General features: G+C 45.3%; 1 protein-coding gene and 1 pseudogene across 49 annotated transcripts; one reads left to right on the top strand and one right to left on the bottom strand.

Annotated features, from left to right (window-relative positions):
* Window positions 1-66,061: 66,061 nt before the first annotated feature.
* On the bottom strand, window positions 66,062-237,181 carry MAP4K4 (mitogen-activated protein kinase kinase kinase kinase 4). 49 transcript variants are annotated; one of them, XM_068564415.1, is made up of 32 exons: window positions 236,998-237,181; window positions 236,572-236,637; window positions 155,965-156,021; window positions 125,832-125,957; window positions 124,434-124,544; window positions 120,630-120,720; window positions 120,071-120,201; window positions 117,598-117,652; window positions 116,114-116,192; window positions 112,540-112,715; window positions 111,225-111,297; window positions 109,468-109,678; window positions 98,070-98,231; window positions 95,746-95,832; window positions 95,033-95,224; window positions 94,046-94,207; window positions 91,508-91,741; window positions 90,461-90,567; window positions 88,943-89,091; window positions 87,918-88,015; window positions 85,889-86,064; window positions 85,377-85,497; window positions 84,175-84,366; window positions 81,965-82,082; window positions 81,494-81,664; window positions 77,251-77,394; window positions 74,335-74,469; window positions 71,507-71,607; window positions 69,899-70,072; window positions 69,195-69,354; window positions 68,274-68,413; window positions 66,062-66,695 (listed from the first exon to the last, which is right to left on the bottom strand). In XM_068564415.1, exons 1-32 carry the CDS (start codon window positions 237,052-237,054, stop codon window positions 66,612-66,614), a joined length of 4,140 nt encoding a protein of 1,379 aa, XP_068420516.1. In that variant the 5' UTR covers window positions 237,055-237,181; the 3' UTR covers window positions 66,062-66,611. The 49 variants fall into 49 exon arrangements, with proteins under 49 accessions (XP_068420516.1, XP_068420518.1, XP_068420519.1 ...); XM_068564417.1 differs by having other exon boundaries at window positions 88,943-89,094; window positions 95,033-95,131; XM_068564418.1 differs by having other exon boundaries at window positions 95,033-95,131.
* A 42,323-nt stretch (window positions 237,182-279,504) lies between these two features.
* On the top strand, window positions 279,505-280,563 carry LOC137777723 (geranylgeranyl transferase type-2 subunit beta pseudogene; annotated as a pseudogene).
* The last annotated feature ends 7,795 nt before the right edge of the window (window positions 280,564-288,358 follow it).

Raw genomic sequence — 288,358 nt, 5'->3', positions numbered from 1 at the left:
CCACAACTACTGAAGCCCACACACCTAGTGCCCATGCTCCGCAACAAGAGAAGCCACCGCAATGAGAAGCCCGCGCACCACAACGAAGAGTAGCCCCCGCTCGCCGCAACTAGAGAAAGCCCGTGCACAGCAACGAAGACCCAACGCAGCCAAAAATAAATAAATTAATTAATTTAAAAAAATTTTTTTTAAAACTTAAAAAAAACCCAAAACTAGAACAGTTGTCAGTTATTAATCAAGTCCTGGCCATTTGGGACCAATCGTTACAGGGGTTATAGTTTGGCTTCCTGGGCTGGCTGCTAGAGCAGTACTCTGAATTTTGACAAGGGAAACTTACAGACAACAGGCTGGCTTCCTGGACAAGTTGCTGCAGATTGTGGGTCAGAGTTCTGGTTTTATATATATTCTGGCTGTTGTCCATTTGTGTATTCAGTCTCTCCATTTCCAAGACCAAAAACCTCTCTGCCAGTACCCAGTGATCTCAAATCCCAAACTTCAACTCCTACCTGGAAGGTTTTTAAGGAGCTAGAACAAACAGGTCCCTGAAAGGTGCCCACAGATAGGTCCTCCAGCCAAAGACACTGGAGCATGAGCCCGGGGAACCCCAGGCGTTTCCTCAGCAACATGATTTCTCGGCCTCCGAGAGCTGCCATTGCCCCAGCATCTCAGCGGAGCCATCGAGCCAAGGTTCCAGGCCTCCTCCCCAAGGTGGCACGTCTTCCCCCCCAAAACGCCCTCACTTCCTGGTAGCTCACCTTTCTCATCAGTGTCAGCCCAGCTGGCCACTCCCTGCCCACCACGTTGGCCCAGGTCTCGGGAGTCAGGCCCAGGCTTGGGCAGGAAGGATGACCACATGCTCACTCATGACAGTGCCCTGCACGCTTTCTCCAGGAAGTGTTTCGGGTATGCACAGCTCGATTCTGTCTTTTTGGGGAAGGTTTCTGTGTTGTGATGGTCACGGCTGCTGCTTTCAGTCATTCAGAGTATGAAACGCAATCTTCACACTCACCTTCCAGGCCCCTCCCTTTCTGTTTTTTTTTTTTAATTTTTCATTGTTTATCTTTTATAACTTTTGAATTTAACTTTTTATTTTATATTGGAGTATAAGTGATTAACAATGTTGTGTTAGTTTCAGGTGTACAGCAAAGCAATTCAGTTATACATATACATGTATCCATTCTTTTTTCAAATTCTTTTCCCATTTAGGTTGTTACAGAATATTGAGCAGAGTTCCCTGTGCTATACAGTAACTCCTTGCAGGTTATCTATTTTAAATATAGCAATGTGTACACGTCAATCCCAAACTCCTCATCTATCCCTCCCCCCAACCCTTCCCCCATCCCGGTAACCATAAATTCATTCTCTAAGTCTGTGAGTCTGTTTCTGTGTTGTAAATAAGTTCATTTGTATCATTTTCTTAGATTCTGCATATAAGCAATATCATATGATATTTATCTTTGTATGACTTACTTCACTTAGTATGATAATCTCTAGGTCCACCCATGTTGCTGCAAATGGCATTATTTCATTCTGTTTTACGGCTGAGTAATATTCCACTGTATATGTGTACCACATCTTCCTTATCCATTCCTCTGTTGATGGACACTTAGATTGCTCCCATGTCTTGGCTATTGTAAACAGTGCTGCAATGAACATTGGGGTGCATGTATCCTTTTGGACCATGTTTTTCTCTGGCTATATGCCCAGGAGTGGGATTGCAGGATCATATGGTAGCTCTATTTTTGCTTTCTAAGGAACCTCCGTACCAGTCATCTGCACACCACGTCTCCAAACCCTGCCTTGTCTCCAAACCCACCGGAGTTGTAGTGAGTCTGTTATGCAGACACATGGCTACACAAAAGTTCTTAGCAAGCCCAGACCAACCTCCAAGATCCAGCAGCCAAGACACTGGCCCCATCCATCTTAGATGCAGGAAACATCAAACTTCTTAATTTTTCCAAACCAAATTAAATCCGGCCCTGAGCCTGCCCCTTTCCAAGCACAGACACACATACCTTAGTCAGAGCTGGTGAGAAATTCAATCTCAGTCAAGTCCAGGGTCATACAAGAATCCACAGGAAGGACCTCACCACCAATATCTTCCCTCTGCCCAGGGGCCACACGAAAAACCCTCTCCGGACAGACGAGCCCAGCCCCAAAGCCCTTCATCACTCTCAAGGTCACGCTGCTTCATACCTGGTACCCAGGGACACCTGCGGCCATCCATCGACACACACACACACACACACACACACACACACACACACAGCATTAAAAGATACTTTGGAGAAAAATGTAAAGCCATGACTCTCATACACATATACAAATAAACGTATTTAAAAGGCATGAGGGATACATGCAGATGTTATAACGGGATCAAAGGAAAAGCCAAAACAGCACAATTTGTGTGGAAAAAGCAATGTTGGGATGAATTACAAATGGAGACAAAACTGTTTTTTTCCAAGAGGGTAGGGGGAAGCCAGTCAAATATCTACGGGACAGGACCCAATTTCCATGCCTCTCAGTTTCTTACAACTTACAATGAGTTGCAGAATAGCTCCAGGTAATGAACAGAGCTAGACTCTGATAACCCAACCCCAAAGGGTGTACTATAGATGATGCATGGTTTTCCATTGAATCACAACTTGTTTTTATTCAACCAAATCTCACCAAACTCCACCCTTGCTTTCCCATTCCTCCCTCACCTGGGTCAACCCAGGCGAATCCGCTTAATGGGCTCAGATCTGCTGGAGGGGGAAGGGCTGAGAGGCTGAATAGACAGACAGACGATGGCCAGACCGTATACACAAACAGAATTCTGACCCACAATCTGCAGCAACCAGGCCAGGAAGCCCACCCATTTTCTATAGTAACCAGCCCAGGAAATTAGAGTATTGCTCTAGCCTGCCCAGCAACCAGGAAAGCCAAACGATAATCCCTGTAACAATTGGCCCCAAATAGCCAGGACTTGGTTAGTAACCGACAGCTGCCTTAATATTTGTCCCCATCTCCTGAGCACTTCTAACTTAGGACCAGCCAGAGAAAGCCAAATACACACCCCTAGCCTATCTCATATGACACCCGGCTTCTAGTGAGCCGCCCCCCAGCTTCCTCGTGTCAACCGCCTCCAATCAGGGCACCCCTGAAACCTTCCCTCTTCCACTATCAAGCTTTCCCACTCCTCCGCCTGCCTTTGAGTCTCTGTCAAAACACAAACGACGGTGGTTGACTCCCTCGCTCTCACCAGCTCTGCATAAATAGTCTTTGCTTTTCTCACGTGGGTAGTTTTCATTTATTTTCACAAGGGCATACTCTGTCCAACAGCATATAAAGTACTTGTTTACCCCCTATAACAAGAGAGGCCAGAATTCAAAATCCAAAGGCTCAGCCTGCCTACACGTACTGGAGAGAAGAGAAAACTTACCTTGTTCATTCTCTACAGAGGCAAGAATAAGAGAGCTATACTTCACCCATCTTCCTGTTCCCCAGGAAGAGTGCAAGGACACAGGTGGTCAGCATTGAGTCCCCACCCCTTCCTAGCCTCTGAGGGCTGCAGCAGAGCTGACACGACACTCCTGTAAGAAGCACCTGCCCTGTTTGGGAAAAGCATCTTGGGAACCTGTTTGGAAACAAGCAGTTTTTAGCGGACGGTTGCTCGAATCTACAGATCCTGGACTTCAGCTGCAACATTTCCAGCCTCCAGCCAACCCTGCTCGCTTCAGACTGGTCCCCACAAACCGAACTGGCTCTGGCCAATCGGTCCTGTGGCTGTTTGTCCTGAATTCAGTGGTTTTTGTATACTGACAGACTCCCTCGGTTTGTCTCGAGTCTGAAGTTAAGGGGAGATTCTGTCAGCAACCAAGGAGCTCTGTTCCGTCCCGAATGGCGGGTTTTTTCCTCCAATTCCAGGGCTTGTCCCTATACCTGTGCTCCTAAGTGTTCCTAAGTGTATAGTTCTACCACCCCTTAGATTGTCTAATTGTCACATACATCGTGCAGTGTTAAATACACCGCACCCTTAGAGCTGTCTGTGCATTTATCTTGATTTCAAAACTCTGAACGTATGGCCAGCATACATTTGAGCTCATTGTTGGTGAAATTTAAATGTCAATAAAATAGCATACCCATAAAAATAAAAAGCATCTGAATACCTCAGTGCCTCGAAAACCTACCTGCACCCTACGCAGAATCCCACTGTCTGAGCCTTTGCTCCTGGCAACTCATCACAAGACCACCTATCCAAACCCCATCCCAATCCCGCTCTGGGTCGCCGCTGCAGCTGTCTAATGCCAGTCCCATTGCTGACCTTGCCCCTTGGGTCAGATAGCCAGCAACGGAGACTCTATTCCAAGAGGCCTTTCTTCAGGGTGGTCCACCTCTCCCCTTAGACCCCAGAAGACCCTCATTTCCAACACTTTGGCAGGTGGCCCTGAAACGAATCATCCTCTGCAGCTTTTCTTACAAACCTGGGGTGGTGGTGAGGGGCAGGGGCAGAGGTGGGCAAGGATGGAGAATGGAGAAAACAGGAATTGCAAGAGGTCCTGAAATCCTTTCCCTCCCCCATGCCTCCACCCCCGGGGACTTATCAGGAGAGTAAATTCATTATATTCTCACGTGCATAATTTACCACTTACCAAGGATATAGAGATTCTGTTATTGACCCATAAAACTAAAAAATTCATTGAGAGCATTGGTGAATCCATCGGAGCTTTTTGTATCGATATGCGTATATTTTCTCAATTAACAAATGGTCCAAACACCATGACTCTTATCAAGTAGGAGACTGAAGCTTTTTTGACTGACTTAAAGCTACTCTCAGCCTTTGAGCCCCGAACCCAAGATCTGGAGACCCCCCAGCCCTGCAAGTGCCCCCTTGGGCTCCGGGTCCCCTGGGCTTTTCTGGGATGGGAGTGACCAGTCTGCTGTTTCAGGCAAAACCCTGTCACTTCCCCGTGCGTGGTCCTTGAGCAAATCACAGCCTCTCTGAGTCTCCTTCCTCAAAGAAAACACAGCAATACCTTCCCTGACCAGCTGGCTCACCAGGCTGATGTGAGGATCAAACAGCATGGAGTTTGTGAATGTCCTTGGAAATGGTTTAAAAAAATAACCCCCAAAACACATGAATAAATAAATAAATGAAACCTAAGTCATACACTAGAAGACACTATTACTTATGAAATATCATTTTCCTTTTTACCATAATTCTTCTGGGTGAGCTTGGGCGTGAGGGCAGCAGCCATTACTACAGCGTCTGCATTTTTATAAAGGGCTATTTATTAATTCAGGGGAAAAAGAATCCAGGAAGGAACTAACAGCGGGTTTGGTTCCAGCCCCATTACCTGCAGTTGTATGACTTTGGGCCCTTGATTTAACTGCTATGAGCGTCCATTTCCTCATCAGTAGGTTAAGAGGTGATAGTACCTGCTTATAAATTGTTGGGAGGGTTAAAGGAGATAATTCATAGATAACCCAGTTAGCTCTGGTGTCTGAGTTACAGGAAGTTCTTTATTATTTTATTTTTTTATTTTATTAGATTCCCATAGGGCCAGATCTGAGAAAACCAGGGCGCTAAAAAGTCTTCAATTCCACAAGAATCTATTGACTGTCAAATTAGCATTGCGTCAAGATTATATAGAAATGCAGGGCTTCCCTGGTGGCGCAGTGGTTGAGAGTCTGCCTGCCAGTGCAGGGGACGCGGGTTCGAGCCCTGGTCTGGGAAGATCCCACATGCCGCGGAGCAACTGGGCCCGTGAGCCACAACTACTGAGCCTGCGCGTCTGGAGCCTGTGCTCCGCAACAAGAGAGGCCGCGATAGTGAGAGGCCCGCGCACCGCGATGAGGAGTGGCCCCCGCTTGCCGCAACTGGAGAAAGCCCTCGCGCAGAAACGAAGACCCAACATGGCCAAAAATAAAATAAATAAATAAAAAATTAATTAATTAATAAAGAAAAAAAGAATGTCAAAAAAAAAAAAAAAAGAAATGCAAATATTCAGCGCAGCCCACTGGCCTCAACAAGACTGTAATCCCACTGCGGGGATCAGCACACCCTTGAAGGCAGGACCCATGGGTACCGGTCGCGTATTTTACTTCCTCACGTCGTGCAAGGTGCTCATTTGGGCCTCAAATGAGACCCGGAGGAATATGGGTCCTGCAGGAGGAGCCCGGGCACTGCGACCTCGATGGCGCCCCTAGTGGAGCAAGCGGATGCGGCTCCCTACTACCTGGACAAGAGGTAGATGACGTCACTGGTGCCTGGTGCGAGCATGCGCAGACTTGGGAAGAGGGGCCTCGTGCACTTCCCCAAACGGAGCAGGTTGGTTCTGGAGTTCCCTTTGGAGTCTCCTCTGAACATCTTTCAAAGGAGTGGACCCAGCCAGTGGGACAAGAGAGCTTGATACTTTAGGGGACTCAGTATCTTCCAAACATCAGGATGCTTAAAGGCCCGGAAGATTCCCAGGTAGCAACAGTACTATACTTCTCTCCTTGGCCCTTTGCAGTTTTATGACCTTTGTGAATACGTTTTCTCATGTAACCCCTCCCCAAACTGCTGTGCAGGGTTCTCTCTCTTTGACAGAGGGAGGTTAGGTGGTTTGCCCAAGGGCACCCACGCAGAAAGTGGCAGATTCAGAGGACAGCACCCCTTCCCCAGGCAGGCCATCTCTGGAGGAGCCCCTTTGCCAAGCTCCTGCCAGGGTGAGGAGCACAGGGGAGGCTGGATAGAAATGCAGATTCCAGGACCGCTCCCAGTGTCCAGTGCTGGACGTGCACACGGCCCAAGAATCTGCATTTGTAACCTGCCTGCTTGAGTCTGAAGTAGATCTTGGACCATATGTGAGAAGAAAGTATAAGACTGTCCTGGATCCCCAGGCAAACCATCAGATGAGTCTATCTCGCTCTGTCACCCTCCCATTCTGTGTGTGCGTGTGCGTGTGCGTGCGCGTGTGTGTGTCCCTCTCTGTCTCTCTCATCTCGGAGGAGAAGGAACACAGAAACCCACGTGAAAGGAGCTGCGAAAGCAATCTAAATGGTAAGCGTGTCTTTTCTAGGAGGAAGCAGAGGTGTCACCTGAGGGCAGAGGAAGAGAACACAACAGGGAAGAGGGGGTTAGAGAACCTTCCTCCTGCCCCTCCCAGCTTCCAGCCGGGCCCTCGGCACCTGCCACGCTCAGCCTGAGCCTGCTGAGCTCGGCCAGGGCCAGGCCAGGGCGCGCTGGCGTCTCTCCTTCCGTGAAAGGCTCGGGCTGGCGGGAGCCAGATTCCCCGGCTGCCCAGCGGATCCAAGAATATTACCCACTGGGCACCAGGTCAGTCCTCAGCTTTGCCCAGACCCCTCCTGCTGAGGGGTTTCCTGACATGTGGACACGGTGGGGAGCAAGGTTTGTCTGAGCTCCGTGACGTGAGCTCTCTGCTGAGAGGAACGTTAACACCAAGTTTTCAGAAACCCCGTTGGCTGTCTGGTTTCGTCCTAGCCCCGCACCTCCTGAGCCTCGACTTCACCTGCGCAGAGACCCCAGGGAGACCTGCGCCCACCCCGCCAGCCCCCTCTGCACAGCCCTCCCGCAGGGTGCCCACGCCCCGCCTGAATCACACCCCACATCCCCCCAGCCTGTGAGGGGAGACCCAGCTAGCCGGATGGGGTGACCCTCACCTTGGAACTTGCTGTTCGTTTCCCGCGCAGGGGCTGGAAGGGTAATTACAAATTAAAAGCAAGAGGCTGACTTCCTTGTTGAAAACAAGGGAACAGACTTTTCTGTCTCCCTTTTCTTAGAGCATGATTTACTTTAGAAAACGTGTACGTCCTTTCTCTGTCTCTCTGAAATGTATGTCCATCTTTCTTAGAACCTAAGTAAGCCTCTTGCCAGCTCTAGGAGTGTCTTTCTCGAGGACCTGGGAGCCAGGTCTTTGAGATGGAAACATAGAGGGAAACGGGCCTGCCTCCCAGTTTCTGTGGGTGGGCAGGAGGTGCCCTTTAGCAGGTACCAGGCTCCAAGCTGCAAAACTCCTTCCTAGCAGAAAGACAGACGTTTACCTTTCCTGGGCATAAAATCAATGAACTAACCCAGATGGTGACTCTAATCACCAGGTGAATTTAAGGTGAGCTCTGTGGAAGGAGGTGCCAATGATTCCCCTTGACATGAGGACTAGGCGTCGTTTACCTTGAGAACAAGGATGCGATGGCTGTAGCCGTTCAGCTGCAGGAGCGGTGAGGTTCCTTCCTGCCTCTGCCATCTCTCAGCAGACGGCCGGTAATGCACGTCACATTCTGGTTAATGCTTATTTGATGATAAACTTCTTTTCTTTCTCTCCTTCCTTTGTGGAGAGATTTTCTGGGTTGGGAGCTTTTGTTTTCAATTCGATTTCCCCAGTAGGTCCAACTAGCCTCACCTCCATCTTCCCCCAAAACCTGGACCACCACCCGCCCGCCCGGCATTAGTCCAGCCATTGCCCCTTCCCTGTTTCACGCCTCTGGGAAGGAAGCACTTGAAGTTGACGCCTGCAGGGCCCCTGAGAGCTGCTGCCCTCCTTCTCACCTTGACCACGGAAGAGGAGACAGCCTTGCTCGTGCTGGCCTGTGTGACCTAGCAGGGCAAATGGTTGCTTCCTGGGAGAGAACTGGCATGAGAACTTTTGGACCGTGGCTCCTGCTGGGCGGGGCTGCTACTCCCGGAGAAGCCCTAGGTTGGGGGGACGTCGAGGGGGACACAAAGCCACAAGCTAAACCTGCTTTGTTTTCCCAGAGTCAAAAGGACTCCACTGGTAAGTAATTTAAAATCTTCTCTGTAATGAAAACAAGTGGGGATAATATGATGCAGTTGGACTCAAAAATGTCACGCTGATTTCTAAGCGAACAGGGGAGAAAAAGTTACAGCTCGGCTTCGTCCTCAGGGCGCCCCTCTGCCCTCCCCCTCCGCACCCCGCCCCTGGCAGAGGTGCCTTCGCCCACAGGTTTGAGGAGTTTGCTGACAGGACCACCCCTAGAGGCAGGCGGGGCAGGGATTGTGGGCCCAGTTTTACGCGTGGGGCTCAGAGCGGTTCAAGGATGAACTGGGTGTTTCCGTCCCGCACGCGCATATGCGCTCACACACACACACACACACACACACACACGCATGGCTCTGGCTCGGGGGCTGAGCCCGCCCTCCACGTGTGCAGGCTTTCTCTCCATCCCTCAGGGGGCCCAGCCGGAGATGGGGAGGTGAGAGGAGACTGGGCAAATCCCTGCTCCCTGCCCTGCTTCCCTCTCCTTGCCCCCCGCAGGGTGGGGTAGCAGCTCTGGCTGCCCCAGCACCCCCGTGGCTCCCCAGCCCTGGCCACACGCTGAACAACTACTCTCCTGTAGAAACACCAGGGGCAGATCTGCTTCCCCTGGGATGCTGGTTGACACCAGGGGCCTGGCCATGCTCCCTGACCAGAAATAAGCCCCGCCTCTGCTTCCCAGACCCAGCCGTTGGCATCTCACTGCCCAGATGGATGCCTTCATTCTGGAGCTGTTCACAGCAGGAAGGGAAGCAGCAGCATGAACGCTTCTCCTCCTTTGCTCTGTGTGATGCATCCTCCCTACCCGCCACCCAGCACCAGACACCTTGGAGTGACTCTCCTCAACCTCTCAGGGGGTCCCTGGGCGGGGACCTGGGGACTCAGTTGCTTGGGGGAGGGAAGTTGCAGCTGGCAGAGTGAGGTGCACCAAAGACATTATTCAGTTCATTTTCTAGCATCCACAGGGGAGCGTGCTTTGAGTCCCATTTTAAAGATGTGGAGACTGAGACTCAGAGGGTGTGCGGTGACTTGACAGAGCCACCACCGGGAAGCAGCCTGGCCTATCAGTTCCCTCTCCTCGACATCTCTGGGCCTTCGGGATGGAGCTGGTCTGTGCTGACTGCAGGCGAAGGGTTGAGGCTTCTGGACAAAAGCCAAAAGCCAAAACAGCTTTAGAAGCTGTGCTGTGTTTCCACACAGGGCTTGCCTAACAGCATCACTTACAAAGAAGCGAACCCAGAACTTCTCTGCCCGGTTGAGAAACAGCATGCGGTTTACTCTGTGCAAAACAGAAGCACATTATGAAATTCAACAGCCAGAGCCCAGGTGGCCACCATTAGTTCCCAGCTCCAGGGAAGAGGCTACAGGACGGGTCCTGGGAAATGTTGCTTTAGGACAAGCCGTTGCATGAGCGTTGGCCCAGAGGCCCCTAAATTCCGTAGCCTCTAAGGTCAGCTCACAGGCCGCCCAGGACACTGAGACATAGGGCCATGGCCGGGGGGTGGGGGGTTTCCAAAGAAAGCATTAGCTGTCTTTCGGGAAGCTGTGTGTTCCGAGGATGAATGGGCAGACACCGTGACCCTGACCGTGGTGAGGAGGTGTCCTGATTTACTGTCTGTCCTTGGGCGAATCACTTAGCCTCCCTGGGTTCTCGCCTTCTCACCTCCAAAAGGCACAGCCAGCAACTCCTGCCTCCCTATAGCTGTCAAGGTGCCAGCATCCTCGGGAGTGTCTGGGTGAATCTGTTCTACCCCGAGGCATACAAAGCCCAAGACCACAGCATCCACTTTTACAAACTGGCTTAAAAAAGAAAGGCCTCTCCCTTACAACCTCATCAGCTACAAGCAAGATGCTGCTAGTTCTGGCTTTGTAGGGGAAGTACGGAGAATCAGAAGCCTTGGATCCTAGCTCTTGCTCTGCGGAACTCAGTAATCGCCTTTGGACATAAGTCACAGCCTCTCTGTGCCTCAGATTCTCCCTCTGTCAAGTGAAGGGCATGGGAGAGATCACCTCTGAGATGACCTTGAAGATGGCTCTCCATTTCTCCAAGATCCCAGGAGGCCCCGCCACCCTGCTGGCCTGCCTGCCTCAGGGAAGCCAACTCTCAAGCAACCTCCGGCCTGGGCTGGACTGATGGCAGAAGGGCCAGCCTCATCACCCCAATTTCCCCCCCAGCCCCCCGTCCTTTCCCCAGTGGCTGAGCCAACTGGTCACCATGTCCGGAAGAACAACCCCCTCGATGGGCACCCACCATTGCCCCTGGTAATACTGATCTCTAGCCCTTCAAGGTGGGCAAAGGAGGAAAATAGCAAGGGGTCGCTGCACCAAGCAAACCCCAACTCCTGTTTGGTTTGCCTCTCTGAGGGGACGCTTGGTCTTTCCAGGGAAGTTGAGTTTTAAAGAGGTGTTAGGTACAAAGAGGAGAGGGCTGCTGGTCTAGGCAGAAGGAGTAGCGTGACATGTTGGAGGAAACTCTGGCATATAGTTGGTTCACTGTCCTGAACAAGTGCCCCCAAAGCTATACGCTGACTAAACACCAGCACGTGTGGCCCTCCCACCCCAGAGTTGGCACCCAATACAGTTGCCACAAATTCTAGAGGCACCACCTCCCTGTCCTTGAGCAAAACTTTCAGACAAGATTTTTACTCTCTACAGAGAACAAAATAATCCGTTGTTCAAGTCCCCTTCAGTACCAAAGAGGTAAGAGGAGAGCCTTGGCATCCTGCTTAGGGATCAACCCAGATGAATAACCATCATCATCTGGTTTATCATCATAAATATGCTTTAGATGCTGAAGTGGGTATTGCAAGAAACACTGTTAACGGACTCGCAGAGGCCCAGGACCAATCACATTATTTTCGAGATATGTGAAAGATATGGCTGGACAGCATTTGGTGTCCACTCTTCCCTTCCTGTACTGCAAATCTAAAAGCCTTTGCTGCTAGGGTTCTAGAGGCAAACTAGGTGCCGTCAATTAGATGCATTTCCTCGTGGTTCTGGAGGCCTAAGAGTGGTGTAGCCATTGTCCTGTAGCTCTGCTATTGCTTCTGGCAAGCATGACCATAGAGACGTTGGGTTTTTCTGAAAAGCATTCCAGGGGCCACTCACCAGCTTTATGGACATTGAGAGCTAATTGCACTGGGGGCAGGGGCAGCTGCCTAATTCCCAGATCAAACGATGTGACAAGCCATCAACTCAAGGGTCCCAGGGCTGGTCTCCTGATTTCCCACCTGCCTGACCATGGCAGAGGCAGCAGCTCGCCTGGCAAGCCAGTTCTGCAGAGTTGTTCTTGCAGTCAGAGCTGGAGGCCTCCCCTGGAGCTTGCTCCAGTCCTTCTACTGTGGGCGCCCAGCATGTGCCAATGACTGAGCTGACGCCATGGCAACAAAGAAAGGAGCTGCTGACCCAGATGGAGAAATACATGGAAAGAGACGGGTGGGCCTCCTCTCCCTTCACTCCTCACTCCCTGCCCCATGCCCATCCCTGCCTACTGAAATCCTACTCACCCTTCAAAACTCAGCCAGGTCTTACCTCCTCCAGGAAACCTTGCCTGGTGACATGCTGGAGGCACTCTCTCCTCTGTGATTCCTACAGCTTCACATTGCTTTCTCTCTCATAGCAGGTAGGATATACCCCTGCTGTTGTAGCTATTTGCATGCAGTTCTTCTCTTAAGATGCTAAGCTCCTTGAAAACAGAGACTCTGTCTTTTCTTTTTGGTCTCTCCCAGCACTTGACCTAATGTTTGATACCTGGAATAGTCCCAATAAACCCTTTGACTGAATTATACTCATTGAGGAGTGAAGACAGACTAAAAGTACTGGAGAGGATCCCATGGCAGGACATGAAAGGGCTGAATTGAGTGCCACCAACAAAGAATGGCAGGTCCCTCCTCCATCCCAAGCAGCAAAGTCACTCCTCTACCTCCACACTCCTAGCCCCACCCTCAACCCAGCCCACCATAGAAACAGGTATATTCACTGAGCAAATTGAACCATGGAGGTACCAGACTCTGGGAAACTAAGAGCAGTAAAAAGTTGCAGTGGGGGCAGAGGCAGCTTCCCAATTCCCAGATCCAACTATGTGACAAGCCAAAGGCAAGAGAAATGAATCTTAACCTGAGCCAGACAAAATTCTATTTCCAGAATTCCCTTAGCCAAGTCTATACCACCTCCACCACCAGAAGTCAGAGGGTCTGTGAGAAATTCAGCACATCTCGAATCGCCAGATAAAGCACCTGCAGATTTGAGGATCCTCCTGTGGAAAGTCCAGCCAACAATCTAGTCACCCTAACGAAACCCCAGCCCATGAGGCCTGCACAAGACATGAGACTTCTAATTGCCATCTCACACCTCCTTCTTAAACATGAATGGATAGTGATGAATCACCAGACATTTCAGGAAAGTGCCCATCGTGAAAGAGAGGAACAAAAAGAGACAAACAACTTCACAGAACAAAAAGACCAGCCTACCCAAGCAGGAGAGAATCCTCCAGGTGATGCCTTCAGACTTCATCTGCATCACTGGCTCTCCTGGGTATCCAGCCTTCTATCACTGGCCCTCTTTGCAGATTTAGATTTGCTGGTCTCCATAATCACATGAGCCAACTCCTTATAATAAATCTTTTTGTCTGTATCTGCACATCCTATTGGTTCTGCTTCTCTGGAGAATCCTGACTAATATAATCTTTTTAAACATAGACTTTCCATATGATAGAGCAATTCCACTTTTAGGTATACACCCAAGATAAATGAAAACATATGCCTACACAGAAACTTGTACAAACTTTCATAGCAGTATTATTGATATTAGCCAAAAGGTGGAAATAAATGTCCATCAGTAGATGAATGGATAAATAAGATGTGACATAGCCATACAACGAAATATGATTCAAAAAAAAAGGAAGAAAGTATTGACACATGTGACAACATGGATGATTCTTGAAAATATTATGCTAAGTGAAAGAAGCCAGACACACAAAGGACCACATGCATGATTTTGTTTATATGAAATGTCCAGAATAAGCAAATATATAGTGACAGAAAGTAAATTAGCGGTTGCCCGGAGCTGGAGGCTTGGTTGATTTGGGGGTGAAAACTAAAGAGTATGGGTTTCTTACTAGGAAACATTTGATGAAAATGTTTTCAAATTAGGTAGTGACAGTGGTTGTACAGCTTTGTGAATGTACTTAAAAATATGAAATTAATATATCATGGCATTCAGATAGGTTAACATCTTGTTTATGATACTCCTGCCAAAGATGCATGACCCACATCCAATCATGAGAAAACATCAGACGAGTCAAATTGAGGGCATTCTACTGGCCTGTACTCTTCAAAAATGTCAAAGTCAAGAGAGACAGTGAAAGGCCGAGGAAGTGTCCCAGGTTGAAGATTAAAGAGACATGACAAGTACATGCAATGTGGATCCTGAATCATGTTGATCCTGGATTGTATTCTAGACACTGAATTTTTTATTGTTGTTATGATAAAGGACAGCAGTGGTACAAAGGGCTGCAGAATAAGTAATAGTATTATACCAATGTTCCCTTGCTGACTTTGCTACTTGCACTGTGATTACATAAGAGAATGTCCTCATTTTTAAGAAACACATACTGAAATATTTAGGCAAAAAGAAAAAATCATGAAAAATTATCCATATCTACCCACAGAAAGAGAGAGAGAGAGTAAATGTGGTAAAAAGTTAACAACTGGGGAATCTGAGTGAAGGGGAATACAGGAATTCTTTGTATTACTTTTGCAACTTTCCAAAAGGTCTGCAATTATTTCCAAAGAGAAATGGAAAAATAAAAAAGAATACATCATGACAATCTTTCCTAGTGACTAGTACAGATCTAACTCATGTTTTCAATGGCTGCACAATACTTCTTTATCTGAATACACAAAGTTTATTCAAGCATTCTCCAACCCATGGGCATGATCTTTTGTCCAGTGTTTGGCACACCATTTATTTACATAAATCCTTACATGTTGGTGCATTTATTTCCATAAGGTAGAGTCCCAAGGGTAAGATCACTGAGAAGTGTATGTCATGTTTTTTATTTTTGTAGTTATTGCTAGATTGCTTTCCCAAAAGCCTACACAATTCACTTTTCCACCACTAGTATCTGAGATCTTTCCCTTAATTCTTGTCAATAATGGGTGTCGCTCTTCTTAATTTTTGATAATCACATTATTCTAATTTGCATTTAACTAATTACTAATGAAGCCCTACATCTTTCTATATATTTATGAGTCTTTTGACTTGCTTTCCTTTGAATTGCCTATTCACATATCTTGCCCATCTTTCTACTTGTTTGCTAATTTTTTCATAAATTTAAAAGCTTTTTTTAAAAGCGATCTTTCAGTGTATATTGAAAATTTCCGCACACATCCCCCCACCCCACACACACGATTTTATCATTACCCTGTTGAATTAACTTATAATTTGTCACTAGGAAAATTTTATATAATCAAACACATCTGTCTTTTCTAATACACCTTCCAGGTTTATTGTATTGACTTAAAAGTGCTCCTCCATCCTAAGGGTAAAACATAATTGCTTAAATTCTCTTTCATGACTTTTGATTTACTTATTTTTACATTTAGCATTTAACCTATCTGGAGTTTCCTTTTTGCACGTGGAGTAAGGAAGAAGTTTAACCTTCTTTTCTTTCGATCAGTGGCTGGTGGTAATAACTTGTAAGTCACAAAGAAACCCAGAAGGACAACATGGCACGGTGGTTAGAAGCCAAACTCCCTGATTTGGGGGTCCCCCTCTGCCACGTGCTAGCTGTGTGACCTTGGGCAAATCACTGAACCTCTCTGTCCCTTACTTCCCTCCTTTGTAAAATGGAATCATAATAGACCCAACTTCATAGGGTTGTGGTGACAACTGATAAAAGTGCTTATGACAGTCCCCAGACCACAGTTAGAGTAACATGTAGAACGAGGAGTTTTCAGCTGCAAACCCTCTTACTCTACAAGCCCGGGGGCAGAGGGGTCTCAAAAGTCTAATCCGTTGCAGGTGGGACAGCGGGGGCAGGGTTTGGGTTAGGGTTAGGGTTACCCTGCCCAATGGGGCAAAATCCTGCAGAACCAAGAGCTGGCCCGCCTCCCATCTCCACCCGCCGCCAGCCCCGCAGCAGCTCCACTTACAAGAGGAAGTAAGTGGCTGGTGGAGTCTGTGGGAAGGGCGTTGGGATCATCTTCCAAATTCCCCTTTCCTTGCAAACCTCAGCTCTTTCCTGGTTAAAAAGGCCACCAGGCCTGGCAACGGGCAGGGTGAGTAAATCATGGGAGGCCTTACCTCTTGGCAGCTGTCTGCCTTGTGTTACCTTATGAGGCTGTGTGAGTGTGTATGAGGCGAGTGTGCATCTACACACATGCTCTCTTGTGTACAGGAAACCTTTGAGCAGTTCTTGGAGACTGTCGTGGCTTATGAAAAGATCAGTTTATGGGATTTACGTTGGAAGGAACCAAATATAGTCCTTATAAATATTCGTATATTCATTAAAGTAAAACCGTAATGCTGGGGTGGGGAACATAGCAATCTCCTTCCCCGACCTCAAGTTTCCAGGTCAAGGACTCCTGCTCCAGAAACATCCCTACCACCCACCCTCCACCCACACAGAGGAGGAGGTGATGGGGAGTGAGGCCCCCATGGGCTTACAGCCCTCGCTGGGGAGAGAGAATCTGAGAAATGGGTTTGAGCACCGGAAATCTATGTCCCTACCTTCTCACCCTAGTTCAGTGCCAGAAAGCTATCCTGGGCAATGGGGTCCACTCTGCAGATGCAAACTGCTCAGATATCTAGAGCAGAAAGGTGAGGGAAAGGGAAAGGTGTTACTGTTCTAAAAGCCACGTTGTCCCTGCAGGGTTGGGGGGATAAAGCAAGCTACAGAAAGGAAGGGGGCCCAGCACACCCATCTCCTGCCTCCGTCCTGTCTTCCCATTCACAGGCTGGAAAGGTGCCCCCTCCATCCCGGTGGTACCCAAAAGTTCAGACGGAGCCTCGCCGTTCTCACCTCTGATTGCACACCACAATTACCCAACAGCTGCATGCGCTCAGGCAAGCACACCGTTCTAAGCCACCCAAGGGTTGAGAAAGCCTGGGTTCCACCGGCTTCCCAAGTGCCTGGGGTTCGAACCGCCCAGAAAGGCATTGCTCTCTTCTGGCCAATGTCCAAAGAAAGAGACGACTTCTTCCCACCTGCCTCCCGAAGCCCTGGAGGAGGTCCTCATCTGTACGTACGGCCTGGGCACACTGCCATCTGGCTTCCTGGCATTGTGGGAGCACATGGCCCGTTGATCCTCTCTGCATTTGCCTCCTGGTCACTGAGTTTGGGGTGCAGGCTGAGATCCTGGAGAGGATCCACAGAGAAAGGACCCCAGCACCGTCACCTGCAGCCCGCAGACGTCTACACAACTCTGCCTTCCTAACCGCCCAGGCAAACGGTGCCCACTGGTGACAACAGTCAAAAAGGGAGAGGGTTCCACCCATGACACTGCCCGCCTCAGCTCACCAACCAGCCTCTCCTGAAACTCTGCTGGTGGGAAGTTGGGGGCTTTGCTCACTCCAAGGGCTCATCCAGGAGAAGCAGCTCAAAGGTCAGGTCACTGTGTCTGCTGAGTACATCCCAGGCTCCCTGGCATTGCCCTTGGAAACCTGCTTTTCAGAAGCCCTGAGAGTTCTGCCCAAGGTGGTCTCGTTCAGGGCTCCCCAAACCCCGGGGACCGGTACCTGTCCATGGCCTGTTAGGAACCGGGCCTCACAGCAGGAGGTGAGTGGCAGGCAAGCTCCCGTCGCATCCCATCACTTGCATTACCACCTGGACCATCCCCTACCTCCCACCATGGAAAAACTGTCTTCCAAGAAACCGGTCCCTGGTGCCAAAAAGGTTGGGGACCGCTGGACTAGCTGTTCCTACCTTCTGGGACATCACTTCCCAGACACCGAAGGCTGGTCTCACACACAGGGAATCCCCTTCCAACTGGGAGCCGCCCGCTGGTGGGAGAATTCTGGGAAACAGTAAGGAAAATAAAAAATTCACATTGTAAAAATGCATTTGTCAGTGAGCATGATCTAATAGTTCTGAGAAGTGGAGATACTTCAAGATTTGACTTTGCTTCCTGGGGAGAGAGTGGGAGAAATATTTCACCCCCAAACTCTATTTCCTGGATTCACAGAACCCATTCCCCTCACTGGAGTGTTTGTGGGGAGGAGCTCATTTCATCCGAACCTCACATCTTCCTGGGAAGCCGGATACCAACTCCCCCACCACCCGTTTGTCAATTTCGCTCCCCTCATGGGTCACTTGAAACGTCTCCCTGACAACCGAGACCAAGCAGTGATACTGGGCTCATCACTCGAGGTCCTGGAAGCCCAAGTGGGGCCCGGGAAGGGTCCCAGCAGGAATGCTGTCCAGCACAGCAATTTTCAAAATGCTTTCTCTTATTCTAATTAAACAATCAAGCCCCCAGATGGGTTAAGCCCTCTGCTAATCTCAGGCCCTTTCAGGATCTGACAGCAAAATCAAATTGCCTAAGAGGCTAGAAGAGCTCCAGAACTGGACCCTATTACAAACCACGGTACCTAACTCACCAGCTTCACCTGCAGTGGAAGCTTCCCTGCTGTGGATGGTGACACCAGAAGTAAGAAGAGTGAAGGAAGACACAGCGCCAGTGACGGCCAGCATGGGAAGGGCCCACAGAGGCCTGTGGGTAGGATTCAGAGTGACAACAGCCTGGATTTGTGCTTTTCTGCACCCCTGGCTCAGTGCAAGGTGCAGGGTGCAAGGGAGAAGAGTTTCATATAAGGAGAGTTGTGATTTCGTACAGCAAGTTAAAAGATGAGAGGGAGAAGGGGCGTGACAGGTGTACACAAGGAGGGTGTGATTCCTTACAGGAGTCCTGAAGCTCCAAGTACAGTGAAGACAAGTGAGGCCAAAGGACAGTCAGGACTTGGATGCAGAGGCAGTCAGCTGGAAAGATGAAGAAACAACCTAGACATCCATCAACAGTCAAATAAATGAGCCAATTGTGTTTCATTCATACAATGGAAGATTATACTGAAATAAGGATGAACCAGAACTCTATACACCAACATGGAGGAATGGCACACACAATGTTGAGGGAAAAAAGGCAGGGAATACTATTATCCAACCTGTGATTCCATTTATATAAAGCTGGAAAAAGAGGCAAAACTAATCTGTGGTGTTGGGAAGAGGATACTGGTTACCTGTGGGAACAGGGATAGTCGTTGGGAGGGGCACAAGTTTTCTGGGGTGCTGGAAAATTCACATTCCTTGATCTAAGTGCTGGTTGCATAAATGTGTTCTGTTTGGGAAAATTTATCAAACCACATCCATAAGATTTGGCACTTTTCTGTATGTGTGTATGTTACATTTCCATAGAAGTTTACATTAAAACTACAGAAGATGCAACCACGTGGATGGACTTGGAGGGCATTATGCTAAGTGAAATAAGTCAGACAGAGAAATACTGTGTCATATCATTTATATGTGGAATCTGGAAAATAAGCAAACGAGTGAATATAACAAAAAAGAAACAGACTCATAGATATAGAGGTTACCAGTGGGGAGAAGGAAGGGGAGAGAGGAAAGACAGGGGTAGCGGATCAAGAGGTACAAACTACTATGTATAAAATAGCTACAGGATATATTGAACAACACAGGGAATGTAGCCAATATTTTATGATAACTATAAATAGAATATAACTTTTAAAAATTGTGACTCGCTATGTTGTACACCTCAAACTTACATATTATAAATCAACTATACCCCGGTAAAAAATAAATAAAACAAAAAATTTTTAAAGCACTGTGAGCTAGCCCTCTCTAAGGTCCCCACTGGCTCTGAAATGCTAAGGTTCTAATTAACAAACCAAATAATCAGTGCTGAAATGACCCCAACTTGGGTGACAAGTAACAATAAGTTGTGTGATCAAATACACAAGCAAGCCTTAAAAAACAAAAGAAGTATAGGAGGACTTAAGAACACTATTATATTGCATTTTGGGGACAAGATAGCACAGACTCATTTTTCCCGACTCCTTCCATCTTAATACTACTGAATTCTCTGGAGACAGGTCAACAGACAATCATCAAAGGATTCTGAAACATGGAAAGAAGGTGGATTGAACAGGGGCCTTGGACGTTGGGAACACCACCATTGTGGGCTCCCTGAGTTTTCTCTTTTTATCTTCCAGGTACTTTCCGACTGGGCGCTGGAGAGACCTGCAACCCAGACCTGCCAATAGGCATAGACAAAAAAAATGAATAAACATAAGGAAATCCTGTGCTCTCTGCCAGAGGGCCAGGAAAGGAGCAGCCCAGCAGGGGTGTAGTGGGAGCACCCTTATGTCGCGGCGGTAGCCCTGACCTGCCTGCGGCCGCATGAGCAGCAGTGGAGCCCAGGCAGGGGGGCAGGGGGGACTGTCCCCTCCCCAGGTGATGGGAGGAGAGCCCCTCTACCTGTACCAGTGGCACCAGTAGGCCCAGTGTCTCCCAAACTTCCACCTAGGGGCTGATAGCATCTTAGACTTCATGGCTCTTGTCCTCCACCCAGTGGTAGAAGGTGGCCCAAGAGAGGCTTCCCTCCATAGCAGCCCTGGCAGGGACAGATTGCAAAGCCCAGCAGCACCAGGTGGCCAGAGAAAAGGCCAAGGGCAACGTTGTTCTCTGTCTTCCAGGTCCAGCATGCCCCACCCCCGCCTAACAACACCAGGAGGCCCAGGGAAGCACCCTCTACTCCCTCAGGCAGCACCAGCAGGGATTTAACAGGAGCTCAAGTGGAGCCAGAAAAATGAAACAGACCAGAACAGCATTTTAGAGTCTCAGCGACTAAGTCATCATTGGAATTACAGCCCATAAAATAAGACAAGAACCTAAACATTAAACCAAAGCATGATGATTGCCTGTTAACATAAAAATTGAAGTAGGATCAAGACTCTCCTAACATAATAGGCAAATGACCAGGATATAATTGAAAATTACTCATCATACCAGAAACCAGGTAAGCCATAACCTGAGTGGAAAAAGAAAATCAGGATTGATTCCCGTGCTGAGATAGATCAGATGCTGGACCCACCTGACAAAATGGAAAGCTCCCATCCTAAAATTGTCTCCATAAGTAATTACAAATTCATTGGAAACAAATGAAAAAATGTAAAATCTCAGCAAAATAAAATAGGAGTAATAAAAATAATGAAGTGGAAATTACATAAATGAAAAAAGAAATAACTGAAATTTAAAACTCTCTGAATTGACTCAGTAGAAGAGTGCAGGTGACAAAAAGGTAGAATCAGTGAACTTGAGGACAGATCAATAGAACTCATTCAATCTGAACAACAGAGGGAAGATAGACTGAAAAAAAAAAAATGAACAAAGCCTCAGGGATCTGTGGGACAATAACAAAAGATCTAACATTTGCGTCATCAGAATCCTAGAAGGAGAGGGGCAAGAATGTGAGATTTTGAAAGTATTCAAAGAAATAATGGCTGAAAAATGCCCAGATTTGGTGAAAGACAATTTCTTAGAGATTTAGGAAGTTGAGTGAACACAAAATAGGATAAACCTAAAGAAATCCATGCCAGGATACATTATAATTAAACTTCTGAAAACTGAAAACAAAGAGAAAAATTTTAAAGCAGCCACAGAAATACAGCACACTAGAAGGAAACAATGGTTTGAACAGCAGCAGACGTCTCATCTGAAACCCAGGAGGCCAGAACAACCAGCATATTTTGTAAGTGAGTCTTGAAAGAAAAGAACTGTTGACCAAGAACTATATCTAGCAAAACTGTTCTTCAGGAATGAAGGGGTAATAAAGATAATCCTCAGACTAAAGAAAAGTAAGAGAATTTGTTTCTAGCAGAATTACCCTCAAAGAACGACTAAAGGAAGTTACCACAGTGTGGTTTTAATGGAATTTCCCTAATGACTAATGATGTTGGGCATCCTTTCATGTGTTTTTTGGACATTTGTATATTTTCTTCAGAGAAATGTCTATTCAAGTCCTTTGCCTGTTTTAATTTTTTTTTCTTTTTGTTGTTGAATTTTAAGATTTTTTTACTCTAGGGAGTTGTCTGGTTGTCCAGTGGTTAGGACTTGCGCTTCCACTGAAGGGGGCACGGGTTTGATGCCTGATCAGGGAACTAAGATCCCACAAGCCATGCAGTGTGGCCAAAAAACAAAAATGAGTTCTTTATTCTAGACCCTTATCAGCTATATAACTTGCAATATTTTCTCTGTGCAGGTTGTCTTTTCACATTCTTGATGCACAAAAGATTTTCATTTTTATGTAGCCCAAATTTTCTATTTTTTCTTTTGTTGCTTTTGCTCTTGGTGTCATATTTAAGAATTTGTTGCCAAATCCAAGGTCAGGAAGATTTAACTGCATATTTACTTGTAAGAGCTTTATGGTTTTAGCTCTTAAATTTAAGTCTTCAATCCATTTTGAGTTGATATTTTGCATATGGCATGGGGTAGGGGTCCAGCTTCATTCTTTTGTAAGTGCAGATCCACTTGTCTCAGGACCATTTGTTGAAGAGATAGTTCTTTCCCCATGGAATGGTCTTGGCATCCTTGTCCAAAAAAATCAGTTGGTCATAGATCTATGGGTTTATTTCTTGACTCCCAACTCTATTCCATTTGGCTATATCTTTATGCCATTACCACACTGTTTTGATCTCTGTAGCTTTGTAGTAAGTTTTAAAATCAGGAAGTGTGTGTCCTCCAAATTTGTTCATATTTTCAAGATTGTTTTGGCTATCATTGCTTTCCATGTGAATTGTAGGATCAGCTTTTCCATTTCTGAAGCAGAAAAAAGGAGGCCACTAGGATTTTGGTAGGAATTGCTTTGAATCCTTAGGTCACGTTGCATAGAATTGCCATCTTAGCAATATTAAGTCTTCCAAGCCATGAATACAGGATATCTTTTCCATTTATTTGTGTCCATTGATTTCCTTCAGCAATGTTTTGTCGTTTTCAGTGTACAAATCTTACACGTCCTTAGTTAAATTTATTCCTAAGCATTTTGTTCTTTTTGATGCCATTAGAAATGGAATTGTTTTCTTAATGTCTTATTTGTATCATGCATCTTTATAGAGAGAAATACAATTGATTTCTGCTTATTAATCTCATATCCTACTACTTTGCTGAATTAGTTTATCAGCTCTAATAATTCTTTTGTGGATCCTTTAGGATTTTTTATACATTGTCTACATGTCATCTATAAGCAGAGATAATTTTACATCTTTCTTTCCAATTTTGATGCCTTTTATTTCTTTTTCTTGCTTGATTGCTCTGGTTAGAATTTCCCATACAATGTGGAATATTAGTGCCAAAAGCAGGCATTCTTGTCTTATTCCTGTTTTTGGGAGAAAATCTTTCAGCCTTTGATCATTAAGTATGAGATTAGCTGTGGTTTTTCATGAATGTCCTTTTTCATGTTAAGTTCCCTTTTATTCCTAGTTTGTTGAGTGTTTTTATCATGAAAGGGTGTTGAAATCTTTCAAATTCTTTTTTTTTTTTTTGCACCAAGATGATCATGTATTTTTTCTCTCCTCTTTATATGAATGTGGTGTTTTATAATGATTGGTTTTCATATGTTGAACCACCCTTGCATTCCTGGGATAAATCCCAATTGGTCATGATCTATAATCCTCTTAATATGTTGTATATCTAGTTTGTTAGTACTTTTGTTGAGGATTTTTGCATCTATATTTATAAAGAACATTGGCCTGTAGTTTTTTTTCTTGTGATGTATTTATATGGCTTTTGTATCAGAGTAATGGTGGCCTCATAGAGTACATGAAGAAGTGTTCCTTAGTCTTCTATTTATTTATTTATTTATTTTTGGAATAGTTTGGTAAAGATTGGTGTTATTTCTTCTTTAACTGACTTACAGAATTCACCAGAGAAGACTTCTCTTCCTGGACCTTTCTTTGTTGGGAGATTTTGATTACCAACTCAATCTCTTTACTTTTTATGTCCTGATTTTCTATTTTTTCTTGAGTCAATTTTGGTAGTTTGTGTATGTCTAGGAATTTGTCGATTTTGTCTAGACTAATATCTGAAATATAATTGTTCATACTATAATTGTTCATATTATTGCTCTTATAGTCCTTTTATAAGGTCTAGAATAATGTCTCTACTTTCATTTCTGATTTTAGTAATTCGAGTCTTTTTTTTTTTTTTTGTATTAGTTGTTTTGTTTGTTTTTTTATACTGCAGGTTCTTATTAGGCATCAATTTTATACACATCACTGTATACATGTCAATCCCAATCGCCCAATTCAGCACACCACCATCCCCACCTCACCGCAGTTTTCCCCCCTTGGTGTCCATATGTCCATTCTCTACATCTGTGTCTCAACTTCTGCCCTGCAAACTGGCTCATCTGTACCATTTTTCTAGGTTCCACATACATGCATTAATATACGATATTTGTTTTTCTCTTTCTGACTTACTTCACTCTGTATGACAGTCTCTAGATCCATCCACGTCTCAACAAATGACTCAATTTCGTTCCTTTTTATGGCTGAGTAATATTCCATTGTATATATGTACCACATCTTCTTTATCCATTCGTCTGCTGATGGGCATTTAGGTTGCTTCCATGACCTGGCTATTGTAAATAGTGTTGCAATGAACATTCGGGTGCATGTGTCTTTTTGAATTACGGGTTTCTCTGGGTATATGCCCAGTAGTGGGATTGCTGGGTCATATGGTAATTCTATTTTTAGTTTTTTAAGGAACCTCCATATTGTTCTCCATAGTGGCTGTATCAATTTACATTCCCACCAACAGTGCAAGAGGGTTCCCTTTTCTCCACACCCTCTCCAGCATTTGTTGTTTGTAGATTTTCTGATGATGCCCATTCTAACAGGAGTGAGGTGATACCTCATTGTAGTTTTGATTTGCATTTCTCTAATAATTAGTGATGTTGAGCAGCCTTTCATGTGCTTCGTGGCCGTCTGTATGTCTTCTTTGGAGAAATGTCTATTTAGGTCTTCTGCCCATTTTTGGATTGGGGTGTTTGTTTCTTTGATATTGAGCTGAATGAGCTGTTTATATATTTTGGAGATTAATCCTTTGTCCGTTGATTCATTTGCAAATATTTTCTCCCATTCTGAGGGTTGTCTTTTCGTCTTGTTTATGGTTTCCTTTGCTGTGCAAAAGCTTTGAAGTTTCATTAGGTCCCACTTGTTTATTTTTGTTTTTATTTCCATTACTCTAGGAGGTGGATCAAAAAAGATCTTGCTGTGATTTATGTCAAAGAGTGTTCTTCCTATGTTTTCCTCTAAGAGTTTGATAGTGTCCAGTCTTATATTTAGGTCTCTAATCCATTTTGAGTTTATTTTTGTGTATGGTGTTAGGGAGTATTCTAATTTCATTCTTTTACATGTAGCTGTCCAGTTTTCCCAGCACCACTTATTGAAGAGACTGTCTTTTCTCCATTGTATATCTTTGCCTCCTTTGTCATAGATTAGTTGACCATAGGTGCGTGGGTTTATCTCTGGGCTTTCTATCTTGTTCCATTGATCTATGTTTCTATTTTTGTGCCAGTACCATATTGTCTTGATTACTGTAGCTTTGTAGTATAGTCTGAAGTCAGGGAGTCTGATTCCTCCAGCTCCATTTTTTTGCCTCAAGACTGCTTTGGCTATTCGGGGTCTTTTGTGTCTCCATACAAATTTTAAGATGATTTGTTCTAGCTCCGTAAAAAATGCCATTGGTAATTTGATAGGGATTGCATTGAATCTGTAGATTGCTTTGGGTAGTATACTCATTTTCACAATGTTGATTCTTCCAATCCAAGAACATGGTATATCTCTCCATCTGTTGGTATCATCTTTAATTTCTTTCATCAGTGTCTTATAGTTTTCTGCATACAGGTCTTTTGTCTCCCTAGGTAGGTTTATTCCTAGGTATTTTATTCTGTTTGTTGCAATGGTAAATGGGAGTGTTTCCATAATTTCTCTTTCAGATTTTTCATCATTAGTGTATAGGAATGCAAGAGATTTCTGTGCATTAATTTTGTATCCTGCAACTTTACCATATTCATTAATTAGCTCTAGCAGTTTTCTGGTGGCAGTTTTAGGATTCTCTATGTATAGTATCATGTCATCCGCAAACAGTGACAGTTTTACTTCTTCTTTTCCAATTTGTATTCCTTTTATTTCTTTTTCTTCTCTGATTGCTGTGGCTAGGACTTCCAGAACTATGTTGAATAATAGTGGTGAGAGTGGACATCCTTGTCTCGTTCCTGATCTTAGAGGAAATGCTTTCAGTTTTTCACCATTGAGAATGATGTTTGCTGTGGGTTTCTCATATATGGCCTTTATTATGTTGAGGTAGGTTCCCTCTATGCCCACTTTCTGGAGAGTTTTTATCAGAAATGGGTGTTGAATTTTGTCAAAAGCTTTTTCTGCATCTATTGAGATGATCATATGGTTTTTCTTCTTCAGTTTGTTAATATGGTGTATCACATTGATTGATTTGCGTATATTGAAGAATCCTTGCATCCCTGGGATAAATCCCACTTGATCGTGGTGTATGATCCTTTTAATGTGTTGTTGGATTCCGTTTGCTAGTATTTTGCTGAGGATTTTTGCATCTATATTCATCAGTGATATTGGTCTGTAATTTTCTTTTTTTGTAGTGTCTCTGTCTGGTTTTGGTATCAGGGTGATGATGGCCTCATAGAATGAGTTTGGGAGTGTTCCTTCCTCTGCAATTTTTTGGAAGAGTTTGAGAAGGATGGGTGTTAGCTCTTCTCTAAATGTTTGATAGAATTCACCTGTGAAGCCATCTGGTCCTGGGCTTTTGTTTGTTGGAAGATTTTTAATCACAGTTTCAATTTCATTACTTGTGATTGGTCTGTTCATATTTTCTATTTCTTCCTGATTCAGTCTTGGAAGGTTATACCTTTCTAAGAATTTGTCCATTTCTTCCAGGTTGTCCATTTTATTGGCATAAAGTTGCTTGTAGTAGTCTCTTAGGATGCTTTGTATTTCTGCGGTGTCTGTTGTAACTTCTCCTTTTTCATTTCTGATTTTATTGATTTGAGTCCTCTCCCTCTTTTTCTTGATGAGTCTGGCTAATGGCTTATCAATTTTGTTTATCTTCTCAAAGAACCAACTTTTAGTTTTATTGATCTTTGCTATTGTTTTCTTTGTTTCTATTTCATTTATTTCTGCTCTGATCTTCATGATTTCTTTCCTTCTGCTAACTTTGGGTTTTGTTTGTTCTTCTTTCTCTAGTTTCTTTAGGTGTAAGGTTAGATTGTTTACTTGAGATTTTTCTTGTTTCTTGAGGTAGGCTTGTATAGCTATAAACTTCCCTCTTAGAACTGCTTTTGCTGCATCCCATAGGTTTTGGGTCGTCGTGTTTTCATTGTCATTTGTCTCTAGGTATTTTTTGATTTCCTCTTTGATTTCTTCAGTGATCTCTTGGTTATTTAGTAACGTATTGTTTAGCCTCCACGTGTTTGTCTTTTTTACGTTTTTTTCCCTGTGATTCATTTCTAATCTCATAGCGTTGTGGTCAGAAAAGATGCTTGATATGATTTCAATTTTCTTAAATTTACTGAGGCTTGATTTGTGACCCAAGATGTGATCTATCCTGGAGAATGTTCCGTGCGCACTTGAGAAGAACGTGTAATCTGCTGTTTTTGGATGGAATGTCCTATAAATATCAAGTAAATCTATCTGGTCTATTGTGTCATTTAAAGCTTCTGTTTCCTTATTTATTTTCATTTTGGATGATCTGTCCATTGGTGTAAGTGAAGTGTTAAAGTCCCCCACTATTATTGTGTTACTGTCGATTTCCTCTTTTATAGCTGTTAGCAGTTGCCTTATGTATTGAGGTGCTCCTATGTTGGGTGCATATATATTTATAATTGTTATATCTTCTTCTTGGATTGATCCCTGGATCATTATGTAGTGTCCTTCCTTGTCTCTTGTAACATTCTTTATTTTAAAGTCTATTTTATCTGATATGAGTATAGCTACTCCAGCTTTCTTTTGATTTCCATTTGCATGGAATATCTTTTTCCATCCCCTCACTTTCAGTCTGTATGTGTCCCTAGGTCTAAAGTGGGTCTCTTGTAGACAGCATATATATGGGTCTTGTTTTTGTATCCATTCAGCCAGTCTATGTCTTTTGGTTGGGGCATTTAATCCATTCACATTTAAGGTAATTATCGATATGTATGTTCCTATGACCATTTTCTTAATTGTGTTGGGTTTGTTTTTGTAGGTCCTTTTCTTCTCTTGTGTTTCCCACTTAGAGAAGTTCCTTTAGCATTTGTTGTAGAGCTGGTTTGGTGGTGCTGAATTCTCGTAGCTTTTGCTTGTCTGTAAAGCTTTTGATTTCTCCATCAAATCTAAATGAGATCCTTGCCGGGTAGAGTAATCTTGGTTGTAGGTTCTTCCCTTTCATCACTTTAAGTATATCATGCCACTCCCTTCTGGCTTGCAGAGTTTCTGCTGAGAAATCAGCTATTAACCTTATGGGAGTTCCCTTGTATGTTATTTGTCGTTTTTCCCTTGCTGCTTTCAATAATTTTTCTTTGTCTTTAATTTTTGCCAATTTGATTACTATGTGTCTCGGCGTGTTTCTCCTTGGGTTTATTCTGTATGGGACTCTCTGCGCTTCCTGGAGTTGGGTGGCTATTTCCTTTCCCATGTTAGGGAAGTTTTCGACTATAATCTCTTCAAATATTTTCTCTGGTCCTTTCTCTCTCTCTTCTCCTTCTGGGACCCCTATAATGCGAATGTTGTTGCGTTTAATGTTGTCCCAGAGGTCTCTTAGGCTGTCTTCATTTCTTTTCATTCTTTTTTCTTTAGTCTGTTCCGCAGCAGTGAATTCCACCATTCTGTCTTCCAGGTCACTTATCCGTTCTTCTGCCTCAGTTATTCTGCTATTGATTCCTTCCAGTGTAGTTTTCATTTCAGTTATTGTATTGTTCATCTCTGTTTGTTTGTTCTTTAATTCTTCTAGGTCTTTGTTAATCATTTCTTGCATCTTCTCAATCTTTGCCTCCATTCTTATTCCGAGGTCCTGGATCATCTTCACTATCATTATTCTGAATTCTTTTTCTGGAAGGTTGCCTATCTCCACTTCATTTAGTTGTTTTTCTGGGGTTTTTTCTTGTTCCTTCATCTGGTACATAGCCCTCTGCCTTTTCATCTTCTCTATCTTTCTGTAACTGTGGTTTTTGGTCCACAGGCTGCAGGATTGTAGTTTTTCTTGCTTCTGTTGTCTGCCCTCTGGTGGTTGAGGCTATCTGAGAGGCTTGATGGGAGGCTCTGGTCGAGTCTTCTTTTTTTTCTTGGTCAGTCTAGTTAAAGGATTGTCAATTTTATTGATCTTTTCAAAAACCAACTTTTGGTTTCATTGATTCTCTTTATTGTTTTTCTAATTTCTATTTGTTTATCTCCACTCTAATCTTTTTTTATTTCCTTCCTTCTGCTAATGTTGGGTTTAGTGTGCTCTTTTTTTTCTATTTCCTTAAGATGTAAAGTTAGGTAATTGACTTGGGATCTTATTTTTTTTATGTAGGTGTTTATAGCTATAAATTTCTCTCTGAGCACTGCCTTCACTGCATCCCATAAGTTTAGATATATTGTCTTTTACTTTTCATTTGTCTCTGTTTTCTAATTTCCCTTGTAATTTTTTTGATCCACTGTTTTTTTAATGTGTGGTTTAATTTCAATACATATGTGAATTTTCCACTTCTGTTATTTATTTCTAATTTCTTTCCATTGTGGTTGGGGAAGATATTTTTTATGATTTCAATTTTCATAAATTTATTGAGATTCATTTTGTGGCCTAATATATGGTCTATCTTGGAAGATGTTCCATATAGCTTTAAGAAGGATGGGTATTCTGCTGTTGTTGGGTGGAGTGTTCTGCATCTGTTCATTAGGTCTAGTTGGTTGGTAGTGTTGTTCAAGTCCTATGTTTCCTTATTGATCTTCTATCTATTCATTACTGAAAGTGAAGTTTTGAAGTCTCCAACTATCATTGGAGAAATGTCTATCTATTTCTCCCTTCAATTCTGTTAGTTTTTGTTTCACATATTTTGGGGCTCTCTTTTTAGGCTCTCTTTTTATAAACCATTATGTTTATAATAGTTAATTGTTTTCAATAGATTGACTCTTTTATCAATATATAATGTCCTTCATTATCTCTTATAACAATTTTTGTGTTTATCTGATATTACAATAGCTGCCTTAGCTCTCTTTTGGTTACTTTTTCTATCCTTTCACTCTCAACCGGTGTGTGTGTGTTTAGATATACAGTGAGTATCTTATGGATACCATATAGATGGATCATAGTCTTTCATCCATTCTACAAATCTCTGCCTTTATCCATTTACATTTGAAGTAATTATGGGTATGGAAGGACTTACTTCTGCCATTTTACTATGTGTTTTCTATATGTCATACCATTTTTGTTCTCAATTCTACCCTTACTGCCTTCTTTTATTATTAATTTTTTCTAGTGTACAATTTTTATTCTGTTCTTTTTCTGTATTCTTTTTTGTTTTTTTCTTAGTAGTTACCCTGGGGAATACAATTGATATCTTAACTTTAAAACAATCAAATTTGAATTAATCAACTTAGTTTTAGTAGCATATAAAAATGCTGCTCCTTTACACCTCCATCCACCCCTTTATGTTGTTATTCTCACAAATGATATATTTATACATTAACATAGATTTATAATTATTGGTTTTTTGCATTTTTTGGGAAATAAAACAGGAGTTACAAACCAAAAATTCAATAATACTGGATTTTCTACCTACCTATGTAGCTACCATTGCTTTTTTTCTTTATATGGCTTCTAGTTACTGCCTAGTGTCCTTTTATTTCAGCCTGAAGGACTCTCTTTAGCATTTCTTTCAGGGAAGATCAACTAAAGACAAACTATCTCAGTTTTTGTTTATCTTGCAAGGTCTTAACTTCTCCTACACTTTTGAAAGATAGTTTTGAAAGCCAGTTTTGTCATATATAGAATACTTCTTTGCTAGTTTTTTTTTCTTTCATCATTTAAAATATGTCATCCTACTGACTTCTGGCCTCCATGGTTTCTGAAGAGAAATTTACTATTAATCTTATTGAAGATCCCTTGTAGATGACAAGTTGCTTCACTCTTGCTACTTTCAAGATTCGTTCTTTGTGTCTTAAGACAGTTTGATTATAATGTGACTGGATATGGATCGCTTGGAATTTATCCTACTTGGAGTTTATTGAGCTTCTTGGATGTGTAGATTCATATCTTTCATCAAATTTGGGAAGTTGTAGTCCATTATTTCTTGCAATATCTTTTCTTCCCCTTTCTCTCTCTCCTCTCCTTCTAGGACTTCCATTTTTACATTTGTTAATTTACTTGATGGGTCCCCACAAGTCATTATTTTATCTTACAGCTCCTCAGACTTGACCTACATTCAAGTTCTCTAATTCTTTCTTCTGACTATTCAGAGATAGGTGAAATAAGACAAGCCCTTACACCAGTCCTCCAGGGAACTGCCAGACCGGTCAAAATACACAACAACAATTCTTGAGAATAAGTGCTCTTTAGGAACCTGCATTAGGAATGTAGGCTGTCATCTTCATGGCCGCCATTGATCAGGGGTGGGGTAAGGTGAACAGAAAATTTAAAGAACCACAGTACTCACTTACTACAATAAAGCAACTTCTTTCTTGAGCTGTTTCCTGGTTGTTGTAAGGTTTTGTCTAGATCCCAGAGTGCTGCAAATGTTGAATCTGACCATTATTTTAACTTATTATTTCTATAGAAGGACAGAGCCCTGGAGACCTCTACTCCATCATTTTCAGCGATATCACTCTTCTATATTCTTTCTTACAATTGCATGTGAATCTATAAATAAATTAAAGTAAAAAGCTCAATCAAAATTTCTAAATAAATTAAAATACAAATACAATTAAAATACAATACATACAAGGGAAATTCTAAAATACTGCTTAGAAAATTGAATCAAGTTAAAGTGAATAAGGACATAGAGAGATTTAATAAAATGATCAAGAAAGTCAATTAGTAGGTGCATATGCAATGCTACATTCCTCAAATAGATAAAAATTTTTTTCCCATTTGTCCATATGACACTGACAAAAATTGATTAAGTTCTTAGGCACACAGAAAATTTTAAGAAATTTAAAAATTAGGAATTTGATAGGACCTATATTCTAATAATAATGTAATAAAATTAGAAATCAATAATAAAAGCATACTTTTTAACTTCTTTACTTGGAAATTATGAAACCCAGAGCTAAATAAACTTCGGATCAAGAAAAATCAAGCTGAAAATATAATCCATATGGATAGTGGAAAATATCAGCCATTCAAAGTCAAGCTTACTCAGAAAAAAATTTTAAGTCTTAAATACATTCATTATTGAAGATGAAAAGCTAAAAAAATAAATAAGGAACTTAGTATTTGTATTAGTTCCCTAGGACTGCCACACCAAAATGTGTGACTTAAAACAAGAGAAAGTTATTGTTTCACAGTTCTGGAGGCTAGAAGTCTGAAACCAAGGTGTTAGCCAGGCCATGCTTCCTCCAAAGCCTCTAGGGAAAGATCCTCTCTTACCTCTTTCAGCTTCTGGTAGATACAGATGTTCCTTGGCTTTTGGCAGCATCTCTGCCTCCACAATGTTCTCCTTTTGTCTCTGTGTCTTCACATGCCCATCTTTATGTAAGGACACCAGTCATATTGGATTAGGACCCACCTGAGTCCAGTGTGACCTTTACTTTACATCTATGATGGCCCTATTTCCACATAGGTCCCATTCTGAGGTATAGGTGGTTAGGACTACAACATTTCCTTTTGTGGGAACACAATTCAACCCACAGCAGTTCCCATTTAAAGAAATTAGTAAGGGAACAACCATTAAGGAGATTCCTTAAAAACTAAAATTAAAACTACCATATGATCCAGCAATCCCACTCCTGGGCATATATCTGAAGAAAACTCTAATTCAAAAAGATACCTGCACCCCAATGTTCATAGCAGCACTATTTACAAGACCCAAAACACGGAAGCAACCTAAATGTCCATCGACAGATGAGTGGATAAAGAAGATGTGGTACATATATACAATGGAATATTACTCAGTTATAAAAAGAATGAAATAATGCCATTAGCAGCAACATGGATGGACCTAGAGATTATCATACCAAATGAAGTAAGTCAGACAGAGAAAGACAAATATCATATGATATCACTTATATGTGGAATCTAAAAAGTGATACAAATGAACTTACTTACAAAACAGAAATAGACTCACAGATGTAGAAAACAAACTTATGGTTCCCGGGGGAGAAGCGGGGGAGGGATAAATTGGGAGATTGGGATGGACATAGACACACTACTATATAGAAAATAGATAACTAATAAGGACCTACTGTACAGCACAGGGAGCTCTACTCAATACTCTGTAATAACCTATATGGGAAAAGAATCTAAAAAAAGAGTGGGTATATGTATATGTATAACTGATTCACCTTGCTGTACAGCAGAAACTAACACAACATTATAAATCAACTATACTCCAATAAAAATTTTAAAAAAAAAGAAATTAGTAACGGAACAAAAACATCAAACTGCAAAGAGTTGGAAGAGGAAATGACTAAAGATAAGGGCTAAAATCTATGTAATAGAAACCAAACACAGTAGAAAGGACATACAAATCCAAAAGCATTTCATTAAAAAAATCAATAACATCGATGATCTTCTTGTGAGACTGATAAAGGCAAAAAGAGACACAGCAAAAATATGCTTGGGTAGAATGAGAAAATCAGATAACCACAGATCCAGGGACAGGTGAGACTGTTGTAAAAGAACACTACTTACAACCCTCTGGCAACATACTTGGACACAGATGGTTCCCTTGCGAAATGTAAAAATTACCAGAATTAAAACAAGAAGGGGAAACCTGGAATAAATCAATTACCATAGATTAACCTGAAAAGGCGATTAAAAATACACCACTGAAAAGAGTACCTGGGACAAGATGTTTTCACGACTGAGCCCCAATTCCCAGCTAATACTCATGCATTTAATCTATTTCAAACTACAGAAATGTGGATTGCCACATCCTCAATTTATTTTACAAAGCTAGCATCACTTTAACACAAAACTTTATAACAATAGTAACAGTGATTAAAAGGAAAGGGTAGACCAATGGTTCTTATGATTATAGATGGAAATATTTTAATTAATATTAAAAATATTTTCTAAATTGCCTATCACCTGGGAAAAAAGAAATCTGAATCCCCTATCTCACACTATGTACAAAAAATAAACTCCTGATGAATTAAAACTTAAATATAAAATAATACAAATCCAAGAAGAACATTCAGGACATTTTACTTACCTCTGAGGAGTTTAGAAGACTCCTTAAGCAAGAACACCTTCCAAGTTGACAGCTTGAACCTTATGGAGTCCGACACAGACTAATGACTTGAACCCCAGTCTGGGCACCCACTCATCTCCTTGCTTTATGAGAGGGCTCCAGGTGAGCCAAGGATGCTCTGCCCATGCAGGAAGGTATTGGATTAAGTCTTCTTTTTCCTCCTTTTGGACAAGGTGGAGAGATGTAGACCTGATGATAGACCCCTCAGAGGGGTTTTTGTTTTTTTTTTTAAGAAATCTCCATTTAAATTTTTATTTATTTATTTATTTATTTATTTATGGCTCTGTTGGGTCTTCGTTTCTGTGCGAGGGCTTTCTCTAGTTGCGGCAAGTGGGGACCACTCTTCATCGCGGTGCACGGGCCTCTCACTATCGTGGCCTCTCTTGTTGTGGAGCACAGGCTCCAGACGCGCAGGCTCAGTAGTTGTGGCTCACGGGCCTAGTTGCTCCGCGGCATGTGGGATCCTCCCAGACCAGGGCTCGAACCCGTGTCCCCTGCATTGGCAGGCGGATTCTCAACCACTGCGCCACCAGGGAAGCCCCTCAGATGGGTTTTTATCAACTAAACAGTAAGAAAGTGGCTTCTGCTGTCATATCACCCCAACGCTCTCCTAAGCAAACTTGTTTTGGGGTCCGCCTCATAACCAAAAGAGCATATCAATACTTATTTCTCAAACATGGAGATGATACAGAGCAATAGTTAATTTAGTGGACAACAGGCTTAGATGCAGGAACATTTTTTATAAATTAGGATTATGGTTCTAAACTAACAAGGTAGAATTTTCTAAATCCTGCGTAAGACGAAACAGGCAAAACCAAAACCAAAAAAAAAAAAACCCTCACTATTATGTCCATATTGAGAGTTACAAAATGTCGATGCCATTAACCAGATGGTCTTTCTCTTGGACATTTATCTAACACAAATTCAAAACAAGAAATAAAGAACACGCATAAAAATAATTTATCATTTGGATTAGCATTAAATGATTTTACTATGAAATAGGTGTACATGCAGTTAAATGTTGGAAGGGCAATGTTTTTTTTCTCCCCTTGTTTACGTAGAGATTGGGAAAGGCCAGCTTGAAGGTAGCTGGAGGGATGTCCTGGGGATTTGGGATGACTTAGCTTCAGAGACGGCCCATGGTACAAGGACAGGAGGCTTTATTTACAACGCATTGTTCAGATGGTGGGCAGATACACTGGGCCCTTAATTGACCAGAGCACGTCTGGGGTGCAGTGTCTGAATGTGAGCAGGCCCTTGTCAGCCCAGAATGGGCAGCCAGGCCCCACCCTGTGTGGACCATGGGCTCCCTAAAGAGAAGGGCTGCTGCCTTCTCTGGATGGACCACCTGCTGGTACCGCATGGTCCCCAGCACATCTGCACCAGCTCTTTCCCGCCGTGATACTCCCCTGCCCACTTCTGGGGACACGTGAGATTGTGCTGTTCCATGACATCCAGGCTGACACTCCACTCCTTAAACATTTCGTTCAGGACACCAGACAGACAGACGAGACCACAGCCGGACCATCTGATTTTAGTGCACAGGGAAAAGCTCAGAGAGTGGAGTTTCACCTGGAGAAAGTGATTCTGGGCCTCTCACTCCTCCTCTCAGTGCATTAAAAATAAATACCCTTCTTTAGAAAAGAAAACAAAGGAAAAACCTTAAGCTCCATGTCATAAATATATTTTCCAGGAAGAAAAACTGGGAGCCCCCATCTGCTTACTGGCCTCAAATCAGTGGAGATTTGGTCACTTGCTGGAGCTGACAATCAATGGCCAACAGCAGCGAGCATTTCAGAAGCCTGTCTCTGACGGGATGCTTTAGGATGGAAGAGACAGAAATTCTGGCTTGAATTTGCTGGAATATGAGGACTGGTGCTGGGGCTCCAGCCTGGGTGCCATGCTGACTGATCCTGAGGTCCCCAGCTGTTCCCCCTGAGTGCTGGCTTCACCCCGGGACGCAGCCAGTCCAGGCCTCTCCACCTGCTAAAAGACTTCAGAGGAACAGAAAGCACTGATCTCTTCCTGCAGCTCTTGATCAAAAGTGAGGACACTTCTCTCAGAAATTTCCAGCAAGCTTGCTCATTGTTTTGTGGTCAAAGTCAACCACATACCCATTCCTGATCATCCACCTGCAGGCGAGGGGGGCCCCTTGCCCCATCAAGCCCTGGCTGAGTCGGTGGGTAGCGTGTGGTCATAGACCTGAACCCAACCAGTTCAGTTCAGAAGGAGAAAGGGCAGATGACCAGAATGTATGTATTACACCACATACATTCTCAAGGTTTTTCTTTCCCTATTAAAAATTCTATATGTTGACCATGGAAAATGTGGAAAACACAGAAAGGCATGAAAAAGACACACATTGTTAATAGCCTGCACTATTCAATCCATCATACAGGGGGTCTCCAACGTCTTATGGCTGTTGCTGGCTTTAATAAAGGTAGAAGTATAAATCTACAAATTTACAAAATAGCATCATTTATTTACATTTCTTTTGTACTTATTTATTTTCTTGAAGTCAGAGTAATACATTTTAACTTTTTTGTTTCAGTATCTCTGACTAAATATGGCAAATGGGAACTGAAACAAAAATCAAAAGATTAAATACTTATTATTCCAAATTCATGAGTGCTCAAAGCTGCATTAAAACTGCTGTTCAATAGTTTTATATAATTCAGTTTTATTACTTTGTAACATTCCACTATTATAGGGTTGGCCAAAAAGTTCATTTGTGTTTTTCTGTAAGATGTGACAAAAACCTGAACAAACTTTTTGGCCAGCCCCATATTTATTTAACTAGTATCGTATTAGACAGTGTTTAGGTTTCTCCCCCTATATCCCATGATTTAATGTCCTGCAGAAAGTGGTTTAATTATAACTCCATACGAACTCTAGGGAGGGGAATAATAAAATACCTAGGAATAAACCTACCGAAGAAAGCAAAAGACCTGTACTCTGAAAACTATAAGACGCTGATGAAAGAACTTGAAGACAACATAAACAAATGGAAAGATATACCATGTTCTTGGATTGGAAGAATCAGTGTTGTTAAAATGACCATACTACCCAAGGCAATCTACAGATTCAATGTAATCCCTATCAAATTACCAATGGCATTTTTCACAGAACTAGAGCAAAAAAATTTTTTTAATTTGTGTGGAACAACAAGGACCCTGAATAGCCAAAACAATCTTGAGAAAGAAAAACAGAGCTGAAGAAATCATGCTCCCTGACTTCACACTATACTACAAAGCTACAATAAGCAAAACAGTATGGTACTGGCACAAAGACAGACATATAGACTGATGAAACAGGACAGAAAGCCCAGAAATAAACCCACACACTTATAGTCAATTAATCTGTTGATGTTTGTTACTGAAGGCCTCGGCTCTCAATCCTCTTTTTACCTCCTTGCTTCCCTTCCCCCACTTGCCAGGATTGTGTGTTGTCACTTTAAAGCTAACTGAATATATTTCCTAAGAACAGCTTGACAAGTGCACTGTGTGTGGTAATATGTGCAAGAGAAGCCTAAAGAAACAGGCCCCCACTCCACGGAGGATGAATTTGCATTTTGAAATAAAACAAGTCTATGTGGTTGCCAAGTGAGAGGGGGGTGGGAGAGGGAAGGATTGGGAGTTTGGGATTAGCAGATGCAAACAATTATATATACAGTGAGTAAACAACAAGGGCCTACTGTATAGCACAGGGAACTATATTCAATATCCTGTGATAAACCATAATGGAAAAGAATGTGAAAAAGACTGTATATACATATATATATATATATATATACACATATATATGTAAATATATATATATATATACACACACATATATATGTAAATATATATATATATATATATATAAAACTGAGTCACTTTGCTGTACAGCAGAAATTAACACAACATTGTAAATCAACTATTTCAAAAATAAATAAATAATAAAACAAGTCTAAATGATACCCTTAGTTAAATGTAGTCCACATTCCCCCATGAAATGGAAATATAAAACTATCACTTCCCTGAGGTTTTTCTTTTTGTCATCAAATACTTCACCAGGGCATAAGAACACGGTAGTGATTATTTTTTAAAGCCAAATATTTTCTTACAATGGAAACACACATAAAGTTGAAGTCTGAATAACTTGTCACAGTGTGTGATAACATGATGATCGTATTGCTGGATCTATATATGATCATAGATATTCCATTATCACATATCAACAAAATGTCATAGTTTGGTCAAGTGACCTTGACTGTTCCTAAAATGTGTTTGAGAGAGCTTACCATAGGACGTAGTAACAGGGTTAAAATCAAAACAATTAAGAATATGGAAAGAGGAAGAAAGTATGCTAATCACAGAGCCTGATATCTTCATGAACACTAAATATCAAGTTTGACTCAGAGTTTCCTTGAGCAAAAAGGGGAACAGAAGTTACATAGCTCTGCTCACCAGAAAGAAAAAAGTGCCTGCTCCCACCCACCCACCCCTCTGCAAAATTCAGAAAGACAATTGTTTTGTGGAGTGTTTTGGACAGTAAGTATCACAGAAGATGATTTTTTCCAGCAGCATTGTGTAACAAATGGAGAAGTGATTTCCTATGTGTGCTTCTGGTAAAACCTCCCAGGAAAGTTCCAGAGTCAGATATTGTGGGCAAAGTCTGGTATAAACCAAGTTAAACAGGCTGGTTCCTGTGAGGCTTTCCTTTCAGACCCTTCAATATGCACTTGTGTATTCGATTAATCATGGAACTTTTGTCTGTGAAGATCTGTTAACATCTGGCAGAACTGGTGTCCTGCAGAACAGTGTTTGGGAAACACACTTTAGATGTTCTTTCTTAAAATGTTTTTCCTTATCCTGGATTTTGATCAGAGTGGCAAAGCTGACAGGTTGAGATTAGATTCTCCGAGGAGAAGTCAGTCTTCTGATTTTCCACATGGCTGAAGGCAGAGGGACAGACGGAGAGCAGTGACACGAGCCTAGGTGACTTGGTGATCTTTTGTGAAAGTTCTAAAGCCTAACCAGGCTTCCTGCCCTAAAGAGAATTGAGTACCAGTGGACAGAACATGAGTTTTCCTTGAAGCAGTTTTAGATTCACTTTACCACCCAGGAAAGGTATTCAATTACTAAGATTTCTCACCCTAGAGGATGTCTAAGCCACATTACTGGAACATGTAGGACAATCAAAAAGTCTACAAGTGGGGATGCTGACCCGGTTTTCTTCATAAAGGACACAAGAATTTTTATTCCCATAAGCAGATTGATCAACCTTCCCATAATCCCCTCACACCTATACACAACGTTTCTAAATATATATTCTGTTTGGATGTTGTTAAGATAATATATCTAAGTCATGTTGCCAAATACTAGGTTAAGCTAGTTAAAGGAAAGATAAGTTACAAGCTTCCATTTTAAAAGAGTAGATTGAAAACATCTCCACTTGTTACCGTTAAAGAACAGCAATAGGGCTTCCCTGGTGGCGCAGTGGTTGAGAATCCGCCTGCCAATGCAGGGGACACGGGTTCGAGCCCTGGTCTGGGAAGATCCCACATGCCGCGGAGCGGCTGGGCCCGTGAGCCATAATTACTGAGCCTGCGCGTCTGGAGCCTGTGCTCCGCAACAAGAGAGGCCGCGATAGTAAGAGGCCCGCGCACCGCGATGAAGAGTGGACCCCGCTTGCCGCAACTGGAGAAAGCCCTCGCGCGGAAGCGAAGACCCAGCACAGCCATAAATAAATAAATTTAAAAAAAAATAAAAAAATAAAAAAGATATCTTAAAAAAAAACAAAACACAGCTTTAAAAAAAAAAAAAAAAAGAACAGCAATAATAATGAAATAAATAGGAAGGGTCTTGAGTGGATGAAAGATTTTAACATACTTCTGGGAGAAGGAAAGTGGATGAAGGTATTATGGTGAAGGTATAATGAGGAAGCCAGAGGCAAGGCTGTATGCAAAAGAGGGCTACAGGGGGTCAGGGAAGAGATCCTTCCTGAAGAAACTCAGGGGGCTTCAGATCCAGAGATGGTGAGGTTCCTAGAGGCTGGCAGTCCAGTGTTTATCACCAGGCAAAGAAGCCAGAGAGATTTTCTTTAGAGAAATTGACCTGGTTGGGTGGGGATGGACTAATGGTTTAGGAAACCTGAAATTTTGGAGAACCCCAGCCAAAAGGCTGTCCATCCAGCCATGTACCCAGAGCTCCCCATCAGCTTTCCCATTCAGACCTAATGAGGAAACAAACCTACTTACACAACAGCAGAGGAAACTTACATCGGTCCCCTAAAAGCAATCTACTCCTAGGAAAACAGAATCATCAGACATACATGGACACCAGGAATGTGAAAAAGTAAACAAGCAAAAAACTGAACTTGGAAAATCAAGAAGTTAAAAGATTCTAATTTATATCACCATGGAGAAGATATTACATCCATAAAACAAGAAGAGGGTGCTATGAAAAAGGAATAAAATCCATAAAGAGTACAAGAAAACAATATATACTGCTTTTCGTATTTTGTTGTAAAAATCTTTGTCTCATACTCAGAATAACTTCTTCCATATTGTGCTTTAGAAGTGTTATTGTTTTACCTTTCACATGTAGAACAATCATCTAGAATTGATTTTGTGTACTGGGTGAGGTGTGAGTGTAAAAGTGATCCAGTTCTATTTACTGAAGAGAACTCTTTCCCAACTACTCTGGACTATCATAAATGTAAGTATCCACATATGTGTGAGTTTATTTCTGAACTTTTACTTTATTGGTTTATTTGCCTATTCTTGTCTCAATACCACTCTGTAAATTTGTAGTGAGTCTTGATATGAGGAGTGGAAATACTCCAGCTTTTCTCCTTCCATCATAGTCTTGGATATATCTTCCATTTGCATTTCAATATACATTTTAGCGTCAATTTGTTATTTCCACAAAGAAAAAGAAGAAGAAGGAGGAGGAGGAGGGGGAGGGGGAGGAGGAGGAGGAGGGGGAGGGGGAGAAAAAGAAAAAACCTGCTGGGATTTTGGTTGAGACTGTATTAAATCCATATAGATTAATTTAGGATGAATTGACATCTTTTTCACCCTTTGATCAACAAACATAGCATATTCATTTGTGTAGTTTTCTAAAATTCCTTAAAATGTTTTCTGTGTAGAGGACTTGCATGTTTTTCACTGAAATTATTCTTAGCACTTTAATTTTTTAAGCTATTGTAAACAGTAAATTCAAGTTTCTTAGTTTGGAATTTTTGCTGCTGAATAGAAATGTACTTGATCTTTAAAACCTTTTTATTTTGAAATAATTATAGTACTACAAGTAAAGTTCTTTCACAAGAAGTTGCAAAAATAGTACAGAGAGGTTCCAGGTCAGTTTTTTCCAATGGTAACACCTTACCTAATTATAATGCAATATCAAAACTGGGAAATCCACACAATCTACTTAGATTTCACAGATTTCCATGCACTTATTTATGTGTGTTTATAGTTCTACGAATTTTATCACATGTGCAGATTCATGTAACCACCACCACAATCAAGATACAAGAACTGTACCATAACCACAGAGATGTCCCTCAAGCTGTCCCATTATAGTATGAGCACCACCTCTGACATCCCCAAACACTGGCAACCACTGTTCTGCTCTACATTTCTATATTTTTATCATATCAAATAAATGGAATCATACAGTATGTAATATTTTGAGATTATCCTCTTTTCACTCAGTGTAATGCCTTTGAGATCCATACAACTTGTTGCTGGTATCAAGTTTCTTCCTTTCCATTGCTGAGTAGCATTCCATGGTATGGATGTATCAAAGTTCAACCATTCACTCACTGAAGGACATTTGGATTGTTTTCTATTTTTACCTATTATAAATAAAGCTGCTATAGATCAATGGAACAGGACAGAAAGTCCAGAAATAAACCCACGTACTTATGGTCAATTAAACTATGGCAAAGGAGGCAAGAATATACAATGGAGAAAAAACAGCCTCTTCAATAAATGGTGCTGGGAAAACTGGACAACTGCATGTAATAGACTGAAATCGGAACATTCTCTAACACCATATACAAAAATAAACTCAAAATGGATTAAAGACCTAAATGTAAGACCAGGTACTATAAAACTCCTAGAGGAAAACATAGGTAGAACTCTCTCTGACATAAATCTCAGCAATATTTTTTTGAGTCTATCTCCTAGAGTAATGGAAATAAAAACAAAAATACACAAACGGGACCTAATTAAACTTAGAAGCGTTTGCACAGCAAAGGAAACCATCAACAAAACGAAAAGACAACCTACAGAATGAGAGAAAATATTTGCAAACAATGCAACTGACAAGGGATTTTCAAAATATACAAACAGCTCACACAGCCCAATATCAAAAAAACAAACAACCCAATCAAAAAATGGACATAAGATCTAAATAGACGTTTCTTCAGAGAAGACATACAGATGGACAACAGGCACATGAAAAGATGCTCAACATCACTAATTACTAGAGAAATGAAAATCAAAACTACAATAAGGTACCACCTCGCATCGTCCAGAATGGCCATCATCAAAAAGTCTACAAATAATAAATGCTGGAGAGGGTGTGGAGAAAAGGAACCCGCCTACACTGTTTGTGGGAATGTAAATTGGTGCAGCCACAATGGGGAACAGTATGGAGGTTCCTTAAAAAACTAAAAATAGAGTCCCCATATGATCCTGCAATCCCACTCCCAGGCATATATCCAGAGAAAATTCTAATTTGAAAAGATACATGCACCCCAATGTTCACAGCAGCACTATTTACAATAGCCAAGACATGGAAGCAACCTAAGTGTCTATCAACAGATGAGTGGATAAAGAAGATGTGGTGTGTGTGTATAGATATATATATATATATATATATCTATACACACATACACATACATACATACATACAATGGAATATTACTCAGCCATAAAAAAGAGTGAAATAATGTCATTTGCAGCAATATTGATGGATTTAGAGATTATTATACTAAGAGAAGTAAGTCAAAGACAAGTATCATATGATATCGTTTACATGTGGAATCTAAAAAAATGATACAAATGAACTTATTCACAAAACAGAAATAGACTTACAGACATAGAAATCAAATTTATGCTTACAAAAAGGGAAAGGGGGTGGGGGAAGGATAAATTAGGAGTTTGGGATTAAAATATGCACACTATATATATAAAATAGTTAACCAACAAGGACCTATTGTATAGCACAGGGAACTATACTCAATATCTTGTAATAACCCATAATGAAAAAGAATCTAGAAAAGAATATACGTATTTGCCATATACCTGAAACTAACACAACATTGTAAACCAACTATTGGGTTGGCCAAAATGTGCGTTCGGTTTTTTCCCATAAGATGGCTCTAGTAGCACGTAGTTGTCTTTAACTTCACTAAAAACAATCTTGTTAGATTGTATGTGACAGCTATCATATCAGTGTGCATTTAAAAAAAGACATCAAATCCAAAAATGGTCAGAAGACCTAAATAGACATTTCTCCAAAGAAGATATACAGATTGCCAACAAACCCATGAAAGAATGCTCAACATCATTAATCATTAGAGAAATGCAAATCAAAACTACAATGAGGGCTTCCCTGGTGGCGCAGTGGTTGAGAGTCTGCCTGCCAATGCAGGGGACACGGGTTCGAGCCCTGGTCTGGGAAGATCCCACATGCCACGGAGCGACTAGGCCCATGAGCCACAACTGCTGAGCCTGCGCGTCCGGAGCCTGTGCTCCGCAACAAGAGAGGCCGCGACAGTGAGAGGCCCGCGCACCGCGATGAAGAGAGGCCCCCGCTTGCCGCAACTGGAGAAAGCCCTCGCACAGAAACGAAGACTCAACGCAGCCATAAATAAATAAATAAATAAAATTAAAAAAAAAAAATATCTACAAACAATAAATGCTGGAGAGGGTGTGGAGAAACACTGTTGGTGGGAATGTAAATGGATACAGCCACTATGGAGAACAGTATGGAGATTCCTTAAAAAACTAAAAATAGAACTACCATACGACCCAGCAATCCCACTACTGGGCATATACCCTGAGAAAACCATAATTCAAAAAGAATCATGTACCACAATGTTCATTGCAGCTCTATTTACAATAGCCAGGACATGGAAGCAACCTAAGTGTCCACTGACAGATGAATGGATAAAGATGTGGCACATATATACAATGGAATATTACTCAGCCATAAAAAGAAACGAAATTGAGTTATGTGTAGCAAGGTGGATGGACCTAGAGTCTGTCATACAGAGTGAAGTAAGTCAGAAAGAGAAAAACAAATACCATATGCTAACATATATATATGGAATCTAAAAAAAAAAAAAAAGTCATGAAGAACCTAAGGGCAAGATGGGAATAAAGACGCAGACCTACTAGACGCAGACCTACTAGAGAATGGACTTGAGGACGCGGGGAGGGGGAAGGGTAAGCTGGGACAAAGTGAGAGAGTGGTAGTGTATATATGGATATATATCCATATATATGGATATATATACACTACCAAATGTAAAATATGGGATATTTGTATATATATGGATATATGGATATATATGGATATATGGATATATATAGATAGATATACACTACCAAATGTAAAATAGATAGCTAGTGGGAAGCAGTCGCATAGCACAGGGAGATCAGCTCGGTGCTTTGTGACCAGCTAGAAGGGTGGGATAGGGAGGGTGGGAGGGAGCGAGATGCAAGAGGGAAGAGTTATGGGGATATATGTATATGTATATGTATATGTATAACCGATTCACTTTGTTATAAAGTAGAAACTAACACACCATTGTAAAGCAATTATACTCCAATAAAAATGTTAAAAAAAAAAAGTCAGAAGAGCTAAAAAAAAAAAAAAGACATCAAAATTGGTGAATTTTTGTGTAGCCATTTTAAAATTGAAGATGGAAGAAAAAAACCCAACATTTTTGGCATATTATGATTTATTATTCCAAGAAAGGTAAAAACGCAACCGAAAAGCAAAAAAAGATTTGTGCAGTGTATGGAGGTGCTGTGACTGATTGAACGCGTCAGAAGTGGTTTGCGAAGTTTCATGCTGGAGATTTCTCGCTGGACGAAGAAGCGCCACAGTCGGGTAGACCAGGTGAAGTTGATAGCGATCAAATTAATTGAGAACAATCAACGTTATACCAAGAGGGAGACAGCCAACATACTCAAAATATCCAAATCAAGCACTGAAAATCATTTGCACCAGCTTGATTATGTTAATGGCTTTGATGTTTGGGTTCCACATAAGTTAAGTGAAAAAAGCCTTTTTGACCATATTTCTGCATCCGATTCTCTACTTATACATAATGAAAACGTTCTGTTTTTAAAACAGATTGTGACAGGCAATGGAAAGTGGATACTGCACAATAATGTGGAACAGAAGAGATCGTGGGGCAAGCGAAATGAACCACCGCCAACCACACCAAAGGCTAGTCTTCATCCAAAGAAGGTGATGTTGTGTATATGGTGGGATTGGAAGGGAGTCCTCTATTATGAGCTCCTTCCAGAAAGCCAAACGATTAATTCCAACAAGTACTGCTCCTAATTAGACCAACTGAAAGCAGCACTCGACAAAAAGCATCCAGAATTAGTCAACAGAAAACACATAATCTTTCATCAGGATAACACAAGGCCGCATGTTTTTTTTTTTCTTTTTTTTTTTTTTAGTGCAGAATCTTTATTATTCTTTCCATGTAGAATTTATTTTTTGTATATTGTATAAGATAGGATCCAATTTCCCCCAAATTTAATAGCCAGATGTGCCAGAACTAGTTATTAAATAACCTACCCTCATTCTCCTAAATTGAATTTTCATATATAACACTGTTGTATGTATAGTGATCTACTTCCAGGTCCTCTATTTTGTAGACCGCATGTTTCTTTGATGACCAGGCAAAAACTGTTACACCTTGGCTGGGAAGTTCTGATTCATCCACCGTATTCACCAGACATTGCACCTTCGGATTTCCACTTATTTAGGTCTTTACAAAATTCTCTTAGCAGAAAAAATTTCAATTCCCTGGAAGACTGTTAAAGGCACCTGGATCAGTTCTTTGCTGAAAAAGACTAAAAGTTTTGGGAAGATGGAATTATGAAGTTGCCTGAAAAATGGCAGAAGGTAGTGGAACAAAAGGGGTAATGCACTGTTCAATACAGTTCTTGGTGAAAATGAAAAATGTGTCTTTTATTTGTATGTAAAAACCAAATGCAGTTTTTGGCCAACCCAATATATTTCGATAAATGTTTTTCAAAACATAAAATAAAACAAAAACAAAACACTGCAATGAACATTTACTTTCAGGTTTCTTTGCGGACGTAAGTTTTTATTTCCCCAGATTAAATAAGTGCAAGTGCCAGGTCATATGGGGAATGCATATTTTGTTTTTTAAGAATTGACCAGGGCTTCCCTGGTGGCGCAGTGGTTGAGAGTCTGCCTGCCAATGCAGGGGACACGGGTTCGAGCTCTGGTCTGGGAGGATCCCACATGCCGTGGAGTGACTGGGCCCGTGAGCCACAACTACTGAGCCTGCACGTCTGGAGCCTGTGCTCCGCAACAAGAGAGGCCGCGACAGTGAGAGACCCGCGCACCGCGATGAAGAGTGACCCCCGCTTGCCGCAACTAGAGAAAGCCCTCGCACAGAAACGAAGACCCAACACAGCCAAAAATAAATAAATTAATTAATTAAATTAAAAAAAAAAAAAAAGAATTGACCAAACTCATTTCCAAAGTGGCTACAGACTTTTTGCATTCCTACCAGTCATATATGAGCGATCCAGTTTCTCCACATTCTCACCAGCATTTGATGTTGTCATTATTTTGTATTTTAGTTCTAATAGGTTCATTTATAGTGATCTCTCATTTTGGTTTTAATTTGTGTTTCCTAGTGGCTATTGATGTTGAAAATAATTTCAAGTACTTATTTGCCATTTATCCTCTTTGATGAAATATCACTTCGTGTCTTTTGCCCATTTTCTAATTGGGTGGTATGTGTTTCTACTGTTGAGAGTTCTTTATGTATTCTAGATGTGAGTTCTTTGTCAACTATAAGGTTCGCAAATATTATCTCTTATTCTGAAGCTTATCTTTTCATCCTTCTAAGAGTGTCTTTTGCAGAGCAAAAGTTTTTAATATTGATGAATTTTAATCTATGAATTTTTTTTTTTTTTTAAAGAGCGCCTGACATTTATTTATTTATTTATTTTATTTTTTTTGGCTGTGTTGGGTCTTCGTTTCTATACAAGGGCTTTCTCTAGTTGTGGCAAGCAGGGGCCACTCTTCATCACGGTGCGCGGGCCTCTCACTGTCGCGGCCCCTCTTGTTGCGGAGCACAGGCTCAGTAGTTGTGGCTCACGGGCCTAGTTGCTCCGCGGCATGTGGGATCTTCCCAGACCAGGGCTCGAACCCGTGTCCCCTGCATTGGCAGGCAGATTCTCAACCACCGCGCCACCAGGGAAGCCCCAATTCTTCCTTTTTTGAATCACACTTTTGGTGTTATGCCTAAGAACTCTTCATCTAGTCCTAAGTCCCAAAGATTGTCTCCTATGTTTTCTTCCAAAAGTGTTATTGTTTATGTTTTACATGGAAGTTCATGGTACATATTGAGTTAAATCTTGTACGAGTAGTGTGGTTGAGACCAAGATTCTCTCTCTCTCTCTCTCCCGTCTACGGATGTCATGTTTCTCCAGCACTATTTGTGAAAAAGTCTGTCCTCCTTCATTGCATTGCTTTTGCATCTTTGTCAAAAATCAGCTGGGCATTATTGCGTGAATCGGTTTCTGGGTTCTCTATTCTGTTCCACTCTTCTGTGTGCGTATTCCTCCGCCAACATCTCACTGTCTTGATGACTCTAGCTATGAAGAAAGTGTTAAAATCAAGTAGAGTGATTCTTCCCACATTATATTTTTTTTTTTCCAAAACTGTTTTTGCCGTTCTAGCTCCTTACCTTCCATATAATAAGCTTAGAATAAACTTGTCTAGATCTACAAAAAAATTCTTTCTGGGATTTTTATGCAATTGCATTAAATCTATAAATAAATTTGAGGAAAAGTAACATCTTTTATATTGATGTCTTTTAATTATATTATATTGATGTAATATAATACTGATGTCTTTTAATGCTTAAACATGGTACATCTAATTTATTTAGATCTTCTTTGATTTCTTTTATTAGTACTCTGTAGTTTTCAGCATACAAGTTCTCTACATGACTTGTTAAATTTATACCTAAATAATTCTATTTTTTTGAGAGATGGTAAACGGTATTGTGTTTTTGTTTCCACATGTTCATTGCTAGTATAAACACACAAATATCAATCACATTTTTATGTACAAAAAGTAAATATGTGGAATCCAAAATTAAAAACATAATACCTTGACTTCCCTGATGGTCCAGTGGTTAAGACTTCACCTTCTGGTGCAGGGGGTGCAGGTTTGATCCCTGGTCAGGGAGCTAAGATCCCACGTGCCTCACGGCCAAAAAAACCAAAAAACATAAAACAGAAGCAATATTGTAACAAATTCAATAAAGACTTTAAAAATTGTCCACATCAAAAAAATGTTAAAAAACTAAAAAATAAAAACATAATACCATTGGGAATTCCCTGGTGGTCCAGTGGTTAAGACTCAGCGCTTTCACTGCCATAGGCCCGGGTTCAATCCCTAGTCGGGGAACTAAGATCCCACAAGCCATGCAGTGTGGCAAAACAAAAACCAAAAACAAAACCAAAACACCCACAATACCATTCACAATGAGATGCTACTATCCACCTGTTAGAATGGGTAATGTTCAAAACACTGATAAGACCAAATGCTGACGAGGGTGTGGAGCAGCAGGAACTTTCATTCATTACCAGTGGGAATGCAAAATGGTGCAGTCACTTTAGAAAATAGTTTGGCAATCTTTTACAAAGCTAAACAAATTCTTACCATACCATCCAGCTATCACTCTCCTTGATATTTAACTGAATGAGAGGAAAACTCATCTCCACCCGAAAACCTGCACACAAATGTTTATAGCAACTTTATTTGTAATTGCCAATAATTGGAAGGACCCAAATGTCCCTCAATAGGTGACTGGATAAAGAAACCGTGGTATATCCATACAATGTAGATTTTCCAGCAAAAAAAAAAAAAAAAAAAAGGAAATGAGTCGTCAAGCCACAAAAAGACATGGAAGAATCTTAAATTGCTAAGTGAAAGAAGCCAGTCTTGAAAGGATATATACTCTAAGACTCCAACTCTATGAGATTCTGGAAGAGGAAAACTATGGTTACAGTAAAAAGATCACTGGTTGCAAGAGGTTCAATCAGTGGGTGGCTCAAGTTTTTTGCTCCTTTGTGCATGTCTGTGAAAGCACCATGATTATTCATTTTTAAGGTTACAAATGAATTTTAGCAATTAGGCAACTTCACAAATACGGAAATTGAAAATAATGAGGAGGGACTGTAATTTATCTTTGTCTTCTGGCTGCTTTTAAGATTTCCTCTTTATCTTGTTTTTAGCAGGTTTATAATGATGTATCTAGGTGTGTTTTTCTACCTGCTTGGGGATTACAGAGCTTCTTCAATTATTCACTTAATGTCTTTTTTATCAAAGTGGAAATAGCATTGCCTGCAATCTCTTCAAATATTGCTTCATTTTTACTTTCCTCTTCTTCTGGGACTCCAGTCTCTACATATGTTAAGACTCTTACACTGCATTCCCTATGTCTCTTATGTTCTTTTCTGTATTTCCCATGCTTTTTCTCTGTGTGATTCATTCTGGAGATTTTCTATGGACCTACTTTCCACATCACTAATCTTGTATTTTGCTGTATCTAACCTGCTGTTAAACTCATCTGTGGAGTTTCTTGGTTTTGGTTGTACTTTTAAAAATTATTTTATTTTTTAAAAAATGTAACAAAATTTACCATCTTAACCATTTTAAGTGTACCGGTCAGTACTGTTAAGTACATTCACATTGTTGGTCAGTCAATCTCCAGAACTCTTTTCATCTTGCAAAACTGAAGCACTGTACCTATTACCCAAAAACTTCCTATTCCACCCCTCCACACCCCCAGCTCCTGGAAACCACCATTCTGCTTTCTGCTCCTCTGAACTTCTCAGCTAGATTCCTCACGTAAGTGAAATCGTGTAGTGTATGTCTTTTGTGACTATTGCACTTAGCTTAATGTCCTTAAAGGTTCATCCATGTTGTAACACGTCAGAATTTCCTTTTTAACGCAGAATAATATTCTGCTGTATTATAGACCACATTTGCTTATTGGTTCATCCATCAGTGGACACTGGGTTGCTTCCACCTTTTGGCTGTTGTGAATTATGTTGCCATGCAGATTAGATTTTTTTTTTTTATTGGAGTATAGCTGCTTTACAGTGTTGTGTTAGTTTCTGTTGTACAATGAAGTGAATCAGCTATATGTATACATGTATCACATCTCTCTTGGACCTCCCTCTCACCCACCCCCATCTCACCCATCTAGGTCATCACACAGCACTGAGCTCAGCTCCCTGTGCTATACAGCAGGTTCCCACTAGCTATCTATTTTACACATGGTAGTGTATATATGTCAATCCTAATCTCTCAATTCATTGCTATGAACATGGGTATACAAATACCTCTTCGAGACCTTGTTTTCAATTTTGGGGGGTGTATACTCATAAGTGGAATTGCTGGATCTTATGATAATGCAAGTTTTAATTTTGGGGAGGAAATGTCATACTGTTTTCCATAGCATCTGCATCATTTTACGTTCCCAGCAACAGCACACAAGTGTTCCAGTTTCTCTACATCCTTGCCAAAACTTGTTATTTTCTGGGGGTTTATTGTGTTTTGGGTTTTTTTAAAATTGTTTTAAAAAAAAATAATAGCCATCCTAATAGGCGTGAAGTGGTATCTCATTGTGGATTGACTTGTGATTCGACTTGTGATTCCCTGATGAATAGTGATGTTGACCATATTTTCATATGTTTATTGGCCATTTGTGTACATTCATTGGAGAAATATCTATTCAAGATTTTGCCCACTTTTTAACTGAGGTTAAAAAAAAGTGTTGTTGTTGAGTTACAGGAGTTCTTTACATATTCTGGATATTAACCCCTTATCACAGGGGTCCCCAACCCCCGGGCCGCGACTGGTGCTGGAACCAGGCTGCACAGCAGGAGGTGAGCGGCAGGTGAGCAAGCAAAGCTTCATCTGCCGCTCCCCATCACTTGCATTACCGTCTGAACCATTCCCCCGCATCGCTTGCGTTACCACCTGAACCGTCGCTCACATTACCACCTGAACCGTCACCCCCCATCGCTCACATTACTGCCTGAACCATCGCCAACCCCCCCCCCCCCCACTTTCCATGGAAAAATTGTCTTCCACGAAACCGTTCCCTGGTGCCAAAAAGGTTGGGGACCGCTGCCTTATCAGATAAATGATTTGCAAATACTTTCTCACATTCTGTAGGTTGTCTTTTCACATCCATGGGGTTTTTAACAGTGGTTTCACATCCATGGGGTTTTTAACAGTGGTTTCTGTTATTGAATTTTTATGATTCTATTTCATTCATTCTAGTTCTCTGCAGAAATTTCGAATTTTTATTTGATTCTATTTCATTCATTCTAGTTCTCTGCAGAAATTTCCAATCTCTTCATCTCTTTTATTAAACATGATAATGAAATGATCCAGTGTAACTCCAATATCTGCATCACTTGTAGGTTCTTTCTCTAGTACATTTGTTTCCTGGTTTGGTTAACTGTTTTGTGATTTCTTAGAATGCCTGATAATTTTTTAGTGCATGCTGGACATTGTGTATGAAAAATTGTAGACAAAATTTGAGGTTCACTAATGTTATCTTCCTCCACAAGGAATATATTTTGCTTTCTGTCAGGCAGTTAGAATAGGGACACATCACCTTATCCAGTCTGGGTCTGAATGATTCAAAGTTGAGTTTCAGTCTTTTGGAAAGGCTAGTCTTTTTCTGGTTTGCTCTTAACTCACGTGTAGCCCCCGCATGGCATCAAGAGGAAGCCTGGGGTGTTTACCAGGGCTTCTCCTGCTTAGTGGGCAATTAACTGAAATTTTTGCCTCCCCAGACTCATGAGACTGCCAAAAGCTCTGCTTAGTTTCCCAGCTTCTTAGCTTCTGGCACCCATGCTGCTTCCGAATCAGCAAATGTCTGAAGGGAGAAGTGGAACAAAATGTTGAGTTCAGCTCAATGTGGCTTTTATCTCTGGGATTTTACTCTCGTAAGTCTTGGCTGCTTTGGTAGCCCTGACGTCTACATTTTGTCTCTCCAGTCACTATGAGGTTGCTGAAAGTTCAACTCAATTTCCCAGCCTCTGCTGCTACTTCCTGCTCTTGGACCCATACCACTTTCAAATTAGCAAATCCCTCAAGGGTAGAAGCACTGAAGAATATTAGGTTCACCTGTGTATAATTCCTTCTCTATAGCATCACGGCCCCTTAAATCCTGTCTGCATTAATAGCTCTCCAGTGCTTTCAAACTGATTTGACTTCTACCTTTTATGGCATTTTAGTTGTTCTCAGTGGTCTGGAACATGCTATTCTATCATTGTCTGATACCTTTACCTGCACTTAAAAATAACAACACGATTGTTAAAATGGAAAAAAAAAAAAAAAAAAGAAAAAGAAATCAGTACACAGGCTGAAGGCCAAAGTCAGGAAAAATTTGTAAGCAAGCTGAAAGAAAATGCTAAAAACTTTAATAAAAAAGACAGAGAAAAAATGAGAGTCAATCCACCAGGTAGAACATCCAACTGATAGGAGTTCCTGTGATGTCAGAGCTAGTGAAAGTGGGGAAAAATTGAAAAAAAGGTCGCAGCATCAAATAAACTCACCAGACTTCAGATGGAAAGGGACCACTAAAGGAATAATTGGGGGGAAAATCCAGTAAATGAAAGAAGACTCATGAGTATTCAGAATACCAAAGGTAAAGGAAAAATCCTAGATGCTTCCAAAAGGGGAAACTTTCAAGTACCAAGGAATGAGAATCATACTGAATACAAGTCCTCACATCAGCAATAATCAAATGATATGACAATGGAACAATACCTTCATAATTCTGAGGGAAATGTATGTTAATATAGAATTTTATTCACAGGCAAACTATCAATCAAATATGAGACACGGAATGAACATAAACCTTTTTCAGAAAGACAAAGACCTAAAGTTTTCTTCCCATGTACCCTTTCTGAGGAAGTTACTCAAGGATATGCTTCAAGAAAATAAGGAAGGAAAACAAGCCAGGGAAGGAAATGAAATCCAGAAAGCAGTTAGTATAACCCAGGTAGGGGAAGGGGCAGTGACCAGTAAAGGGAAGTTCCGGAATGAGAACTGGCCGCTCTCATAGACAGCAACTGGTCCAGGCTAGACCAGGAGGTTGCGATGGTCCTCAGGGATGTCTCTGAGAAAGGTGGATTGCATTCTGTAGGGGGTATCAGTGAAAGCCTGGGTGACTTGAAAGATAAGATGAAGACATCTTTCTTTAAAGGTACTTCAGGATTCTAGGAAAAAAAACTTCCGTTTAGGAAAATCGTGGTTAAAACATAAACCATGGTTTGAGTAATTAATAGAGTACAGAAAAAGATCATCAGTTTGATCCAGATACCAGAACTATCTTCCTTTCAGTGGAATAGAGGTCATAACATTTGACTGTAAAGAGGGAAAAGTAGTTCTAGCAACCTCTTGACTAGGCAGAGAATAGTATCAATATTTAGAGTTGGACTAATGTAAACACCATACATCTATTTTCAAATTTCATAATCAACCCATAGACAAAGCATGGAAGACTTAAATATAGTAAAACATGTTATTCAGTATGAAATAGTAAAAAAAAAAAATTATAAAGCAAAACTTGAGAGGTAGAAGATAGAAAACGTGGTACAGGGCAGGGCATGGGGCTAGTGCTCTCATCTTACTCCATAAGGAAGTAACACATCCTGACTAAATACGGTACAACCAAAAAATTGATGTTTACATGTTTCCCCCCCCCCCCCCCTCTGGATTGTGCTAGTAGTTACTGGGTATACAATTTTGTCAAGACTCATCAAAATGTACATTTTTAATGGTTACATTTTATTGTATGTAAATTATACCTCAGTAGCTACTTTGGAATTAAACATTAAATTAAAAATATAACAAGTAGAAGAACAAAAATACACAATTCTGAAAAGCTGGGGAGGAGAGGACTAAGAAATGAGGGATAAATTAGTCAAAGCCTTGTTTTTCTCAACAGTGAGTTAATAAATACTTAAAGTTGGTAAATCAAGAAAAGAGGCATTTTAACAAATTAGAAAGTCTCTCCCGTTAAAACAGTGTGGCATTTGTGCATAGGTAGACTAACAGAACAGAACAGAAAATCCATAAATAGTCCCAATTGTGTATACAAACTTAGCATATGATAAAGATGTCCTCTCAAACCAGAGGGGATAAGCTGGGTTTCTTAATGTGCTGTAAAGTGTCAGGATAACCATATGGAAAAAGATAAAAAGCAGATGTATTCCTCACACTGCGCATCAGAATAAATCCAGACAAATCAAACATAAAGCGTTTTTTTAAAAAAAGAATCCATACCAATACTAAAAGCAAATGTGAGCAAATTACTCTATAGCCAGGATTGGGGAAGCTTTCCTGACTCAAAATCAAAGACCACTACGCTCATGTCTAAAATACCAAGGAGTCAACTTGAGGAGGCTCCTACTGGCCAAAGCAGAACCACTGGAGCACTGACAATTCTGACTTTAAAAAAAAATATATCAATTACAATGTGTTAAGTAGATCCTGATTCAAACCCACTGTTAAAAAATCACTGAGACAACGAGTGAAATTTGAATACTGAATGCCATTTGCAGAAATCAGGAATTTCTGTTAGTTTTTTAGGTGTGATAATGATTTAGTCAATTTGGAAGTGGTACTGAAATATTTAAGGACCAAATGATCCAGTGTCTGGGAACTGCTTCAAAATACTCCATGAGGAGAATGGGGTGGGAAGATAGATGAAAGAAATGGCCATCCATGGGTAATAGCCGAGGCAGGGTAATGGATACACAGGGGTCCATCTTCTATTATTTTTGTATGCATTTACATTTTTCCATAATAAGGCTTTAAAAGGTGTTATAAGCTTTGCTGATTATTTACTGATACACTGCATAGTAGATATGAATTTAATCAACAACATTCAGCGCCAGAAGTGATGCATGATTTCTTTTTTAAATCAGATCCAATCCTCTAAGCTTCCACTGGTTAAAATGTTAAGAAATTCAAACAAAATCTTGTCTGGAGGATGGTGCTTCTCTGGAGGATCATATCAGAATCTTTGGAGCTTACATGTCATCTGAAAACAGCAGATAGGTCTCAATTCTTCAGCCCGTGGAAACATTCACCATTCAAGCCTGTGGAATCTGTCCGTCACCTGGGGATCTTTGGCTCTGCCCCCTACGACCTCAGGTTTTTGCACTCATTTCCTGTGACACTTCACCTCTTCAGGGGTGCCGTCACCTCTCCCCTTGGTTGGACCCTGCTCGGACTGTCATAACAAAAGACCACAGATTGGGTGGCTTACACAGCAGAGATTTATTTTCTCATAGTTCTCGAGGCTTGAAGTCCAAGATCAAGGTGCCGGCAGGTTGGGGTTCTCCTGAGGCCTCCCTCCATGGCGTGCAGACGGCCGCCTTCTTTCTGTGTCCTCACGTGGCCTTTCTCTCTGTGTGGACACTCATGGTGTCTCTTCCTCTTCTTACAAAGACACCAGTCTTATTGCATCAGGGACCCATCCTTATGACCTCATTTAACCTCCACTGCCTCTAAAAAGGCCTTAACTCCACATAGAGTCATGTAGGGGGTTAGGGGTCCAACATATGAATTTTGAAGGGACACAATTCAGTCCACAACAGGCCCCCTTTTGCTCCTCCCCAGTGGGCCTGGACTCTTAAACAGAGGTCTCTGCAGTGAACATGTCTTCCGGGTGCCTGGCAACTCCATCTGGCCTGAAGCGCAAACCCATCACTGACTCTGCAGGGATGAGAGAGGCAAGGGCCTGGCTGCCTTGGGCTGCGAAGAACCAATATGAGCCCTTCTGGGATTTCTCACAGTTTCGAGAGCAAAACATACACTATATCAATAAATGTACATATGCCAACTAAGCCACAGGGGTGACAGTCTCTGATTCCTTCTCGCTAAGGAACCTTCTAATAAGGGATAAGAGGTGTGGGCAAGTGACAGGCTCTCTCCCCTCTGGGAGTTCTTTGTACTTCTATATGATTGTGGAACTTGGCTCAAATGACTACGCTAACCTTACCCATTTTCCAACGTCCTTACTCTTCCTGTTTTTACTAACAACTTCTCTAGAAGCGTGGTTCTCAAGCGTGGTCCCAGACCACCTGCATATCCGTTAGAAATGCAAACTCTCTGGCCCTACCTCAGAGCTCCCGAACCAGAAACTCTGGGATCGGGCTCGGCAAACGGTTTTAACACACCCTCTAGGTGATGTGACACATGCTCAGGATGTGCTAGACCACTGAGGTGTCTACACTTGGAAGGGCCATGCAGCCTCACGGCTCCTTCTTCTCTCCTGAGCCCCAGCCCTCTCCTCGGGGTGCCTCGGGGCTCGCCACGACTGCGGGGAGGCCGGCATGTCTTTTCAACTCCTTATAATGAACTTCCTTTGGGAGTCTGAGCTACAATTAGATCCTCTTCCTTCACGTTATACAATAAACTCAGCATGCAACACAGTGGCTCATACATAGTATGGTACTTCACAAATATTGATTGAATGGATAAACTATTTCGTGCATAAAACTATAAAAACACTTACCTCGAGGCAGATGCTTCATGTTCAGTTTTATGGAGTTTACACATATGCTCTCAGATGGCTGAACTTGATGATCTGATCTTGGGGGATTGTTGTCTAAGACAAGAGTTTGGTCCTACTTCTGGCAGATTCCAGGAGGAGCATTCTCTTAGGCTACAGCCAATTCACAACAATGGCTTCAACACAAACAGTGCGGTGGAAACTCCTGCATCTGGTTCTCCAGAATCATATCAAAGGATTGGGAGTATAAATTAAAACAAGGGTGTTGTACTTCAACACAAGGGAGATTATGACCCGGACTCTTAGGCGATAGCTACCTGCCCTGCATTTTGGCCACAGTACAGGGTGAGTCAAGAGGAATGGAATACTCAGCTCTCGTCAGTCACTGGGTTATACCTGGATATGCCATGATGCACACGTCACAGAGCTACCACTGTGTTTCTCAGTTTCTGCACAGGTCCCATGCTCGCATGGATCGCACAGTGGCAGGAATCAGCGTCTGGACACGAAGGTGGGATGGGTTCTCCCCACAAGTACGAGAACCTCTGACCACTTCACGCTCAGCTCCCACCCCGTGACTCAGAGGTCCTGGCTGAACTCGCTCCCCGGCACTGCACGGGGCCTTCTGTCTAAACACTGACCACAAGCTGCACAGAACCTGCGACTTCTTGTGGGGCATGTGGAATCGCAGGGCTGCTGCCCTTCCTTCCTCCTGGCCTTGGGGCAATGAAGGGCTCACCGAGGAGGGAAGACAACGTTACCAAGGGCACCACATCAGTCTCACGGGGAAGAGCGAGGGCTTCTTACCCATCAGGCACTGCCAAATCGGCCCCTGATATTTGCCAATTATGTGGTCTGCCTATCCTGGCCTCTCTCACGTTTCTGTTTTAATGAAAACAATCAAAATTTCTAAAATCCAGCTTTCTTGATGAAAATATGAACAATCTAAAATAGAGCAGAATCTGTACCTCCTTTGCCTCCCCATCCCAGGTATCATTCTGGTAGAACGCTGTCGTAAAAAAATTAAAGTGTTTTTAAAAACTATTTTAAAACACCAATCAAAATAATGTGCACTAAGGTGTAGAAAAACCAGAGTCTGGAGATGAACAGACCAGGTCCTAAGTCTCGCTAGAACTACCCCCTAGCAGGTTATTTCACTTTTTAGGAGTTTCAGTATCTACTTCAGTAGAATGTATCAACAATATTTACTTCAGATGATTCTAGAGGGGATTAACTGTGACAAGGTAGATAAAGCTTCTAGCACTGCACTGTCCAAAATGGTAGCCGCTAGCCCCGAGTGGTGACGGAGAACTTAAAAAAGTGGCTCAGACTGAGATGTGCCGTGTGAAATCCACAATTTCAGTGTGGAAAAAAGAATGTAAACTATCCTATTGTCTAAAGTCTTGATTACATGTTGAAATTATATGTTGGAATATATTGAGTTAACTAAAAACATTTTAAAAATGGGCACAATTAAGTATATGTTGTGTCTTACGCTAGAGACTGACAAAGTGATGGTTTATGTTGCCAGCTGAACTTAACTCGTGTTCACATCTTAAAAGCTGCTGCTGCTGCAACTACCCAAGTCATTAAAAAGCATCCCAAGATTGTTGACATCATGTACTTTTGGGGTTCTTCTCTTGCAAGGTTAACTTTAAAAATTGCCATTATCCACCTGTCAAAATTATCACCATACTAGAAAACTAAAAAGGAAAAATAAATCTGATGTTGACGTTGACAGATATTACTCATAAACCCTAAGAGCAAAGCAGTATCGGTTCTCACTGTTGGATCTTTGAAGAACATTGTACATTTGAACTTAATATCTATACCCATACCTCTTTTCTCTGCTTTATACACTAGCATCCCATTGTTTACACAAGGCTGGAAATCTGAGACAGTTTTGGATCTGGGAAAATGCAATCAGTCCTCTTTTGCAACCAAGAGGATTGACTAAAGGCAGAAAGCCCCCCAGAACCAAATGGTCTCAGGTCCAGGAGGACCTGCTCATTTCCTGTGGTGGGAAAGTCCCAGGATTCCTACTTGGTAGCTGCAGGGTTCCCTGGGGAGCCAGCCATGGTACTGGGAAAGAGGAATCAAAGGTAGTGAGGCTCCCAGAGGGGCCCTGGGTGGGGCGTGAGGGGAGCTCTGCAGGGCAGTGAGCACCTCGGCGTGTCCTGGAGGAAGTTCCCATCCATGCCCTTGCCCATCCGTTCCTGCTGCAGTTACTCTCCAGATCGCTGCCTAAATACCTACTTGCTCAGAGGTTCATTCCTGTTTACAAGGAATACCAAGGCCATTTTGCACTTGGGCTCAAGAATGTTCTCAAATGGCCCATGGACTGTTTACCAGCCTTGTTTATATCCAGTCCCAACAAACCTCAAAGGTCCTCCCCTACATCCCAACAAGGTCAGCCTCAAGGGCATGAGCCTGACCAGCCATGGAAGTTGCCCATTTCCTTCTTCTGGTCCCTTCCATACTGAAAGCAGTCTATGGGTTCAACCCACTTTTCCTAGATCTACCACTTGGCACCTCACAGAGCTACCCCTCCTGCCTCTAATTCTCTCTCCAAATAAAGTCAACAAGTGGTGCCCCGTCTTCTCTTCCACAGGCCAAGCAGACATGTGTAAAAGCCCTTAGTACATGCCTGGGGCCTAGCAGACACACACGAAGTGTTTGCTGTCACCATTGTTCTTAAAGACTCCAAACTGGATTGATTAGCGGAACAATCTTCGGAGGTTTATCATGACTTCTCCTAATTATCTTTGGTACCTTTTCTTTAAACCAGTCCTCTCGGGAACTGGTCTGGGGCCCTTCCCAGTCGGTCCCTCACCTGTGCCGAGGCTGCGGTTGGTCTGGGTCCCACGATGGGTGCATCCAGCTGGGTGTGACCTGACCGGAACGGGGACATCTTCTCCCACTTCACCGCTTTCTCCAATCAGCCCAAACACACACCGGCTCTTTTGGCAGCCACATTGCTGTTTTTGCTAAGAAGTAGAAACCTTTCCGGTTGCGCTGTTACTGAAGGCTCTGCTGTAACATCCAGCGCGCACTGAGCACTGGTTCTGGAGCTGCCCCTGTAGACAGCGCCCGGCGCTTCCCCCAGGAGGACCACACCTCCAGACACACAGCACCCAGCGATGCTCAACCCATCCGACTCACCCGAATGCCACCAAGCTCCCGGAAGTTTACGAGCATCCACACCTACTCAGCGAGGTACCCTGGCAGGGCAGGTTCGGGGACAATTAGAAGGCCTTCCAGCAGGCAGCACTGAGGAAATGTCCTCGATGACAGTAAGAGACATGAGGCCCCAACAGGACAAGGCCCTGTGGAAATGGGACAGTTGAGCCCACCTGCTCAGGACGAGAAAGGCATCTGGCTCAGCAGGACAGCTCTCACGGCCCTTCCTAGGGGCAAGCACGCAAGCCAGAGGGATGACCTGAGGACCCGACCCAGACCCCAGCTTCCCAGGGTTGGAGGCTGGCCCTCCGTGGGCAGGTAGGTGCTGGGTCTTTAGACATGGCAGCTGTACTTCTGGAAGGTTCCCCCCAGTCCCAAACGTGACCACCCTGCACCACCTGACCTGTGAAGCGCCTGATGTATAGCATCGTCTCGCGGGGAGGGGAATCTCTGGGTTTCTAAGAGCTCGCAGTGGAAGCACGTCTCAGCAGCAGGAATCCATCTCCGGGCAGCTTGTCAGGCTGCTTCCCCCAAGGGGTGAAAGGTTAAGCCTGCAGCTCTCACTGGGGGCTGGGACCCAGCTGGCTGGCAGTGACGTGGTCCGTCCGTCCTAGAGCTGAAGGCATCAGGGTCAAAGATGAAGAACCAAGGATGTCGACAGAAAGAAACAAAGAATAAAGACACAGAGGAAGAAGCAAAGCACATGCTACAACAGGATGAACCTCCAGACGCTCTGTGAAACCGAAGGGGCCACTGACAAAGGACACACACTGCAGCATTCCACCGACACAGAACGTCTCGGAGAGGCACGTCCACATCGAGAGAAAGTGGCGAGGGGTTGCATGAAGTTTTGGGGGATGGGAAGGGAGGGGACTGAGGGACAGCGGCAAAGGGGTGTGGGCTGTCTTCTTGGGGTGATAACATGTTTAAACATGGATTGTGGTGATGTAGCCACAGCTGTGAAGGACTAAAGGCCACCAAATTGTCCATACACTTTATTTTTATTTTTTTAAGATTTTTTTTTTTTTTGATGTGGACCAATTTTAAAGTCTTTATTGAATCTGTTACAATATCGCTTCGGTTTTTTGGCCGCGAGGCATGTGGGATCTTAGCTCCCAGACCAGGGATCGAACCCACACCCCCTGCATTGGAAGGCGAAGTCTTAACCACTGGACCGCCAGGGAAATCCCTGTCTGTACACTTTAAATGGTGAATTGTGTGGTACGGTTTATCTCAATAAAGCTGTTAATAAAAGAATCAAGGCAGGATTTGATATCGTTTATTGTAGAAAAGTTTAGCACTGTTTTCCAAGGTTTGTTACGTCTGACTTCCAAACACACTTAAGGAAAGAGCCGCTATTGCTTTGCTCAAGCTGTATCCACGTCATCCCTTTGCAAGACTCCTGGGGGGCATGCTGCCAGAATTTCACAACTCAGACCAAAATAAAAACAATAATTTTGTATCATTTTGTGCTGGACCATCAAATTCAAATTTCCCATAACCAAGCAAACTAGGAGATGAGACTCAGCATCAAGGAACTGCGCTCTTCTTACAGGAAGCCAAGTTGCAGCCGGGGGGCTGGTGTGTCTGTTACGGGACCCGGGTGGCCCATGCCCAGCATGTGAGACGCTCACAGCCCTCCCGGGGCCTGGCTACCCTAGTGCACTTCCTCACCAGCCCCACGCTGCACAGGGGGCTGGTTTCATCCTTCGATTAACATCAGGGTTCTTATTTCAAGCTACTGAAGCAAGCCACCAGGAAATTCTCTGAGGAGCAGAGCAGTTAGAACCAATCTGAGCTCATATGCAGGCTCTGTATTCAGACAGAAACAGATTGAACCAGACAGCACCGCGCTGTCGTCAGGGTATCAGAGAGGATAAATGAGGTGAAGTATGAGCACAGGGAAGTGAGGAGAGGCAGAGGCAAAGCTGCAAGAGTTCCAGGAAGATTCTGAAACGCAGATACGACAAGATCATCTTATAGTGAAGGGCGAGGCAGACCGGGTGTGAGACTCTCCTGTCTGAACGCACGTTACTTCTCCCATAAGAAAATGTAATAACTATTGTTCCCAACTTAATTCCTTAGCCATTTTCCTTCACAAGACACACTACCTACTTCTCCTAAAATGAAGCATGGGCATTGTTTGATCCTAGAAGGCAGATAAAGCAGCAATGTCGCCGCACCCTTGAACGTGACACCAGATCAGCGGGCTGGCACCCCTTACAGGGGCTGACTTGACCCTGGTGGCCTCCTCTAAGTGAAACCTCCACCGATGAAGCGAAGTTGGAACGGGGCCCATGAATGACGGGGTCACCAGATGTTTATTCCCTGTCACCCACACCAGCTGCAACAAACAAGTAGGAAGAGAACTAACTTGCTCCTTGGGGGGGCCGAGGTATTTACCAGTTTATTTTCACCTTAGAGAAAGAACGCGTTTCTAGTACGAAGCACAGAGGAGCTAGTTGACTAACGCATGCAACGGGGGAGGGGGCTCGGGCCGGGTGCTGACACCCACGGCGTGACCTGGCATCTAGCCAATGAGGAACGTTCCCGCCAGGCTATGGGGGGGTCGATGGGGCACACCCGTGGGCGGGGCTGTGATGACCTTGCACTGAAGGAGCTCCAGTGATCAGGCCTAAGGTCGTGTTCATGCGCCAATTTGAGAAAGCGTCCCTTTCATCACCCTGCTAGCTACAGAACAGACAGCATCCGTGTAAAATGAGCCTTACTCCGTTTCTGGCTTCAGGAACACGGCGACCAAGAGCTCACCCATCAATTTCATTCTAAGATCTTTGAACAAATGTTTGCTGCTTTCGTAACCTGTGCCTGGTGAGCCCCTGGGCCATCCCTGTTAGGGAGATGGCAGGATCTAGGAGCCGCCCGCTCAGGCCGGGGGTGGCACGGGGGAAGGAGGATCCGTAGAGGAAGGAAACATTCGGAAGGAAGAGAATATATTTGAAACTCATGCCACGTGAAATAGGTGTCATTTTTACTTTATTTAAGGACAAAAGAGGGGAGAAGAGGGGCAACAGTAATTTTCATAATACACAGAAGACGAGTTAGCACGGAAAAAAGAAGGCTGTGTGTGTACTTGCCACCAGTCTGCTTTGCAGCTCTGATTAGTAAACAATGCAGCTTGTCATTTGCATTACTGTTTAGCAAATTTATAATTGGCAAAACTGGGGATTATGAATCACCGTTAAGTGGACGACAACTAAGACAAAAGCCTAAATAACCCACAAAAGATCACTTAAAAGTAAACCATAAATACGTGATGCACATTAGTGTAACAAAACCATTTTTTTGTAAACATTTTCTTCAACACAACATGGGCATGAGAAAAAGTAAAAACACTGCGCCCGACACAGAGAGACTCTGCTTTAAACACAGAAAGGTATCACTCATTAAAGCTTCTACTAAACCTAGAGCCATATTGGTATTTTGTTTGGAAGAGTTGTCATAGTTTTCCATGTTCCACATTTAACGGTATCGGCATAATACCATCTTCCATCTGTTGATTCTGCCATCTTGGCACTTCTGTGAAGTCACTACCCTGTTAAAGGAGAAAGATCCCTTTCTCTAGAAGAAAGACACTGCGACAGCTTGCCATCTTTCATGGAGAAACCTAACCGGGCGCCTGCTTGAAGCTGTAGCAACACAGTCTGATCTACTAGGCGGGGAGGCCACGGAGGGAGGGACATCACAGCCGAGGAAAGCACACCACAGGCACCCACCCAGGGGACCAGTGGCCGGCTGACCTCGGTCAGCTAAGCCCGGCGATGGATTCAATCACATTCAACTCCACCACCACCAGGTGCTGCCCAACTAGGACAGGCCCACCCTGACCTGAGCTCGGAGCCCATCGCCCCTGAGGGAATCGTGGCTTTTGTCAAGTTCTCAGTACTCGGCAATTCCAATGAAACACCATTTGCGTGGTCTGTGTCACGGCCCTTGACTTACAGACACTGAGCTTCAAGTCTGTGGATGATGCAGACCACGAGGCCACATCCCTTCTTGTATCTTCCATGTCGGTATCAGAAGTTTAGTACTTTTTCAAAGACACCTTGCCCAACTTTTACCTTTCGCTAAAGTCATGGGAGGGGGCTACAACTGACCCCGCCACGTGGTCCTTTCTCCTCCTGGTGCACGTGTTCACTGAGACACATTTCATCTTGGGTCAAAAGCCAAACCGAGTAGGGAATCGCCAGCAGTGATGTGATTGTGACTGCAGTCCCGTCGTGAGAATCTGGCCTGTCTCAGAAGTCCCTTCCAAGGGTGGGATTAACTCCCCAATCTTCTCTATGTTCACTATGAATTAGTAGAAAAGAACTAGCTCTTTCTGCCTTAGACATCAGCGCTACACCAAAGTCACACACACGGAAAACCTGTTTCCCTGGCCTTATCCTTCCAGTACGGAGGCAGGTTTTCTCAGTGGGTCCTGTCGTGGTGCGTGTACGCGACCAGCTGTTGTTTCTGCATTTGAGTGTATGTACTTTTCACTAGGGTTTGAAATCCATAGGAGAGCCTCCGGCAAAAATGCTGACCCAGGAGGAAGAGAATGACGAGTCAAAATGGATGCCAAACGGGATGCGAATGCCGGGCCAAGCCTCAGCAAACAGGTGCAAGTGATGTTGGAGGAAAACCTCCACTTACACGTCATAAAAGAAAATTCACCACGGAGGAGGAGTAAGCCTATGAAACACCGAGCTTTTGTTTGGTGGACGCGACATTCCCATCAGAGCTCGACAACAGGAAAGGCGGCCAGCAGAGCCATGGCGCCGAGCGCTGCTCCTTTACCAAGTTAATTAACATCCTCAGAGGAAGCGAGTGACCAGAAGCCATGAAACCAATTATTACCCAAGACATTTATTACAAATGTCATGAACATATTCATAAAGTAAAACTGGTTTAAAAAACAGAGAGAGAACGGGAGAGCAAGGGAGAGAACGAGAAAAGCCAGGGCTTTGATATCACACCCAAAACACAGGAAGGTGCTATCTTATGAATGAGCAGTATTAACTACATTCTTAAAATAGTTTTAGTGCATTGCATTTTTTAGAAAAAGGGAAATACCCCCGGCCCCAAGGAAAGGTTCCTGCAACACTGTTAACAGTTTGTGGGGCTGTCCCCATATGACCACCTGTCTGCAAACCCCGATTTGAGAACACTGAGGCCCCTCGTGCTGTGGGCGATGGCCGCCCGGTCCACCACCACGGGTGAATCTGGTGGACACAGCACGATCTGCTCTCTCAACTGAGAAAGCAGACGCGCCCGTCAGCGAGACAAGCCTCGTGGCTGTTTCCCATCTTCAGGGACAATTTCTCTTGTGCCTACTGAGACCTGTGACGAAATAACAGTCAAACTTCAATTGGATAGTTTTGGTATTAAGATTAAATTAAACATTAATGTTTTCCTCCAAAAACATATAAACTAAACCACCTCTTAAATGCATTAAAAACAATGAGGTAGGCGAAAAAATAAACACGTGGCTGAAAAAAACTTTTTTTCCCTCCGCAAGTGCAGACCGTGGTGAAACTGCTGTTGCACTTCTAGGTTTAAACAAAAATTAAACCTTTGACCGAGGCAGTGCTAATACTGTCATACAACAAGGTTCTGGCCAGGATACAAATGCACACCTTTTCTTTTTTTTTTTTCTTTTTCTTTTTTTGAAGAATTATCTGCACATGATTTAGGCAAAACCTGGTACACAGAAAATGACTGAGTTCTTGGCCAAAAAAAAAAAAAGAATTCCCAAGAAACCAAATGCCAAATGGGTCCCTAACCCACCCACCCCACCTCCCGAGCCCCACCCACAAAAAAGTTATCCTAGTAACTGTGTCTTTCACATTTTATAAATATTAACTTCTTAAACCTGCACCTTCTTCTTTGTCCACATACGGTCACATTACAAAAAAGAAATGTCAATTAAATACATTGTTAATGTTACTATATTAAACCTGCTCTTGGCTTCAGTGACCTGCTCGTCCGAGCACACTTTACACCCGCTGTGCCCACTTCTAACCACCCGCCGGCGTGTCTGTTCTCCACCTGCAGACACCCCGGGACAGAGTCACAGACGAGGAATTCTGGAGCTGGAGGGAAGGCGTTTGCGTTCTGCCTGATGCTTGATTCCAACACCGATAGCACCTGACGGTAGAGTCTCAACAGCACCAGCTGCGTTGCAGCCTTGATTTATTTCGAACAGGACAAGAAGGGAGTGGAGATGAACTGGTAAGAGCGGGCGGGAGGGGAGAGGAGACCCCCGCCCGCGCGGCCCGGGCGGCTCCGAGCGCCAGTTGCCAGGAATTCCAGGTTCTCATCTCGATGACTCCGGGGCCGGCATACCCGCCCGCCACTCCTACCAGCTCAGAAGAGAGGTCCTGCCCAGCGTCATGAAGTACACCTGGCTGCTGCCCCCGGACCGGACCGAGGCGAAGAACACCTGTAGAAGGAGAGGGGAGGGGTCAACAGGACCCTGGTCCCACAGCCCCAGGGGCCCCTCCCAAAGGAAATCTGGGATGACGTCCATTCGTCTGTGAAGGAGCCAGTTTTCATCTTGACCAGGAAGGCTCCTTAGCCGACGGATGACTCCTCGTACGTCCTGCCCTATTGTGAGAACGCAGAGGAACAAAGGCGGTGTTCCCGAACGGGACCATTTGTGTTCACCTCCACGGCTAATACCTTCTGAAAGAAAACTGGGATTGGCACACTCAATGTGCAGTTGCCAATGGGAGGCTCCTCAGCCACCTGGTTTTTCTCTCTTAGAAAATGAAGCTGAGATGTATTAGTTATTTCATATGACCCTACAGTCAAAGTAATATAATTTAGTTTTGTGCCTTTTATTAATAAACCCCGATGGATGTGACATCATGAATGATAAAAATATTTAAATGCCTGAAGTTCAAAGAATATCACGGTTATGGCTCCACTGAACATACTTAGGAAAGTGTAAGCCAAAAAGCTGGCAAAATCCTGGGTTAGGTCTGAGGTTGTATGGATTTTCAAGGTAAAAGATTTAGGAGATATTATGTAGGAAAAAAAAGGTCAAGTGCACCGGCGAATGGGCTAGAGGACTGCAGGAGGAAGTGGGCTGGTGGTGATGCAGCTCTTGAGTAGGAGAGCGCGTGGCTGGGCAGGAGGCCCAGCTGACAAGAAGTGACCGCTCTCTTCGTCTGAGAAGTCAGCCTGAGGTCTGCTTGCTAGGAGCTTTAATATATTTTAACGTGAAGCAAAAGGGGGAAATGTTTCTAAGGCTGCAGTGGGCTGCCCCAGGTGGTCAGACCTATTTTTATCCAAGTGACAGAAGACAGAGAAATTTGGGCTTAGAAAAGGTCAGAGGGGTCAACACCATTGGCCAGTGTCTGTTCCACTCCAAGGCTGATTTGGGGAGGGAGGGAGTCAATCCCAGAGAAGACAAGGATGCGGTCAGTTTCAAAAAGCAAAGGTTTTAACTGGGGCTTTGATGCCCTGGGTTTTCACCTGCAGGAAGTACACCTACTTCTGCATAAAATGATTTCCCCTCTTAGGCATTTATGCCACACAAACAATGAAGTTATTTCACTACTCAAAAGGTAGATGAACAAGTGGTGTATTTCTGGTACGTATCAGGGGAGAGGAAGTTTTACCCTGTTACTTAAATTTGCACGAGGGTTCCTTCTAATCTCAAAAGAATTCCATCCATCTAAACTGGTAGCTTTAACCTTCTCTATCCCTAAACCAAACGTAGCCTAGGCAGGCCACCTAATGGGAAAAAAAAACCCCCGAAAGACAAAAAAACAAAAACCCAACATAGGATGATTTCTGCAGAGATAAACATCTCCGCCCCCCCTCAACAAAAACAAAATAAAATATATCATGACCTCCATAAACAGGCCTAAGAAGTCACTACTGAAAAGTTCCTTGATAAATTTATTTCAGAATCTATCAAAACCCCAAGGAAAGGCTTCACCAAACTTCATGGAAAATAAACCATTGCTAAAAGATAGTAGCAACTAAAAAGAATCTCTAAGGAAACCGTTACCTTGTCGTTGCGTTCACATAAGAATTTCAGTCTTTGAGCCCTTTTGTGCATAAACACACCATCCAAGTGGCCGGTCTCCACAGACCGGATCTCTATGGCCTTTTCTCCCCAGCCCATCGTCTGATTGGATCGAATATATGCTTTTTGAGAGGAGAAAACACATGTTGTTAAAGGTAAGGAAACAGCCGTGGAAAGAAACTGCTCAGGTCTCTCTCACACACACACACACACACACACACACACACACCCCACCCCTCTAAACAGCTAGTATTTGGGGGTTTTGTTTGCAAGGAACTCTGCAGGTGCACCCTCGTGGTCCATCCTGGGAGGCGGTATTTTGAATCAACAGTTGAGGCAGTTCAGGCCAGAGCATCTCCCGCCCCCACCCCCCCCACCCCATAGCTTAGCTCGTATTTTCATCACACTAGTTACCAGGGAGGCAGCGAGAAGGAAAGCCAAGTGGACAGAACCAGTGACTGCAATTAAACCAAAACAGTTTGGGGATATAAACTTGGAGCCATGAGGGTTCCAGAGGTCAGCCTTCACTGCTGAACGCACAGGGACGGTCAGGAGGCTGAGTGTCGACTGCGGCTGGGCCACGGAATGGCAAGAGCGATCACTTACCCTTCTGTCTCCCCTCACTTCCCACACATCAGTCAACAGCTACACCTGCCCTACTTCCCCTGGCTGTCTTAAAGATTAAATGAAGGACTGTGAACGACAGAGTTTTAAAAAATAATTACTTGGATTTTGTCCTAACATAAGACTATTAATTACGTGTGTCCCGGTCTACAATCTAACTTTCCACCATCTACTGCCAGCCACTCTGCTAAGTGGCCAAAGGGTCTGAAGAACACGTAAAATCAGGACGCAAACTACACGCCTCTTCAGGAAAGGCCTTTTCCTGTCAGGGACGCGCACCTACAGACGTTGGCATCTCTCCCCACTGCAGAACCACATCCTTGGTAATCCTTCCATAGGTGTTCACATAGACCCCTTCGTCTTCATAGCACACCAGAAGCTCCATTCCATCCGTGTTAGGGAGAATGATGATTGCGTGGGGTTTGATGCTACACTGGATCTAGAGAAGAGGAACAAAGTACAGGCAAGCACGTTTGTGGCTACTTCCATCCCTGCAAAAGGGCTCAATAAGAACGTCTTGGGGAATGCACTGGTTCAGACTCCTGGTGATAAACACAGCATTGGATAACACTGTGGAAAACCCATGTGATATATATATATATATATATATCTGAAAGTCCACCTTTGATAGGTCCTATAATCTACTAGGTTCACGTGTTCTGAGCCCCTGGAACATATTTGGATTGGGGGCTCCATTTAATAAATTATGTTCCTCTAACCAGTCCCGACCCACGGAGGTTCTGACCTGCCAGCAGCTGCCCAACCCTCCCGTGTTAGTGAAAGCAGGGTGAGGAGCTTTTCAGGAGGGCCTCAGAGCCAGGAGAGCGGGTCTCCACTTGGCTCGGAGCAGAGCGCTACTGACCAGGGGCGCCATTTAAATACTCACCCCCACAGCACAGGGAAAGCAAGGGATCCCTGCTTGTGTTAGTTCGCTAAGCAGAGTAAAGAAAAAAGTCAAAATAAAATGAAGCCAGTCAACCAACCATAGAGTGTGGGTTCTTTCTTACGTGTGTTGGTAGATAAATGTCATAGACTGATCCTGAATCCACATCAACAGCATGGAATCCAGCACAGGATCCATAGATCACTTTCAACCTCTGGCCTTCCTCAACAGTGAGATCCACCAGTAATGGCTTATGCACCAAATCTCCAAATGACTACAAAGAAGCAACGGAGAGAGCAGCTGTGAGACGAAGCAGAACTTACTTCTGATGGTTCAATCTGGAGGAGCCAGACCCAGGCACGCCGTTACTCAATTACTGAACCACCCCGGCAAAAACCGTAAGCAAAACTACTCTGTACAATAAGTCTTTAAGTTATTTTGCTCTGATCTGTCAGTCAGCACCAGCTACTCCAACGCAGACAATGGAGAGAGAGTTGCTGCACGATACACGTGAGGAGAATTTTATCAGTGTGATCATCACAGTCTCTGCTGAGCTACTCAAACCTCCACTTTAATTTTCCAGCTAGAGTGATAAAGCTAACGAGAAGGCTAGCATGTACCGTAACAGCCTGGGTGGCCTCAGTTTTTCATTAACGTCAACACCTATAGCTCATAAGGCAGATTTGAACAAGGTATTTATTTATAAAAGCAACTAGTACAGTTCCTGGTACCTGGTACATGAAGGTAATTAAGACCAGATCTCAGAAGATAATTGTAACTATACAATCAACAGCTTTTAGTCGATCATATGTGGCTTCATTTATTTTTTAAAGCAAATATGATAACCCCATTTATACTGCTTTACTGGGGAATCAAGGAATAAGCAACCTAAATGTGTCAATTTTCCAAATAATGGAAGCCTACCCTTAATAAAATATGTCCAAACTATTTAAAAACATAATAGACTCTTTTTGGATACAAAATTCTTAACTTCTTGCCCTGCACTAAAACAGCCCTGGGGGGACAATGCTTAAGGTTTTTGGTCTAATATCAGAAATGATGTTATTAAGTGATTTATAATATCTAATGTTATAGTAATATCATTTTTGATTAAGAATTTTATAAATTTGTATCTAGTGCAAACTCTAGAAGTATAAAAAAGAAATATTAAAAATATCCACAAAAATAACTGCTAATACTTTTCTACAGTATTTTTCTTTGAACAAAAATGGTATATTATACATATTTTAATACTTGTTCTATTTAATGTGTAATAATGCATTCCTTGTGTCATCAAGAGTTTCTGCAACTTCATTTTTAATTAGTCCTCTACTGAAGAGATATACCTTAAATCTGCCTATTGCTGGGTACCTGTCAAAAACATAAACATCTACATCTTTATACACGTCCATGACTTCAGGGGGAAGGTCAAGGTCTGCTTTTTAAATGGAGGTGGTGTCAGTGTGTCCTTTCAATCCAGGTGTCTGCCCAACATTCCACTCCTCTCTCGCACTCCGAGGACTCAGAAAGCTGATAGCTCAGCTTATTCCATTAGAAATGGCCTCTCTCATGATAAAAGTTATACCAGTATCAGCACATGCTTTTAAATGATCAGTTGTAACCATTCGGGGTTTTTAGACGTATTCCCTGGCTCTCGGCCGCAGCGTGCACGGCTGATGCTACTTTTAAGTGCACTTGATGTTGTTACCTTAAAGGCCATAAATTTGTGATATGGCTTGGGTGCCCACGCATAGACTTCCACAGAACTCTTCAAAGCAATGACCAGAAACTTGATTCTTTCATACTTTACTGCAACAACAAATTAAGAGGAGCACAGGTCAGAATCAATGTGGGACTGTAAATTCTTTCAGCTGGCCTCTGCAAACTCTCTACATATGCCTTCTGCTGATCCGCCCAGACCAACAAGAGAAAAATGCCGAGAGCTCAAGCCTCGCGGTTCACTTTTCCGATTCTTTAACGTACAATTCAGGCTGTTCCCATCCTCCTCCGTGTTGTGTTGGACTCAACGCCATACCCTGGTTGCCATCGATGAGCACTTTCGCTGATGTCCCTAGCCTTCTTAAGCTGTAAGTACTTAATAATCAAGGACGATGTCAGCCTTTCCACCCTACCACCTCGAGGGCTCAGTACTAGTTCAAAAGGATAATGATGTGACTTATCAGACGAGAGGGTCCCAAATCCCAGCAAGAGGTCAAATCTTCCACGTGGCCTTTCCTGAGTCCTGTGTGGGGCTTACAGATGGAGGAACACAGAACGCTATGACAAAATACTCATCAACTGAGTTTGAATTCTATCTATTTCTGTGTACCAGATCAAGTATCATTTCAAACCACTTCCTGAGCTATAGAAACAGTAGTAATTGCTAGAATTTTAGCTAAAGTTGTGTACCAAAAGTAAAGAAAACCTCTCTTTAACTTTATATATATATATATATATATATATATATATATATATATATATATATATATATATATATATATAGGCCTCCTTTACACAGCTGTTTCAGTCCTCTTCACAGCCAGCAGCTCTGCTTAGAGCAGATACCCGGAGGGGCCCTGGCCACACCTGACTTACTGGCTGGTGCGGACTCCCGGTGTTTTCATGGGCTCTCTAAACCGCAGCACTCTGCCTTTGACCATGAGACATGGCTTGTTAACTTGATAACTCTCCTTGTTATTTCATATATTGTCACTATTCAAGTGAATCACATGACTATTAAGATACAAAGGACTGGGCTTCCCTGGTGGCGCAGCGGTTGAGAATCTGCCTGCCAATGCAGGGGACACGGGTTCAAGCCCTGGTCTGGGAAGATCCGACATGCCGCGGAGCAGCTGGGCCCGTGAGCCACGATTACTGAGCCTGCGCGTCTGGAGCCTGTGCTCCGCAACAAGAGAGGCCGCGATAGTGAGAGGCCCGCGCACCGCGATGAAGAGTGGCCCCCGCTCGCCGCAACCAGAGAAAGCCCTCGCACAGAAACGAAGACCCAATACAGCCATAAATAAATAAATTAAAAAAAAAAAAGTTTACAGCAAAATTGTACCAGATAGGTGATATTAAAAAAAAAACCAAAAAACAAACAAAAAAAAAGATACAAAGGATTATAAGAGGCTGTCGAAACCAGTGCTGATGGGATAGAATTTTCTGTGATGGAAAGGTTTTATGTCCACCCTGTTGATATGACAGTCACAAGTTACATGGGGCTATCAGGCACTTGGAATGTACTAATGTCACTGAAGAAAGAAATTTTAAAGTTTATTTCATGTTAATTAATTTACATATAAATTTAAATACCCCCCCCCCTCACCCCACCTTCTGAGCCCAGCTCAGTTTAAAACATCTGCCTCTCACTCTCCTGTAGGGCCATCTATTCAGGGACATTTCAGCTGTTATGAGCCATTTCATTACATTTAGCCTTAGATGATTTCAGTTACATATCAACAAATAAAAATATTACACAAAAACACAACACAGAAAATCCTAATCCCGAAATCTATACCGAGGTGACAGAACCCTGCAGGATCACTCAGAATCAGTCCACTATCGGGGTGGCAGCTGCACTCATTAGTAACCAATGAGCTGAGGGCCGTGGACAGGTTACATAAACAAGACGACAACGCCAAGGACTGTAATGTCCCTGGGAGCAGAGGCACTGACTACAGTATGTAGTTTCATAAACACAGAAGAAAAGAAAACACACAAGCAGAAATCAACATTCAATACACCCCTTAGGTTACTCAGTCTTAAGTATACAGTCTCTGTATACTTAAGACTTATACCATTTGCTAACCTTCTCAACCTCCCATTTCAAATTTAATTAGAACACATCATCTCGCCCATAAAACTGTAACTGGGCTAAGCTCCATGATTTCCCCTTTATTTCCAACATTAGTACCTATATTTTGATTTTTTTCCCCAACACGAAAAAACTTATTTTGCTTTTGTTCTTGTGAGATCTTATTTCACGAGAAGCACGGCAGGCATGCTGAGGAGAAAAGAACAAAACGGTTGCCATGAAACACTGACTGGCCAGCAAGACTCATTTCTTAGTGATGAGCAGAGTAGCTCTGTACAGCTCATTTAATTCAAACCGACAGGCCACAGCTACTTGGGCAAACTCTCAAACGTTCAATCAGTGACTGCCAAGGACCCAGAGTCCTCCAAGTGAGGACAAGCCTACAGCGCAAAGGAGGAGTCCAAATCGGCTGTCTCTCCTCTGGCAACGCTTCCTTCTTCTCTGCAAGATGTGAGCCACATCTTACAGAGAGAGTGTGGACTGTCCAAGGAAAGGGTGAGAAGAGGCTCAGGACAGAGGGCAGGGACAGCCGGAGTTAAGATTAACTGCAGGCCTGCAGGCCTCAGGATTAGAAGGTGCCTCAGAAACATCCTGATACAGAAATGAGTTACAAGTCTCAGAGACAAGTTCATTACTAAAAGCTTCAAAAACACATGGATCTTAAATGGAAGATTAATTAAACCTTGGAAAAACAAAACCCTTACGCCCGTCGTGGAACTTACCAACTTTATAGTGTACGCAGCCTTCCAAATCTCCCACGGTTGTCCAGCCCTGCTTCTTCTCAACTTCTGGATCGTTGTGAAGTATTTTATTTCTTAACCAGGACAAATAGTAGACACGTAACTTATCCTTTTTGCCTAGCAAAACAAATACAAGTACTTTACATGCATACTCAAAAGTAGATATCATCATTAACAACAATAGTAACCAAAAGAAACTACAATAAACAGTAAATATCATCCCCCGAGGGAACCATTTTGTATCAGTTTCACTAGAAACTCAATTCAAGCTATTATGTCATCTGATTCTCAAAACCCTCCAGTGTAACTATTATTTCCCATTTGAGAGCACAAAAGGGTTTCATAGATCACCCAACTCGGGGACTTGAATCCAGCAAAAGGTAAGCCATAAACTGGAGATGAGCACAACTTACAGAGCTAACAGAAGACTCACACCCAGAACACGTAAATAACTCCTATAAATCAATTAGAAGAGAGATAACCTAGCAGAAGTATTGAGCAAGCACCTAGAGCAGACAAAAAATGTTATCGCACAGATTCATAAAAAGGTACTTGCTCTCAACAGTCTGAAAAGGCTACAGACTGCATAAGCCCACCTATGACATTCTGGAAAAGGGAATATCGAGACAGTAAAAAAAGACCAGCTGTTGCCAGGGGCTTTGAGGGAGGGAGGGGTAGGTGCAGCACCAGAGGATTTTTAGGGCAGTGAAACTAGTCTGTACGATGCTGTAACGGTGGATAAAATTATGCATGTGTCGAACCCAGAGCACACACACAGAGAGAACGCTAATGCAAACTGTGGACTTCAGCTAACCTGTTAGCTGAAGTATTAATATTGGTTCATCCGCTGCAACAAATGTACATTAATGCGAGAGAATAGGGGAAACTGGAGAGGGCCAATATGGGGACTGTCTACACTTTAATTTCTGCGTAAACGTAAAACTGCTCTAGGAAAAGAGCCAGACACACAAAAGAGTTTCTAGCATGTTCTAAGGTGTTCAAAGTCAGGACAGGGCTTCCCTCTGGGGAGGAGGGGCAGTGCAGGGGAGCCACCGGGGGGCTGGGATGGCTCCCCTCGTCCCCAGGGTGGGGGGCTACGTGGATGGGTTCTAACCGTGACTCTTCACGGAGCTGTACACCATTTATACGTCTGTGCACTTTCTGTGTCATGCCTTATACTTCAACGCAATCTTCTTAAGTTTTGAAGAAGTTGTGAATGTGGGAAAATAATATATTAAGTGAAACAAAGACGACATCGTTTTATATACAGTGTTTTATTCCCACACTACGAGATATATTTACAGAAACGAGGAGGGGGAAATACAATAAAATGTTAACAAGAGGTATCTCTGAGATGGGGGTTACATTTTATTTTATTCTTCCTAAGTTTTCTTCTGTTTTCGAAGTTGCCTACAACTGACATGTATTAATTAGTTTTATGATTTTGAAAACCAATGAAAGCTATAAAGAGGAAAAGAAAACAGAAAAGTAGACCAAAAAAATGGTATCAGTTGATTACTGATCTCCATGAATCATCTTGCTCACTGGATCACAAAATGAAGTTTAAACCATTTTTTAGCTGATTTATTTTTCCTACAATTCTAAAACCTATTTTCCATCACTTTTTAAAGCTCAAGTTTTAAATGGTTGTTTTCTCATTTAAGTATGAGATGGATGATGAAATTTTTCAATTTCAATGAACATCTTTACTTAAACCAAAAGCCTATCTGAAAACTAAAATAACTGCCAGAAATTTGTTACATATAAATAAATATACCAAGTTTGAGTTAGCAGATAATTAAATCAAAATCACTGCTGGTTATCAGAGGACAAGTCTTACACTTCTACATACTCTTTGACCCCAGCAAAAACACAAATTATTAGGAGATTATGATCTAGGCAACATGGATTCATATGCCTGATGGTTAAGTGAGCTGCAAAGATACTTGTGAAAAATGTTTACATGAGAGGGAAAAAAAGGAATAAATGGAAAGACTAACAACAGAAAACTAGTAAACAAACTATAGTACATCTATGCAAAGAAACATCCTGTAGCTGTGCAGAATGGGTACCATGAAGGAACATTCAGGGACAGGAGAGAGTAGCCTACAAGGTTTGGACAAACAAGAAAGGACGGGATACACTTAAACTTCAGGACAGTGGTTACCAAGGGCAAGTAGACACCAAATGTATGCACGGCAGTGTATTCTAACATCTGTTAAAAACTATCTCCTCAGTATATGGGTGTCATAGTATTCTCTCAATGTTTGAAATGTTGCATAACTATTTTTATGGAGATTTTCCCCCCTAAGTGTGTATTCTGAGTGCGTGTATGCTTAAAAGACTGGAAATTAAAAACTGAAGTTAACTGATGTTATCTTCGGATGATTTTACTATTTATTTCTCCCATTTGCTTTTCTGCAGTAGTTTCTTACTTTCTACAATGAACACATATAATTTATACTAAGAAAAATGCTCTTTCTAAAAAGACACTTACAGTAAAGTGTTGACTGACATTATAAAAAAACCCACGACACTTTTACCACCAATGGCAAAGAACAGTTCCTTGTGCACGAAAGAGCCCTGTGGGACGGAGTGGACATAAACCCACACTCAGAGCGGGACAGGCCGCAGAGGGCGGCGGCAGGGTGGCGGGCGGTGTGAAGTACGAAGTGCAGGCTCCTGGGCTCCCCGGGACCGCTCAGCAGAGCCCCAGGCAAATGCGTACACGTGGGCCCCATCTGAATACATCTTCCTATCACGTTACTGTAAAATCACGCTACGGCTCTAGGTCATTTAGCTATTACTTCAGAAAAGGAACTCGCTCAAGTTCTGTGCCAGCAACTACCACGTTTTTAAACAGTGCTGGGGGCCTGCTTTCCCCGAACACACGCTTACCAGATATTGTCACCAAGACATTCAAGCCTTCCAGGACGTCCATCTGTTGAAATCGTCTTCTGTTGATCAGAGGATACACCTTCCCTTGGCCACTTCTGTCCAGCAGCATCAGGCCACTCTCTGTACCCACCAACAAGTTCACTCCTATTTCAAGGACACAGAAAGCCCACAATTTTACACTGTGCTTGACAAACAGCCTTGTATGGAGCGGATAGCAAAGCCTATCTGGAAAAGAGTGGTTTCCTCAAGCCACCCACAAACAAGAGAGCTTAAAAACCTTCGTCTGATGTCACGATCCCCGCCTGTGTCCTTCACCTGTCTTTTCACGGGCAAACTTCTAGAACGAGCCATACACAGCCCCCTTAGCCCTTAACAGTTTGTGACTGCTCCGGCGTCTATCACTCAGTTTAAAGTTTTCTTAAAGACCACCCTCCATCACCCTTGAGAAACGAACAGCAGCATTTCGGTCCTCGCTCCCGCGGTTTCTCACCAGCAGTGCGCGTGCGCAGGCTGGGGGCGGGGCGTGCCTCCCGGGCCGCGGGCCCATCCCGGCTCCACCCTCTCCAGGCTCCACCCTCTCCAGGCTCCACCCTCTCCAGCCTCGTCGGGTCTCCCCCTGGTCTGCACGCACCTTCTCTGCTTCCTAAGCGCGGGCGTCTCCCTTGCTGTCTGTCTGTCTGTCGGTCTGCTGGAGCAGGACCTCACAACCAGAAACTCCTGATTCCACCCCCAACTCCCAGCTCGTCCATCCACTTGAAGTCCTACCGAGACCAGCCTCTCGAGCCCTGCCGTTTCCATCAGCAGCACCTGGGCCAGCACAGCCGCTCCATGAAGCCGGCCAAGCTGACCCCGTCCGAGAAGACCCCCCCCACCCGTCACGTTCCCGTTCCTCTGCTCTCCCCGCTCTGCTCTGGCCGCCTCACACCGCGGAAGGGTAGAGGCCTGAGGTGAGGCTGCTGCGACCCCCTCCCTCCCTCTACTTTCTTGCGACTGTACGGCACACAGCCCGAACCTTCCTGCAACACGCATCGGGCCACACTGTGCCTTCAGAAACGGCTCACTCTCTCTCCGAGAGGGTACAAAAGCCTCCATCCAGCATTCAGAACCCTCTGCCCCTCAAGCCGACTTTATCATTCACTTACTTTCCCAATTACACTGCCTTCCTTGGTTGCCTAAACTAACTTGGTAACTTGCAGCACAGAGCACCTTGTACTCCTAGGGGATTGGGCACATCTATGTTTGCACTGAGCCCCTAAACTGGATAATAAACTCGCTGAGGGAAGGAACGAAGTATGTGCGCTTTTACAAAGTAATCGCTCCATCGGTATTTTCAGGCAGATGGAATGACAGGGGAGAACAGCATGTACTTCTTGAACCACGTCATCCATATTTATTCAGACACACACACACACACACTTCCCCAGAAAACTTCAAAAGAACAATTGTGAAGGCAACGGGAAAACACCCTCCCCGCCCCCCTCAGCTCCATGCCTATTTGGTATTGAGTGGGGCGACCATAGCACCAGGAAGACAGCATCTACCCGAGGAAACCTTGTGAGGAAACCAGAAACACCTTTTGGGTCCTGGGGGACAGCGGGGAACCTGGCATTTAACACAGGTACTCACATCACCGCTACTTTAGCAACTAGCAGAGTGCCAGGCACGCATGGGTGCGGTTACCAACACGCTGAAGCGCTGTGTGCTGCAAGCTAAACTGCTGTCCAGCTTTAGCTGCAGCCAAGGAGTTCATTCCGAAGGTCCCAGTTCATACAATATTTCAACATTTTCCTGGTCGATCTTCCACATTGAGAAGCTAAAAAAATTCTCCGTCAACTAGCCAAATGTGTAACAACTACACCAAATACGACGAGCATTGTGAAATCTATCATTTGTGGTTTCCAAAAACAAACACCACTCAAACCTCCATCAAGAGTTTACAGCAAGAAAGTATAAAGATTCAAAAGAGCTGAAAAAAATCTTCATATACACAAAAATTGTAGCTATTTTAGCACTTACCATATCTTCCAATTCTCCAGTATATATTTCCAAGAACTGTGTCATTTTGTAAAACACTGAGCGCTAGCAGTCAAAAGAATACAGTCACTGGAAAATAGCAACCTTGGAAATTATGGGCCTATGGAAAAAAACTGTGGCATGCTGCACCAATTTTTTTTATAAACGTACTTTTTTTTAACCTTACAATTGTTAGTTATAATTAAACTTTATAATGCTAATTGTTCAAAGGTAAGCAGGGCTAGGAATTGCAATTGTATCCACAGGAATCTGGTGCAGGGTGATGGAAGAAATGGCTAAGAGCTCTATAACGTGTGACTTAAAATTTCCTTTCAATTCTACGATCCATTACACTGCAGTCAAAGCAGCAAAGTAAGTGCACACAATTCTTCATGATCAGAAGAATGGAAACTATCACATCCAAAAGATGTGTTAAAATAATTCTGGCTGTAAATAAGGAGAAATGGCCTTACTAAAAAATTAAATAAATATGCAGTAATTTACAAAACAAAAGTCAGTTCAGTACGATGAAGGATGTTCACTGCTAGTGTTTTCTAGGAAGGTACACAAAACACTACCCTAACGCGGGTCAGCAAGACACAAATGCGTCCATTCCACCACCTCAAGAGCACTGCAGCCTCCTCTGAACCTCCCCCTCTTGTCGGGGGACAGCTCTCATAGCACATGCTTTAACTTTTCTGGGTCTGTGTCTTCGAGAGACTTATTTTTAACCTCACTTAAAAGGTAACTCATGACAGCTATCCCAAGCAATTTAAGGAAATCCACCAGTGATGTGACCCAGACATGGGGCAACTCAAAAACACTCGGATATGGAAGTCACCTATTTTAAGTCACCTCCCTCTCTCTTAACAATGATGAAACAGAGAGTTCTACTGCATTTTAAAAGACACAGGCTTGAGAGAGTCACCTCTTTTTCTCAGAGGTAGTGAAGAAGTTAATTAGGAAAAAGAAGGATTTTAGTTTAAAAAAAAAAAAAAAATCAGATAATGGCACGCAGAATGGGGCCCAGCACTTCCCAGGACATTAGAGGACTATAAATTAAGTGTGACACTGCTACCAAGGGCAAACATCCTAGGCACAAATTACTTCGCCAATTTGGAAAGAACATATTTAACATTACTTCTACGCTGAACATAATGTAATCATTTTGATGATATCAACACCCCCAAGAAGGTCTTTAATATGAAGAAAACTGTGCCTGCAATGGGCAGAGATGGCTCTTCCCAAGCCCTCGGGGGAGCGGGGGTGGGGGCTCACGGAAGGGGCAAGGGAAGCCAGGACAGACCGAGGCCCAGGAGGCGGATGAGGAGGACAGTCTATCAAGTTACGGGCCCTTCCGGAACGACAGGAGGGAGGACCATCTCGAGGTTCAGCAGGTGAACCCCGAGGCCCTCGTGGCTGCTTCCATGGCTCTGGGCCAGGCGAGGGGCCGGGAGTGAGAAGAGCTGATGGGGTCACAGGGGGACGGCAGAGCCGTCGTGGACACCCCAGGAGAGCCCGTGAGAGGATGTGCTGTGTCCTCACGCGTTGGCACGGCAACGTCCAAGGAGGAGGAAGCTTTTCTGAATACAGTGGCAGGGCTCCTCGCTGTGTCAGACAGCCCACGGCAGGATTCAGGGAGCATTCACAGGCGTGGCACTGGAGGGCGCGGTCAAGGCGGGGCTGGGGGAGGTGTGGACGGGGGTGACAGCCAGGCAGCGGCAGAGCTGTGTGCGCCGCAGACTCGGAGAATCCCCTCTCGCGGCGTCCACACAAGCCTGCGCGGGTAAGGCGCCTCACGGCCCCTCCCGCACACCCTCGGCCCAGGCAGACTGCTTCTAAGAGCGCCACTCAGATGTTAGGCCCAAGTCACAAAGAGCGAGGGAAAAATGATAAACTGAAACATTTAAAGAAAAGCAAATTCGACAAATTTCTTCATTCTCCCTATAAATATGGGCCAAATCAAATGTCTTTCTCATTTTTTCCCTTTTCTTCTTTATATGAAGAAACGGAGACGAGTGATTCTTTGCAACACCCGACGGCTGAAACAAGGGCAGGCCTGTGTGTGTCCCTGCAGGATTCCTGCAGGGACAGGGGACGGGGACGGACGTCAAGAGTCTTCCATCTCACCCACCAACGACGCCTCCAAAAACACCTGCACTACCTATAAACGACCGGTCCACCCTTGAGACTAAAAGCGAAAGGGTCAGAGTCACAGTGAGATACCTACCCCACAAGGCAGCGCACAGAATCTCGGAGTTAAACCTCTTCTTGTATTTGCGAATCTCTGGGGTGTCGCTCTGTGGCCTAGTGTTGGTGGGGTTCACATTGACCACTGAGCCCTTCCGGGTAGGATCTTGCCTTATGGCCTCCGATCTCATTCCATCACAGGAAAATCCCACTGAAACACAGGACACTGGAATTATTTTGTGTCTCCACGAGCACTGGGCCTGCTCCCTTCCCCGCTACGCCTCAAGCAGATATTCACGTCACAACCAACTCTTTGCCTAGGAAGAGAAATTTGTAAGGAATGTACATAGAAAAAGGGAACTGACTCTGCAGCTCATTGCAAATGAGGCAGTGCAAGCAGGCTGGGCATCTGGTCCGAGGTCTGCGCCTGCCAGCCACCAGCACGCGTGCCCAAGCCACCAGAAAGAGCGGCGCAAAGTGCCCGAGCCCGCTCGTCAGCTGCTTTACTTACCCACAGAAGTCACTGTTGTCCCACTAGATGGAGAAATCTGTAGTAATCTGGGGTCTATAAAAGGTGTAAAGGAGGAGGAAGATTTGTGTTTCTGGAGTGTGCTACTAGCGGACTGAGTCTGCAATGTAAATTCAGTCGTATTAATACAATGACAGTAAAGGAACAAACATAAAACACTTCAATCCACCTCTGCAATGCACTGCTTCCCAATACAAAAGCCCTACCCCCCCCCCCACTTCCTCCCCCAAAATGCTCCGGAGGTGCTTCTGCACGTGTACCCCACACCCCCCAACACAGGCTGTTTAACCGGGAGCCAAAGAGAGCTACCCCTCTTTTCAGAAACATCGCTCCTCTAAGACGGAACACGCAAGCTACCAGCATAATCTATACTTCACGCTCCTCCGGTTTTTAATAAATAATTATAATGAAAACTCCTAAAGGAAGTTTGAAATGTCTTGATCTCAATTCATCAATTTTTGAATTTACTCTCCTGCCCCCCAAAAAAGTGCAATGAATCTATGTTGGAATACTGGCGAATCTTAATTTTATACGATTTCTTTTAAAGTGAGCCTCTTGCCAGAAAGCTACAGAAGCTTTGGCCACCATCATTTTAGGTGCATCATGATAAAATCCGTATCAGATAGGGGCTCGTTAGTGAAAGGTGCACATACAGAGTAAGGCGATTCCTTTTGCTCTTTTAGGAACAGGAGTGTTTTGGTTAATAATGTAACTTAAGACAGAAAAAAAAAAAAAAAAACAAAAAAACGACACAAAGAAAGTGAAACGAATTGTTAAGTGGAAATGTAATGACAATTAAAAACAAAACAAACAGAAAAATAAACTTGCCAGTTTAGTGAGTTAAGGGTTATTGTAAATACTACACATCATCAGAGCAAAATGGAGCCAAGTGTAAATATAAGAAGGGATGTAAGTGTAGGTGGGATATATAAACGGAGGAAAAAAAACCATGTCTGACCACGTGCTTTTGTCCTGTACCGTTTCACTCCCCTGGGCAGCTGAAGTCACAAGTCCTGGCAGCCCACCCCCTCCTCAGCTCTCCCCTCCCATCTGACACAGCTGCCTGCTGGCAGGCTTCCTGCCCAGGCCCACGATCTGGGGCCCATCCAGCCGATGGCGGCCAATCTGATGCCGGGCCTGCCTTGGCAGTCGACTTGCCCCTGGCTCTTCAAGGGGAGAGGATTATTCTGATTCTTTCTAACGAGGGAACCAAAATAGGAGCAGGTGGGCAGGCTGGCAGTTCAATGCCTACATTGACAAGATTGGCTGAAGCTACGTGCCACTTGCAACCTCCTTCAACGGTTAGACAAAGGCATTTAAACCAAACCTCCCATGAAAACGATCACTTGCTTAACTAAGGACAGGGTGCCCATGGTGGACTGTCCCTGCACTTGGGGCATAACCCTGTTCCAAACGGCAAGAATCACCCAACCGGCACCCAGACTGAGAGCACACAGCCATGCCTTCGAACAAGCACACAGGATTTCCCATCCAAAATCTGACGTTAAAAGCACGCTCAGTTCTTTGCCCTTCTTGTTTAACATCCTAATTTTCTAGGTTTCCCCCAAAAGCAATTTGGCCTCTTAAACTCTGAGTGATTGTAAATTTCAAGGAGAGACATCCTTTCAACAAGGTTGGCAAAAATAAATAAGAGTAACCAACCAACAACGCCCCCACCCCCACCCCGGAAACAAACAAACAAACAAAAAAGATCCAGCCCTTTTGGAAGGAGGTTCCTGTACAGAGCAACACATTTATCCTGATAAGGCCAAGTCTGCTTAACCAAATGTTTCTATATTTGATTTACTGGATAAAAAGAATGAAAAAGGCAGATTCCACAAATGACTACCAGAATTTCATGCCAAATACATAATGCATCTGAGAACAGAGCAATCGTTTTAGACTTTTTTTTTGAAAAATAAACTGAATGAGGAAAGCCATGCAACTACACTTATCTAGAGAAAAGTAAACAGTGAACTGGCAAGTTTGGAGGGAAATCGCTCCAGGGTTAAGGGGTTTGTATGCAGATCTGAAACTTGTTACTCGAGGGGGTGGGAGAGAAGGGGAGGTGACAGAAGAAGGCGGGCGGGGAGGGGAGGGGAGGTGAGGGTGTGGGAAGGGCTCTGCAAACTAGCTCCTAGGCAGTGCTGGTCTAACCCTGGGAGAGCAGCCAGCTGTGGTGCGAGACATACCTCATTAGTAGTGAGCTTGTCCTGGGGTGTCTGTGGGGACATGGTGGGTGTCGGCTGGCTGGAGGATGGGGAGGAGGAGGTGGAGGAAGTGGAGGAGGAATGGCTTTGCTGTAAGAGATCTGGCAAGAGGTGAATGCGACCGGCAAAGCCATTGCTCTCATGATGGCTGGCGCGCTTTTGGTCAATTGCACTCTGCAGAGAAAACAGGCACACTGGTCTCGCTCGCGCGCCGCTAACATTGCCGAAGACCCTACCGATACCTGACTGCTGGCGGTGCTGTGTGACTCTCAACTCTGTTACGTCATCAAGGGACGACTGGAGGAAATCAGCCTGAGCTGCTCACGCTTCCTCGCCAAATGCCTAGGCTGAGCCAACAGAATTCACAGCACCTCATCTGGTGACTGCAGAACCCAAACAGCGGGTGTTTAATCTGGTTTATCTGCCACATGAGCTGCTGTTACCAAAACCACTGGCTTTTCTCTTTCTTTTTTAAATCTGTCTACAGCTCTAGAAAGTACCCGTCACTTCTTTGAATCCTGGTCTTGTCCGGACCAGGCCCTTCCCGCTTTCCATACGAATGCACTGCCAGAGCATGAAACACACTCAGGGAAAAGTCCGAAGTGCTACACAGGTGCCCTGCTCCACTTAAATGAGAAGCACATCCCTTTCTTCCATCTGAGCTAAGAAATGAACAGACCGTTGTAAAACTTGGTAATCCAAACGGAGCACAGCCGGGTGGCACACGATTAATGTTCAACGAGGGAGGAGCGTAACGCCCGGAGCACAGAAGCGAGGCCCCCTCCCTGCTCCGGCTCCCGGCCCCGGGCAGCTCCTGCCTGCCTGCCTAGCCGGCTCCCGCCGCAGACCCCCGGCCTCGGAGCCGAGAGCTCCGCGCAGACCCCCGCTGCCCGGCTGCAGACCCGCTGCCGGCCGCGGCGCGCCCCCTGCGGCTTCTCTGCGCTCAGACGCAGACCGTGGGGCTCGCGGGCTGCTGGGAGGAGGGCTGCCGCGTGACGTGCAGGCGGGCGGGGCGGGGGCCCTGCTGGCCGCCTCGGGGCACGCAGCACAGGACGCTACCCTCCGGGTGTCTCGTTAGGTGAGAACAGACGATGATGTGGAAACAGCATGAGCGAGTGAACGAGCAAGTGGGTTAATGAGTACAGGAGAAGCTGGCCTCCAACGAGGAGAGAGGACGCGGGTACCTGGCGGACGATCAGGGTGCCCTCCTTGGACGGGGTCACGGCTGGTTCACTCTCCACGTCGTCGTGGACGATCATGGTTTTCACGGACTCCGTTTCACCGTTGCTCAAGTTCAGAGATGACCTATTGAGACAAAATCCAGACGTGAAGGGCCATAACCCGCGAGCCGAGGATATACCGTTTAGATTTTTCACCTCCTCGGAGTCCTAAGATGAGATCGGGCTACAGGTATAAAGTTTCCTCAAGGAAAATGAACTGCAGTTTTCCCTTTTTTCACAGCCTCAAATTAAGAAGAAGAAATGAAACACACGGAGCACTGGAAGAGGCCCTGACATGCGCGCACACACACCAACGAAGAGAAGGGGGAAAACAGAAAGGCCGTCTGCTGCTGACTCCACGACGGGGAAACGTTACACGTTCACAGGATCAGAGGACAGGTTTACAACAACTGGTCCCAAGTGGAAAGAAGGCCCAGTGGGGACACTCATCCTCCCTCAAGCAGGGCGGGACTGACGCGGCTCTGGTGTCCTCCGGCCCCGAGGGGGGCTCCTCGGGCCCTTCCTGCTCCAAGTCGTCGTCTTCCTCATCCGTCGTCCCGGACTCCTCACTGGACGAGGAGTAGTCTGTCACCTTGTGCGGCGGCCGCACGTCTTCCGCCGCTCGGAGCTCTCTGGCCAGGGCCGTCAGGTCCTAGTGCAGGAGACAGAAAAGGGGGTCAGGCGGGAGGGCGACGGGGAAACAGCACAGGGCCAAGCGCTTCGTTCTCGCTATCCATCAAACGGCCACGCCAGCTTTGCCAAACTGTCTTGTAGGGTGTTTACCGGTATCACGGAGGGGAGGTCTCAAGGCTTTCGATAGAAAAGACGAGACCAAGAAGAGTCAAAAAGATAAAACAAAAAACAGAAAAGATTTTTTTTAAAAGTCCAAGGTGTTGTACACAGTTCAAACCTCACAGCCGTTAAAAAAAAAAAAAAAACAAGAGCCGAGAGCATTCTTTTCCGACTATAAAATTCTGGATCAACAGATGTGTGCAGACAGACCTTGGTAGTGTGTCATAAAGACGCCCGCCCCTGTGACAAAGTCTTCTTTTGAGGAGATTTTGCAGAAAGCAAGATTTTAGTTAAACAGGGGTGATTTGAAGTACTTATTTGGTGAGGTTTTTAACTCCAACTTTTATTTTTAAAAATTTCCAACTCGCAGGAAAATGAGAGTGAAGCGAGCACAGGGTATGGCTCACATCTGGCTTAACCGAGTGTCAACAACTTGCCACGTGCGTGAACAAAGTTCCTGACGTGTGCTGTGAGAAAGCGCTGCAGTGTGTCTGGCCGTGGGAAGGCAGCTGGGCAGGCTACCCTGCCGCTGCCACGAGCATGCACGCTGGAGGGAGAAGCGGCCCAGGGTAAACGCTGCTGTTCACGAGGGCTTCAGTTCCCTTTCCTCTTCTATATGCAGACACCGTAAGACCCAATCAACTATCGAAATATAACTTCCGAGCTTGATTATTATCTCTAGTCTACATTTTCATACAGAAGTTCAACGTATGTATCTTTCCACTTAAAATTTTTACTTAAAAAGTAATGATTTTTTGGAAGGCAGGCTATGTGGCCACTCTTCCTTTTCCCTCTGGCAGTCTCTTCTTCTCACCAGTTAAGAACACGCTTCTTCCCGTTGAGCCTGAGCCTCTGAGACAAGTGAGCAAGGACTGGCCTTGCGTCCTCCTGCTCGTGACTTCACGAGAACAGCTGCGGCTTTTTGTTAAAGTGACTTTAAAAAGCCATATTTAATAGTAAGAATGAACGCATGCAGCAAGTTTGGGGTGTTAAAAAACACAAGGCAAAAATTTAGGGTTTCTAATTCTAGAAAAGAGCAAGCTGAGGAAGGAAGAGGCATGGAGGTCGAATACAGGCTAAAGTTAGAACGCTGCTCCGACGCTGAACTGTTCAGACGGGGCTTACCACTTCGCCCTTCGGTCAGCGGGGTCCCATCGAGCCAGAGGAGCCATCGGTGAGGAGGAACGCACAGCACGGGAAGCAGGGAGGAAAGAAGGGGGGAGGGGGGCACAGAAATCAATGCAAGCGGGAGACAAAACCCCAGCAGGCTCAAACCCCCGGTGTGCCCAGTGACGGGGCAGTTACTGCATGGAGGACTACGGAGAAGAGAAACAGCCACACTGCCGCCCCACGTACCAAAGGGCAGAATTAAACCACGGGAGAGTTTACGAAGGTGGTGGAAAAACATCTCTTCCAAAAGCCAGTATTTTAGGTGCCCACTCCTCAAGAGCATGTAAAGGTGGATGCCAAGCAAAGAGACAGAAAGCTTTTCTTTCTTCTGTATTTTTTAAATGACTAAGGTTGGGTGGGTGGGTGGGGGGGCGGGGGGGCCGGGGCGCGGCACAAGTGGGCCAAGGTTTACAGCTCTTCTTATAACCCCTCAAACCTGCGAGACCCCACAGGGAGGCCTGCAGGCCGCGCAAGGAGAAGGTTTTAATAGAAAGATCTCACTCGAGCTTGAAATGAGTAAAATGGATTTTGTGCAATTCTTACAGCGGGCTTGAGAGGTCTAAAAACTTCCTTTTTATCTTCAGGCTTTTTTGCTGCATTTTCAAGGCGCTGAGACGGCGAGCCCTCAGATTTGGATGATGCTGTGAAGTTCAGAGACAAGAAAGGCCGAGTCACGTAAACATCCGAGTGTGGGCCACGAAGCCACCCAGCCCACCTGGCCCCCGTCCTCTCCCCTCATTAGCCTCGCTCACAGCAAGGTCTCCACGCGCTGGTCTGAACCCCGGGGTTGGTGACTCCTTCCCGAGAACCCTCGACTGTCACACTGCACTAACACGTGTTCACAACTCCTTGTTACGTTACATCAGTAACACAGTAGAGGGAATTTCCGCAAATCTATTCTTATGAGTAGGTTAAGATAACCAATATTGATGACAATACTGATGGAGTTTAGGCTCAGAAGAGTGGGTTCAAATCTCAGCTTGGATATTTAGCTAATCACCTTGGACGAGTTACGTAAACTCACTAAACTGCAGTTACTTGAATCTGTAAAATGGAGACACAATATATATCCACCTCCTGGGGTTGCTGTACGGATTAAATGAGACACTGCACGGACAGTGCTCACATGTGTAAGCTCTCAAAACCTCACTCTTTACTATTAAAATTGTGACGACTATTACTAGTGTCACTAGCAAACCTACACTGAAACACTGTTTTGTATTCATAATATGCAGCTGTGAAAAATCACAGGTCTTTTCCATGATTGCAAAGGATTTCCAAAATACAGTCAACCCTTGAACAACACGGGCTGGAATTTCGAAGGTCCACTCACGTGTGGATTTTTTTCAACAGTAAATAATTCCGTACTACAGGATCCACAGCTGGTTGGATCTGTGGGCGTGTAACCACGGTAGCAGAGGAACCGTGGGTACAGAGGGTCGACTACAGACGAGGATTTTCAACTGGTGGGGGGTATCCCTAACCCCTGGGTGTTCAAGGGTCAACTGTACTGACTGGAGCCCGATACGGTGAACAGGCACAGGGAAAAGGAAAGGCAGGCATCCTACATCTCACTCTGAAGCGCTCCCCGGAGCCGCTCTGAGACCCAGGGTGGGAGCCGGGCTGGGATCCTGAGTTGCTGGACCCCGAGGAGCTGCCACTGCCGGGCCTGGGCACCAGCTTCTCCACTCTCTCCCACAGCAGCCTGGGCTCGATGCTGCTGTTGGAGAAGATGACGAGAACAGCTAATGCATTATCCCAAGACGCAGGGTCAAATTATAAACACGCGCACCATGTCATTCGAACGCAGGGATAATGAGAAAATCAGCCTACCAACAGCATTTAACGTGAAATTCACCGAAAGTTATAGTGGCATTATTCATTGGTTTTATCTCAGATATCTTAACAAACCCAAAATGCTAAAAGACATTCTACCATTAGCAGACAAATCTCCTCTGGGTGTGAGAGGAAACGCTACTGTTTGGTCTAGAAGTGTCACTAGTTCTGTCTCAGCTACAAACTCAGTTTCTTACTATGAAAAATTCCACTTACATAATTACACACAAAATCAAATTACACACAAATTCCCAGTACCGACCACCACCCCTCACGGCTCTCAAGAACTGACACTTAGGCAGCACACTCATTCTTTCGTGCTCTGGGCTGGAAATGTGACCGCACACGGGCCACGGTGTATCCCTGCCGTCGACACACCACAGCATGAGTTTTCTAGGTAAGAATTAACACACGGACTCGGGCGCAGGAGAACCCCGCAGCCCACCCTGACTACTGAAGGCTCAGAGAGCTCTCTCTCTGCAGCTTCTGGGCTGTCACTCATTCCACTTCCTCATGTTATACCGAGACAGCAAGTACAGAGGTTCAGTGATGATCAGAGTACAAAACACTCAACACGACCTTTTCTTCCTCTAAAACGGTGCTTGCTAGTCGACGGAACTGAGATGATGACAATATTCTACGGCTGAGAATACGGTCGCCGCCAGCTACATGAGGCTATGGAGCACCTGAAATGTGGCTACTAGTGCAGCTAAGGAAATTAAGTTTTAATTTTATGTAATTTTAATTAACTTCAATTCAAATTTAAGTAGCCTCATGTGGCTAACAGCTACCATATAAAACAGAGCGGCTCTAGAACCTGAAAATACTCTGTGGTTAATGCACGAGTTTATTGCCAACTCTGAGTCAACCACTCTCTCTCTTCCGTAGCCTGTGTGTGATTTCCGCACACTCCCAGAGCCCCCAGACATCCTCTGGATGACAAGCCCTCTCGGGTCACAGTTCCCTTAGAATCCCCCCCCTTCCCTGCTCTTCCGTCCTGTTACTCTCACTGAGGCAGGTAGTTTTCACCTTAAAACTGCTGCAATACACAGTCGGATTTAATCTCTCTTTTCACCACAGATCAATTTGATGTCATTCATGTGAATGGACTTTACGGCATTTTCTTTATAAACGGATCACCTCTTTGCCCCAGAACTTCCATGTTTATGAGCACTTTTATGCAAGCAGACGGTATAAGACTGCAGGACACTGTGTAGTAAATCTGTCCCTAAGCTTCGCTCTTCTCTTACCTGGTGGAGTTTCTCTGACCTGCTTGGCTATTTTGCTGCCCGCTGCCCTGCAGCGGGGAATCCCGACGGGACAGGACGGGGGACCGGGACGTCGTTCTCACAGGAACCTTTGGGTACAAAATACAGCAATTAAATTACTGAAAACATGAGGAGGAGAAGAAAAGACTACTCCCTACCAAACATGTGTCTAAGGCAGTCCTAGTTACCTTAGCCTTGCTATCACCGACCTACCCCCAATCCCTGATCCTTCTCTGCCCTCCAGCGATACAACAGAAGAGTAGTCCAAGCCGTCAAAGGCACTGGGACAACCTTTCTATGCTCCTAACCACATTTAAATGATGTTGGCACTGAAGCTTGGTGGCAGGGCACGTACAAAAGCATTTTACTGAGATAATGTGAGAATCAGGAAAACAAGCTCAAAGGAACCAAACAATGGCCTACAAATGGATCAGCAAGAAACAAAGAATGTAGGAAGCAAGAAAATACTCAGAGGAAGCAAATTCCAAGTGGAGGAAAAATAAAATGTGCCTTTTTGTTTAATTTCAGCATTAAGTAATTACCAAACCAAAATTTTTAAAAACATGAAATTTAAAAAAACACCCAAACAAAAACAAAAATCCCTCAATTAAAAAAAAATCATTTTTTGAAACATTTATGTTAATTTTTTCCCTTATAATACCTTCTCTGAAAATTTTGATATTAATTAACGGTGCAAAGTAATTGATAGCTTTTGTATAAACTTAACACGACAGCTGCTAAAACAAATTTTGATCTGGTCTGTCCTAGAAGCATACTCTTTACAGATGTACTCCTAAATTATTTTGGTACCTTGTGCTTAAGTACAGAGTCAGCGACAGCAATGAAAAGCTAACTGGCCGATGGCTGAACCTAACTGCCTCACTATGGAATTTTCTCCCCACCGTCAAAAGTTCCTCTGCCACTGCCCCTTAATTCTGGTGACGTCACCACACCCTTAATTGAAATAAATAATTTTTAAAAAATAACGAAAAGGCAAAAGAAGCACACATCTGTCTTCCTGCTTCTTACCCTTGGAGGCACCTCGTCACTGTCTGATCTAGACCAAGCCTTTTGGGCGGGGTCGGGTACCTCCGCCTTAGAGTCAGAACTCTGACTTAGCACCTCACTGCGGGAAGGTGGACATGGGTCCTGAGAGCGAAGATGGTGGTGTGCAAATTTGGGAGGAGAAGGGTCACTGAAGGAATGGGATCGCGAGACAGGGGAAACACTGTTCTTGAGAGATGCCAGGTGGGACCACTGTACCTTACAAGAAAACAAAACACAAAACATTCAATGCGTTCTGCAGAAAACGCTTTTCTGGTCAATACCAAATCCAAAGCGGGAGGCGGGGCAACGTACACGAGGCGGCTCAGGACTAGGTCAGCCAAGCGGTACAACAGTTACACTTTAAGTGGAGAGGTGGTCTGGGGAGCACAGTATGTAGAAGAGAACAAAGGTACATTTATAAGGAAAACTCTTCATATCCAGACAAATGTTAGAGAGCAGTAAACGTGAAGATTTAAAAAAAAGCCTCACAGCGCTCCTGTCTGAGGGGCAACGTGCGGCATGCATTTCTGCGTCAAAGCAGCGTGGACAGGCAGAGAGGCAGGAAACCGCAGGACGGACACCGCCACACGTGCAAACCTCTCTACCCACCCTCCCGTTACCTGGCAGGTGCAAACCTCTCTACCCACCCTCCCGTTACCTGGCAGGGCAAGACGTCTGACCAAGTAACAACAGAGCCACATGTCTACTGCGCAAAGACCAACCCCGCGTGTTTCGACAGATTATAAGAGTGTAACTTAAAACAGCCAGCTTTTCAAATACACCACCAATTTTCCTTCTTTCTTGTCCCAGGTCTTAAAACACTCCAACCCCACAGAACTCCACGTATCTTTGTACTGGTTAGGAAAGAAAAGAACTTTGATTTCTTTGTATCCTATTCAGCACTAGGATTCCCTAAATGGACTGCTGAGGGGGGTAATCCTTCTACTTGACAACTGAAGAAATAAGACAATTCCTTGTCAACTGAGTTCATCTGGTCACTTTTAAATTGGAAAAGCAATCTCTGAAACAATCTGCATTTTCTTGAAATTACACTTTTTGTTTTAAAATAACTGTTCAATGTTGAAATTTACATAATTCTAGCTATATACCTATTACATCATCACATTTAATAAAAACGGGAAATACCAAATCAGGATTGGCTCAACCTTGCCAAGCGTTAAGATCCAGAAATTAGTTCCGAAAGAATGTTTTCGCAAGTACAGCTTTCGGCCAAAAGCAACTTTAGATAGAAAAGGGACTCTTTTTCCTGGCCCTACGTTAATTAATTAATCAGCAGTATAAAAAGCAGTCTACATAATTCATGAACTCCTATTTTCTAAACTGTTAGCGGCCACATAAAGATTTTCTATTTACGGTAAGGGTAACGTTCATCAAACCTGTTCTCCTAGGCCCCCCCACCCCCACCCCTCCCTTTCCCCCTTCATCCTGTTCCGCTTTCTTCTGCATCCTTCTTCTTTCCATTCCTCACTCTCTGGAGTTGCCCATTGGCTTGTGCGTCAGCTCTTCTGTGAATCAGGACGCTGCTGGTCTCACGTAAACACCAACCGCCCAACACCCGCCCCACCGAGCTTAATCCTGGGTCTTCTTTTTACTGTAAAACTGCTCCATAACCAAGGATCTTTCTGGTAAAGTGCATTCAAGTCCTCATCCAGGTTTGTGTGAACGCCACCGCTACCTCTACCGTCCCCCAACACATGCAAACATCAGTGACAGGTAAACTCGGGCTCAAGGACTTGTGCCCAGTACTCCGGATGACACGGCTGCAGGGAGCAAAATGCCTGAAAGTCAACGATTTTCAGCAAGAGTGGGAACCAGCGATTTAAGGGTCTCTGAGATCTCTGACATGGGCCATCTCTCTGCTGTCTGCTTTCTCCGCCAGACAGCACGGAGGTCCCCCACCTGGGCGAGGCCGAATGCCGAGGCCGACCCAGTGGCCTCTATCCTGACCTACTTCAGGAAAACCCGCACTCAGCCCACCGGGCCGTGACCTTTTGTGGATGTTGAACCTTTTGAGAGTCTGACAAAAGGCCCTTTTCCCCAAAACACATGTACATTTGGACAAATCAAAAAAATTCTACGTGGAATTTCAGGGCCGCCCACTCGCAGAACTGGCTGGGAGCCAAGGACCCCAGGTTAAGAAAAAGTCTCCCTCTGTGTACTTATGACACTAACTTTCTAAAAACTAAACCGAGAAGTCTTTGTATTTGAGTAAGGAGGCACTTGTTTACGGACATCTGAGTCAGGGAAGGCAAAAAGTTAGACAGAAAGAAGAAATCACTGAATCCAGATATTCTTAATAAGTACAACAACAATCTTTAAAAAGAAAATCCTGTTTTTCCCCATCAACTGAGGCTACGTCCTCCTTAGTCTAAACTCCCTCTGCTACTCTCTTCTCTCTCTAAATGCGCTAACAAACCAAACTGAGCAGTTCAAGCAGGCTGGTGGCTCAGTGAGCCTCTGTGTGCGTCTCCTTGACCCACAGCCAACTGGCCGTTCTACCTGTGGCTCGGCTGGTCTCTGCAGGGCAGGGTGCACAGACTCGGAGTTGCCATTGGAAAAAGACTCTGATCTGGAAGGCACTGGTGGCTCCAATACTCTGCCTGTCTGCTTAGACTGGGCTTCAGGGGAGCTGTGGTTAGTTTTCCTAAATCTATCTTCCACCTGCGTCAGAGAATTAGAAGACATAACTCAGGGTTAGTAGAAAAAAGCAGAGATACCGAAGAAAGCCTGAAAGTGGAAGGAGTCTAAAAAGAAATCTTCTGTTTTCTTCAACTACAAGAAAAGAGAGGAGGCATATAACACCGGACTAGGGTCTGATGCAGAATACGGAACATTCACGAAGATAAAAATTGAGAGAGGCAGCCTTTAAAATCTCCCCCGGCAAGAAGTCTAGGATTGTACGTGAAGATAAACTAGGAAAAGAATTAATCTGTCGCAACCAACTAAACCCATGGATTAAAAGAGCGTCACCAGGAATCTAACACACGTTTCATTCCACGAAACATAAAGGCACGGCAGAACAAGCAGGACACGTGCTCCCAGAACGTGCCGTGTGAGGGTCGGCACGGCGGGAGGACGCCCCCGCCCGGGCCAGCATCCCGTGCTCTGCAGCCTGCCTGGTCCACCCCGCCAGGGTCCGAGGCGCAGTCCTGCTTGGTCGCATCCTCACTGGGAAGCTCTGGGAGCCCAGACGCCCCAGTTCGGTAGCAAACCCCGATCACCGAAAAGCCAGTGAATCGGGCCCAGGCAGGCTTCGTCCTCGCGGCAGTTTTGGAAAAAGAGGTGACAGGCCGCCCTGCCCCTCGTTTACAGTATAAAGAAAACGCCGCCACACAGCCTCCTCTCTTCCCGTCTCTTGGTCAGCGTCCGGGTCCCCTGAGATCTGCAAAGCTCTGGGGCGCTCCGCTCCCCTCTAGACGAACACTAAGCAGGGAAGAGGCCCCTCCCTGCCCCCTGGGAGCGCGCACGGAACGGCGGGGCCCGTACCTCGCGGGCCCGGTCGGCGGGCTCGTGCTGGGCCTTGGGCTCGGCGCCGTGCAGGCCGGCCTTGCTCCTGTCGGGCGGCGGGGGCCTCCGGGGCTCATGCTGTAGAGACAGGAGATAGGCTTGTTCCTGCTGCAGCTGCCTCTGGAGCCGCTCCGTCTGCCGGTGCTCCTCCAGCTCCCGCCAGCGGCACTCCTTGGGGGGAGAGGGACACTCAGTCCGGGGCCCGGCGCCCGCCTCACCCCGGCTCACTTCTCCCCTGCACAGCGCTCACTGACGCTTGTTTCGTGACAGAGCACGACGGCCGGGACGTGAAATGGCAGGTTACCTGTGGGAAAATCTGACAGCTTGTCGCTAAGCATACTGTCACTGGACAGAGTAAGAGAGAACCAAGGAAACGCTGGTCTCGGCGGTTTCAAAGGACACTTGGGAACTCTAGGTACAGGTCCTACGGCATGCGCCTTGAACCGCCAGCTCTTGGCATTCTAGCCTGTTCACCGAATGCCAGGTGCTGTGCAAAACCCCGTCTATCTACCAAACGAGAACAGTTAACTCAGCAACGGGAAATAGAGAGATAAACAGAGGCCGCCTGGGCGTGTGCCCGAAGCAGCAGCGACCCCCCAGGGGGCGTGGCCACGAGAGCCCGGCGGCCCCGCCCGGCGAGGGGGGGGGGGGGCCCTAGCTACGGGGCGGGACGGGGCCGCGCGGGGCGTTACCAGTAGCATGGCCTGTTCCTGGAGGAGCTGCTGCTGAAGGAGCTCCAGGTGCCGCTGCTCCTCTTCCAGCTGCCGCCTGATGTACTCCTGTCACACAGAGATCGGCCGGCGGTCAGCGGGTCCCCAGGGGAGGCGCCAGGACCGTCCGCCCCCACCATCTGGGGTGATCCACTCAGCGATCAATGGCTGAGACAAGCCTATCGCCGAGGATGTGCCCCAGAACTTCGAATTAGTCTCTAAGATCTGAAGAGTCTAATAAATGATGACACGCGCTCAGCGATGGGGTGTGTGTGGGTGTGTGTGTGTGTGTGTGTCTATGAGAGAGATAAAGGGAGAAAGAGAGGAAGAGACAGAGAAAGAGAGAAAGGGGAGACAGGGGTGAGGTGATGCGTTTTCAACGGGAAGAGAACGATAAACCTCTGCAACAACGAAAACACATCCAAAGGACGTTACATAAAGAGGAGAAACCCAACCTTGAAGGGGCATGCATATCTGAAGGGCTGGAGACCTTGATCTACGACAACAGATTAGTCTCTAGCAAGCCCGTATCAAGAATATTCTCTCCCAACTCTCAGGATTTTTTGGGAGGCTCAAGTATGAAAAAGGCATGAAATCACTTTGAAAAGTACGAACATTTTACAAATAAAAGACATCTCCTTCCTTTTCAACAGGGGAAAAGCTCACTACTCTGGAAGAGGAGTAGACTGAGGGGTCTGGGAGGAGCAATTTTATTTTGAAATTCAGATTATTTATTTACAGTGTCTATCGCCGACTGAGGTGCACACCTTAAGATAAAAGCAGTCATACATCTGGGCCGAACAGGAGTTTTAGTTAACCGCTCGCCCTGGCGGAGAGAATGCTGGGCAGAAGTCATGACAAATTTCCTCAGGAACTTTTTTTCTTACAAAGCAAATTTAGCCCCAAAACACCAATCTGGGGTAAAGTGTATCCACAGGGCCGCTGGCAAAGGCCCCCTGGTTCCAACCCAGGCTCCAGTCCCGGGCCTGGAAGCCCCGCCCCGCCAGGCTGGCCGAGAGCCGCTCCAACCCCGACGACTGAGAGGACGCCGACTCCCAGCTCCCCTCTTCCCCGAGCCAGACAGAGCTGAACCACAGCTGCGAGCTCAGGTCACTATATCACTGGTTTTCTGCCTTCACATCACAGGGACAACCAGACAATGACAGATGTACAGAAACACACACATTCATGCAGAAATGACAGGTTCCTACAGCACGGCTGACACGGGGAGTATTTTGAAATAAAACTGACTTTTGATGCTATTTTTATAAAAGAAGAGGTGAAGAGTACTTGCTATACACAAAAGCCAATGACTCCGTTAGAACACTGAAGGTTAGTATTACATTCACACCCTCTTCTCCCAATCAAGTTCGGAGAATTATCCCTCCGCGACTTAACTGTTCCAAGTTTACATGTTTTCTCCTCTTTGTAGTCCCCAAGTATAAATCAGAACATGAAAACTAAACTAAACGCACCACAGTTAACAGGCCAACAACGTCAGTAAAGTAAGAGACCAAGAGAATCACTTAAATTTCAACAGAAAAATAGTATGTAGACCCAACACTGGGAAAACCCAAGGCAAGGGAGGGTAGCTGAATAATCAAATTTGGAAGCTAATACCATTGTTTACAAGCATTTTAAGTATGAACTTCAGCTATCATTTAAATTGGTCTCCCTTCATATATTTTTTCCTTGTTCAAAGCTCATAACAAAGAGTGATCAGTTCAAAGACACGAACGGCAGAGAGGCTATGATGGGATTCACGCGGACAACGCAGACAACGAAAAGCACAATTTCTGCTTGCACAGGTGGTTCGGGAATCAGACTCCTAAAGGCAACTTTATCTGACGTTAATAACATGCTGCAAATGTCACTAAAATCTGATCGCTTTTGGCTAATGTTACCAGCTGTTCTAACGTTACGTATGTACATACTGAATTATATGCAAATATATCTTAAAATATTCAGTGAGTCACTGGATACTTCAAACACTTCTCATAGGACGTGCCCTACAGTTGGTTTCACATTTCATTAGACACATTCGGAAATCTTTCAGGCATCATACTAGTGGAGGCCACCCTGCTGGTTTCAAGAGGTTTCTAAAGTGTAATGATTTCTGTATCTGTTCGTAAAGACAAGAGACTCAACGTATCAAAGGGAATATGCTTCCAACTCTGTTTCTGCGTTTTCAGACTAAAGTTGTGAACACGCGTGCACACGCGTGCGTGCTTTTGGCCCCGAATCCCCCGACTCTGCGAAGCGACAGACCTCCAAGGTCCCGGCCGACACGCCCCCTGAGGACTGACCTGCTCCCTCTCGACCCTCCTCCTCTCCTCCTCCGCCCGCCTCCGCTCCTCCTCTTCCTTCCGCCGTCGCTCCAGCTCCTCCAGCCGCCTCTTCTCCTCCTGTTCTCGCCTCCGCTGCTCACGTTCCTGCTGCCTTCTGGCTTCCCGCTCTCTCCTTTGTTGCTGCGGAAGTAAAGCCACCCAGTCAGCAGGCACGGCACGCAGGGCGGTCTGCTGACCGGTTACGGGGAGAGGCCAAGAGGGAGAGCTCGGGGACCCCACCCGCACCGGCCAGCTCCTCCCACACTGCCCCTCCGCTCACATACACCAGCTTCCTTGTAAGTACCAGTCAGAGCTGGGTTTCACTGGATATCAGTTATTCCCCGTTCTTCGCTGAACCACAGCAGGGAGGGGACAGGGAATTCTGTATCCGTGAGTATCACTAACAGGGCTACCCCGGGCCCTTAAGTCAGAAGAAAAAGAAGAGAAATGAATACAGGAGAACAGAAATAGGGCAGAGAAAGGAGAGAAATACTTAAGAGAGGAAAAAAGAAGCACACATCAGGGAGAGAAGAAGTGACGCCAACGAGAATAAGAGGTGCTATTATTATTAAAAACTACCACGAGCACAAGCTCACTCTGTGTCTCGCATGGTGCTAAGTATCTGATAGTCTTCCTTCCATGTCCTTTACCTAATACAATTCTCATGACAAACCTAGGAAGCACTTCACTCCTACTCCACAGAGGAGGAAACGGATTCAAGAAGAGAGAAGCGACTTGTCCGGAGTCGCCTGGGTGGTAAGCCCCCAGGTCGAGGGCCACTGTGCCTCCCACCGTTAATCAGACAGCATCCTGCACCCCATCAGCAAGCACAGAAGGTGCTATCGAGTCACCAGACTCGCTCCGACAGCCTTTCCTAACGCAGACCATCTGTCAACCCCTCGGTACCTGGCAGCGTGACCCTGGGCACACGTCTGACCCCTTCTCATCCAGCCCCAGACCTCTATCTGTCAGTAAAGCACTGCCACCGCACAGAGTATAAATCAACCAACTCCTCCCACAAACGTGCAGAGTGCTGGCCTGCAAAGTGATGCAGCCACTTCGCAGCCCCCCTGGGATGGAGAGGTGCCCCATCTCAGCACAGCGGCCACTGGCCGCAGACTGCTACTCAGCACCTGAAATGTGCCCAGCACATGAGGGAGGGACTGAGTTTTTCATTTTATTTTACTAAAGTTAATTTACATTTAAATAGTCTCTAGCACAGCTCTAGAACCACAACCACAAGAGATGAAGGCAGGTGGAGACTAACAATTCCCCTCAAAGTCAGTCAGACAAAAGGAAGACAGAAGAGAGAAGAAAGGCAACCAGTGTCGACCCCTCAAAACACCCCCTTAGCTTTTCAAGCCAATCAGATTCAAGCGAACAGGTCAGAAGAGGCAAAGAATATCATACACTGAATTTTACCACCTTCAGGTAACGATATGACTTGCTTATGAGCCAAGGTCTCACAAGCAGTGAACTATCAGAGGACCGTCCCCCTCGGAAAGGTCTGGGCTTTCCCTTTCCCTCGCCACCTCCCGGGGGAGATGATATGTTTGCCAGCAGGCTCTACAGGCCAGCAAGGCAACCGGAGTTGAGGGTAAAAAACAAAAAACACACCCAGAACTTTTATGTTCTTATACTCCCAGCTCATTCTTCAAGATAGCTACTTTTGCACATTTCATAATGTACGTTATCAGTACTATACAAAATTACTAGATATATCTCTACCAGATACATGCTCAATTTTTTTTTTTTTTTTTTACTGATGGAATGCAAGATTCAAAACCTTTCCGGGCTGCCGCACTGCGCTAAACAACGCCACGTGACCACAGACACCGCCGCAACAGCCTCAGGGATGCACCCGCTGCCCTGTTCTTACAGACCACACAGGCTACCAAAATTCTTTAATTTTTAGGAACGATGCTGAAGGAAAGGTGCCACTTAGCCCCGTGGGATCACAAAACAAAAAGAAGAGCCGTGGCTTCACTTGCTTTCTCCTCTCCTGTGATTTACAGAATCTTGAAAAATTCTTTAGTTCAAAAAAAGCAGAGCCGATGCCTTGGCTGGTATCAGCAAGGACTCTTCCAGAAAGAGCCAGACAAGGAGAAAAACTGCAGTGAGAGTCCTGGAAGCTGCCACGCTGCCTTGGAAGCAGGGCTGCACTCTGGCCGCCACACAGCCGTTAAGTCCAGATGCGGGCAAGTGTCCACCTCACACCAGCCTCGAGGTTCAAATTTCTGTCTCCAGAGAAGACAACGGAAGATCGCAAAGGAAGAGTGGAGGGAGGGAGTGAGGCAGCACGGGAGCCGGCTTCCCACACGCCGGCCCCTGACCAGCAACTACAGCTGCCTCCGCCTACCGAGGGCAGGGCTGACCCTGGTCCAGCCCACGCCCAGGAGCCTTCTCAGCTCACCCCCTGCCTCGCACCCCTGAGCTGTGGTCACCCGGAGTCCCGGCGAGGGGCGGGACCCCGTGCACATCCTCTGGCCTCAGTGAAAGCACTCGTTCTCATACCAGGCAGGAAGCTCCAACGTGGTGAAATGTGCAGAATCCATTTCTGGGGGTTATTGCCAACTACACTGAGGGCAGGGCTCCCAGGCCGGTGGGAAATCTTGACTTCATCTAACTAAATGCTACTAAGAATTTTTAATTTTCAATTTTAAATGCCCTTACAAGTAGCCTTTTCCATTTTCACTTGTGTTTAAAATTTTTTAATCAAAGTACCAGACTTTAAATTAACCATCCTCAAGCCATAAGATATACATCTTTGTTAACAACCTTTCTTTTATTTATTAACATTTGCTATGCTGCTGCCCCCCGATCATTTATATCTAAAATGCCATGTGCCGTTTTGATTGTTGTTAACTAGTGACTACCTGGAGAAAAAAAATCTGAGGCCAATTTTAAAAATTTAAAAGAACAAAATTTATATTTAAGAGAGTAAATAAATCTATGTTATTTTGTCCAAAATACATACATACATACATAAATAGTAAAAAATTGCCTTATTCTTGCTTGTTTGTTTGCCTGTTTTTTTATGGGCCCGTCACAGCATCATCTGTAAAGTCTACACCATAAGACTCCTTTCCATATGGTCAAATGGGTCGGGTATTCTTTCTTTATTCTCGAGATTAACCCTCTCACAGCCCTTTCTTCTCCTGGGCCAACCTAGACAGGCTGCTCTCCAGGCATCCCATCCTTCTGCCCACCTGCTTCCTAGGAATACTTCTGGACCCTCTCCTGTACAGGATCCCCTGTCAACTTCTCTCTTATTTGCTGGAACACATCCTCTAGTAGTTTCTTGAGGAAGCGTGAAGACAAGTAGAAGACTTGAGCGACTCTGTAAGTCACAAAAGCTCTGCTCCCGTGCTGTGCATATGCTTCTGGCTGGAGGTACTAATTTCCCTTCAGAGTTGCAAAAGCACTGGTGTGTCACCTCCTACTTTCTGATGTTGCTCTGGAGAATCTGAGCCCATTAGGATCCTTGACACTTAGTACCACCCACACCCGCACCCCTCTATCTGTTCCCCTGACAGCAGCTTTTACGATCTTCTTTTCATCCTTGAGTTTCTAAAATTTCAAGATGATCTATGTGCCTCTGAATGGCGTCTTTTCTCATTCTCTGGGCTGGGTACTCAGTAAGTCTTTCAATTCAGAAATTATTTCTTAGTTCTGGAAACTTCTCTTGAATTCTTGCCGCATGTTCTCCCTCTGGTATTCACTTCCTGGACCATTTGTTAAATGGAAGTCAAACCACCTGGATTGATTCTGTTTTTCTTCTGTTCTAGTCCCCCTAAACTTATCTTCTCCCCACTTTCTGGGAGTTTGAATTTATTAAAAATTTTTAAAAAATTATTTTCTGAATAGTCTTGTTTCACGATTTTTATATCTTCTCTCTGTAAGGATATTAAGATTTCTGTGCATGTGTATGTGTATGTGTGTGAGATATTTTCTCTGTTCCCTACATTGTCTCTATTTCCTTCAAGCTCCTTTTTCTATGTATCTTGGAATCTTTCAAGTTAAAGATTTTTCTGTGTCCTCAGTCTTGGGCCATCTACTGACATGCAAGGCAGTGAAAAGCAAACCGTCAAGCTGTGGCTGTGAAGCTTCCAAGTTAGGTGACTGCGAGGCACCGTGACCTCTTCCCTTGGGCGGGTCAGCCTCTGAAGAGAGGGATCTGTGCAGTATTGAGTCCTCAGGTGAGGGGAGGGTGTAGTGGATGGGGGCGCCTGGAACGGGCGTGGCACCAGCGGATGGGCTCCAGGCGAGGCGGGTGCGCTTGCCGTCACGCTCATCAGCACTTAGCTCTTCACGGATGCCCTTGTCCCAGCCTCCCTCTCCGCGGCCTCAGTTGTGCCTGAATCTCCGCTGCTCGCCTGCTCCAGGTGGCAGGTGTCGGCTGAGAAGGGGGAGCAGAGCAGCCTGGCTGCAGGGGGTGAGGGCCCACTGCGCATATGCACCTGCTTCTGGCCCCCTCGTCACCTCCCACGTTGGACTCTCTTCCAGCACTGGCAGCAGCAACCTTCCCACGGTCTACGCTCTACCACACACTCACGTCCACAACTGGGTTTCCATTCTTGTTCTCCTTGTTTAGGCCATCTTCAGCTCTTCGCGGTCACTGCACTGGGATTTCTCAATGGAAGTGTGGTAGACACCAAGTTGTTTCTGTTCAACTCTTTACCAAAGTCAATATGATAAAGTTACTATGTAATTACTTAATTAAAATAATCTAAAATTATTATAGTAAGTTTAATTCAAAACGCACGTCTTAAAATAACAGTAAGCAAACACCTTGCAAACAGGGACAGGCTACAACTAACGATCTCAATTGTCAAGTGAAAGCCTCTGAAAGGCTTTTTCTTCTTTGGTCCTGTGGAAGTATCATACTCTTGGTTACCAGATCAACACACAAACAAAGACCATAAGCTCCTTGAAAGTAGGGACCGTGTTTCGCTCATCGCCACCCCGCTCCCTGTAAATATCCAAGATGCCGTGATTTTCTAACATTCAGCATCTAGAGTAAGACTAAAGAATCCATCCATATCTCCAGGTCCTACAAAATCCAACCAAATCGTAAAGCCATCTTTTCAGGATCACCTAGTAACTGCACATCGGGCCTGAATAGAGCCTCACACTTTAAACACACGCTTTGTGCCTCAGGATGTCCTACCAGGCCCTTTAAGGTGGCTCTGGAACTCAAATCAGAGATCTCAAGCCCAAAGGTTCACTGAAGAATGGCTGTAAGTTTACAGAACAAGTCCTTTCTTTCCAGACATACACAAGGATACAAATGCTGATTCCCCCATTTGAGAAATATTCATGAAGCGCCATGGGTACACAAAGATGAATCAGACACAGCCCCTCTCCTCCAAGTCTTATAGGTAAGGTAAGTCACACACTTTTAAAAAATCCACACGACAACGTGGAACGTGGTAAATTTCCCTGGACTTGCCCACTCAGCAAGTCCTGGTCGGGAGACTGATGGCCAAGGCAAAGAACAATGTAGTTACCGAGTCCTCTTCCACATTATGCTGTAGTATTTGAAGCTGTAAATCGGACCAAGAGCAAAAATTTAAACTCCAACCATACAAACCACTACAGTCAGAACAGGCCCTTAGGAACTGGGGTGTGTGTGTGTGTGTATGTGTGTGTGTTCGGGGGTAATTAAAGATTAAAGAAAGCCCTTAGTAAATACCTTAATAGATTACTAATGTGAAAAGCTGGCCTCTTGTAACAGAACTTCAAAAGAAAATGGTCAAAAATGAAACATATATACCATCAGCAATCAGTTAAGCAACCTCAATCCACACTAGATTAACCTTCTGCCTGTGATTTCAAGCAACAAAACCCAGGAGACTCTAATGAACATGCCTGCTCAGGTTTACCCCATTAAGAGCAGTAAACATGATATAAATCCTTTGAAGCATTTTCAAACTGTCATTCTTATTTTCTTAAATCATTCTTTCTTTAAAAACAAAATCAAACAAACTGAAAAACTGCATGATGCTGTAAAGTGATTTCCAAATCTCTCAAATTATTGAGATTTCCTTATTACTTAAATGTTTCCAAGCATGCCTGAGTAAATATGTACTTTTCCAACTACCCTTTAATTACTAGATTGGTATTTAAAAGCAATGCTTTCATCTCACAATTCGAACTTTTCTAAATAGGTCATGCTGATAATAGTGGGGTCCATTTACAGACACTCCACTGGACTTACGGGCTTTAACAGAAACTAAACTTTAATAAACAAATCTGTTCTTCAGGTTCGACTATTTCCAAGAGCTTTGGAGGTCATGTGGCTGCACGTGTACCAGCAACCCTTGAGTTTGTTAAGTGCAAGTTCTGACGAACTTTAGTGGAGAGACTAAACTACTCTGCTTCTCCCCAAAGACAACTCTTCCCCATCTTTAGGCAACAAATAACATTTGCTGAATTAAAATAGCGCTTACAAAATTTAACTAGGAAAAAAACGCTAGACTGGGACGCCAAAAGAACATTTATGAGCTGAGGACTTCCGAGGCGAGACAGCAGCCCCCTGGCAAAAGCAAGGCCCCCGTGCACAGCACGGTTGGAGCTGAGGGTGGAAGGCGCACCCTGTGCTCACACGCACTCGCCGTTAGACATGAGGGAGGCGTCCAGCAGGGGCCTCTGTGTGGGCAGAGGGGTGAAGCGGGTCCCCGCACTGTCCTTCTGAGATCTCACAGCCAAGAGACAACCACAGAGGCCTGCCACGGCTCGCTCCGTTTTTTTCTTAGAACGCTCCAGGCTTTCCTAGTGTTACAATTTAGCTTCAAGACGAATCCCACTTCTCGCAAATGTTCTCTTTTTTTTTTTTTTTTTAAAAGGCATCGCACCTCCGCTGGGCCAGATGGGCTCATTTTCGAGGTGAAAGCTCTCCTGCAAGTGCGGAGACCAAAAGACAGCCACGTGCGGCAATAAAAAAAAGGAAGCAAGCGCGGCCTTCCGGTCAGGGCTCAAGCATGGCTCCCCCTACAGAGGGGCTGACCTCCCCGGACTGCGCCTGCAGGTTTGTGTTGGGCATCCGCAGCAGCCTCCAGGGCCTCCGCTAAGCCCGCCCATGTAAAACGCCCGCCATGTGTCCAAGGCCAACACAAACAGGCAGCCGAGGAGGGTAGGCTGGGAGGCCGGGACAGCTCGCGCCATAAGCACCCAGGGCGTGATCTGCATCGCCTGCGTGGCTGCCCAGCTCCGCTCCGCCCTCCTCGCCCTGAGGCGGCGCGCACACACACACATACACACGCGCGCGCGCGACCGCCCACACCTCCGCCGTGTTGCGCTCGCTGCACGTCTGCAGTGCGAAAGCCTGGGGCTGATGTCAGACAAAATTTTTTCTCTTACTTTACTTTGTTTTTAATTTCTTCCACTTCCACCCACCTCTCTAAAACTGGGGTCATTATGGGATCTGCAGAAACAAGAGAGACGAATGTAAGCATGCGTCCTCTTGGTAGAAGAAAAGCAGAGGGAGGAGTTGCTGGTCTCACACCCACACGCGCCCCTCTCTGCGGGAAGCGGAGACCCCAGAGCACAGGGACTACGGCATCTCCGGGGCTGAAAACTCGGGCAGATGGTAAAGAGAAGGGATTATTTTTTTAAATACCTGCAGAAAAATTCTGACAGTGTGGAGTCTGGAACATCCTACCAGCAGTTCAAGAACAGAAAGGGAGACGCAAGCAGCAGAAAAGGGGACTTGGCCCTCTAAGTGAAGTCCTTGGCCGGGTTCGAAGTCTGTAGGGCACACAGTCATCTGCACAAACGGGTAAGATTGGGAACACACAGGGAATTGCAGTTCTCCCCTTTTTCGTCTTTTGTTTTTAAGGAAAGGGTAAGTTCTAACCTCAAATGAAAAGTTTTTGTCTCTTATCTGTAATAAAAAGATTATGCAGTTTTTTTTTTAATGTGCTGTTGTTACAATAGTATCATAGGTTTGCTAAAAACAAATCTTCCCTAAGAAATGTTCTTTCTTTTTTTTTTGAATAAAGTAGCACACCAAACCACAGACAAATGTATCTTGCTTTTACCAATAATTTGACAGTCTCCACGAGGTCAAAACTGAAAAATTATGCATTAGGACATAAGTGACTTCAATATGTAACAGGTTCAAAAACATATCCAAAGTACAGCAGCTAACAAAGTCACCTTAACTTAGATCACTAATGGGGTTTTCTCCAGGACGTCTTGTATAATATTTCTATTAAACTTGGACGAGGAATGAGAAGATGTGATCATGTGTGGATGTCACAGGAATGGGAGGAGTAGGTAGTAGGTACCAAGGCAAGAGTCAATGAAAAAAAAGAGCACAAAACCATTAGGATAAAATGACAGTATGATGAAATAATCTTCACTTCTGCTCAAAAAAAAAAGAACAGAAAAAAAAAAAGTAAGAAGAGACTGGGAGAAAAAGCTGGCCAGGGTGGGGAAAAGAAATTAGCTAGAGGCAAAGCTCTACGTGATCCAAAGGCATGATGATGATACATCTACATATAAAAGGTCATAGAGTAACATTAAAACTTTTCGATAGAGGGAGATCATTATCACACGGGGCTCTGAATCGGGGTAACAAACTGAGAGTAAGCTGAGAAAACATCCAGACGAGGAGGACAAGTGTGGGGGGCAGGAGAGGAGGGGACGAAACCACCAGTGTGAACTCAGCCGCATGAGCTCAGCACGCTCCCAGTTTCCTCCTGGGACCATCCAAGAGCAACAAGAAAAATCAGAAACATCATTTTCAGCAAAACCGGCAGACAGACTTGAAAATATCTACGAGGACTTACTTCCAAGATCTCCAGTTGACGCAGGAGCCAAGGAAGAGAAAGCAAGAGAAACAAAGCAGAGAGATCCCAGCAGGAGCAAATCTCAACGGGCACCAAGCAAGAGCGGAGGATGTATGTACCACACGGACTTCTTACAGATGAAGGGCCTACGAGGAGGGGCAGACCGCTCCCCCTGCCTGCGGCGAGGTTCTGAGACAGTAGGGGGGTGCGGAGAAGCCCTTAGCCCCAGGACACCGGATCTGATGGCACTTTCAGAGAAAGGAACAGCTCCACTGTTTCCCTACAGCCTCGACTTCGGGACCATTTTTTTGCCAGTCGCTGATAGAAAGTTATCACCTTTCAGTTTTAAGCGTCATTTATCTTAGGAGTGAAAATGACCATCTTTATCTACTTTGTTAATAATAACAAAAGGAATCCCTATTCCTCATACCTTTAATGCCAGTAAAGGGCTACAAATCCTTTATGGCGCAAATATTCCCAAACCACTTCCTGGGGCCTTCGTTACCAGGCTGACAGAAAGGCGCTGGATCACCAAGAATCCAAATCAGTGGATTCTGTTCCCGCAAACGCCACCGTTGCAGGGCCCTGCTCCGTCTACCCTGATTAAGAGGTTAAAAAGGTGACTGTGAGGTTGAACTTCTACTGAGAAGCTGAACGTACAGGGCTAATTGAAGCCAGTGAAGTGCCACGTTCTCACTTGGCTGACAACCCTGATTCTCTAGCCTCTATTTAGCTGACGGAACAAACCGCTTTAAAACCTCAGTTCCGTTCCTTGAGCCATCGCTGGCCTAACCCCATAATCCTCACTCCCTATCGTGTCCAGCGCCTGGATGATGGACACCTATCTCACTGTCACGAGGCCTGAAAGCAGTTTCCAGGGCCTGTGTTAGAAAGGGGCTCCAGCTGACCCAGTCCTTGATCCTTCAAGTTATAAACCACCGAACTCCCCCGCGTCGCTGAGCTGAAGGAAGTACGGCCCAGGGTTAGAAAGGACCGTGGAGGATACTGCATAGAGAAGCAACTAGAAACAGCCAGAGCCTCAGAACTCGAGCGCTCTCGTGTACTAAGTCCACACGGTCCAGGTACAGCCTGAAACACCTCGGAACCACTCAAGGTTTCTGTTATGTTCAAAGAGCACCGAGTCTTAAAATACTAGAAGAGAGTTTGCAAGTAAACTGCAGAAAGTTACATAAACAGCAATGCCGCCCCTCCCACAGGGCAAGGCTGTGCCCTGTGTTTTCCTCCAAAGCGCTGGCCCAATACTTCCAGTCTCCTTAGACAGACAGACACACTGCTTTTCTAAACCAGGGCAAACTGTAAAGTTTCCGAATTCAGACTATAAACACACAAAACGAAGCAAAGATTCTCCCCACAAAATGTACCCTTAAGTAACTCGGGAAAAAGCATGTGTTGTCATTTAAACTAAACTCCACTGTACAGTATCAACACATGGCTTTACTGTTGTTTGGGGTTCTTTTTCTGGCATGAAGGATAAAGGTGAAACAATAAGATGTCTGAATTAAATGGAAACGAACTACTGTGAATGGGAAATCTGAAGCTGTGATATATATAGTAAAAGGCAATCAGGAAATGAAAAGACTCTTTTGAGCCCCAGGTGAAACATAGGGAAATAATGTCTTTGTGAATTAAAAATGAAAAAGCTGTGGGTAACCATATTACCAACGTCGATAGTATTAATGAATTAAACAAGCAGGTGGGGGGCTTCCCTGATGGCTCAGTGGTTAAGAATCCACCTGCCAGTGCAGGGGACACGGGTTCGAGCCCTGATCCGGGAAGATCCCACATGCCGCGGAGCAACTAAGCCTGTGCGCCACAACTACTGAGCCTGCGCTCTACAGCCCGCGAGCCACAACTACTGAGCCCACAAGCCACAACTACTGAAGCCCGCGCGCCTAGAGCCCGTTCTCCACAAAAAGAGAAGTCATCGCAATGAGAAGCCCGCGCACCGCAACAAAGAGCAACCCCCCGCTCGCCGCAGCTAGAGAAAGCCCGCCCTCAGCAACGAAGACCCAGTGCAGCCAAAAACAAAAACAAACAAACAAAAACAAAGAGCAGGTGGTACAAAATGTGTCCCCCGCCCCAACAAGTAACTAATCCCAGCACAACAGCTAGATTACAGAATAGCATTTGTATCATGCCCAATATAACTCTCTTCTTCATCCCTTCCTCTTAAATGTACCTGACGTTAAGGAATTCGTAGAAAAATGTTTTTCCTGTGTACATATGTTTTCAGAAAAATAGGTACACACCAGCTGGGACCCAGAGGCCAAGAGTGGAACGGAAACGAGGTCAAGGCCGAGCTGGCCAACTCAGACCAGAGCGTACACGGCCTCCGCGGGGCCGGGGCGATGCCACCTCTGGGCCCTGCATCCCGCGCAAATAGGACGAGTGACCGGGGGCAGCCCCGGAAGTTATACAGGAAGGGAACACATTTCTAGGCCTCCAGGAGTGCGGCGTCCTGCCCGTCAGCGCGCGAGCGCCCCTCCCCTCCCGAGGGGGCCTCGCTGGCCACGCCTGTGGGTGAAGAGCGAGAGGCCCGACCCGGGCGTCCGCCGCCCCACCTCTTCCAGCCGCCGCCTCTGCTCCTTCTGCTGCTCGATGCGCTTCTGCCTCTCCGCCAGCAGCTGCCGCTTGTACTCTTCCTGCTCCCGCAGCTGCTGCTCCTGCAGCAGCTGCTGCCTCCTCAGGGCCTCCGAGCGCTCCTTGTTCTCCTGCTGCAGCCTCAGGAAGTCCCGGCGGAGCGTCGACTCGCCGGGCACGTTGACGATGGAGCTGCAGGGAGAAGCGGGGCTCTCAGGGGTGCGGGCTACGCCGCCTCCACGCCCGTCCTCTTCCGAGCTCCTCCCACCCCGGGACCCAGCGAACTAACACACCCACGGGCACAAGGAGCCCACGGTTCAGCAGCGTCGCCCCTTCTCTCACCTGCCTCATAAATATCTTAAATCTCTGTCCTGGATGCTTGACAGGACAGCTCTACGTGGGATTCTCACATCAACTCAACTTGCGACGAAGAGCTGAAGCCACCTCCTTCCACCTGTCATCAGGCCCTCCGTGACCACCTTACGTCCCACCGGGAACAGCAGCGTACGTTCCGGGATCGCCCGGGCGGTAACGCCAGCGTCATCTCCAGCACTGGCCGTCCCCTCACCTCCTCCACGTGGCCCACCGTGCCTTGTCCGCTACCCCCTCCCACGCTCTCTACTTGCAGGGCCGGCAGCTGAGCCCAGGTGGGTCCCAAGGATGGGCCATCACACAGATAAAGTAGCGTCACTCCTAGGTGGTCTCCCGGCTGAGAGTCACTTCTCCACTTTCAAAACTCCCAGAACAAATGGCAAATCAATCTTCCTAAACTGCTGCTTCCGTTACATCGCGTCCCTAACCCAAAACAATTATATTGCTCCTGAAATCAGTTCAAATTACTCTAAAAATTTTAGTCTCAAATGGATTCAAATCTTTTATGTAACTATGGAGCTTTGTTCAATAAATTCTCTTCTCTCTTGATATGCTCTCTTCAAACGCCCATCCTCTGCACACAGGTCCCCACAGGTCTCTCGAGCCACTGTCCCTACCCTCCTTTTGTCTAGCTCGTCAGCTACGTGTAGCTGCAGCATGAACAGCTGGCAGGCAAGACCATTATTAAAGCTTTTAAATCCCCTCTTCCCTGATTAATGAGTCACTGTGACGTTCATGCTACCACATCTTCGAGCTTCTGCTTCACTATACCTCGGGGAGCCAGAGACGACCAAAACGACTACAGAATGGATCAGGACAGAACGCACCCCAACAGAGGCAATGAAATGCCGATGCCCACACTGGTGGGAAGAGCAAAACCAAGCAACCAACCAACCAACAGGTCTTGGGAAAGACTACAGTGTTTTCAAAGGGGGCCCTGCTGGCCCGTGAGCAGGAAATTGTGTGTGTGCAGGACTGCTTCATACGCTACAAGACGTTTTCCATCCACACCTGCTGGAGCAAGAAACGCCAGTGGCAAGCTCCCCTTCCCCAGGACCAGACACAACCTGCATGTTTCCAAATGACTGGGGGAAGGGGAAGCAACGCAGTCTCGGTAAAGAACCACCGGGTCAGAGGCTCCAGAGGTGGAGGATGTTTATAGGGGTCTTTGAAAGCACAGAAGAATGGAAGGTATTAAGGCACTTTCAAAGTAGCTGACGACTCCTCCACACTACATGGGCATCTCCTGCAGCCCCGGCACCACCAAGGACGACTCCTCCACACTACATGGGCATCTCCTGCAGCGCCGGCACCACCGAGGACCAGTGTCTCCATCAAGCAGGGACACGAGCAGCCCCGTCATTACCTGGGCTCCCCCTCCTGCTCAGGCACCTCCTCCTCCTCTTCCTCACTCCCGCTGTACTCGTACTCGGTTTCATCTGTAAAGAAAAGGACAGGATACACGAGTCAGTTCACGAGTCATGACACCGCGTGTACAGGTAAGCATCTCCGAGGGCACCACCACCAAATAAAAACCATCTGTTCTTTGAGAAAATAATAACGCGTGTGGAGAACTTGGGGGCAGGAGGAGCGTGACACCAATTCCCACCGTGAATGGTGGTCGTCCCCTGGGCCAGCCCTACTTCCCCCAGGAGAGCAGATTCTCTTGTATTCGAGACAGCCCCTTGTGGGATGCACGGCTAAGCGGGGGCAGGGCTGTGAGAGGGGCTCCAGAGCCCTTGACACATAAGAAAAGTGGTCCTGGAGCATCAGTAAATTCACAAAGTCCACTCTGATGCCAAAACTCGAAAGAAAGAGATGAACTGCCCAAACTAAGGCAGTAAGGAATATATTTGGTTACTTTTAGCACTCGGGGATTGCCCTGAACTTGCTCTTTTTAGTTTCTTCTTTGGCCTCGAACTTTGAGTGTCAAAAAAAATTCAGCAACGGGCTGCCTGTTATCCAGCGTCGTTCTGTAAAGTTACTGTTAAGAATTCACGGAACAGGAAGGTCAATGGGAGCCACAGGCCTCAGAGAGAAGAAGGTTTAGAGAAGACGGTGGTGAAGCCTGGCCTGCACGTTGCTGGGCAGGAGACACCGTTGAATCCAGGCAGGTGGACACAGAACACGTCAGGATAGGAAACCCAGACACTGGGGACCAAATGGAACCTTACGTAATTGGCAAAGCGAATGTTCATGTTGTGCAGTAAAGACAGAAAAGCAGTCAGGCCGACGGGGCCCAGGCCTGACCACACCACCCCCATAAAGTGTAGGAAGCCCTGGGGCTCTTGAGCAGAGAGGAACGGGACAACATATGGACGGTGATGTTCCCAACGGACGCTCTGAGCCCTGCCTGACGCAGACAGAACACAAGGTCCATAATGAAGTAGAAAAGCACAGCCACAAAGATGTGCCCCCGAGGAGGAGCAGGACGGCATCGAGTGCTGACTGGCCACAGCGCCCACTACCCAGTGTCAGCCGGGCAATACACTGCACAGCGCCGGTCCCCTGTGCTGGAGCCAAGCTGCCCCCTCGGCCCGTCCCTGGGTGCAGGGCAGAGACAGACCACTCAAGCCCCAGCCAGGTGGGCACGAACGCGGGTGGGAAAGGAATAACCTATTCTGGTTGGCAAAAACCTAAAAAAATGTTTTGTAAGATGAAAATAAAAACAGGTTTAATACCTTTCTCTCCTCTCTTCTTCCTGGTCCGGTCTATATGGTCCTTAAGCTGGATTCTAACCTGCCTTTCATTTGGCTGATCCCTTATAAAAGGATGTTTCAGAAGCTGCTCTGTGGAGGGCCGCTGCATGTAATTCTTCACCAGGCACCCTTCTATGAAACTAAAAAATTTCTTTGACCTAGAAGAGGAAGTAAAAAAGATCATCAAATTTCTACCACAAAGAGCAAAGCTCCAAAATATCAGTAACTTACAAGCTTGCAAACAGAGCAGGGCTTCAGAATTCACTGTGAACAACGCTGCAAAGGCACAGGGATAAAACAAGGAACAAAGCAGGGACCACGGGGCCCGGAGCGTCACTTAAACACGGTTTAGGAGTCACACCACACACAGGGGGCCTCGGAGGCAGCTGGAGTTACTGCTGCCTTCTGATCGTGTAATCACGGGGTGGAGGAGGCAAGGGGGTAAAGGGAGGTCTTTGCTAACGTGAAGACGGCAGAGGAGAGATGGCGCGATCCTCAAAGACGAGGACAGACACAGAGTAAGAGAGGGAGCCGAGTAAGTGACTCGGGGCTTGATCCTGTCACTGTGATGTTTCCATCAGTTTCAGACTGGTTTACGTATCAGTTCTCTGTGCTTAACGTTCAGAGGCAGAAATAATAGTGCTGAGGGGGGCAATGACCCTGCTGTTAACGTTCACCCCACCAGCCACTTTATTTTTGCCTGTTTCTCCATTTCTGGCTCACAGTGACCCCCTCCCTAGCCTTGGCTGACACACGCTCACCCACCCTGTCTTTCGAGACTCAGCTCAGACACCCTCCCATCGGTAAGCCTTTCCTGGCAACACTGCACCCCGCCCTCCCCAGGTCAGGAGCCTTTCCTTTGGGGTTGTCTGCATGTAACACACTGCACACTTCACATTTATGTTTCTGTCTCTCCTCCTGGTTTAAAATGGTACAGGTCAGGACTGGTTCCTACTTCTCCATTTGTCAGCAATGCCCAACTCTGAGCATGTAGACTACAATAGGTATGTAATAAATTTTTGTTGAATGAATGAGTTATTCAGTCTTTAAAAATGTGGTTGAGAAAATTAGTTCAGTCCTTTCCAGTTATTTCACTGCTTTTAAGAATCATTTGTATTGTCTTCTGTTTCTACTCAAACTTACTATTTTTGTTCAGTTCAACAAATATTTATGTGTCAACGACGTACATTTGTTTATGCTAGGCTCTGTAAGAGATACACATAGGAAGTAATGTATGTACACACAATAGCGGATGTATAATCAAACTGCGAGGAAGAAAAAAGAACTACTGCCGACAGTGGAGTGGGTCAGACATCAAGAAAAAGGAGGATTTCTGACATTCCAAAGATGGGAGAGAGAAGCCATTGCTCCAGAGTGACAGAAACCACATGAACAAGGTAGCAGAGTACTAGGGAAGAGTGAACTGTTTTCGGATACTAGTATGAAAAGTGGAAAAGGGTAAAAGAAATAGGTCAGGGTCAGCTCAGAGAAGGGCCCTAAAGTTGTGACTTTATTCTATGGTTAAGGAAGAATGCAGAAGATTCTACACAGCAGTGATGGAATGCTCTTAGCACAGAGATTCCCAAACCCCACTGCCCACAAAGATCATTTTGGGAGTTTATTAAAAATACAAATGCCTGGGTCACTCCTCAAACCTAAGAAACTAGAGACTTTGAGGTTGGAGCCCTAAGTTAAAAAATTCCGAAGGGATTCTCATGTGCCGTGTACAGATTAACATCTGAGAATCGATGATCTGCAACGTATTCTTGAAAGTCGATGACCAGGTTCTGCTGAAAGAGAGTTCACTAATCATCTTTTAAAGGCCGCTTCTCCAAAAAGAGTCGTGGAAATTTACATCTGGCGGACAGAAAGACAGCAACCGTAAAGGAAGAAGGACTTGACGTTTGTAACCCTCTCCCCGCTCAGAACACCGGGGCAAAATGAGGCAGTGACATAAACTGCTGAGAATGCATCTGATCAAGCGCAGTTAGAGGAAGTGTGGTGGAAGAGCACAGGCAGGATCTACTGTCATCTACATCCGTCTCTTTATCTCACTGTACTATACACACGCGGTTAACGCAAACCTGCAAGTCATGGACAGAACAATCAGAGTGGGGGCCGACTGACAAAACTGTGAAATACCCTGAAGGTGGAGCATCAGCTCGCTTTAATAAAATCTGACAGAGAAAAAGAAAGGGGAACGTGAGCGTCGTTCAGTTCAGCATGAGCCGGATGAAGTGGTACCCAGCCCCGCAGCTTACTCCTTGGCGACATCTACTGTCCACATTTGGTTTCCCAGGGCTGGCCACCCATGGACGCCCCCGGTTATCATGTTCTAACACAGGAGACCAACCGGGGCTAAATCGTTGCAACCGTCCCGCCTTAAAGAACCTCGCCAAGAACTGGTAAGTGGAACCAGACGACCTCAGTTCCCCAGAGCTGACTGTGGTGAAAGACGGGATAAAGGAGGAAACCCTGCCAGCAGACAAAGGTGGGGAAAGGATGGTGAAACGTATTGGGGAAAGGATGCGGAGGGCAGGGAGGAGCAGGAAAGAAACGAGTGACGATACACGTGCGTGTCTACACCCACGGATGGGAGAGAGGCTCTAGAACGACCCAACAGCCGGAAGACCGAGTCCAGGACAGAAGGAGGCTGAAATGGAGCTCTCTGGCCTATTTCAGAATCAGAATCAAGAACCTAAGAGGAGACAACACTACCTGGAAAACTATGAGAACAGTTTCAGAAAGGAAAAAAAAACCCACAGTAGGTAAGACAGAGAGCAGAGCCCAGGAAACAGGAACAGCAAAGGAGGGAGGGCCCGAGTGCATAAGAGCCTGAGTGCAGACAGAAACCGACAGGAAAGGACTCAGAGGAACCCTCGGGAGGAAACAAGTGGGCAGAATGCTCCAGCGAGAAAACAAAGCACTGCCCTTTCCCTCCGAGATTTTAAAACTACACCAAACCAGCGTCACCCCGCACCGCTGCGCTTCTTAACGCTTTCCTGCACGGAGGTCGTCACCATCTCCCTCCCCGGGATCAATTCTGTTTAGCAGATGCACAAGGAGGGAGAAGGAAGGGGGCGGCCCAGGGAGAGGACCCCTCCTCCAATGCACGCTGCTGGGACGACAGGGGCCCATCTGACTTCAAAGTGCTGCAATAACCACGGCAAACCCTTCCATGGATTTTAAGATACTACTTCAACTGAGGAACTACAAGTCAACACAGCTTTGCTTCTTCACGTAAAGATGTTTAGAAATATATGACACTGAGAGGTAGGTTTAGGTATTAAAACGGAACCTTCTTCTTTAACGTGTTGGTGTTTCATAGGGTCGCTTGTCACTATTGTATCATTCAGGGACAACTGATCAAGAAAAAGAAACATTAAAAAATAAAGCGATACAACACTTTTTAACTGGTGTTTTGGGGCACTGGCTCGTGTGTTCTTTTGGACTCAGAACGGCCAGAATTCTGCCTTGAAGTCAAACTAGAAAAAGGAACAATTTTTTTTTTTAAAAAAAGGAAAAAGACAGCAACAACAGAGCACACACAGCTTACCATTTTTTGGACTTCAGCCGGGGAGGAGGGTTTCTGGGGATGAGAAACAGCGCTCTCATGGGGTGCATGTCACAGAGAGCTGGGGAGAGGAGAGGGCGTGTCAGTACGTGCTCAGGTCACTCATTCTTGATCTCTAGGGGCGCACGCTCTGCCCAGCGTCCGATCGGCATGCTTTACGTCAGGCAGTCCGCACATCTAGTTATACAGCTGAGGGCGTACCCTGAATCCCCCACTTAAACACAGCAAAATATGAGGAGGACAAGCGCGACGAGAAGAACATACAGTTTCAAGCAGACATTGGAAAGTTTTCATAAATCAAAGATAAATATTGATTCAACGTCCTAAAGGAGTTAACAGCTTAAGTTTCTACACCACCTCTCAGATGACAATGAGATAACTTTATTTTCCTAGGGTTGTTGTGAGGATTAAATTAGACTCGGTCGTAAAGGCCTTCACACAACGCCTGGAACACAGGCGCGTTAAGCCCTCCAGGAACGCTCGCTGCTGATTGTTAGAGCGAGTGTGCCTATGGAAGAGCAAAAATGGGGGCCAGATGGGACTGTTTAATTCTGTGCAATGACTGCCTCTTCTCCGATCACTTGCCCAACGAAGGCATGTTAGGTGCACGTGTACACACGAGTATGTCACATCAGGTATTTCTGAGGGTTTATTTACCTTCACGAGACTCTTACAAGGCAGCTGGGAAATGGGGGCCAAAGAAAAGGAGGGTACTGTTCCTGCCGTGAAAGAGAACCGAGACAAAGGGCCAGGCAGTCCTTCCCCGTCTCGGTTAAGGGAGCACGTGGTGATCAAGACAGACGGCCGCTTCTGCAGTGCAAACTAATCCTTAGCTGTGGGCAATCTTTTATCATTCATTCAACAAATATTTATTCAGCAGCGACTATGTATCAGGAAGTTATACATTCTTTGTATACACTTCTTTTAAAGGGGGATGAGCAGAAAATGCTGTTTTTCCCTTTGCTCTCTGAAATTCTACCCTGTTCCTGATTAAAAATCAATGTCATGAAGTTGTCATTGATTTAATCCAAAGCAGAAGCAAAATTTCACGTAGATAATACTGGAAAAAGTTATTCCACAGATAAAAGGCTGTGCCTCTATTTGTAAAGTTAAAACATAAGTAATACTGAAATTTCCTGTGGTAGGACCAGTTTCACTGAATATTAAGTTCAAACTGTAAAAGGAAAAATTACTGTGTATTATCTGACATCAGAATAATTTCAGGTCACACGTCTGATTACAACTTAAATAAAAGATGACGTAGCCCACGGACCTCAGGGAGTTCTTCAAAAGGACTAATGCATGCCAAGAATTCCTTTCACATCGAAAACTCCACTGTATTTATGATTCCTCCATCTGAACGCCCCATGAGGAACAGTTTCATCCATGCAGCCACTCTCTTTGAAGCCTTGAGACTAGGTTTAAGTTACACAGAACTGGGCTAAAAAGGAACGCAAGCTACTTACGGGGAGCGCCTTCTGCCATCTCAATGGCTGTGATGCCGCAGGACCACAGGTCACTCTGCAAACAAAGCGGTATGTCAGGACACTGTCCTTGCTGTGAGGCCACCAACTCCCCACTGCTGATCATTCACACAAATGACGCACTTGCATTCTTTGGGGTACGAACCAAAAGGAAGTTCGCCAGGAAATTAAAAGCACAAACACATCTGGAAGAACACCTTCCAAAAGAATGAATGAAAGATGCAATAAAGATAACACTGACTGTTAATTAGAACTGCTCGTATCTATGATTGAACTAAGGTGGGTCCCCATTACATCTTCTCCCTACCCGCCCACCGCGGGCTCTGCAGTTCATCATTTCTTCACTTCTTTCCAAGCATTTGATGATTTAGACTCCCAGCCTAGACAGATGTTTACTCTTATGTTTTATGACAATATCTCAAACTTAACTATGATGTTAAACGTTTAAAGGCTAGAAAGTACTCTTTATGAAAGGTCCTCAGAAGAATTAATAAAATCCACCCTTGCTCACTAAACGGAATCATGCTGCCACGTCTCTCCACTCTTCCTTCAAACTTAGTCAGGGGTGTGAGATAAGTTAAGTGCATGCAGTCTTTTCCTTCTGATTCCCCAAAATATTAATTTTAAAATTTGAATTTTACTTTTTTTTTTTTTTTTTTTTTTTTGGGCTACGCCATGCGGCTTGCAGGATCTTAGTTCCCCCACCAGGGATCAAACCCGTGCCCCCTGCAGTGGAACCGTGGAGTCCTAACCACTGGACCACCAGGGAATTCCCTAAAATTTGAATTTTAACTTTATCCCCTACTCAAATACAAGTTCCATGGGGACAGGTATTTTTGTCTGTGTTATTCACCTTTGTAGCCCCAGAATTGTGACTACCATGTGGTAGGCATTCAATATACACTGGATGACAGATGAGGTTTTATCAGCTAATTTCTTAAAATCCAAACAAGATTTTCTAAAAGCAGATAACAGACGGTTTTTCATCATTAGCCTTCTTTTGTTCGGACACTGTCCTAATAAAGAAATTACTTAAAGTTTATCAGTTGAAGGGTTTTCCTAAATAACCTGTAACTATGCTATGGAGCTCAAGCACATATGTTTTATTACAGGAATAAAGATAGGCCCATGAACTGCTCCCTTATTTTTACGGAGTTTTCTATACCCTCAGGTACAAAGAGCAATTCACCACCTTAACCAGAAACTAATATGGGCAGCATCAGTGGCGGGACCACCAGGCGTTCACGCTCCCTGGGGTGATGCAAACAGACCACACCCATCTCCTCTCAGGGGATCCTGCTGAGGCTTTTCTCGATACTAACGGAGCCTCTCCAGTTTATAGAAAACAAGGTAAATGACATTACAGAGACTGGAAAGGTGAAATTCAGAAACGGTAAGATAAATCTAAAGGGTGGAACACTGCCTCTTCAGCAAGTTGGTGTCATGCAGAAAGCGGGAGTTGGGGGAGAGGGTGTGATATTCTTCATTGAAAGATACTCAACCACCAGACAACCAAATACAACGTCTTGTCCTATATTGAATACTGGTTTGGACAAACCAGGTGTAGATGAGCTGGGTCTAATTATGGACTCTGCATTAAGGAATTATTTTTAATTAGGTATGATAATATTTTGGATGCGTTAGAAATGCTTTCAAATTTTAGAGATACATGATGACATAACAAAGAGTGAAAACTCCTGAAGTCTATAATCTATTTGAAAATATTTTAGCGTATAAAAACATAAAATAAATATTCCTCTCCACCATAGGCTTACATTGAGTTCCAGTAGTTGGGTATTTGTAATAAATACTAAATACATCGGCGCGCTGTAAGATAGGAACTCAATTGTGAGTATCATTAACAGGTACATCAACCACTCTGATGACTCATTTACTTAAGGCAACAGAATTTTTAAGCAGTTTTTACAAACATATTCAACCTGAGTCTGATGATCAAATATGGGTTTTACATCAGGATCAAAAAGTGCATTATTGATACAAGTCCCTAGAGGTCACTCTAATAGTCTGCATATATTTGTGACCAAAGCAAAGCTGCAAAGCTCTTTAACAACACTCTAAAATTTCACACAGATGAAGCTATTGCTGTATATTCTGACAGTATTTTTAAAATCATAAATATGATTATAATATACTCTTCAAGTTAGAAAGAATAGCAAACAGGGCAGAAGCACTGAATTTACTCAGGACAAAAAAATTTCTACCAACAACGGAGTGACACACAGCCCCACCCCACCTTGAAAGCGGCATCGTACTTAGTAACAGAACAGGGGTGATGCAGAATGGACCAAAAAAAAAAAAAAAAAAAAAAAGCCTCAAAATACTGTCGCGGCAGACGTGCCCCTGCAGCAGGGGTCCACGTGGTCCACAGTGAAGCAGCAGGGAGGGGGACTGGCCGCGGAGCCCCACCCGCAGGAAGGCAGGGCCGGCGCCTCACCCTGTAATCATAGGTGGCGTCGGGGTTCTCGTCACAGGCGATGACCTCGGGAGCCATCCAGTACGGGGTGCCTATGAAGGTGTTTCTCCTCCCCACGGTTCTGTCCAGCTGAGCACTCACGCCGAAATCCACTATGGCAGGAAGAGGAAGGAGGGGAAGTAGAACACAATCAACAAAGCGGTCAACGGCAAGGTGAAGAACGTGAGGATCAGAGGTCTTCAGAGCAAACCAAACAGAAACACTGCACACACTGCAACCTCCCACCAACAGGGGTAAGGAGCACCCTCTCCAGGGCCAAGCCACCAAGACAGCAAGACGCCCAAGCAGCCTGGGAGCTCCCGGGGAAGCTGGGCCCGCCACCACCCTGGGCATCCCAACAGCGACCACCAGAGGGACTTCCGGATGAGCCAGGAGCACGGGGGAAGGGAGCCAGGAGCCAGGCTAAGCAATAAGCCCAGCTCCCACGTCTTAGATAAGACAGAAGGAGAAACGGGGGTAACGTTTTCAGCTAACTGCACTCGGGCAGGGTATTAGATCACGTGGCACGCCCATCACATACCAAGCTTCACCTCTGCGTTCTCGGTCAGCAATACATTCTGGCCCTTGATGTCCCGGTGAATCACATGATGGATGTGGAGATGCGCCAGTCCCTGAGCAGGAAAGACAGGTCTGGATTTAGTTCTCTGTCGCTCTAAGTGAATAGCCCAGAACACACCCTTTATAATAAAGTGTGCACACAGGCCAAAAGTTTCTGTGAACATACGATTCAACCTCAGTGCATTTCCAGCAAGACATCACCAATGACACCACACAGAGAGAAGCACCCCCAATCCCAATGGGTCAGGGCCGGGGGGGAGGGGCAGGGTTACCACCTTCTAGCTGCTCCCCAACGGCACGCTTTCGATGACCATCTGCAGTGTCTCTGCTGTCATTTGTGCTATTTGTGTACAGGGTGGTTCCTTTCCCACGCTGCACGCCTATCTTGCAATGGGTGACCCTGGGGGTAGATCTGAACTACACGCATCCCAGGGGAAAAGCAAAGGGCGAGAGTGGGCTTTAAGGTTTGGCCCTTGAATCCAGCCTGGTTTTCCCACCAAAGAGCGACAAACTGCTAGCTACTGATCGACCCGACCTCCACCCCACGTGCAAAACAATTCTGCCATCAAGAGAGCTTTATGTTCAAATCAAGTATCTTTCTTTCCCAAGGAAGTAAATCCTACTGGGCATACAGCACTTTTTGATGACCTCGTATCTGGAACGAAGCCCAGAGCATGCCTCTGATGAGAGGTGGTGGGAGAACAAAAATCCAGTTTTCATCCAAATATGGTCAGAAAGACCAAAAGGCATCATTCTCACAACCATTTACTTGTCCTGACTTTAGCTAGAGAAGCCAAATCTAGAGCCTGCCTCCATAAGCTACAAGCAACCTATTAACTCCAAAACGTCTCAATCCAAAAATGGGTAGATTAGAAGTAACGATTCATTTGATTTGTCCTGTTTAACTTCTTTGTGGGGTTTTATTGTCATCATTACTTTGTAGGATATGAATTAAACGTAACAGCTGCCCTAGAACATTAATTTTACTAACATAGGGGGTTTCTAAAATCATTTACCAGTCTGCCTGTGAAACAGAAGAGAGCTTATGTGATGGCTCTGTGTATTTTTCCAGCACACAGGATGTGCAGTGTTATACCACAAAGCACCAACTAGGGGGAAAAGCACTAAAAATATACGGTATCTTCATGGTATCGTCAGGAAGAAACTCCCTCCTTTCAGCCTGGTGTACCTCTGAACAGCGGAAGAAGAGATGAAAAACTGCAGCTTCCCTCTTTTGTAATTCCTACTTTTATTACTTCAGTTCATTTTTTATTCTCTTAATGTTCACAAACCCCCCTTCTTACACTTTTCCAGAATTATCTTAGCAGCAGACGTTAAGTACCACATCTTCTCAGACGAACGCGGCCTGCCTGCACTCTGGCTCCTGTCGAGCAATCCCCCTGTCCTAGGGCTGCGGGTGCCGCCTCTGGGAGGGCCCGCTGCTGGTGTGTCTGCCAGCTCGTACAGCGCGCGAGCCCGAGCCGCGAGGATCTGCACAGCGGACACGGTCTTCCCGAATGAAGGACCTGGGAGGGAGGGCGCGTTCCACCGCCCCTGCCACGGTGAGCCGCAGTCCTTCCTCTTCAGCAGAGACGGCAAGTCCAGTACACAGGCAGCGTCCGTCCAAGAGCAAATGAATCAAGGTCCACAACTCAGAAACACGGTCCCGTAAGTCCGTCGCATTCACAGGATGAAGCAGCAGTCAAAGGCCGTCTTCGGTGCTGGTTGGGAGAGGCTGTAACTGCCCACGCTCAGGATGATCTATGCTGGTTTCTATGAAAACGCGAGGCTGCCGTGTGGATGGTGACCATGGAAACGGGCCGGAAGGAACACGCGGCTTCGTGCCTCGAGGCTCTCGGTGGGCCCGGGAGAGCTTTTCTGCTGCTGTCCGAGGCCCGCGTGCCCACAACTCTCAACCTGCTGAGATCTTCACTCCGCAGCAACTGACTCTACCGTCCACCAAGGAATGAGGACGTCTGTCACCACAGAAATCAGCCCCTGGCGTGCCTCTGGGACGCCCTGCTTTCCTTCCCCATGAGCGGCCTTCTCACCACCCTGCTCTCTCTTTCCCAACACTGACTCTCGTGACCCGTGACGAACACACATGAGTACATGACACTGACTCTTGCAGAAGCTTTTGTTTGAGGTTAGTCCATTTAGACGTTCATTGTAGGAAAAATTCCCATCCTAGATGAAGTGACGTGAAGGAAACTCTCGTTTCAGGTGCCCACGGGGGCGGAAAACATCTGCTGCATCTTGAAAAGATGTTAATTGAGCTACTATGTTCGGCTTGATCTGGGGCCTCAAGCAACCTGGGCTTCTTTCAAAAAATGCTGTCTTGAGTTCAATGGTGGAAAAACAGTTGTGTACACTTAGTTACCTACCCACATGTTACATTAACTGATTCCTGACACTAAAACTCATTTACTTCTCATAATAATGGTACTTCCTTCATAGGACTGGGACCTAAACTTTACATATGAAGAAAGTAAGTCTGGAAAGTGGAGTAACTTGGCAGGGGATGTGCAAAAGGTAAGCAGCAGAGGCAGGACTCAAACCCAAGTCTACCTCACTTGACGTCCACGCTCTTAGCCACTGCTCTCTCCTGCCCACCCTGAGTTTTCGTTATCAAGATAATAAATACACCTGCCCACTCACTGAACTCCCTCACAGCAGTATAGGGCAGGAGGCTTAGTTTCCCATGTTAAGGCTCCTATAATAACCATAAAAGAATCTTGATATTTTTATAATGAAATTTGAATGTGATGATGAGAAGACGGGGTCTCCCATCTCACCCTCTACAACTGGTTTTCCTAAGGGAGTTGTCTATTGTCAAGGGCTCTGTAAACTATCTAAATAAAAAGAAATTCAAACTATCTCTGAATTCTAGACGGCATTTTTTAAAACCTGCAGTCTTCTATGAAACTTAAACGTAAAAAGTGGAGGAAATTTATCTATAAATAAAAAATAAAGTACCTTTTTTTTTTTTTATTAGTGACCGAAACATAAGAATTAGATTCCAGTTCAACTCCATAGTCTTTATTTTTAAAATGTGGTCGGTAAATGAAATCCAACCAAGTAATTTAAGTGTGTAATTGAGGGGTAAAGTAGAGAGAAAAACTGTGCCGGCTGACCAGAGGGAAGAGGCCCACTGGCAACTCACATGCAGTTTTCAAATACGAAATTTTCAAACACTCTGCCTGTGCTGTCAGGGCAGCTCTACTACTGAAAGGAATCATTTAGAAGCTGCTCAAACAGTAGCCAAGAACTTGCTCTGACATCATAAACCAGCTTTCCAATTGGCTGTAAATAACGTTAAACATTAGAACTTCTCCTCATAAATACTGCAGCAGATTCTAACAGTTAATGCCGAAGTCCACAAGACGATTTTGAAAGCCAGCATTTAGCGCCATTAATATTGCTTTATAAGCTTAGACACACAATTCCCATAAACACAAGAGTTAGAGATTATTTCTCCTCCTCTCCACTCTTGATTTTCTTCTTCATAACTGCAGGATGAATTCAGGGAAATACCAAAAAAAAAAAAAAAACACTATCCTAAGACTAGTTTCTTTGGATACTTGCCAGACTCAAAACCATGATGTGGCTTAAACTATCAAAGCCAGCTGGTGATACAGAACCCTTGGTTGTCACGAAAAGAATAACCTGTACAGGTCGCAACTAACGCACAGAAACCCTCGGGGCTGGGCAAATGGAAATGGAAACACAAGCCCACGCCTGGCTGCCTCAGCTGCGCCCCGCTTACCCTCAGGATCTCCCTGGAGATGTAGGCTATCCAGTCTTCCTTGAGCGTGTTGCCCTTGGTGTTCTTCACGAGGTCTGTGATGGACCCGGCCCCGCAGAACTCCATAACAAGCTGGAGAGAGACAAGACACGCTGTGGCCAACACGTCCCACCAGTGGCCAGAGCATCACAGGTGTCAGCACACACCCGGGTAGGTTGGGGGGGCAGTCTAACCCCCCTCCTTTCCTAAAGGTCTGGGCGCACGACCACTGTGGAGGCACCGAATTCCTGAGAGCATATCTCATCGCACCCCATCTATTCGGCACGGACATCTGGTCCAGGAGATCGGCGTCTGCATGTTCCCCAGCGCAGCCCGTGCAGAGGCCCTGAAGCCCCCCTTCTCTCCTGAGCACAGATGCAAGTGGACCGTTTGCTCCGAATCAACGCCCAGTCATCAGAAATCTGATCCAAATACTCCTTAACAGGCTTTCCAACTTGCCAGTGTCTAAAATGTTCTATTTTCCACACATCGTGATTCTTAAACTATTTTATATTAACTGGGTTTAGTACAGTTTAAAAATAGTTTTAAAATTTCTCTTTAAAAAGAGATACTATTTTTAAGCAGCACATCATTCTTTAAAAGACACTATTTACAATACCTAAATGTTTCAACAATACGAACACAAGTATATTTTCAAAGTACCTAGAAAATAAATTGAGTGGAACTATTCTAAAAATTTAACTGTGTTTGGATACGGGCAATGGAAATAAAGGTAACTGTTTCCCTTTTACTTTCCTAACTTTGCAAATAGTCTCTAATGGCTTTTGTAAAAATTAGAAGAGTATTCATCTATCTTCCTGCCCTATAAGTCCAGTACCTTTGGTATAACGTGATAACCACAGATCTGACACTATCTCGGTGTCATAATCTTGAATAGAAATGTGTTCAGTAAGAGATACGGTTGAATATGTATAAATTCTATAAATTTCCCTGGAGTCCACTGTTCTTAATAAATTACTGATCTAAGTTTGTTTTCTTGCAATTTGTCTCTCACTCCAACCTAGTAAAGAAAGATGCATGTAGTTGAGATTCCACACTAATGAATTTCCATAAAGGTTTTATCACATTGCTTTTATTTTCAAGCTACTAATTTCCTTGCTATTTTGTTACTTTTTTTTTTTTTTTTTAATGTGCCATTTTATTCCCCAAGCACAAAGTTAACTCTTTTTCCTGCAATGTGAAATCAACACCAAAATAAACATTCAGGACACCTTCCACTGAGAAGGCCAGGGAAGATACCAGATGTTACCCCTTTTTCTTTGCTTTTCTCTCCCCTCCCCCCTCTGGAAGGTTCTTAATGCCCTTTTAAATACAATCAAAGAGGAAACCCCACAGAACGCTCAGGAAACGTCTGCCTACCCAGAGTTGGTCATCGTGCCCTGGGGGGCTCTTTTTGATGAAAGCACCGTAATACGTTGCAATATTTCTATGATGAGAATATTTCTTCAGCATATTTATCTCCAGCTTGATTTCCTCCTCTTCATCCTTAAGAAAAAATAAAAATAAAATGTGCAGCTTTTGAACGACATGCAGGATTTTGCTTTCTCCACACGCAGGCAATCAGACGTTCCCAGCCCCTCCAGCAAGGGAGAGACACTTTACCCTTGTGGGACTTTCGGGGACGCATCCTTTGAAATGTGATTACAAGCTCTGCAAGAAGAAATACAAGCACAAAAGGTAAAGATGAAACAGAAAGCAGCAGGAGCAGAGGGCAGGCGTGGCCTGGCTCTTCCACGGGCCACGCGACCCCAGGCAATTCACTCCACTTCTCTGGGCCTCAACTGACTCACCTGTAAAAATGGGAGGAAAAAGGAAACTGGCTGATACGATTTCAAATGACTAGGAAGGGCTGCTTCTTTTCTAGAGAACACCTGCGGGTATAAATCGTCCGACGCACTTAAGGCAGGGAAGGTTCACCTCTGACAGCCTCACACAGCAGCGTCACCCTGGGTCGGGGCCGGGGCCAAGCTCAGGGGCCCTGTGGTCCTGGACGGACAGCGCCCCCAAGAGACTCGGGCCAGTCCAGGAGGCCGGAAACAAACACCGCTCAGTGGCGGCAGGTTGTCCCTAGACCAGGCTCATCCCCCCGCCTCTCGCTTTACTAAAGTAAGATGAGCAGAGGAAGAAATGAAGAGTCTGTATGAGAAGATTAGAGGGAGAATGAAGGGGACAGGTGGCGACAAAGGCCCGGAAAATAAAAATAAGTTGCTCTTGTGAATGTTGAGGTCTCCGCCTTCTCCCACACCAACCCCTCCCCCCCGCCCCGGGGAAAACCGCGTCACCGGGGGCGTCCTGTCCCCTGCTGCACACACGGACACGGGGAGAGGGTAACGCCAGACCACCTGCAAAGAGTCACCCGAAGAAAGGTTTACAGGTAGCACGAGAATGAGAGGAAAGCAGAATCAAAGTGAGAAAAAAGAATGTGCAGGAATAGAGAAAATCTGCCTTGGTTAGAAAAGAGGTGTTTGAGGGAAGATAAAGAAGATCTTTGAGAAAAGCCTCATAACCAAATCTCTAGAATTCCCTTTATTTCATGTATTTTCAACGGGAAATGATGAGTGGTTCCCTGAAACCTCCTGACTTTTCTACACTGACACACTCCTTCCACTTCAGCTGATATCCTTCCCTCTCCAGGGAAGACTCAGGGATTCGGAGCCGCGTAGGTGCGTGTGTATGCACACATGTGCGCGCGTGCGCACGCACACACACACACACACACAGACACACACACACACACACAACCTACTGTTGCAGCCTAGCACCTCCAAGAACCTTTCATAAGGCCTCACAGACCTAAAGCAAGTTTGGTTTGCAAACACTGCTCTTAGGGCAACATCATTCATTAGATATTAACAGTGAGACCAAATGAAAAAAGAAAATGTCTTCTTAAAAGCAACTTTCAGTTGATCATTACTGCTTAATAAACCCAATACACACCAAAACATGTAATCATCCGACACCAGTGATTCTCATGGCGGTGGCTTCCAGCTCGCTCCAGAGACATAAGTATGAGAATGTTACAGCGTACAGATGACAGGCATGGTTGTCATGTGACTTTGGCAGATGATGACATAAACATGGAGCAGAGCCACGTGGCCAAGTACGGTCTAGACACTCGTCTGTGTAATAATTCTCATTCAAAACCCATATATACGTAAATCACACCAAATGCGTATGAATTTCAATGGCCGTGGTTAAAGCAGCCATGAACAATGAGAGGCTGAACAACTAGGATAATTAACTAGCTTATAATTCTAAACAAAACCAGTGCTTAGCCTGGCTAGTATCACACAATCACACACCTCTATCTGGGACCTTTATAGTGTAGAAACTTTATACTATCAATCATAAAGGGGCGACAGCTTTTGTTCATACTGGGCACAAGGAAGCACGCCCCAAGCAGAGCTAGGAAGCCCCATCCATCCACAGCTTTATCTTACGCTCACGTTCGCGCCCATGCTGTGGAAGGACCACCACCTGCCGGCACGGGGCCCTGCTCTCTCTGGATCGCAGCTCACGACCCGCTGCCCACAGTCTCTGGGTTCCTGGGCAGCCAGGACACCCCAACGAGGCCTGTCGAGACGGACACGTTCCTAACAAAAATGAGCGCAAGTCTGGCCATAGCCTCGCTCCTGCTGGAAGGGAGGTGGTGTTACTCCAGGATTAGAAAGCCAACTAAAGGTTTGATTTTTTTTCCTCTTATCCAAAACCAGTAAACCTATAAGGATGTGGGGTACAAAGACTACACAAAAACAAAAGGAACAATGCTGAACTAGGATAGGGAAAAATCAGTACACTACTGATTTTAATTTTCTGTGCTAAGAGCGCAGCCACTCACTTCATGCGGTAGTGTGTGCCTTTCCGGACGGAAGGCGGGACTTTATTGCTCCTTCCTTAAGCCTTCCTACCGGCCTCCACCCGCCCCCCACGCTGGCTACGTCACCCCAGGGTCTTTAGTCCCTGTGATGCTCTGCCAGTAGGTTTCACTTCTGGACAGAAAGCAAACGCTACCTACAGTTCTCCCACAAGAAGCTTCCTGAGCAATAATTAAGGGTCTTGACATATTGTGACTGGTTTTGACATAGTTTTTCTTTTAGTGACAAAAACCAGTGTCTTGGGCTTCCCTGGTGGCGCAGTGGTTGAGAATCCGCCTGCCAATGCAGGCGACATGAGTTCGAGCCCTGGGCCGGGAGGATCCCACATGCCGCGGGGCAGCCGAGCCTGTGCGTCACAAGTACTGAGCCCGAGCCCGTGCTCTGCAACAAGAGAGGCCACCGCAATGAGAAGCCCGCATGCAGCAACGAAGACCCAACGCAACCAAAAATAAAAATAAATAAATAAATAAATCAAATAAATTTATTTAAAAAAAACAAAACAAAACAAAAAACCAGTGTCTTCCAGGATCTAACTCGTTCACGGCTCTGTATAAGAACAACCAAGACCCTCCATCGGCAGCTGATGTTTCTGGAGCCCGCGGACTTAAAATCCTCACACATCTTACACATTTAAAGATCCCCATCGGCTTATATGCGGTACTGCTCACCGGTGTGAAAAGCACTTCATATGCACACGGGTAGTACTGCTGGAGGATCATCACGGCACAACGCATCTCCCTGAACCTAAGATGCTGCTAGACAGACACCCGATCACTTTTCGTAACGAAACTATGATTCACCATCAACCATTAAGACACAGGCTGTAACATCTTTGAAACTGGGCTGCAAGTTACAGACAATGAAATATGACACAAGAACAGCTTAAACACAGTTTGGCAACAGCTTTTCTAATATGACTGAAACATCCAAATATTTTCTGAAAATACAGTAATCAGATCAATGTCACTTGCCAGAATACTTCCGGGGTCTTAAGTAGTCAAATCCTGGAAGCAGATGAAACTGAACTACACATACTGAGAGGAAAACATACTGTCCTCTCAAATCATCATTTTTAGGATAAGGATTATATATACTTTGAAACATTCCTTCTCTGGCTTCTCTGATGTTCAAATAGATGGCTACTGCACAGTTTACAAAATAAAAAGGCACTCAGCACCACTAACTGTCATTCACTGTCTAATTATGAGTGCCCACCTTGGAGGAAAAGCATCAGAAACGCAGAATCTACCAACAGTTTGGAGCCAACTACAGCTGGAATTCTAATCACGACTAATGCTTACAATATAGTGTCTTATACGGTGTCTTTAGGGTAATAACGAACCAACTTCTGCGTTCGAATCTCCCTTCAGTCATTAGGTGAAAACAAGTTTGGTGTTCTCATTCCAGTATTTAAATACACACACACCACCACCAAAAACAAACACCTCGTTTCGCCAGAAAAGACACAGTGGAAAACAGACTTAGAACAGACTAACTGCATTTTTAAGACGATGACAAATCCCACGTTTGCAAAGAAAGTGGATGTAGCAGAGCTCCACGAGGAAGTGATATATCCAAGTATCCCGGCCGAGTCCAAACGCCTCTGCCCTTCGTCCTCCTCTTTAGGAGGCCACAGTCACGTACAGATGGGAAAAAAAAAAAAATTAAGGGTCACTTGAGAGAGGAGAGAGGACATTTGGGGAGGAGAGCAGGCCCCCTCTGGGTCTCCTCCAGGGATGAGGCAGCTGCCAGCCCCCTGGTGATCTAAGTCAGCTGATGCCAATTAGCATTCTGGACTCTCCCCAGTGGAAAAGGTCTTTGTCTCAGGCTGGGCTAAGACTAGGGAGGAGTTTTCCTTTGCCTTCCTTGGCTGCTAGAGGACGGGGCGGGGGGGACGGGGAGGGCACATCTGAATCGTGGTCATCTTCAAAAGCAGCTGTGGGTTTGGGAGTCATAGGAAAAGCCCTGTCCGCTCCACAGTCTGAGCACAGAGCAGTGCATAGGACTAGTGGGGTTTCTTAATGACTCCTTAAAATGTTGTTTGAACTCTCTTGTTACCAAAATTCTGTCTCCTTCCACTGACGGCAGGCGGACCTCCAATGAGCCGACTGGGAGGACCCAGGAGGTCTGGGGGATGTTCTCCCCAGCAGCCCCTCCTTACAGAATTAAGCCTACTCGTTAACAGCTGAACAAAAAAAGGAAGGGCAATTCATCACTCACTCTATCTTTACTAGATGGAGAGAATACTAATAAAATGAAATATGCAAGTATCTCTGGCAGATTTCACCACCAAAATGTATATACTTAGAATGAAAATAGGCATTAAATATCCATTTTTTAAAAAGTTTACAAGTTTATTTTGGTTAACTACCAGCAAACCCTTCTTTATGAGACTGTGAACTGGCAGAGAAATAAGGGCAGGTCACCTTTGACCTGGCAAATCCCAGTGACATCTGAGAGTGTTATTCAGTATCACACCAAGCTGAATTAACCAAAATTAATTTTTATGACTCAGACATATGAAAAGTTCTGCAACTTAAATTCACTGATAATTCAACCAGACAGAGGTGAACACGACTCTGCAGGGAAGCTTCTAGAGCAAAATGAAGGTCCAGGATCTGGTCGAAGGAAGGAATGGAACGTTCTTTAAAATTAATCCGTGTCCATCTCAGAAGCTCCATCAGCTCCAGAACAAAAACCCCAACAGAAAAATGACAAAATTAACATAGCTGCAATGGAAATCAGGCACTCATGACATCTTACTCAAGAAAGAATACTGCCTTGAACACACTTCAGACAAAAAGACATGCTCCCTAGTTTTGCTACTGAGCCAATGGACTTCTGAGGTCCCAAAGTCTAAGTCTAACGGGCCCTGAAGCCCTTAACCTGCTCTTTCTGTCGACAGACACCACCACGTAGGACTCTACTTGACTCAGCAAAGTCTTCTGTGAAACCTGCTATATTTCAGTGAGGCTGTGTCACTCGACTGGGCTCTAAGAGCAGCGTGGTAAAGAAGAGAACTACAGAGCAGCACCGCCCACCGGGATGGGCACGGCGGGGTGGGTGGCGGGGTGGTAACTTCAGACAGCGACGAGACGGTGCAGGACGGCAAGTACAATCCATTGTCCTCAACATCGCTCACTCAGGAAAAACCTGGGGAGACTGGTGCTTGCAAGGAGGCCAAGACACACCTCTGGGATGACCCCTTACCAACAAGCAAGGCGTGGCGAATGAACACGGTGAGCTAACTCACACCATAAAGTCAGGTAAGACACACCTCTGGGATGACCCCTTACCAACAGGCACAGCATGGCGAATGAACACGGTGAGCTAACTCACACCATAAAGTCAGGTAAGACCCATCGCTATTTTCTCCAGGAACTAAACGAAACTATTAGAACTTTCCAAAGTGTCAAGCCCCAATTTACAGGACACAATTCCCCAGGGTACCAGTGGCTTCGATAGTCTAACTTGAAATAAGTCACATCAATACTTGATTTTAGAACCCATCCATTTTCCTCCTCCACTGGGGACCCTGAAGTATGGCCCCTAAAGTAGGAGCTGAAACCTAGGTCCCGACAGAGATGGAAAGCAGACCTCCTGGGTAAGGCCCAGAGCGACCAAAATCAAATCCTCCACCAAAACACTTGATTGTCACCCCAGAATACGCTTCTTTGACATGGGATTATTTTAAGCTAAAGGTACTTGAAAAACAGCAGGGACAAAAGAGGTGCTCTGACCTCCCCTTTTCTTCCTGAAAGCAAGCGATAAAACTCCCACATGAAAGGCATCCTTCCTATACCAACTGGAAAAAACATTCTTATCACCAGAGCCAGGGGGTTGAGGCCAAAAGAATTCTGTACAAGCAAGCCTCTTATCTTCTGTTAGCTGTCCCATATGGTTTAGTTACTGGTCCACAATGGCGTCTCTTTGTTCAACCCAGTACACAGACAGAGTCTTCTTTGAGTCTTCATTTTCCTTGTGAAGGCTCCCATGTATATATGAGATAGACAAGTTAGCAAACCTGTTTGTTTTTCTCTTGTTAATCTTTTATTACATGATCAAGAGCCTAGAAGGGTAGAAGGAAAGGTTTTTCTTCCTCCCCTACATAACCAAACTGGTAATTATATTATGAGACCAGAAAGAGATCAGTAATCCAAAATGCTCAGAAGATGACAAAATGATGTATTCTTAACGTCAACATTTTGCCATTCGCAACACCAGTGTACAAGTATATTTAGGTAACTCCACACGTTTCAATGTGTACACAGAAAGAAAAAAGAAGAACTGTTCCCAAACATTATCTCTGGATTACAGATATTTTCTTCTTTAACTTGTCTAATTTTCAACAATACTATTTTCCTTCGTGGGGGAAAATTAAGAGTTTCAAGTAAAGGCGTTAACTCCATAAGCATCCAAATGAGTTTCTTCCTGGCCGGTCGCATGTCCAGCCCCCCCCGCCTCCCTGGACAGGGGCCCCTCACGCCCCCCTTGCTGTTCTCGAGTCACCGCCAAGCTCCCCACTCCGGCTGCTCATTCCAGGGCTCAGCTGTGCGGGGAGGGTGATGGGAGTTTGCAGAACGGGAACCTTGCTGGTTAACCTGCCTTCCGCTGGGTCAGTGTCGCCCAGAGCTCGGACCTCCACGGTCACGTCTTCCTGTTGGCTCCAATGGTACCAATCCAGGCCCATGACTTCCTGAGATCAGAAATTTCCAAGCTCAAGTTGTTTCCGGAGCAAAGGAGAGGTACCTGGAGCCCGGGATCAGCCATCGTGCCAGCTTCACCTTCCTGACCTGCCCGAGGGCCCTGGACAGAGTCTTGCCTCTGTGCCCACGCCCTTCCCTAAGCCAGGGGCGAACTCCATCAAGAGCACTGCGCACACGTTAAAACCTGAAAGCCAGGCCCTAGCAAGCGGTGGCAAGAAGGGGCACAGCTCTGGAGGAGATATGAGTGTGGAAAACATCACACGTCTGTGCGTTTCTGACTGGCCCCATCGTGCGCTCACATGCACAGAGCCCCTGCTTACACAACTGACACGGCAAGTCAGTCAAAGGCTGGCTCTGAAAATAGTCTACAAGTGAAAAGGACAAAGGACAAACTTCTGTTCCAGACCAAGAAGGAGCGTCAAGGGCCAGATATACTCCCACTTGAACAAGTACGATAGATAAAACGTATGAAAGAGTTTTAGGACCCTGGACACCAGGGATTGAAGGACAGTGACCTCTGAGAGATGGGAACATGAGGAAAGACCTACAACTGCCGAGCTTGCTGCCCTGGGAGATTCCAGGCTGCAGCAAAGCGAGAGGAAACCCCCCCCGAAGCCCAGAGGATGCAGAGCTGAGGGGCAGCTGGAGCGTGCAGGACAGAGGTCAGGGAGGAGGGATGCAGGGACAGGGCAGGAGATCTGAGCAGAGCACCCAGCACATCCTCCTGAGGTCAGGGGAGGACCCCCAGAGGATCGGGGGACAGTACCCAGTGCTCACAAGGACGGGGAACAGTGCTTGCTGCCACTGTCCAGACTGGAAAATCTCATCATTCACAGGAATTTGGGCACAGCATTCAGGAGGCTCCTGCCTCAACAGTGGCGTAAAACTAGCTCTAGACTAAATGCCGATCTGACCCTAAGGAACGGACCTTCAAAGGCTCAGACGGATTCCAAGTAACTAACTGCATCCCAGGGGAAAGCTCAAGAATATTATAAGAATATAAAATGTCCAATACCCAATAAGGTAAAAATCACATGGCTGGCATCCAATTAAAAATTACCAGGTGTGCAAAGTGGGAACAAATGCCCATGGTGGGGGGTGGGGGGGTGGGGTGGGTGGTGGTGGTGGAAGGGGGTCAACTGAAATGAACCCAGGTAATGGCATCAGCAGACAAAAACACCACACCACCTACAACCTACACCCTTGCAGGTAATAACCACTAAGCCTTTTGGGGCATCTGCCTGTGAAGGAATCTGAGACTCAATTTGTTTTATACGGCTCATTAAATTAGAACCCAGTGTGTTCAGAACGCAACAACTTGGATTTACAGATGTTTTGATTCCTCTACCAGGGTGGAAGGCTAAAGACCCTCACCTCCCAACGACATAGAGACCATCTGGTCCCACTTTCCCACCATTAAAGGAATATCATCATAATTTTAAAAAATTTAAGTCACACATAGGAAATCAACTGAACAAAATTAATGTGCAAAATATGCTTTTGATAAGATCATTAAAATAACTTTTGTTTGATCTCAATTGCTGTAAGCAAGCTATTTAGTTTATGCCTGAATCAAAAGTATAGAAATTGCCAAAATTAAGCAAGTAATAGACCATACTCTCTGCCGGGGTAGTGAAGTGTTCTCTGCCAGGGTGGGGATGGGTAGTGATTGGTGGTGGACGGTGTCCAATGGCCAGTATTTACAAAGCTCAGTGATTTTCTAATTCTGACCTCGAGGATCTTAGTGGCCAAGCAAAGATTTTGGGGTATGTTTCATGGTTTTACCTTGACCTTTCCCTCACCCTTCCTGTCTCCCTCACCTCCCACCCTCACGAGCTACCCTAATTCCTGCTTATATGATCTGTGTCATGATATACCACAGCAGGTGAGTGAAAGAGGAAAAAGAAACAAGGACAGTCTAGAGAAAAGTAATCAGATCTTCCTTCGGTCAGCTATCTTGCAAGTGTCATGGTGTTAAGCCAAAATAGGAAGTAAGTACCTCCAACCCGGCTCCTGGCGCTTCCTGGATAACAGAAATCTGCAATCGTGTGCCAATCGTAGCAACAAAGAAATAAGCCTTAGTGTAAAGGTGTGTTTTGTTACTTTCAAATAATTCTCTTCACTGTGGGTAATCTGCATATCTGGAAAGGGATCTCCTCTTTGCTCTGAAATGGCAGTTTCCACTCAAATACCATGGAGTGGCCTGACACAACTTTACAGCCTGGAGAAGTGTCTGGGGGATCTTCATGGAAACCACGTGTGAAGAGCCATTCCCTCGGCTCTGAGGATTCAAAGATGCTTCCACAGAAGTGACTCAAGAAGACAAGGACTGAGTTCCACAAGTCTTTGGGGAAAACAGAAAATAGAAGCGAGATACTCTAACTCCTGACAGACACCCCCTTTCCAAAAGCTTTTAGGTAACAAAATTCAGGTAAGTGCATCACTGGCAACATTACACGGCACCCGCGCTCATCCAGGGGGACTTGCACGGGTGTGGAGCCGCCCCAGTGCTTCTCAAAACTCCTAACTTGGACCTCCCTGGTGGCACAGTGGTTAAGAATCCGCCTGCCAATGCAGGGGACACGGGTTCGAGCCCTGGTCCGGGAAGACCTCACATGGCGCAGAGCAACTAAGCCCGTGCACCACAACTACTGAAGCCCGCGCACCTAGAGCCCGTGCTCCACAACAAGAGAAGCCACTGCAATGAGAAGCCCGTGCACCGCAACGAAGAGTAGCCCCCGCTCACCGCAACTAGAGAAAGCCCGCGTGCAGCAACGAAGACCCAACGCAGCCAAAAATAAATATACATATATATATATATATATTTTTTTTTTTAAAGTTTACTTGGCTGTCCCCCACCCCTTTAAAAACAAAAAACAAAAAACCTCCTTGCTTGTGAGTGATGGCGCCTCACGACCGCGGGTGGAGAAAAGCTACAGGATAGCCTCAGTGATTAAACCTCGCCTCCTTATTTTCCAATTCCAACTAGGAAAATAATCTAAAATGCCTCTCCCCTTCTACTTTCCCCTACTTTTTAGAAACATGCCAAATCACGTGAAGAGAGAAAATGGGAGGAATACAGAACCCTAACCCTGAGTCCCAGACGTGCAGCTGACCAGCCGACGGAGGGGTCTAACCCTGTAGGATCCACCGCCTCCCCTAGACTAGACGGGTGACCGACCTCGAGTCTTAATAAAACCCAAAGGGAAGTTCTGCTGTGAACCAGACCAATCCATTCGGGTACAGCCCACGGTACGGCTGGTCCTTCTTGGGACAAGTCTTGATGGATGCTTTATACTCCATCAGAAATTTATAAAATGTGTTCCCGAGCCTCCCGGCTGGAGGAACCCTTCCCCCCAGCACAGCCGCCTCCCCCCAGCTCTGCACCAGTCACACCAGCTGCACGGCCCAAGCTCCAGAAGAACCCAGAAAGGCAACAAAAACTTCCAGTAGCATAAAAACCATGCATCTGGGGACAGACAGATCGTCGTCTGTCTCAGCACTCAGCCCCACAAAAATCCGCTTAAGATCTACCTCCTCTGTGAGGACGTAAGCTCCAGGAAGGCAGGGACTCCGCCCTGTTCACGCCCGTGCCCCCGACAGGCCCTGTCCGACTGAACGTGTGCCCTGTGTACAGCTGGATGCTGCCGAGACAGGTGATCTTTAAAGTAAGAAATAAAAATTTAAAAAGAGTAAATCTCCGAGCCTCAGTTTCCCTGCACGCAAGAGGAGAAAACTCTACTCCATTCTAGGCTGGGGAGCCACACCCCAGGGTGGAGGAAGAGAAAAGTCAGGTAACATGCAAAGACCCCCATGGTGCCCGGCACACAGCAGGTACTCAAACGTGATGTTCCGAAAACGAACTACAATTACCTTTTGCTTTATAAACTGATGTAATACAACTCCGAGCACGAAGCGTGCCTGCAGCAGCCTGTCAAGGGCAACCCCGGTGAACTCAGACCAGTGAACTCGGCGTCACCTGCCCTCGGGCAGCAGGTATGTGGACACTTGCCAGGCTTGTCGACTCACTGCTGTGACGGCTGAGAGGCCAAGCAAGGGTGCCGGCCCCCAACGCGACCAACAGCCAGATCCTGAAACGGTCACCCCACTCTAAGCTGACTGCATGGTCTGCTCAGGTCTCCTGCTAAAGAACAGTTAGCGACGTGCGTCCTTAACTACATGTCACCTGCTCATACAAGGACGCACCGATAAACTACAGGTGCTCCTCCTGGGAAAATGTGGAGAGATGCCAAAAATCCAGATACCACAAAGACGGGAGGAGAGAGAGAACCAATTATCTTCATTATGTGATTCAATTAGAAAGAAGATGACTCAGTGCTGAGATTGGTATTAATCAACTGTATTCTGAAGCTTTTAAAGGAGTGTCACAGCTACCAGGGGGACAAACTCACCCTGCTACAGCTTCATTCCCAGTATTTTCATTCTGAGACATGTTGTGATCACAATAAATGGTACTGCTGATGGTGAGTACTATTGGTATTTTATCAGAAAATAATTTTTCTTTTGACTGTGACTTTAAAAGATTTACAGGGTTACTGTTTTAAACGTGAATTTTATCGCATACAGGAATAAAAAGTGTTTTCCAGAAAACATCTTTAATTTTAAGAGTGAAAGGCAATAATACAGGATTAAGGCTATCCATTATAAAGAGGCAAACAAAAAGTTTCCACAAATTTTGAAGATGCAACTTCAATATCGTATCTTAACCTCACTTCTTTTACCTCAGATAGTCCCGCATCCCCCCAACCAGCAGTTATTTAAAGCAAAGGGAAGGTGTAGATTCCTTTTTTTTTTACATCACCGGAAAGATAAGCCATCAGCAAACTTTTTGTTATTAATCACTTTATATAGAACTTCAGGGCAGGGTACTACATGCACAGTTCACAAAACTCTAATAAGTCATGCTGGTCTAAAAATAGCTCCGCGAGATCACGTTACCTAATCCACTTTTCCTCCTTTTACACACGCGCACGCACACACACACACACACGCACACACTGCGGAGAGTAAGCTGCAGGCTGGAACTGCTGGAGAGGGACCGGAAAAGCCGGCCTGGGACATCACAGACGCAACGGTCACCCAGACGCTCCCTAAAGAGCACCCAGCACGCCCCCCACCAACCCCGGGACCACCAAGCGCCGCCCTATGTGCCGAATGTCTGTGAAGCAACACACGCAGTGAGAGTCCGTGTGGCCCTGGGGTCAGGCTGGCCACCTCGGAGTGGGTGTTTTAAAACTGGAACTCTCAGAGAGGCCAAGAGTCGGCCAACAGAGACCCCGTGCTGCCCTCAAGGCGATGGGGCTGGACTAGGGAAAGGAAGGGAAGGGAAGGAAACCAGGGCCGTGACCACCAACACAACGTACAAAGTCACTACGTCAATGGCGTCTCCACCAAAATGCAAACCAGTCAGTTCCGTCTTCAAATACATTTCTCCAGTGGAAACCCGGAAAGGTCACTCACCAACCCAAACTCCCACGCACGAAGACGGGTGTCATCCTGGTGGAAGCAAACAGCCCCCGCCATCCACCTCCAACCAGCAGCACAAACCACCAACTTCACCATCTGCCGGGACTCCACACACGAAGGCCCAGAGTTTGCGACGTCACATTTCCTGACAGCCTTTTAGCGAGAACCATGTGCCTGTGAAGGCTCATCCACGGAACACGTGCGCTCAGTCAGCTGGCTGAAGGCCACTTCTGAACAGATGGCAGCCAGGGGCAGGATGCAGAGACGGAGGGACACGCCAGGAAAGGGCATCAGGCTGCCCCCGGGGGAGGGGAGCCCCACCAAGGTGCAGGCGGGCAGACCTTCCAGAGAGAGTTGAGGGGCTGGAAGAGCCAGCACAGTTGGGACCCAGACCAGAGGAATCACAGAACACAGCATGAAGCAAGGACGCTCACAGGACGCAAGACCACGTCCACATCATCAGAGCCCGGACTGAGTGAGCAATGAAACTAAACACATCTGTAGGGGAAATCAGAAAACACCCTCTTTTCCTGCCAGGCTCAGGATAAGCTGGCAACCTCGCGTCTGTGCATGGATGGAATACTGAGCCCTGGGCTAAAACAGGCACACAGAGCGCTGTAGCCTCTGTCTGCAGAATTCATTAGATTGATCGGTTTATCTAACTAAGCACAGATGCAGGAGGGGGGAAGACTGAGTTGAAAATGTAAGGTTCTCTACGGCTTTTAAAGGGAAGAAAAAGAAATGCCTCCAGAGTTAAGAGTCCAGAGTAAATAAAGGGTTAATTTGAAGCTCGCTGTTCAGAGCTAAGAGCCCCTCAGTGGTTAATTTTAACTGAAGACAAGGACATCCTTAACTATTTGGGGGGGTGGGGGGAAGTCATAAAATCTTAGAGATATAGTAAGTAACAAATTCTAGAGTCGCATGTGTTTTTAAATAGCATGTTGAACTTTTTCAAATATTATAAAAACCAGTGTCAATTCAGGGAAAAGGTTTCCCTACAAGTGATTAAACTTTAATTATGTATATAAATTATAGTATGTAGTAATTCATAATATATAATATAAATATAATCAAATTAATATATACACATTAAAGAGATATATAAAGGAAAAAAACCCAGTGGTACTATGGAATCTTCCCTAAACATTCCATCTAAAAATGTACACGAGCTGCTACGAAATGTGTCTCAGACACAGCAAACCTTCTGAGATTTGAATCAAAGTAAATTCGCTCTGATTGTTTGGCCACAGTCTTCCCTGCTGTTTCAACTACCTGTTTTACCAAAATGACCATTTCTTAAACTTAGAATGAAGAAAATCAGCATGTCTCCATCAGCGCTGCACTAAGTGATTTAGAGGCAAAAACTCAGTAAGACAATGGTACTTTCAATTCACTGAAATCTTCAAGTCTGCACCGAAAACCATCTTGGGCTCTTGAATCACTCGTGCCTTCTCCATCAAGTAAGTACCCTTGGCATTATTCCACTGTACACCAAATAATTTTCATAGAGTTGCAGGAGAAGATAACTACATTCTCAGAGCAGCTGTGCCTGATGTGCCTGCTGGCAAAGCGCACATGGAGACCCCACAGCTGTGCACGTCCATCAGGCACGAGGTCACAGCCCCACTCAGAGACAGCCTGGCAGCCAGCATCTCCCTCCCACACAAAGGAAGCAACAGATGCTGGAGATGACACGGTAACAAACACTGGGACTGAACCACCTCAGCTATTCAGCGGAGGGAAGATACAAGTCAAGTGTCAACAGAAATACGCAGAATCTATCAAAGAGGTTTCCAACAGTACATACGTTTCAAACAGTCAGGCTTTTTTAAGTCACATGCTGCTTCCTTTCCCTAACTTCACTTTGCCTTATATTCAGATAAGTTAAAAGAATAAAGACAATGGCAAACACCTTGTTATTTAAGGAGCACCTGTCAAGGAAAATATGTTAAGTAACCAGTATGTACAGTGGCAATGAATGCCCACTTTTCAAGATCTTGGTAAAAACTAAAACTAAAAAGTGCTTCTCATCACATGGTATTATGAAATTAAACTGGCCTATGCTGAAGTAGTTTACAATCTAAAGGACACACTGCCCAAACACAGCACACGGACAGAAATAACCACTACATGAATATAACGAGTAAACACGCACTATTAACAAGCTCACAGGAAGAAGTTTACTGTGAGGTGGCGACTAAAAAAAAAGTTATATGAAGTGTATGTTTGAGATTAGACAAGGCTAAGGAACTCACCTTCTAAATTATTTAGGAGAAATCTTCCTAGGATAAACACAAACTTATTTTTAAACTAAATGCAGCCACATAGATAAACACACATGTTCAACTGGAAATTCTGTGAGTGGTCAGCAGCACTGAGAAACAGCTTTAATACCAGAGAAGACTGGAAACACACCAGAAAGTCAACTATACTTACCCTGGTGGAGGAGGGGGCACAGGGTAAGGGAAAACATTTCTCCATCTTCCTATTTTCTAGATGAGTATATTACTTTTAATGTCAGAGAAAAGGCTAACTTCACCATTTAAAGAACAATTTTACATGTATATGTATATGTACATATCTCTCTCTATATGAAACTAGAAAAATACCTATTAACATGTTAACAGTAAATAAACCAAGGGGACAGAATTATGAAGTGCTTTTTTTCATCTTTCTTTTTCTCTGGATTTTCTCCCTAGAATATCTACATTTCATAAATAAAAATAAAAACAAAAACAGTAATCTAGAAGTCACTTAAACTTTTGGTTCCAACTGCTTTATAGAGCCAGAATTTATATACCATAAAACTCACCACCGTTAAGTGTACTAAACGTTTCCTGGGGGAAGGAGAGGATGAACAGAACTAACCAGCAACGTCAAAGGCCCGGAAGACCTGAAACACCTAAGCTCCCGTGACCAGAGCAGTTAAGAAAACATTCTCCACCTGTGAGGACCTCGGCTTTACTGAAGCAGCCTCAGCTGCGACCTCTGCTGTATCGGACGCGGGGTAGGGTCACAGGCACGGGCACTGTGGGGGAAGAGGGAGAGGCAGAGTCCTCGTACTTGCACAATGCCAGCAAGCCCTCTCCGCAGAGCTCCAGGCCACCACCCCACGCACGGCGCGCCCACACCATCCAGCACTCGGGTCCCGTTATCTCCACCCCGACCGGCAAAGAAAGGGGCAATGGGCATCTGTTCCCCATCCTCCCCTAGGGGAAAACACTAACACAGAGGCAAATAACTAGAACGGGTCGTTACCGGTAAGGCGTGGGGCTTATCTTGAAGAAATAACCACTCACTCTGCTAGACTTCACCGTGAAGAAGCAGCTTCAATGTTCCACCTTCTGCCCCTTCTGTCTGTGAACTAAGCGAAAAGGGCAGGTACCCTAAACCTCCCTGCCACCACACCCCTCCAGGTGAACCATGGTATCATCGTGAAGCACTTACACAAGCACAGCAAGACATGTCGCTGTCCTTCCTCAAACCAGCATAAAGACGTGTCGTGTTAGGTAAAAGAAGGCAGGGGAAACGAGAGGAAAAAAAAACCCGCTGGAACTGGGTGAGCGGTATCATCCACACCTCCCTCATCATTCGGCAGAGTCAGGACCACGTGCCCGGGGACATCATTCAGAGTGTCAGGTCCACGGGCCTGGCATCTTCGACAGTAGTCAGGACCACGTGCCTCATTCAGAATATCAGGTCCACATTTATCACATCATCAAAACAGTCAGGTCCGCAAGCACGGCATCGTATACGACCGTCGAATCCAATCCGGCTCCTGCTCTCACAAAGGTCCAGAGAGACACTGCTGCTTGACCTTGTGATTCCAAATTTTAACCTCCTCTCTCTCAAGGGTCTTCTTTTCCTTTCCCCTTTTGAACAAAACCATCTCTGCAGTTATTTTCCAAAGAAACTGTTTTCTTCTTTCTAAACTACTTAAGGAGAAACAATAACCACGGGGTCTTCTTTAGTTCTAGCCTCAGGCAAAAACACATCCAGCCTCTCCAGTAAGTGAACAAAAGTGAGAGGACACTAGATGTTTCCTTGAAATGAAACCACAACAAGGAGGGAGCCAGCTGTTTCCTGGTATAAACACCTTCCCTCTCTCACTCACAGGAGAAGTGGTCACCCAGGGGCCCCGGGAAGGGGACTCGGCCTCAGGACACACCACGTGACCGTGACCGCACAGGCCCTCGACCTAACAGGACTGTTCCTGCTGCCCTGAGGCTACAACCAAATGCCACACCAAAGGCTTTGCTGCGTGTTGTCTTACAACACCCTTGTCACCAGAAAGGAGAGAGAGCGGGCGCTGAGAGGGTCTCCTGTGAAGGTCTGGGAGGGACTGGGGCAGGGGGAGGGGGACTGGACAGGGCAGGGCAGGGAGGGCAAGAACTCGGGCCGGCCTGGAATCCCATTTGTCAGGGTCCATCTCCCCAAACCTCTATCCCTGAAGCGGGGAGGGGAGGACCCCCGCCAAGATCGCAGGGTCAGCAGAAAAATGACCGGCGGCTCAAAGAGGATGAACAGTCAACAGCGGTGTGACAGCGAGCCTCCTCAAGGGCGCTGGGTAAGAAGTCCCTGCTGAAGACCTGTCACAGCAGCGAAACTCAAAGCCAAGGGAGATGGAGTTCAGAGAGAAGTTCCCACAGAACACTTTATCCCTGACCATCGGAAGTTAGCGACACCGACTTTTTTCTTGACTCCTGCAGTTAAGCAGATAAAATTAAACCAGAAAAGAAATATTTAATCATGCCCAAAACTCAAGAAGTTAAGAAGCGAAGGTCTGTTTTCCCTATAATGTGCACCTGAGCATCTCTTGTTTATCCGTTCAAGGAGAACTTCCTCCACCAGGCCGATTTCCTTGATTCTGCAGCAATTCAGTTCAGCACCTGCTACATGCAAGAAGGCTCGAGGCTACTCCGCCAGCTCCACACCCCCCGGAGGAGACTGCTCTCTCGGAAGCTAGTGTGCCGTCGCAGAATACTAAGAGCAGAGAGAATAAACAAACGCTCTCTACGTGCAGCAGTATGAACGGCTCTCGCAAACGTAAGGTTAAGTCAAAGAAGCAGACACAGCAGTACCTTATGGTTCCCTGCACATCAAACACACACACAGCAAATGTTATGGATCGTGTTAGAGGTCGGGAGGGTGGTTACTCTTGGGGGAGGGGTGGTGACCGGAAGGGCCACCAGGCGCTCCTGGGCTGCCAGCTACACTGTTTCTTGCTGATTTGTGAGTGGGGTGAGTTCAGTTTTCAGAAATGTCCTGGATTTGTCATTTGTGTACTTTTTTGTATGCATGTCATACTTCACACACACACACAGAGGCAAGATGCACACGTGTAAGATTTTCTTACAGACTCAAAAACTATGCTAACTTCTTATGAATTTCAAATATACAGAAGTAGAAGAAAATACCTTACAAACCCTCTTGTACCTCTAATCCGGAGTCAACAGTTACTGACCCATGGCCCAGCCGTCTCACTGGCCACCACCGGCCACGACGATTTTAAGCCAAACTGGATACCGTTTGAAGGCAGCACTGACGGCATTTCCTAACAGACGGGGGGAGGGGTACGTGGCAGGAAGGGAGCGGTCGCAGGACGCCAGGGCTTCTGTGCCCTGCGCAGAAGGCAGGACTCTCCCCCGACGGAGAAAGGACACGGCTGTGCGTGGAACAGGCTTCGGGGGAGGACGAGGGACTCACAGGAGACCAGACATCCGGTGAGATGCTGCAGAGAGTCCAGGAGAAGAGTCTGGTCCCCAGGGCCGAGGCTGCTACCCCCGCAGAGGCCTGTGTGCAAAGCCGCGCCCTGCGCTGGCACCCGGAGCTTGGATTTGGGAGGGTTCCCACCATCCCCTGGATTGAGAAGGGTGGCTCCCTGTGCCTGGGTTGTTTGAACAGACTGTACGGTTTATGCTGAACACCTACTTCCCTGCAGGGAGTCTGAAATTTCAGGTACATGCCAGGCAGAGGGTGCTTACGTGCCCAGCTCCAGATAAAACCCCAGGCACTGCGTCTCTGAGGGGCTTCCCTGGTGGAAAGCACTGCACACGTGTTAGGACAGCTCACTGCTGGCGGAATTATGTACCTGACTCTACTGCGACAGGACTCCTGGAAGTTTTGTGCGTGGATTCCCTTGGACCTCATCCCACGCGCCTCTTCCCTTTGCTGACTTTGCTTTGTGTCCTTCCTTGGTTGTAAATCACAGCTGAGGGTGCAGTTATAGACGGAGCCCTGTGAGTCCTTCTAGGGAATCATTAAGCCTGAAGATGGTCTTGAAGACCTCCAATGCACAACTTTTTTAGTAAGTCTGCTAGGAACGGAAGAAGGGAAGTATTAAGATTTTAAAATAAAATTTTGCATTTATAGCCCCCAAATTAAAAAAAAAAAGCTGGCGGGGAGGGAGGATGGGATTGTTACAGTACAGTGTCCATATTTTTAAAAACAGCAATTTAGGTTGTACAAAAATTGCTGGGTGTTTTCTTTAAATTCAACAATTTTGTTTTCCTTAGAAAAATGCCTTCGATTCCTGAAGTGCCAGGGAAGCTGCCTCTGCCTGGAGAGGGCGCATCAACGATTACAAAGAGCTCCCTCTCACGGCAAGTTTCATTTTACCAAGAGATTAAGAACAGCTCCTTCTGGAGCAAAGTTAATCTTTCTATTCCACCCTACATCTGAGAAGAGTCTGCATTAAAAAGACTAAGTGTTTAGTAATTGTTTAAATGAATGAGTTAGTGCAACTTCATGAACAGCATTTAAAGACACGAAAACAAAAGCCCACAAACCGTGGTTGACACACGCCCTTTCCAGTCCCAATGAACACAAACAACTGCATCTGACCAAAACCATGAGTACTTTTTCTTATCTCCAGTAAGAATGGATGGTAATATTTTTCTTTTCCGATTTAATTTTCTTTCTTTTTTGTAAACCACAAAGCAACAGAAAAAATACATACATATTAAAATAAGGGCTGTCTCTATTGTTATAAAAGGGAATATATATATATATATATATATATATATATATATTTTTTTTTTTTTTTTTTTTTGGCCAACACTCAAAACACTTTGGAAATTCTCCTTTAAAATTGCTAGGACATTCTTCAGAAGCAGCAAACAGAAGCTGAGCGCCACCCATGTGACGGGCTCTGTCCAAAGCCTGGAAAGGCTATGAGAATCCTAAAACAGTTAGCTCCCCACAGAGCTTATAACCCAGTACAGAATTAACATAAGCATGCAACGATCATGTGGAAACTGCTCTCCAGGTAGCCATTAAAACAGCCCTAGCAGACAGCTCACAGGGCCAAAGTGGTCATGAAGAACCAGACAGTGTGACTACACCAGGGGACAAAGAAGCCACCTGAGGCAGGAGCCTGCAGAGAGGATGGACACAGAGAAGGAGGGCCATCTGGAGAGGTCAGAGAACAGCCGCTCAGGAGGGCAGGTGTGTGTGTTAAAACGCCTTCAGCAAAAGTGATGAGTTATATCGTTTTCGTATCTTTAATGAGAAGGGAACGAAGAAACCCTCATTCACCATGGAAAAATTATATGCTAGACACTTTACATCTATTATATAATTTTAATTCTGACAAAAGCCTGTGAAGTAGGAATTATTATTCCATTTTACAGGTAAGGAAGCTGAAGCTTTATTAAATTGAACTCTAGGCCCTAGTCTACCAAAGGTGTTAACACTGTCTTACAGTAAAAGCCAGGACGTGACTATTAAATAAATGCAGCCGACTTTTGATGAGGCTCATAAACTATAAATTCACTTTGAAAAATACTTATAGGCCTCAAACTTATGTTCACAGGAAAAAGGAGAAAAGTAAATAAATCATTTTTATTAGTTCAGTGACCATTCTAAAAACAAAAGCCAGAAAGGTACTCACTCTTTCTAACCACTAGTAATTTTAAGAGACTCCTTTATATTCTTTCCTAGGGGAATGTAGTTCAAGTGGGACGAGCAGGTTTTACTATTATTTATTTATGATTAATGTGTAACACCTACGGTTATTTTTAATATTTTTTATTACAAAACATGAGAATGCTATAAAACACGGTCATACCTCCAAGAGTTCTCTGTTGCAACATTACTATAATTTTCTTGGACAATGAAACCAATACTAACTGTACAACTATTACATGTTTCTCCAAGTGCCCACCAAAACCAGAACACCCTGTTCAATTCATCAAAGATTTGAGTACCTACAACTTACTGGGCATTGTGACTAGTTACCTGGTGCTAGTTAGACCCCCAAGTACAGGACACAGAGCTGTGCTCCCAGAGTGAAGTAGGAGATGTCACAGCGCAATGAAAAGAAGACCGGGGTGCTATTCTGGCAGTGAGCTATGGAACTCTGGGCAGGTCAATCAATCACCTTCATAACATCGTGTTGTCATCTGTACATAAAATGAAGGCTTTTCAATGTGGAAAACATACAACATCTAAAGTATACAGCTCACCTAGTCTTAACCTTCCTCTACTTATTTACTTATGAAATAGACAAGTACAGGAGAATTTTCATATTTTGTAAGTTCCCAGCTACATTCTTAAATTAGAAGAAATCAATCCCAAATAGAAACACATTCTATCCTTGACAAAAACAAAAACTCTAATCCTTTACAAAATCTCACTGTCACATCCTCACCAGCAGAGTTATCTTTAAAACACATCCACAGGTACCTATATTTGCTGAGCAGTCTGGCTTAACCCTAAGTTAACTTCATATTACTTTTAGGGAAAGAAGGATAGTGGAATTCAGAAGGAAGAGAAGTAAGTTTGGGGGAGGTTGGGATTAGCAGATGCAAACTAGTATATATAGGGTGGATAAACAGCAGGGTCCTACTGTAGAGCACAGGGAACTATACTCAATACCCTGTGATAAACCATAATGGAAAAGAATGTGAAAAAGAATGTATATATGTATCACTGAGTCACTTTGCTGTACAGCAGAAATTAACACAACATTGTAAATCAATACTTCAAGAAAATTTAAATGTAAAATAAAAAAAAAGAAGAGGAGCAAGCTTTACAGTCAGTCCGTTCCTGTGGCCCGAGTCCCACCTTTGTTCTTCCATCTGTTGTAGATGCAGGGGAGAGGGACATCCGTGAATTCCAGCCGAGCCTGTGCCACACCCGATGCAACACCTGGCACAAGTCCTTAAAAGCCATCAGTTCACTGTATCCACGCTACACTTTATCAATGAAGATGAATTCTAGTATCTAGTGAACTTTTTAAAGAAGGAAGTATTAGAAATAGTACAAAACACACCCTAGCTCTTTTGTGAAAGGTCCATGCTTATTTGCTCTACACCAGGTGTTCTCAGTGGGGTGACATCGCCCTCTAAGGGGATGAAAAGTGGTTCTAAGAGGTGGGGGAAAAAACCTACCACTTTTATGTATAAAGATACACGTACAGTACATGAGCAGATGTGTGCAGACTGTAAATTTTCACTGGGGTGATTAGGAAAGAAAAAATCTTAGAAATCTTCTTAGGGAGGTGATTGTGAAAATAAGGGTGTGATTGCTGGGGACACAGTGGGACTACTGGTTCTCAAAATTACTGCCATATTTTTTAATTATAATAAATCAAAGCTTAATCAATTTCTAATTAACTTTAAGAACTTTTCTTCAAGGACTTGCCGTATACCAATATTAAAATAATAACAGAGAGGTACAACTTGTGACCTTTATCTATAAAAAGGCTGAGGAAGGAAGACAATCCAAATTAGGAAGCTGAAATCTAATATCAAGATCATTCAAATTAAGTTAGAAGTTACTGAAGGTAAGAAAATGTCAGATAAAATTTAGCATCCCACAAGCCTGTACATCATTTCTCTCTCAGCAGCTAAGAGAGAGAAGGTAGTTCGTTAAGGTAGGTAGGAAACAGAAGATAAGGGAAGAGTATTTGGAAGAGGGGGCACACGGCCTGCTGTTGAAGCTGATAGCTGACACTGATGCACGGACCGCTCCCCTGACGATGGGGTCAGGCCCGTGGCCAGCCTGCCGGAGCCCCGGGAGGCTGGGACCAGGAGCCAGGAGCAGGCTGTGAGGCCTGCAGCGTCTAACGGGCCTCTGAGGACCCGGAGGAAGGGACAAGAGGTCACAGTGCGCAGAGACCTCCCTCCCTTCCTTTTGCTATCACTCCTGTCTCGACAAGAACGGCACGTTCAGTACACCGTGCTCCCCTCCACCTGAACAGCGGTAAAGCTGTCAGGCCTCACAGGGCCTTGCTTTGTCACCGGGGTGAGCGGGTCTGCTCCTTCCTGCCTGAGCATGAACGCCCCGGGAGCGAGCACCTGTCTCCTCCTCTGTGGACCCAGCTCAGACGGCGCTCAAAGCCCATCAGAGCCCATCAAACGTGCCCTACGTCGGGCCGCTTCTTCCGTGGCACCTGCCTCCCCAGCCTGAGCACGGGCAGAGGCCAGGGTTTACACAGCTCTCACTCTCCCATCTCTAGGAGCATGGTGCCAGGAGTAGGGAGGGCACCCACCAAAACCTGCCGACCAGTGTCCTGCAGCCCCGTGGGCATCAGGCCCAGCATTGCCCATCCTCCAAGGAATATGCCTCAATTTCCAATCACCAACACAGCTGTTAGGACTAAAAAAGACAGTCTGCTCTGGCTGATCTGATGGGCAATATCCACCCAGCCCTTAGGGTCCAGATCGTATCAGCTCTCTCAATAAGCCTACTGAGAACCTGACATTTAAAACTGTTAATACTTTCAAAGGTTCCGTAAGTTGAGAGTCAGAGATCTGAGTTCTAGTCAATGAAATCCAACTCGCAATGTGCTCCTGAGCACGGAGGGTCAGGGTCTCTACGCTGGAATCCTTCAACCTGCAGGTGTGAGGGGGCGGCTTCTTTCCTTAGGGTCCATTAAAACAAGGGTTTTCAAGCTTGAGGGTGCCTCCGAATCCCCTAGTGGGCTTACTAAAACCCAGAATTTGGGGCCCCAATCCAGCATTTCTGATGCAGGGGTCTGGGATGGAGCCTGAGACACTGCGTTTCTAACAAATTCCCAGGTGCGCCTCCTGGGAGACCACACTTTGAGAATCTACCACTTTGACCCCATCCTACGCCAGGAAGGCCTAGTGAAGGAAGGACCATGGGGCCAGTCAAGCCCGAAGACCGGACTTGGGGCAGTGACGGGCTGCAGCGAAACATCAGCCCACAGAGCACCATTTCACCTCTGTCTGCCGTAAAGCACTATATACTGTCTGCCTCTGCTCTCTCTGCATCACCCCAAGAGCATGAGCCCCCCTTTGCCCAAAGCAATTATCAAACACAAATAAGGGCACGGAACTGCATGGCAGTATTTGGGTATAACGTGGTCCATCATCCAGACGATCAAGCCTCAGCTTTTTAAAGTTATATTTTGAAATATATGCCTTTTTATATAGTTTTGACTTGTGAAACATGTAAATGATTCACACATTCAAAAATTAAATCAGGAGAAAAAGGAAACCCTATAAATGAATCAAAATAGAAACTGAAGCCAGTAGCTGCATATCAAATTGATAAACCATACAGAGAAATTAGTATTTCAAGTAACTTCTGAATATAGCACTCTGTAAATCCGTCACAGATATAGCCTAAGGACAAAAACAGCTCCAGAGAAATCAAACTTCACTCCATGTCTATTGATAAGTAGTAACATTGTTATTGTAATTCTGAAATGATTTTATGTTTATCAAAGGATAAAGCAAACAAACATTATTTTATTAGGAACCAAGATTTTTCAGGCTAGGAGAAAAGAGAAAGAAATGTAAAATACACAAGATTTTTAAAATTAAGGAAAAGTTGATTTTGAAAAATATATTCCCAAGCTCCATCTACTAAAAGGGCCTAGAAGCAGAAAACCTCATCAGCAATGAGCACACTTAGCACCCAGATACTGGTTTCTAAATGCATTTCCCACCTACAGGAACTAAGGCTCCTCAGAGGAAGGGATCCAGATTCTGGAAGATGAGCCTCAAATATCTACTTGTGCCAAAAAACAAGGAAATACTCAAAAACTAATGGGGTCATATGAAAGGGCTACAGAAGGCAGTCCTGAAAGAGCTCCCGTGGCCAGATCTGGCATGATTTCATTAAATAATACTAATGGCAGCTACAACTGATGGAAACACATTGAATGAATAAATCTGCCCACGTCTACAGCAGTATCTGGAATAAGAAAGAAGACAAGAAAGGGTGGGAGTGGGTAAGAAAGGAAACTCTTCTTTACAGACTGATGCAAGCTAACAAGCCTAGAAGACAGAATCTGAAAACCACCACCTTGGGCTTCCCTGGTGGTGCAGTGGTTGAGAATCTGCCTGCCAATGCAGGGGACACGGGTTCGAGCCCTGGTCTGGGAAGATCCCACATGCCACGGAGCAACTGGGCCCGTGAGCCACAATTACTGAGCCTGTGCGTCTGGAGCCTGTGCTCCGCAACAAGAGAGGCCGCGATGGTGAGAGGCCCGCGCACCGCGATGAAGAGTGGTCCCCACTTGCCGCAACTAGAGAAAGCCCTCGCACAGAAACGAAGACTCAACACAGTCATAAATAAATAAATAAATAAATAAATAAAAGAACGTGAATTTCTTAAAAAAAAAAACCACCACCTTGCAATCATAACTATTCACACAGCATCACCTGCAGATTACCTCCCAGTGCAGAGTTGAGGGCGCCCCTCGACGATGGGGAACTCTGCAGTCGCCTCCTCCATCAAGAGGTCAAACTGGCTTCACTAACACTGGGACAATCAGGATGGACATGCCCCCCTGAGGTCACGCAATAGCAAGAGCCCAATGCCACCAATGAGGTGTTCTTGCCAAAAAATTCTTATTCTGTGTCTAATCAAGCCCTCGACCTAATTTCCAGTTTACAGGAAATACAGGAGGAGGAACAAGTTAAAGCACAACATGAGGAAACTATCAGACAAATCCAGAATGTGGGGTATTTTACCAAACAATTGGCTGAGCTCTTCCAAAAGTCGATTTCGCTTAAAAAAAAAAAAAAAAGAGTAGGAGGGACATGGAGGTGCAGAGGAACTGATCTAGAGCAAAAGTGACAAGAGAGAAGCTAACCGTTGTATATACATATGTACCTCATGTTCTCTACCCAGTTATCTGTCGATGGATATATATACAATGGAATATTACTCGGCCATAAAAAAGAATGGACTAATGCCATTTGCAGCAATGTGGATGGACACAGAGACTGAGTGAAGTAAGTCAGAGAAAAACAAATATCATATGATATCACGCATACATGGAATCTAAAAAAACAGTAAAAATAAACTTATTTACAAAACAGAAACAGACTCACATAGAAAACAAACTCATGGTTACCAAAGAGGATAATGGGGGGGGGGTGATAAATTAGGTTTGGGGGGTTGACATAAACACACTACTATATATAAAACAGGTAAACAACAAGGACCTAATGCACAGCACAGGGAACTGCACTCAGTATCTTGGAATAACCTATAATGGAAAAGAACCTGAAAAGGAATATATATATATATATATATACACGTGTGTGTGTGTGTGTGTGTGTGTGTATGTATAACTGAATCACTTTGCTGTTCACTTAAAACTAACACAACACTGTAAATTAACCATGCTTCGATTTTTTAAAAAAGATCTTAAAAAAAGAGCGAGAAGATAACCAAATGTAATGCATAAACCTCCACCGGACTATGACCGTGAAAAAATGGTTGGAAAACCTTTCTCGCCACAACTGAGGATATTGAAATTGACAACATTAGGTGACAATCTGAAATCATTCATCCTCTCAGGTGGTATTATGATTATGACTGTATTTTAAGAGAAGTGTGCTCAAGTATTTACAAGTGAAGCATCTTGGTATCACAACAATATGCATGTACCACACACACAAATGAAATGTTCAGTTGTTGAATCTAGCGAAGGGTAGAGAATGTTCATTTTCTGAACAGTTCTGTAATTATGAACATTTTCATAATAAAAAGTTGGGTGGGAATTATTAAAATGAAAACACAAAATTCAATTCTCAGAAACAAATCCTAAAGAGTTTATGGACCTCAAGTTGAGAATTACTGATCTAGATAATTCTTTTTTTTTTTTTTTTTTACCTTCCAGAGTGTTAAATAGAAACAATGTGATACCCCAACTGCAAGAAACAAACTCTCAGCCCCTTATGCATGATGGGAATCATACAAGTTTGACATTGAGACACAAAGATTGAAATGAAGGGGCTATCAAGAATTCAAACAACCAACTCAAGTATCCCTCAAAACGCATCACACCACACACGCACACGTGCATGTCAAACTGGGGAAATCTGAATAAGCTCTGTGGACCGTATCAGTGGCGACTCTCTGTGGCTGCCTTGGTTCTAAGCCATGCAGGCAGACATATTTGCTATAATCTAACAAACACTGGAGTCCTGGTCAAATCCTTAGCTGGCTTTGTTTTGTGCAGGACTTCAGTTGTGACACTGTATTATAGTTAATACAAGATGTTACCCCTGGGGGAAACCGGGTGCAGGGTACAAGAAGCTTCCCTGTACACTTTCCTGCAAATTCTTGTGAATCTATAATTATCTAAAAAACAAAAACAACACATTATAGATCTCATGTCCTGGTCTTGTCCAGTTTGAACACGTCCTTCAACCCTTCCCACCACCAATCAGACAAATGACACGCTTTCTTTAAAAAGAACCCTTCAAAATCCTAAAGAAAATCGATTCTTAAAATAGTTCAAGCCCAAGAAGAAACAAAGACATTTGTCCGTCTCAAGCAAATAAATGCCTCCTTTCCAGACCCCTCAGTTTCCCAGACAGCCCCTGGCACCTCACCCCAGGGTGGGACGTGAATTCTCGGTCTGCTTTGTTTTCCAGGGTCACATAATGAAGCGCAGCAGGTGACGCGGACTCGGGGCAGCCGGCCTGGAGCGCGTTTATTCAGGGCTGCTGACAGCTGACAGCTGGGGGCAGAGCCGCCGGGCCACCTCCCTCCCCACACCTGCTCTCCTCTGGCCTTCGGAACCTGAGGAATAACCAGTAGCCCGGTAACTGCCTCCCAATTTCACCTAAGGAACAGGCTCAACCAGCAGGAGGAGTCTGTGATGCCTCCTAAGGATAAGCATCCACACCTTTTTGCTCCTGAGATGAAACTGAGATGAAACCACGGAGGACCCGGCTCTCAGCCACGGAACCCTCTACAACAGCCCCTCCTGCTGGAGCTGCAACAAGAAACATGGGCTGCAAATTCTCCCTCCTGCCAGCCTGCTCCCAGGTCCCGCCCACCCCGGCCAATGCCTTCAGCTTTGCAAGAAGAGCCGAGAGGCAGCCCCTTGATGCGGAGGGTGGGAGGCCTGCTCTCCAGGGGCCCCGCTGCACAAGCTCTCCACCCGCAATCACACCTGCTGGGGGCGCTGAGTGTGCCCCAGGCTACAGCACCAAGGTCACTCTGTAGAGAGGTCACTGCATTAAAACAGCACACAAGAAACAGTACTGAGAGGCCAACACAGTAAATGGTTGATTGGGTTTGTATTTTGTTCTGAAGACTCACCGTCTGGTTTTCATTTTACCTGAACACAGGGGTTCTGCATAATTGTTTTTAAAGGAATCTTGAAAATGCACTTGTCCAACACTGCCTGATTTTTTCAGGCAAGGAAACACCTCTTGTATGCAGCTCACCAAAAGTGTCTATTACACACATGGGTACGTGTTTTACAGCCGTGCTCACAAGAGAGATGATGGTGAGGAAACGCACCAGGGCACCAACAGCAATGACTCTAAGTGGGGGAAGAATGAGGGTTTAACGTGTCTTTTTACTTTCCTATATTGCACACTTTTTTTTTTAAAGCAATGATCGTACGTTGCACAGGACATCCACAGAGCTGACAAGCTCACTTAGATGCCCTTGGAGATGTCAGCAGCATGTCAGCCAGGGCAGCATGGGCTGAAGCCAGGAAAGAACCTCAACTCTCAGGGCTGGCAAATGCGTCACAGAATTCCCAAAGATGACGTTTAAAATGGTACCCCACGTCTGGCAGTAACCGAGTCAGGCGGGTGCGGATAACTGTCAGACGACAGCAGGCTCCAGCTACACCACCAGCCACCTGCACGGAAGCGTGGACAGAGGCCCGGCGGGAAGGGCCCCGATCGGTCCATGCACAGGGCACTTCATTGATAACCGACTGTGGTATTTAAATCACAGGAAGTCAGAATTTGTGGCTCCTTCACTGCTCTGTAATCTTAAAATTAACATTTAACTGGAAAGAATCCAACAGGATCACTAGAACGCAACAGAATCGCCCAGGAGGTTACGAGAATCTTCTGGCCAGCCAAGCAATGGTACTTTTCCATTATTAAAAAATGACAGAGAAAAGAGAGCAGTCACCGCATAAAATGTCACACCTTCAAATATCTGTATAAGGTTCTACCAGTTGCCCCATGGTCCAGAGACCACATTTTCTAATTCTTACTAAAACAATATGCATGCTGGAGATGTTACTAGAGACCAAGGTGAGAAGAGGGTGGAGAAGGAGCCCCTCTAGATGATCAACCGCACACGTGCGACCAGTTTAGCCATTTTCTCCCTCAATGGACCCCAGACTTAGGAGATTAGGGCTTGATTTAAAGGCATCCCAAATCCTCACGGTTTCTGGTTAACTCACGCTAGAATCTGTGATATATGATGTAAATCTTATCCATAATTAGGCAAGTTAGAAGCAATCATGAGCAGATAAAGTTTCAGATAAAAATGATTTAAAGTAAGATGGATTTGGCTCATTATAACCCATGGCTATTTTTTTCTAAATTAAATGTGGACTCGTGAGTATATGTACAGGCACACACGTAGGCTCACACACACTTACCTTTCCTTAGAGTTCATTTCTCCTCTTTCCCATCTAAAGCTACACAGTAAATCCTCATGTGACCATTTTAAGGACTATTTTTTGCTACTAAATTTTGCCAACAATCTGCTCAGCATTCTAGCAGATGTTTCTGTTTTCAAACCTCTGGGAACTTGGCTGTATCTGTTTTCCTTCCCCATGTTAAAAATAAAAGAAATGGCCCTAATACCCCCAGAGAAGCTTTTCCCACCCACCAACCTCAACCTCCCTACTCAGGTGACCTCTGTGATCCCTTCTCAAATCTTTTCTTTTCCATTAGAGAAGATGTTTCCAATTACGGTCCATTACATTGTCAAGGATGACATCACTCAGATGTGCTTTTTTTTTTTTAAAGAAAACGTTCCTTATTCTTAGTTACTTGGGGCCCATCTGCTGGCCCTTCTGAACCCACGGTGTCACATGAGTGCAATCTGCTTGAGATCGATTCTCCAAACACAGCAATTCCTTTTAAATGGTGGGCTGGAGAGACAGGGGGGGGAATCCTTGTTTTTTATCTAACAATTTCTTCAAAAACACTTGTGACCCAAGCTTACCTCCGTAACATCCATAACTTTGATGGCTGCCAGCTGACCTGTTTTAACATGTCGACCCTGAAAAACAGAAAAAAGAAAGAGAATGGGCACGGCTGTTCTGCACAGTCATTAGTACAGAATGGCTGAGGTTTCGACAAGTCACCTCTTCTGTACTTTTTCCCCCAAAAGTGATGACGAAAGAGTCCTATGCTCTCCAACAGAACAGTATGGTTCTGTTGGTTTGTAAGACTCGTGAACCACACTTAACAAACCAAACAATTAGTAGAACAAAGGAGTTTTGATAAGGAATCAATTCCCTCTTTCTTTCCCGGGCTTCATTTACATATCATTACTTCTCAATCTGAACGACGTAAATAATGTCTTCTTCCATACATCAGGTTGACCAGCCTTCCCTTCTCAACATTCCACATGAAGGAAATGACCAAAAAAGTCTGGATATTATTTATTGTCAAAAATGGGTAACAGTCATTTTCCGCTTGTATATCCCCAATACCCATTACTTGATTTTACAAGAGTTGTACTGAGAGTCTTCTTCGAAGCTTTGCTGTGATCCCAATGCAGGGAGGCTGGAGCATAGTTACTCGGCATAAAGGGGGTACACAAAGAGATGGGGGGCACAGAGAGCGCGGCCTTAGAGCTGTGTCGTCATTCCCAGTCTAGAACCTAAACGTTTGTCATCCATTTATATCACGCGCGTTTCAAACAAGCTTGATGCAGCTCTCCTGTCCCCTCCCCCAGACGAGGAGGGAGGGACTTAATCCCTACCCACCTTGCAAGGCTCTGCTGGGCATCTCTCAGGAGAGCAGCAAAGAGCTACCCTGACACGGTGAGCACCGGCTCCTTAAGGGCTCTGTGCAATATGCTCCTGCTGCCGCAAAGGTGAAACAGAAGGCACGTCCCCACCGTCTCCAAGAACCGGCCTCGCTTGTGGCCTCGTGATGGAAAGAGTTGTGAACTTTAGAACTTGAAACCTGAGGAAAGCTCCCCACTTATTCTGGAAAGCTTGGGCAGGGACTCAAATTACAACTCCGACAAAACAGTTCCATGAAAATGACACTGAATTACAACTCTCTCTCAACCCTCTGTGGTCACAGCGGGATGGGGTCCAGCACCGGCCCAGCAGCTCACCAAGCGGGGCTGGGCGACAGCCTAGACACGGGAAAGCAGGACAAATAAAGCCCACAGGCCTGGAACCTCGTTCCAGCATCACCCACCTGCAGACCCCCCGCCCTCGGGCTCAGAAGGGTGGCCCCATCCCGGCGTCCACAGTCAGACATCTGAAGAAGCTCGGCCTCTGCAGCAGGCGGTGCGGGGGCCCACGCGGGCCGGTCCCAGGAGCCCTGTCTCCTGCCTGGTCACCCGGCCCCAATGCCAGTCCCCGAATGCCCTTCCAGCCAACCCAGCCTCCCCAGGCCCACTGGCCCTCGTGCCCACATCACACTCCCCTGCATCCCCAGAGCCCAGGGCACAGCCTGCACCGCGGCTCTGTTCACAGCTGGGTGACCCACAATCCTGAAAGGAACGTCACCCTGTCTGTCTGTCCCCACTCGGCACATGACGTGGCCCGAGGGGCCATCTGGCATGGGGAGCAGCCCCACCGTGGAGACGGGGTTGGGGGAGGGGCGGGGGGGGGAACCAACCCTGTGTCAGGAAATAGACATCTGCTCACGGCACCCGGGCCCACGTGTCTAACTCGAACAGCCGCAGTTTAGTTACTCCCTGTCTGTCCAACAGCCAGCGTCCGTGGATGTGTCCACCTCTGACTCGCTCGTTTCAAGTTTCTACCCGTGGGTTCCAGGCTCTGGAAGCTCACCCTCCAGAGCGCGGTACCCACAGCTGTGCTCACACGGACACACGGAGCCGATGACCCTCTGCAGCTGCAGGACAGAGCACCCGGCCCGGCTCGGGCACCACAGCTGTGCCCACCCAGCGTCTCCTCCGCTCGGGGACCTCCGTCCCCTGTCGGTGGGGTGACAGCGCTGTCCACGTCACAGAGGTGTCAGTAAGAACAGCCGAGGGGCAAAGGACAGCACATGGCACAGGGTCAAGTGCAACCCTGGTGATAAAATACGGCTGCACCTCCTTTCCCGCCATCGATGACAGGAGATGGATTTATCAGTACAGACTCAAGCAACCAGGTGACTATGACGGGCAACACAGTCCTGAGGCCAAGGTATAGCTTCGGAGAATCCAAGAAGAAAGAGGAGAACTTAAGGGGACAAAGTAGCCTTTCAGGCCTTTCCACGTAAGGGACACGAAGATCAGCTCCTTCACCCCTGGTCAGCCCTCACATCTGAAAACAAACGCCCGTTACTCTTCCTGCAGTGGGGTCATGTCCAAATTACCACATCCGACTTCTCGCGGATGGAACCAAGTGATGAGAGGGAATGTCCAGAGAGCTGTCCCGCTTCCCTGCTTTTCAAGAGGGCAGGTGGTGAGACAGAAGCGTGTCGGTGAGATGGGGAGGAAGGAGGGCCTTCTAAGCATCTGATCCTCAGGAAAACCCACAGACCGATAGAAAAACCTCCCCAGACGTTTCTAAATTAGAGGCATCTTCCTTTTCTCCCTCAACGCCTGAACTCAAAGCCACCGTGTATTCTTCAGCCTCAGCAGTGTGGCGATGGTGTGAAAGCTGAGGGTCGTGGGTTCACTCTATTTGTTCACGTAGAATGAGACTCCCCCACTGAGGGAGGATGGAATTAGGACCTAACAGCAAATCATTATTTTTGTGTTGAAGGACAGCCCATGCAAAGGCAGTAGCCTTCACTAACACACACCAGGTCTTTCAGAGTTAGGTCCATTTGAGTTTAAATTTAAATCAGGAAACTAAGAATTCTGCCTCCCTCCCAAGAATCAAGACAACATGCTGGAAGACACGAACCTGGGACTGGGCAGCCTTGGACTCTCATTCCTCTGCTACCTCCTCAACTGCTGTAATTTCCTTGGAAAAGCTGCTTAACTTCTACAAGCTTCCTAAGGTCCCTGTGGGATCCAGTGTGCTAAGGGACCTAAAGCCCCTTCTAGAATAAGGCAGGCTATAAATAAAGTGCACGGCGTCTCCACCCAGACATCACCCCTGGCACCCAGGGAGCACCCAGGGGATGGTCTTCCTCTCCCCACAACCAGAGAGCCACGCTGACTCCCTGACCCTGCTCCTCCCTAGTTCCATCTGCAACTCACTCAAACCCAGTCAAGGTCGGCCCATTTCTATTTTCAAAAGGCTGGCCAATACAGTGAGGTGCTAAAATAATGTACTTCTCTAATTATTTTTTTTTTTTGAAAGAAGAAAAAAAGAAAACCTCCAGATGTGAAACTAACAGAAGTCATAACCTGTGTGCTGAGTTGGGCTATCTTTGTGTCAAGGAACCAAAAGGGCCAACAAAACAGCCTGAGGAGGAAAGCTCCAGACGAATGCACCGAGTGTTAATATGTGTGTGATCATGTGCAAAGGAACAAACTTCGTGGCACCTGATTCCTTTCTGGTCTTTAAATGAGGAAAACGCATGTTTCTCTTTTTAAAAGGAAAACTCAAACTACCGTTAGCAGGCGTCCAAGCTGAGGAAAATGCCCTAATTTTCAACTCTCCGCCATGTTTCTGAGTCGAAATTGCCAGCTTGCATTTGCAAATACGCATTACATTTATGACACAAGTTCCAAGAAGGAAAAGAAAAGAAAACACACACCACCACTTGGTTTTAAGATGCGGGCACTGTGGCAGCCTGTCTGTCTGCCTCTAATGAAGTCTGTCTGTAAGCCACAGAGAGGAGCCAACGGTAGAAGGAACAGCATTCAAGGGAAGCTTTTAAATCCCAAGAGAAAAAGATGGTGAGGTTCCTATCTTCTTAATTTTCCACTATCGCCAAGTACTAGGAAGCTACCTCAGGCTGCATAATCTTTACCTAGAACCCCAATAACTCCATTAAAATACATCTGATGAATAAGTATGCTCGCTGGGATGGTGCTCGTGATTGTTTGAAATGAGTGAACACAACTTCTATGTTCACTTTTTCACGCAGAAGCAAGAAGTCTAAAATTTAATGTACCCTTTCTGTACTCTTGCATTATTTCAGTGATATTTATGTTACTTCCCTTAGGCATCAAGAGCCTTCCTATCCCTGACCCAGAGAAACAAGAAAGGAACTAGTAAACCTTTTTGATCTTAACTCTTCCAATTAGCAAAATAAAGCATTTAAGCCCTTTATCTCTATGACTGAAATTGTGAACTCCTTAAAAAAAATTTTTTTCCAGAAAACAACTGAGAAGGGAGAAATCTTTTGCAAAGAGTTCAGTGGTACATTCTTATTGCCCCTAAAACTTAAAAAATGCCTAATATTGGCCCTGAAAGAAAAATTTTTTTTAAAGCTTTTTTTTTTTAATTTTTATTTATTTATATTTATTTTTGGCTGTGTTGGGTCTTCGTTTCTGTGTGAGGGCTTTCTCCAGTTGCGGCAAGCGGGGGCCACTCTTCATCGCGGTGAGAAAAACTATTTTTGATATTTTGTAGTGCATAAAAGTCTAGGTTAGGGAAACCGAAATTCAGACCCAGTACTTCTCAATTATCATGGTGTCTAATGGTTTGGTTTGCAAATGTTAATTTCATTTTCTTCTGGTCAGGGATCATGATTCATCTTTTCTTACTACAGTTCTTGGAACTTCCTTTCTTCCACAAATATTTATTGAATAAATGTTATGTTGCAAGCACTTTGCTGGACCAAAAAAAAAAAAAAAGTATGCTCACTGGGAGGCAAATATTCCGGGGTCTCATCCACAAGAGGAAACTCAGGCAGGAAAGTCAGAGAAGGGGATCTCTTGAGTCTGTGACACGATGAGCGGTAGGGAAACACACCTTAGGGATGACAGGTATTTTCTTGCCTCCACAAGCCTGAACTTGTGTGTGTGCACTCACAGCCTGAACTCCAGCAAGGACACCGGGAGACAGGCCGTGAGGACAGGACACGGGGCACCAGGATGTCCCCACTCTTGGGACACTTAGTGAACAAAGAGCTTTGTGTGCGTTATCCTTTACTCCTCACACAACCCAGCATGGGTACCGTCATCCCCATTTTACAGATGGAAAAAGTGAGGCTTGGAGAGGATTAAGTTAACCGGCTCAGGACTCACACGCAGACCTGTTCCCTACACCAGGCTGTGGACCTTCAGAGAGAAAGGACCGCAAGTGTCCTACTGAACCAACTTCCAGAGGGGCTGCCAAGGCTACTGTTCTACAGCTTAAATACCTTAAGTGATTATAATCAAACATGGCAATGCAGTAGCCAGTAATAAAAACTGACTCAATCCCTGGCCTCTCTCTCTCATGAGAAATCAGCAAAAGTCAATGAAAGAACATCCCGAAGGAATTCTCTGGGGAATCTGAAGGTATGTGAGCACAGTATTGGAGACAGAATGCTTTTGCTTTCTGCTGAGTTTAATCTGAAAGAAAACTTTTCAGATTAGCTGCCTGCAATTGGCTTTCTATTTGCTTAAGAGCAAAGCCCATCAACGCCAACCTCAGTAAGTGGAGGGCGGGCTGCACTTAACCAGTGGCCGGGACACGCCCTGTACGGTGAAGGGAGAGCCCACCGACCCTGCCTTCAGGGAGCTGGTGGTTGAAGGCTGCAAAACAGTCCACGAGAAGAAGCGTTACATGGTGACAGAAAAACACTACTCTGTAGCAGGAACACTCAGGAAACAGCACAGGGTGAAGCCAACGGCTCTGGGTGACACGAAGTGCCTTTAAAGGTATAGTCAGAAAGACATCACTGTGAGGGCCGCAGGGGGTCTGCAAGGACTGCCTGGTAGCCCCAGAGATTTCAGGGGGCAGGAGATGGACCCCTTGAGATCTGAACTGGAAAGCATCCTCACCAAATCCCAGAAAGGGACACGTGTGTAGGCGTCGCCAGGCCAGGGGAAGGGGGGAACCCAATGATTCAGACCCAAACATGAGACTTCTGTAAGTGGAGTGCAGGAATCCATGACTTTTTAACCCCGTCTCTATAGTGATTCTTATGCATTCTGAATTTTGAAAATCGCTTCTCCGCGCTTGTATGAGAAAGCCCAAATTCAAGTTCTCGTATCCTTTCTGGACTACGTAGTATTTGTTACCATAAAGATATGCACTCATTGTCTTAAGCTGGGGTTTTGGTGTGGGAAGGTCAGACTCGTAACAAACATGTTCTAACAAATGTCAATTATGTGTGTCACAAAAACATATAACTATGCTCTGAAATGTCCAAAAGCTCAAAGAACAGGCAAGCCTAGTTCATCAAAATGGTTGATTTTACAGATGAGAAAGTAAACCCAGAGAGCTAAAAGGAGACCACTTAGTGGCTCAGCCAAACCTGGTCTGTCAATTCTCTCCCCAGATGTCTCGCTCACATCACTGACCGTTTAACTTAAAAATTCCAGTGGGGAAGGGAGATGACAGAGCACAAAGGATTTTTAGGGCAGTGAAAATGCTCTGTACAATACTGTAATGATGGATTTATGTCACCACATATTGTCCAAACTCACAGAATGTACGACACCGAGAGTGAACTCTAATGTAAAGCGAATGATTACGATGTGTCAATGCAGGTTCATCAGTTTTAACACCTGTACCATTGGGGGGGGGGGGCGGCGGTGCTAATAGTGGGGGAGGGTTATGCAAATGTGGGAACAGGGCTGTACAGGAAATCTCTGTACCTCCCTCTCAGTTTTGCTGTGAACCTAAAACTGCTCTTTACAAATTAAGTCTTTAAAAAATGTTTTAACTCCAATTATAATCCCCCTTATATGTCCTTGTTTTAAAGGGTAAACATGAAACCGACCTGACCACATGATGGACAGCATGAGCTCAGCACCAGGCGATGCACTGACCACTTTCTAAGGTTCCACGTCCATCCACCCAAAGGCAAAGACCAAGCTTATCTGGTTCTGCACTGTAAATCCCAAGACCACAGACCCCACCCATGAGTGTTCTTCTCCAGGAAGTGTCCGCAAAAAAATCCAAAATGTAACCAGAGGGAGAGGGTGTGTTACCCAGACAGCACCCCACGAGCCATGTAAGATAAGGAACCAGGTAATTAACGGGGGAGAGAGAGAGAGCTTAGAGCACTTCGGGAAGGAACGCAGTCTCCTAGCCACCTCCCGACACCAGAGCAGGAATAAGGGCGACGGTGACACGCTGTCACACCAGTGACACACACTTTGTGATCCCACTCCTCCTCCAAAGCCCAGACCCGGGTGAGGCAGGCACTTTATCCTTGTGACTACTAGTTATTACTATAATCAGGATCTGTTCATCCGCTTCTCCCTCTGTTCCATGTTCAGGGCTGTGGGTGAGCAGGAAGAGAGAGAAAGCACAGGAATATGCAAGTGTTAGGAGATCAAGACTCGTGATTTAGTAAGAGAACCACGCTTCTATTCCCTGAAGTGTTTAAAACTAAGACCTCCATGTAGAATTCTGCCTTTCTTAGGTTGGACCTGCCTCACCCTATAACAACACTCCCTTTAAAGAAATTTATGCCTCAGTAGCAGAGAATGTGCAAACGTTTAACTTCTACGAAGAATGAAACAGCCAAAACCAATAGCAGGGTAAGACCCCCACACTACCCAGCGCCCACCCCCAATGAACGAGTCTTTTTTGTTGCACAGCTGAGTTAGCAGGTAGTAAAAGTGAAATAATGTAGGCAACACATCTTTTTTTTCTTTAAGAGACCAATCTGGATGGAAATCTTTCTAAAGCCTGAAATCTTGAAGACATTAAAGATGCTTTTCTTAATGGCTCAGGGAAAACATTATGAACTTCAATTACCATCCTGTCCTTGCAATTAAGTGACAGCCGCAGGGAATATTACATCAGGCAGCAATATTCTGACTCCAACAAAGAAAAGGCCCGGTCATCTGGGCTCTGCACGCCTGTTCTGTCACTTTCGGTTGTGTTCTAGAACAGATATGGGGGGTGGGGGGTAGGCTGACCAGACAGCAAGCTAAGTTCCAGTTAGGTGAGCGATCACTACAGCAAATACCCCCTCCTGTTGCAAAGTGGAGACAACCTGGATGGGCGCGTGAATGAAAGGGCCCGAGGAAGAGGCACTACCATGAGCGCTTAGGAGTGATTCCCTCAAAGCGGGGGGGTGTGTGTGTGTGTGCGCGCGTGCGTGTGTGCGCACGTGCCTGGGCAGTGGGTGGGCAACTGAGACAGTGCCCCTTCCAAGGAGGCAGCAGCCCTGCGGTGCAGCACAGATGCGAGCCGCTGTCTGGGCTATGACGTCAAGTGTGAGGAATTACGTTGTAAGAGGGAGAGCAGCAAATTAAAAAGCACCAATAGTAAAGGGCCCACAAACACAAGGAAGGACAAAAACTTAGCATATCCATTCTCACATTGATAGTAAAAGAAAAGGCGTTGGCAAGGCTTCATATCAAAGCATCGAAAACAATGGAGATCTTGGATTCTGCAAGCATCTATTGCTAACATTTATTACACACTTGCAATTGTCTTTTCCTCTACTCACCAGAAAAACCCAACTGACTTCAGATTGAGCAATTTTAGTTTAAAATAACAAAAGAAGGTTTAACAGCATGAAAAAACCTCCAAACCCTTTACTAGAGGTAAACCTATGTATGAAGCTATTCTTTTACCTTAGCCACTAAGAGATAAGGCACCACATTCCACAGCTGAGCAGTCAAATCTGGCAACGCTGCTAGACCTGAAACCAACCATGTGATGCGGACAAGATAAATTCAAATACTGCCCTTCTGAAGGTGATGTGATTCAGCACTGGATAAAAGAAAACTGACCAAGGGGGACACACACACGACCCACGAAACACACACTACCTACTTACGGGCTCTCACAGCAAGAGCTGCACAAAAAATACATTCTTTTCACATTCGCTGACTATCTGAAACTACTAAAAATAATGAGTTCACCTTCCTCTTCTTTTCTATGTTATCAATATTTTTATGATTAAAACTTCTGTTAATACTTTTCAAGGAGAAAAGTAAGAAACTATTTTTTTCATTAGTTCCTTTATATCACATATTAAGGTGTGTAAATACTGCATAATGGTGCCCAAAGCAGGCATTGGAGTCAGGAGCCCAGGAGGGAAGCCCCACTCACTCCAGCGCACACCAAGGGTGACCTCGGGCCACTTCCTCAACCTTTTCTGGACACCGCTGTCTTCCTCTGTAAAACGGGGGTAAAAACAACTTTCTGCAGTAGGGCCTGTTAACTATAAAAAATGAACACCTGGTAGCAGGCCTGGTCCCGGTGGACAGCGCCGTGACTGGAGTGGAGGGACTGCAGTGGGACCACAGAAGGGACCAGCGTCACCCGTCACAGCATCTGAGAGACCAGCTTTAAAAGCAGGAGAGTCCCCTAAAGGACCGCGGGTTGCTAGATGCTTCCCTCCAATGTGAGATACCTTCCAGGGGGGTAAAAGATCAACCTAGTTATACAGACTCTACCACAAAATACTAAATGTGTCTATTCGTTCAGACTTCAAACAAAATATATACCCAGAATTTTTCTCTTGAGACCCATACAAATTAATAGCACTTGATATATATGTATATCAAATATGTATACACATAGAAAATTAGATATTGATATATTAGATGTTGATCTATTTTCTTACTCACTTCAAGTCACATTACCACGTCCCATTACTTTAATTACTGCAAGAGTAACGATCCGTGTTTAATCTATAATATAATCCTCAGTCTGAACTCCTCTCTCTTCGGCCTTCCCTCGGCAACAGGCAGGGTGACCACAGTCCCCTATTTCAAACTAGGGAATCCTGTCTTTACTTTTTTATATAGTTTTAATTCTTGAATTGCTCAGATGAGGAGGTAAGAATCAGGGGAAGGAGCTGGGCCGCATGTCTGACCAGCTGGGGAAGCGCGTGTCACACCACAACGTTAACCGAGTGGGGCTGAACGGCCCCGACCAGCGACCAGCGACCAGCGACCGGCGACCAGCGACCGGCGACCAGCGTGAGGCCAGGGCAGACACAGCGCCAGGGTTCCAGGAGGAGGCACACACAAGACAGTGCACTTTCCATGAGAAGGCTGCTCATCACGGTGGCTGACCGTTTACCCAGAACACAAGACGAGGCACAGGCTTCTGTGTGCCGCCCTCTTCCTCCTCCCACGGCTCCTCCCCTCCCCCCCCCCCTTCAAGAAGTTTTCCTACATTTCTCCCCGTGACTTCCCAATACACTCAATTTTTAGAATTATACCCCACAGAGTAATTTCAATACTGAAATGTCACTGTAAGCATCATTAAGGCACTCAAACTGAGCTCTTCTCGTTGGCTTAGAGTAAAAGGGTAAGAGTTTCAGACAAGAAACTCTTGTGGGAAGGCAAGAGGTTCAGTGACGCGAGGGATCCTGTGCCATTCTGGGCTCCTGGTCCACCCCTGGTCCTTCCTAGTCACCACCAGCCCAACCCTTCGGTTAAGGTTTTCAAATTGTTCCTTACTTTTTCTCAGCCCTTCAAGAAGCTGGCTCTAAAATAACACTGCCCTTGAATCCTTGAATCTGGATATATATTTATATAAAGTCAGACTGTATGCAGCTTTGTGTCTCCCTGAACGATTTCGGAATACAAGAATAACCTGGTTTCTGAACCTGAACCACTTCCGCTGCTGTGTCTTCGGCACCGGCACAGTGAGAAGGCACAATTCTTCCCTGGCATGTGGTCTCTAAGGGCAGTGTTGGTTTCCCTTCTGGTTTTCAAAGTCTGTATACAACTCAACTTGCTCGTGCTAAAAATTCATGATACTTCATACATATTCATAACTCCACTATTCTTCCTAAAAAGAGATAAAAGGTTTGTTCTACACATACAACTCCTAATTTGCCTGTGCTGAATATGCATTGCTCCTAATTCCCTGTTCCTCCTTTAAAAAGAGGTAGAAGAGAAAACCCACCTTTAGAAAGATTCCCTTTGAGGTTCCACTTGACAGGATCCCTCACCAGAAATGATGCGCCCACGCCATCAACTCAAGCGCCACTCTTTCCTCCCCGGGATACAGAGCTCTGCCCGTGGTTCAGCCCAAGCCCACCTTCCCTTTCATCAACCCCTTGATGAGACCCCGTGTGAAAGGGCCCGCTGCTCCAGAGCTGGTACTCTCTTCAACCTACAGCCACAAGCATCCAAAATTAACCTACAGAACTGAAAGGGAACACTGAATTGAAACTCTTCAACCCACAAATACACCAAATTTTGCTTTAAACCCATGACCTTAAAAGTAAAAAAGAAATTTTGATCACCTGAGTCAACTGCTCGCTCAGGCACTAAACAGATTGATGACCTTGAATGAGTCCCTTAACTTCCCAGAAGCATGGCCATCTCACCATGAAATGTCGACGGCTCTGAACTGCTCCCCAGGCCGGCACTACGGTTCGCCAGGCACTGGGTTACACACCAGAGACACACCATGAACCAAGCAGGTGAGGTCTGTGCCCTCATTCTAAGAGGGGACACAAGCCATACAAAAGTGAATCCGCTGACGGTTTACCAAAAAAAAAAAAAAAAAAAAAAAAGGGCTCTAGGGGAAAACCTAGCCGGACGAGGAGAGGGCGTGCCCGGGGCGGGGGGAGGTCGCTATTTCCTAGCGGGTGGGCAGGGAGGCCTCTCCCTCTGGTACCCTGTCATTTGGTGATGAATGGCTTGCCCTGCAGGACCTCAGAGCCAGAACTAACCTCCACAGAGAAACAACCACACAGGCGCGCAGGCTGGGCCGCCGGCCTCCCTTGACCAGGGCGGCATCCTCGGTGGCTTGCAGGCGACGTGCAGGTCCTATGCCAGCTGCCACAGTGGTGACACCCTCGGCTCCCTCTTGTCAGCAGCACACACAGCCCCAGGGACGTCCCACGGCAGGGTGCCTGTGAAACGGGCCCGCCCAGCACGCAGGAGGGCAGGACCCTCTCCGGGCAAGCCAAGCCAGACCAGCACTGCCACCCCCTCCCGCAAAGCTGAGCCTGGGCTATGGAGAGAGGGCGGCGAGAGGCAGGACCACAGGCTCTGGCCAAAAGAAGCTTCAAGATTTCTCCACTGACCACCTGACTACACCGCTTCTCTTCAGCAAAACTCAGCCTCAAGGTTGAGGTCCGAGGCCTCTACTGGCAGAGCCTGGCTGTGATTCTCCAACCAAACATTGAAAGCAAAGTCTCCCTTCTTTCCCTAAGGACAACAGTCAGAGAATCATGTTTCGGATTGAAAAATAAATCCCTAAATTTACGGTGCACGTCACTGCATATTAATATTTGGTATGTGGCTGCTTGGGCTGTGAGGTTACAAAATTTAATTACTGAACAGTAACAAAAGCCAATGAACACAGTCACGTGAAAAACAGCCTGCGTGCTGTCTTATTATGGTTGCACTTCTACCATTTCAGATTCTCCTGGCATCTTACGAAGGCAATGCTTCCGGGTGCTACAGCCAGAAACCGCTCCCCAGATGCTAACAGCAGGTTCTTCCTGATAATTCATGACTAAACTGGACATCACATTTCTTTTAGTGGGTTTGGGGGATGGGATGGGGTTGGATATGGTTGCTTTTTGTCTTTTTTAATTGAACGTCCCAAAAGTTAAGAGGCTGCACATTTCTAAAACCCAGATTTTCAGTTTCTCTTGAAAATCAGATACGTTAAAGCTGGGTCCCGAGGCCCAGGGAGACGATGTGCAAAGCTAGGCTGGGCTGAGGCGGCCCCCTTGGGCCGGCAGCGGCTCTCCAGCCATTCCCACAGCTCCCACCCACCCGGACCCTCATGCATGTACGAGCGGGGACCGCGGACCCAGTGCCCTCGGTCAGAGGCTACAGCAGCAGACCCCTAGCTGACCACCGGTCACCAGGAGAGAGTTCTGTTGCTGCTGCCGCATGTTTTTTGTTTTGCTTGTAATTGTACATGCTTGGGCCTCACCCACATCTGTTGTATGTCCCTAAGGAGTCCCTAAGGAGTAGGGCCTGAGCATCCGTACCTTGTAATCTCCCCTAAATAATTCAGAATCACTGCAACCATGGCCTCATGACGGCAGGAATAATGTCAGAAAGACTCCAGCAGGCACCACCAAACCCCACGTTCTCCATAAAAAGTTAAAAGGCCCCCAAAACCCCCTCACCCTGGGTCACGTGCTGTAATAGGTTCAGCCTCAGGCCGTAGCTCACGAATGCATGCCTGTCCCCTCCCGGACGTGGGAGACACACAGGTGACAGCGTGGCAGCAGGGAAGCACCAGCACCAGATACCGCACCAGAGAATAGTCTGGCAGAAACACCGGCCGCGGACCACCGGGCAGCGCCCGCCCCCGGCCCCCGCTGCCGGGGCCACCACGCTGATTCATCACCCCAACAGGAGACGGTGAATCGCTAAGTCAGAGACCAGGAGCGTTAACCAGCCCCTGCCCGCGCCTCGCCCAGGGCCTGCACACCGCGGGCCCCAGCCAGTGGCTTTCAGTGGCCAAGGAGGAGTTGTGGGCGGGGGACACCTGTGTGATGGCTCACTCGGTGACGCACAGACACGACCTTCACAAACCACCACCTCCAACGGGGGGGTACGTCCTTGAAGTCCCTCAAGCAATGTCCTCCGAGAGCTTCCCGGCAAGTCCACCATGGCTGTCCCCACCTCAACAGACCCTCCAGGGATAAACCGTGAGATACAAACCCTTCTCAGGAAATACAATTAGGGGGACTGGGGGCAACGTGACCATGAGCTGACCCACCGCAGGCTGCAGGGCTCTGGCCACCCGCCTCTGGGGTGGCCGGTCAGGGCCGTCCTTTCCCGGGGCAGGTGAACAGCCATACCCCATGCTGGTCCCAAAGGGCAGAGGCCCCCAGGCCCCTCCCCTCCTGACCCGTACCCGACGGCGGCCCTGGAAAGCCACTCGCCAGCAACGTGCAACGTGCAGGAAGCTCGAGGGGGAGCCTGGTGGGGGAAGGAGTCCTGTAAAACCCCCAAGTGCCTACAACTCTGAACCCAAGGGAACATCACAAGGGTTCTGGTGACAGCCAGTCCTGTGTCCTGCCTGTGGTCACGAGAGAATCGACTCACAGGGGCGCACACCAAAAGAAAACAAAAGTCAACTTTACTTTATGACAAGGTGTGAAATAAAGTTTAAATACTAAAGGGAAGCAGGAATGATTCAAAACCCAGGGCACCTCCGGACCTCGGGCCTCTTTCCTGTTTACTCAGGGGCCGCCCCGCGGGCAGGCTGGCAGGCGAGCAGACAGACACATCCGCTGAAGGCTTCTGCTTTGTTACCGCTGTCCTCACTTCCTCCCCCTCCTGCCTCTCACTTTTCTTCCTGTTCTAACGACATCGCCACGCAACAAAGTTACACTTCCGCACTTCCGGGTAAAACACGGAAGCCAGGGCAGGTCTAACTCCTGCCCCGGGCGCTACCTTCGAGGGGGAAGCGCTGGCCGCCGAGGGTCCCTTAGGGCCCAGAGATTGTGCAGCATTTATGCCATCTGAGGGGGTGCCCACTTTGTGAAAACCCAAGGCAACGAAACTGAATGGTGCCAACCAGATGCAGCGGTACCGTCCCCCTGCGGGCACCTGCACCTCCAAGGATGCTTGTGGAAAGCCCAGCACAGGCCACGATACAGAAACGCACAAGCAATTCCTTACTTTGTATGAAACTGATGAAACACTGCAACACGAATGCCAGAGGCCTTCACTCACTGAGTTTTGCTCTCTGCCCTACTTTTCCCATCCCATGCGATTCCTCCAGGCTGGGGGATAACTAAGAAAACGCCACAGCAACGTCTCTTTCTCATCCTTTCCTGGACAGAATAGTCTCATCTGGAGCTCTAGAAAGGGAGTCACAACAACTCACAAGGAACAAAACTTGTACAGAGGCAAATATTTCTACAGTTATGCCTCTTCTCAATGAGCAGGTGTATTCCCTAAAGCAGGACTTAGAAGAATTTTTTTGCAATAGTCACCAAAGTCCACCAAGTTTGAAGAAATTTGGGGGATGTCCTTTTTCATGTATGTGAGCTACAACTTCACATATAGGGTTTGTTTAAAGTGGGTCAGGACACCTGACTGTATGCCCTGGGGAGACAATTTGCCCTCTTAGGGGATAAGAAAAAAACAAACAAACAAGGAGCCTGTGTGAGTGATTTTTCAGGCGGCTGAGATGCTGGGCTCTTCCCCAGTCCTCCCCATCAGGGGCCACACCCAAGTAGAGGCCAAGGGCAGCAATGTTATTTGGACAATGTCTGTTCAACACACTCTCAGCCAACAGAATTCTGAACCCTAGCAGAGTAATCGCATAGCACAAGGACGGCAGGTCTCACCACGTGAGGGAGACCCAAGAGGCCCAGAGAGAGTCCTGTGACCCCTCATGGACCGCAGCGTCAGGACCACCAGCAAATCAGATTCCCAAACCATCAATCTATCACAAAGCATCCAGACATTGTGCTTCACTCTTAGGCCTCTAGTAGATGATGGAGGGATTTTGCTTCTATTTAAGGGTTGACAGTGCGCTGGGCAATTGGACATCTTCTCACTGCAGCTTCCAAGTCTTCAGGCAACGGCGCCCACCCTGGAGCACCGTGCATCAGACCATCGCGTGACCCAGGGTCTGGCCTCGTTTACTGGGGCCCCGGCAGAGCAACACTGCTCGTCTGCCGTCCGCACGGCCTCCGTGCAGTTCCGGATACAGTGGCAGGAATGAAGTTCAGCCGGGGGGGGGCGCCGGGAGCCACGCTCGGTGGGGAAATGCTCCCCTTCTTTCCAGCAGGTACTCAGAGGAACCTGAGCAAAGGACGCCTGGAAAGGGGACCGGACGAAGGGGCGGGGCTCACAGGCTTCAGGAAGACGGGGGCCTGAGTGCAAGGGATACAGCGAAGGGGCCGGGACTCTCTAGGATGGCCAGGCCATCCTCTCGTCCCACCGCAGCCCCTGCTCTAGGACGAGTTCTCCCCACAAGTGAATCACGACCTCGGGAAGGTGCAGGAGGGTCTGCTCTGGCTCCTTCCCCTGCGCTGCCCCCTCCATGAAGCACCAGCACCTCCTCCCTGGCGGGGAGAGGGGCCACCTGTGCCACCTCCACCCGGGATCCTGCCACCATTTGGCAGGACCTGACGACAGCTGCCTGCTCTGGGTCCTGGGGCTGGCTGCCAGGCAATGCTGGGAACCCCAGCTTGGGCCCCTTAGTCGAATCCATGAAGACTGGGCCAGGAGGACAATGGGGGCGTGAAGACCCACCCTCCACTTAGAAATGAGGCCGGAGAGAAGGCGAGCGGTTGCCACTAATCGAATTAAATCTGCATGACCACTGAGTTTTACAGTATAATATTGTTATTCTACAAAAATTACAACAGAAATATAATGTTTTGTGTAATGTAGACCAAAAACATGTTTTTTTTTAAAGGTTTTTTTTTTTAAATTATTAGCACCTTTAATTATTATTTATTTTATTTTATTTTATTTTGGCTGTGTTGCGTCTTCGTTTCTGTGCGAGGGCTTCCTCTAGTTGCGGCAAGCGGGGGCCACTCTTCATTGCGGTGCGCGGGCCTCTCACTATCGTGGCCTCTCTTGTTGCGGGGCACAGGCTCCAGACGCGCAGGCTCAGTAGTCGTGGCTCACGGGCCTAGTTGCTCCGCGACATGTGGGATCTTCCCAGACCAGGGCTCGAACCCGTGTCCCCTGCATTAGCAGGCAGATTCTCAACCACTGCACCACCAGGGAAGCCCCAAAAACATGTTTTTAAAAGATCCCCTTTGAGGGCTCCAACTACACTGTGTTAACATGTTGTTAATAAGAAGTAAACTACCAGCAACTTGCTAAAGAACAGAACTTATTTATTGAAGGGGGAATAAGATAAATCAACAGTAACCAAGAGATGTGCATGAAGCTAGCTCCTCCTCTTAGGAAATTTTTTTACAAATATAATTTTGCTCATAACAAATTAATAAAAGCCAGAGAACTATCTCACTGACATCAATTAGCTGTTAGTCGGTCACCCCCTATTTCCTTCAGATATTCTTTTAAATATACAACCCCCAACAAATAGCTCAAAATCATGACTCAAAATCCCAAGACATTTCTGAATGAGCATCACAATACCACAATCTTATTACATCATTAATATGCAAACATGAGACCTCAATTCATTTCTAATATAATGCACAAGTACATACCACAAAAACCCTACTCCGTTAACTTATCCTTATTTCTTCTCAAAATTCCATCCACCGTGACGATCCTTCTCTCCATTTAAGAACAAACTCGTATGTCTGGAAGCAGACGGCAGGGACCTTACCCTGCTGGCTTTTCACTGTTACAACTCTAGCACCTAGCTGATGGTACATAGGTGTTACAAGGAGCTGAAACTCACTCTACTCTTTTGTTTAAATGAACACACGAGAACAAATGAGACTAAATTAATCAAGCAGTTTAAAAATTTCCCAGTAAAGCAGCCGCATAGCACAGGGAGATCAGCTCGGTGCTTTGTGTCCACCACCTAGAGGGGTGGGATAGGGAGGGTGGGAGGGAGACGCAAGAGGGAGGAGATATGGGGATGTATGTATATGTATAGCTGATTCACTTTGTTATACAGCAGAAACTAACACACCACTGTAAAGCAATTATACTCCAATAAAGGTGTTAAAAAAAAAAATTTCCCAGTAAAAAGAAAAAAGCCTGAGAAAAGAATCTGAAAAAGAATGAATATATGTATATGTATAACTGAATCACTTTGCTGTACACCTGAAACTAACACATTGTAAATCAACTATACTCCAATAAAATTTTTTAAAAGAATCTGAACAAGAATATATGTATAACTGAATCACTTTGCTGTACACCTGAAACATTGTAAACCAACTATACTGCAACAAAAAAAAAAAAATTTTTTTTAAGAAAAAGGAAAAAACCAAGTCAAATAACACCACTTAAGAGTCAGTGAATTACAGTGATTTCCAAGAAGCCATGTAGCAAACACAGGCACAAGATTTTGGCAAAAGCAAAAAGCAAAGATGTTCTTCTCCATCTAAAATTACAAAACTAGCACATAATAAATAAAATTGCAGCTTCTTCTCCTTTTCGCTTTCTAACCAAACACCGCCACAGTGTTAAATTGGAAGGGTCTGGAGAGGCTGACCCCAGCTGGGGCACTGGCGCCCTGTGCCTCCCGAGAAGGGAGCACTTCTCACCACGGAGCAAACAAAAGGCTTCTGTGCCGTCGGCTGGGCAGCAGCAACGCGGACAGGCCGGGAGAGGGCGTCTTGTGTCACACACTCACCCGAGCCGCTCCTAACGCCCTCAGTTTAGACTGCCGCTGGCCGCAAACACCTCTTCCACCCGCCCTCACCTCCTCCACCAGGGAAGACAGGGTCTGGGGCGCGGGGGACAGAGGCGTCGCCGCGTTATCTCTAGACACACGCAGACAAAAGCGGGCTGTGCGGTTTGTGCAGAGACACTAACGCTAAGGGAAAGCAGGCAATGCCTAAAGTGGGGCCTTTAACCAGAAGCACCAAGGCTAAGCCAAAACCTGGCCACTGAACGTGGCGGGTCACAACACAAGCACAAATTTGGCTCCTTGAGAAGCTAACTTTGTCTTTTCTAAATCCAACACTTGATCCTTTGTAAAAGCAGTTTCAACTCTTAAAAGGAAAGCAGCCTGTATTAAACAATGTTCTCTACCTCCTAAGCCCACTGGTCAGTTACAGAGGAAACAGGTCGAAATCTTACTGAAAAGGAGAACGTGTACCCCCTAACTGGATGTGGAAACACAAAGTCACTTTAGTGCCCCCAAATCGTTATGATATTAAAATATTACTGTGATTATGATGCAAGATAATCATATACTTAGAAAGGCAGCTTAATTGCAGTAATAAGCCACATGTAAAGAGGGAACATATAAATAAGTAACAATTAAGAAAAAAAGAAAGAAAATCTGTGTTTCAGTTAGCTACTCCAAAAATGTCTGAAAGCCAATCATTTACTGGAACAACAGAACCGCTTTCTAGTAAGGCACCAAATCCAAAAGCCACTTTTATTTGTGGGCAAGTAAGAAAAAGGGAAAGAAAAATAACAGGTCTGAAGACAAGCACCAGAATATTACAGCTCATTCTAGCCCAGCTATCGGTAAGCCAAGCTGTCACAGCAACTATTAAAGCACATTTCCTGCCATACACCCCGCATACAGGGAGTGCCACTTAGAGGGGACGTCTCTGTCTAGGAGACCCGTCTGGAGCCACAGCCCAAGAACTCTGGTTGGGATAAAAACAGGCAGAAGCATCTCCAAAGGTGAGACATTTGTTCACACCAAATGCTCAGTATTGGTGTTCTTTCCTGGGGTCTGAGAGTTCGAGGACAAGGCCAACCTGGAGACAACAGATTTCAGCACAACCAAGGCCAAAGACACGCCAACGCAGGCTGCCACGAGGAGAACCTGCCTGAACTCCAAACTGACGAGCTTCTGAAAAGCCTTACTTGTGGGAGAAGAGAGAAGCTCTTTACAATTTAATTTTTTTTTTAATTTCTAATAAAAACCAGGTTAAATTATAGGACCTCTCCAACCAACCTCCAGTGAGGGTTCACGTTTGCTGTTGGTTTACTCTTCCTGAAGGAGAGTCTCAAACACGTCCCTGAGGTTTTCCTCACCAGACGGGGTCCCCTGCCCATGGTCCCACCTAGCCATCCCCACAAAATCTCTCCAGGGGAAAGAAGTCGCCTCAACCTCTGCAACCAGACAGAGCTTGCAAGAATTATTTCCGAGCACAGGAAACACAGAGGGAAATGAGCTTGGAGATCCTGAAGCCGGAAACAAGTTAGGAAAAAACACGCAACGTTTTAGTTTTAAGACAACTTCAAAATGAAAAAGAAAACACCCAACTCTTAGACGATAAAGCTCTGAATCTGATCAGGGCTGGAGATCAGAGGCTTAAGATTCATCTCCTTCAAAACTACCCACTCGACTCAAATCGCTGCTTGTTTCTCCTGCTGAGAAGTCACTTTAGAGAGACCTGGGTGACACCACAAAGACTGACAGCCCTCACAGCCCACCCTTAAGACGTGGCGACGCTCCCCTCACACAGAAACCGAATCAAGTTCCCCGACGCACAAACCCCTCATCCTCCCTCCCAGGACGCCTGTGCGGCCACCAGCTCCCCTGCCATCCACCGCCCCGCCACTCAGGAAGAGAAGGGACGGTCAAGGCCAATAACCTCAGTGTTCTTTCATTCCAAAGACTTTTCTAGCATAGAGGCTCACGTTAGTCTAATTTATGGGGTAAAGGAGGAAGTTTTCCCAGCAGCAGTGGAGGGTAAGAAGGGTCCATGGCCCCAGGTGAGAGAGCCACGGGGGGTCAGGGGGCCTGTTCAGAGCATCCCCCTACCACCCACACCTTGGGGTAAGGGGTACAATCTTTTACTGTTAAAGATTAAACAAGTAAGCTGAAAAGAGGCCGAAAGTCAGGGTGGCAAAGAAATACCTTTAAAAGAATTCATGTTGAGTCTACATTTTAAAATACAACCTGTAGAGTAACTGCCTCCAAAATGGAAATACTGCTTAACTTTTCATTGTGAAATTTCTAAACACACAGAAAAGTGGAAGGAATGATCCTAAATATAATGAGTATCCAATTATTTAATACCTACAGTCAACATTTATTAACATTTTCACAGTTATCTATTTCTCTTAAGATAGATTTCCCCACTGAACCATTTCAAAATAGGCCGTAAACATCAAGAGACCTCAATCCTAAGCACAGAGGAGAGTATCCTCGTGCCAGCACCACAGACCGTTGTCGCAGCGAAGAAAAACAACAATGCCCAGATTATCCAACACCCAGCCCACGTTCAAATGTACCCGACGCCCCTACCCCGCTTTGAGCTTGTTTCCATGTCAATCCCTCCAGCACCTCTGAAGCCACGGTGCTGACTTCTTGAAGAAACAGGGCCAGCTGCCTCATAGAAGGGCTCACATTTTGGATTTATCTGATGATTCCTTTATATCACTTGTGTTGTTAACCTGTTCCTCTAGCCCCAATTTCACCTTAGATTCTGGTTAACATTTCTGGAACAGTATTTCATGGATAACACCTCATATTTCTACAGCATTGAAAGGGATTATACCATGTCAGCTTGCCCAACTATTAGTGAGCCTAAGTTTGATCACTTAAGTGAAATAAACATTTTAATCTGATATTATTTCGCTTAAAAGCATTTAGGATTTCTAGGGATGTTTATAAAGAAGGGAGAATGCAGGAGAAAGAAAAGAGAAATAATTAATAAGGGAAGCAAACGAGCCAAAATATGGAAGAAGTCAGGGTCTTGGTTTGCGTCAACTAAATAAGCCAAATTATGAGCAACAAGTATGACCAGAAAGTCAGGGGTCTGTAGTATTCAGGTATAATCAGCTTTACAAAAATCTCAGAGCCTTAGCGCAGACACAATTACTAGGGGATTACTAACACCACGAAACTATCCACATAACTCATCCCCAGGTACCATTAAAACATGTTTGTATGCAGTATGTACAGCACACCATCTTCCAAGTCATTACCTACTTCCCAAACATGCCTTCCCATATGTATACTCACAAAATGGATCACGCCAACAACCCCAGGGAGGCAAGCAGGGCAAGGATGTCCCTGTCCTCGTTTGACCAATGGGAATTTGAGCCGGAAGGCAGGATCAGACAAGATCACAGCGTCAAAAGAAGGTTAGATTCCAAGTCACCTGACGCTCAGTGTAACGACTTTTCTAATAAAATAAGTCATGATTTCACAGCAAGGTGCAACGTGGATACAGTTCTCCAGAGACACCTTTATGTGTGGTAGTGCAGTACAATGCTATATGGGCGTGGTGTTCATATTTTATTTCTGTAAGGTACAGTTTTATGCATGCACAAATATACATATGCAATACATAGTTCTTTTTAATCTCACTGTTCCTCTGAGTAAATAAGTATGTTAAATAAATCCTCTTTCAGGAGCATCAATCCCACACAGACTTCCCACCTAAGTAAAGCTGTGGGGATGACAGATGTGACAGCACTGCCGCCATCAGCGCCTATGTGCTCAGGCAGGAGCTCTCAGCGCCCCACCGTGTGCGGCTGGCCTCCGGGTCCACCTCGCTCCGGCCCTCTCTCCACCCACAGTCCCGTGTAGGCGCCCTGTGCCCGGCACTGACCTATTCAAGTCAGGTTCTGTTTTAAATGCACCAGGAGAGTTCTTTTGAATTTCCCAGTTACGCCTCTCACTGCACTGCTGTGGAGTCTCAAATCCACAAACTCTGGGGCTTCTCTGCCAGAACTATGGGTGGATTTAATATCTTCTGAAAACCACTACTTTGCTCACGGTTTCTTTAGCTAGAAGATGCAAAGAAGGACTTCTGCGCTTTGTTTGCCATTCTTGTTAACAACTATGGTCATACTTCAATTGGGAAGAAATTAATTGAAATTTTATTTTCTAAGCCTACCGACTTGGCCACCAAAACCCTAGGAAAATCACAACCATCAAGAGAAAATCCAGAGAAAATGATATAAACACAGCATCCAAAGTCATCCGACCAGGTCAAGACTTGTACTAATAATACCCGGTGGTGCCCGGTGGCTGGGCTGGGAACCCGCTCCGGTCCAGCACCTGGCAGCCTGAGAGCGGAGCCTTCACCCGCTGGCGGGTGAGAACAAGAAGGTAAGAACGGGGGTCCCCGAGGGCCTCCTTCTGCAGCCCCTCTGGACGGGCCTCTCCCTGGAGCGCTGCAGGAGCCGAGTCCGAGGCCCTACTGCTGGCCACACTGCAGGCGGCCCGGCGACACAGCCAGGCAGAGGCGGAGAGGGGAAGCCAGCACGGGGCGCTCGGCCACCACCCCCAGGAGCTGCCTATCGGGTGCCGATCGTAAGTCCCATTTCCACCACAGCCCAGCCCCCGCCAGCGGCTGCAACCTAGCAGGAAGCAGACCTCGGCTTCCCATCACCCTCTCTCCCCCCAGCTCCCCGCACACCCACACAGGGAGGTGGGCAGGGTGTCAAGTCAGGGGCGTCCAGCCCTCTGCCAGCCCCCAGTGGACCACAGAGCAGCTCTGTTCACCACATGCTTCGGGGGCTCTTCAGAGCGACGTGGAATGAGGAAATCCCGTCTACTGCCAGACTTTTGTTAAAGGGCTCCCATTTAGACGGCCGTGCCCCTCCTAGTCTCCCCCTGGGCCACTCTAGCCATTTTACCTCCACAAGAGCTGACAACTCAGCAGATGGTATCAAAAGTGCTTCTGTACTCAGGCCTGAATGGGAGGATGAGGGCCCAGGCCGGACAGAGGTTCTGTTCAGAAGGACCGCCTTTGACAGCTCCCCTGGCCTTCCAAACCCCAGGAACTCGAGTCACTGCCAGAGGGGGCCTTCTCTGCCCCGAGCGGATGGGGCAGGGGACACAACCCCTGTGCTGCCTGGGCTGGCCGTGGACCCCCCAACACACACAGCGAGGCCAGGCCACACGCAGACTTTTATCAAGGGGTGGCAATTCCCAGATCCCACCTTCTCTCCACGAGGACTCCTTCCAGATTTTTAATCCCTCAGAATGGGGGATTCACAGTTCCTGATGCCAAAGGTCATCACCTGAATCATGACACCATTTACTGGACACTAAACTAAAAGTCAACCCACTTTCCACACACTTTCTAGTCCTAAAAACAACCCTACTTGGCAGGGAACCCCAGCCCTAGTTTTCCAGACAAATAAGCAGATGGAGAGGGTTAGTTAACTCGCCCACTCTGACAGACCCACTAGGAGTCCGCCCAGGTGTGGTCACCTACCTCCACCTCTGTCCAGGTGCTGCGACGGGGAAGTGGCGGCTGAAGAGGGGTTCAGCGTCCCTTTCTCCTCCGAGCTCCCACCCTCACTGGAATCTAACTGCCTGACTGCAAGGTGAGAAGTCTCGGGAAGAGGGGCTGACTCTCCCACTCACGCCTATACCCCGGCGCCCAGGCGACAGCCACACGGAGATGCTGCAGCGATTCTGCCGGATGTCGCCCCTTGGGCGAATCACTGGAAGAGATCAAGCGTCACCGACTCCAAAATCTACACAACCGTAAAAAAATTATGAGAAAAAAGGTCTAATGACCACAAACCCCCAAAACCTTATTTTACATCATCTTAAAGTACCACATTTACACCCAAACCAAGTGAAAAGAAACCCGTATTGTCACAACGGTATCTTACCTTCTATAGCAAGTTCGTAGAACAAATGCTTCACTTTAAATAAAACTCTAGTTACTATTGCTTAAACATTACTTTGTTCCCAGAGTTCTTACAATTCCAAAGATTTAAAGGTGACTCTTTGGACTCAATCTAGTCTTTCTTTATCTAAGTGCCAACAAGTTAAAAGACTCAGTTTTGAGCTATTTTTAAAAAAAAATCTGTATTATTCTAATAAACAGTATTTGACGGCTGCCTCTCCACTGCTTTTTTTTTTTCTTTTGCATCTAGTTCGTATGCAGATGTCTCAGTGGGTCTGGGAGCCAGCTATTTAAGAACCTAGAGAGCACGAAAACCCAAAAATATTTTAAAGGCTTAAGTGAAATAAGCGTCTAAAAAAATTTTTTTAAGGAATTAAAGGAAAAGCTCGGTTAATTTTCACTTGTGTTATTACAGTTCCCCTTCACAAACCAACCGCCTTCCTCTAGGTTGGAGAATTCCGGACAGCAAACTTGGAGGAAATGCCGAGGAGATGGTGTCACGCAAGACTCCTTACGGAAAAGGGAAATAGATAAGACCTCTTTCTAGGAGAAAAATGCCCAAGGAAACCCAAGGAACCAAACTTTATTCAAAGAGAGCAAAGTCTAGCCTGACCTAATGAGCCTCTGCAGGCTAATCACAAGGAAAACCAGAACCCTAAAATATCTGACGTTAAAACGGCAATCCCCTTTCATAGTGTCCAACGCCCAGGAGATCAATTTAACCCCAAGAGAACGTACCTCCTGAGGCGTGAGTGTGATCATCTCTAATGTCTATACTGCCGGCCTCTGCCAGGTTTCCCAAGTGTTTTCTCTCCTTCCTTCAGGTCACACGTTTCATCTTAAGAGGACGAGCACGTACGGCAAAGCTGTGGCATCAGGCAGGGTGAAGGTGATCACAGGAGAGCGGGTGGAAAACCCCAGTCCTGGGAGAACTTGAGTAAATAATGAAACTTATCGCCCTTGATACCGACCTGATCCGAACCATAAATAAATAAATGCAGAACGGCACAACCCTGACAGCATCCAGCGCGTCCTCAAACCCCTCTGTGGCACCGCTTTTCAGAAAAAGGATGTGAAATAGCTACTGTTACAACAATTTTGACACACAGATATCTCTGATTTATCATCTTCCAAGAATAGAGGGGGGTTCCATGACTATGTTCATTACTATAAAAACTATTTTAAAAGTTCTGTTTTTCCATGGAGGCTCTATTAAATGACCTATCACTACTATGTCTGTTTACTGAAAAAAAAGAATTTGGACTGCGTTCAAGTCTTGATTTTCACCGCTAGCAGGCTACAGATTACTTTTCTATAGATCCAGTCTATTCACTTACTATTATTATTGACCAGGAAGGCATTCTCGAATTTTATAGAGAGACAGAGAGACAGAAAGAGAGATTACATACACAGTACTTTTTACATCCTGTACAAAGTATCCTGAGGCTATCAACAGAGGATGATCTAAAAAAATAAAGTTAATATATCATTATTTGCAAAAGCACTTGTCAAACTGTACTTATTTCAATGACTTTCTTATAGCTCTGTAATTATATAAAGCAAAGTCCCAAGGCTCTTTATGTGCTAAGCTTTTTACATGAAAGAAGTTTCCCTCCTGTTATTACTCCTGACCCCAAAGGGACACACAGATACTTTTAAAAAGTCCAACAAACCCACTGCACTCTGCATGAGGTAAAATGGAAGAATAGCAACAGCGTTAAGGATCTTCCCCAAAAACAACCCACCAAGTAAATATTAACGTGAACATTCTTCAGAGCACAGTAGGGTAGTCTGTAAGTGAGGGAGGCCGTGCGATGATCAAACACACGTGGTAAAAGTGACACGGGTCAGACTCCAGGCCATCACCACCAACCACTTTACCCCTGACTTCCAACACTATTTCAATGGTATTTCTCAACTGCTAGAAGGCAGGTGCTGGTGTTCCCGGCAGCAGGACAAGAAGAGTTTGGACAAGATGGCATCAGCGTCCAGATTCCGGCTTAGCTTAAGCAGGTTTGTGTTAAGGCTCACACTAAAATCTTACAGGAAGTCTAAGAAGGAGCACTGAGACCCCACGAGTTCATTATGGTCAAGGCGTCTCCACGACCTCCTGAAACACAGCTGACCCAGAAAAAGGCAGAGGTGATGCACTTGATTCCGCCTTTAACTTAAACTGAAAGTGAGTGGATGTTTCTACTCCAAATTCTTCACTGTAGTGAGCTTACTTTAAACCTCGTCAACACAATGAAACGACCTCTCCTCACCCCATCTCAACCAGAGACAAAACGAAACCAAGTCTCCCAGGCAAGCAGAGCCCAGGAAATTACTTTTATGTGCCCAGGAAGCCTGGGCACAAAATCCCACCTCAGCAAGTCCCACCGTGTCGGTCCAGCACTGAAAGCAAGGGGGCCCTGAGCTCCCCCCGACCCCTGTGAAGCAGGGAGGAGGCAGCACCACACCGTGTGGACCCGCTCAGGTCCACCCCGGGCGGTGAACTAAGGCAAGGGGCCAGGAGCCGTCGCCTCACGCCTGTGCCTATGGCTCAAAGCACCAAAGTGTTCGTAAGGGCAAACGTTCCCCTCCAACAAAACACGCCGAGTTGTATGTCAATACTGCTTTCTTGCTAAAGAAAAGGGGCCTCAGTAAGAGCGTGCCGCAATCAAATCCTTCTCAGAGATCCATGACAAGGCTCAGAGATTTACTATCTGATTGAAGGTACACAATTAAGCTTTAAGTCCTTTCATGGAATTCTCATGATAAATTTAAAGAATCCCCCTCAAAAAATGCAAACTGATCTATAAGAAGGTCTAAATTAGAAATAAATGCTTTACTTCTTATTTAGAAGAAAGCACTTTAAAACTTTTGAGAAGGAAAAGCAGAAGGGTGATGCGGAGAATTCCTAGGCTGAAATTTCTGGTCCCGGAGCAACTGACTTTGCTAATCTACAACTTGGATAAACTGGTCAGAAGAAGGGCCAATAGGAAAGCGACTCAGAGCACCTGAAATGTGAGAATCACGCTATGAATAAAGCTGCCCTGCCACGCACAGACACAGGAGGAAGTTACTACAGACAGATGTGCACTTAGCAACGTCACCAGGCAACGAGAAGGCGGGCAGCAAACCGCGTTGTCCAGCAGCCGCAGGAGCCCGAGCCCAGGCCCCGATGGGCTCCCCCCTTCAAGGTAGAAGACCACTCTGCAGGACTCTGCATCAAGGCAGGGTGCTCGCCACTAAACAGGCGCCTCTGTTTAATCAGGAAATGTTAACAGGCAGATGGGAAGGAGCCGAGGAAGAAAGGATTCATGCAACGACAACAAAAAGTGGGGAGCAGGGAGAGAAAAACAGAGACCAAAATCTTGTCATCTGTGCAGACACAGGGATGATATGCCAAGGATCATCTTCTGGAGTTTCTGTTCCTTCGACAGCTGCCCCAGGCGCCTAGATTCTGAGTAAGGGTTTTCTTCCAGAAGCATCTCCCCTGGGGACAGGGATAATGGGAGATGTGCGCCGGGTGCTGATGGGAGTAAACAAGTATGAAAGGAGCAGAAGACGGGCCAGCCTCTCCCTTCCCTGCCTCTGAGGGTTATTCATTCCCAGCACCGGTCATGTGAACTCAGAGTCTGCGTGACACACAAAGGGCCTTTACTAGGAAGTCCACAAGGGAAGCTTTAAGAATGTTAGCCTAGAATAGAGAATTTTTCGGTCTGCTTAAAAAAAAAAAAAAAAAAAGGACATCAAAACAGCAAATTAAAATTTAAAAAAGCATCTGACATACCGTGTCACTCTCTTACTCGTTAGTGATTCCCAAATCTAGCTAATAAGGTCCACGCCTCACTGGGTTTTCCTGGCGAACATAATATTCCTAAGGGAGCAGCCGTTGCCATCCACGAATGTTTCACCTGAACAGGTTCTCTGGACGGCGAACGGTCACCTTAAATTCCTTCCGGAGCAAGGCGTCAATAAATAAAGAGAGACACACTTAACCACAGCCCATTTGCTCACTGTCTGGAGGCAGCATCCAAGCCGGGGCTCTGCAGCCGTTACAAACGCTGTCCTGGACCCCGGCCCCACCCCGTCCTCCCACCACCACCCCGCCTCCCATCTCCACGCTTTTCCCTGCCAAACCGTCAGAAACCAAAGTCATCAGGCTCAACCTCTCCAGCGAGGGGCCGGTGAGGGCTCAGGAGATGCTGTTCCCTTGGGACCAGCCAGCAGGCCCCCATACACTCTAGGGCGTGGTTTTATTCACTCTGCTTAGTGAAAACAACAATGCTTTCCCCAACTCAGAGCCTCCAACTTTATACTGTGACGAGGACAACGTCAGAACCCACACTTGAAAGCGATTTCCCACAGAGCTGGGCAGTGGCCAGTGCCTGAATCTGACAGTCGACCTGCAGATTCTCTCCACCCTTGAGAGCATCTCACATTCACACAAACAGAAGATGCAGACAGCGTCTGATGTTAATCTAACACTGGAAAACAAAAGCGCTTCTCTGACTGAATCTCTGCAACTAATAGAAAGAAAACAAAGTGCCAAACACACCTGGCTGGTCAATCATCCCTCCCTTCCTTTCACCGGAAAAATAGGAACCAACAATAAAAGCCCACCCCTGCCCCTGCGCCTCCCAAGGCTGGCCGTCCTCCCTTCTGGGGGCTGTACTTCAGTGGCTCCCGCGAGGCCCACAGAGAAATCCCCAAGCAGCAGGAGCTAAGATGCCCACAAGCCGCTACTGCCTCAACCTTCTGTGGTTTAAAGAGGTAAACCATCTTGGTGTGAATGGCCCTTAACTCTTTAAACCACAAAAGGCTGCAGCAACTGTCTAAAAGCTGCATAACTGATTAAATCCAAAGCAATCACCAAAATCCCTTAATGTGCTGGCAATTTCTATAATGAGTACTGCTTGAAACAAATGAATTGCCTTCTAGACTGGACTTTGGAAATGTTTTCACTGGGTGTCCTACAGTCGCCAAGTTTAGATTAAACAAACCTCAGTGGATCCTTGCAGACGAAACTGTCTGGAAGGACAACACATAAAAATGTTAAAAGCGACACACCTACTTGTTAAAATCTACATTCCTGCTTTGTAAACCCCAGGATGCCAATGACTTGATTTCTCAGGATCCAGGACCTCAACAAAAAAGATGGCTATCTACCCTATTTTGCCAAGTCCTCGGGGAATGTGTTTCCACGGTCTCCTGCGAACAGCACAGTGAGAATGTTTCTGTTCAAAATGCCAAAGGCACATTTCAAAACCGTTTATTTCAAACAAAGACTTTCTCTGAAAAACCATGGGGTGCTGGGGGGAGTGTGCGCCGTAGAAACTGTTTTAATCAAAGGCCAACTGGGGAAGGCGTTTAAGCAGAACAAGGAAGTCAGATGGCAGCTCTGCCCCTGACCGGCTCTACAGAGTCTCAGGCAAATCGCAAAGACGCCTCCAAGCCTCAGTTTCATCATCTAAAAAGTGGAGATACAGTGTTCGCCTCCTGGCGTTGACCGGAAGCATCAGATGAGATGGCGCGTGTACAAGGACGCACCACTTCTGGAGCTACGGAACTGCTGGCAGGCACAGAACGTGCAGTAAAGGCTGGTCACTGGCATCATTTACTCAGCAACAGGCACAGAGCCGGCAGTGTCTGCTGGTGTACCCTGCAGTGGGGGCCTGGGACCCACTGAAAGCGGACCGGGATTCACGTGGCTTCACGGTCGGAAATGGCGCAGCAACAACTACGTAAAACTCTTGGTGCAGTTTAGGGGATGAACTTGAACTCCACCTCTGAACCTTCAAGCTCCGTGACCACAAACAGCTAACGTAACCTGGCTACACCTCCGGTCTTCTCTTCGGCTGCATGGGGATACATATCACATCGTATAAGTCAGGGGTCCCCAGCCCCCAGTACCGGTCCGAGGCCTGTCAGGAACCGGGCCGCACAGCAGGAGGTGAGTGGTGGTGCGCGAGGGAAGCTTCACCTGCGGCTCCCCATGGCTCGCGTTACCTACCGCCTGGACCATCTCCCCCAACCCCGCCGCCCCAGGCCGTGAAAAAACCGTCTTCCACGAAACCCGTGCCTGGTGCCACAAAGGCTGGGGACCGCTGATTTAAGCTAATCTCCCCAGGTGACAGCACCCGCACAGAGCCGGGCTCCTGGTACCTTGAGTATCATCCTCTTTCTTTCCTCTTTCCCTCCTCCTCCTCCTCCCTGTAACTTCCTAATGCAAAGTGCCTCTAGCATATGGTGTGAGCTTGTCTACCGTGATAATCAGAACTTGGGCTGGGTGTTATATGAAAAGGACCTGAGAAAACGCAGGTTGATGTAGGGCGTGGCATTCTCTCCTGAGCCAAGAAATGAACCAACACGCAGCTGGACGAATGCGATAAAGCCACCTGTTAGATAAGAACATGAATCACTGAGAAACTAACTGTTCAATATAAAAGCCAAGCTGGTGCACTGTGAACACCGCCCGAGAACTTTAAACCTGTGTGGCCGTGTGGTTCCAGGCCTGTTTTATTATCACTGACGGTCGAGTAATCTTTCGTTCACAGACCAGGCTTTCCATACTTTGGGGTGACCGCATTTATCTTAGGGCATGTCATAAAACTTTCAATTCCAAGACAAAATTAATTTTAATCCACTTTACAACCCTGGAAAGGAGGGAGGTTCAGAAGGAAAAGATAACAAAAAACAAATAGGGAACTGCACACTGCAGAGTCTGGGAAGTGCTGTTCTCTTCGGGGACGGCCGCGGGCTGGCTTTCCAGACCCCAGGTCCCTTGTCCTGGGAGAGGGCAGGAGCCATCAGCCTGGTAAGGACAGCTGACACCTGCCCCGCCGGCCCCCCGCCCCCCGAGACCACACGGAGGTGGAGTCCGGCGCACGTGGGAAGCGCGTAAGTGAGCGTGCTACGCAGGTCTGACTGCAGGCGCTCAGGGTGTACAAAAGGCAGTTTAAAGGGTACTTGTTGAATCAGTTATACACGTGCCCCCCCCCTCCACTCCACTCTACCCGCTCACTGCCCAAACTGCACCCAAGTCCCTCCTACCCCATTCTGGGGAAGCTACATAAGAAAGAAGATTTGAAAAACAAAAGACTCTGGGAGAAAAGAGATGCCTTGCCTACTCCTTTGCCCACCCCTCCCTCGCTGTCCAAGCAGGGACAAGAGAAAGGCAGGTGCTCTGAAGAGTGTCCATCGCAGAAGCACCAGGCCAGGGAGCTGGTCCCCAGGGACAGGAGTCAGGAGGACAGTATTCCGGTGTCCCGACCACAGGCCACTCAAACCTGACCAAAGGCATCTGCCCCCAGCCCCGCCAACCACGGGTTATCCCCCAGAAATATGCTTTGAGCCTGTGCTATCTAAAGACTTAAAATCAGTCACACATGGACACACCCCAGTGATATTACTGCTGACCTCGAGAGACCCAGACATGGCTGTGCTTTGACGACAATGAGGACAAGAGACCACCGTCCGGACACCAAAGACACTGCTCACAAAGGCCCTCCTCCCAAGAGGGCACAGGTCAAGTGCTTCATCTTCACTGCGTCAGACGCAGAAACCTAAGAGGTGGTCACGTACCAAAAACTCCCTAGACGAGCCCTGGCCTGCAGATGCCTGCTCCAGCCCTGTCTCACTGTGGGGCCTGCCCACAGGTCACCAACACAGGCCACACTTCACACCACGGTCTGCAGACCTGTCCCTTTACCCCATGAGGATGCAGAGATTGTGCCACTTTCACTGCAAAGCAAATTTCAATACAAGCACCTCCACTTTTAAGACCTCCAGATCATTCTGTCTGGGTAGAACTATGCTTGAATCTGTGAATGTTTTTCCCCAAGCAGTATGTCAAGCCTCAAATTAAAAAACAAAAACAAACCAAAAGAAACACACACACCCCCATCAGCTACAAACTAGCAGGCCTGCCACTGAGGAAAAGAGGAACCTTCTGAAGTGACCTGGATAGAAGTGACAGACTGACCAGGGCTGACCTACCCTGACAGTCCCACCAACACTTCCGCCGTGACAGCAGCGCACGTGGAAACTTCAGAAGCAGGCAAACCCCGGGCACCCAACCAGGCTCGCACATGTCCCCAGGGAACGGATGCTCCTCAAAGCCAGACTCGGCTTCAACTCCACCTGCAGCTGCCTGTGGTCAGGCCCCTCCCTCACTAAGGAGGGGTCGCCTGTCTTGTAATACAAGCCAGTCCCGGGGCAGTTCCAGGACCTCGGAGCAGCCCCGCGCCGACCTCACATCACCACTGACTGTTTAATGCCCACTTCCCACTACCCGTTCCCTTTATCTCCTGAGATCTGAACACCTGGAGACGCAATGCCTCACTCAGCAGGGACCCAATAATTCCTGCTGAATGACCAAAGGGACTTAAGGAATCACCTGCTCTGGTCTTTGGTCTGAGCCCCGTTCTGCAGATGAGACATTTAGACTCGGGCTATCCCACTCGGTCTCCCGATCCCCAGGCTGGGGCTGGGACGCAGCACTGGCGAGATGGAGAGCGCCAGTCTCTTGTCCAAGTATTCTGCCTCCCAGTTTATTTATAAAAATAAAAGGAGGGAGCACTCCTACAAAGATGGTATTCTTTTTAATATATTCTACTGAAATCTACCCATTTCTGAAGTCTGTTGTCTCCTCTCCTTTTCTGCTGACTTCCTGCTCTGTCACCTGATGAGAATGGGATTTTGTGCTCCTGTGGAAGACCGAACTCCCTGCAGAAAAGCTGCTATTAAAACCCTGCCACACTTGCCAACACACCAGCAGGGCACTGGGAGTGGCACACAGACACAACGAGAGAGCACACTTCGTGCCGGGAGCAGATCCGGGCGGCCCACGGGGGCGGCTGCCGAGAGGAGGGCCCTGAGGAAGTGATTCGAAAGGACAGGAGGGCAGGGGCCGCCAGCAGATCCATCCCCCCTTGTGAGGCCATCCTGCAGACCCCGGGCAGGTGCCCTCGCTCCTCGTTTCTAAAAGCAGCCCCCAACTGACAGTCCAAGTTCAGCATCAAGACACGATGAACATAAAGCGGACCCAGGAAAGCTCTTCCGTAAGTTCCTCATCTGACAGTAAGCAACTCTGATTTCAACCCCAACGCAGAACAGTGGTGAAAGGTTTTCGCTGTTATGCTCGCGTACTTTTACGAGGCAAACACCAGAGCATGCGTTACTCCCATGCACACACAGGCACACACACAGGCACACATAGACGCACACACAGACGCGCACACAGGCACACACGGGCACACACAGGCACACAGGTGCACAAACAGGTGCACACACAGGCGCGCTCCCGTGAACACAAGCTCTTTAAGGTGGGTGTGCAAATGGGAATCTACTCCTCGGGCTGCCCTGCTTTGAACAGCTTCACTTAGTGGACTCTAGACTCTTCTTCAGAAGCCAAAAAGCAAGATACGTGTGTTATTTACATACAGTACCACCAACTTTCTCTGGAAAACCCCACAGAACACTAAGACGCTCTGCTTTACACCAAAGACTCGGGTTGTGGCTGTTCCTTTGAACTATATGATGTAGAAAACATACCACAAAACACCCAACATATCAACGTGCTAGAAAGACATCAAAAGTCCCTCCTCTTCTCCAAAGGAACTAACTCCACCCTGAGTTGAACAGAGATCCCCTCCGGTTTCCAGGTGCCCCCAAAGCGTTTCCTGCTAGAACCACAAGACGAGGGCCCGCTGTGCAAGCAAGTCCCTCCTTAGTGTTTCCAGTCATTTCCAAAGGCTGCTGCAGAGAGTAACCAAGCCCACTTCTTGTTCCAAATCGGACACATCTAGTAATGAAATGACATTCAGGGACTTTTTTGTTTGTTGGTTAATCTGTTCGCTTCCTCAGACAACTTTTCTAGTCCCTTATCGAGGCTTAGAAGGAAAAAAAAAAAAATCCCCTGGAAGGAAGACGAGGTGGATGAGGTTGCTGGACGACGGCATCCAAGCTCCTGTCCCAACTGAGCTGTGTTCACCTGCGAGCCCCTGCGGCGCAGACCGTCCCTAATTAGAAGGTGGGACTATCTGTTCCTTTAAAGAAGTCTTTAATTAGGCCACCCTTGAAATGTCTGCTCCTGCTACGGGCACCTAACTCCTGGCTCTCCCTCCTCAAGCCCAGCAGAAGCAGACGCCGATGTTGAGCAAGGGTATGTGCACAGAAACAGCCCCGGGACGAGCCTTCAGACCACAGTAACTGGATCTTCACACGCCAACGTCAAGAAGTGTTCAAGAGAAAAGGGCGGGGACATAAGGACAAAATGCTTAGGTACAAAGGTAGTTGCTGCTAATTAACCCTTCAAGTAAAACCCGGGTTCTTCAATCTTGCCTATGTTTTAGCAACAGTACATCCTATGCCGGAAATCTCAAGCTCCTATAAAGAATTAGGGAAAGGAAAAAAAATTTTAAAGAAGAAAGGATGGATCTAAAAATTGAAACTAGCTAAATTAAGAGAAGGGAGGGGGGGAGTTAAGGAAACAGGTCCACATCTGGCCTAAAAAAATTTTTTTCCAAAGGTCTATCCTGTTCTCAGAAGTGAAATGTAGTTTAAAGTTTAAATTTCCTTACATAAACATTTATAGTTAAAGGCATGGTCTGAAATGTATAATACAAGACCCCCAAAACAGCATTTTTATAGCAAGCTCTCATCTTGCAATAAGAAAAGCTATCCCACAAAATTAAATTCCAGAGGACAGGATGTAGAAATCAGCTCCTTGCCTGTGATTTAGTTGTGAGAAGCAGTCAATTCTCTTGAATATAATATCCATTATTGTGGCAGCTCAACGAATCAAGCCACAAGTAAAGCCACTTCTTAAACTTAGGAAATATGAAGTTTAATGTAAGTTTCTCACGATGAAAGTAGTATTCATTCATCATACCAACAGTAAAAATATCAGCATACATTTTATTCAAAAAAAAAAAAACAATCAAAGGACACATGAAGATAGGATTTCAACTAATTTGGCATGAGCATGGGTGCCGGGCGGCAGCAACAGCAGGGGAGCCAGCTTCCTGGGGGCATCACAAGTAAGAATCTGAGGAATAGACCCACTTAGAAGGAAAGGAGAAGGCAACAAAAGTGGACAGAGGGTGCGCTTACACCCTAGGGCTCTGTTTCCCAAGCTAACGGCTCCAGAAATCAATCTAGTAAGTAGCTCACAACCGGAAAGGCAGTTCTAACCACCCTCACACGTGGGTGCTCAGGTCTGCACACACCCCGCGCTCCCATCTGGAATGTGCTTCAGCCCAAGGCTCTAAGAAGCCCCTATGAGTGAGTGAGTGAGTGCGTGTGTGTGTGTGTGTGTGTGTGTGTGTGTGTCTGGCATTTCAAATATAGACGCATCAGAGAGTTACATACACAACGGCCCAAAGGTAGCTACGTTAACACAGCAGAAATTCAGGATTCATAGTCAGTTGTGGGTTCTGTTACTTTTGTTTTTACCTGGGAGCGAATGACACCACGCTAAGCATCACGTGTGAGAAACAAGAAACTGCCACTCTGCTTAGCAGCACTGTTTGTTTGGGCGGGAAGAGGGGAGCAGTATTATTGGGGAGGGGGGGGATATTTCCACTTTTTTCCATCTTTTACTATTCCTCCGACTCAACCTATTTTATAACAGGAAATCTTATTACAGGAAAAATCTTGTGACACCTAATCTGAAACCACATACCTTCACAGGCTGCATATGCTACATTTCATGTTCGAAAAAGATGCAAATAAACTAAAGGAACACACCATCAAATACTTTTTTCACAAATCAGGTCCCCACTATTTAAATCTGCTATACTAGCTACTCATCTGGTGAAATACTAGACCATTTAAATAGTAGACTATTTAAAAATACTAGACTACTTAAAAATACTAGACTACTTAAAAAGTATTTAAAAGTAGTGAAATTAAAACTTTCTACCCCATTATAGGCGACAAAAGAACCTAGAACTCTTCCTACCATGAAAGTTACTAAATAAACTTCTGCTGCTCTCTGGGAAACTGACTACTCAGAATAACTCATTTCCTGCCTTTTTCAAATAACAGAGGTTTCAGAGATTCAGAACCATATGCTAACTGCACTGCAGTTTCAAGACACCCAACTTTGTTCTCAGGAACAAGAGGTCCGCAAAGAGCAGATGGTCAGAAGACACTGCCTGCACCCCTGTGTCCTCAGGTGAGGCCGGAGCCCCCGGGGGCCAGGATCAGCCGTGAGGTGCACGGGGCCCAAGGGAAAGGCCACCGGTCGGCTCAGGCCTCCGACGTCCCCACAGAAAGCTCAGGAGGGTCAGAACCCTGTGCTGGTGGTCAGAGGGGAGGCTCTGCAGGGGAACTGGATTTCACTGAGTAATAAAGAGATCGAGTTCTCTAAATCTGCCCTGTCCGTTTTCAGGAGCCCCTTCAAGACCTCCCTGTTCTTGGGTTTTAAACATGTTACGACAAATCCCACTGATAAATATCATCACACTGTCTTTACCACGCCCACTGTTCTCAGAGCAGCAAAGAAAAAAGTGCCAGAAACACCCGAAGAAAATCAGGCAGTCCACGACCCACATGGGTTTCCTCTTTCAAATGCTACCTGATTCTGAGAGTGGTTTACAGTGTGGGGTGTTTTTACCCCTGGTAAAAACGGGGGTGGCGTCTGGGTGGGAGGGTGGAGTGGAGATGAAGGGAAGCAGCATCTTGTCGGGAGCTCCCCGCGACCTGGGGGACGGGTGCAGACGACACATCGGAGAGGGTCGCTGTCATTCAGAGCTGCCCTTGACACACTCGATCCAGAGACGACCCAATCAGCCTGCTCTCCTCAAAGTCGCCGCCTGAGACACGGGAGGGTCACAGCTCTGCTATGAAGAGCTCTGCTTTGTTACTTTCCCCACCTCAGGGACCAAATGTAAGCCCTGTGCCTTTTGGAAGCACTGGATGTTACAGCCCTAAAGCTTAAGGCCGCCTCCCCTTCACAGCTGCCCCCAGGACACCTTAAGGCGGGGTTAGCAGGGACCCCTCTCACACACGCCTCCGATTCTGTCTTCAGAGAGAGTCTGGGTGCACCTTGCTCTAGGCTCACCAGCGCCCTTGAGCAGAACGCTTGACTCCAAGTCAGAACTGAATGGAAACAGGTTCCTACTTTTAAGAATCTATTTAAGTCAGCAAACCCTTTTTAAAAAGTAGGGGTGGGTGTTGGACCAGATGAAAGCATCTCATTTCAGATTTAAAACCTGGAGACAAATGGGCTCATTCTTTCAGGCTTCTAAATTACAGCACACATACACGGGGCGACGGTGAGGCTGGTGCCCCGCCCCGCCCCGCCCGTGGAGGCAGCGATGACTCCCGCGCCCGCATCTCCCGCGCCCGCATCCGCGCCCGCATCTCCCGTGCCCGCATCTCCCGTGCCCACATCCGCGCCCGCATCTCCCGCGCCCGCATCCGTGCCCGCATCTCCCGCGCCCGCATCTCCCGTGCCCGCATCCGTGCCCGCACGCCAGTGCTCAGAGCATCCCTCAGCCGCCAGTCAGAGCCCAGCGGGGAGGGGGCTGCTGAACAGGAACTCTTTCCTTAAGAAGATCGGGCGGGGGAGGGGGAAGGAGGGCAAAGCAGCTTAGCCTGGCTCATTCCTTTCAGTCAGGCCAAGCTAGTGCTCAAGCAAAAGGGGGCTTCACTCTCCGGTGCACACTTTCCATCACGAACATCCAGGGGAGGGAGCAGACAGACAAAGAGACAGACAGAGAGGAGCAGGCGGCGGGGGCAGGAGAGAAGCACTTCACTCCAAAGGCTTAAGGAAACAGCTGGCCCAAAGGGACCACAGCAGGGAGCAGGGCCCCAGGTTCCCCAGCTCCTCCTCCATCTACCCGTGGGTGCCGGCCTGGGATCCTGCATCCCGCAACCCAGGTTCCCTCTTCAGGCCCCACTCCGGGCTGCGGGACTCCGGAGGGTCCTTCCCTCTCTCCCCGCCGCCACACAGGGGGCCCCCAGGCAGCGAGGCCCCTCCCAGTCCTACCATCTCTCCCCCGAGCTCAAACCAGCACAAACAGCACGCTCTCCCCTGAGGGCCACCACCCTCCCACCCACCGACACATGTGCCCTGTCTGCCTCAGAACCCGGTAACCCCCCAAGACAGACCCCCGTGGCAGGCGTCACTGCACTGAATCCTCACAGCCTGATCAACTACTACCATGGGCCCCATCTTTCAACTAAGGACGCTGAGATCCAACAGCCCGTGGCTAGTAAATGCTAGAACAGGGAGAGCTGACCCCAAAGCCTACCCTTAACCACTAGGCCAGCGGTTCTCAAACCTTTTAGCCTCAGGATCTCCTTACACTCAAGAAAATTCCAAAGAGCTTTTTGTTTAGGTGGGTTATATCAATATCTACCGCATTAGAAATTAAAAATCAGTAATTAAAGGGGGGAACCAGAGTAAAACTCCCTTGATAAGGAATCCCTATTAACATGGAGTCTGCGACATGCTCGAGGGGAAAGCTCTATCGCCCTCCGCACCTCCCCATATAAAACGAAAGAGTCGAAACTGCAAAGTTTACACTAAAACAGTGCCCAGGGTCCATGAGCATCACAAAGTTGGATTTGATTCTCACTCTTCTTTTTTTTCCTTAAACTCTTTATGGCCTTAGGTGAGAGCAATAACCTCCACAGGCCTCAGTCTCCTCATCTGTACTATGGGAGTAACAGCTAATGGAGTATTTTCAGGGCAGAACTCTCACCACAGCCTCTGGCTCGTAAACACTCAGATGCGGACTGTAATCACTGCTATTATTATCAGCTATAGGAAAGGAGAGACGGGCTAAGGACAGAACTGTCCACTTCCACAAAACAGCAAGGTTTTCTCAACAGACGTGTTTCCTTCCCCTTCCTCTAAAAATAAGGCTCTTTTCAAAGGAAATAAGGGATGGGGCTTTGCTTATGCTGACAGCGCAAAGTGAGAAAAACTAACCCTTATCTGCAAATATTTATTTTCCCATTTGATGTCAACACTCCTTCCCGTTTTCGCAGCAAGCCTGAAAAGAGCATTTACCGCAGGCATCGCGGTCGAAGGGTACTCCTTCAAGTCCCGGTGTGGCTGGACGCCGCAAAGGACCTCAACTGTGTGGGGCTCCAATTTATGTAATAAGTCAGATGCTCAAGACAATAAGGTAGGCTTCTGATTAGGATGGCCAGGGGAAAATATATCACGGTGATGATATAAATCACTTGAAGCCAAAGACATGGGACATGCTCTGTTGAAGGCTGAGCAGTCAGGCTGCTCGATGCCCCGGGGCCGGGCGTCCACAGAGAGCGCAGGACGGGCCAGAGGCTCAGGCACACGGAGGGGGAAGACCTTTGCTAACGGGGATTGACGGGGCCCTCTTCATTTACAGGGTAAGAGGCAGCAGCCACTCTGACAGTCCCAAGGCTGGTCGCCCAACACTTCTACAGCTGACTTCTCCAATAAAGCTGGAATTAATTAGCAACTCTTATCTATCTGAGTGCATTCTGAATTCATTTCTGGAGTTTAGAGATTCACTGGAAATTCTCCTATCTGCCATGCTGCAAAGCAAACAAGTTTTCAGAGTCAGGTTTATTTAGTTATTTTTTTAACCTTTTAGTCAACAGAGCTTATGAAAAGTAAATCTATATAATAAACCCGAATTCAGTAAAGCACAGAGTGTTCAGACTGAGAAAGTAGCTGGCACCCTCCAGGGAACTTAAATTTCAACGACTAAGACCCCGAAGCTCAGTGCGCCCACTATTACAGAAGTATCCTCTGCTTTACGTTTCTTAAATTGTACTGAATTATTACAGAAGTAAATAGCAAAAGACCAAAAACCAGAAAAAAAAAGAAAAAAAAAAACCCTTCAGAATCAAGTGCTATTTCAGGGGAAAAATCATTAGGACTCCTCCAATGAAGAAGATAAATGTGTTCATTTATATCCTATATAAAATGTCTTCATAAATGCATTTCCCTTTGGGTCATCCATGCTGTCAACCAGAGGTGACAGAAGTAGCACCTTCCCAACAGAGCCAGCAGCACCGAGACACACGGGGACACAGTTCTGGGGGCTGGAGCTCACGTACAGCAGGATCTGGGGCCACACAGAAATCTGTGCACAGAGAGGCCCACCGTCCTGATTTAATATTTCTGTCTACTGAATGCCAGCTATGCGCAAGGAAGGAAATCCTGTGCTGACCGCCAGCTGATTTGAGAGTCAACTGCAGAGTCACTGGTGGAACCCGTCACGGGGCCATCACAGCAGCTTCCCCTCTTGCCTCCCCCCAGGCCATGCAGCATCTTCTGAGCCATGGAATCTGCCCACCAGGAGTCACAGCGCACCTGGACACAACCATGAGAAAAGCACAGCAAGGCAGACGTCCTGCCAGCCACGATGGCCAGCGGCCACCACACGGACACGCGCCACGCATCTGGACACGCCCTCATCTACGCTGACAGAGATCCCCTCCTGGACCAAACTGCAGCCAGCCTCCTCTGAGCCTCTTCTCAACTAGACCTATCGAGACGGGAACAAACACTAGCATCGTTTCTCACAGCTCAAGGCCGCGTCCCTAGGAGGACCCTGGCCCCCCCTAAAAGCTGCTGCCTCAGAAAACTCCAGCTGCCAGAAGAACTGACTGTTCAGCCAATGCCTGGAGATCAGGCCCATCTCAGTCTCCATGGCGGGGGCGGGGGGGGGGGGGGGGGGGGGGCTCGGGGACGGGGGCTGGGAGCCAAGTTTTCAGAAAGCGCTGGTCAGCAGCCCCAGATGGACTTCACATGGACCTACCCCCACCTGCCGGACACGACAGGGGACCCACTCACCCCTCCCTACACCCTCACTCTCCCTTTAAAACGCCTGGTCACCTCTGTACAAAGTGAAGGTCAGTAACAGTTATTACAGATCAGAGTCTGTCCTGACCACTTCAGTGTCTGGCTTCATCCATCTTTCACAGTCCTCACCACCACCTCATAAAACAGGCACTATTGTGATGAGCCCTAATTTACAGCTGAAAGAGGGGTTCTTGGGTTCACTCACTTTCCCTAGGTCACCGCCTATTTGGTGGCAGCCCAGGCGGTGATCTTTCCACCACTGGTCCTTTAAACTATTATAGAACAGCCCAAGGACGGGGAGCAAGGCAGAGCGAGAGGGGCCGAGACAGGAAAGGAAGGTCATCAGACTCTGCAAAAGACATGGGACACTGGGTCTAGGTCCCTAGTGCACTCCAACAGCCCAGAAGGATGTGGGGATAAGACAGATTCGAGACGTCTAGAAAAAAATCACTGAACCGAAAAAATCTTCTGTAGATCCTTATCCTATTTCTTTCACCCTATGAATCTCAAAGCACTAAATCGCTTCCCAGAGGCAACTACTATCAACTCTGTTCAACTGAAGCTGACTTTAACTGCCCTGTATAAAAAAAAGACATCCTACTGCTTTTTTTCAATCTGCACATGTTACTTCTAGTACGGACCGAAGGCACTTCTCTCTCAGTATTCTGTGCCTAGGATGTTTTTATTCCTCAGGCTGGCCTGTGTTCATTAGGAGTCCAAGTGAGTTTCTGGTCAGAAGCTGATGTCCTAATTCCTTTGGTTCAGTGGATTAAGAGAGGGTCCAGGTTTACGCAGATATTCCTCGGTGTTTGAAGTACCCCAGTCCTTATCTGGGAAGGTACTTTAGTGACTTCAGAGAAGTAGCAGTAAAAAGGAGCGGGGCAGGCAGTGGTCACTGCTGACTTGTAAGTGGATGGATTTTCCCTGGCACGTGGTCCAGAGCTGAGCTCTGAGCCAACCCCAGTCCCGGCCAGCTCCCTCGACCACCTACAAGCTGGGTGACAGTGGCGTGGTGGGTAACCTCTCTGAATTTCGTGTTTCCAGAGCCAGCCACAGAGCAGGGGATCAACAAATACACGGCATTCCTTTCCATTTCCATTCATTCCTGGCAAACTTTTACAAAGTGCAGAGAAGGTTCAAGGAGACAGGAATCTAAATGAAGGAGCAAGAAGGACTGAGAGAGGAGAGAGAAAAGGCATAATTGGGGCCTGAATGATGATAGTGAGTAAGCAGAAAATAACAGCTTTTTTCCTTTTCAAACTTTCTTTCTTCTGAGTCACCTGTCTGAGACACAGGCTCCCGGCCTTGAGCAATGCCAAAGCAGCAGCAGAGAAAGGAAAAGACTCGCCCGTGGTCTTTAATGTGCACACTCACCAGCATGCTTCATGGCACACCAAGCAGCCCTGCCCCTTGTCGGAGACTACTTCTGAACATTTCCCAGGCTCACACTCAGATCCATCAGAGAGACATATTAGTAATAGGAAATACAGAAAATATTAGTAATGGCGGCGGGGGACCGCTCACATTAAGTCCTAACCGACTTAGGTCATTTGGAGCAATAAGGTATATCTGTAAATTCCTTGGAACCACGTACCCACCTTAATTTAATCCAGGAGTTAAACAGAGGCCTGGTCCTCATCAGCCCAGCGAGGGCGGCAGCTCGTCACAGCGAAGCCCAGCCCTGGCCCCACTTCCCGTCTCCCGGGAGCCCCACACCGTTCACAGCCAACAGAAACACACACCTCCACCGAAAGAAAAGGCCCCCAGTACCTTCCAGGTGGCACATAAATTTCACAAGATTAAATTTTATTAGTGGCTTCATCATGTGTGTTTCACGGGTTTGTCACAATGACTAAGTTAGTCTCATAATCAAAACTCCAAATTGCCCAACAGACCCTTTTTCCTGAGCGTGGACAGCTCATGATAGCACAGCCAAGCACGCAGAACTGTGACAGTAAAACTGAGCTGTCAAAGTGGGGGGGGGGGGGGAGGGGGAGAGGGCAGGGGAGGAAAGGGGGAGGGAGAGAGGGACTGGTTAACCTTTTTGATGCCACAGCTCTCCTTACTTTCATTTTAATGGATTTCTTTCTAAAGTGTTCTTTCAGCCAACAAACCTTTACTAAGTACCCACCAGAGACCGAGTACTGTAAGTGTCCAGCACCAACTCTGAGGCCCTCAGAGAGCTGACACCTTGGCGGGAGGGACCAACAATGCAGTACAGCGTGAGGAGTGGAACCAAGTTAGGCCAGGCCCGAGGGGGCACACTGCAAAGGAGTTTCAACCAGAAAGAAGTTACTTAACGTAACCTTTCTGAATAACTGAGGGTCTGCAATGAACAGGACGAGTCAGGCTAATGTGCCAGGGTTGAATCCAAAATACAAAAGGACCAGTCACGGGACTGTCGAGGGGCAGTGATCCCTTTCGAACACTGATCAATGATTCCACGAACAAATGAGAAAAGGCAACTGAGCCAAGTGCTGTGACAGCAGGAGGCGGCTCTCGGAGCGCCAGGTCTGTGAGCAGGACCCAGCTGCGGGCATCAGGGGCCGCCTGGCAGCAGTCCGAAGTGCCTGGCAGACAGGCGGGAGCGGGACGAGAAGGTCAGTGCGGCGGTAGCACAGAGATGAAGAGGCACCGCGGCATCCGGCCGGGGCCTGGACCAGCCTGGGCCAGGAGTCACGTTAGAGTCTGGCCTTTATCCTGTGAGCGATGGGTAACCACTGAAAGAGGGTGACACCATCCAGGTCTTGTTTGGAACAGATCCTTACAGCTGAGCTGCAGGGAACAGGTCAGACGCGGAGAGGCCAGCTAGGATGAAGGCTCCCGCAGCCGGCAACTGTGTGAGAACAAGTGGGAAGGAATTCTGACCTCAGCAGCAGCGGCGGCTCTAGGATTTTCAGCTTTGAAAGTAGTTGATATCAACTTGCTTTTGGTGGAGTCACACGGCTGCAAATAGTAGACTTCCAGAAGGTGTAACCGGGAGAACGGCATCAGTAAAGAGAGGCTGGACAAGTGAACTTCTCCCCTGCAGAAAAAGCGCCACTCACCCCGAGAGCATCTGTCGGCAACCATCGAAAGCAGTGCTTTCTGAGAATTCTGTGTCACGCTCGCAATGTGCGCTGTCAGCCAGAGCTCACCCATCGCGTTCACGCAACTCTGGAATTTACACCCTTCCATCCACCCCACCTCTAGTCCATTTCTGGCACCTGTTCCAGCAGCGTGCAAACCGGTGTCCCTGCCTTCAGCCACGCTCCGCTCCACGCCACCCTCCCCACGGCCGACGGAGCGCTCTTTCCAAGTACAAACCTGACTGCCCTCTCTCCTGCTTCAAACCCTTCAGCCTCCCACTTCAGGATGAAGCCCGAGTTCCCCGGCTGAATGCACAGGGCCTCCCATGGGCCGGCTGGCCCCTGTCTGCCTCCCTGCCACGGCCCTGCCCCACCGGCCAACAAATGCCTAGGAAGAGTGACTTAGGGTATTCTGGGAAGGGTTTACTCCAAAAACCACAGATCCTTCATTTGCTCTCAGCAGGAAACTCCAGTACAAAAATAATGCAGGTGGTGCCTACTCGGTGCCCTGGCCGGGCCATGCAAGAAGCCCCCTGCTCAGCCACTGTCTGAGAGAGAAAGACTCTTGCCCTCTGACGACTTTCCCTGGTCTGATACAGAGATGAAGATAAACAGGGCCAGCCTTGGCAAAACGGTTAGTCTGGAAGTTTGCCACGGGTGACCCCACTTGTGCCTGCAAGAATGACCCTACAACCTTCCTGCTTTCCAGCCTAACCACCCCCCTTGCCACCTTAACAGGGATCTCGTTTATACAACAACTGAAACTCAGCCACTACACCGTACATTTGCATGGTAAGCCTTTTACTGTACATAAAGGGAAAACAGAGGGCTTCAGGGCTGGACAAAGAAATTCTGGTTCTGGCCAGTGACAGGGGAGGTGGCATTTTAGTCTGGTGCCTTCTCTTTGTCTCTAAACACCAGCCTGGCCACAAACACAAGTCAAAACCTAAGCTGACTCGGCCTGGACCCTTCTGACCCCCATCCCTTTCCCGCAGGTCCACAGATGCTCAAGTCTCTCACTAGCAACACCCTAAGAGCCTCGGATGCCAAGGACCCCCCTCAAGCCCATTTCTCAGGAGCCTTCTCTCCTCCACAGCCACCCCAGGCTTCATTCGGTTCCGGCCAGACACAGCGTGGTGACCATTCTGTTCCCTGGACAGTGTGACCGGTGCACAGACCCAGAACCGCGCTCCCTAAGCAGCCCCGGAAGGCAGGCCGGGAAGCAGGGGAGAAGGCTGCCCGGGTCCAAGCAGCTGACCCTCTGCAGGCAAGGCCACGGGAGCGTGGGGAAGGCAGGCCAGTCCCGACAGCAACACCCTGGTCCCCGAGTTCCTCACACCCTGTGCATCAGGCAAACTAGTGATGGCTGAGCTGGTGCGTGAGTACAGACGCAACAGAATGGAAATGGGAAGGAAAGAATATATATATGTGTATATTTATAAATTTTGCTTTACTATGTAACAAGGCTAATTATAATGTTTTAAGTAAACTACCTGATAGTTGTACTAAATTACCACTCAGCATAATAGCCATCATATAGATAATTACGTGCTTCAGATTGATCTTGTGAGTTTTGGGGCTTTTTTTTTTTTTTTTTTTTTAAATACAATAGTAAACTCTGTGCATGTTGCAATCAGCTACTAGAACATAAAAGAAAAATTAAGGGGGTGGGAGTGGGCACAACATTTACCAGGTCACTGTTTTCTTTATGTTTTCATAATGTTTGATTTATACAGATTTTCAAACAAAAGTTATTTCAAAATGTTAATTTTCTCTATTACTAAAGAAACTGTAGTATGATTCCCTATATAACGGATAATGAATCAACTCGCTCATGGGATCTCTTTCCATCAACAGACCCGATAATGGAAGGAAAAAAGATAAAGAACGCACTCAGGGCGTTTCATCTGCAGGGTGAAGCTTGACGGGCAGGTGACACGACCCCTGTTTCTCAGGTGAGAAAAATCAGAGTTCAAGGAGAGCATACGTTAGCCAGTCCAAGGTTTGCAAGCTAGCAAGGGGTGGAAGGAGTGTTTAAACCCCAGTCTGTCTGGCTCCAAAACTCCCGTTCTTCCCACTGCCCCACGCGCTCACCAAACCTTCTGCCCTTCGGCCTGACCAGGTGAGCGCGCAGGCCCGCCACCTGCACCTCCCATCCCCTCCCATCCCCTCCCGTCCCCTCAACACCAGGGCATCTGCTGCTGTTCCTCCATCAGCCACCACACGTCACACGCACCCCCTCGCCTCCCCACCTCCAGCTTTCAGAGACCCAAGTTCTCAGTTCTAGACTTGACACCAACTTGCCGGGTGACCTCGTGAAAGGAGCTGAACTTCTCTGGGCCCCATGAGGTTAGTGGACCAGAGGGCACGCAAGCCCGCACAAGCCTCGTGCTCAGTGTTTCCTGACCTCCCCTTCGACCTTGCCCTGGAGAATCCCTGACCCACCGTCCCTGAGTGTCACCTCCTCACAATCACACAGGGTCAGGTCCGGGCTCGGCGGCTTCCGTGCTCCTGCAGACGTGAGGACCCTGCCCAGGGCCACAGGCATCGGGAAAGCCTGCGGATGGCAGGCTGGCTTCTAGATCACCAGGTGGGGTGTTTTGTTCAAATTCGGGATCCCATCAGCTTCAAGCCAGAGCCCCAGAGTTACCCGAAAAGCTCCCCCGGGGAAGCTGGAGCTCTGGCTCAGAGGCCGAGGGACCCGAGGCCCAGCCCAGGACGAGGACAGCAGCTCCGAGAGACCGCGCTGTGGACTGTCCAAGTTCACCAGCACACAGCTGGGGTCGGGACAGCGATCCTGCTGCCAGCTGCTGGGAATCACCCCCTCCTCCCTCCCGGCAGCCCCGAGGGGCGAGGAGGCCGGGGGGGTGGGAGAGACAGCACACCCCCTGGACCCTGTCACTCCCCATTTCGGAGGAGCTAGCCTTCAAACAGTACTAATCGCAAGACGGTAAAAGCACTTTTTCTGAGCTGGTCACTGCCTTTTCTCTCCGGCCCGGCCCCCCGCAAGTGATTACACTCCCGAAGGGTAAGCGATTCCCAAAGGAATAAAATCAGTATAAAATCAGTAAGTTCTGGAAAGCTTATGAAGCGAGGGCGTGTGGGCTACCTCGGCCCAGGACCCCAGGAAGTCACACGCCAGCTACTTGCGTGGGCTTTCTGAGCCCATTTCATCTCCCACTGACTTTAAAATGAATCATAAATTATATTAAAATCCACACCTACTCCTCAGTGCTGGTTTGACCATACACGTTACCACAGAAACTGGTGAAACCAGCTTCCCCCCCCCCAATTCTGAAGAAGAATTCAAAATTAAGGGAAGGAGTCACTATATTGGGTAAGTCCACACAAGATTATGGGACTTTTAATAATTTTCCTAGTCATTTCTGGAGGGTGAGAAGAAAGGTAAAATCCACCAACAGGAACCAAAACTTAGTTCATTTAAAAGGAATCTTGGGAATTCCCTGGCGGTCCAGTGGTTAGGACTCCAAGCTTTCACTGCAGGGCCCCAGGTTCGATCCCTGGTCGGGGAACTAAGATTCCGCATGCCACTCGGCGGGGGTTGGAGGGGGAGGTACGAACTTCCAGTTATAAAATAAGTAAGTCCTAGAAATGTAATGTACAGCATGGTGACTACAGTCGATAGCACTGTATCATACATTTGTAAGTTGCTAAGAGAGTTCTCATCAAAAAAGAAGCATTTTTAAAATAAATAAACAAATAAAAGGAATCTCGAGTGGATAAAAAACAGGGTGTGATGTCAGGTTCCTCCTCAAAACCCTCTCCTTTCCTTCAGGTTCCACACGTCATTTCATTTGCAAAAGAGATGATGATTTCCTGCTCTTGGCTTTATAATTTTTTAAGATGTACCGTCCCATTCAAATCACTGTAAATGTTCTCTCTGACATATTTCTGAGTTGAAGTGACTGACGAGAATTAGATGTTAAGAAGCTGTGCTATCCTCAAGAAAAAAGAAGTACCCTCAACCATGCTAAAACCAGTTCACGTCATTCTGGATGTTACTGGAACAGCCCCTGCAGAAGACGCGTCTGGAGCTCACGGGCGTTCGTCCCATGAGAGCCCCGGAGTCAATGATCCGGTGTCTGTGACACGTGACCGTGACCCCTGGGACCACAGGGCACGAGCTGGCAGGACCAGCTCCTCCCACCCAACCTGCTTCAGCAGACTTCTCTGCAGTTAAACCAACTCGCCAGAGTGTAACCTCCGCTCTCTTTTGCTATAACCAACACATGATCTGAACAACTGTCCCCCCCTGCCATCAGAAAGGGAGTGCGTGAGAAGAGTGGATCCCTCGGTCACGGAGGGCGGGCCTCCCACCCAGCTTCACACACCTCCCCCACCCCAGACTCGACACTGCATCCCCACAAAAGCTCCCACAGCCAGAGGAAAAGCGGAAAAGTAGCTTCAGGCTGTGCCTATAACCTGCAAATAAACCATGCAGCAAACTGTCCTATGATGTCACAACAGTAGAACTCTGAAGAAAGCCATGAGCCATTTCCAATGATTAGGAAGGCTGGTTAGAAATATGAAAAAAATTGTTTCAGATACAAAACACATGAAAAAAAACAGAACCCAAACCAACTAAGCCTTTCCTCTGTCCCCTGGACCCACTCGAGCTCCCAGTCTGCGTCTCTCAGGGAAGATGTGACGTCTCGTGCGGGACCTCCACGAGGGCCCGGGGGGCTGCGGGAGGAGACACAGGACAGCTGGGCATCTGGGTCATCCCTGCACTAGTTAGGACCACCCTCGAGCCAGGAAACACCTCGAATTCCAAAAGAGAGCGAGGCCAGGAGGAGAGGGAGCAGGATTTCACGAGGGCCCTGGAGTGAGCGCCGCTCCCGGAGGGCGAGTGGAAGGACTACCTTGGTAGGTGTCCTCACAGCGAAGCCCTAGGCCAGAGGGGACAAAACAAAACGAGGACCGAAGTGCAGAGAACACTGGGCTACGTGGCTGCTTTCAATCCAGAAGAAATGTCTACTCAGTTAATAAAAGTGTATTCTTTTTAATCATTCCTCCCTTTTGCTAAAAGAAACCTAGCATCCCTCGGTTCATTTGCTTTCAAACTATCTGGAGTGCAACCTAATAAAAAATACATGTCAAACCACCACCCAATACACATATAACACATATTTTTCACCAAAATAAACATTTCTGAAAGTTCTGCAAAACACCCACCCTGAGTACATCTGGTACACTCTATTTTCTACTCAGTTAAAAGAAAGATGACAGTTTTGACCAACTAACTGGTTGCGCTACCCACTAATGGACTGCACCCCCAACCAGAGAAACACGGTCCTACTTTGTCACTTTATGAAAAGCAGGCAAAAGTCGAGGACAAGAGATTACATGCCTAATATTAAACAAAAATTCCATTTTCTGAGTGCAATGTCAAGCGGATTGTTTTCAGAGGCAATCCTAAAGAGAAAAGGATGGAGAGGAAGGGCCACAACACACAAGCAACCAATCACTTTCTGAGCCGTAACTCTTGGCTGCTTCTGCCTTCATCTGTTGTTTCGTTTTTAGCATCTTCACAGATCCCTGAAGACTGAACATCTGTGCAACACTTACCTGTTTTCTTCACGTCACAGACTGACTTCTTAACTTTGCCAGATTTCCAAATATAAATCAATTTCTTTCACAGACTACAAGAAAAGACTCCAGAGCAGTGGTCTCCAAACGGGACTGCACGTTAAAATCAGCTGGGGGATTTGTTTGTAAAAATATCACCCTGGGCCCCATCCCGGATTAATCAACGGGGCCAGGGACCAGCTAAGATTTTAAAGCCTCCTGGGGTCATGATGACGCTCTATATTTCGATGGGGAGGCTGGGTTAAACTACTGCTTGCATTGTCCTCAAAACTCATTAAGATCTGTGCACTTCACTAAGAAAAACTGTATATAAACACTGCACTCCATGTAATAATATGCAAGCTGAAATGTTTCAGAGCAAAGCTACTGATTTCAGCAAGTTATTCTGAAATGCCTTTAAAGAAATAGCTCAGGACTTCCCCGGTGGCGCAGCGGTTAAGAATCCGCCTGCCAATGCAGGGGACACGGGTTTGAGCCCTGGTCTGGGAAGATCCCACGTGCTGCGGAGCAACTAAGCCCACATGCCACAACTACTGAGCCCGTGTGCCACAACTACTGAAGCCCGCGCACCTACAGCCCGTGCTCCGCAGCAGGGGAGGCCACCACAGTGAGAAGCCCGCACACTGCAACTAAGAGTAGCCCCCGCTCGCCACAACTCGAGAAAGCCCGCGCACAGCAACGAAGACCCAACGCGGCCAAAAATAAATAAATAAATAAATTTAAAAGGAAAAAAAAAAAAAAAAAGAAATAGCTCATACTGTAGGATTCCCACTATATGACATTCTGGAAGAGGCAAAACCTGCAAAAAGTGAACAGATCAGTGGCTGTCAGGGGTTGGGGGGGGTGGGGAGAAAAGAACAGGTGCAGCACAGAAGACTTTTCAGGGCAGTAAAACCACTCTGTATGATACCCTAACGGTGGGTGCGCGTCTTATACATTTTTCTAAACCCACAGAATGCACACCACCAAGAGTGAACCCTAATGTAAACGTTGGACTCCGGGTGACAATAACGCATCCATGCCGGTTCATCAATTGTAACAAATGTACCATCTGGGAGAGGGTGCTGATAATGGGGGAGGCCCTGGACGTGGCGGGGTGAGGCAGGAGCTATACGGGAAATCTCTGCGCCCTCTTTTAATTCTGCTGTGAACCTGAAACTGCTGTAAGAAAACTGTCTTTAATAAAACAAAAAAGGACAGACTGATGGATGGACAGGTGGATAACTGTGAGAAAGCAAATATAATAAAACATTAGTTATAAAATCTAGGAGGTAGATAGGTATGGGTATTCATTTTATAGTTATTAACTTTTACGTAGGTTTCAATTTTTTCTTAATAAACTGTTGGGAGGAAAGCTCCCCCAGACGATTATATTCAGACACCTCCTCTAAGTGTGGTAGTCCCCAGACCAGCCGCTTCCATGGCATCCAGTAACTTGTTAGAAACTCGGATTCTCCGTCCCACTCCAGGCTGACTGCACCAGGATCTGTGAGGCGGGACCCAGCCATCTGTGTCCAACAAGCACCCAGGGAAGGCGGGCGGCGGTGGAGACGGTGCCAGCGTGCTGCACAGACCAGGCTCCAACCAAACCCCAGCAATGTCTAGACGGGGAAATGATGGGGGCCGTAATCTTAATGTCACCAACTCTGGGTGTTTCCTCAGTTATTTCATGACAGCAAATTGAACCGATAATCTCCTAGCTCTTTGGTTCCACACGTTTCCTACGTGGAGTCCTAAATGTGCTCCTTTTGTGGTCTCACCACTGTCATTCTGTTTCACAACTTTCAACACAAGAGCAAACTGCCAAATCAACAAACAAGTAAGTGCTTCTTATTTCTCTTTCATTCTATATTAACCTGTACTTGCAAAAAAGAACTTACAGAGTCTAAGACAGAGGCCAGTTATTTGGTAAAAAGCTACATCTGACAAAAAATGGGGGTTTTTTTTCCAGATGAAATAAATAAAACTGGCTTTATCTTTAAGGAGTTCCACAATTACAATCAAAAGACAATCTCACTGACTATACAAGGTTCTTTATACTTCTGGATATTTTGAGATAACAGTGTTTGTTGAAATAATATTTTTTTCCCTAAATTCTCACAGGACCTTTAAAGTACACTCCACTGAGTTTTAGAGAAATAAATCCTTTCCTTTTTGAAAATGGCAGCTACACGAGTAAATGCTAAGTGTTCTACTTGCGTTTCTATAGATCATCTGCAGACTTTTAAAACAGATAGCATTAGCAAGTTATGAGAGGGTGGAACTGAATTCCTCCCCTATCTCATGTAGAGCAGGCCGAACAAATCATAAGAACATCCTGCTCTGTCCTATCTGGTTTAAGGAACATGTTCTATAATCCTATCCACGAAGGCCCTTTCATTCCAAAATAATTCATGTTCTAAGTAAGACTTGAAGCCTTGATAATGGTGTATGAAAGTATCAGCCAGGCCAACTGCAGAGCAGAAAACTATTTACCAACAACCAGTAAAAACCCACAATTAACTCCAAGATGATTAGCTAATATTAGCTGATATTTAACTAAAGCTAATGGATTTTCAGTCAACAATAAAATCAAAACTAAATGCAAAAGAGAATGGCTCATAAATTAGCTAATTACTGGCACTTCTCTGTGGCAGAGCACGCCTGTCTACCTGCCTACCTAACACAGACCGACTGACCTGTGATGGCCAAGTGATGGTTTCAAACCTGCTCTTCCTCAAAGGCAATTTTCATGGCAATTCCTCCAAAGTCCTTGAATCACCAGAAACAGACGCAAGCCCCAAAGACCCTTTAAAATTCTGAATCCTCACCCGGAGATAATAAAGCTGTTTCAAAACTCTGAAGTTTGCAACTCTCTCTAAGATACAAATCGATCTGCTCAGCTTCTCTCCACAGTCAAAGTGTAAGAGATGAAAAGGCGTTACCCCAGCCCGAGTCCAAGTCCATTCCCGCAGCAGCACCCAAACCCAAGGAAGCTGTGAAGCTGAGAAACAGCAGGACAAGGACTCCCCATGTGGGTCCCTGGACATGCAGGGGACTCGTGAAGACACTCGGCTTTTATCCAGGCTTCCACCAACAGAAACAGGAGGTGCCCGCCAAGAAACGGGCTCCGAGGAGCAGACAAGCTTGACAGGGATGAGCCGAGTCCCGCAGGATGCCAAACGCCCCTGCGAGAATTGTCACGCGACCGCAGGTGTCCGGGCTCCGCCCCAGATCATCCGCCACACATGCCACCCACCTGCTCCCCTTTCACACCCAGCAGCGTTGCGATGCTGACGTCGGCACAGGAGCCCCACGTGAGAGGATGTCTCTCCTCCTGTTATCTTGGAGACCTGAAGCCGCACGGCGATGGGCCGGCCCGTCCTGGCAGTGGTTAACAGATCCCAGGTGTGCGCGCAGAGGCCGAGGCAAAGGCCTGGACCCACGGAATCTGACTCGAGTCCATCTCAGGTGAGGTGAGCCCGGGGCCCACCTTGCCATTTACCTTTTGTGACTACAGAATAAACACAACAGGCGAGCATAAATGGTTCCAAAAAGTAAAACTTTTTTTTTTAGCTCACCTTTTAGCCTGGGAAACTTCAAACTCGCCACAGAAGTAGAGAGAGTAGGAGAATAAAGCCCCGTGCCCTCCAGCTTTAAAAATCATCAAGACGCACCCAAGCTGGCTTCATCTTTACTCTGACCCACCTCCTCCTTGCACTGGGCTATTCTGAAGTCAATCCCAGACATGTATCGTTTCATATGCAAATACTTCACTATGTATAAGAAGCAAACGCTTCTGAAGTTAGTACTTCCCAAACCTGGCTGTGCAGTCATTTACAGAGCTTTATAAAAAATACCCACTTCTGGGCCTCAGTGCATCAGCAGGTCTGGGTGGGGTCCTGGAATCTGTTTTGTAATCTCTCAGGGTCAATCTCCCATAGCTGGGAGAGAACCATTCCTTAAGTTCTAGACCCAAAGCTGATTTCTGTTTCATTCCCTCCAAAGAGAGAATCTTTGGAATGTAGAAAACGTGGCAAAAATACCCAACCAAGAAACCAATTTAGACCTAAAACACTATCCAGGAGCCCTCCTGCAAAGTGGAACCAGGTGCCCTAAATCTCACCTGCTAGGACTAGAGGTTTCAAAAAGGGCTGCCTTTTGAAAGCACTCCAAATGTTAGAGATAAATGGGCCCCAATGCTGGCCCACCCCTTCCTTTCGTAGAAAAGGAACCTGAAGCCCAAAGAGATGACATGACCAGCTCAAGACACTGATCCTATCACAGCAGCACTGAAGGAAATCCGACTTTGAGGCTCTGTCACTCTCTGACCTCAGGGCTTTGCCTGTTACCCGAGTCCTCCAGGACCGTCCCGGCGTCCAGAGCCTGCACTGCACACCAGAGGCACAGCACCGACATGGGTCCATTCCCGAGCACCATGGCTGTCAAAGAGGCCATGATCGACTGGAACACATCCGGAGGTATCATCTCAAACACAAGGGACGTGTCAGACATACAAAGACCATCGGAAGGACTGAAGATGCCTGGTCTAATGCTAAGGAGCCCTCGGGACACAGGAGTGAGGCCTCCATCACCTGGCCAGTCATCACTTGCCAGGGCAGAAGCTGCCGAGAAGAAAATATTGGCTGACATCTCCAACCGTGAATGACATAAATGATGGTGGCCATGAGCTCTGGTCCCTGAGTCTGCAAGGGACAAGGACAGAGGACCGGCCAGACGCTGTGCTGGGGGAGGGGCTTCCTGAAGGCAGCAGGAGGAAGCACAGACTAGCCCAGCTCCTTCCGTTCCACCATCAGGCTTACCTGACGCCACCACGGCAATTTATGGTTTCTTCTCAACCTCTCCCGACAAAGTTGAGAGGACAAAACAAGGCTGGCAACAAAGAATTTAAAAGTAAGTAAGTCGTTAATGCTGTGAACCTTCAAAGAAAGATCACTGTTAAATTTCTTAATGTGAAGCCTGCAGCCTTGACCCACCGGGAGAGGGGCCCGGCACAGAAGCACACCAGCTACACGGGGCAGAGGCCGCCTCAGGCGTAACCTCGTGAAACAGAAACGGTGATTCTAGGAGTCCTCAGAGGCTGTGCAAAAAGCAGATCATAATCTATCTGCTTGATCCACATTCTGCACTTATCCAAAGCCTATTTTCTTACCTCTGCTGTATACAACTAGACATCTTCAGTAATTCTCTCCTATGTTTACTACAAGCATTTACAAGAAAACACTACTAGTGTATTAGTTTATACAAGATGTTTGTATTATATGCAAAACATGTGGGGAAACATCCTCAAATAAGACGTGTATACTTCCACCACAGTGTCAGTGTTTAGTACACGCAAGGTCAACTCCACCAAGAATGATTCTGCAGATCGCGGAGGACGTGGGCAGTCAACAGGTGATTCTGAAACCCTTTTGAGTCCTGAGCTTCCATGGCCTCTTCCTCCAAAACCAGTACAGGCATCCCCTGGGAAATGCCCTCTGATAAAGGTATATATAAAGTCGCACCTATGAGAAGTCCATACAAACCACGAAAATTAACAACAAACTCCCAAAGGAAGAAACTCCAATGTAACACGGAGTTGAAAACTTTAAACCGGTCAGAAAATTAACAGTAATTCATGATGTTGCCATCCAGGGGACTGGGGGCACGGGGGTGGTGAAAGGGGGAAAAAAGCAGACTTTGATTTACCTTTTTCTTTCAAACGAGCAAAGCAGCAAATTTCCACAATCAACTGAACCTGTGTTCCCCCAAACTGAGTTATGAAAAACGATGCTTAGTAAAGGGAACAACAAGGGGAGGAAAAGGGACAAAGGACTTCCAAATCCAAGAGCCAGCAGAGCGAGCCCAGGGCGGAAACGGACCAATTCCCGCAGCCGGTGTGGACCAAGACCCTCAGCTTAGAACTGGACGCTCCTCAGGATAACCTAGGAGCGTTGACAAACCATCCCGCCCAGGCGGCACCCCCAGGACAGTCCAGCTTGAGTCCCTGGGGATTCGGCACAGTTATTGGGTGTGTAGGCTCCCAGGTGACCGCCACGTGCAGGCCAGGCCGGGACCGCGGCTTCACGGCGAGGATCAGAAGCTCCGCAACGCAGTCCCAAGGAGCGCGAGGGTGAGAACGGGAGCCCACGGCCTTTGCGTCAGACTCCCCACGGCGGCGGCCTTGCCCTGCTGAAAACCAGGGTCAGGGCTTCGAGGCAAGAAGGTCCCGTTAGGATGCAGAAAACAAACTTATGGTTACCAGGGGATGGGGGAGGGGGGGATAAATTGGGAGACTGGGACTGACATATACACACTACTATATATAAAATAGTTAACTAATAAGAACCAGTTGTAGAGCACAGGGAACCCTACTCAGTACTCTGTAATGGCCTATATGGGAAAAGAATCTAAAAAGAAAAAAGAGGGGATATACGTGTATGTATAACTGATTCACTTTGCTGGACACCTGAAACGAACACAACATTGTACATCAACTATATGCCAATAAAAAAGTTTTTAAATAAATAAATACATAAGAATACCTTAATTAAAAGAAAAAAAAAGAAGGTGGTCTCGTTGGGACCTCTGTGTAGCAGGTGCAGCTGGAGTTAGGGAATGAACTAGCCAGAGAAGCTGCCATGAGCTGGAGTTAGACCTCCTGTCTTGCTGACTTTGATTGAGTTTTGAGGGAAGAGGAGAAGAGCAGAGGGGCTCTGCCCGCTGGGCACCTGCCGGGGAAAGTGGGAGGAAAGCACCCCGCAGCTTCACAACAACCCGTACTCTATGTGAATTACCACAAAAAAACAAACGCAACCTGCCACCACCATCCTTAACACACCAGAGACATTCCCATACACATCGCCTCCCGGCGCCTTTCTCCACGCAGCCAGCCCGCCCCCCGGAGCACGAAAGCCTCCCCTCTCCGACACCGACACGGAGGGAAACAGCGCACCTCTCCCACGCCACCGCGCAGAAGCAGGGTCTGGATTCTCAAGGCTGCGTTAGGGGTTACCTTTCTCTCAGGGCCTCCCATGAAACAGTGACAATTTAGGTTTTCCTCTTTTTTGTTTTTTAACCGTAGAGTCTACTGACATGTTTTAAGGTGGAAATTAAATTTCAAAAGCATGTCTGTAAGATGGGAGTGTTACTTGTCTACTGTTTAGATGGCTGGGAGAGCTGAACTCACGGTAGGAAAGCTCCAACGATTCGTGCTAAAGGTAATCCAGCTGGAGTACAGAGCTTTCAAAGGACGGAATTTTAAATATGGTTTTTATTAATGTGACGCATAGAAAAATGGAGTACTAAAAATGTTGTTCTCTAAAGACCGGCCTGATGCAACACACTGCAAAACAGCATATTAATTCTGCCAAAACCAGAAATTCCGCAATAATTCCACTTGCTTTCCAAATTAAAGCCTAAAACAGACAAATCTAGTAATTATTCTCACATTAAGCAAACAGTAACAAAAGGTGACTGAAGTAATTAGCTTGAATATCTGAACTTTCAGGAAGCACCATTTGAAAGTCAAAGGAACATGACAAAAAGCACCATGTTTATCACAGTGCCGGCACCTAACAGTCACGGGGTAAAAGCGTATTTTTTTTAAATGAGTAAGAGGAGAGAAAGCGAGAGTGCCAACAGGTCATTTTAGGCAAAAACGTCAAAGCCCTTTTGGCAATCTCCTCCAAGGCTGGTTCACCTCGTAAGTAAGCCACTGTTCCCTCCAGCTCTCTGGGTCCTTTGGGGGTTTTCTGGGCAAATGAGGGAGGGGGAACTAGAGGTTCTCTCCAGTTCTTTCCAGAACGACCATCCTATGATTTCTGAGACATCAACATAAAAACCACTGGCCTCACCCACTACGCCCACAAAACACACACACTTAAGGACAACTGTGCCTCACGTCTCTCCGCCCACGCCCACTTCTTCCCTCGCTTCCTCCTGCACAGCCCTGGCTCCACACCTCCAGGGGGTACCCACCCTCCATGCGGCGGCCCCACTTCCAGAGCTGCCCGCTGCTCGCTCGCAGCCAGGGCTGTGAATGTTCCTATTTCAACAGGGACGCTGTCTACTGCCCGCTTCCCAATTCTGCAAGAGAGCAGGCGATCAAGAACCAAAAAGCGAGTCTCTCCCGAGTTCTCCACTTGATGAGATTCACACCTGCCTCCCTGCCCTGCAACCCCAACTCAAAGCCCACCTGCCGTCCGGCAGGCCTGCGCTGGGGTCTGCAGCCCCCCAGGGCGCCGCGCCGGCGGGGTCTACTTCACTGGAAACCTGCACTGGGCTCGGCGGCGGTGTCCAGCCCCCGAGCCTCTCCGCGACCGCCTCACCCAGGAACTCGGCTCATTCCTTTACCCCTCTGAAACACTTCCTGTTGTACCACGAAGTGCGCTGCAAACAAACGGAATGAGAATCATCATCGGCTTCCGATTCTGACTTTTATCACGTCACCATATCACCAAACGGGGGGAGCGAGGAGGGAGAGCGCCCCACTGCACTGCTTTCAATCCAGACAGAGAGAGAGAGAAAGCACCCGGGGTGCGGAGTCGGGGGGGGGGGGCGCCCAGCTCTCTGGGACCCTAGTCCAGACCAGGCCACAAGGCCCCTCACTGCTCACCTGTCACCTGCGGGGTCAGGCTACGGAATCTCTAGAAGCCTCCCCTACATCCACATCCTGTGACGCGCAGAGCAACTAGGATCCCACCGGAATGCTATGGTCGCTTCACAAAATCATGGACCCGAGTAACACCTGACACCACACAGACCCAACGTAATCCCGGCCCAACTAAGCCACCCTAACAGCTGTGCTCCAACGTAATGTCTAAATCAGCTGCCAACCACCGCCACTTCCTGGAACCTCTTACTGGGTCCTTACTATCCAAAGTGGAAGCTGCTGTAGCATCACCAGGAAGCATATTAGAAACGTAGACTCTCAGGCCCCATCACAGACCCGCGGAACGGCCATCTACACGTTAACAAGCTCCCCAGTTGATTCAAGTGCACAGTGAAGGCTGAGAAGCACCAAATGAGGCACAGAAAACTGTGGGGAAAGGAAACCTTCAGGGCAGCAACGTCTGCCCTCCTCTGTCCCTCGATCCCACCCCTACTCCCACCCACCCCTCTTCCCAGCATCACCCAGGGCCCCAAGCCCTCCCGCCTGGTCACACCTATCGACCCAACCTACCAATACCCTGGGAAACAGTCTGGCAAACGGTAAGTGCTAGACTTAAGTCAAGACTGAAAGGCCTTAAAGCCCAGTTTCTCCACTGCCCACTAGCTATGTCACTATAGGCAAGTTACTCAACCTCACAAATTACTCGTATGTGACATAAGGATAAAAATGAGGAAACACATATACAAAAACCTCATGGAGTCAGTACTCAAGATAGCTATTATTTTTTAACACACTGTCAAGATGTCCCCTCTCTTTACTAATTCAAATAAATCATTTTGGTTCCAAAGCTCCCACGAATCCGTCCAGCCTGCAATGTCAGCATTTTTTCTCTTGTGAGTCTCCACCCGTCCATTTCCATTAATGTATACGGTCACCTTACTGTATCAAAGGCTAATGAGTCCTCACTGAGCTTAGCACATCCTGATTCTTTTCTAAAGCCACCAAAATCAGTTTGTGGAATACCATCGACTCTCAAACACTGCAGAAGGCGTACCCCAGACACTCCCCACGTGTCTGACCCACTGAAGTGAAAAATCAATTCACGCAAAGAAATTAAGCATCATAGTAAGAGAGTCTTAACCTCAGGCACTTAACCCTCAAATCCCACCATTTGTTTTATTCTTCCTAAGAACTGAACTCATCTTCAAACTTCATCTTCTAACACGTAAACATCAGACACAATCTGGTTCGTTTACCTGTAGATGGATCTCACTTCCCCTTCATAATCAGCATTTTGGGGAAGGAAGTAAACTTCACTTACTCTCCTAAACAGCCAATGAGAAGCCTGCCAACTACAAGCTGGGGATGCATGACTTCCTCCAGGCCCGACTCTCATTTCCTGTTGAGCTAAGAAAAGCAGGTCTAGTGTTGCCACGCATGAATCGAGGCATTTGAGCCCCTAAAACCATAGCCAACGTAGGACTTACTTATCCCTTTCCTATTATCATCCCATCCAAACACACAGATAAAAAATCCTAACTCCCAGCTGTAAAACAGGACATGTGGTAACACTGCAATTAATGGGTGATGAGACTTTTCTGTAAAATGAAGATATTAAAAAGGTCAGCGTTCTCTCTCCATCTCAATGCCGAAAAATGGAATCTTCCACGATATCCAAAACCTTTTGACTCTTCCTTAATGAAGGACAAAGGGAAGAGAAAGAGAGAACTGAAATGACAGAGAAAACAACAGGGCACTTATAAGAAGTTTGCCAGCTGCAGCCCCTGGTGAGCTGACCGCAGCTGCCTGAGGGGCCTGAGGGGCCTGAGGGGCTGGAGGAGAGACCGGCAGAAGAACCACCGTGCAGAGCCTGGTCCAGCCCCAGGTGCTGGCCCTCAGAATCCTGAGCACATAGAATGACGGTTGCTTTAAGCCACTAAGTTTCAGGGGCGGCCTGTTACCCAGTAAAGGCAACTGAAAGAGGCATTTTTCACCACCTGAGATATTTTATTTTCTGTCTTCTTAAACTCCATGAAAGCACGGACTGTGTCTTTTTTGCCAGTTCTGTATCTCCATGCTCTAGAACAGAGTCTGCAGTGACATGGGGGTTGGATACGCTACATAACAGAATAGAAGACCACATGTACTTCTTAGATTTAAAAAATGAAATTCCTAAGTTATTAGTTAATAAACCATTAGTACGTACGAGCACAAAGTTATTTCCTTCTAAGAGGAAATGTGGACACACAAAGAGGCACCAGGGAGGCACCCACACGAAGAAAGACCATGTGAGGGCAGAGCCAGACAGCGGAAACCAAACCTACCAACACCATGATCTTGGACTTCTAGCCTCTAGAACCATGAGAAAACAAATAAATGTCTGTTGTTTAAGCCACCAAGTCCACGGCATTTTCATATGGGACCCCAAGCAAACGAGTACAGGTATGGAGTTCACTTACATTTCTTCTTATGGTTCTCGTGGCCCCGTATTTCTATCACAGTCTCTGAAAAATGACAAAATTACTGAGGAATTCCTACAGAAGAAATGTTGGATGGCAAGTAATTTTTCAAACTTGATTTTTAACTAGGAGGAGGGGTTCTGGTCCCATCTATGTGACTGATGAGGCCTCTGATTTGGGGAGGGGTCTGGACTCTCTTAGGATAAATCTTAGATCCATTCTTTTACCAAAGTTTGAAATAGATAATCTTCAAGCCTCCTTAGAGCCATAACATTCAACAAGTACGTGTGGAAATAATTGTCAGAATGGTCAAATGAACTCCACAAATGATTTTTAAAAGGAGTTTTGAGGCTTCCCTGGTGGCGCAGTGGTTAATAATCCGCCTGCCAGTTCAGGGGACACGGGTTCGATCCCTGGTCCAGGACGACCCCACATGCCACGGAGCAACTAAGCCCACGTGCCACAACTACGGAGCCTGCGCTCTACAGCCCGCGAGCCACAACTACTGAAGGCCGCACGCCTAGAGCCCGTGCTCCGCAACAAGAGAAGCCAATGCAATGAGAAGCCCGCGCACCGCAACGAAGAGTAGCCCCCACTCGCTGCAACTAGAGGAAGCCCACGTGCAGCAATGAAGACCCAACGCAGCCAAAAATTAATTAATTAATCAATTTTTTTTAAAGGAGTTTTAATTCCCATTCTTATTCAGGGTTGGCTGATAATCAGTGATGAACTTCACAGGAAGCATAGTTTTCCCCCAGTTTGCTGATGAAAGCAGAGTTCGTACAATTAGTTACAGAAGACAGTTGTGGAATATATTTCCTATAGTCTTTTGCAGGGAGAGGGGCTTTCTTGAGAGGGTTCTTTCTTCAAAGAACCTCATTTGGAACATAAGATAATTATGTCCCTTAAGTATAAACACGTTGCAGAGAGATGGCATAACTTTCTCAGAGTTAAAGTTTGTTTCTCAACAGTTTCTTCACAAGTAGAGGAAATGTATTTTAGCAAAAGCGTCCTTCCCTGTAATTTAGTCTGAGCAGGTTACTCAGGTGAAACCTGTGTTCTGGGTAGTTCCTCTTTTGCTAATATTTATAAACAAGTAGTTTAAAAAGTTAAATAAAAACTATGTTTTGAGAGTATACAAGTAATAAGTGTTGAACTAAATCTGACAAGACCATTATTTAACGTTCACGTAGCACCATCAGATTTCCAGCGTGCCTTGAAGTCACTGGTTTCTAAGAGCATCACCCTGGGATGGACTTGAGATTTATCTGCATCGTATGAGTGAGGCTCCTAAAGATATTCAGCAACCTGCTCTCTGTCCCAAGGCCAGCTGACTTTCAATGTAATTGCAATGAAAATCTCCTTGGGAATTTGTCACTTCTGGTGAAGGAGGTAGGAACTTTTTCATTTATCATTGTCAAACTGAAATATTGGGCTCACAATGCACGTCTTTCCTCCTAGATGAAATATTTTAAGCATACCAAAGACTTTGGTTTAACAGAAATTTTTGATTAATCAACACTTGAGGTTCAAGGCAAACTATTTTTTAGTGGTTCGGAGCCAGGGTCTTTGATCTTCATTAAGAAACATATTTCTTTATACTTTTCTGATAATGATGGTATGTTATCTAGGTATGTAATTTGTACGTATTCTGGAATAGACTTTTTACAGTGAAAAATTTCATACGAAATGATAAAATAATCTAGGTAGAGTTGTTTCATATCTAGATAGCTTGACTTGGTTCCATTTCCTTACATGGTTTATATTTTCCTCTTCTGTGCTATATGGTACTTAATTTATAAAGATTTTGAAAGAATTCAGTGACATTATCAAATTATTCCTTAACGCATTTGCAAGAGGAAGAGGAATCGAGACACTCTAGATTTGTTCTCTCACAAACATAGCAGGGTGGCAGTCGGGGTTGGGGGTCTACCATCTGTGTGATATGGACGTGTGTATGAAGACATTAGTCTGCAAAACAGTAAATCTTTCATCATGAGAGGAGTAAGTCCCAATTCACAAAGCTTGTGTCAAGTGCCAAAAAAGTGTCTTGAAAGTATGTGCCAGGGTCAGTCATTAGTAAAAAGATTAGCAAAATCAGCAGGTCCTTTTGAAGAACAAATTTGGAGAACTCACTCTTCCCAATTTCCAAACTTCCCGCAAATCTATAGTAATCAAGACAGTGTATGGGCTTCCCTGGTGGCACAGTTGTTAAGAATCTGTCTGCCAATGCAGGGGACACGGGTTCAAGCCCTGGTCCGGGAAGATCGCACATGCCGCGGAGCAACTAAGCCCATGCACCGTAACTACTGAGTCCGCATGCCACAACTACTGAAGCCCACGTGCCTAGAGCCCATGCTCCGCAACAAGAGAAGCCACCGCGATGAGAAGCCCGTGCACCACCCCAAAGGGTAGCCCCCGCTCGCCACAACTAGAGAAAGCCCACGCGCAGCAACGAAGACCCAACACAGCCAAAAATAAATATAAATAAAATAAATTTTAAAATATGTTAAGAAAAAAAGACAGTGTGGTACTAGCATAGGATAAATACTGAGATCAGTGGAATAGAATTTAGAGTCCAGAAATTTAAGAAAGAAAAAGAAAAAAAAAAAAAGAGTTCAGAAACGCTCACGTTTAAGGTCAATTGGTTTCTGGCAAGTGTACCAAAACAACTAAGTGGGGACGGAATAGTCCGTTCAACAAACAGTGCTGGGCCACTGGATATCCACATGCAAATGAATGGAGCTCCACCCCTACTTCACATTTTACACAAAAATTAACTGAAAATGGATCAAAGAGCTCAACATAAGACCTAAAACTTTAAAATTTAAAAGAAAAACAAAGGAGTAAATCTTCATAATCTTGGCTTAGGCAGTAGTTTCTTAGATATGACACCAAAAGCACAAGCAACAAAAGAAATAAACTGACCTTTATCAAAATTAAAAACCTCTGTGCTCTAAGTACACCATCAAGAAAGTGAAAAGTCAACTCAAAAGAATGGGAGAAAATTTTTGCAAGTCATACATCTGGCAAAAGACTTGTATCTAGAATACATAAAGAACGTTTACAATTCAAAAAGTTTAAAAAACAAATAACACAATTAAAAATGTGCAAAGGATCTGAATACCATTTCTCCACAGATATTCAAATGACCAGCAAGCATATGAAAAGATGCTCAACATCATTAGTCATCCGAGAAAAGCAATCAAAACCACTAAAATGAGACACAACTAGGTTGGCTGTAATTTTAAAAAGACAGGTAATTACAAGTATCGGCAAGGAGGTGGAGAAACCAAATCCTTCCTATACTGCTGGTGGGAATGTAAAATGGTCCAGCTGCTTTGGAAAACAGTTTAGCAGTTCCTCCAAAGGAACTGAGTTCCTTTGTCATTACCACATGACAGTAGAAGTCATTCTACTCCTAGATACACATCCAAGAGAAATGAAAATACAGTCTATACAAAAACTTGTACGCAAATGTTCATAGCAGCATCATTCCTAATAGTCCAAAAGTAGAAACAATCCACCTGCCCATCAACTGAATAACAGGTAAAATCAGTATATCCACTCAATGGAATACTATTCTGCAACAAAAAGAAATGAAGCACCAATACATACTACAACATGGATGAACCTAGAACACATGCTAAGTGTTCACAGAACACAAATTGTTTGATTCCATTTACATGAAAGGTCCAGAATTGGTAAATCTATAGAGATAGAAAGTAGATTAGTAGTAGCCTGGGGCTGAGGTGGGGGAAGGGAGAAAGGTTGTGATAGGAGGACTGGGATATGCAGTTTCTTCTCTGGAGCAACAAACATGTTCTAAAATGTGGCTATGACTGCGTAACTCTGGGAATATACTAAAAGCCATTGAATTCGACACCTTAAATAGGTGAATAGTGTGGTGTCTGAATTACGCCTCAATAAATCTTTTTTTTTTTAAGTGGTGTTTTTGAAATCCAAGGTTGTTCTCCTCCTACTCACTACTATTCCCATCAAAGAAGTGGGGCGGGGTTGTTTTCAGTTTGTCATGTTGCTGATGCCTCCTAATGAATGAATGGTGAATAAAGAGACAGAGTGGACATACCACTGAACATCTACTTCTGGCCAAGATGCTGTTAACGGGGACTGGGTATACCTCTGCACTTGAAACAACCAAAACAAACCCATACAAAATTTACGACACAAAGGTTTTCAAGAAACTAGACATCAAGCAATGAAGAACAGTGATCCCTGAGGTAAGAAACAAATGAGGTGAGTCATACAACTGCCTGAACTTATTTACTCCCTTTACAAAGTTTTTGGGCACGGCACAGGCAGAGGAAACCCAAGCAGAGCTCAGCAGATTCCCTTAGTTGAGGAGCAGGAGCTAAGAGTCCAGGTAAACCTAGACAGCTAGAGTTCCAGTGAGAACACCAGAAATGAGAGCTGCACAAAGAGAAGAACCGCCAGGCTCTGCAAAGGGTCCCCTGTATATTCATCCAAGTGGTGATCAGCACATGCAAAGGAAACTACCAAGGCTGGGGGGAAAAAACATTCAAAAGGATTAGAAGGAACAGTACAAGTGCTCACACAGGGATGGAAACAGTGCCTGTTGCCACTAAACAAATGGAAAAACTCATACATCAGGGGGAATTGAGAACTCAGAGAGGTCTTGCCTGAGCAGTGGGATATAACTAGCATTAGACTGAGCACTGATCCACATCTCCTTAACAAAAACCGTAAAAGCAAGACACAAAAGGATCAAACTATTTCCATGTAACTTAACTGCACCCCAGAACAAAGCTCAAGAACACTTATAGGAAGCACCCAACAAGGTAAAATTCATGTCTCACATCCACGCAAAGATTACCAGACAGGAAGACATAACCAAGAGTGACGACAATCCATCGAAACCCACCCAGTACCGGCATAGATACTAAAATTATAGGCAAGGACACTAAACCAGCTGTTGTAACTGTATTCATATGTGCAAAAGTAGAGATCCAGAAAATATTTTTAAAACACCCAAATCTTCTAGAGATGCAGATACAACATCAGAGATGAAAAATACATGGGATGGGATTAATGGCAGAGTCAACAATGAGAAAGAAAGATAAGTTAACATGAATGCATAGCAAAAGAAACTAACCAAAGTGAAGCACAAAAAGAAAAAAAAAAAAAAGGATACATCAGTGAGACAGCTTCAAGTAGCTTAATAAACATTCAATGGGAGTCCCCAAGACTAAGAAGGCGGAAGAGAAGTGAGGGGGGAAGAAAAAAAAGAATTGAAGAAACAGTGGCCAAAAGGCTTCCAAATTTTATGAAACTTCTAAACGCACAGATCCAAGAAGCTCCCAGACCCCAAGCACAAGAAGCATGAAGAGAAGTACACCAGGGCACATCATAATCAAATTGCTCAAAACCAGGGATAAACGGAGACTCTTAAAAGCAGTCAGAAGAAGAAGAAAAAAAAAAAAAAAAAAACGGACATGTGAAAAGGAACAAAATAAGGACAGCAAATTTCTCAGTGGAAACAATTCAAGTGAGACAACAGTGGAGTCACATCTCTAAGATAAGGGGAAAAAACAGCAACCTAGAATTCTATACTCAGCAAAAATATCTTTCAAAAACAAAAGCACAAAAACTTTCAGACATACGAAAACTGAAAGAATGCATCACCCAGCAGACCTGTACTACAAAAAAATGATAACATAAGTCCTTCAGGCGGAAGGAAAATGGTACCTGATAGAAATATGGATTTACACCAGGAATGAAAAGCACCAGAAATGCTAACAACCACATGGGTACACGTATTAGGGTTGTTTCTTACTATTTATATCTTTTTAAAAGATAGCTGACTGAGCAAAAATAGCACCAATATATTTTGAGATTTATAACATATATAAAAGTAAAATATATAACAAAATACTATAAGGCCAGGTAGGGAGAAACAGAAGTGATACTACTGTAATGTTCTTATATTACATGTGAAGTATTTACCATTTGAAGGTAAACTGTGATAGGTTACAAGTGTGTACTATAAACCCTAAAGTAATGTATGAAACAATAAAGTAGAAGTTACAGCTAATAAGCCAGAAAACGGAATCACAAAAAAACACTCAAGGGCTTCCCTGGTGGCGCAGTGGTTGAGAATCTGCCTGCCAATGCAGGGGACACGGGTTCGAGCCCTGGTCTGGGAAGATCCCACATGCCGCGGAGCAACTAGGCCCGTGAGCCACAACTACTGAGCCTGCGTGTCTGGAGGCTGTGCTCCGCAACAAGAGAGGCCGCAATAATGAGAGGTCCGCGCACCGCGATCAAGAGTGGCCCCCACTTGCCGCAACTAGAGAAAGCCCTCGTACAGAAATGAAGACCCAACGCAGCCATAAATAATAAATAAAATAAAAAATTTTAAAAAAACACTCAATTATTTAATTCAAAAGAAAGAAAAAAGGGAAAAAGACAAACTACCAAAGAGACAAAGTCCTCAGTAGAAAGAGCCGGAAAGAAATGAAAGAAGAAAGGTCAAGGAAAAAAATCAACATCCTATGTAAAATTTAGCATTTTAAATCACTTTTTTCATATAATAAGTAAAAAAGAGAATATATATTTTCAGCTAATTGAGTAGCAAACTGATGAAATGTCTGATTCAACCTTGGGGTTGATGACTGACAGAGGCCTTGTCTAAACAAAATAAAACAAAATTTTTTTCACATTTTGATGGCTGGCATTAGCAATTGAAAAGGTCTTTTTCCAGTGTGATTAGAGAAAGGTTAGAAATATTTCACTCGATATTAAATTTTTTTCAAAAAAGCCCACAAGACCATTTTACTCAGTAAGCTCGGGAAAAGAAAATCATCTTTTATCTGTAGTATCAAAAAGCAAATACACAGCACCTAAAAAAAAATGCAAAACCTCATCTTTGAAATCATTTCCTTGTATAACTGAATCTGCAGATTTCCTTGTATAATTGAATCTGTAGATTCAATTCTGAACTCCAGAAACTTATTAAAAGCTATCTGAGTATCATAAGGCTGTCTGTACACCAGTGTTCCCATTTCACAGAGGCCGCCTGCAGCCCTAAGGTCGGGGGTCCGGCGGCTAACCATCCCACCACGTGTCCCCCCCCTCTCTGGGCCATCCATCTCCAAGTATGAGCACCACGTGTTGCTCACAGGACGCCCTGAGGTTTGATGGGAGCGCCCTCCCCACCCTACTCTCTATGGGGATGCTGAGGGTGCTCGACCAAGAGCTGCTAACTCCTAACTCAGGACAGACCGGACGCCACACCAGCAGCAGACAAAGGATGCAAGGCCTGCCAAGAGACAGACGCTCCAGGCAGCTGAAAGGGGCAGGCAATTACCATAATCAGTGGAACACACCTCTCCTATCTCTATTCAGAGTTCTATTAACCAAGACGATGAGTCATCAGCTGCACGCTCCTCACCCATCTCAGCCTCAGCCAGAGACTCTGAACTTAAACCGTAAAGCCTCACTGTGTACCACGTGTCTCCTGTACCAGGTCCAGCTTAGCTATCCACTCCCACGGGCCCCGCTCTTCCCCACCTGCAACATCCTCCTCCTCAAACTACGTGCTGCACAAGGCACGCGCTGGCCGCTCTTCTTGCCCACTGCCACCAGCAAGGAGCCTCGAGGGGTGCCCGGCACACACCGCGTCCGCAGTGAGCTCCGGAGTAACAGAGTGCCGCCTAGCAGAGCAGGCTCAGCTCTCTCACAAACAGCGACACACAAACCAGATACGAAGCCCCCAAGTCACTAAAGAGTAAAGAGCTGAACATTCCCAAGGCTTTTCTGGCAACTAAGGGAAGGAGCAACAAGAACGGATGGGGAGCACATGGACACGCGGAGAGGCCAAGTTCAAACAGGAGAGGCCCTAGAACTGCAGGCAGGCCCCCGCAGGTGAGTGAACACGCTCAGTGAACCCCGCGACCCTGAGCCATCCTCAGCCCCAGGCCATCCTCACTGCCTGACTCGGGATCCCAATAACTCGTATGTCCCTTGGATGCACAACCCTGACTTGGGTAATAGTCAGTCTTTGACTTGAGATCTCCAAACTGAATAGTCGGCAAAACTACACCGCAACTACATAGAGGGTCCCAGAGTTACTGATGGGGCAACGGTTCTGGCTGTCAACAGTATTCAGTTAGTATCATAAACAGGTAAGACTATAGCTCTAAGTATAAGAATTTTCCAAAAGTATACTAATATTAAATTTAGATTTGATCTGAATGCACTGAAGCCCCCAATAAAAGATATGATGAATGGGGAGACTGGGATTGACATATATACACTAACATGTATAAAATGGATAACTAATAAGAACCTGCTGTATACAAAAATAAATAAAATTCAAAAAAAAAAGTTCTTTAGAATGCAAGATGAAAAAAATACTGTAAAAGGTACACCTGAAGAAAATCAAATGAGCAACTGTATTCCCCCATGTAACGCAACAAATCATTTATTTAACTTGGTATACGTCCTTCTGACCAAAGATAATAGATTTTGTTATGTTTTTTCAAATCCTGGTGAGTCAATAGCTTCTGTCTGAGATAAAGGAAATCTCCAGTCTTTAGTATCACACGGCAAAGGGCTGGCTATTGACAATGGAATCCCCCAATAAAATGTGAGAAGGAAAAACCGGTTTGGTCTAGTTCCTGATACCAATGACCTCACTGATAGTGAACAGTTTGTCTTTATGGCGATAAGAAACTGTTTTCATGTTTAAAGAAATGACCTAAATGCAGTGATGACTAATACTGAGAGTGGGGAAGGTAAAGGTTTCAGGGAAGCAGAGACAGGCGGCCGGGTCATCAGAACCAGGAGGTGTTGAGTTATACTGACGAGAAAGGGGTAGACCCAAGCAGACAAATGTCCCCTCTTTTCTCCTTGTATGTAAGGCTCCCAGGTGCAGCTCCTCTGAAAGCATCTGAGATGCCAGGCCCAAACACCTGCTGCAGGCACTCCTCCCAACAGCCAAAACCTAGAAATAACTGTGACGTCTATCAGCTGGCGAACTGGTGGACAAAACACAGCCCGTCCATACCCTGGACACCATCCAGACATGAAAAGGAACAAACGACCACGCTCAGCGGCATGAACGGACCTCAGAAGCATTATGCAAAGTGAAAGGAATCATACACCAGCGACCACACGTGGCATGATTTTATTTATATGCAATGTTCAAAAAAGGCAAATTTACAGAGACAGAAAATAGACGGGCGGTTGTCTGAAGCTCTGGGATGGAACAGGGGTTCACTGCGAGAGGGTAGGAGGGATCTTGCTGGGGCGATGGAAGTGCTGAACGCTGATCTGTGGGGACAGTTGTGCCACTCAGCACATCTACTAAAAACCCTTGAAATGCAGGCTTGAGGCGGGTGAATCCCGTGATATATAAAATACACCTCAATAGAGCTGTTTAAAAGAACAAACCTGTCGAACAAACTTCCGTGCCTCCTGGAGGCTGGTGCGGAGCGGCGGCGAGCCTGGGGACGCCCACCCGGCACGCCCGCACGGCCCCCGCCCCTGGGTTGCATCTCCCACTTTAAGTATCGGCACTACGGCACTGTTCCACTCCTGTTTTCGTTTCTGTTGCTGGCATTGCTGTTTTTGTGGTTACTGCTCCGGATGAAAAGTAGCCCACACCTGAACAAAACCACAGGTGTGAAATCAAAGACGCAACCTCTAGTTGACTCCTGGTCCGGGGCACTGATCACATGAGTCACAGGGGTTCATTCCCATAAAAATGAGTATAAGGTAAACAGAAGCATAAAGAGATCAAGGGGAAGAGATGACGGCACAGATTGTTACTATCAGGTTTTGACCGCTGAAATATGGATGGAGCAGGGACTTCCCTGGTGGTCCAGCAGTTAAGACTCCACGCTTCCACTGCAGGGGGCACGGGTTCGACCCTGGTCGGGGAACTAAGATCCTGCATGCGGCAAGGTGCGGCCAAAAGAAAATAAATAATAAAATAAAATGCAAGGAAAAAATGGAGGGACTTCCCTGGTGGCGCAGCGGTTAAGACTCCGCGCTCCCAATGCAGGGGCCCGGGGTTCAATCCCTGGTAAGGAAACTAGATCCCACACGCGTGCCGCAACTAAGGGTTTGCATGCCCTAACTAAGGAGCCCATGTGCCTCAACTAAGGAGCCGACCTGCCACAACTAAGACGCGGTGTAACCAAATAAATAAATAAATAAAAATTTTTTTAAATGGATGGAGCAAAGAGAAAAAAGTTATAATCTAAGTGCCCACTGAGGGGACACCAAAAGTGAGGCAATTTGCACAGAACCCTGAGGAGATCCTCATTTGGAAGCAACTGATACCAAACAAAGTATGAGGTTAAAATCACGAGAGGGGACACTTAGTGGCACAGCGCCCTAGGCCCCCTTTCTCTACCTCACAGTCTGGCGGCCGCCCCACGTCACTCCACACCACTAGGAAACCAGAGGTTCAGGCCCTGAAGAAGCTGAAGGAGAAATGCTCCAGATGTGATGACAGAGGAGGGAAAGCGGCAGGCCACAGGGCTGCAAAGCTAAGATATCAGACGGTACATCTCCAGCCTCCTTCCTCCACCTGAGCCCCACAGGCCAATAAACACATGCACGGCCCCTAAGCAGGAAAAGCTTCTGGGAGTTCTCCTTAGAGAAACCCCAAAGAAAAGCCCTCCAGATGTTCAGCAGTGGGGTTCCCCATCCACGAGAATATACTGGGCCCACCTGCACCCCCTAAACTGAATTATCAGCAGTCAGCAGCCTCCAAGTCACTGCTGGTGCCTCAGTCAAATATGAGCAGAGTCACCCACCTCCAAGTATTTAAGGACAATCTTCAGCGTTAAAGACAAAGACCCCGGACTTCCCTGGCAGTCCAGTGGTTAGGACTCCAGGCTTTCACTGCCGAGGGCCCAGGTTCGATCCCTGGTTGGGGAACTAAGATCCCGCATGCCACATGGCATGGCCAAATAATAAATAAATAAATAACCCAAATAAACAAATAGGAAAACTGAAATCTGGAGGAAATGGGTGGCGGTGGGGGGGGGGGGGGGGGGAATACCGGAGCACAAGAATACCAACCAAAAGAAAATACCTGTATCTACACTCAGTATCCTCAGAGAGATGAGATAAATTCACGAAAGAATAGACGCGGTTTTTTTTAATAAAAAAACTGTGAAAGAGGGTTTCTCTTATAAATTAAAAATATGACAAAGCTAAAAATTCAATAGAAATATTGAAACGGAAAGTCAAAGACATTTCATAATAGTAGAACAAAAAGACAAAAACAGAGGAAAAGATAAGAAAATAAATCAAAGAGGTGACTAACAGGGCTTTCAGAAAGAGAAGGCAGGGAATTTGGAGGGGAAGAAAAAAAAATTTCCCAGAAAAAAAGGGCAGCTCCTAAGAAAAAGAATTAACCAAGCACCTGGAACAGTGAACGACAACACAAGACACTCATAAAATCTAAGAACACCAGGAATAAAAAGAATATCCTAAAAGCTTCCCCAAAGAAGTTTAAAACAGGTCACACTCAAAAGACCAATGACTTCAAAATTCCAAGAGAAAAATGAATATTCACCCTAGAGTATTTTCCACCCGCTAACATATAAATCCCACGTAAAGGAAGAACAAAAGCATTTTGGGTCACCCAAAGACTTAAAACCTTTACACCCCAGGCACCCTTACTTATTAAGCAACTGGAGGATGTGCTTCAGGAAAGAAAGGCAGTACACCAAAAAAAAAAAAAAAAAAAAGACTGTGGCATCCGGGAAACAGATGGTCCAGGGGCAGAGCTATGCACCAAGGTGGGAGGCCAAGCATACCTGGCCAGCTCCCCTCCAGGGAGAAAAAAGCGGAACCTACAGGTTATCTGAAACCATGAATCATCTAACGTGTTTAAGTGTTTAGAAAAACTGTTGATAAAGGCTTAACTATGCTAGGCACTTGATATAACTTTCAGGGCATTTGAGGTGGAAAGTAATGACAAGTACCTAGAAAACTAAGCAAACGAAAAAGGCAACGCAAGGGGGAAGGAGTGTTTAAAAAAGAAAATGTAATCATATTAGATTGCTTGGCTCAGAGATAAACAGTATAATACAAACAATTATCATTTTAACCCCAAATTATGATATACTCATTTAAGGGAGGGGAACAAGTATAATAGCTAATTCTTCACATGGGACCACTCCAGTAGTTCAAGAGCCGTAACCACCGTCACAAGAAGTCAGTAAGTGCACAAAAATCAAGAAAAAGCCATGTAAGCATCTAATTTAGAAATACAGCAGTCAATTTCAAATGGAGCAACTAAAAGCATTGAAAATAGATGTCCCTTGGGAATAGGACAACTCCAAGTTTTGATAAGAGAACTTTAGTTTGTCACCTGATTGCAGCTATGTGCATTCCTAACTTTGGCAAGTGTTTGAAGGTCCTGTCTAAGTTTTTAAGTCATAGCATAAAAGTGAGGGCTTTTTCCTTTTTAATAATTTAATAATTAGTTAAAATTAAAAATTGGATAGGAAAACCTGTCAACACGTGGCCACATCTGAGATACTTGCAATGCCCCAGGGATGGAGGGCCAATTCCGCAGAAAGAGGGAAGCAGCCTGGGCTCCGGCTCCCTCCTCCTCGTGGACAAGGCCCCCAATTCTCTCGCTAATGCAACACATCACCCCAAGGGCTCACAGAGAGCCCTGTGCAGACTCGACCCTGCCAGTTCAGGGCTCCCGCAGGTCCGTTCTGCTGACTGGGGTACAACCAGGTAACTTCAGAAACTGACAACTGTGGAAAAACTTTTATAGCAAGTTGACAGGGTGACATGATGTCCTTTGATTCTAATAACAAAAAGATGCTGTATATAGAAATGGATAAACAACAAGGTCCTGGGAATTCCCTGCCAGTCCAGTGGTTAGGACTTCCAAGCTTCCACTGCAGGGGGCCCGGGTTCGATCCCTGGTCAGGAAACTAAGATCCCGCACACCATGCGATGCGGCCAAAAAAAAAAAAAAAAAAAACCCCACAAGGTCCTACTGTATAGCTCAGGGAACTACATTCAATATCCTGTGATAAACCGTAATGGAAGAGAATATGAAAAAGAATGTGTATATAATATGAAAAGAATGTGTAATATATATAACTGAATCACTTTGCTGTACAGCAGAAATTAACACAACGTTGTAGGTCAACTGCACTTCAATAAAATAAATATTAAAAAAAAAAGATTCAGGCTGGCATTTTCTGTGTCTACTTTTTCACCTCGTTTTTCTGGTCACGTGTTTGAACTATTTCAGCCCTGCGGAGGCTGGAAAGCTCTCTGGGGTCGGGCGCATGGGCTGTGTCTGGGTGGAGGGCCTGGGAAGACAGAGCCATCACAGGATGGTACACATCTGATGTTACACATCTGGCACGCTGTGTCCACCCCGTCTTCCCTGCACCCCCGGAGGGTAAACACACTGCCTGCTTCCTGCACTGCTGTGTGGACACGGACCACGCAGGCAGGGCCCAGCTCGGGTAGCAGCACAGTGAATACTGTAAGTGGCAGGAAACCAGCCCTGTATGGTTAACTGGTGTCCCCAAATTAGTTCTAAGTTCCTCATAATGCTATGCAGATGTCAGAGTTTCTAAGATCCCAGTTTTTTAAACTTTTGAGAAGTCCTAAAACTTACCATTCTGTCCTTCCTTTTGAAATTCTTACAGAAAACAGGGCCTCGCAACTCTATCCCTGCCAACACATCACTCACTTCTCTTCTGAATGATGCCAGCAGACTTTTATTACTGAGCCAGCCTCCTAACAGAATATCATAAAAACCTAAGACTTTGGTCACTGGTAATATAACATTGCCCTGGTCTCCATTCTCTTCCTGGCCACCCCTCCCTAAGTCCAAAAAAATGTATCCTGATTCAATTCTTGTGTTATCATATTATTAAAGCAAAGTAACTGTCAATCAAATCTTCCAAAAATACTTGGGAATCTCTACCCTCTGATAATCACGTCCCAATGACTATATAATCAGGTCCCAAATTACATATTAAATATATCTTAATATTTTAACACTGGTAATTCAGCGTACTATTAAAACCAACTTGAATTCACAAAAAATCTGTTTGTAGTAAATATTCAAAGCAATTATTTGCAAGTACTTTACAGGATGACCCACAAGCCGCTAGCTATATATCTAGCTACTTGGGCGAGAAACAAAGTTTTTAAAACACTGATTTTTAAAAGGTGAGGTGGTGACCTAATATTGTTTTGACCCATAAAATTATCACAAATTCTAAATAGGTAGTGTTTGACCCTGAGAACTCACTGTAGATTAAGTTCTTGACTCCAACACAGTGAATGGCCACACAGTCTGAACTTTTGTACATTTTCCTTTATAAGATGAGAGGGAAGCTTCCAGGGTATCACGTATCAGTGCTGCCCTCTGGGCAACAGTCCTGCTTCAGCACCGGAACCACCTGGGTCTGAAAGCAGTGCACTTGCACAATCATTTACATGCACTGCTGTCTGCCGATTTAAATCATTAGAATAGAGAAAAAGTGAAAGCACTGTTACTAAGGGTAAGAAGCACAGGCATCTAAACTTAGTGCAGATGAGAGATGGAAAACACTTGATGCTCTGAGGGTGGGCAATGTCTTGGCTCAAGATGCTGTTCACAACCAGGTGAAAGTATTTATTTACTAAGAAAGCAAAGAAACAAAAGACCATGTATGAAATGCATGTGTCAAAGCACCCATCTCTAGGTTAAAATGTATTTTAGTTTATAATATTTTTAGTTCCCTGGGAATGAAACTCCTTAGATTATTCCTTGGCTTAGCACACCTGTTCAGGGATTCATTATCTCCAAAGTAGGATATATTTTTTCAGAAATCGTCTTTGCTTTTCAAAGGTCAATCCACAAAAATCTATGAACACACACACTGTACCAAAAGCGCCCCCAGATAATGTCAATATGTAGAAATAGACATAGATCCAAAATTGGTCAAGAAAAAAGGCAAAATACAAGTTTGCAAGCTACGCAAATGAACACTGTATTACAGAGTTTCAAGCAATAAGGAGTTAAAAAACTATCATGAGCAGGGTTTTATCTGGTGGTTGGTTTTTCTGCAAGGCTTTTGACGTTCCTGATTTAGTTTAGGGCCAAAACAGTTTTTGGAACTCTGGGTTGATATTTTTTAAGACAGCCACACACCTGTGTGTGTTCAACAGGGTTGGTTCATCCCCCCTCCCTTAACCCAGGGCCAGAATCCTTCCAGCGTGAAGGAACTCTGTGTCTCAGAACAAGTCTGTACATGCCACTCAGAGGCTGATCAACCCTCCTCCTAAGGAAAACATCCAGTTCTACAAAATTTATTTTGCCCCAGTGGATGTCTTTACCTCCATTTAAGAACAAGAGATGTCACCCTGACAAAGCAACATTCGCAGAACGCCCCTCCCAAAAGTTTAAGTGCTCCCAAAAGTTTAAGTGCTTGCTCCAAAATGTTACAATGATGATCTTTAAAAGCTACACAATTTACATGGCACTTTATTGCTGAGCAATCGAAAGCAATTTTAGCACTTTCACAAATCCCAAGGCTCCTCCTAATCCAGCAGGCAAACAGTGGACCCATTTTAAAGGGTCACACCAAAGCTTGCAGAGAAGGAGTGAATTTAGCAAGGAGGGTAAATTTAGCAAGGAGGAAAGCCCCAGAATTCACCCCAACACTCTTCTCTCTACTGCCCTGCCCTGGCCTTCCTTCCCCTCCTCTCTCCTAGACCACTGCCCCAGGCCAACCACCTTACCTGCTCCTTCCCCAAGGTTCATCTGACCAAGTCTCCTAACTCCCAGGGATCCCCAATCCCGACAAAACTTTCAATGGCTCCTCAATGCCAGGGAATGATGGACCTCCTCAATGCCAACACGAATAACCCCTCCTCGAGATGCCCACTACCCCCAAGCCCTACTACCATTCCCAAAGGTCACCCTCAGCCCTTTGGCCACACATACCCCCCTTTCTTCAATAAAAGAGGGGGACAGCATTAGCACAGCGCCTAACAGGTGGCCAACTCTCAGGTTAGCTCTGCTTACCATCTTCGGGCCTAGGGTAGCCTCCTCCTCAGCCTTCAAGGTGTCCAATCCACCAAGGCCCTCTCCTCCAAGGACAGGGTCAGACAGGGTCAGAGTCAAGATGCTCTCTCCATCTGGCCGGTGAGTAAGCCCTGACTCCAGGCATTGAGCCTGCTGGGTTCTCAACTCCCTAACTTCCCCTCGGGCCCCCCACCATGCCATTCCAGATGCAGGACTTTCCTGCCTTTAGCCAAGACATTTTGGAACACTGGCCACTGGACGCCTGCAAAATGCAAAATAACAGTAGCCACCCCAAGAAAAAAACAAAAATGGCCAAATAAACGTTAAAAATAACAAACTCCAAAAACACAAAAACAAACTTTGATCTATCATTTCTGGTTTGGATTTTTCACATTACCATTTCTCCCTTTGATGAAAATAATTAAAATTCACTGTATCTACTCAACATGCACAAGATCATCTTATAGACACTTCTTTTATAAATATATGGTACTCTGAATGAAACCCTGTGAACAGAAATTCACAATTGTTTTCACATTTTAATTTATGAGTATCCTTCCCTATGATCCCTCAGAAACCTAAAGCCAAAAATAAATTTCTCTAAATAGAATACAGCCTGTGTCTCAACTCCTTTTTTAAAGATAAAGTTACATACTGTTCAACTATACCCAGACTATTTACCATTTTTGTCAGAGATGGAGAAAATTATAAACTATCCCCAAGAAAGCCAGTTTCATAGAACATATCAAAACTCAGAAAACTCCCTCTCTCGACTCATTCACTTCATGTAAACAGTCTTCTAAAAATAAGCAACCACTATCACTAAAAAAGTTCAAAGAAAGAACAAAAAACAGAAAATATAACAATGAAATAAATTAGGACTACAGGTTGTTCAGCTTACAGGTGTTTCACCTAATGTTTAAAAAAAAAAAGCTTCTTTATAAAAAACAAATTAAGACACAAGTATTTTCCAAACTCTGATGCTGGTCACACTAATGGATGTTTAGCAACGGTAAACAAATGCTACAGGGTCAATAATCTAATCCCAAAACCACCCTATGCAAATCGTGCCAACAAAAATCCTAAACTCCTAGGCATGATGTAAACGGTTCTAGAAAGCACACATTTAAAGAGAAAAAAGAATGGAAATGTTAACTGTCTCTGCTATTTCCACCATCTCTAAGACTAAACTTCCCAGGATCAGTTCATAAATATGAAAGAGCTTCTCATGATAGTAAGAGAACATGTATGAGATAATCAGGAAAATGTTCACACTGAACATCTGAAACAAGCTTATGGTTACCAAAGGGGGAAGTGGGGGGGATAAATTAGGAGTTTGGGATGAACATATACAAACGACTATACGTAAAATAGATAACCAACAAGGACCTACTGTATAGCACAGGGAACGCTACTCAATATTCTGTAATAACATATAAGCGAAAAGACTCTGAAAAACATATATATATATATATACACACACACATACATGTCTATATATATATAGAAAACTGAATCACTTCGCTGTACACCTTACTAACACATTGTAAGTCAACTATACTTCAATTTAAAAAAACCTGAATATTTGATTGATAGGAAGGAATTAATTTTTTTGGTGTGAGAACAGCATTGAGACTATCTAAAAAACAAAAAAAGATACATACTGAAGTATTTATGGGTGAAATGGTATCTGGGTTTTATGTGAAGATAATGGATGGAGGGAGGGAAGACTACAGACAAAACCAGATTAGTCACGTGCTGGTAACTGTTAAACTGGTGATCTCTCTCTCCCTAGTGTCTGGTTCAAATTCTCCATAATAATAAAACAACTGCAGGCGAGCAAAATCTCAAGCACTCTTGCTCGTGATTGTATGGCACGGTTGCACAGATTTCTTAATTCCTCGGGTTTGCATAATTTGCGAATTTCTCCTCAACTGTACTGACTTTACAGGGAGAGAGCCAGAGAGCCGGGTCACTGCCACGATCCCCAAATGTTGAGGATCCCAACTTCCCCCAAATGTTGTGCTCAGCAAATCTATCTCAGAAGATTGGGGGAAGAGGGGATGGAACCAAAGGGGGAAGGAGGAGGGGAAACCCTCGGCAGTGAACGTGCCCCACGTGCTCCTATAAAGAACCCCCAGCTCTTAAACCCTTTAAGACCCATTCAGGTTTCACTGGCTTCTGGTTTACTTCCCCAGCCTTCACATCCACCCTGACCAAAGAAGAGCCAAACAATCCAACTACTGTGTAACCAGGTCAAAAACAAGCTCTGGCTAGTTCACTTGGATGAGGGCACACTCACCACTCGGATTTGGCCAGAAAAACTGGGTTAGAAAAAACCGACTGGTGCTTAAACAAACACTGGGGCTCGGGAAAGAACATCTTTCAGCCAGTTAGCAGACCACTCAGGGAGTTGCAACACAATCTTCTCCAAAAATTTCCAAAAGCTTCCAAATTCAGTTTGAGGCCGGCAGGCTGAGCTCACAGGGCTCTCTTTCAAATTCAAAAATCTGGCCCTGGCCCCAACAGTTAACCAACAAAAACACATGCTGATTCACTTGAGATCACCTCAGAATACTGACTCCATCCAGTTCAGGCCACAGGCCGGGACACAGCCCAGGCCAGGGGAAGCCAGGGCTGGGGAGAGGCTTTCAAGAGACAGATAAACCCTATTCTCAGAGCAGAAAACAGACAATGGGATCCACACTTAATCTGGGCGAAGAAAATGCCTACAGTCAGCTTCCAACCCCCCCTCCATTTTTAACGAGACAATGACAATTCTTCACAGCGAACCACAAAGCCCTGCTTCATAAGACTTTTTTTTTTTTTTTTTTTTATTCTATCCCAACCTTGTACCCAGCTAGAAAACACTAACTGCTACCAAACACCCCCGGTGCAGATAACTTTGAGAAAGCGTTCAGTAATAAGAAACAAATCAGGAGAGGGAGAATTTCACATTCTGTTTCAAACGTTCAAGGCCTGCGCCTCCATTACCTAGAGCTGCTCATAATCTCTAGAATGTGCACTGGATAAAATGCGCAGCACCGGTTAGCCTCACGAGGTGTCAGCTACTCAGGGCGACTCAGAGTCTCCAGATTTGTTAATTTCATTTACCGTCGGGGGCGAGGGGGAGGGTATTAAAAAAAAAAAGAGAAAGACCTGGGGTGGGTGTAAAATCTGGGCACCCTCTCCACTCCCGGGCTCTGCCTCATTTCTGTTTCAATTACACACCTGTCAAACAGGTTATTCCTGGAATTCAGACCGTATAATCCTCACACTGTAATTCCTCCTGCTCCTGTTGCCCAAACACACACCGTTCCCCGGTTCCCCAAAACATGCACCCACCAGTACAATGTACGCTGCTTATAAAGGAGAAGCAAGTAGCACCGAACTCCGCTCCCTGGGCGCCTGGCGAGCATTCAAACGAGGGAACACGAAGACAATTCTCAAGGAGGCAAAGGCAGTGTTTTGAGATAATCACAAGCAAGGCCTGCCTCTACTGAATTTTAATTAACACACCAACTCCGAAGGCCAGATCTGGGAAAGACGAGAAAAAATGTAGGCTGTCTGATGCCAAAATGCTTGCCCATTTCATGGGAGAAAAGTGCATGCCTTAGAGTGGAGCTTATTTCCTTATCTGAGAGCCGGGAAATGAGGTCTTTTCAGGCCAGTGTGCATATAAACTCTGCTAAAAAACAGCGGGACGGCGAGGCGAGACCCCTCTCCCAACTTCGGCCGAGCGGCGTGGCCTCCGGGCGGCGGCGTGTCCATCAGCCTCCCCGTCGCCCCCGAACCAGAAGTTTCAACCCGTCCCCGGGAAACAAAGGAGGCGCCCGCACCGACCTTATAGACTTGTCCGTAGGTGCCATTTCCCACCACTTCCACCAGCTCGAAAATCCCAGCCGGATCCTGGAGGAGAAGGAGGGGAGGGGTGAGCATCGGAAAGCAGCACAACAATGAATAAAAGAAGCGGGGCAGCGGGAGAGAAAGGGCGGCGACCGAAGAGGTGGGCTTCGCCCGGAGCGGTCGCCAGCGCCCGAGACCCGCGATGGGGGTCGGGGCGCGCGGGGTCGGGGTCCCGGGCGGCGGCTCCGGCGGAGGGTCGCACCCCGGGCCCCGCACCCGCCGACGCGGGCAGACAAAGGGGCCGCCGCGCCCGCGGCTCTGCCCGCGGCGGCGCCCGAGCCCCCGGCCGGCCAGGGCGCGGCCCCGGCTCCCCGCGCCCCGCTCCCGGCTCCCCGCGCCCCGCTCCCCGCGGCCGCCACTCACCCGCAGGGAGGACAGGTCGATGTCCACCAGACTTTTTGCAGGGGAGTCGTTCGCCATTTTCCCTTTTTGCCACCCAAAACCCGGCCACAATCAATCGGTCTCTGGTGTGCTTCTGGGAGTCGGAGGCCCGGCGGGCAGCGCAAGCCCGCGGGCGAGGCCGGGGGCGGGGGGCGGGGCGCGGAGGGCGGGAGGGCGGGCGGGCGGCGGCGCTCACTCCATGGCCGGGGCGGCCGGCAGGACCCCGGGCGTCGCCCGCGCCTCAGGCCCCGGCCCCGCGCCCCGCCGCGCGCCTGCACGAGCGGCCCGGACCAGGGGCCGCGGCGCCGCCGAGAGTGGAGCCCGGAGCGCGAGGCCGCCAGACAAAGATGACCGGGAGGCGGAGGCGGAGGCGGAGGCGGAGGCGGGCGCGCGGCGGGGGGCGGCGGCGCGGGAGGAGGAGACACGGGACACCGAAAACGTATTCTGAGGAGAGCAAACAGCTCCCCCTTTCCTCCTCCGGCAGGAAAAGCGGGCGGAAGCGCGCTCGCGCCCGGCGCCGGCCCGGGCGGGGGGCGAGGGGCGCGGCGCTGCGTGAATATTCAGCAGGGGTGGGGCCCGGTGCGGGGTTGAGTGAGCGGGGGGTGCGCCCGCGACAAAGGGAAACCGGCCCGGACCCCCGGGCGGAGGGGCGGAGGGGCGGAGGGGCGGAGGGGCGGAGGGGCGGAGGGGCGGAGGGGCGGAGGGGCGGGCCGACCCCCTCCCTCCCGGAGCCCCGCCCCGCCCCGCCCCGCCCCGCCCCGCCCCGCCCCGCCGCGCCCCGCCCCGCCCGCCGCGCCCGGCTCCGCCGGGATCCCCGAGGAGGAGGGTCCTCCCGGTCCCGCCCCCGCTCCCTCTCTTCCCATCCCGTCCCATCCCCCACCGCCAGATTCTGGCCCCTTAAGACCCTCGCTTCCGGTTTCCCTACCTGGTTTTCTTGTCCTTTCTCTTCTTTTCCGGGCTAAAGCGGTGGCCTGAGTAGGTTGGGGCTTCACTGAGCATCCCTCGGCTGCCGGGTCCCGCCCGAGACTTTCGGCGGAAACTGAATCCGGAGCAGCACCTCGCTCAGTAGCTGAGCACCGTGTCAGGGGCCGGGAGTCCTAACCCAGGTTTTGTGCCTAGAGATCACTGAGGACCTACAGACGGGCTTCTTCCGGCAACTCTGGAAGCTGGTCAGCAGTTAGGCAGTTTCATCCTGTTAAACAGGAATATACGGTCTGCACAGCAGTCATTGTATCACTGTCACTCCACTGTCCAAAACTGTCAATGGCTCCCTATTCCCTCACGGCGGGTTCTCAAAGGTGAGTGCCCGCCCGGGAATCACCAAGAGAGATTGTAAAAGCATGGATTGCCGACGCCACCTCCGGACTTTGTGATTCAGCAAGCGTTGAGTAGGCCTGAGAACTCGAATTTCTCACAAGTTCTCAGACGATGCTGAGTTGCTGTTCACAGGGATCACACTTTGAGAACAGGGGGCCTCACGAAAATCCAAGGCCCTTCTACTTGGGCTTCACAAACACCATCGTCCTTGTCTACCAATTCTGGGTTTACTTACAGTATCAGTTTAACCCCTCCTTTAGCCTTAAGGGTGATGTTATCCTCATTTTAGGGATAAGGAAACCAAAGTACTGAGAGCCGAGGAACTTTCCTAAATTCCTTAAAGGCATAGCCTGGAAGTGGAGGAGGGATTCTCACCAGGTCAGCCTAGTCCCAAAATCCAAGTCTCTGATTCGGCCAAGTTAGTCTTCTACCCAGAATATGTTTAGCACTCTCCTGCCTCCCAAAAGTTTGGTTTCCAAGATTTTCTTCTTTTTTTTTGTTTTTCTTTTTTTTTGATGTGGACCATTTTTAAAGACTTTCTTGAGTTTGTTACTACATCGCTTCTGTTTTATGTTTTGGTTGTTTGGCCGCAAGGCATGTGGGATCTTAGCTCCCAAACCAGGGATTGAACCCGCACCCCCTGAATTGGAAGGCAAAGCCTTAACCACTGGACCACCAGGGAAGTCCCTCCAAAATTTTGGACTGTGAGAATCTCTCATAAGGCTAAAATATATTCATGGACTCCTGGAGCCCATTGATTAGGAAAATCATAGTAACCAAAGCGTTCCTATGAATTTAGTGGTACCTTTAAATAATTCTGTTTTTTAATCTACCAACAGCAATGGAATTATCTATGCGTATAAAATAAATAATTTACTCAGAGAGTTAGATTGGTGTACGTGTGAACTTTCAGACCACAGTGCTAGTAATAATATTTTAGTAGTATTTATTATTAATAATAGGTAACAGGTATTGGGTCCAAACAATGTGCTAAATCCTTTACGTATACTATCTCCTTATTCTTCACATTAACCCCAAATGGTAGGTACTCTTACTTTTCCCACTTTACACATTAGGAAACCAACGTCTAAAGAAATTAATTGACTTGCTTGGTGTTCACAGCTGAACCCGATGCAGAAACTCCAGGACCCCCCAAGCCAGCCTCCTTCCACGGGTTCACAGCCTCAACTCTAACCTCATGACACTGAGACCAACCTCAGACCAACCCCTTCTTTGCCTAGCCAAATTCTCTTCATCACCTCAAGCTCAATTCAGAAACCAACTCCTCTTGCTACCAGCTTTCTCTAAATCTCTCTCCTAAGCTGCTCTTTCCCATATTACCATTGTGACAATTATTTCTTACTTTCAATTCAGTACCTTTTCTTAAGTCCCTACCCAGGGCAAGACACTGGCTTAGCCCTTGCCCAGGATATAAGGAAGATCAGGACAGAGCTTACAATCTGCTTCCCTCAAAGAGCTGAACAATCTGCTAATGGGTGTAGGACAGTTTCATAAATCTGCTATTATTAAAGTCGGAACATTATAAATTCTAGCTAGCTGGAAAGAGCACCAAACAGGTCTAGTGGAAAGTATGCTGTATTGGGGGCAAAACTGAACCTAGTTCTATTATTTACCAGTTATGCAAGCTGACACCTGTTACTTAAGTTCTGAGCCTCCGTCGTTTCCTCTTCTGTACACTGGTTAAAGACGGGGGTTAGGACAGTTAAAAGGCCATCTCAAGAGCACAGGCCAGGGTAATAAGGCCTGGAGAAAGGAGATACAAGTGTCGGGCCAGGAGATGCTCTTAAGACTTGGCATCTAATGGAAGGCCAGAGGCAGAATAGACGAGGAGTTAAAAGATTCGCTTGTGGCTCAGAGCCTTGTTCACGCTTGCGAGGATGCTGTCACAAGTAGAGGAAAGGATGGGAGTTCCTGAATGGTGGTAGCAAAGGAAGGTTTGGTTTCGGACTCTGCAAAGATAGTTAACTCTTCATGCAGAAGCAGTGTACACCTGCCCAGCTCGGAGGCTGGGGACCATGTTCTCAGTCAACAGCCGTGTATTAGCTCAGGCCGCCATAACAAAATACACAGATGGGGTGGCTTAAATAACAGAAATTTCTTTTCTCATAGTTCTGGAGACTAGAAGTCCAAGATCAAGGTTCCAGCTGATTTGGTTCCTGGTGAGAACTCTCTTCCTGGCTTGCAGAAGGCTGCCTTCTGGCTATGTCCTCAGCGCTAGTGTCACAGAACACTAAGCTCTCTGGTGTTTCTTCTTATAAGGACACCCATCCTATCAGATCAGGGCCCCACCCCTATGACCTTATGCATTTAACCTTAATTATTTCCCTAGTGGCCCCATCTCCAAATACAGCCACCCTGGGGGTTAGGGTTTCAACATACGGGGTTGGGGGAGGGAGAGACACATTGAGTCCATAACAAGCCATGTGTCCTACATGACACCGGGAAGCAGATTTGTCAGGGCCTTGTCCTCCAGCATCTGTTTGAGAACACAAATAAACCCACCCAAAAAGATTATCAAGATCATAATTTGGAAAATAAATACCAATATAGCATTTTAGGCTGGAGGAAAAAATAGCTTGCTTGGACAAAGAATGAGGAGTTGAGAGAATGAGGAAACCAGCCACACTGGGCAAGAGGGCTCAGTTTGGAGAAAGCCAGGCAGGTTAGGTGGGACCAGAGGACACAACCGAGGCCTGGGCAGATCCCGGATTATCAGTCAAGTCAAGAACTTTACACATTAGGAAATGTGTAAAGCCTTGGCTTTTGAGAGCTCAGATGGCAGGTGAGAGGCTCTTGAGTTCAGCAAGCCATGGATACAAGTATGTATCTTCCCAGTGTACACTGGCAGTCATCTCCCCTCCAGTCACAGAAATTCCGGAGGAAGCTTGATTATGCAAGAGGTGGACACGGACAGTCCCCCGGACATCACTTTACTTATTTCCTCGTTTTTTCTTTGTTGCAAAAATGTTGGTAGAAGTTGATTTTCAACCTCAGAATGGGGCAGGGGAAGGGGGGGGCCACAGAGCCATGAAACTGGACTGCATGAATGTAATTCAAGGGTTCAGGGTCATTGAAGACTTAGAGCAACTGGAAATAAACGGTGGAAGTAGTGATCAGCAAGGGGAATTGAGTCAAGCAAGGAAACGAGGGTGAGATATGTTCAGAAGCTCAGAAAGGGAAAAGCAGAGGTTTAGGAGTCAGAGATCTGAGTTCTGATGGACAAAGTGTTCAAAAGCTCACCCTCCCTGCCCCTCAGTTTTCTAACACCCGGGATTGGGTGGAAATGATCGAAAAGTCCTCTTGGGATGTTAGAGACTCAGATTTATAGAAACCTGGCCTCAGCCCTGGAACTGTTCACATCTCCTAGCCGAGTAGAAGAGGGTTGACGTGAGCAATGGAAGTTAGTAGAACACGTGGCATGCTGGAGATTCAGCAGCCAAGCTCAGCCCTTTAAAGGCCATCTTTGAGCACTGGGAGAGAATCTTTTTAAACTAGTCGATCAGTTGAATTAAAAGGAAGTAACTCCTCTAGTGCACAACAGGATGGAAGGCTTGGGGTGCAGAAGCAGATCAAAGGGCAACAAAAGAAGAAGAAGCAGGGCTTCCCTGATGGTGCAGTGGTTAAGAATCCACCTGCCAATGCAGGGGACACGGGTTCGAGCCCTGGTCTGGGAAGATCCCACATGCCACGGAGCAACTAAGCCCGTGCGCCACAACTACTGAGCCTGTGCTCTAGAGCCCGCGAGCCACAACTACTGAGCCCGTGCACCACAGCTACCAAAGCCTGTGCGCCTAGAGCCTGTGCTCCGCAACAAGAGAAGCCACCGCAATGAGAAGCCCTGACACCTCAACAAAGAGTAGCCCCTGCTCGCCACAACTAGAGAAAGCCCGTGCACAGCAACGAAGACCCAGCGCAGCCAAAAATAAATAAATAACATTAATTAATTAAAAAAAAAAAAAAGATGAAACAGACCAGAGGCGAGACAGACATCGTACCCCAGCTACCAGGGCCGTGCAGTTGCCACTGCTGTGATAAGGAAGTTGTGTGAGCTCAGATCTCTCCCAAAAGCAAATCTGGAAACAAGGGTTTGGGTGCTGGTAGTTTATTTGGGAGATGGTCCCAGGAAGCACAAGTGAGCGAAAAGGGAAAAAGAAACATGGGATGGGACTTCCCTGGCGGTCCGGTGGTTAGGACTCCGTGCTCTCAATGCAGGGGGGCACAGGTTCCATCCCTGGTCGATCCTGCATGCCACAGGGTGCGGCAAAAAAAAAAAAAACACCCCAAAACAAAACGAAAAAAGGAACATGGGATGGAGCTGCGCCAGTGAACAGAGCGTTCACTGGGCAGCTGGGCCGGATGTACCTAGATGGTAGGGAAATGAGAGAATGCAGACTGACCTTATTTTATGTGTACCTGTGATCTCAGTAAAGGTTTCTGTCAACATTTTTTAAAAAGTAGTATTTTAAATGCAGAGGAACTTGCTTTAGAGACCTATTTGAAATCTTTTATAAAAAGAATTACTTCCCTTAACTTATCCTTTTTGTAAATTTATATTTTATATGTAAGGATTGTTTAAATCAAGTTCAGCCACGAAAAGTCCTTAACCTGCAAAAATCCGCAAGGGGCCTCAAAAATGAGGTCAGAGGTAGCCTGACAGCTTTAGAAATCAAGATGGGAGCCATAGGAAGTGGTTGGGAGAAGCCAGACAGGGACATTAAATAGTTATCAGGTATGTCAGGTTTTGATAGGTGGTCCGGCAACAGGAATCAGGGGCTTTGAGGGAAGGGCAAGCCAGGCCTGCTAGCTGAAGAGACAACAGGCTTATTTATACTTGAGCCCACATTTGTGTCCTGAGCCCCTGCAGCTAAATCTTAGAAAGTGACCAGAGCAGCGGGCCTCTCTGATGCTCACCCACTGAATAGGTCACAAATGAAATGTTAGAATCTGGAGTTTGAATATGATGTATCAGATTCTGGCCAATGTGCATCAACGTGTATCAGAAGCGCCATTAGAAAGGAGTCAGTCATAATCAAGTTTATCCCTTTGTAGCATCACAATAGCCAGGACATAGAAGCAACCTAAGTGTCCATCGACAGATGAATAGATAAAGAAGATGTGGTACATATATACAATGGAATATTATCAGCCATAAGAAGAAATGAAATTGAGTTATTTGTAGTGAGGCGGATGGACATAGAGTCTGTCATACAGAGTGAAGTAAGTCAGAAAGAGAAAAACAAATACCGTATGCTAACACATATATATAGAATCTAAAAAAAAAAAAAAAATAGTACTGATGAACCTAGGGGCAGGGCAGGAATAAAGACGTAGACATAGAGAATGAACTTGAGGACACGGGGAGGGGGAAGCTGGGGTGAAGTGAGAGAATGGCATGGACATATATACACTACCAAACGTAAAATAGATAGCTAGTGGGAAGCAGCCGCATGGCACAGGGAGATCAGCTCAGTGCTTTGTGTCCACCTAGAGGGGTGGGATAGGGAGGGTGGGAGGGAGGCTCAAGAGGGAGGGGATATGGGGACATATGTATGCATATGGCTGATTCACTTTGCTGTACAACAGAAACTAACACAGTATTGTGAAGCAATTATATTCCAATAAAGATGTATAAAAAAATAAATAAATAAATAAAATTTAAAAAAAAAAAAACAACGAATGAACCACAAGTCTCCATTAGGGATCCTGCAAGCTGGTCCAGCCTATTGATTTGTAGTTCTAAGTTAATTATAGTGACTCCAGCCTCAAAATCTTCTAAAATATGCCCTATGATGAAAGATTAAGTGGTGACATGCCAATGAGAAACTATGAACTGCAAATGCCATGGATGAATTACAAAATGTGAGGCCTGTCCTGTTCTCTTAAATAAACATAATTATCATCTTCATCTTCTTTTCCCTGTCTGCATTCCATATTCGGTGGCCAGCTAGTTTAGAAAATGTAGTCAGGGCCAGGTCAAGAGGCCAGCCATAACTGACTGACTTGGATCACCTGGATTTGTCCTAATTCTCGAGTACAGACAGCTCCTTGAGGTTAGTTGGAGGTTGAGGGGTGGGGGAGGGGAAGAGTTGAACAAGAAAATGTGTCTGTATCAGCATGGAGTCTTGACGTCTCCTGGAAATGCACCTCAGAATCACGAAAAGGAAAGACCGCTTATTCTTATAGAATTGCATCTTTTATTGCTTTAGAACTTATTATTATTAGCCACCTTGCTTGTAAAAAATGTATTCAGCGTTCAAACAGTACTCATGGAGAAGTGCTACACAAAAATGGCCTTTAAAATCACAGCTTAGCTTTTTAGCTCTACAGAGAGGAGAAAATGCAGAGGATGTGGAATGCCAGTAACTGGCAAGAGGAATTGAAAAGGGAGTGATCTGGGTATGGACTCAACATACACCCACTTTTGAAATTTCCAGGAACTGGGAATGAGGCAGTCACCCAGAAGAGGGAACCAGTGGCCTCGGAAAAACTGAAAAGCAATGTTTGATAACTGGTAATTCTTTACATACCTTGGACCTTAAGAAAGTCCCTTTCTGCGTGGCCATTCCACGCAGGGTGGATACAGAGCTGCAGTATGTGTTCTGTTCTGCAACCTGTGTTCCCAGGGTCTCCCTGGATTTCCCAAGGGAGGTGGAGGAGTTCGTAAGGGGACCCCTGAGCTCGCACTGCCCGGCCCTTCCTCCTTCCACCACCCCAGTTCTGCTTTTATATGTTTTAGACGTTGGGAATATGAGTAATAGTTTATTAAGACAAGATTTTCACTGCTAAGAAAAGTTTGCAAATCACAGGCTAAAGTATACTTGGCACCAAGATTTCCATGATCACATGGCAGGTATCTAGGAGATCTAGTTCTGCTGAGTTCAAAACTAAGCACTTGAGGCACTTCTTAAATCATTGCCATGACCTGAGCAGAGCAGTAGAGAAGATACAGGAGGAGAAATTAGGAACCTAGGCCCTGGATGTGTTCTACTGGAATCTCCACTGTCACGGTGGTTAGAACACCCAGCCTGATGTCATGGGACCAAGTATTCACGAACTGCTCGTTCATTAAGTAGCACAAGCTTCACTCTCAAACAAGATCTCATACACAGATGTGAGGAACAGCTGTGTCCCTGTTCCTGACTATGTGAGTGTGACCACGGCCTTTTAGGGTCTATTTGATGACCTGTTTTTTTATGAAATAACCTACTTCCTGTCTCTCACACAGCACACTTTAGAGAGAATTGATGAGATAATCAAAAACATTTTTCATTCATGAACACCAAAAGACCGACCAAAATGATGTAGATAGTAGAGTTGCCCAACAATAATCTGGGCAACATTGCTTATATCGAAAAACTTAAAGGATACTTACAAAAAGTTTGTAGTAATGTAGAAATGTATGTTGTCATGTTAATTGGAAATATCACTATACAAAACTGGTGTGAGATTATAGTCATAGCTGCATAAAAATCTAAAACTATGCATAAGAAAAATTAGGAAGAAATACATCAAATTTTAGTAGCTTTCAATAGATGGAAACTGTGAGTGATTTTTTTTTTTCCTTCTTTCAGGACATGTGATTGTACAGATTTCTTCTATGAGCATGTGATATTTTATGCCAAAGAATATAAACAGAAGCAAACTATTATATATAGGATGCATAAACAACAAGGCCCTACTGTAGAGCACAGGGAGCTCTATTCAATATCCTGTGACAAACCATAATGGAAAAGAATATGAAAAAGAAAAAAATATAAATATATATATAACTGAGTCACTTTGCTGTACAGGAGAAATTAATATAACATTGTAAGTCAACTATACTTCAATAAAATTTTTTTAAAAAGAATATAAATTTTAAAATAAAATGAAATTTTACATAAATAAAAGAAACTACTATTGAAATAAGTAAAACTAATTGCATTAGTTTCCTAGGACTGACCTAACAAAGTACCACAATCTGGGTGGCTTAAGACAATGGAAATGTACCGTCCCACGGTTCTGGAGGCCAGAAGTCTGAAATCAGGTGTTGGCAGGCCAAAGTTCCTCTGAAACCTGGAGGGGAGTCGAGCCTTCCTTGCCTCCTCTAGGTAATTAACGGTGGTTGCCCCTCTTCAGTGGTCCTTGGCTGACAGCTGCTTAGTTCCAGTGCCAGGGCTTTCTCCTTGTGTGTCAAGTCTTCTTATAAGGACCCCAGTCGTACTGGATTAAGGGCCCAGCCTACTCCACGCTGTCTATACATAACTGATTACATCTGCAATGACTTTATTTCCAAATAAGGGCACATTCTGAGATACTAGGGGTTAGGAATTCAATATACCATGTTTTTGGTGAGGGGGGCACAATTCAATCTATAACAATAAGTTAACAACTTTGATGTTTTTACAGAAGTTGAAGACCGTTATTCTTCCTCATTCTGATGTAACAGGTTTCCACATTTTAGCACATGGGTAAGTGTAGGACACTTTGATAGTTTTTGCTAAGACTTCCTCACCTTCTCTCTTGTGACCCCTCTCATTTTCTAACACGTATTTATTAGGCACATACTGAGTTCATAGCACTGTGTTGATCTATCAAAATAAAAAAAAATCACACAAAACTCTTTTCTAACAAGTTGCTTTCATCTACACTGCAATTTTCAAACAGACTGACTTTATAATCAATGACTTCAGTCTGCAAATCACTATAAAGAATTACCTTTAGGTTAGATTCGTAAAAAAAAATTTCTTAGACCTTCTTACAAATATATAACAGATGATATGGGGAAAACAAGGAAGAAAACTAAAATAGAAATAGGTCCAAATAGAAATTAATTTTGCTTGTTCTAAAGACAGAAAGACTATTTTTTCAGCATTCGGTAATCTCTGGTTTGGTTGGGATATTTAGGAATTCGCTAACTGTTTTAAAATATTGTCTTACTGGCTTTGAACTGTTCTTTGGGACTTTTACCCCCAGCATGGCTGGAAACATGTTCATTGTTTTAAATAGAAATTTAACCATGCTTATTTAATTTTTTGAAAGAATGCTGTCTTTTGCTAAGTTTGGCAGAATTGCTTGACATAAAAATATAAATAAGGGACCATAGTGTGGCATGGATAAAGCAAGCACCACTTTATATTTTCTAGAGACAATTACATTGCTGATGCACTCCTTAGGAAGCAAAAATATTTATTTCACTTGTTACACACACGCATTTATATAGAGTATTTATGAGACTCTCAGTGACATCTTCAGATCAGCACGTGTATCCCATTGTGCAGTTATTCCCTTTTATTTCTATTTTCTTGTGGTGAATGTTTTGTGTCTAAAACGCTAAGGAAATTAAATACAAAACTATGTCAGTACAATGTAACTTCACTATACACGTCAGGAAATTAGGATTTGTTCTCCCAGCAGCTGGTGTTTGGCTACTCTGAACGTGATGTGTCCAGAAAAGTTAACGTGGGGGCAGTTTTCCTCAAAGGAATTCTGTTGGGATACAAAGAGTATCAGTTCTTCCCACTCTGTGCACAGGACTATGGGGCCAGGATCAGCTCAGGATCTACCTACCACCAGCTCAGGATCTCCCGGGTCCTCAGCCTCTTCCACTTCTAACCCGTCTTCTCTGCTCTGCAAGAAGGGCCACAGTTAAACTGACAAACTACCTGCGTGCTACTGGGACAGGGGTGGCTCTCCCAGCACTGCCACCGTTCCTATGTGCCACCCCCTTTGTTGGGTGTTGGGCCCGGTGCTCTGCTCAGCACTTTCCCTGACTTATTTCATTTAAGCCTCACGCAACCCCATGCAGCCAGCCTTCCCGTTTTCCTAATTTCACAGGCGAGAAAACCAAGACCTAGAGGCATGAAGTCATTCGGCCGTGATTGCACCTTCAGAAAGTAGCAAATCCAGGTTTAAAAGCCAGATTCATGTGGACAACCCCTACTTCTGACCAGTAAGTTTTAGGTAACTGATGCCTTTTTTTTTTTTGGCTGTGTTGGGTCTTCGTTGCTGCGCGCAGGCTTTTATCTGGTTGCGGTGAGCGGGGGCTACTCTTCGTTGCGGTGCGCGGGCTTCTCATGGTGGTGGCTTCTCTTTGCGGAGCACGGGCTCTAGGCGCACGGGCTTCAGTAGTTGTGGCACATGGGCTCAGTAGTTGTGGCTCGTGGGCTCTAGAGCGCAGGTTCAGTAGTTGTGGGCGCACAGGATTAGTTGCTCCGTGGCATGTGGGATCTTCCCGGACAAGGGCTCGAACCCGTGTTCCCTGCATCGGCAGGCGGATTCTTAACCACTGCGCCACCAGGGAAACCCCAACTGATGCATTTTAACCAAGTCTTGGAAGAGCCAATTTCCAAACACAACAGAGGGACTTTTAAAGAAAAATTACATTCTTCTGATGGTAAATATAATGCATATTCATTGAAGAAAAGAGAGAAGTATAAAAGAAGAATACAGAATATAAAGAAAATACAGAGAAGAATAAAAAATTCACCTATAATCCTTACCAACAATCATTAATTCTTAATATATTTCTTTTGTCCTTTTTCTTAAGCCTGTGTGTGTTTAATGTAATCAGAATTGTATGGTTACCTCCTTCTTTTCACTTCATGTATTACAAACATTTACCGTCATTAAATATCCTGTTACAAGCTAATTTTTAATGGCAGTATTTACTACCATGTAATTTATTTAACCAATCTTATGGTGTTGGATAGTTAGGTTGTTTCTAATCAGTCACTGTTTTAAATACCACATATGCTAGTAATTTCCTTAAGATAAATTCCTGGAAGTGGAATTACAAAATCAAAGACTTTGAGCATTTGTAAGGTTCTTGGTATATTTTGTCAAACTCCCTCCAAAATGGCTCTGCCAAATTAAGAGAGGGGGAGGTTTAAAGATGGGTGTTTCAAGTTCTAGTACAGGCTTTCCAGGGAGATATCATTGTAACAGGGAAGAACAAATCCGTGTTCCTATTAGATCTGATTTCTTTTACCTTAACCTTTGTATTCTATTGCTTTTGCTTCAAGCTCAGAATGTTGCCTATAGCCTGAAATATATAGGAGAGCCCATTCTCAAGGCTCTGAACTTTCAGGGTATGACACTTTTCCATTCATATAGAGATAAAAAAGTTGCGGAACAGAGAATAACTTTTTTTTGTTGGAGGTTTACAGGAATATCATCACCTGACCCACGTGGATGACCGCAAGAACAAAGGATTCCAGCACCAAGAAGTTTGCGACAACCAATCACACACCCTCCCCTTTTAATATAAAAGAAGCCTGAATTCTAACTCAGGTAAGATGGTTCTCTAGGACATTAGTCCTCCAACTTCTCAGACTCTAGCCGTTCCGACTAAAGTCTCTTTTCCTTGTCCCAGCACCTCTGTCTCCCAATTTATCGGCCTCTCGTGCGGTGAGCTGAACGAGTTTGGACTCCATAACACCATGGGGAATGTAGATCATCCATCACTTCTCAATACCTTATGGGAAGCTGTCTGATGTCTCCCAGGGGGTCCAATAAGGACCCTTGGTCCAGTGGAGAAGAGCTGGAACAAAGGGTGTTACACCAGGGCTCTGCACTGCCCACCCAGCTCGCGGCTGTGAGTTCAATGGTCCCTGAGAAGCCTGGGACGGCTGCTCCTCAGCGACTGAAGACAGCGGGACATTTACTAGTTTACAAGGGGTTTTCCTGCCCACTGTTTCCACTGTTACTCATCGCAGCTTGCAGCTGCCCGTGCAGCTTTATGACCATTGGCATTTTGCAGAGAATGATGGTCAGATTTAGGTGAGGTACATGACTTACTTAGATCACACCTCTCTGCAAGTCAGACAGAGAAAGGCAAATATCATATGATATTACTTATATATGGAATCTTAAAAACTGATGCAAATGAACTTATTTACAAAATAGAAGTAGACTCACAGACACAGAAAACAAACTTATGGCTACCAAAGGGGAAAGGGGCGGGGGAGGGATAAATTAGGAGTCTGGGATTAACATACACGTACTACTGTATGTATATAAAATAGATAAACAACAAGGACCTACTGTATAGCACAGGTAACTATATTCAATATCTTGTAATAACCTATAATGGAAAATAATCTGAAAAAGAATGTATTAATATATAGATATATGCAGATGAGGAAACTGATGCTCAGAAAAGTTAGGTAATTTGCCTGAGGTCACACAGCTGCTAAGTGGCAGAGCCCAGGTTTAAACCCAGTCATGCCTGGTTCCAAAGCCTGGCCGCTCTTCCCCCACCGGTGCACGCTGCTCTAGGCCACAGGGATAGCAGAAAAGCAAATGCAAGGGCGAAAACTCTAGACAGTGCTTGTATCAAAATCATTAAACCAATCAAATGTTTCAACTTAAATCAGCAATGAAAATCATCATTTCCTGGACTGGGAGTTTGGGATTAGCAGATGCAAAATATTATATATAGGATGGATAAACAACAAGGTCTTACTGTATAGCACAGGGAACTATATTTAATATCCTGTAATAAACCAAAATGGAAAAGAATACGAAAAAGCATATAATATATACATATAACTGAATCACTTTGCTGTATACCCAAAATATTGTAAATCAACTATACTTCAATAAAAAAATAAAAATTAAAAAAAAATATCACACCTCTCTCTGCAGAGGCACCTGGACCACACCTGGCTTGTCCTGCTCTGCTCCATCAGGCTGCCTCTCCTCAAGAAGAAAGCCTCAATGTCAGCGATTCTGTCAGTTGACAGGTGAAATACTTGGGTTTATCTTAAAGAAGCATTGAACTTGCTGTGCACGTAATTATCAACATTTGCTGAATTCCAGCCACATAATAGGTGCTGTCCTAGATACAGATGGTTCTGGATCTTTGGGCTTTCAATCTTGAGAAGCCAACAAGCCTGGCAAACATGAGAAATGAGGGGAATGCACTCAGTTACAATGCTGTCTGAAAAAGGGGCACTTTGGGTAATTACATGTCTGGTTACACATTCTTGACAGCTATTTAGAGCTCTGACCGCCTTTGCAAAGACAATGCCCAGTTTGTTGGTCCAAACAAAGGCAAACAGGCTCAACCCCAAGTGTGATTCTGTGCGCCATTTTGGAATGTCAGGGATCATTGTGTGTGATGTGCACTTAAATTCATTCAAGACGAAGAAAAAGAAAACCTTGGAGAGTATTCCCAGATTTGCCTGCTCATTTCAGATGTATTTAATATGTTACACACACACACACGCACGCACACACACACACACAAACACCACATGATCCAAACTTTACCAAACACCTACTTCCCTTACACGGTATTAAAGTGCAAGAGACAGTTGATAAAAGAAGTGAGTTGTAGCCGCAGCTCTGCAGGGACTTGGATGCTGCTTGGGTTTTGGTGCCTCTGAAGTAACTGTGGTGGCACCCAGGAGGGGAAAAGACCGTGTTGACCCCTGACACTGCCTCTGATTCTGACAGGGCAGTGGGGCTGGGGGGCGAGGCAAGTAATAAAGTATGGCTAACACAGAGGCGGATCCCATTTCTAGAAGGCAGGGCTACCTTTATGAACAGGCAAAGGGGCAGTGGCCTGAAAATTGTGCATTGATGATCTCTAGTGCCACTATTACCTATTCATCCCTGTCTTACCTCTGCTGCTATAACCGAATACCACAGGTTGGATAGCTTATAACCAGCAGAAATTTATTTCTTACAGTGCTGGAGGCTGGAAGTCAGATCAAGGTTCTGATGAGGGCCTCTTTCCAGGTTGCAAACTGCTGACTTACTGTGTCCCCAAGGCAGAAAGGGCAGAGAGAGCGGAAGCAAGGGCTCTCGTGTCTTTTTTTTTTTTTTTTTTAATTTATTTATTATTTATTTATTTATTTATTTTTGGCTGTGTTGGGTCTTCGTTTCTGTGCGAGGGCTTTCTCTAGTTGCGGCGAGCGGGGGCCACTCTTCATTGCGGTGCGCGGGCCTCTCACTGCCGTGGCCTCTCTTGTTGCGGAGCACAAGCTCCAGACGCGCAGGCTCAGTAGTTGTGGCTCACGGGCTTAGTTGCTCCGCGGCATGTGGGATCTTCCCGGACCAGGGCTCGAACCCGTGTCCCCTGCATTGGCAGGCAGATTCTCAACCACTGCGCCACCAGGGAAGCCCTCTCATGTCTTTTTATTAGGGCGCTAACCCTATCCACGAGGCTCCACCTTTGTGACCTAGTTGCCTTCCAAAGGTATTGCCCCCCAAAACCATCACTCTGACGTTAGGATTTCAACATGTGAATTTTTCAGGGACACAAACATTCAGTCCATAGCAACCCCTTAGGGTGAGCCCTGCTTTCCTTCTTTCATCAGTTTTAAAGTACACATATTACTGGCAGGGAAAATATATTAAATTCCTAACATTTTAATGCAAATTAGTGTCTTGGATGATTTTCTATACAGGAGAAAGTAGGCTACTTGGCAACTCTGATGTTCAAGTTAAGTGAGAGGCAGGCGGACAGAGGAGAACGAGTGAAAAGTTCAAACAAAAAGGGAGCGTATGCTAAGTGATCAGAAAGCTAGTTAACTGGTTTGACCAAGCACCAGAGTCTCCACTGGGTGTGGGCTATGAGGCTGATGAAAAAGGGCCCTCAGTTAAGCCTGCTGGGAGTGGCCATGAGGAGGCAATTTACCCACAAATGTACCCTCTTTCCCATTCCCTACTTACTTTGTTTCGGAGACAAAGAATGTGTTTTTAAAATGAAGTAGAGAGTACTGAATCAAGTTGGCCAACTGAAGAACAGAAGACATGTTTTATCCCTCTCTCCATTAAAGAAATAACTAAAATAGAACAACAACAACACAAAAAAACACAAGAAAGAAATTTCAGTAGTCCAGAAATTTTAGGAATTCCTAGTAGACAAAGAATGAATAAGACTGCATTGGTAGCAAAACAAGAACAGGAAAATCTTGTTTAAAATTCAGGGCCACAAAAGCAATTCTAAAATTTCTCCACACTCAGCATAAATGATTACAATGAACAGGCCTGGACTCTCCAGCAATTGGCAGGGCAATTCGTTAAATTTAATTGGAGCAGTCCTTTCTCTTCCCCTTCTTTCACTGTGCACATCCAGTGCACCATGTGTCCCCAGGTTAAAGCCCTTAGAACTGTTTTCAAAAGAGAAATGTTTATTATGTTGGAGTTAATTAAGGAAAGATACAACTGGACTCTGATGGACCTCCAGATCCTCACAGGGACATTGGAGGACAGAAGAAAGACATGGAAAATGCTGACTCAGTATTTGTTTCCAAATACTGAGTACAAGAGTACTTCTCCTAAGTGGGAAATCTGGCACAGGAGACCCACAGAATAGGTAATGGGGCTAAGGCTCCAGAGAATTAGCAAACTATAGGAGGGAGGGAGACCCAGAAGACAAGCTTCCCACACCCAATGAATCCCAAATCCTGATCCTTCTCTGCAATCAGAAGGAGGCAGACTATCCTAATCAAAACATTCAATGAGGGCTTCCCTGGTGGCGCAGTGGTTAAGAATCCACCTGCCAATGCAGGGGACACGGATTTGAGCCCTGGCCTGGGAAGATACCACATGCCACAGAGCAGCTAAGCCCGTGCACCACAACTACTGAGCCTGTGCTCTAAAGCCCGCAAGCCACAACTTCTGAAGCCCGCGCGCCTAGAGCCCGTGCTCCGCAATAAGAGAAGCCACTGCAATGAGAAGCCCGCACACCACAACAGAGAGTAGACCCTGCTCGCCACAACTAGAGAAAGCCTGCGCACAGCAACAAAGACCCAACACAGCCAAAAATAAAATAAATAAAATAAATTTTTAAAAAATGACAGATGAAGAGGTAACCTCAAATATGAACACTCTAGTATTTGTGGAAAAGCAACCCTGAGAAAAGAAATGCATCAAAATCATCCCATTGGAAAAAAGTATTAAAACCCTGAGTAAACAGCCTCAATAGAGGAAAGGGAAAAAATCTTTATAAACGATATCCTCAAAGAAATTTTAAAGGTTTTCATGTCCTTAAATCAAGATGGTAAAAGTACATTCATAAATATCAATTATTCCAATAAATGTAGGTGGGTTAAAATTTCTTTATTAAAGGACAAAATCTCTATTTGGGCTAAATAAAAAAGTCTTTATACCATTTACTAATAGTGTAGTAATTAATAGCACAGGCTCTGAATTTGAATCCTGGCTCTAACACTTATTAATGATTTATGAAATAAAAACTTAAATGGGCTAAACAGAAGCATGGATTCAGCTGAAAGTGTATGATCAACCCAAGAAATTCTCCCTCAATATAGTGCTGAAGTAATGATAATTATCGATTATGAGGTAGAAAATACAAGACATGGAAGAGAGAGAATTGAACATTTTTTCCTACAGGAATTCTAAAGTAAGAGAGACAAAAGAAGGGAAGAAATATTCAAATAAATAATTGAAGAAAATTTCCCAGAACTGATGGAAAATATGAATTTTCAGATTCAAGAGTCCACTATGTGTTGAGCAAGAAAGAAAGGAAAAATGACCCAGAAATGTCATCTTAAAATTTTAAAGCTGCAGGATAAAGAGAAATTCCTAAAACTTCCAGAAGATGAAAACAGGTTATCCAGAAAGGAATGATATTCAGGTTGGCATTAGAAACAATAGACATGAAAGGGGAAAAAAGAAAAAAATAACTTCAAAATTCCAAGTGAGAATTACTTCAAACTTCAAATTTTATACCCAGCCAAATTAACATTCAAGTGGGAGGTCAAAACAAAGACACTATTAGACATTCAAAGACTAAGAAAGTTTATATTCCATAGGACCTCTTAGAAAGATACTATTCAAGAGTGTACTTCAGCAAAAGAAAACAAGTTTTTATAGAAATTAGAAGATGAGATGCCATATTAAATAATTCAAAAAGTTCAGTATCTTATGACAGTAAACATTTATTTCCAGCTCACTTTGCATGATAGCCATGGGTTGGCTATGGCTCCACTTCAGGCTATGGGTCTCTTCCTTTGTTTTCTTACTCTGGGAATGAAGAAGCATCCTTATCTGAGATACGCCTGTGTTCAAGGCAGAGGGGAAAGGAGAGTCGCACCTACATTCAGTTGACTAAAACAAAGACGTATCTAAACCCAACATCAGAGGGCTTACTGAAGTATAGTCATCTCTCAGATGGAAAAGAGAGAGAATAATTACTAGTAATGACATAATTCACCACAGACAGTAAGAATACACTCATACATATCATTTAGCCCAATAAATGTGATGGGTTGAAATTCCCCTATTAAAGGACAAAGACTCTAATGTATTAAAAAAGAAATCCAGGTGCCATTACTGTTACAGTACTGATTAGTACAGTGGTACAAGCTCTGGGTTTCCATCTTGAGTACACCACTGTTTACTAGGTGCACGTAAAGTGAGAATAAGAGTAGTATGTAGTACTTACTTCAGAGTGTTGTCATGAGTCATAAATAAGATCATGCATGTACAGGTACAGTACATGTAAAGTGCCTAGCAAATAGTGTCAATAAATGTCAGATCTTGTTACTGTAAGAGACACCTGAAACAGAATGACAGGTTTAAAGTTTGAAAATACAGAAACAAGCAAAGAGAGAGCAAGCAAATACTAATGAAAATAAACAGGGAGCATTGAGTTAAGTACGATAGATCGAAGGTGCTCCCACTGCCATCTGAAAACCCACTGAAGATGCCATAAGAGGAATGGTCTTATATAGGAATAGACCAATAAGGACCAAGAGATGCAACAATGTCTTGGAAAAGGAAAGCAGTTAGACAACCAATTAGTAAATGATTGAAAAAACAAAACAAAACAGAAAAAGCTAACGCCTGTTGGGCCATGGGAAACCCAGAAGTAGGCAGCTTTGTGCCACAAACTATCAGAAAGTCTCACGAGTAGGAGGTAGCACTGAGTATGGTCATTGGGGTCTATGTGCAGCTAAAGATGGGATTATTGATTGAAGCCCATATAGGATGTACTTAGATCTCCAACCATCCTCCCCACCTCTACAGAACACTAGAAAGACAATGAACTAGAGTGACACTGACTCAGGGCTTAGGTGAAGAATGAGGGACCATACTAAACACAGCAGGTGTAAAGGAAATGCCACATAGTATAAAGTGTAAAACCCCTAGTCTCCCTCCTCCATTTGGATCCAAGAATGCTGGTAGTCTGAACTTTTACTCCCAGGCATTAGAGATAATCTCTCCCAGGAATCTGATTAACCTAGGCGAAAAGACCTTCAAATATTGGTGGTTAGGGTTCTCTAGCTACACTGCCCAGCCAGATGTCCTTAAAGTGGACCAACTAGGAAACAAGCCACACCCACTGAGAGAGTTCCCAATAAGCTTTTAAGTGACTCCCTCTTGACCTTGAAAAATCGTCTCAGGACCACCAGATATTTGAAGAAAGCTTCCACACAAAGGCAGAAAACAAAACAAAAACTCAACGAAAGAGAAAAATGAAATTTGGGGGAGACAGAAACAATGCAGAAGTATAAGAAACTTAGAAAGCCAAACAAAGGAATATTTTCAGAGTAGTAGAATTCGTAGATAATTGTATCTACGAAAAAAGAGACCAGTAGGCTACAAACAAAGGAACATTCAAAAGTTGCCTTGGAAATAAAAAACAATAGCACATATGACAAATTCAATGAAAGGATAAGAAGTTAAATTTGAGAAAGCTTCCCAAAAAGTAAGAAATGAAGAGCATAAGAAAGAGAGTGAAAATGGATTTAAAAATACAGAGAATCAGTGCATCTGTCTAACAGGCTCATAATCCTGAGAAATTGGAGTTCCAGGGAGAAAATCAATGAGAAGAAGTTATCAAGTCATCAACTCAAGAAAAATCCCAGAATTAAGAGACATGAGTTTCTAGAAGGAAAGCACCGACTAGTGCCTAGCACTGTGGATGAAAAGAGATTCAGACCAAGGCAACTCCTTGTGAAATTTCAGAGCACTTGGGACAAAGGAAAGATCCTAAAAGCTTCCAGGACACAAAACAGGCCACAGACAAAGGAGCGGGAATCAGGTTGGCAACACATCCCAACAGCAAGACTAGGAACTAGCAAAGTCTTCAAAATCTCGAGGGCAAAATGACTTCCAACCTAGAATTCCTACACATGACCCCCAAACAATCAACCAAATGTAAGAGTACAATAAAGACAGTTCAGACAGGCCACCCTCATGTACCCTGTCCTAAGAGGCTCTGGATAGGGTCCACCATGGGGTTAGGGAATGAAGACACAGGAGAATGATCAAGGGAATGCCAGAGGTGAGGGTACAGAGAGTCTGAGGAGACCAGCAATGCAATAGGCCTTGAGACCCACCAACGTCACAAGAGGGCAGAGAATAGACTGTGTAATGTGGGCACAGGTTTAACTTCTGCTGAAAAATTGAGGATGAAATAATGATAGATACTTAAAACAACCACGCGAAGGGGGAGATATATTAACTCCAGGGAAAATAGAAAGTTATACCTAAAAGGATATATAATCATAATACAGTAAAGAACTTGGCTGTGAATCATATTTTCATAAATATAATAATGAATATTGAATACTGATCTAACCTCAAATTATAACTATTTGGGGAGGATTTGGGACTGGAAAGGGGAATGGAATCATTTAAGAGAGCTAAATAATAATGTTCCACCACAGGAAATGGATAAAATCTAAAACTGAAAAATCAAGATATCGCAGCAGGAAGATTATTACTTAGAAATGTGGAAGCAATTAATCGAAGAAACAATGAAAAGGGTAGTAAGTGGTTGTCTCTAGGGAGAGAAAAATAAGAGTGGGAGGGGTGAGGCAAGAAGTTCATTTTGTTATACATTTTGTAAAATTATTTTATTTTTAAAACCATGCACCCATATAAATTAAAATTTCTTGAGATTAAAAAATAATTTAAAGAGAGTAAGTATGGCAATATTAATATCAGACAAAGCAGGATTTAAGAGTAAAGTATTAGATAGAATGAGAAAAGATATTTTGTAATGGTAAAAGCTACTATCTGCCAAGAAAACACATTGTCATGAACTGCTGCCCTCTTAACAACATAGCTTTAATATATATGAAAATACACAAAGAGATGACAATCAAAAATCTTAGGGGGGCATTTTAACATACTTTCCCCCCAAATTGAAAGATTAAACAGGCAAAAAAATTAATTCTGAATGTATGTGGAATATTTGAATAATATAATTAACTACTGAATCACACACACGCATGCGTACATATATTTACAAATATATACATACATATATTCACATGTATTCTTTTCAGTTGACCTCAGAACACTCATAAAAGCCACTACGAATTAGACTACACAGAAAATCTCAATATAGTTCAAAAATTCAAATTATATAATCAGGATACATCATCTGGCCATAAGGCAGTAAAATTAGAAATAAGCAACAACAAAAAGGTAGCAAAAAAAAATCAATTTGCTTACAAATTTTTGAAAATGTTTAATCCCTAGGATAGAAAAAGAAATTTCAACTAAAATTGTGAGTTATTTTGAAATAAAGGACAGTGAGGGACTAGCTTCCAAAATAGGAAGCTAAAAGAGACAATGAAATTACTCCTAAAAAAGAAATTTATAAAGATAATAGGAAGAATTAATTGAAAAGAAAAAAAAACAGTATTATTTTCATCAATAAAACAAAAAGCTGTTTCCTGGGGGCTAAAAAAATCAGTATAAAAGACAAGCTTTGGGCAAGCCTGAACAACAAAAAAGTAAAGACATATTAACAAATGAAATTAAGGAAATGGACAAAACTATAAATTTACACCAATATATTTAAACATCTAGAGGAATGGAAGATATTCTAGGAAAATACAAATTACCAAAAATAACCTTTTTAAAACACAAAGCACTTTATGTGGGTTAAAATTTTTTTATTGTGATAAAATATATATGACATAAAATATGTCATTGTAATCATTTTCAGTGTACAATTCAGTGTATTAATTACATTCACACTGCTGTGCAACCATCACTGCTCTGTGTTGCCAAATCTTTTCCATCACCCCAAAAAGAAACTGTAAACATTAGACAATATCTCCCATTCCCCTCTTCTCCCAGCCACTGGGAACCTCTACTATACTTTCTGTCTCTATGAATTTGCCTATCTAGATATTTCATATAAACAGAATCATACAATATTTGTCTTTTTGTCACTGCCTTATTACACATAGCATATTTTCAAGTTCATCCATGTTGCAGCATATATCACAAACGTATTCCTTTTCATGGGTGAATAATATCCCATTGTATGTATAGACCACATTTTGTTTATCCATTCATTTGTTGGTAGACACTTGAGTTGTTTCCACATTTTGGCTACTGGGAATAATGGTACAATGAACACGAGAGTCAAAGTGACATTTAAAGAAGCAGGAAAACAGAATAGACCAATCACTATGGAAGTTAAACTGGTGAAAGCTTTACCTTTAAAAAGCTATTTGGGGCTTCCCTGGTGGCGCAGTGGTTGAGAATCTGCCTGCCAATGCAGGAGACACGGGTTCGAGCCCTGGTCTGGGAAGATCCCACATGCTGCGGAGCAGCTGAGCCTGTGAGCCACGATTACTAAGCCTGCGCGTCTGGAGCCTGTGCTCCGCAACAAGAGACGCCGCGATAGTGAGAGGCCCGCGCACCGCAATGAAGAGTGGCCCCTGCTTGCCACAACTAGAGAAAGCTCTCGCACAGAAACAAAGACCCAACACAGCCATGAATAAATAAATAAATAAATAAATAAATAAATATTAACCAAAAAAAAAGATTAAAAAGCTATTTGTCCCGGACAATTACAGCAAAGTTCTCCCAGAAGTTTAGGACATATAAAGGTTCTGGGGCTTCCCTGGTGGTGCAGTGGTTAAGAATCCGCCTGCCAATGCAGGGGACAGGGGTTCGAGCCCTGGTCCGGGAAGATCCCACATGCCGCGGAGCAGCTGGGCCCATGCACCGCAACTACTGAGCCTGTGCTCTACAGCCCGCGAGCCACAACTACTGAGCTCGTGAGCCACAACTACTGAAGCCCTCGCGCCTAGAGCCCGTGCTCCACAACAAGAGAAGCCACCGCAGTGAGAAGCATGCGCAGCACATCAAAGAGTAGCCCCCGCTCGCTGCAACTAGAGAAAGCCCACGCACAGCAACAAAGACCCAACAGAGGCAAAAATAAATAATAAATTTTAAAAAAAAAAGCTTCTGGAGGCTAGAAAAAAGTGGAACTTTCCCAAATCATTGTACAAGGCTAAGATAAACTGGACTGGACAAAACTCAAAGAAGTTTATGTGTCTTTAAAGGCTAATTCTAACGTGATTGGCCAAATAGGGTTTATTCCAGAAATATAAGGCTAGTTCGATATTAGGAAATCTGTTATTGTAATTCAACATTTACAGTCTAAAGACGAAAAAACCATGTAATCATCTCAAATGTAAAATAATATTTCGGTTAAATTTCTTTTCTTTTTATTGCAGTATAGTTGCTTTACACTGCTATGTCAGTTTCCACTGTACAACAAAGTGAATCAGCCATATGTATATATATATATACCCTCTTTTTTGGATTTCCTTCCCATTTAGGTCACCACAGAGCACCAAGTAGAGTTCCCTGTGCTATGCAGTAGGTTCTCATTAGTTACCTATTTCATACATAGTAGTGTATATATGTCAACCCCAATCTCCCAATTCATCCCACCCCCGCTTTCCCCCTTGGTGCCCATACGTTTGTCCTCTACGTCTACATCTTATGCCTGCTCTGCAAATAAGTTCATCTGTACCATTTTTCTAGATTCCACATATATGTGTTAATATACAATATTTGTTTTTCTCTTTCTGACTTACTTCACTCCGTATGACAGTCTCTAGGTCCATCCACATCTCTGCAAATAACACAGTTTCATTCCTTTTTACGGCTGAGTAATATTCCATTATATTACATTATATATGTACCACATCTTCTTTAACCATTCCACTGTTGATGGACATTTAGGTTGCTTCCATGTCCTGGCTATTGTAAATAGTGCCGCAATGAACATTGGGGTGCATGTATCTCCGGGTATATGCCCAGTAGTGGTATTGCTGGGTTATATGGTAGTTCTATTTTTAGTTTTTTAAGGAAACTCCATACTGTTCTCCTTAGTGGCTGTATCAATTTACATTCCCACCAACAGTGTAAGAGGGTTCCCTTTTCTCCTGGTTAAATTTCAACATCTCTTTCTGAGCAAATTAGAAAAAGAAAGAAATTTTCTTCAATCAACATTACACTTAGTGGTGAGATAATAGAAATATTCCAATTAGAAAGCCAGGAAGATACAGGAACGCTAGCTGTTACCACTCCTATTCAACAGCGCACTGGATATTCCTATGAGTCAAGCCAAGAAAAAGAAGTGAGAGATAAAGATCACAGGGACAAAAGTGGGAAAACTGCCTTGGTTTGTAGATGGGATGATAATCTATCTAGAAAATCCCAGAGGATCAACAGAAACACTATTAAAATTGAAAAAGAGTTCAGTAAGTGAGCCATACACAAAAATCAGCAGTTCCTACATACTAATAATAAGCAATTTAAAAACCCATGGGGGAAAAAACCCTTTCACATTAGCAACAACAAACACCTTATTATTGCACTGTTAAGTTGACTTCCAATACAATGAAGACACATACAAAACCTTCAAGAAGTACCAAAAGAAACACCTAAATAAATGAACAGCAAATCTTGTTCTTAAATTGAGAGGCTCAATGCTTTAAAGATGTCAATGAGCTCATGAGTCTAAATCCAAAATGATTCTAAAAAAATATCCACTGGATATTTAGATGAAACTTGGCAAACTGACTCTGAAGTGCATCAGGAAGAGGAAACGACAAGAACAAATAAAATATTGAAGAACAAGGACAATGAGAGGGAATTGCCCTGTTAGGTGACAAAATAAACTGCAAAGCTCTTACAGGTAAAGTGGGATGCTAGTCACGCAGGGGTAGATAAGTTGAAAAACATCTGTTTATCCGTGGGAATTTATTACACCACCAAAGTGGCATTTCAAATTGTGGGGAAAGAATGATAAGATACTTGCTATCCAAGGGGGAAAATAACTTAGAGATCACTATCTGATATCATACACAAAAATAAATTTCAGATGAATTAAAAAAAGTTTTAAAGTAAAAACTTCTGAGCTTATTAGAAGGAAATAGTGACGAATGTTTTTATCATCTTAACAATGAGGACAGATTTCCTAAGCAATTCAAAAAACCAGATGGGGTCCCTGGAGGCAGGTAGCAGGCCCCTGGCCAAGACCCAGCACTAGGAGATGCCCTGGAGGGACCTCCTCAGCTTTGTTCAAGACCCCACCCCCCAGCAGTGGGGTGTAGGTGGGTGGGCTTGAGCATTTCAGGAGGTGCACTTACCCAGGTGTGCTCACTTCAGCCACTTCTAAGCCCTGTTTCCCCAGCCTGGAATGTCCCCCAGGAAACTTACACCGTTTACCCCATAGCCCACTGGGAGAAAGATAAAACCAGATTGGTTAAAGGGTTCCGTGGCTTATGAAAAACTAGTGGTGCACAGGGCACCAGTGTAACCAGCACTGTCCCGTAGAACTTGCTGTGGTGAGGGAATCATTCTGTGTCTTCACTATCCAGTAGCCACTAGCCACATGCTACTATTGAACACTTTAAAATGTAGCTAGTATAACTGAGGAACTGAATGTCTTATTTTATTTTAATTAAGTGAAATTTAAATATAAAGAGCCACATGAGACTAGTGGTTACTGTATCGGACCGGGCAGATTTTTTTGGTTTTTGTTTTTTTTTTTGGCTGTGCAGCAGGTGGGATCTTAGTTCCCCGACCAAGGACCAGGGATCAAACCTGGGGACCCTGCAATGGAAGGGCAGAGTCTTAACCACTGGACCAGCAGGGAAGCCCCCAGGCAGCTTTTAACCACTCTCAGCCTAAGCCTGCTGGGACCTCACTAAGGGCCCGCAGAGAGATGAGCACAGGCCAGGATTATTAGGCCTGGAACAAGGAGAGCCAGCAGAGGCTGTGTTAGTTTCCTATTAATGCCAAAACAGATGACCACAAATTTAGTGGCCTAAAACAACACAGAGTCATTATCTTACAGTTCTGGAAGTCAGAAGTCCAAGTCAGTCTTATTAGGCTAAAGTTAAGGTGTAGGCAGGAGTGGTTCCTTCCAGAGGATCTCGGGGAGAATCAATTCCTTGCCTTTTCCAACTTCTAGAGGTGCCTCCATTCCTTGGTTTATGGTCCCTTCCTTTCATCATCAAAGCCAACAGTTTATCATCTTCAAAATTTCTCTTTCTCTCTGACCTGTGCCTCTGTCATCACACCACCTTCTCTGACTCTGACCCTCCTGACTCCCTCTTATAAAGACCCATGTGATTACATTGGGTCCACCTGGGATAACCCGGAATCACCTCCTCGTCCTAAGATCCTTAATTTAATCACACCAGCAAAGGCTCTTTTTCTGTGTAAGGTAACACATTCACAGGTTCCAGGAATTAGGACATAGACATCTTTGGGAGGCCATTACTGAGACTACCAGTGGGGTGACCAACATTTTCCATCACATTAGATCTGGAGTATTGACATCACCCTTGGAAGCTGACCTGGAGGTGGCCTCAGCCACAGAAGCGTCTGTGTTGGAGGAACTCTTGACTTCACGCTAGATACGGCGTGTTGGATTCAGCTCATGGTAGAGGGCGCGCCATCCAAACTTCCTGGGGAGAAGGCTGCTGGGCCCATCAGAGAGAATCAGGGTCCCCGCCAAACGCCCTGAGGTTGGAGACAGAGCTCCATCCAGTTCTTGGGGAGGAGAGCCTGGCTGCAGCCTGGGGAGATGGGGGGATTTACATGAGGGGCAGGGTGGGAAAGTGGGGTGTCAGTGAGTAGAAGCCTGCACATTATCTTCTGGACGTTGGAGAGTTATTGACTTTTTCGAGCTGGGAAGTTATATAAACAGAGCGATGTTTAAAGAAGATTAAGTTGGCAGTTGTGTGCAAGCAGGGCCCGGGGCTGGGGGTGAGGGGGTGAATAAACACAGGCACGTAATGATCAGTTTCAGAGGCAGCAGTGGGAGTGGGGAGGGCAGAAAATATGTGCAAGAAACATCCTGTCAAACAGAAAACGCACTAAAAATAGCACTGCTCCACTAAATCAAAAATGGCAGCAACATCTTAAATCATTTTGAAAAAAATGTTGGTTTTTACTGGTTTCTACTCTCAGTTTGTGTAATTGTAGCCTGTGAAATGGTTATGGCTATCGCCATACAATATATGTTTAGCAGGTATACATTAAGACCTTACTATATTCACTGTGTGGTTTTGGTTTTTTTATGTATTTTTGGCTGCGTTGGGTCTTCGTTGCTGCGCGCGGGCTTTCTCTAGTTGCGGCGAGCAGGGGCTACTCTTTGTTGTGGTGCGCGGGCTTCTCATTGTGGTGGCTTCTCTTGTGGAGCGTGGGCTCTAGGCACACGGGCTTCAGTAGTCGTGGCGCGTGGGCTCAGCAGTTGTGGCTCGCAGGCTCTAGGGCGCAGGCTCGGTAGTTGTGGCGCACAGGCTTAGTTGCTCCGCGGCATGTGGGACCTTCCCGGACCAGGGCTCGAACCCGTGTCCCCTGCATTGGCAGGTGGATTCTTAACCACTGCGCCACCAGCGAAGTCCCCACTGTGTTTTTTGTTTTTTTTAAAAACATAGTTCATCATTCAGTTATTTGACAGAGCATAATGTGACAGATATTTAAATTAGCACATATAGGATGTACGGCTCAGGATGGCTACTCCAGTAGTAGCAATAGATAAATATATTTTCACCATCAGAAGTTTTGACATTTACTACTTATCACCTTTAAAAAAAACGAGCCCTGCTGTAACTTAGCAGATGGCCCCTCTCTATGGCTTGCCTGCCATCTGGAATTTGTTTTGATAAATCCAGACATTAGGGATATGTTATCTTCCCAGCTAAATATAACGTTTAGTTCATTCGCCGGCAACCTATGCATTTCTTTCTCATGCTAAAAATAAACAGAGGACTGTCGCTAGAGCATGCATCCTGGTCACTGGGTATAAACCTCCAAAGACAAATCCATCCGTCTTTAGTGACCTAAGGACCAGCTTGGAAGGAGGAACCAGAGGAGGGTCTGAATAGGCTGGGATGTCACCCTGAGGACCTGTGGGTGGCTGAGTCCTGCAGGACAGGGGTTTTGAAATGTCATATCCTGCATCATTTAATGTGCTCGTGTCTCTAGACACTTAAAGATGCCTGGAAACCTATCTTTTACCTTTTCTTTAGAAAATTCTAATTTTTAAAGTTATACACATACATTAGAAAGTGAAATCTTTTTTTTTTTTTTTTCCGCTGCGCTGCACAGCACGTGGGATCTTAGTTCTCTGACCAGGGATCGAACCTGTGTCCCCTACATTGGAAGTGCAGAGTCTTAACCACTAGACTGCCAGGGAAGTCCCAGAAAGTGAAATCGCTGTATAAGCTTGTAACAAAAGCAGCAGCCCCCGTGCCAGCCTGCCCACCCTTGATTCCCATTTCAAGAGGTTCCTAGTTCCAACTAGTATAGTTGTTTATTTTGACTTTTGCCTCCATATGTTGAAAATAACTTGCTTATGCTGCTATTTCTTGATTTTTTTCTGCTTTGATATTATCCTTTGTCTCCCTTCTGTGGAAGAAAAGAATTAGGTCTCATTATACTTTCCCTCCCAATGAAAAAAAATATATTCTGCTAAGTAGAAATCAGTATCTTGTATTTATATTACTACGGCTATGGAAATATTACTCAAAGCTTAGCCATGTGGTGTACTATAATTAACTAAAATTAACTACATTTTCTTTCTTGTCCGACCTCTTTTTTTTTTTTTGCTTTTGCTTTCTTAAGAGAATAATAGCAGTCTTGATTTTTCTATTTAGATTTCGCTATGCCAATTACTAATTTATCTCAATTCTTATAAATCTCCCAATATGTACATTGCCTCTCAATATGTTCAAATATAGTAGGTCATTTACCAATTTCATTTTTTCCCTTGAGACCAGCCCTTCTGCAACCCTCTGTCCTCCTGTTCCTACTGGCCCTGGTGGCCTGCCGGCCTGATACTCCACGGCCACAGCAAGCAGGGCATCCCCACCGTCAGTATGGGGCCGCCCCTCCCTCTCACCTGGATCAGGGTACCTATTCCTGGATCCTCAGCTTGGATCGCTCCTTCATTTTGGCATAGCACAGCATTCCTTAAGAAAAGACATGGGAGGTGACAGGTGAGGTTAAGTTTCAGAAATTTCCTTCTACCCTCACCCTCAACTGGCGTTTGGTAGAATTTTGGTTTTGAAATAATTTCCCCTGGAATTTTGAAGGTGTAGAATCTTTGCCTTCTAGTTTTGAATGTCCCTATAAAGGACTCTGATCTGCTCTTCCAAAACTTGCAAATAATTTCATCCAAGTTCATCAAAACTCATTACAAAAACAATAAAGTACATATAAATTATTGATTTTTCTTATTTTGTATGGGTAGGTCTGGACATAAAGGCTTTCATGGGTGTAATTACTCTTAACAGGAAAAGGACTTCAGCTCCAGATCTTTTGGTGTCTACGCAGGACGTCATCTGAATTCTCGGAAAATAAACAAAGGAGGGAAAAAGAAGAGTCTACAACATGGATTTTAAAATGATATTAGGGGAAAACATGTTCATAGCAACATCATTCACAGTAGCCCGAACTGGAAACGACACAAATGTCCATCAACAGAAGAACAATGAATAAAGAAAACATCCATACAATGGAACACTACTCAGAAATAAAAAGAAATGGACTGCTAATGCAACATGAGCTAACCTCAAAAGCATTGTGCAGCACAAAAGAAGCCAGACACAAAATAACGCAGACTGTATGATTCTTTTCATTTAAGTTCTAATCTATGGATATAGAAATCAGAACAATGGTTGCCTGTGTGGGTGGTGGTGAGGTAGTGAAGACTGGCTGAGAAGGGGTAGGAAGGCACTTTCTAGGGTAACAAACGTGTTCTAAATTTTATTGGAGTGGTGATTACGCAAGTGTATGTACTTTTATCAAAATCATCGAATTTATACTTAAGATCTATGCATTTCGCTCTATGTAAATTTTATCCTCCATAGTCTTTTTAACTGAAAAAAAGAAAATTAGCAAGACTTTCAAAAATATCTTCAGAATGCTCATGCTATGAGCAAAAACTTTCAAAAGTACCAAGATTTTAGCCCTTGCTTTCTCTGAAGCAGGGAAGCTCACTGTGGAGGTATTTCCTGCTAGAACACACAAGCCCGCCTCTGCTCCTGTTCCTATCTAATTTCTATTCATTCCTCAAAGACCAGTTCCAGGACCTGCCCAACTCCCCCTCTGTGTGGGGCGACACTCCCCATCTGTAAGCTGCCAGCCCCTCTTTTCATGCACTTACTTATTTAAATTTATATTTTGTATTCGAGCATAGTGGATTAACAATGTTCTGTTAGTTTCAGGTGTACAACAAAGTGATTCAGTTATACATATACACGTATCTATTCTTTCTCAAATTCTTTTCCCATTTAGGTTACTACAGAATACTGAGCAGAGTTCCCTGTGCCATACAGTAGGTCCTTGTTTGTTATCTACTTTAAATATAGCAGTGTGTACATGTCAATCCCAAACTCCTAATTTATCCCTGACCTCCACCCTTCCCCCCAGGTAACCATAAGTTTGTTCTCTAAGTTTGTGAGTCTGTTTCAGTTTTGTAAATAAGTTCATTTGTATCATATTTTTTTTTTTTAGATTCCACATATAAGCAACATCACATGAGATTTGTCCTTCTCTGTCTGACTTACTTCACTTAGTATGATCATCTCTAGGTCCATCCATGTTGCTGCAAATGGCATTATTTCATTCTTTTTTATGGCTGAGTAATATTCCATTGTATATATCTACTACATCTTCTTTATCCATTCATTTGTCGATGGATGTTTAGGTTGCTTACACATCTTGGCTATTGTAAACAGTGCTACAATGAACATTGGGGTATCCTTTCAAACCATGTTTTTCTCCCGATATTTGCCCAGTAGTGGGATTGCTGAGTCATATGGTAGCTCTATTTTTAGTTTTTTAAGGAACCTCCATACTGTTCTCCATAGTGGCTGCACCAATTTACATTCCCACCAACAGTGTAAGAGGGTTCCCTTTTCTCCACACCCTCTCCAGCATTTGTTGTTTGTAGATTTTCTGATGACGGCCATTCTGACTGGTGTGAGGTGATACTTCATTGTAGTTTCGATTTGCATTTCTCTAATAATTAGCAATGTTGAGCATTTTTTCCTGTGCCTCTTGGCCATCTGTATGTCTTCCTTGGAGAAATGTCTATTTAGGTCTTCTGCCCATTTTTTGGTTGGGTTGTTTGTTTTTTTGATATTGAGCCACATGAGCTGTTTGTAAATTTTGGAGACTAATCCCTTGTCAGTCGCATCCTTCTGAAACTATTCCAAAAAATTGCAGAGGAAGGAATACTCCCAAACTCATTCTATGAAGCCACCATCACCCTGACACCAGACAAAGATACTACAAAAAAAAAGAAAATTATAGGCCAATATCATTCATTCATTTAATTCTCTTTATTGCCTCTAATAGTGTTAGGTATTGTATTATAATCTTCTTAAAATCTGCTCTTCTAGATTTTAAGCTCCCTGCTGTCCAGAAGTATGTTTTTCGCTTTCTTGAATTCCACAACAGTTTGCAACTACTCAGAGCGAACTTTCAGTAAATGTTGGTTGGCTTAAAGAGAGGAAGTTTGCATGAAATGGAGGGAAATGCTTGGGTCCTAGAATTGGAAAAGCAAGGGTGAAAATCCTGGATATGTAAACTTGGTCAAGTTAACCTCACTGAATTTGTTTTCTTCATGTCCAAAAATCAGATATTAAAACCTACTTCACAAGGTAGTGGGTAAAATAGAGAAATAGCATCTGAGCACATTGCTGTAGGGGCTAGCTCTTAGTAGATATTTAATAAATGTAATTATTTTTATTGATGGATATTTTAAAAGGGGGAGTTTCCTGAAATAAGGTCAGGGATCCCTAAGACCCAGTACTACCCTAACAAGAATGTTTCCAGCTTGGCTTGCTGCCCCTCTCTTGCCAGGTCCCTGACATTTGTGAAAGGATAACAGGAGTGGCCTTGGAGCAACGAGGGATGTGGGCATTTCCGTGGCCAGTGCCTCTGGCCATCCCCACAGTAGCAACTTGGGGACACTTCCCTTCATCTTGCCTAAGACACTTATTCTTGTCTCCAAACTTATCTCTTTGAATTTAATTCTTTCTTTATTTTCCTTCTAGACCTCTAAATCATGTTATGAAAATAGGGCTTCTTTTCATCAGTCCTCTTCCATGGCCCAGCTGGATGAAATTACTGAGTCAGCTAATACAGATGATCTCTAAAAAGAGTCCCAAGACACTTCATAAACATTAGTCAAATATAATGATGTTGTCTTCTTAAGTGTCACCTATAGGTCTTATGAAGAAACCACTCCTTCCCAGGTAGTGTACATGGGATTTAGTAATTGCTGATGCTCAAAAAGTGCCTGTTGAATTACTCAGCTAATGTTATCTGAGGATAAATATTTTCCTGTCCAATGAACAATACCCCCCAAAACGGGTCCTCATCTACTTTGAGGTCCTATGTTAACGGACTACTTGCTACCTTGGCACTTGCTCTCGACACCAAACTTAGGAAGTAATGTCCTGAAAGAAACAGAACAGTAGTTAGATACAGTGTGGAAATGATGATTTTTAAAAAATTTATTCTATTGAAGTATAGTTGATTTACAATGTTGTGTTAATTTCTGCTGTACAGCAGAGTGATTCAGTTATACATATATATTCTTTTTCATATTCTTTTCCATCATGGCTTATCCCAGGATATTGAATATAGTTCCCTGTGCTATACAGTAGGACCTTGTTGTTTATCCATCCTATATATGTTTGCATCTGCTAATCCCAAACTCTCAGTCCAGGAAATGATGATTTTCATTGCTGATTTAAGTTGAAGCATTTGATTGGTTTAATGATTTTGATACAAGGACCGTCCAGAGTTCTGGCCCTTGCGTTTGCTTCTCAGCCATCACCATGACCTAGAGCATCATGAACTGGTGGGAGGAACAGTGGCTGGGCTTTGGAACCAGGCATGACTGGGTTTAAACCTGGGCTCTGCCACTTAGCAGCTGTGTGACCTCAGGCAAATTACCTAACTTTTCTGAGCCTCAGTTTCCTCGTCTGCAAATATCTATGTCAATGGGTCCCTGTGCAGACTGGGGGTTATATAGATAATAGTGTAGCACAGGACACATCGAAGGCCCTGAGTATATAATAGTTATAACACAATAATAATTTCCACCATTTTTTCCCCTCTCAATTAGTATTTAAGCTCCTTTATTTTTTTAATAATTTTTAAAAATATTTATTTATTTATTTGGTTGTGTCGGGTCTTAGTTGCTGCATGTGGGCTCCTTAGTTGGAGTATGTGAACTCTTAGCTGCAGCATGCATGTGAGATCTAGTTCCCTGGCCAGGGATCGAACCCCGGCCCCCTGCATTGGGAGCACGGAGTCTTAGCCACTGCGCCACCAGGGAAGTCCCAATTTCTACCATTTTAATGGGGATGACCACAACAAACCAACTGTCAGTGGTTCATTTGCACATCCTGTGCCCAGGGAAGCCACATAAGGTGCAAAATTACTTCACCGTGATGTGAGGAATCTACTGATATTGTATAGAGGTGGGTAATGTTTAAACTTACATTTTTGTCATGGAACCTAGTTTGATACAGCTTAAGACATATACCTGTGTCCTGTTGCTTCTAGCCTGCTTCTTACACCAGAGGAGGTCGCCTCCTAACTCTAATATTTGATGTCAGAATCCTTTCCTGGTGGGATCCTGTACAACCCCTTGGAATGAGGTGAGATCTGCCCTCTGTCTAACCCCAGACGCCGGCTCAAGTGCTGACTGCCCCCCTCACTCTTCCATGTTTCCTTTCCTGAGTCCCTTGAGTTTGCTCCCACTCCTGTGACCCCGGGTAAGTCACCTCACCTTCCCTGGTCTGTTTCCTCATCCTTAAACACTGTGATTGGGGTGGTCATATGATCCCAAGGAGAGCAATCTGAGAAGCACCGCGAACTCCAGCACTCTCTGACCCCGTGCTTGGTTTCCCGTAGGAGGAGATATGTTTACATAAAGAAGAACCTGCTTCATGAATTTCTATCTTTCCTCTAAAATTCTCCGTACGCTCACCAGCGCTCCCACCCTTCTCCTCAGCTGAAATCGAATCACCTTTTTCCAATTCTCATGTTGTCAGCAAGCTTTCCCCCACTTTACCAGGTCCTGACCCATAATTGCCTGTGTTCACCCATAGTACATTTCCTCTTGTTGTTTGCGTGCCAGCCAAATCATGGGCCATCAAGAATTTAATGCCGGAAATTCCATTCCTAACACACACTTGTCTAGTTTCTTATCTTTCCAAAAACTCTTCTATATCCATCATCTTATTTCATCTTTGCAACAGCTCTACACGGTACGATGCTTTCCTAGAACTGAAAGATGTAGAAACTGGGGTTCGGGCAGAGTCTAAAGCTCAGTAGCCAATAGGTGATAGGACCTAGATTAAAACCTGCATTCTCTAACACCAGTTACTTTTTTTTTTTTTAATATTTTTAAATTTATTTATTTGGCTGTACCAGGTCTTAGCTGCAGCATGTGGGATCTTTGTTGCAGCATTTGGGATCTAGTTCCCTGACCAGGGATTGAACCCTGGGCCCCCTGCATTGGGAGCGTGGAGTCTTAACCACTGGACCACCAGGGAAGTCCCACCAGCTACTTTTAAAATCTTCAAAACTTACATTTCCATATTCTGTCAATACACTAGGGCTTAGGATACCTTTTTTCCCCCATGTGTAACAAGATGCTTAGGACTTAAGATACTTCTTTTCATGTGTAAGATTTGATTATTGCAATAAAATAGCTCATCAAATAGAAGTGAAGATGTGTGAGAATGCATCTTGCTTCTCAAAATGCTGACTGAGGTCTGTGGATATTGAGAGCAGGGAGGGACCTCGGAAATCATTGAGTCCAACCCTGAACATTATACAAATGAGTCAACAAGACTCTACAGGAAGTGTGTCTTGCCCAGTGTCATAGGTCGAGTTTGACCACTACCAGCAGAGCTGTTGGGAAATGGGGGAAAAGGTAAATAAACCTCTGGGACCAGTGCACAGCCGACCAGCCCAAGGGTCCACTCCCTCCCACTGGAGAATCTGGTCTGTGGCAAACACACAATGCGCGAGGTAAGCAGGCTACCGAGGGGAAGAAAATTCTTGGATGAAAAGAAGACAGAGCTCAAGGCACTTCTGCTCTGGAAGCAGGGCCCTTGCATGTTTCCTGGTCACGCACGTGGCCATTTCTCTCCAGGCTCCTGGATTTGGGACTCTGTCCCTGTAGACCTCGCTGGTCTCAGGGCTGCTTGCCCACCTGCCCACCTGCCTCATACAGTCCTGTCTGCTTTTTCCAAATCCCCAGGCTCTGTGTGCTTTCCTGCTCCTCCCTGCAGGCCTTGGGTGCCCCTCAGCTGTCTGTGGGACAGACCCCTTCTCCCCCAGCCTCTACCTCGCGCTCCCCTGCTCCGCTCACCTCCCCTGGGCTCCGCAAGCTTCATTGGTGGAAAGAATCTAACAAAACCTACCTTGCAGGGCTGTAGAGTAGGACTGAATCCACACTGGCACAGCATCTGACCCAGAGGAAGCCCCAGATAAAGGCAGCTGTTGATCTGATTTGCCACGTCTCTGTCACCAGCCCGCAGCTGTCTGGAGGTTAAGGACCAGGTCAATCATTGTTGCATCCCCTGTGCCTGGGACATGCTCACTGCTTAACAAATGTCTACAGAACAGGATGGAGGAGAACCATCCTGGCAACTGTGCCCTGGAACATCTGTGCTCACAGTCTCAGTGGTTCCCAAGCGTTTGCTAGAGTGTTTTATTCCATCACAGCCACCAGCCGCATGTCTCGGCTCCTCTGGGTTATTGGGAAAGGAAGGGGTGACCTTCACGCAAGCTTTCCTTAAACCATGGTGAGAACAAATTAAAAAGGAGAAAACGAGCATCTTTATTGAGGGATGTTCTAGAATGTTGAAATAAGGATTTAGGAGGAAATTGTTAGAGCTGCTGCTTCACAGAGAGACGTTTGCTCAAGGGCCTGGTTCCACTCATGCTGCTGGTGTCAGGGCCCCGGTGAACTTGAGCTCTTTTCAGATGTGCAGGAGGCGGAGTGTGGGTTTCACACACATGTGACTTTTGACTCAGTTCAGAGATCAGGTTTGCTGAGGGGTTTCCAATTACCAAAAAAGTCTATCCCAGAGCTGCTTTTATGGTACGAGGGGTGGTAACACTGAAGCAGCACTGCCAAAACTCAGCCACGGCTCCCCCAGCCCACCCCTGGGTCATGCTCCTGGGGGCAGGGGAGTGGAGACCACCAGTGGCACCCAATCCCCGTGCTCTGGTTTTGGTTGACGACACAAAGGAGTGGGTGTGTGCAGGAGGGTCGGGTTTAGTCACTGGAAATAAAAACAACAGCAGTAAGCTTCAGCACTTGCTGTAACTACTATACATTTCTCAGTTCATCTCTAAATTTGGAAAGTGCTGTTTCCTTTTGCAAATCCTACCACTCTTTCCCGCCCCCTTTCACAAAGCCTTGGCCATCCTCTTGCCTGTTTCCCCGGGACATGCTCTCTGAGGCCCTGGAATGCTTAATCTGGTGCATCTCTTTGGGTACTTATCCTTTTCTGTCTTGCATTATTATTCTTTACATAAATCTCTGTGTTTCCCATCAGACTGTAACGTCAGAAGACGAAATCCCTTGGTTCTACCATGGCACACAGTACGGTGCCTTGGCTGTACCTAGCTGTGAGGTGTATGATAAACATTTCCTGAATGAACAACAAAGGAAAAAGTCAAGTAAAGTATATCTTGAAACGTCAAAAGCTACAAAAAGCTTAAAAAATTGTGGAAGGAAGGTCTCATGTAATCGTTGAAAAATAAAATTTACAAAGTGATTTGGAAAGCCGAGATAATGATTTTAGGAAGTGACTTAGGAAGTGCTCTTTTCTTTAAATATGCCTGGCTGATTTGTGACTCCCTCAAGGAAACGGACCATATTTTAAAATCATTTTAAATCCCCACTGGCTAGCACATTTTTGGCCTAATTTTTTCTCTTTCGTTGTTTTAACGATGGAAACATCTTTACTTCTTTTGCTTATCAAAAAGTGGCATACGCTCAAAGTAAAATTTAAACAATATAGAAACAAAAAGTAAAAAGTGAAAGGTCTAACTAGGTCCATCTCCTAAGAGGTTATTTACTGATGTTGTCCACACTTTTAGTGCAATATGAATAACGTATTTATTCATTCTATCTGTAATCTGCTTTTATAAACCATCAGAATGTTATGGCCTCTTTTGCACAGAGCACACAGGTCTCTGTCATTCCATAGCTTTCTTTATTAACTCTTTTACAGTTGGAAATTGAGGCAGGTTTTAATTTTTGCTATTACAAACTACGCTGCAGTAAAACCCTTGTATATACATCTTTTTCAACAGAGTATTTCTCCGGTTACCCTCAAATGTGGGATTTATGGTCCCCAGGGTATGAACATTTAACATTTTGGTAGATACTGACAAATTTCCCTCCAAAAAGTTTTTTTCTGATTTATATCCCCAACCAGAATTGAGAAAACCTGTTGGGCTTACCTTTTAAGTCTTTCCTGGGCGTATGTTGGAAGACTTGCAGCCAACATGATTTTATTTTATTTTATTATTATTATTAGTTTTTAAATGTTTCCTCTTTATTTTATTTATTTATTTATTTTTGGCTGTGTTGGGTCTTCGTTTCTGTGCGAGGGCTTTCTCTAGTTGCGGCAAGCGGGGGCCACTCTTCATCGCGGTGTGCGGGCCTGTCACTATCGCGGCCTCTCTTGTTGCGGAGCACAGGCTCCAGACGTGCAGGCTCCAGACGCACAGGCTCAGTAGTTGTGGCTCACGGGCCTAGTTGCTCCGCGGCATGTGGGATCTTCCCAGACCAGGGCTCGAACCTGTGTCCCCTGCATTGGCAGGCAGATTCTCAACCACTGCACCACCAGGGAAGCCCCCTTATTTTTTTATTATTATTATTTTTTAATTAATTTATTTATTTATTTAGTCATTCAATTTTGGCTGCATTGGGTCTTCGTTGCTGTGTGCAGGCTTTTCTCTAGTCGCGGTGAGCAGGGGCTACTCTTCATTGCGGTGTGCGGGCTTCTCATTGAGATGGCTTCTCTTGTTGTGGAGCATGGGCTGTAGGCAAGTGGGCTTCAGTAGTTGTGGCACACAGGCTCAGTAGTTGTGGCTCGCGGGCTCTAGAGAGCAGGCTCAGTAGTTGTGGTGCACGGGCTTAGTTGCTCCACAGCATGTGAAATCTTCCCGGACGAGGGCTCAAACCCATGTCTCCTGCACTGGCAGGTGGATTCTTAACCACTGCGCCACCAGGGAAACCCCAATATGATTTTAAAATGATACTTTAGGGAGCTTGGGATTGACATATATACACTAATATGCATAAAATAGATAACTAATAAGTACCTGCTGTATAAAAAATAATAAAATAAAATTCAAAAAAAATTGATACTTTAGGTGCACAAAATACTCTATATTTTTCCAGGTATTTTTACATGGAATATGTATTCTCCTTTGACCTTCACAGGAGTCCATGATATAAGTAGGGAAGACCCGATTCCCTTCTGATTCCTGTTTTAGAATCTCAGCCAAAAAGACTGGCCCCAGGTTCACTGCAAGGCAGTGGCCTCCCAGAGGCAGAGCCCTGGAACTGATTCTGTTTCTCTTCCCACAAGCTGGAAGGACCAGCCTTGAGAGGCTAGGAGGGAATGGCCTGGAGGTGAGGAGACTCCAAGGCTTCTGCAAGTCTTGAGTTTGTGCCAAAGTGTAAAGAATGCCCTGATTGTGGTGTTCAGTTTCTTAGCTGAAATAAGTCCTCCTTTCTGACTGAGCCTAGCGGAGGGAGGAGGAGACAGGTGGCCTGGCTCTGGGAGGGTGGGGGGTGGAGCTTTCCTTCTATGTCATTCTCAGAAGGTCTCAATTTAGAGGCTGGGGAGAGAGCTGACCCAGGGAATTCTCACTGCTTTCTGCTTCCCTTAGTTAAGGTTTTTAACATTTTTTGGAAGTATGGTCCACTAATCCTTGGCAAAGAAAGAAAATAGCATCAATCAGTGCTATTGTTAAACAGAAATTTCACCGGCTATTGGGGGAGGGAGGGCTTTGATAGTCCCAGGCTACCTCACTTCTACATAGTAGCTTAGGCAGGAAAGTTTCTTTCTATTGAAGTCGGAATGGAAAGTTCCAGATCCCAACATAGGACAGCAGACAAGGGAAGGTGGCAATCTTTGGAAAGGGCAATTCCTAGCTGCATGAATGTGTATGTGGACTAGACCTACACTGTTCAATAGTGTAGCCTCTGGCACCTGTGGCTATTGAGCATGTAAAATGTGCCCAGTATGACTGGAGGACTGAATTTTTAATTTAATTTAATTTTAGTATTTGAATTTAAAAACTGACAATTCAGTTACTAGATAACTTTGAAGTAATTTTCAAACAACTTGGGCATGTGAAAATACTTTTCAACGGTAAATTTTATGAAATCTAAAAACCAGTCAAGTGTTTCTGATGAAAATTTAGCATCTGAACTGAGATATGCTTTAAGTATGAAATATACACTGGCTTTCTACAGCTTAGTATGAAAAAGAGAACATAAAATGTCTCCATGATTTTTTTATATGGATTATATGTTGAAGTGATCATGTGTTGGAAATAGTGAATTAAATAAAATATAATATTAAAATTAATTTTACCTGTTTTGTGTTTTTACATTTTTTTAACATGGCTGCTAGAAAATGGGAAATTTCTTGGGCATTCACCCATTCGTTAATACATCAATAATGTATTTAACAAGACAAGGTTGTCCACTCTCACCACTATTATTCAACATAGTTTTGGAAGTTTGCGCCACAGCAATCAGAGAAGAAAAAGAAATAAAAGGAATCCAAATCAGAAAAGAAGAAGTAAAGCTGTCACTGTTTGCAGTTGACATGATACTATACATAGAGAATCCTAAAGATGCTACCAGAAAACTACTAGAGCTAATCAATGAATTTGGTAAAGTAGCAGGATACAAAACTAATGCACAGAAATCTCTTGCATTCCTATACACTAATGATGAAAAATCTGAAAGAGAAATTAAGGAAAAACTCCCATTTACCATTGCAACAAAAAGAATAAAATATCTAGGAATAAAGCTACTTAAGGAGACAAAAGACCTGTATGCAGAAGACTATAAGATACTGATGAAAGAAATCAAAGACGATACAAACATATGGAGAGATATACCATGTTCTTGGATTGGAAGAATCAACATTGTGAAAATGACTATACTACCCAAAGCAATCTACAGATTCAATGCAATCCCTATCAAACTACCAATGGCATTTTTTACAGAACTAGAACAAAAAATTTCACAATTTGTATGGAAACACAAAAGACCCCGAATAGCCAAAGCAATCTTGAGAAAGAAAAACGGAGCTGGAGGAAGCGGGCTCCCTGACTTCAGACTACACTACAAAGCTACAGTAACCAAGACAGTATGGTACTGGCACAAAAACAGAAATATAGATCAATGGAACAGGATAGAAAGCCCAGAGATAAACCCATGCACATATGGTCACCTTATTTTTGATAAGGGAGGCAAGAATATACAATGGAGAAAAGACAGCCTCTTCAGTAAGTGGTGCTAGGAAAACTGGACAGCTATATGTAAAAGAATGAAATTAGAAGACTCCTTATCACCATACACAAAAATAAACTCAAAATGGATTAAAGACCTAAATATAAGTCCAGACACTATCAAACTCTTAGAGGAAACCGTAGGCAGAACACTCTATGACATAAATCACAGCAAGATCCTTTTTCACCCACCTCCTAGAGAAATGGAAATAAAAACAAAAATAAACAAATGGGACCTAATGAAACTTAAAAGCTTTTGCACAGCAAAGGAAACCATAAACAAGACAAAAAGACAACCCTCAGAATGGGAGAAAATATTTGCAAATGAAGCAACTGACAGAGGATTAATCTCCAAAATTTACAAGCAACTCATGCAGCTCAATATCAAAAAAACAAACAACCCAACCCAAGAATGGGCAGAAGACCTAAATAGACATTTCTCCAGAGAAGATATACAGATTGCCAACAAACACATGAAAGGATGCTCAACATCACTAATCATTAGAGAAATGCAAATCAAAACCACAATGAGATATCATCTCACACCAGTCAGAATGGCCATCATCAAAAAATCTACAAACAGTAAATGCTGGAGAGGGTGTGGAGAAAAGGGAACTCTCTTGCACTGTTTGTGGGAATGTAAATTGATACAGCCACTATGGAGAACAGTATGGAGGTTCCTTAAAAAACTAAAAATAGGGCTTCCCTGGTGGTGCAGTGGTTGAGAGTCTGCCTGCCAGTGCAGGGGACACGGGTTCGAGCCCTGGTCTGGGAAGATCCCACATGCCGCAGAGCGGCTGGGCCCGTGAGCCACAGTTACTGAGCCTGCGCGTCTGGAGCCTGTGCTCCGCAACAAGAGAGGCCACGATAGTGAGAGGCCCGCGCACCGCGATGAGGAGTGGACCCCACTTGCCACAACTAGAGAAAGCCCTCGCACAGAAACGAAGACCCAACACAGCCATAAATGAATAAATTAAAAAAAAAAAACAAAAAAACAAAACTAAAAATAGAACTACCATAGGACCCAGCAATCCCACTACTGGGCATATACCCTGAGAAAACCATAATTCAAAAAGAGTCATGTACCAAAATGTTCATTGCAGCTCTATTTACAATAGCCAGGACATGGAACCAACCTAAGTGTCCATCAACAGATGAATGGATAAAGAACATGTGGCACATATATACAACGGAATATTACTCAGCCATAAAAAGAAACGAAATTGAATTATTTGTAGTGAGGTGGATGGACCTAGAGACTGTCACACAGAATGAATTAAGTCAGAAAGAGAAAAATAGCTCTTTTCACTCTCAGACATGGGCACACCACAGAAGGATGTTATTATCAAGTCAGATGCACCCGATACCCTATTAGTGGAGAAGCATCCAGATTATATAGCATCCTATGGCTCAAAGAAAGATGTATACGAATACTGTATGTCTGAATATTTGAGAATGAGTGGCATCTATTGGGGTCTGACTGTAATGGGTCTCATGGGACAGCTACATTGCATGAATAGAGAAGAAATGCTGACATTTATTAAGTCTTGTCGACACGAGTGTGGTGGAATACGTGCTAGTGTTGGACATGATCCTCATCTTCTGTACACTCTTAGTGCTGTCCAGATTCTTACTATGATAGTATTAATGTTATTGATGTAAATAAAGTTGTAGAATATGTTCAGAGTCTACAGAAAGAAGATGGTTCTTTTGCTGAAGATACTTGGGGAGAAATAGATACAAGATTCTCTTTTTGTGTGGTGGCAACTTTGGCTCTGTTGGGGAAGCTGGATGCTATTAATGTGGAAAAGGCAATCGAATTTGTTTTATCATGTATGAACTTTGATGGTGGATTTGGTTGCAGGCCAGGTTCTGAATCCCATGCTGGGCAGATCTATTGTTGCACAGGATTCCTGGCTATTACTAGTCAGTTGCATCGAGTAAATTCTGATTTGCTCGGTTGGTGGCTTTGTGAACGACAGCTTCCATCAGGTGGACTCAATGGAAGGCCAGAGAAGTTACCAGATGTATGCTATTCTTGGTAGGTGTTGGCTTCCCTAAAGATAATTGGAAGGCTTCATTGGATTGACAGAGAGAAACTGCACAGTTTCATTTTAGCATGTCAAGATGAAGAAACGGGAGGATTTGCGGACAGGCCAGGAGATATGGTAGATCCTTTTCATACTCTATTTGGAATTGCTGGATTGTCACTTTTGGGAGAAGAACAGATTAAACCTGTTAGCCCTGTTTTTTGCATGCCTGAAGAAATACTTCGGATAGTGAATGTTCAGCCTGAACTAGTGAGCTAGATTAGATCCCTTGATGCAAAAGTTGCTTAGTGTAGTTTTACTGTTTTAACATTTCAGTATTTGAAGTGCTTAACAAACTTTATGACTGCCATGTTAATATTTTGTACATGAATTATGTTGATTTTAATAAATTATATAATTATACATATTGTAAATTAAAGACCTTTATTGTATCTTCATCTTTCTGTTTTCTTCTGGAATGCTGTTATTCTGAGGTTAATATTTTGTTTATGCTTCAGTGTATTTGTTATCTTGTGTGTCCCCATAACAGCAAACTGAGTTGAACTCTATTTAGCTGATGAAGTCTTGTGTTCTGATTTTCCCATGTACTCCCTTGATATGTTATATATAACTATAGTTAATATAAATTGGTTTTTGTCAATGAGAATGTTAACTGATAAAGAATTGATGAACCCCATAGGAATTCAAAGATGAAAAAAAAAAAAAGGAAAGAAAAAAATAAATACCGTATGCTAACACATATATATGGAATCTAAAAAAAAAAATGGTTCTGAAGAAACTAGGGGCAGGATAGGAATAAAGACGCAGACGTAGAGAACGGACTTGAGGACACGGGGAGAGGGAAGGGTAAGCTGGGACGAAGTGAGAGAGTGGTATGGACTTATATATACTACCAAATGTAAAGTAGATAGCTAGTGGGAAGCAGCCGCATAGCACAGGGAGATCAGCTCGGTGCTTTGTGACCACCTAGAGGGGTGGGATAGGGATGGTGGGAGGGAGACGCAAGAGGGAGGAGATATGGCGATATATGTATATGTATAGCTGATTCACTTTGTTATAAAGCAGAAGCTAACATACCATTGTAAAGCAATTATACTCCAATAAAGATGTTAAAAAAAAGAAAGGAATGTATTGAGCATCTATTATGTGCTAAGTCAAAGTAAGCATAACAGCTACAGCAACAGAAAAGAGCACCTTATAAATTTGCTGCATGTTGGATAGAAAAATATATGTATATACATGTCATCCCATTGAAATGTAACACTCCTTAAGACAAATACTAAATTCACTATTGTTTTTTCCTAGCTTTGTGAGCTTAACTCCCAGCTCATTAATTTAGTTTTTTTGTTTTCTAATATACATACTAAAGGCTCTGATTTTCCCCGTAACCGCTTCTTTAGCTGCGTTCCAAGAGTTATATGTTGAATTTTCATAACTACTAGTTTTAAATGTTTTATAATTTCCCTTGAATTTTATCTTTAAATTAGGAAGTATTTAGAAATGTGCCATTTAGTTTCAATATACATGGGAGAAGTGGTTTGGATATCGTTTTATTGGTGATTTCTAATAATCACTAATACTGCATTGCTTTCAGAGAACATGGGCCTTTATGATATTGAATCGTTAAATTTGTTGAGACTTCCTTTGTGGCCTAGCGTGATCAAGTTGTGACAATGTTCCATTTGTGCTTGGAAAAAATGTGTGTCATCTATTTGACAGGTGCAGGAGCCTAAATATTACCCCCTAGAGTTAGTCTGTTTTAAATTTTTTTTTTTTTCAAATTTGGAGGGCCTTAATTTCCTATAATTTTAGGTCTGCTTTATCTGTCAGTTTCTGAGAGATATGCTTTAAAATCTCCTGCTGTGATTATAGATTTGTCCATTTTCCCATATAAATCCATCAATTTTAGCTTTGTAATTTTAAGATTATACTATTAAATTGGTATGATTTCATGATTTTTATATCTTCTTGGTGTATTTGTTTCTTCATTTACATGAAAAATTTTCACCTTCAATTCTCTCAGGTTTGATACTAATATTACAAGTGAAGCCTTCCTTTTGTTAATATTTACATGCTATACCTTTTTCTAGTTATTTTCCTCCTATTGATATCTCTATGCTGGAGGCTTATCTCCTTTAAATAGAAATCGTGATAGTCTGTGATTTTGTTTTTTCCAATCTGAGAGTCTCTTTAATCTATTTACTTTTATTATGATTACTAAAATATTTGGATTCATTTCTAGCATCTATTTTGTGGTGATGTTCTTATTTACTATAATTTCTTTTGACTTTTCTTTCTCTTTTCCGATTACGCTGGATATTCTTGCTTTGCCTTTCAGATTCACTGCCCACCCAACTCTTGTGCCCTAGGGACTAACCTCCGTGGATTACCAACATAGCCCACTTCCTTTAGGCTTCTGGCTGCGTCGAGCCAATGGAAAACCCAGCAGGTATTGGAGGACAAGTGGAGAGGAAAGTCAGGCTGTCGGTTCCACCAGCTCCTTCTCTGCAGGTCTGCGTTCCTCTGATGGAGAGAGCAGCTCATGTCGGTGGCCCTCTGGCAGGCACAGGTCCTGCTGGGTACCAGTCACTCCTCCTTTCCTTGGCCCCTTCAGGTCTGGGAGAGCTAAAACTCCCCATCATTGTAACACAGAGTAGTTCACATTCCTTTTTAGTCTCTCACCACCCTTTGTAAATAAAATGCGTTTTAACAAACTCTTTTCCAGGTACCCCTTTTGGGTATGCCATCTGTTTCTGGACAACCCCCTGACCCGCACACTACTTTCCACTGAATAGTCCCATTGTCTTAAATCTCTCTTGTGGAAGAGACTACCGGTCGGTCATACAAGTCCTACTCCGTTAGGAGTGGCTGGTATAGACTTTCTCTCGAACATGTTATTTTCATGATATTTTTCTCTGGGTGTAATAAACTTATGGAACAACAAAACCCTTAGACCACTTTATAGATGGATTCAGTAAAAATCAGTAATATTTATCTCCAATTTCTGGTGGCTATCGAGGTATACATCCAAACCCTTCTGTGACACAGTCCTAAGGGCCAACTCTCTGAGATATGCAGATAAGATGCAGGGAGGAATGGAGTGGAATTCATGATCTGTCACTCAATCAGTGAACATGTATTGAACATTTACTACATGAAAGGCCCCGCGCTAGGGAAGGTGTTGGGAAGGATGGCAAGGAAATGTTCAGGAAATAACTAAATGATGTTATCTGTTTCAGATGTTCAGGAAATAACTAAATGACCAGAACTCTTACACCTGTTATCTCATTTCATCTTTCCACCAGGTAGAGATGATTGCTGCCTGATTGACAGATGAGGTAACTAAGCCCGGAGGCAGCGACTTACCCAGGGTCTTAGAACCACCATGGGGCTGAGCCAGGCGTTTGCCCTGGTCTCAGTCCCAAGACCAGTGCATTTCACTGCATCCAGGAATTGCTTTCAATCCTCCAAGAGCTTTACTTCTAGGAGGAGATGAGATATAAACAGATGAACAGTGAATTCATAGTATAAGCCCTGGCGGGAGCAGCTATCATGAGCTGACGTGGGCTGGGAAGCTTTGTGCAGAAGGAGGGGACGGAGGAAGTAAGGGGGATGGCTGTCCAGGCAGGATGAGGGGCACAAGCACGGACCGGGCAGGTCTCAGCTCTGATGGGGCCATCAGGGACAAGTAGGACGTAGTGTCCACCTCTTCAGATGCTCTGGGTTTGATTTCATCGTGTTCATGCTTTCTCTCCCCATTCCTTTTATCTGAAGCTGGGGCATGTGGAGATGTGGGGAGGGGGTGTGCTTTGAAGTGAGCTCCCTTCTCGTCCCTTAGGCTGGATTTCCAGCAAGGGGGGTGGGAGAGGGCCGGAGTTAGGAAGCCATCTCTGTCCCAGCAGAGGTGTGACGAGCAGTGTGGAATCAGGGTGGAGCACGGAGCCAGCATTTCTAGAATGCTCACCGTGGGCTAGCTCCTGGGGGGCAGAGAAGAGGTCGGAGCAGGGCGGCTGATGGACTTTTGGAGTAGAAGAGTTAGAGGGCCAGGGAGGGGCCTTAGCTGGCAGGGTGGAGGGCCCCCCCTGAGCCATCACTCCCTGTCCCTACCTCACAGGGTCCCAGAAAGGGAACCGCCAGGGACCCCTGGGCTGTCATCCAGCCCCAAGCGTGGCAAAAGGCAACTCCAGCAAGGAGGGCACTGCGGTGGCCACACCAGACCAGGGAATCAGGACAGCTCAGCTCAGTTCCCTTTTCCTCCTGGCGGTCACACCCTCACAGGTCAAATCACATCACCACCTCAGCCCTGGAATTCCCGCCAGGAGGGGAAGTGGTGCGCTCCTGACTAAGCTCCTGCCCCGCAAGGCAATCACATGCCTGCAGACTGCAGGGAAGGGCCTTTGGTGGCACCTACTTCCTCCTCTTTCTCCGGACAGCATCGGGCGGGGGGATTGTGAGAGGTGAGGTGAGGAGAGGATGCCAGCAGAGGAAGCCCATGGGTCAGATGCAGATTTGCTTGTAAGTTTCCAGCTCCATGCAAAACACACATGTCCCAAAGTAACACACCGTAAGCGGAGAAAATTTTTTAAAAAAGGGAAGACTGTTTCATTCAAAATTTGCTACCCAGATACTGAAAACATTTTGGTGAATATCTTTGGAAAGTTTGTTGTCCTTTTTACAATAAGTATTTTCCCAAATGTCTATGGGTAAAGTACAGTACACACATATTTATCTAAATATAAAAATATAAGAATGGGACTCTATTACACATTCTGCTTTGTAATCCATTTGTTCCCTCCCTCAATAATATATGATGGGGCTTCCCTGGTGGTGCAGTGGTTGAGAATCTGCCTGCCAATGCAGGGGACACAGGTTCGAGCCCTGGTCTGGGAAGATCCCACATGCCGCGGAGCAACTACGCCCGTGAGCCACAATTACTGAGCCTGTGCGTCTGGAGCCTGTGCTCTGCAAGAGAGGCCGCGATAGTGAGAGGCACGCGCACCGCGATGAAGAGTGGCCCCCGCTTGCCGCAACTAGAGAAAGCCCTCGCACAGAAACGAAGACCCACCACAGTCAAAAGTAAAAAAAAATATATATATATATATATATATGATGAACATTTTCCATGTCATTAGATATTATTTTACAATGTGTTTAATTGTTGCACATCTCTTTTTTTTTTTTTTTTTAATTTTTTGGCTGCACGGCATGTGGGACCTTAGTTCTCCGATCGGGTATCGAACCCGTGTCCTCTGCATTGGAAGCGTGGAGTCTTAACCACTAGACCACCAGGGAAGTCCCATATCCTCTAAATTTCTGTTGACCACTTGCCCTCTGTCTAACCCCCCTCAGTTTTCACTCTGCATCACTGGTCCTAAGGGACAAAGGAGTAGAGATGAGAACCACTCCCATCTGGGCCTCACAGAAGCTCTGGAAGAAGTTGGCTCCCGGGACCTCCCTGGTGGTGCAGTGGTTAAGAATCTGCCTACCAATGCAGGGGACATGGGTTCGAACCCTGGTCCGGGAAGATCCCACATGCCGCGGAGCAACTAAGCCCATGCACCACAACTACTGAGCCTGCACTCTAGACCCCGCGAGCCACAACTACTGAAGCTCACGTGCCACAACTACTGAAGCCCGAGTGCCTAGAGCCTGTGCTCTGGAACAAGAGAAGCCACCACAATGAGAAACCCGTGCACCACAACGAAGAGTAGCCCCCGCTCGCCACAACTAGAGAAAGCCCGCGCGCAGCAACAAAAACCCAACACAGCCAAAAATAAATAAATTTAAATAAATAAATTAAAAAAAAAAAAAAAAAAAGAAGTTGGCTCCCCCAGATCCAGTGTGAAGAAAAGAAATATCAGGAGACTAAGAAATCTGGATTTCTCCTTCAGCTTTGATAGCCTAGCCTCGGGGGAGGGGGAGTTTGAGGTGCAGACAGTGGTTAACGCAAAACCCAACAAAAGGGTAAGAGTGGGGGGATCTGGACCGCCTCCCTCCCACCAGAGATTCCCCCCCCGCCCCCCCACCCCCCGCAGGGCTCTCATTTGGAAGGAAGGCTGGCAACCAGCACAGAGTTGAATCTACTGATTCCTAAGTGTGACTGACAAATTCACATTCCCTATATGGTCCCCAAAGGACATTGCTTTTGAAAAGGGCTGTTGTCACACCAAAGAATCCTTAACTGGTTGAGTTTTCGGAAATGTAAGATAACATATTTGGTCACTGCCTCTTCCTGGGCTAACCCAGTGTTTCAAAACTTCCTGCTCCATCACAGAAACATACGGGCTGAAGGTAGAGACAAACAAAGCACCTCAAGGAAAACGAAGATGAAAAAGATCCATTTTCCTCAAAGAGCTCGCTGTCTAGTGTGGGTCTAGGAGCAATGCAGGAGGACCAGCCGCGGCACAAGACAAGGGACAGGCACGGCCTCTGAGCCAGACTGTGGCGGTGGAGCAGGTGCAGCCCTAGGCCACCGCTTGCCGGTGCAAGTAGCCTTGTGCAAGGTTACCAGCCCCGCTAAGCCTCAGGCGACAGAAATAGAGCCAGAGCCTGGCCCTGGGCGAGCGGGAGGTTTAAAGGATGAAAGCACGCCAGCCCTTGCAGGACGTGTGGGCCGACCGGAAAGAAGCCATCACACCGAGGTCAGAGGCCAGGAAACACTTGCAAGAGGGAGGTCCTGGCATTTGGACAGTTTCCACTGACACAGATGGAGAGGGTAGGGTTTCAGAGAGACAGGGCTTGGAGGGCAAGCTGCACGGAGGACAGTCAGGGGAGAGACCAGAACGTTCACGCCACGCTGTGTGTCCGGATGAGGCATGAGAAGGAGTCAAGTCAGGAAATCAGGGCCTAAAGTGCTGCCCTGGAGAGCTGTGCCCAGTGTGGAGGTGAGGACACGCCAAAGGCTTTGAGCAAAGTATACCATGTGCAGACGGTGATGGTAGGCGTCACCAGGCAGATGAGTGGGAGGGGGAAGGGAGATGGATGTGAGGCCCCAGGAGGCCCTGGTGGAAACCCAGGGCATTGATGGGGGTGGGGCTCAGCGGGATACGGAGGGGATAATGGAGGGGGGCTGGCCCCCTTTAGGATGTGTGACCTTCTCTGAGGGGCCCTGGGCTCGGTTTTAAATATTACTCAGCCATAAAAAAGAATGAAATAATGCCATCTGCAGCAACATGGATGGACCTAGAGATGATCATACTAAGTGGAATAAGTCAGACAGAGAAAGACACATATCACATATCACTGATATGTGGAATCTAAAAAAAACTATACAAATGAGCTTATTTACAAAACAGAGACAGACTCACAGATATAGAAAACAAATGTATGGTTACCAGAGGGGAAAGGGAGTGGGGGAGGGATAAGTTAGGGGTTTGGGATTAGCAGATATAAACTACTGTATATAAAACAGATAAACAACAAGGTCCTACTGTAGAGCACAAGGAACTCTATTCAATATCTTTTAATAACCTATAATGGAAAAGAATCTGAAAAAAAAAGTAACCAAATTACTTTGCTGTACACCTGAAGCATTGCAAATCAACTCTATGTCAATAAAAAACAAGTGCTCTGCTGTCACTGTCTTGAAATTCTTAAGAGCTTTTGAACAAAGAGCCCCACCGATTTTGAACTGAGTCTCACAAAATATGCTTGAGAGGCGGACATTTGGGCTCAAGGAAGTGCTTGGCCAGGGAGTGGGGCTGAGGGGAGAAGTGATTGAAAGCGTTGGGGATTTGCATGAAGAGATGAAGAGTACTATCGTGTTTGTGTGTGTGATGGTCCAGCCATCCCAGGGAGGTACTTGAAATCAAGTTGGGAATTTGACCCTAAAGCTCAGAAAAGAACTTGGAGACATAGTTATTGACTTGGAAATCACATCCTCTGATTAACCTTTTCTTCGAACACTCGAGGATTGCTCCACTTTATTTTCACGAGAGGCATTACTTTTGTAATTTAAGAAATGAAATTGCAAAACTGAAATTAAAAAAATGAAATTGACAAAAGCATTTACTCAATAATAATACACGCGCTTTAGAAATGGCTGTAGGAAGTAACGTTAAAAAGGGTCAAGAACCTAATCTGTGCAAGATCATTGTTACTGTCTCAATTATGTCCCCACC

The sequence above is a fragment of the Eschrichtius robustus genome, chromosome 15 (genome assembly GCF_028021215.1).
Source record: "Eschrichtius robustus isolate mEscRob2 chromosome 15, mEscRob2.pri, whole genome shotgun sequence".
In the NCBI taxonomy this organism is placed as follows: Eukaryota; Metazoa; Chordata; class Mammalia; order Artiodactyla; family Eschrichtiidae; genus Eschrichtius; species Eschrichtius robustus.
Note: the sequence above shows the minus strand (reverse complement) of the source record. Positions and strands in the feature narration are given on the sequence as shown.

Coding starts and splice junctions, on each gene's coding strand:
- MAP4K4 (XM_068564414.1), bottom strand. CDS start 237,054: ATGGCGAACGACTCCCCTGCAAAAAGTCTGGTGGACATCGACCTGTCC. Junction 236,638..236,997: donor TCGACCTGTCCTCCCTGCGG/GTGAGTGGCGGC, acceptor CTTCTCCTCCAG/GATCCGGCTGGGATTTTCGA. Junction 125,958..155,964: donor AAGTTATGGATGTTACGGAG/GTAAGCTTGGGT, acceptor TTTTTTCTTAAG/GATGAAGAGGAGGAAATCAA.